Source organism: Suricata suricatta, chromosome 8 (genome assembly GCF_006229205.1).
Source record: "Suricata suricatta isolate VVHF042 chromosome 8, meerkat_22Aug2017_6uvM2_HiC, whole genome shotgun sequence".
Classification (NCBI taxonomy): Eukaryota; Metazoa; Chordata; class Mammalia; order Carnivora; family Herpestidae; genus Suricata; species Suricata suricatta.
Genome location: NC_043707.1, coordinates 108,726,906 through 109,009,661, shown reverse-complemented (window position 1 = coordinate 109,009,661; position 282,756 = coordinate 108,726,906). Strand labels below are relative to the sequence as shown.

Genomic DNA, 282,756 nt, shown 5'->3' with positions numbered 1-282,756 from the left:
CTGGGACTTAGGTTATCATGCCTACACTCACAGGGCCCAGCATTGAGCTTGCCAGACAGTTAGCATCAATGAACGTTTGATGAATGAATGAATGCAGCCAGCATCATAGCTAACTTTCTTTTCTCTGACAGGATAAGTATTACTTAAGTAATCTTAATTTCTTTCCCCTGTAATGATAATATATACAGATTGTAGAAATTTTAGAAAGTAGAGGAGGCAAGAAATAAAATAAAAAATCACTTATTATCTTACTACTGGGGGATATCTCATGTTAACATGTTAACATATATCCATTCAGGGTTTTATAAATGAATGTAAGAATATTTTATAAAACTTGGATTAACTTTATATATGTAACTTTATAACTTGATTTTTTCTGCCAAACATTATATCATATTATTCTCTTTTTTTAATGTTTATTTATTTTTGAGAGAGACAGAGACAGAGTGTGAGTGGAAGAGGGTTAGAGAGAGAAGGAGACACAGAATCCGAAGCAAGCTCCAGGCTCTGAGCTTGTCAGCGCAGAGTCTGATGTGGGGCTCAAACTCATGACCTGTGAGATCATGATCTGAGCTGAAGTTGGACACTTAACCGACTAAGCCACCCAGGCACCCCAATATCACACTTTTCAATGTAACTAAATATTGCTTGAAAACATGATATATGGTATTGGTTGCATAGCAAGCATTTAGTAGAGTTGATATATCATATTTATAGCTGCTTCTAATAGTTCTCTGATGAACATATTTGTAGATAAAACTTGGTATGCATTTCTGATTTTATTCTTAGGACAAAGTGCTAGAAGTGAAATTTCTGGACTCAAGCATATAAGTATTGTAAAGGTTCATGATATGTATTTTTATTAAATGAATTAATATATGTAAAATTTGTACAACTGTATTGGTATAAAAATGTTTAATGCATAGAGCCATGATTATTAGTATTATACTCTCCACATGATAGATTTATTGAGTACCTACTATGTGGAAAGCACTGCTCTAGAAAAGTAGAACCAAGGATAATCTTTTCAGCAAGGAATGTGGGTGTCAGTCTTACTCCATCCTTCCCAGCATTGAGTATCACCGTTTTTCCTTTTTTGCTAGTTTGATAGTTGAAAAATGATATCTCACTGATTCCATTTATGTTTATTAATAATAAAAGCAGACTTTTTTCCATGTGATTATAGCTGAACAACATTTACTCCTTTTTATATACCCCCTTTTTGTACCTGCTACCGTTTTCTACATTTTGCTAGTCTTAATTCAATAAGCCTACTGCTTACTGGCTTCATCTTCCCTCTCTGGCTTTTCCTGTAAAGTGTCTATTCCTTCGTTCAAGAAATACCTGTTGAAGACCAGTTTGTGGGCAGCACGGGGCTGGATCCTGAATAATCATGGTCTTGTGGCATGGAAGTTGCTATCCAGCAGAGAATTCATATGTTGAACCACATGCCTTTGTTATGAGAAAGAGGTACAGCATAATGCGGTAGGATTGAGGCGGGGTGGAGTTAAGGGTGAGGAGAGAACAAAGAACATAGGTGGAGCCCTGAAATGGGAAAGAGGGGGCCCAGTCAAAGCAAAGACAGAAGTCCAGTTTACCTCTAAGGAGAGAAGGAGGAACCAAGTGATCTGAGAGGAGTCTCAGGGGGAGGGTAGTGGAGCCAAATGCAGTTAGCCTCCAGCCATCCCTACTTGTCTCTAATCTGTATGTCCAAAACAAGTACACCACATCCCAAGTCACTGCAATGACAATCACTTTATTGCTCCTCCCAGGGCCAGGAGTCCTCCAATGTCAGGGCCTTTGCCCTTCCATCCAGTTAACCTAACACCATGTGTGCAGTTTCCAAAGGGTAATGAAACTTTCTCAAGATTCAGCCACAGGGCATACCTCAAAGCCCATTCTTTTTGGCTCAATAAAAAACTTTAATGGTTTATGATACCCCTTAGGATACCCCTTCTTTTGTTACCTGCTGAGACTCTAAAACAAAAGGAAGCTGAAAGATTGATGTATTTGGAAGATATTTCACAGTGACCAGTCTGTTAATCATGAGCTGTCTGCTATGCGCTGTATAGAGTTGAGATTTGGGACCAGGGCTGTGTGTATCATGGTGCCGTTGGGTCATGCAAATGAGTGTTTAGGGCATTGACTGTCCATCATGAGTCTTGTTTCTCTGTTCCCCAGCTATCCTTCCCTGGAAGGCCCTGCCCCAGCCTGTCACCTTGAGGAAAGCCCTCTGTATGTCCTTGTTCCGGAGGCTGTAGATGATAGGGTTGAGGAAAGCAGAGATAACATTGTAGAACAGGGCTAACTTCTTGTCCTCTTCCAGGGAAGCTTCAGAGCCAGGTTTCATGTACATGACCATGGCTGGCACACAGAACATGGTGACCACGGTGATGTGGGAGGCACAAGTGGAGAAGGCCTTCAGTCGGCCCTGGGCTGAACGGATCCTCAAGATGGCAATGAAGATGTTGACATAAATGAAAAGGATGAGGGAGAGTGGGACCAGGATGACACTAAAGCCAAGAATGAAGTCTACCCGGTCATTGACTGAGGTGTCAGCACAAGCCAGCTTTAAGACTGCAGGGACTTCACAGAAGAAGTGGTTGATCTTGTTGGAGCCACAGTATGGCAGACGCATGGCAAAAACAGTGTAGACAAGAGCAGAGATGACACCCCAGAGTCCACAGAATATAACCATTATTCCACATAACCATGGGCTCATGATTACCTTGTACCTGAGGGGGTGGCAGATGGCCATGTACCTGTCTATAGACATGATGGCAAAGAGCCATGACTCTGTGATGCCTAGCACCAAGAAAATGTACATTTGGGCCACACATCTGGCAAAAGAGATGGTCTTCTTCTGGCTAACTAGATGTGCCAACATCTGAGGCACAGTTGTAGTGGTATACCCCAGATCCAATATGGAAAGGATGCCAATAAAGAAGTACATAGGTGTGTGGAGGCGTGAATCCAGGCAGATGAGGATGGTAATTAATCCATTGCCCAGAATAATCAGCAGGTAGGTCATCAGGAAGGCTGAGAAGAGCAGAGGAGTGGTCCTAGGGTTGAAGGAGAAGCCCAAAAGGATGAATTCAGCCACAAAGGACTGGTTAGGCTCCTGCATCATGTTCTACTTCTAAATGAAAAAGAAAGGAACCAATTCAGATGGAGGACTAGCTAAGCTATGCACCAAGGTGAGAGTTACTGATGGGGTTGTGGTAGTAGTGGTCAGTGTCCAGTTATGATTAGACATTGTGACAGTCTATTTTACCTGCTCTTGGCCGCTGCCACTACTCTCAGGAGATCTATGAAGAAGAAAGGGCTTCCACATTTGGTACAGGCTCTGCCTCTGACCCACTAATAGTTACCCATTTCAGCCTCAGTTTCCTCAGCTGTGAAATGAAAGCACTGGGCTAGCTGATCTCTACTTTCCCTTAGTATCCCCTTCTCCTCAGTAATGTAGCCAGGTGTTAAGGGATAAATACTGACATGCAGCCTCTATGCAATGGGGCAAATTACAGTGAGAGAACTTACTTGGTCTTATTGGAGACATCAATTTATTTTCCACTTTAATTTTACCTTCAGTCTGGCCCAGGCTGGGCCATCTCTCTGACTACCTACTGCCCCCCTATTAGACCATGGTATTTTAGAAGGCACACTGACATCTAAGTCCTGGCTCTATAGTTGATTGAGTGAATGACCTTGAGCAACTCCTTTACCTCACATCCCTGCCCCCTTGAGACTACTTCCTCAAGTACAAAATTGGAATAATTGTCTCCTTGCAAGAGTATGATATCTATGATATGTGATATCAAGGAATATTTTGTCATGTAAACACCACACAAAAGGCCTACCATGGGTTAGGTGCATGGTGAATATTAACTACATCCCTGGATGGTTCTCCACACACAGGACTGAGATTTAGATTGGAGCTATGCAAGCAAACTTCCTGAGAAATACGCCACCATAATTGAAGTGCACAGTCAATTTTCACTCTCCCAGATGCCCACCCTCTGTCACTTCTCCTCATAACAGCCAGACTCTCATTGTTTTAGTTTCTTACTGATTCTCAGCTCTTTCTCAACTTAACCTCCCTCAGCCTCAGCTTCTTCATGGAGAACAGGGAAAGGATAGCCTCACCAAAGAGATGTCATGTGCATCATTGGTTCTTAGGAATGAGAGCAATCTTTATGGTGTCAGTATGTCCCTTCTCCTGGCACCAATATATCCGATCAAATCTACTTGTTCTCTAATCTTATTCTCCTTTGGAGCACCATGAGTGAGTCTGTACAAGAGCCTGGTATACATTCAATACATCACATAGCTTCTTGACTTTGGCCAAAGGACTGCATACACTTTGAACTTCCGATATGCTAAGCACTTTTCCAGAGTCTTCACAGACATTATCCAATAGCTTTCAGATAGCTGGAAAATAACTACATTTATTTATTAAATCCCTACCTTTCATGAAAAGGTCTTTGCAAGTCACATTATCTCCCCAGGGAGAAAGGAACAAGGTATAAATAAATAGTGGATTCTTCTTGAACCTTAACTCTGGCTTTACTTGCTATGTGATGTTGGGTTGCTAGCTTGTTTCCTAAGCCTCAGTTTCCTCACCTGTAAAATAGGGGAAAATATTTATTTTGCAAGTCACATTCTTCTTGAGATAAAGTTTCCCAAGGACCCAGGTGGGAATATTCTACCTTGGGGCCAAGAGTGGGAAAATGTGCTACCATTTCTACTTTTAATTTTTGACACAAAGCCGATGAATTGACTGACTTTTTAATAGTTTTATATTAAAGAGTGTTTAACCTGGTTGATCCATGCAGGGAGGCTGAGGGCAACTTGAATGAGCTGTCTATTTCTTTTTCCTGGGAAGAAAAGTTTCCTGACTCTCAGTGATTATAACCAGAAGCTCCATGTGAGGAATAACAAAGGGAGACATTATTATCTACCATGATGAGCCTAACCTCTGTGCCACTATTTGGGCCAAAAATATAGAATTTGGATTTTGAGCTGCAGCTTACAATATACCTTGACATTCACTTCCTCTTTCAGCCTCATGATGACTCTGTGAGATGTATAGAATAGACATCATTATCTCCACTTAACAGATGAGAAACTAAGGCTCAGAGATGGAATATATAGGAAGAATGGAGTATCACTCATTCTGCAACAGTGATCATGTTTTTGAGGTGTAGTAAAACCATAGCTAATCAGAAATCAACTAATCTGAGTCCTCAATTTACCTAAATATTTTCTGTTTTTGATCCTTAGGGGGAAAGGCAAATCATGAGGTCAAGGAATCTTGTGCTGGGCTTAATTTAACGATATGATATATGGGTGTAGATGTGCTCACGGGTGAGTGCACGCGCACACACACAGAGTAAGTGATGCCTTTTTTAAACGGTGAACAAACTCATACCAGTTAGAAACCTGGGAAAATATCCTCAGCTCCCTTCCCACCCCCCTATATCCTATCTGACTTCAGGTTCTATGTTGCCACCTCAAAGATACCTCTCACACCCATCCAACCCTCTCCAATCTCACTGCGACTGTCTGGTTCAGACCCTGGCCCCTGTCTCTCACCTGGTTTCATCTCTGTCCTCCAGCTAGGTCCTTGCCCAGCCCATATTCTGCACTAGCCAGCAGAGCACTCTTCCCAAAACAAAAGTCTGACCTGGCCACTCCTTCCATCCTTCAGTGGCTCCCTTGCCTACTGGCAAAAGCCAAAGAGAGTTAGATGAATCCCTGGCTTTATGCCTCAAAGTCAGACTCTATTTTGGTCACCAGGTTCCAAGGCAGGTTGTTGAGCTGACACTTTGAAGGACTCTTTGGCCACTGCAAAGGCTGACACAGAAAGCATCCCAATGGCCCAAGTTGCCATGTGCAAAAAGGAGACATAGAAAGGAGATAGATCTAGGCCACAGTGGGAGCTTGTCACAGAGTTACTCCTGGCACCCAGCAGGTCACCTTGGAGTCTATGCTAGGTCAAGGTGAACCAGAGCAAACTGAGAAATTCTGCAGGTCAGACACAGCCCCAAGAGCAGCTCAGCCTCACGGTGCACAATGTTCTGGTTTCCCACTGTAAACTTATTACTTAATATTGAGCCCAGCATAGTAAGAGCAATAGAGCGATAATTGCTTGCTGAATGACCAAGAGACCTTGGGAACCAGAAAAATAAAAAAGAGAAGAGATTACAGGCATTGCCTCTCTCCCCACACTTTTCTTTCCAGTTTATCAGAGATCTGGAGAAAACTACCTGGGTCTGGAGTTCACAAGTCCCTTGGGGAAAATCAGGGCACAAGTAAGTTGAGGGAAAAATATTGGAAAAGCTTGCACCAAGTGTTATGAATTTCTATTGTTTCTCTCAATTACCATCCTATCCTACCCAAAAAATAATAAAAAACAATATTATTTTAAATAATATAATTCAATAACTAATCTAATAATTAATAATGTATAATATCATGTAATATATGTATATAAACATGTACAATTCTATGTAATAATGAATAGTAATGTAATATAGTAAGATATTAGTGTAGTTATTGTTTGAGCAATTCACTATGTGCCACGCATGGTTTACATGCATTATAGCCGGGGTGATAGCTGAAAGATTTAATAATAAATATGGGCACCCTCTGATCAGAACAGATATCTGCCATCGGAAACAGGAAAAGCTGTACCAGAATGTGCACAAGCTGAGCAAGGGCCCTGCACATAGCCACCCTGTGAGTGGGCGTTATTGCTGTGCCCATTTTATAGGTGAAGAGAAGGAAGACACAACTTGCCCAGGGTCACAGCTTCGGCCGATGCTAAAGCCTGAGCTCATAACCTGGGCTCATAACCTGGGCTCATAAGTGCCTCTCTGAGCATCTCTGACAAGAATGTAGTTGGACTGACCCACCTGGAAACAGGACTTCCTGTCTTCTCCACATCAACTACTTTCTCACTTGCTCTCTCAAGTCCTGCTTCCTCCAGGGTGGAAGCTGAAATGAAAGGGGGCAGGAAGAGCTGAAATCATGGCCAGAAAGATGGGTGAGTGAAGTTGAGGTAGACAGCTCCCTGGGTGAAGCAGACGCAGGGAGGCAATGATGCCAGCCATGCTCCTAAGTCTGTCGCCGCCTGCTCTGTGCACAGTGACACAGCCACATGCTGGCCTTGCCTGAGCCCATGCATCCCCTCTGATCTCCTTTTCTTAGTCTCTGTCCTCCCAGCGAGCTGAAGGAGGAGAATGGGCACCCTGATGAGAGGTCAGCGGACAGGCAGGTGATGCCAGAGCTGGCCCTTACCCACACGTCCCCCTTCTGCTGCATCAAGCAGCTGCTGGAAGCCTCCATGCTGTCTGGGAAGAGGAGAGACAATTGCTTGTGGAGCACAAGGTAACCGGGGCCTTGTCTGAGGGCCTGGAGTCTGCTGACCAGGGGATGGGTGGGATGAGCCACAGGAGCCTGGTGGAATCCAGAGAATCCTGGGAGACTGAAGACAGAGCAAGTATGAGCAGGGGTCTGAAGTGGCAGCTCCTTATCTAAGGGCAGCAAGGATGGACAAGGCTATAAACCAGAGACCCAGACTGGGCAGAACAGAGACACCGAAGCAGATCAGGAAGGATCAGTGTACACAGATGGACAGACAAGGAGACAGAGGACCACAGTGGCAGGAAAGAGAATCACTAGACTGGAAAGGGATGGAAAGTGAAGACAGAATCTGCAGGTCAAAGAGAAACCTGGAACCTGGACTCAGGGAGCAGGTGTTGGCCCTCAGGGGCCCCTGGAAGCTGTGCTGGGGAGGTTTCCTCCTTCACTCACCGCCTCTTGCCAGAGGACACTGAACAGGGATGCCAGAAACATACTGCCTCTCTGAGCACTGTGGGCAGACGCCGCCGTCAGAGTAAAACCCTGCCTCTGCCCACGGACCCCCTCCCAGCCAAGGACAGCAATCCAAGTCCCAGCAGGGCATGTGCCTGAAGGTGGGTTTGGGCAGGAGTCTTGCTCAGATATGCTCTGATTTCTGGTCCCTCCCCAAGCCCTCAGCAACGCCCCACAGATCAAGGCTGGACAACTTCAGACATTCACCAAACCTTGGGACTGGAGGCGATCTTGGAGAATCTAATTCCTGCTGGGACACACATTTTCTCTGTAGCTTCCTGGCAAAGGATGTTCCATCTCCTGTTCATATGCTCCCAAGGACAGGAAGCTCACTATCTATCAAGGCAGCTTATATAACCCTTCAGAAAAATCCTTGTACTGAAATTTAAAAAATAAAAAAAAGAAGTACTTCTGATATCAGTGTTGTGTTCTATTAAATACTTCTTTGCCCCTCCACCCTCCTGCCTCTAACCACAGCCTTCTCTCTCCTCCAGAATCCCCAGTTTGTATTACAATGTGTTAGCCCTTACCTGCCCTCCTTTTCCTTGTGAGTGTATGTGGGGCTGTCTGCGTTGTCTTCTTGGCTCTTGATAAGCCCTCATGCTCTGATCAGCCCATTTTCCCCAAGCTGGAACCCTGCCATACCCAACATCTCTAGTGCGGGGAGCACCCCCAGCAGACGCTTCACACTCAGCACAGGGAGGGCCCCGCCCTTCGGCTCAGCACCTAAGGCCTCCAATGAACAACCTCTGGGGAAGCAACTGGTGCACAGAAGACCCAGGGGTTTGCAGTCAGATGGACTTGGTCACTGTGAGCTGGCCAAGCCACTTAGCTTCCCAGAGCCTTTGCTTCCTCTCTGTAGAATGTAGCTGTGTTCCTTACATCATAATAATACCTGCTATTGGGTTTTGTTTGCTTGTGTGTCGGTGTGGGTGTGTAGTCATTATGGACCAGACATTTGATACCTTTGCAGCAGTATTCTCACCATTTTATAAATAAACAGAGACTCAGAGTACTAAGGAGCCTGTGTAGAGCTGGGACTCCGAATGCAGTTTTGTCTGACCATACCAGCACCAGGCTGTGCGCCTAACTGGTGCTGGTCCCACCATTGTGATCAGGCACAAGGCAGACCAGAGGCAGGAAGCCATGAGTCATCTCGTGTGGGAAGGGCAATCTTATGTGCAGTGGGAGGTGGTTGGCTAATGAACGCTAGACCCCAGAGCAGCACTTTTGAGGGCTGAAGGCTCTGCAGGGGCTTCTGCTGGGTATACATTCTCTTGGGGCTAGGGAAGGAAAAGGGGGAAAGGGGCCAGCATTTATTAAATATCTGTTATGTGCCCGGTACTTCACAGCATCATTTCATGTAACTCTCCAAGAAGCAAGTTATTTCCACTTTATCAACAAGGACACTGAAGTTCAGAGAAATGAAATGACTTATCCAAGGCATTGGATAAGTTGGAGGCAGCCGAGATCCCAATTTAAACCTGCCATATTGTAAAGTGCTTCTATACATGCTGCTTGGGGAGGAGGATGACAAGCCAGGACTACCCAAGTCTCTAGTCTGGGGGGAGTCTGCCCTCAGCTTTTCTGATTACCCCAGTTTGGACTCCAGGCTTCCCAGGAGGGCGGAGTTGTTTCTGAGACTTCCACGTGAGCTACAAGGTGGTAGAAGCTGAGTGGGAAATAGTGAATCCTGTTCTCAGTCAAGAGGCCAATCTACTGTGGATTCCTTTGTATCAGGGACAATCCCTGATGCAGTCTTCTCTGTTTTCTGAATTACAAAAGGAACCCATGTTCATCAGAGAAATTTCATAGACATAGAAAGGTAGAAAGAAGAAAAGAATTACCCTTTAGTTCCTTCAATGTCACTAATGTCTTCTAGATGTTTCTCTCTAATTTTTTTGTATGTGTAAATGATAGTGGCTTCTTTTTTCTCATCTCATTCATCTCACACTTTACATACAATTTTATTGTGACAGATACTACTTGGTTGACTATCCATTTCTCCCTTCTTTGCTCTCAGAACCACATTCTTGTTGCCAAAGATTGTCTGAAGCAGTCAATACCTCATGAATGGTCCAAGCCCAAATGACAGTGCCATTTTTCCTTCCCCAGAATCTCTTTCAGTGAGGGGAAGTCACATAATTTGGTCCTGTCCAGTGCAACACAAGGGAAACTCAGCTGAGGAGTTTTTGTGAAAAAATTTCTTTTCCTAACTAAAAAGATAGAATGACAGTGACAGCGATACAACCCCTTCCCCTAAAACTCCCTTCCTCTCACCATGAATACAAATGTCACATCTGCAATTGGGCAAGTCCTCTTAAGACTGTAAGGAAAAGTCTCAGAGAATCACAGGGGTTTTCCCACTAACACTATCCAGCTGTGAACTAATATGAATAATTTCTTACCTCAAGAATTCTTGTTAAGTGAAGAGAAACAAAATTCCTATATATCTAAACCACTGCAAGCTGGGGTTTCTGGGGTTTGTATGCAAATCTTAAGGGATTAAGTTTCTGCCTTTATTCTTTACATGGCAACGAGAAAGAATGAAATCTGGCCATTTGTAGCAAAGTGGATGGACCTCGAGGGTGTCATGTTAAGTGAAGTAAGTCAGGTGGAGAAAGACAGATACCATATGTTTGCACTCATAGGTCTAACAGGAGAACAGGAGAAACCTAATGTAGGACCGTGGGGAGGGAAGAGGGAAAGAGAGTTGGGGAGAGAGGGGGACACAAAACCTGAGAGACTATTGAATACTGAAAATGAACTGAGGGTTGAAGGGGGAGCGGGAGGGGGGAGAGAGGTGGTAGTAATGGAGGAGGGCACTTATGGGGAAGAGCACTGGGTGTTATATGGAAACCAATTTGACAATAAACTATTAAAAAAGTCACAAAAATAATAGTATTGTATTCATGTTACCTATGTATGCATGAAAAGTATAAAAATAAATTAATCAGATACACACTAAAAAAAGTTTCTGCCTTTAAAAAAACTTAACATTATTTGGTAACCCTTTTACCATCTAATCACATATTCTTTTTAAAAAAATTTTTTAAATTATTTTTGAGAGACAGAACATGAGAGGAGGAGGAGCAGAGAGTGAGGAAGACACAGAATCCAAAGCAAGCTCCAGGCTCTGAGCTGTCAGCACAGAGCCCAATGCGGGGCTTGAACCCATGAACTGTGAGGTAGGTCATGACCTGAGCTGAAGTCGAACACTCAGCTGACTGAGCCACCCAGGTGCCCCTACTCAGATATTCTTTATAATCATTATTGTCAAGCAATTATTCACCTATTGTTGGATGTGTAGTTTTAGTCCCATTTTTTTCTATTACAGATCATACCAAATTGGGTATCACCACAATATATTGATTTCCTGGCGCAAGAAATTTATTGAGTTGAGTTAGAGTTATAAAATAGAAAGACACCAATTTAAAGGTGCCTGGGTGGCTCAGTTGGTTAAGTGTCTGACTTCGGCTCAGGTCATGATCTCGCAGTTTTTGAGTTCCACGTCGGGCTCTGTGCTGACAGCTCAGGGCTTGGAGCCTGCTTTGGATTCTGTATCTCCCTCTCTTTCTGTCTCTCTCCTGCTCACACGTTGTTCCTCTCTCTCAAAAATAAGTAAACCATAAGACACTCTTAAATACAGACAACAAACAGGATGGATAGAAGGGTGGGGGAGAGGGGAAACAGGTGATAAGCACTGAGGAGGGTACTTGTTGGGATGAACACTGGGTGTTGTATGTAAGCAACGAACCACAGGAATCTACCCCAAAAACCAAGAGCACACTTTACACACTGTATGTTAGCCAATTTGACAATAAATTACATTAAATAAATAAATAAATGAATAAACATCTAAAAACTAAGAAAAAAAAAAGAAAGACACCAGTTCAAGACTTTCGTTCCCAATCAGGATGAAGTTAACAGAGACCAGAATTAGACCAGAATTACTGTCCCACCTGTAATAACTAAAACCCTTGGCAAAATATCCAAAATAATGTTTCCCAAGGCATTGGATGTTAGGCAACAACAAAAAAAGCCCAGTGATTTGTGAGGGAGGGAAAAGCAATGGGTCGAGCCCTGTGGCCGTCCCAGCGTAAGGCTCACGAAGTTACCAGGCTGCCGAGAGGGACGTGAGAACACAGAGAAGGCTCATGGTTTCCCTGGATGGAAGAGGTACAGTTGAGAGACTGGATGGCTGCCATGCACTGAATGTTTGGGTCCCCTCAAAGTTCATATGTTGAAGTCCTAACCTCCAATAGGATGGTGTTTGGAGGTGAGGCCTTTGGGAAGTAATTAGGTGTTGAAGGTGGAGCTCTCGTGATGAGAGTAATGCCCTAATAAAAGAGGAAGAGACATGAGATCGTTTCTGTCCACCATATCAGTACACAATGAGAAGAGAGACTTTTATAAGCCAGAAAGAGGGCTCTCACCAAGGACCCAAACATGCTGGCACCCTAATCTTGGACCTTCAGCCTCCAGAACTGTGAGAAATAAATGTTTGTTGTTTAATCCATCCAGTCTACGCTACTCAGTTATAGCTGTCCAAACTGAGCAAGACGGAGGCCAAGGTGACTGGAATTCACAGAGCAGAGTACTGGGGAAAAGGAAGCTCTGGAGGTCTGCAGAGGGTCCTGAGCAAGGCTCAGATGAGCACTGATGAGTGTATGTGTGGAAGAAAGCACCAGAGGATGGGAAAAGGGGAAGAGAAATGGGAGGGTTAGATGGAACCATTCTTGGAGCTCTCTCAGGGCCAGAGATATTTCCTGTTCTCACTTGCTGGACTAAGTGCTGCTCCGATCTTGCCCAACAAAACTTAAAATCAAAATTCAAGAGAATCAAATTGTCTACAATTAACTACATTCTAGAAAAGCATCTTGATAATATCTATCAGGAATTCAAAAATATCTGACACTCAGTAAGGTAAGGTTCAAAATGCCTGGCATCCAATAAAAAGTTTCTAGGAGTGCAATAAACTGAGAAGATGTGAAACACCATGAGAAAAATCACTCCGTTAAAACCAACAGAGAAATAACACAGATGATGGAATAAGTAGTCATGGACATTAAAAAGCTGTATCTAGAGGCTTCTCGGTGGCTCAGTGGGTTCAGCGTTCAACTTTGGCTCAGGTCATGATCTCACGGTTCATGGGTTCAAGCCTCACGTCTGGATCTGTACTGACAGCTTAGAGCCTGGATCTTGCTTTGGATTCTGTGTCTCCAATCCCCTCTCTTTCTCAAAAACAAATAAACAAATAAACATTAAAAATTGTTTTAAGTTGTATCAATATTCCATATGTTTAAGAAGCTACAAGAAAGACTGAGCATATTAAGGAGAAATGTGAGAGATATAAATCTAACTTCTACAGGTGAAGTAATATGCTGGATGAAAAAAAGCACTGAGTGGGATTACAAAGATTAGTAAATGTGATAACATGACCATAAATACTAAGAAATCTCATAGCAATGACTTCTATTTCCACCTTAAGCAACTTGGTAAAGAAGAGCAAATTAAACTCAAAGTAGCAAAAAGAAAAAAAAGGGAGGGAAATAATAAAGATCAGGAAACCCATGAAACACAACACAGAAAAGAATGATGCAAATCAATAAAACCAAAGGCTGGTTTGTTGGTTTCTTTGTTTTTAGAGAGGATGAATAATATTGGTAATAGTCAAGGCAGACTGATCAGGAAAAAGAAGATAAAACACAGATTTCCAATGTCAGATATGAGAAAAGTAACACCAGTATCGATTCCATAGATATTTAAAAAATTCCATAGACATTATGAAAAACTTTATTCTAATAAATTAGATAACTTACATAAAATGGACAGATTCATTGAAAGACATTAACAAACCAAAGCTCATTTGATAAGAAATAGGTAAGCTGATAACCACATACCCATTTTAAACACTTAATGTGGAGTTAAAACCTTTTCACAAAGAAAACTCCAGACCTAGATGGATTAACTTTGAATTCCACCAATCCTGTAAGGAAGGAATAATTCCAAGTCTTCACTAACTCTTCTGGAAAATACAAGAGGAGGGAATAATTCCCAACTCACGGTAAAGCCAACATCATTCTAATGTGAAAGCCAAATAAAAATATTACAAGAAAAGAAAACTACAGACCCATATCCCTCATGAAGACAGATAAAAAATTCTTCACAAAATTTCAACAAATGCGAGCCAACAATATATTTTGAAAGGTTAATACATCATGACCAAGCGTCAGGCGAAAAGAGATGAAGTTGAAAGGCAGGAAGTATACCAGAAGGAACAGGTGCCAGAGGGGCACAGGTCTGGGCTCCAACCCCATGTGGACCACTTCCCAGCTGTTGCCTCAGAGGATGGGATGACTTGCTGGACTACACCATTTTTCATGATTGGTCAGAGCCTCCCACCCATGAGGCATGTTCCTTCAAGTGAGTTCTTGTCCTACACCATTTAATGAGGCCAAGCCAGTCTTCTGCCTTTCTCTCCTGGAATTCTAGATGGACCCAAGAGAGAACTTAATTGGAGAGGGTGTCTTCCAAGTGGATCTTAGAAAGGCTGTACATCTGTCCTGGCCTTTGACCACCTGGCTCCTGCATCCAGCCTTATAGACACGCTATAGCCTGACTGTACACACCGTGTAAACCAGAACTTCACCTTGGCAATAGAGATGCTACAGTAGAATGATTTGGAATCTGACAGATCTAGGTTGAAATTCAGACTATGTAATTTATCTACTAGGAGGTGTGAGCAAGCCACTTAATTCTCTTATACTCCTGACTATCACATGGCTTACTGACTTTGTTGTGAGGACTAATTAGATTATGTGTAGTGCTCAGTGTACCATCTGATAAAAGTGAGTATTCCATAGTAGGCAATTATTGGTACAGTAATAGATTTGGTAGCATTTACACAACAAGGAAGTCTATGGACTTGGGTTATAGTGGGGTTCAATAAATGGCAGAAACAAGGACACTAGGAAGCATTAGCAACATTTATGTTATCCATACTCAAGTCTTGGGCATGCGGCCATGGATAAGATGCTTGAGGATATAAAGACATACACATATGCTGTGGAAGGAAACAAACACATCTTATGAGTACTATCGCTGTGTCACACAGGGATGTGGCAGCTTGGCTATAGGACTCCTCCCTCTTCTGAGTCTCATTGGGAGGAAATTTCAGTCCCCAGTGGAAACTTAAGAAGGATGCCCAGCTCACTAGCTCCAGAGGCCATGCCTGAAGTGTCTATGACATTAAACTCCCTGGCTGAGGCTCTCATCCAGCCCAGGGGCTCCATGTTGCATTCACCAGCATGGACAGAGAATCCTCAGGGCTTACCAGAGAATCAGAAATCCACTCTTCAACCCCCTGCGAATACAAAGAGGACCTCTGTGTCTGCCAGCTGAAAGCTCCTCCCTCCAGGGCTGCTCTGCGTTCAGCACACTTAAGAGAGACCAAGGTGTTCCCTGCAAGGCTACAGTGCTAAGGTGAAGGGATGGACTGCTTCTACAGTGTATGAGACCAAGAGAAAGCAGGCTGTTGGGGCCACAGGAGCGAAGGAGGCTACTCAAGCAGAAGAACAGGGTGCTGGTCATTTGTATTTGGGACTGAAGGAAGGGTTGGAGGGTTTCCTGCCTTGGGCCTCCCCAGGAATGACAAAGGAGCCCAGTTTTCTCTGCCCGTCTCACTGGGGGAGAAGCGTAGGGGGCGCCTGCCCTCACTGAACAGGAGTGGGATCTCTAGTGCACTTTCCAGCCTTGCACAGGTCTGTCTCAGGAGCACCATACCAACCCCACACCTGGCATGTGTGCTGGGGCCTCTTCCTTTTTCTGCACCCAAAGAGCAGAGCCTGGGAAAGGACAGGGAAGTATTGACAGGTGGACAAAGGAGAATAGATATGAATATGATGTTTTCCTAGCCCGAGGGCTTGACCTAATAATTTCTTCATAAGTGCTTTGAGAGAGGCAGTAGGCATAGTGGTTAAAACCTGGCAGGCTATGCAGCCAGAAACCCAGCACTGGAACAGGCTCCGAAAGCAGACTGCAGTTCCTGCTAGGTACTGTGGAGAGATCTAGAAGAGACATAATCTCTGCTCACAGCTTGACTGGGAAGACAATATGCAAGACCTAGATAGATTGAGTAAGGAGGAAACCCCAGGCTGAGCTGTGAAGGTAGGTGGGATGTGGAGAAGCAGAAAGAGTTACAGAAGGCATTCCCAACAGAAAAACAGCTTGAGGGAAGCAAGGTATATATCTACATGGCAGGTATGGCTGATACTGAGAAAGCTGGGTAGCTTGGAATATCCACAGCTCAGACAGGAGGGCCCCCCAGCTGCCCAGACTATGATCCTTTTGGTGACCATGCTGTTAACCTCATGGCTCAGAAGTCTCATTTAGGTACTGGTGAATCACAGACTTGAAGATCGGTTAGAACCAGATGGGAGAGCCCTTAAATTCCAGACTGAGGAAACATGAGAAAGGACATAACAGATGAAACAGTATTGGTGACCGGTGGGTGGACTAGGAAGGGGACCAGGAAGCAGACCATGAAAAAGCCCAGTCTGTGGTGTGGACAGGTGGAAAGAAGAATGTGATCTCCTCCTCCTTTGCAGCCCTAATTATCCTGGCTTTAGGGTTGGCCTGGCACCACTGACCAGTCCTTATCTCTTGGAAGTTTCCCCTCAATGTCTAAGATCCTGAGCTTCCCTTCTCCTCTCTCCTTCACAACCACTCCTGATTTGAGACCTCCTTCTTCTTCTTCATCCAATTCCTGGTGTTCCCTAAAGCGCTGCACAAAAATATCATATCATCTTCTTTTTCCCAAACAGCCTCAAACAACATTCCCATCTTCCAGATCCCCACAAGCACCCTGTAGCAATCGGTTCTCACAATTGTGTTTTCAGCCCAGTTCTCTGGAGCTTCAGATACTTGAAAATGCCAGGATAGCTCCCCTCTGCTTCCTTCACCCCTCTTCCCACTCAGCTGCCCATTACCTAAATCCCTACCTTTTGTGGAGCACAGCCAATAGACTAGGTATATACAACCCCCACTGTGGAGGAGGGATTACAGATGAAGAATATGGGGCTCTGGAGGCTAAGAGACTTAGTGGCAGGTAAAGAACCTATAAGACTCAGGTTTGTGGACACTGAGTCTACTTATGCTCCATGCACTCTCCTCTGCTCTGGTGTCATATCTCCAACTCCCAGAAGGAATCTCTTGCCAACACAATCCTGTTCAGTTGACTTCCCAGTTCAGCCTTCCCCCTGGTGTTCATGGTATGGATGTGATCATGGGTCTCCAGGCTGGCATTCCTGTATCAAAGAATAGAAGAGCTGGAAGTTTCCTTTGGAGTGGGCAAACAACAGCCTCACTTAAAAAGGGTGCTGTTGGGGTGCCTGGGTGGCTCAGTCGGTTGAAATCCAACTCTTGATTTTGGCTCAGGTCATGATCCTAGGGTTCTGGGATTGAGCCCCACCTCAGTATACCCACACCGAGTATGGAGTCTGCTTAATATTTTCTCTCATTCTCTCTCTCTCTCTCTCCCTCTCTCTCTCTCTCCTCCCCTCTTTCCCTAAAATAAAAATAAAAATAAAAATAAAAATAAAATAAAAATAAAAATAAATGTGGCTGTGAACATAGCAAACTTGAGACAGAGTTAGGACCAGCCCTTTGCTCTTCTGATTTCCAGACTCATTCCACTTATACTAACCCCTTTACTTGTCTAGTGTTTTATAATTAGCCAAATATCTTGATGTACAGAATCTTAGATGTTCCTTTGCATTACTCTGTACCACAGATGTTTCATCTCTAACAGGTGGGATGACTGAGGCCAATGAAAGTGAAGGGACTTGCCCAAGGTCACACAGCTGGGTAAGTGACAACCCTGGAACATTCATGAAGAGCTGAATTTAAAATGTGGTCATGGGGTAGTACTTGTAAGGATTTATCAGAAAATCCCACAGATATCCAAGCACAGGAAACAAAGGGAGAACTGGAGATAGCAAGTCATGAGTCAGAGCCATGCTGTCAGTGACTGTGGGCTTTGAGGTCTCTTCTCTGCTGCCCAGAATGTCTGCTCTTTATCATTTCTGCAAGATCTTCACTTTTCTTCTCTAGAGCAGTGGCCCTTCTGTATGTAACTTTGGCTACCACCATGCTAACTCTGGTTGTTAGTACCTCAGGCACACACAACCCACTGATATAGATTTCCAGTGTTGTCATTTTAGATTCTCAGCAGAGAATTGTCCTCCAGACTGGGGCAGGTGTACTCCCTTGATAGAATTCAGCAGTGGCCAGGGGTTGGCTGGGTCCCCCACTACAAGCATGGCCATCTAATGCCTTGCTGTCTTTGGTTAAGGATAGTTTCTATGGGTGGGCAGTAAGGCATCTTATATCCTATTACAGGTATGAATCCAGATCTCCTGACTTATTTCCCAGTGCCAGAGCTGCCCATCTTTCTTTCACTTTGTATCCAACTCAACAAAAGTTTGATGAAACTGTGCAAGGTGCTATGTGTGTATGACTCAGCTTCTGTCAACTCTGTCCTTCTTCCCCCAAGGCCAAGGACAGAACAGGGAAGTCCTTGTTTCCTTAATAGATAGATCACTATGCAGAGCCTTGGCAAGGAGAATCACAGCTTTGTGTCTGAGTTCATCCTCCTTGGTTTCTCCAGTGACTCACAAGTCAGAATAGCCCTGTTCTCTTTCTTCCTTCTCCTCTACCTCATCATTCTTCTAGGCAATGGACTTATCATCACCCTGATCTACCTGGACTCACACCTCCACACGCCCATGTACTTCTTTCTCAGCATCCTATCCTTGGTGGACATGAGCTATGTCACTACCACCATGCCCCAGATGTTGGTTAATATGGTGTGTCCAAAGAAAACCATCTCCTGGGGAGCTTGTGCAGCCCAAATGTTCATCTTCTTGGTCCTGGGCATTGCTGAATGTGTACTGTATGCCATTATGGCTTATGACAGGTATGTGGCCATTTGTTTCCCCCTCCACTATCCCCTACTCATGGGCCGCCCCATCTGTATCAAGATGGTCACAGGCTGTTGGGCCATTAGCATAGCTGGGGCCCTGATCTACACTGTCTTCACCATGCGTCTGCCTTATTGTGGCCCCTACAAGATAAACCACTTCTTCTGTGAGGTCCCTGCCATCCTAAAGTTGGCCTGTGCAGACACATCCTTCAATGACCGCTTGGACTTCATCTTGGGTTTCATTCTGCTCTTGGTACCATTCTCCCTCATCCTGGTCTCTTATGTCTACATCTTTGCATCCATCTTAAGAATCCACTCATTCCAGGGGAGGCTCAAGTCTTTCTCCACATGTGCATCCCACATCACTGTGGTCATCATGTTCTATGGGCCAGCCATGATAATGTACATGAGGCCTGGCTCCTGGTATGACCCAAAGAGGGACAAGAAACTAGCCCTGTTCTACAATGTTGTCTCTGCCTTCCTCAACCCCATCATCTACAGCCTCCGGAACAAAGATGTAAAGGGGGCCTTTCTGAATATATTTGGTAACAGAAGGGCAGCTCAGTGACCTAGGATGTTTCAGAGTTGTCCAGAGTCATGGATAGCAATGACTATATCATGGTTCAAGGCCATTGCTTTGTTGCTTTTCCTGGGTTCTCTCCTCACCTCTGGAAGTTTCTGTCAGTTCAATCAAATCACAGTCAAATGTTTAACATGCACACATGCTTTTCTATAGTGTAGAGAATTTGAGGTAAAAATCACGTAAAGAGTAGACAGATCATACAAAAGCACAGTCTTGCATTACTGTCTGACACGCACTTGCAAGTAATAATTAGCATTGTTTTTGCCCTAAGAGCTATAAATTCCAAGCTAGAACTATTTTAGACACATCTTTGTAACAATGTGGCTAATAATTGATTTGACCTGGACTCAGCTTCTGATACAAACTCTTACCTGATTTTACTATTTAAATCTCACTTTTAGTTTGAGAAAATAAATACTATATATATTTCATAAAAGAAAAACATTTGTGTATATGTATCTCTATATATCTGTACACATATCGACCTTTATATAGACAGAAAGGGAGGGAAAGAGGCAGAGACTCACAAAGAGAAATAATAGAAATAAAATAACAAAGATCTCATTTTTCCATATCCCAAATAAACAATTGTTGGGGTGCCTGGGAGGCTCAGTAAGTTAAGCATCTGACTCTTGGTTTTGTCTCAGGTCATGATCTCATGGTTTGCAGCATCAAGTCCTGTGTCAGGCTCAGTGCTGAGTGTGGAGCCTGCTTGGGATTCTCTCTCTCCCTCTCTCTCTCTCTCAAAATAAATAAACTTTAAAATTTAAAAAATATTTAGAAATAAATGCTTGTTGATATTTTGCCATATTTAGTCAGAGCCTTTTTTTAAAAAAGGATTAAATAATTACAAATAAAGTTAAAGTGCCCTTTGAATATTCTCAGCTCCTCTGAATCAACCACTATCATTAAACTGAAGTCTACTCCATGGAGTTTTAAACTTTTGCTTACAGGCAGTTGCATCCATAAGAAGCATATACAATTGTTCTTGCATGAATTTGAAAATTTATAATGGTAACATGGTATCTGTATTATTCTAAAAACACTATAATTCAACATCCTGTTTCTGACATCTACCTATTTAATATACACAAGCCTAATTCATTCTCTGCAGTGAGCATTTGAATATGCCACTTCTCATTTACCTAATTCTTTGTTGTTGAACATTTTTCCATTGTAAGTATTCTTTTCCTGGATTTGTATGTAGTGATGGACTTGGCATTATAGATCATAGAATTAAAGAAATTTCAAGTTTACTAGATACTCCTAAATTATTCTCCCAAATAATTATACTGATACATACCCCCAGTTCTCATCAACACTTGATACTATTTATCTATCTCACACATCCTAAACTTGCAACCTATCTCATAGATTGAAAGTGGTAACATCACTTTTTGTTTCATTTGTAATTTCCTGATTACTAATGAATTCAGCATTTTTTAATAAGATTCTTGGTATTAATGGGTAGTAAGTTCTGGACTCAGACTCCTGTGTTCTAATCCCAGCCCTACCCTTTACTAACTCAGTGGTGATGGGCTAGATACCTAACTTCTCTGAGTCTCAGTTTTCTCTTCCGTTAACAGGAAGAAAATACTATAGACCTCAGCAGTTTTTTGGAAAGATTAAATGAGACAATACATGTAAAGCAGTTGTCACAGTGAAAAACAAATTGTAAATGTTTGGTGAATCTTTTCTTGATCTGTAGCTTATTATATATTTTGGGTATTGCTTCTTTGTTACATTCATTGAAAATATGTTTTCCTCAGTTCACTGCTTGTTTTCTTTATTGCAAAAGTACTACTTGTTTATTCTTAAACTTTTATTAAAAAGATGCAAACAAGAAGAAAATGAGGGTGTGCCTGGGTGGCTCAGTTGTTTATGTGTCTGACTCTTGATCTCAGCCCAGATCTTGATCTTGGGGTTGTAAGTTCAAGTCCCATGTTGGACTCTATGCTAGGTGTGAAGCCTAGGAAGAAGGAGGAGGAGGAGGTGAAGGGGAAGGAGGAGGAAGAAGAAGAAGAAGAAATGAAAAATCATCAATATCATTGACTATATCTCATGCTATGCCTTTTATTCCCGTGAGATATTTATTCCATAATTGGATACCTGCATCTCCCACTCCCCTCGCCCATTTTGCCCATTTCTTCACCCCCTTACCCTCTGGAGACCATCAGTCTGTTCTCTGTATTTATAGATCAGATTCTGCTTTTTGTTTGTATGTTTATTCTTTTTTTTTAATGTTTTATGATACAGAGAGAGACAGAGCATGAGAGGGGGAGGGGCAGAGAGAGAAAGAGATACAGAACTGGAAGCAGGCTCCAGGCTCTGAGCTGGCTGTCAGCACAGAGCCTGACGCAGGGCTTGAACCCACGAACGTGAGATCTGACCTGAGTTGAAGTCGGAGGCTTAACCGACTGAGCCACCCAGGCGCCTCTATTCTTTTGAGTTTTAGATTCCACATATGAATGAAATCGTATGGTATTTGTCTTTCTTAGCCTGACTTATTTTACTTAGCATAAAACTCTCTAGGTGGTCCATCCATGTTGTTGCAAATTGCAAGATTTCATCCTTTTTTATAGCTGTGTAATGATTTTTAAATTGAATTACATAATATGTATTTTCCTGCAAGTTGATTTATTCACTCAATAATAGGTTTTGACATTTATCATGTTGACTTGTTTTCATTGATAAAGAGTATTCTTTTCTTTTTCTTTTAATGAATAGAATAATGACTTAATATAATTTTTAATGAAAATAATGAATCTTTCCCTTTATGGTCTTTCTTAAATGAACATGTATCAAAGATTTCACTGAGCTCATTAATTCATGAAGCAACAAGTAAGATGTTAGGATTGTCTCAAAATATATTCTCTACTGGAAAAATTTTATTTGCATTTCTATAAATAGGAATTATTTGCATTCTTATAGACAGAAATCATTTGTCTTGCTACCAGTTGTATAGCACTTAACAGTTAACAGTTCCATCTGTAGAATTATAAAATATCCAAGGCCATAGAAAATCAATTAAAATATCCACCCTTATAAAGTCAGATAATCCTCAGAGGGTCTACTAAACAACGTCTAGCACTGTACCAAGAAGGCACCAAGAAATCCCTTTTGACTTTTTGCAAGTCTTGGATGATTTTTTTTTTCTTACAACACTCATCCCTGTGATCTTAAATAATCTTTAAAAATTATCTTGATAAAAAAATACTGGTCTCATTATGTCTGGCCTCGCTGTTTACATAGGTGTAGCAAATGTCTGCCATATGGACCATCTGTAGTTTGCTTTGCAAATCTAGAGACATGCAGTACTGAGCCACTTCTAAGGCCACAGAATTAATTTCTGCCTGTAAGTTTTCATATGGAGTTTCACATTGGACTTTTAAAATTCTCGATTACTTGCCGCTTTCTGTAATGGTGCACAAGAGAAGAATTAGGCACAAACAAGTCAACTGTAAAAGAACGGGAGCAGGGGACAACAACTTATAACAACTGTCACCCCAAACAACTCCGAAGTCCCATATTTACTGAGAATATGATAGTCGATCAATGCCAAGATTGTTTTTAGTGATCAGAGAGTGATCTCATGAGAAAAACAGAACTTGCTCAGGCAGGTAGATATGATTGATCAGGCATAATCAATAAGTTTCATATAAACAGCTTGTCTCTGAAGAAGCAGAGATGTCGACACAAAAGAAGCAGGCGGCATTCTGCCCAGGGTGAGCCAGGCGTTCCTGGCTGCCCGGCTCCCCATGTCATAAATCAGCCGCTTTCCCAGAGAGACATTACAATGAGTCTTTTCTTAAAGCTATATTAATCATTTATTAATCATTATATAGTTTCGTGTACTGTTTTTCTCCATAACTACATTTTATGGTTGACATCGTTCTGAGGGGTTGCCACAATTATTGGTTATGCTAAGGCTGGAACCAATCCCAAGAAATTAACTCGTTCAAATTTTCCCAAAGCACCCGTAAATTTGGGTGAATTCCTTTCTTATCAAGGCTCCAAAATTTGCTTAAGTCTCCTGCTGGCCAGTGGGTGACATTTCTTAATATCTATAAGGTTGGGACCGTTTTTTTGGGAGATAACAGGTCAGTTTTTCTGGGAGAGCTTTGTAGAGATTGAATTCACATATAAAGTCAACTCAACCCTAGCTACTTAATAGTAACTCTGCATGCCTCCTTAAGAAGTCATAATTCTTAAATACAATCTTTTTAAACAATCAGTTTGACCAAGTATATCCTGGTTAAAAAGAAGACATAATTATTGAATGTATGCTAATAAGTAAAGAGACCGATTAAGTGTCTGAATTGTGGTAAGTTAGTAAAAATCAGGTATCAGTTAAAAATGATTCACTGCAGTTCAAAAAAAGTGGATCTACTAAATCAAGTGTTAGAGACAGCTTGAGAGGAAAGAGGAAAGGTTTTCTCATATATCCCAAACACCCAGAACATTAAAAACAATAGCAACAATGATCTGAACAAATCAGCTCATTGGCTTATTCCACTCTACGTGACTAACTCTTGCTCTGCTGAATCTTGGACCAGCAGCTAATATCACAAAGTCATGCAGTTCTTGGCAAGCGTCAGCTCCTCACTGGCTATTGCACCAATGGTCCCAGTTTCCTACTGTCTGTCGGCCAGTAGCCACCCTCTGTTCCTTGTCTCATGGACTTCCCCATAGGGCAGTTCACAATAAGCCAACTTACTTCATCAGAGCAAGAAACTGAGAAAAGCCAGACAGAGAGAGAGAGAGAGTTCAAGCAAAATGGAAGTCAGTCTTTTATTACCAAATCTCAGAACTAATATCTCATCAATTTTGCCCTATTTTATTCATTAAAAAGAAAGTGCTGGGTTCCACCCACACTCAAGTGGTGGAGATTACACAAAGGTGTGATTACCAGGAGGTAGGCATTACTAGGGGCTATCTTAGAAAGCTGCCTACCTAGGAGGTACCTGAATAGAGATCAGATAGGAAATGGCAGTTGGTAATCTTGCATAATTTTTCCCCATATGGGAACCATTGAAGGTTCTTGAGCAGGGGAGAAACCAATTCAGAGCTGAAGGCTAACTGAAGATGACTTTAGGAGCTATGTGAACACTTATTGCCTACAGAGTCTGTGTGATACTGTGATTTATAATACGGAATATATATTGTCTTCTGGTTCCTGGCACAGAACTCACAAGAACCTTGGAATTTCCTAAGTGATGAGAGCCATAAAGATGTCTTTTGTTGTGTCAATGAGGTGACCTTTGAACAACCAGTGGAGCCAACCATGTGATTAGAGAATTTTCAGTCCCATCCTCAACCTCCTGGGAGAAGAGAGGAGCTAGAGATGGAGCTCAATCACCAAAGGCCAGTTATTTAATCAACCACAGCTATGTAATGAAGCTACCATAAAAACCCCAAAGGTTGGGTTCAGACAGCTTCCAGGTTGGTAAACACCTGGATGTGCTGGGAGAGCAGGGCACCTGGAGAAGGTATGGACACCCATGCCCCTCCCAGCATACCTTGGCCTGTGCATCTCTTCCATCTGGCTACTCCTAAGTGGCCTAACAACCTACTTTTACAACAAACTGGTAATCTAGTAAGTAAAGGTTTCTCTGAGTTCTATAAGCCATTAGCAAATTAACTGAACCCAAGGAGGGGTCAGATGCACAGGCGACAGCTTGGACTTCTGGATGGCACCTGAAGTAGGAGAGTGGGAAGAGTCTTGTAGGACTGAGGCCTTAGCCTGTGAGCTCTAACCCTATCTCCAGGCAGATCGTGTCAGAATTAAGGTGAATTGTAGGCACCGGCTGGTATGGGAGAGCTGCTTGGCTGCATGGAGGAAAACCCACATTGAAATCTGGTATCAGCATCGTCACCCTGCCGGTTGAGGGAGGAGGTGGATCACACACTGACAGTCCCTGAGTACTTGGGGTGGGCAGCCAGGGGGAAGGCATTCCGGGCTGGGCCAGGGGAATGCTGGGAAAGAAACAGCCTCCAGGAATGTGAAGAGGTCTCTGGGGAGGGAGATTTCCTGTGGGGCAGGCAAAGGTCTCCAGCCTTGAGGGTCTCAGGGAGCTGAAGTCAGACTTAGCTGGACCCCACCAAATCCTGAGCTTCCTTCAATAAGAGCAAGAGGCCTTGTGGCCTGGTCAGTGCTACAGTGGGAGGAGTTATTTAGTACTTATTTAGTACTTATTGCTACCGTCCTGGCCCCTTCTCTCTTGCTCTTCTCTCCACTGAGAAGGAAAAAGCTTCACACAAGTGATTTGAAATGCCAGAACATACCCTCAAAGGGCTGAGACCTGAGAGCCAATAGGCAGTTTAAGACCTCGTGGGCACCGTCCTTTATAAGACACATGAGGAAATGCGCCCATGTCCCACATTAAACATAACTAATGTATCACTTACTATATAACTATGTAAAAGTTAAATGAGTTCACACTAACTTGATAAAATGTTATATTAAAAGTCATTTAAGTATTTACTAATTTTTATCTTGTGAGATCCCTATTTTTTTCAGCAAATATTTTTTGCTTTAGGGTCTCTGACATATCTGTAGATTATGAAATCCCATAGACCCTTTGCCTGCAGTACATAATGGATGAAACAGCCCTAAGGATGCCACTTGGCAGGGGGAGAGGACAATTTCTTGGCTTCCATCACCTTAGACCTCCCAGGGTGCCTCATTTTCCCCCCTGGGAAAGAAGGAACAGCTGAGTAAAGACCTACCCTCAGGGCCCTGTCTGAGCACCCCCCAGCCCCAGCATCAGCAATGCCACCCCGGGCTGAGCTTTATCTCCCCTGGCCAGACCTGGGCCTCCAGCAGGCATAGCCTGAGGTCCCTGGGGAGTGACACTCCTTAGCAGGAGCCTGGGCTACAGGCTACAGGAACTGTCCTGACTAGGGCCCCAGGGCCACATGCCACTCAAAATTGGCCTCTGAGTCTGAGGGAGCCCTGCACACAACCCCCTTCCCTGCAGGGTTATAAGCGCAGGACAGCAGTCCCCCCAACCATCCTGGAGACAGGCGAGACTACTGGCTGCCCCCTTGCCCAGCCTTGTAGCGAGGTTGAGGGAAGCCCAGCCTGATCCTCAGTCCTGCTCACCGGCTGTGTCTCTCTCCCCATGTCTGTGTGAGTGTGCGCACTAATGTCTGCCTGTCTCTCTCTGGCCTGCTATCTTCTGTCACTGCATCTCTTTCTCTATCTCACTTTCCATCGCTCTCCATCCATCTCTTTCTGCCTCTGTTTCTGCTTGCAGCTCTGTTTCTCTGCCTCCAAGTGTCTTCTTCTCTGCCCCTCCTCCTGCAGCTCTGGCTTGGCTGTGCTGACTGATCTTCAGCTCACTCTGCCCCTCTTGCCATGCTGACTCCTCCGTATATTGCTCGCTGGGCCAGAGCACGAGTCTTCAGCAAGGCCTCTCTCCACCCATCCCTGGTCCTCCTCTTCTCTGCCTCTGCTGCCTCTGTGATTCACATGGACTTCCCCTCTGGGTTTCCCCGGGTCTCTCCCTTGAACCTGACCCTTGGCCCAATCATTTCTTCACCTTCCCACCCTCTCAGCCTCCACCCTTCTGTCACTGTCTGGTCTGCAGTTGCTCACTTTCTTGCTCCCTGCGTCCAGCATCTTCTTTCTTCTCTTTCCACGCCCCTGTCCTTGGCCTCTGTCTCTCTCCTCCCCTGCTTGGTCTCTACCTCCTCTCTTCAGCGCAGTGGCCCTGGACAGCCCTCCTGCGCTTCCACCCCACCTTCACAGCACTGCAGACCATCGCCTGTCTTCTTCTTAGCTACCACCTCTTTCCCTTCTATGTCTTCTCCTTGTTCCTTCCCTCTGATCCTCTCCCCCTGGGTCTCCACCGCTCCGCGGCTCTTTCCTTCAGTCCTTTCTCCTCTTTCCACACAAAGAGAAAAATGACCATTCTTCCACCTTCTTCCTTCTTCAGTGCTGGTCTTTTCTCTCTCCTGTCTGTGCCCCTCACATTCTGGTTCTCTGTGCCTCTCTGCCTCCTTGTCGTTGTGTCACATTATGACAGTTAAACTTTTCTGTGGGTTCACTGGGGACTTGATTTCTTCTTTTATGAATTAACTATTCACATTTCATTCTCAGTTGCTAGAGTTTTTCTTTATGTTTTAGAAGATATATTCTAATATTGTCATTAGAATTGTTTTCCACATATATCACAAATACCATTACCGTTTTTTAACTTAGAGAAAATTATACTACCAAAAATATTTGTCTTTTCCTTTACTGTTTTGTTTTTGTGTTGATGTGAAAGGAAAATATATTGGCATTTAGGCAGGGGGAACACGAGCGGATTGGGCATAATATGGACACAGGAAAATTGAAAGAGAGCCAGCTTTTCCTGCACAGTTAAGTAGATCAGTGATTCTCAGAGTGTAGTCCCACAAGCAGGCAGCATATACATTTCCTGAGAACTTGTTACAAATGCAAATTTTCAGGCTCACTCCAGACCTACTGAATTTCAGGGAAACTCTAGGTGTGAAGCACAGCAGGGTGTGACAAGCCTTCCAGATGGTTCTGATGCATGAAGCAAGGAGTTAGGAAAGTGGGGTGTGTGGCTGGCTGCTCAGGTGACAAGAGCAAGGAGTCCTAGAAGGAAGACAAGGGGAGATGGGATGAGGTTCCAGGAAGGAGCCTCGGGACTAGAGGAAGAAAAACTGCCGCAAGGAGGGTCTAGGGACTTTAGGGAATTAAATATTCAATTTTAAATTGTGCTTCCTCGTAAGACATCTTTGTTCTACGACACCTTCAGAACAAGCCTTAGGATAATCTTGTGTTGGGGAGGTTTGGGGCATAAAGGAGAAAGAGAATAAAGATGGGCCATTGAAGAGGTTTGTACAGACCCAGGGAAGGCAGGGGACCAAGGGTTCAGTGAGAGGAGAAATTTGGAGAACAAAGTAACCAGGGATATGCACGGAACTCTCAAAATTATTAAAAAAACTAAGAAGGGGAAAAAATCCAACTTCTCACAGCAGGTGGATGAGGAGCTTTGTTGCCTTGTGTACCTATAAAGGGAAGAGGGTTATAACCATGAGGCTGGAGGACTCCAAACATTCAGGTCATGCTGTAAAGGTCTCTCTTTGTTTCATTATAACATAAACATATATTTTCCCCTAGGATGCTTTATAGTTTTTACTTTTTGCATTTACTGTTTCATGTAGTTAGCATTTATCTCGGTAGATGGCATAAAAGAACTTTCTCTACCTAGATCTTCAACTGTTTGAACAATATTTGTTAAATAGCTTCCTGCCCTCTGATTTATAATCACCTCTTCATCATGGGCTGAGGTCCATTTCCAGGCTCTCCGCTCTGTCCCATCCATTTGTGTCGCTTTCTCTGGGCTCACATTACATTTTTTTGGAACATATACTACTACATTATAGTACATATGGTATTATGTTTACTCCTTTGGAAGACGGTCACAGATAAAATCCAGGATAACCAGTTAAATTTGAATTTCAGATTTATTTTTGTTTGTTAAATCTGTCACTCGACTCCCTCTTCATTGTCTTTTTTTTCCCTTCAGTATTTCCTTGACTATTCCCACCTATTAATTTTTTTGTATTTTTAATTAATTATTTAATTTATAGCCAAGTTAGTTAGCATATAGTGCAACAATTCAGTGATTTCAGGAATAGATTCTGTAATGCCCCTTACCTATTTAGCCCATCCCCCCTCCCACAACCCCTCCAGCAACCCTCTGTTTGTTCTCTATATTTAATAGTCTCTTATGCTTTGTCCCCTTCCCTATTTCTTTTAATGTTTTATTTATTCTTAAGAGAGAGAGAGAGAGAGAGAGAGAGAGAGAATGAGCGAAGGAGAGGCAGAGTGAGAGAGGGTCACAGAATCTGAAGCAGGTTCCAAGCTCTGAGCTGTCAGCACAGAGCCCAATGCAGGGGTCAAACTCACAAGCCATGAAATCATGACCTGAGCTAAAGTTGGAAGCTTTACCAACTGAGCCACCCAGTCGTCCCCCCCTCCCTGTTTTTATACTATTTTTGTTTTCCTTCCCTTATTTTCATCTGTTTTGTATTTAAAATTCCTCATATGAGTGAAGTCATATGATATTTGTCTTTCTCTGTCTGACTCATTTCACTTAGCATAATACCCTCTAGTTCTATCCACATAGTTGTAAATGGCAAGATTTCATTCTTTTTGATTGCCGAGTAATACTCCATTGTATATATATACCACACTTTCTTTATCCATTCATCCATTGATGAACATTTGGGCTCTTTCCATACTTTGGCTATTGTCGATAGTGCTGCTATAAACATTGAGGTGCACATGCCCCTTTGAGACAGCATACCTGTATCCTTTGGATAAATACCTAGTAGTGAACTTGCTAGATAAAAAGATAGTTCTATTTTTCATTTTTTGAGGAACCTCCATACTGTTTTCCAGAGTGGCTGTACCAGTTTGCATTCCCACCAGCAGTACAAAAGAGATCCTCTTTCTCCACATCCTCACCAACATCTGTTGCTGCCTGAGTTGTTAATGTTCTGACACCCACCTATTTAGTCCATCATGAGCTTCTGAATCATATTATCAAGTTCTTAGAAAATCATTCTATTGGTTTTAATTGTATTTTCATCACATGTATAGGTAAGTTTGGAGATAAAGGTTTGGTTTTTGGTTTTTGTGGGTGGTGGGGGGGTATTTTGTTTTGTTTTGGGTCAAGTTTAGTTTCCCTGTGCAGAAATATGGTATATCCCTGAACTTAAATGAAGCTTCCTTTATGTCCTTTGGAAAAGTTCCATGGAATCTTATTTGTTTTGTCCTCCTTTGTATTGCTCTCCTAGGTCCTGAACGTGGAAGGCTCATTCTTAGGTATTCTTATATTTTTGTTTGTTGCTGCTCCCCCCTCCAACATTTCTAACTTTTTTCCAGTGTAAAACACTTCTACGTTTTGGGGCATTTCTTAGTTTTTTAATTATTAAAAAATACATATTTCTTATAGGGAAAAAAGCAAATAGGACCAAAATGTAAAAAGAAAAAAGAAACTTCATTCATCCCTAGCTGCTCACTTACCACTATGGTAAATCTCAGTCCTCAATGATAAAAAATGCTAGCAAGTCTGTGTATATGTGCAGGCATGTTCTATGCATCTGATATGTGATGTAAAATACATTTTAAAAACGTGTGTGCATGCTTATCTCTGTATACGAGATCTTACTATGCATATTGTTCTTCAAATCTTTTTTTCCCTTTTAAAAAAAATGTAATTCCATTTCACAGGATGCCGGGAGGAGCCGGGCCTGAGGAGATGCACTGGCAGCTGACGGTGGGTCAAAGTCAGTGCCTGAGGAGACCCAGCGGGATCGGAATCACCGGCCCAGTGGGTGTCACACAGGCTCCCGGGTTCCCAATTTTTTTATATTAAGCCACCTTAACCAAACTCTTTCATCAGCTCTAGAACTGTATCAGTTGATTCTCTTGGGTTTCTAGAAAAGGCGTGTATGGTATTTTCAAATCATTATAATGTTCTGATCTTTATACTATTATTTCCTTGCCTTAAACTATTTCTTTGGCTACACCTTTCTGAATAATCTTACATACTGGCAGTAATAGTAGCATACATTCTGTCATCATGAATGATTTAAATAAATTTTGGTATCTGTCCTTCTCCACCTAACAGGAGAAACCTAACGGAGGACCATGGGGAGGGGAAGGAGGAAAGAGAGTTGGGGAGAGAGAGGGACGCAAAACCTGAGAGACTATTGAATATTGAAAATGAACCAAGGGTTGAAGGGGGAGGGGGAGGAGGGAAGGGAGGTGGTGGTGATGGAGGAGGGCACTTGTGGGGAAGAGCACTGAGTGTTTTATGGAAACCAATTTGACAATAAACTATTTAAAAAATAAAATAAAATAAAATATAAATAAATAAATATATTATGGTATAATGGTGTACTTTATAGTCATTGAAAATGTGTTTTATAAGAATATTTAAAAGGGGCGCCTGGGTGGCTCAGTCGGTTAAGCCTCCGACTTCGGCTCAGGTCAGATCTCACGTTCGTGGGTTCGAGCCCCGCATCAAGCTCTGTGCTGACAGCTAGCTCAGAGCTTGGAGCCTGCTTCCGGTTCTGTGTCTCCTCCTCTCTCTGCCCCTCCCCCTCTCATGCTCTGTCTCTCTCTGTATAAAAAAATAAATAAAAAGTTTAAAAAAAGAATATTTAATGATATGACTGCTCACAACAGGATGCTAAGCAAATAAAAGCAAGAAACAGCAAGTGAAAAGCATGTTATGATCATACCATTGTCAGTCATAAAACCCTTTCACCCTTGAAGTCAGACATTAAAGCTTAGAATATGAGAGAGTGCCACTGAGTCACACTTTTGTATACACTCGTGCACATACACACACATACACACAAACACAAACACTCCCCACCTTTTCAAATTAAAGAATTAATAAACTGATTAGGTCAGCTTACCTTGTTTGTGTTTTCACATTTGTTCTCATGCTCCTCTCTCACCCCAGTTTAATTTCACCCCTAATCACAGTACGTCCAGACATCTGGCAAGTAGCGGCTTTCAATGACCCAATCCACTCTATAAGTCTCTTCTCTTAAATTCACACAGCAGGGATATAATCATGGACTCCCAGGAAATCCCAGTGAATGCAGACACACATTCTGCCTTAATAGAGTCTCTGACATTGTCACAGACATTTTGTTTTTTTCCAAACAGGGCAAAACTCTTCCATTTCTCGAACAAGCTTCTCTACTGACCCATCACAGCTAGTTCCATTGAGAGAATCTCAGACTTCTCTCTCTATCCAGAGTTCTGATCATGTCTGCCCCTGTGGCATGTAGACTAACCCTTTCTCCAAAGAGCTTCTGGTGATTTCCTTTTTCCACTTCCTACTCCTGCTTCAGTCAATGTTGACAATTTACATTTTTCTTGAAAATTGTCCATTTTGTCTTTGTTTTCAAGTTTACTGGCACCAAACTTTTTTTTAAAGTTTGTCGTATGTGTAGCCCTGTATCCCCTTTTAGAATTCTTAATATGTGTCTGTTGTTCTCCCTTTATTTTTTGATCAACCTTTCCACAGAGGCATTGTTTTGTATTTTCAAAGAAACAGATTTTGGCTTTGTTAATTAACCTTCTACAAATTGATCTCTGCTTTTGTTTTTATTATCTCCCTCCTGCTCTTTTTCTATTTAGTCTAGTAAACAGAGTGGAATGACTAGCTCAGTATTTTCAGTCTTTCTCACTTTGTAATAAATACCTATAGAGTTATAAATGTCCATCTAAACACTGCATTCATTGCTTCCTACAAAGGTTTGTACATGGTGGTTCTTTCAGTTCTAATCTTGATCTGTTCTGCTACAGTGCACATTATCATGACTGGGATACCCCAAATCAATCAACAAATAGGGGAATAATGTCATTTTAAGTGAAAAATCCCGTTGGTTCATACCCACTTTTTTTTTCAAGCACCTTCATATTTTGCACAAACAACCAAGTACTAATGATCAGTCCAGATCCTGATTGTGCAGCAGCCAGAACTTTCTTGAAGCCCATGCTGTGACCAGAGCATTGCAGGAAAAAAAAATCTTTATTTCTATACAGCCAGCCATGTTCATCTTCCATGTTTTAGCAGCTCAGTTTGAACATGTGGTCAAAGAGAATGTGAGGCGATGGAAAACGGGAAAACCAGTAAAGCAAGTATCTTCTCAGTCCCAGGAAGTACTCATGCTCAGAAGCAGAGGTAGTGGAAATGGTCATTCACTCTGAGCCTGGTCAGAACAGCCACAAAAATGAGGCTTGCAGAGCCCAGGAGGCCAACCGGATAACCTCTGATGTCCCTTCCAGTTCTGAGATTCGTGATTACTAGCGATTTGCAGAGCAGGAGTCCAAGGCACATTAATCCTTGCTGCATTACATTCCTCTTACAACAGGGGGCAACGAGATGTTCTGTCCCAGCTTGTTCCCAGACTGGTACCTATCAGACTCCTTGGTGTCTCTAATGGGGCTCATTTGGCTTTCCTGCTACAGCTGATGGGATGGTGACCACAGAAGCATAAATGTCTTTTTCTGATGGACACAAAGGATGCTGTGTCCATGTCCAAGTGCCACTAGTACTAAGTGGTGTCTCATGGCCAGTCTTCCATGGCCTGCAGGGGCCAGCCCCAACCAGCTCCGTCATCTAACAGTCAAAGTAGTTTTGCAGGATCAGAGGCGTCACCATTTTGATTAAATGTAAAATGTAAAGCTATGAAACTTATTTTATTTTTTTTCTCCATAATATTTTATTGTCAAATTGTTTTCCATACAACACCCAGTGCTCTTCCCCTTAAGTGCCCTCCACCATCACCACCACCTCTTTTCTAAAAGATAGGGAAAAAAATCTTTATGACCTAGATTTAGGCAATGATTTCTTAGACATTTATACCAAAATGTAATCTATAAAATCAAAAACTGATAAACTGGACTTCACCAAAGTGAAAAACTTTGCTCTGCAAAAGTTCCTGTTAAAAGGATGAAAAGACAAGCCACATATGGGCGAAAATATTTGCAAGTCCCATATCTGACAAAGAACTTGTATCTAGAATACATAAAATACTCTCTAAGCTCAACTGTAATAAAACAAATAATCCTGTTAGAAAATGGACAAAACGTTGAACAAATACTTTAACAGAGGTTATACAGATGGCAAATAAATGCGAACAGGCACATGAGAAGATGTTCAACATCATGAACTGTTAGTCAAAGGCAGATGACGGCCATGAGGAGGCGTCACTATACTATTACACCACTGGCTTACGTGAAAAATACTGACAACACTCGAGGCTGGGAAGTGTGCAGAGCAACTGGGTCATAGCTGGTGGGAAGGTAAAATTGTATAGCCTCTCTATAAAATAGTTTGGAATATGCTTTTGTAAAACAGCTGCATTGAGATATAACTCATATACCATAAAACTCACCCACTTGACCTGCGTAAATTCATGGTTTTTATTATATTCACAGAATTGTATAACAGAAATTCCACACCCATTAGCAATCACTCCTTATCCCCCAACTCTTATCACCAGGTCTACCCAACTACTCCTAATTTGCTTTTTGCCTATAGATTTGACTATTCTAGACATTTTCTATAAATGGAGCCCGATAATATGCAGACTTTTCTGACTGGATTTTTTTCACTGATTTCAAGGATCGTCATTTAGCATGTATCAATACTTCATTCCTTTTTATTGCAAAGTAGCATTTCATTGTATGGATATACCACATTTTATTTATCCATTCAGTGGATGGACATTTGAATTGATTCTACTTTTTGCCTATTATGAATAATGATGTTGGGAATATTGATATACAAGCTTTTGTATAAACATATGTTTTCATTTCTCTTGTTTATGTAGGGGTGAAATTGATGGATCATATGATAATTTTATGTTTAACATTTTGAGGAACTGTCCTACTATTTCCCGAAGCAGCAGTACCATTTTAGTTCTTACCACTGATGGATAAGAGTTCCAATTTCTCCACATCCTCACCAATACTTGTTAATGTAGTATTTTAAGCTATAGCCATCCTAGTAGGTAAAGCAGTATCTCATTGTGATTTGATTAGAATATTATTATAAACATACAAATATCATACAACTCCAGCAATCACATTCCTGGGAATTTATTCTAGAGAAAAAAATAAATTGTTTTTTTTAAATCTCTACCCAAATATTTATAGCAGATTTATTCATAATGGCCAAGAACTAAAAATAATCTGAATGTACTTCAGTAGGTGCATGGATAAACTCTCATACCTGCATGCAAGAGAATACTATTCAGCAATACAAAGGAAGAAACTATTAATATATACAACAATCTAGATGAATTTCAAAGACATCAGGCTGGGTTGTTTTTTTTTAATTAGTCTCAAAAAGTTACATACTGTATGATTCCATTTGTGTAACATTTTCCTTTTTTTAAATGTTTATGTCTTAATTAATTAATTAATTAATTTTAGAGAAAGAGCACAAGTCGGGGAGGAGGGGCATGGGGGGGAGAGAGAGAGAGAGAGAGAGAGAGAGAGAGAGAGACTTTCAAGTAGTAACTGAGCCTGGAGCCCTAAGCAGGGCTTGATCCTACAACCATGAGATCATGACCTGAGCCAGCTAAAATCAATAGTTGGATGTTTAACCAACTGAGTCACCCAGTCACCTCCATTGGTGTAACATTTTCAGAGCTAAAGTGACAAAACAGATCATAGACAATTAGTGCCAGGTTTCTTTGTGGTAATGGAACAATGATTGTGGTTACATGAAGCTATGAATGTAAAAATTCTTCATAAAAACATATAACACCCAAAATGAATACATGCAATGAATGGTGAAATTGTAATAGCTTCTGCAGTCTCATTAGTAGTGGTATACTGACGTCAGTAACTATAGTTACAAAAGATGTTATCATTGCAAGGAAGCTGGATAAAGGGTATGCAAGAGCTCAATTTACTATTTTTACAACTTCTCATGAGTTGTAAATTATTTCAAAATAAAATGTATGGAGTTTTTTTGTTTTTTAATATTTTTTCATGTTCAGTTTTGAGAGACAGAGACAGAGCATGAGCAGGGCAGGGGCAGAGAAAGAGAGAGAGACACACAGAATCTGAAGCAGGCTCCATGCTCTAGGCTGTCAGTACAGAGCCGGACATGGGTCTCAAACCCTGAGATCATGACTTGAGCTGAAGTTAGATGCTCAACCGACTGAGCCACCCAGGTGGCCCAATGTTGTTTGTTTTTAATAGATCTTATGCCCTGGTAGAAACTGAAACTCTTACTATGGGTCACCCACCACATGACTAGGCAAACAAAATAGCCCATCATAAACTGTGTTATCATATCCACTGAACCATCAAGTTGGACATACATAGAAGAATTCTATTCTAAAATGGAATCATATATACAATCTGAGGTCTAAGTGGTGAATTTCTTAAGTATTCACTAAGTTCTTGCTCCTACTTTGCTGCCTCTCCCTCAATCCACAGGGGGAATACCCTATGTCTAGTTAATAGAGGAGGGAAAAGCCTTGCTTAAGGCGGCACTGAGTGTGGTAGAAGAAAATTGTTTCCATGGGTAGAATTTTAGACTGTACTGTATATCTGGCTGTCTGCTTTATATGGAATGAGAGATGCCCTCAAGTGTGGCCATGCACTCTTTCATGGGCACTTCCTAATGGGATGGAATGTTGGCCACGAAGAAAAAGATTGGAGGATTCATGATGCAGGCTCTGAAAGAGACCATGTGGATATGCCTCTCTCAGAACACACACAAAATGAAGATAACTATGTGGTATATAAATTCATACAGTGAGCATGCGCTGTGGGAGTGTCTTTCGATAATCAGGTGGACTAGATGATCCAACCACAGATTGTTCAGCCTCTTTCCCTAATCACACAAGTGCTTGCTCTACAAAGTGGCCATTGCAGCACGACAGAAGGTATGTGTGGACTCAGCCACATGGACTCAGCAAGGCTGAGTCAGCCATCGCCACTGCTGTGTGCCAGACCCCAGCAGCAGAGACAGATGCTGAGCCTTTGATGTGGTACCATTCCCTGGGGGAGCTGCCAACTACCTCATGACACATAAATTACATTAGACCCTTTTCATCATGAAGGGACTGCAGTCTGTCCTCCCAGGGATAGACACATATTGAGGTTTCCTGCTGGCAGCATTTCTAACAACCCACCATCTGTGGTCTTACAGAGTGCCTTGTCCATTGCCACAGTATCCCATGCGGTATCACCTCTGACCAGGAGATATACTGTACTTCAAAAAAAGTGTGACAGTCAACTCACTCACAGAATTCAATGGTCTCCCATTGCAACCAGATGCTGAGAAATACCTGGGCCTGATAGGATGATGGAGTTACTGACATCTTGTCCCTACAACATTGAGTTTTTCCTCAAAGGAGGAATTCATTCATTAGGGACAAGATCTATGGTTCCATTAGAAGCTGAGATTACCTGCTGGCTAGTCTTTCTAAACAAAGTGGAGGAGAGGGGCAGTATATTGCCTGGTTCCTATTACCAGGGGGAAATTGGTTTGCAAGAAGGGCAAGTGGAACTATGTATCTTGTACTCCTTTGACCAGTAGAAATTGTAACTGACAAGTGTGGGGACCCAGTCAAGTAACTTGCAATGAATATGAATGAGTATGTAGAGATCTAATGCACAGTATAGTGAATATGGACAATAGTGTTGTATTATAATAACCAAACTTACTAAGAGACTAGATCTTAGTTACACTAATCACAAAAAAGAAATGGTAAGTATGTGGTGTGATAAAGATGTAAACTATCATTACAATGGTAATCATATTACCATATATAAATATATCAAATCAACAAGTTGTATATCCTGAATGTATACAAATTATATGTCAAATATATTTCAATAGAAAACTAAAGTTCCTAAAACCTCTCTTAAAAAAGACTTCAAGCAGTCAGGTCCTACAAGAATGCAGGCTTGAGACACCTTCCCAAGTGAAGCATCCCATCCAAATGAGGTGTTAGTCAAAGATAATAAGAACATGGAATGGGAGCACCTGAATGTCTTGGTCAGTTAACCATCTAACTTTCAATAAGATCATGATCTCATGGTTTGTGAGTTCAAATCTGGCATCAGGCTCTGCACTGTCAGTGCAGAGCCTCCCTGCGATTCTCTCTCCCTCTCTCTCTGCCCCTTCCCTGCTCATTCTCTCCCCCCGCCTCTCTCTCCCCCTCCCTCCCTCTCCCTTAAAAAATATTCCACTTAAGAAAAAGGGAACATGGAGGGCCCCTACATGGCTCAGTCAGATAAGCATCTGACTTCAGCTCAGGTCATGATCTTGCAGTTCATGAGTTGGGGCCCTGGGTCAGGCTCTGTGCTGACAGCTCAGAGCCTGGGGAGTTGCTTTAGATTCTGTGTCTCCCTCTCTCTCTGCCCCTCCCCTGCTCACATTCTCACATTCTCACATTCTCACATTCTCTCTCTCTCTCTCTCTCTCTCTCTCTCTCTCTCAAAAATAAACATTTAAAAAATTTAATAAAAATCTTAAAAAAAGAAACATGAAATGAATGTTGGAAGAAGAAAGTCATGATCATCAACTTAGGTCTTAAGTTGAACTTTAGAAGTAGAGACTAAAGCAGCTATACTTTACAATGATTATTTATCCCTGATGCCTGTTTTTTCCCCATTACATTACATGAAAAACATTGGTGGTGTCCAACATTTTAGGTCTTAGGGTGCAATATGACCAAATTGACACTATCTCAACATACTATGGTAGCTGAAGGGAATGTATTTTGTGTTGGTGAGAGGCACCTTTTTTCCATCCAATGTACAGAAGTGGACGTGTAAAGACAAAGAAGGAGAACTATGCTGTATAGCTGTTTGATCCACTCTCTTCCTCTACGTGCCTTTGGAAGTTTACCCATTCAGACTACAGGGATGACTTCTCTTGCCTTGTTGCTTCCAACTGAGTTTGGCCAATGAGAAGCAACTATAGAAGACTTGGAGGGTATAAAGAGAGTTAAATATGAGATTCGGTCCCTAGGCTGCATCCCTGGCAGGTTTCCATGTCCCTCCACCGAAGGCCATATCTCCTTCCAGTAGCCGTCTCCATACACCTGTGCTTTGTCTCTCTGTCTCTGTCTGTATCTCTCTCTCTCTTTCTCTCTCTCTCTCATTTATCTTTATCTGTATATCATTTATCTATCTCTATCATCTATCTTTGTATCCCTAGCTCCACCTCTGGGCACATGCATATCTCTATCTATCTATCTATCTATCTATCTATCTATCTATCTATCATCTTTCTCTGTTTCAATAACCATAACTTTGTTTAGTCCTTCAGACCTAGGAATGGTAATGGCCCCCTCCAGTTACTACCCCTGAAGTACTACACCATTTCTTGTTGGTTTTTATAAACCCAACACACACTCTTGTAAGTAAGCTATTTATTAAATGTGACTCATATTGCGCAAGTTAAGTGTTCTGTTTTCTCCTAGGATCCTAATAATTACAAGTTAAATTTGAGATTTCTATTATACATCTTGGTGGAGATATTGAATAATCAATTGGATAACTGTATGTCTGTATTTGTACATGTATTTATAGATAAGTAGATATCTCTCCAAGGACTGGATAAGATTAACAAGGGAAAGAATGTACAAAGAGAAGAAAAGAGGGACAAGGACTGAGACAAAGCATTTAAAAATTAAAAGGCCAGGGAGAAGAGAAACTAGAAAAAGGAGACTAAGAAGTACTGGCCATTAAATATGGAGTGTGGAGTTTGGGAAGCAAGTCAATTTAAGTTCTTCAAGTAGAAAAGAATGATCAAACATGTCAAATGATGCTTAAGGTTGTATACAAAGACTGAGAAGTGACCATTACAGTTAACAATGTGAAGGCCAATAGTTACCTTTACATAGTGGTGGTGGAGGAAATATTAGTGTTGTAACAAGAGTGAAACCTGACTGGTGTGTTTCAGAGAAAATTATAAAACAAGAGTTAGAGGCAGAACTGCAGACAATTCTTTCTAGGAAATTTTCTCCAAAAGCAAAGAAAGGTCTGATGGCTGGCAGGAAAAATCAGTACTGAAAAAAAAAGTTATTTTTCTTTGAGATAAAATAATTATAAAGTATTAGTGCTCTATTCCCTTTTCCTTTCTTCCAATTCAAGATGACTGCATTGTCCTCTTCTTCATTCTCCTCAACAAAAATAAAGTGAGAGCTTGCAAATAAGGAAGCCAAGAGCTGAGTTCAGGTTTTCCTCAAAATAAGCACAGACAGTGTTAGGTGACTCACTATAGATGGGAAAAGAGGTCACGATGAAGCCACAGAGCCAAGAGAATGTGATGTCAATATTACCTGAAACCTAGAGCCATACCTGTGTCAACAAAGTTTCAGTTTCTCCTCTTGGATTTTCTAAAAGCTTCATTCACTATTGAGCTTACCTTTAAAAAAATTTAATTTAAAAAGGATGTAGTTTATACTACACAGGTGGTATGATATCATCCTTGCAGTGTTGGCTACATTGTTGTTCTCAAACTTAGAAATGTGTAAGAATCACCTGTAGAATCTTTTAAAGTGCAAATGTTGATTCCTTAGGTATGGAAGTGCCAAGATTCTGCATTTCTTAACAACTCCTGAATGATGTTGGTGACGCTAATTCCTAGACCACTCCTTGATCAGTAAGAGTCTAAATAGCTTTGCATGAATCAATAACCCCCGCATTAGGGTATTCACACCATTGGGCAATACCCTCCCCTTGATTCTCGGCTAGTTTTGCTTCTCATGAATACTCCACAAGTGATGGGAAATCACTTTTAAGATTGGGTTACAAAAGATCTTGGCTCTACCCTGCTCACAATCTCTCTGATGAAGCCAACTGCCAGGTGGAGAGCTCCTCCAAGGAGAGGTCTACATGGAAGAAACTGATGGATGCTCTGGACAGCTGTTAGGAAGGAGATGAGACCTTCAGTCCAAGCCTGCCAGAAACAGAATCCTGGTGACAATCAACTGAGCTTGGAAACAGATCCTTCCCCAGTCAAGTGCTAGGATTTCTGTAGCTGGCTTCTTGATTACAGCCCCTAATCCAGAGGATACATCTAACCTTTGCTCATACTCTTAACCCACAGAAGTTACAAAAAAATAAATATTTATTATTTCAAACCACAAAATTTGAGGGTAATTTGTCACACACCAATAGATAACCAATACAGAGGAACTGCAAAGAGTCACAAGGAAACTTTGGGAGTTGATGATAATGATCTTGATTCTGGTGATGTTTTCATAAGTACATATACATTTCAAAACTCATCAAATTATATACTTTCAATATCTACAGTTCCCCATATGTCAGTGTATTTCAATAAAGTTAAAAATGCATTATGAAAGTGTCTGGGTGGGAGGGGATTTTCCCAATTGCTAGGAGACTCTGCTCTCCCCTGAAAATATCACTTCACTAAAACAGAGCTCCTTACTTTAGTGACATGAGTGTTTATGTGTCCTAAAAGCAATACTCTCCTAATAGTATTAAATAAGAAGTGACTTGTGACCTGTATTAATTTCCTGAACCCTATTTTATATGATTACAATTTTCGCAAATTGTTTTGTCTTCAGACCTTGTCAAATCCCTGAGTTATAATGGTGTCACTGACCTAGGAATCTGGAAGTCATCTTATGCTCAACAATTTGAACTTATTTTATGAATCCAGAGCTCAAGCACTCGGGTTCGTGTTCACTCAGTAATAGAAAATATGAATATTGATGCCAATTCTATGCCAGGCCTTGTAAACTGGTGGTACATAAATGAATCAAATATAGGTGTGCCTTCATGGAGTTCCCTGTCAGGTGTCTTTAAGCTAGAGAAACACCTACTGCCATAACCTTCTGGGTATTCTCATATATGATCTTACTGAGTCTAACATGTTAATATTATGTGTACCCATTGGATGTTGGAAAGAATTTAGATGGAGAAGTCATGTAGGCTGTGTCCCGGGTTTGTTGCTGGTGCCCATGCTTCTGTGACTTCATTCTGGTGCTTTACCCCAGCCTGTCACTTTGAGGAAAGCCCTCTTCACATCTTTGTTCCTAAGACTATAGATGATGGGGTTGAGGAAGGCAGAGATGACATTGTAGAACAGAGCCAACTTCTTGTCTTCCTCTGGGGAAGACTCTGAACCAGGTCTCATGTACATAACCATACATGGTATAGAGAACATAGTGACCACAGTGATGTGGGAAGCACAGGTGGAGAAGGCCTTGAGCCGCCCTTGGGCTGAGCGTATCCTCAAGATGGCAGCAAAAATATTGATGTAGACAATGATGATGAGGGAGAGTGGGACCAACAGAAGAATGAAGCCCAAGATGAAGTCCACCTGATCATTGAGAGATGTGTCTGCACAGGCCAACTTTAAGACTGCAGGTACTTCACAGAAGAAGTGATTGATCTCATTAGGACCACAATATGGAAGAATCATAGCAGAGACGGTGTATATCAGGGCACAGCTGATACCCCAGACTCCACAGAAGCCCACCATTGACCCACATAGCAAAGGCCTCATAATGACTTTAGACCTCAGAGGATGGCAAATGGCCACATACCTATCATAAGCCATGATTGCAAAAAGCCAAGACTCAGTGATTCCTAGCATCAGGAATATGTACATCTGGGCCACACATCCAAAGTAGGAGATGGTCTTCTTCTTGCAAACCAGGTGCACCAGCATCTGGGGCACTGTGGTGGTGACGTAGCCCATGTCCATAATAGATAGGACACTGAGGAAAAAGTACATGGGTGTGTGGAGGCGGGAGTCCATGCGTATCAAGGTGATAATGAGCCCATTGCCCAGAAGGGTGAGGAGGTAGAGGCAGAGGAAGACACTGAATAGAAGGAAGTTTATCTCTGTGTTACGAGAGAATCCTAAAAGAATAAACCCAGTAAGAGAGCTATGGTTTCCCCAGAGTAAGTCTCGCATCTTCTCCTGGTATAGAGGACAGAACCATGATCATTCATAAAATAAAGTCTCCAGATTCATATCCTGTTGCTACTCTTTTATTAGGAGTGCCAAATATCAGTAGCAAAGTAAGTTCTTATCAAGAAACCCATAAAGCTGGGAACCAAATTTTTACAAAAGAATTTCCAATTTATATGAAACAACATGTTAATGTTGTATTACTTAATCCCAGTTTATTCTGAGACCACAGTTAATAAATTTCACATTTCAATATGTAGAACTTGCAAAAAGGAGTGTCCAAAACCGTGTCCTGCACTTCCTGCAATTCGCCATAGTTCATGGAGCTTATAAAAGATTTTCAAAGTGGTCAAGAAAATAATTGGATATTTGAGACTATAGCATCTGTTGTTAGTTTCATACCAAATGGAGATTTCTGCCCCTCCTTGGAAGGTCTTATCAAAATGGGCTTCAGTGTGACCACTTGAATAGCTTGATAGGTACTCTGGAACTTTAGAGACATAGTTATTGGATATCTGACTTACTCCAGAAGACAACTGTTATTTGCAAATAAATTCTACTTCATGAAAAGTCAAAGTTAGGTGTTTCCATGACCAGAGTGGGTAATACAGACAGAGAGAGAGAGAGACAGAGAAGGAAGGAACAAGAAAGTGAGAGAGAGAAATTACCATGCTAAGATACTATACTCCATAAATATATCCATAAGGAATGAAAGCTGTTTTCTTTCCAAAAACACATAATTAATTACTAAAAGACTCATAGTAAAAGAAATATTAATGACCTTTTTTAAGGTAAAGGAAAATAATCCCTGATGGAAGTATCAAATTGAAAGAAAATAATGAACACCAGAAATCATAAATGTGTGGGTCAATATCATAGAATATTGGTTGTTTAAAGCAACAAAAATAGTGACACACTGATGGAGCTTTAAATATACACATAGAAGTTGAATATGTAACAAAAATGGTCCAAGGAGCAGGAGGAGGAAATGGACCTAAACTGTTGTTAGATATTGCATTGTTTGGAAAATGGCACTTTAAGTGAGACTATAAGCCAAAGATGCATATTTTAGTCTGTAGGTCAAGTATCAGAACACTTTTTCATGTAAGGAGACAGACAATAAATATTTAAGGCTTTGCACAGAATATACAGTCACTGTAGCATATTTTTATTTGTTTTAAAAATATAAAGTTTACCAATCCCTGTTCTAGGATAACAAAATAAAGAGGTGGTGGTGATGGTGGAGGGCACTTGGGGGGAAGAGCACTGGGTGTTGTATGGAAAACAATTTGACAATAAAATATTATAGAAAAAAAAGTAGGTATTCAACAATAGTCTTTAGGAAGTGGGTCTAAGGATGTAGGTAAGTGATTAGGGAGTGGTGAGAAAGGAAGATGAACTCCAAGTTTGGGTAAATGGATGGGTGGTGATGCCATTTACTGAGGTTGGGTATACAGGAGAGTACTCAAGTACTCAAAGCCAAAAGACTTTCATCTAAAGACTTTTGCCACAACATCCAGTATTTACATTCTCTTCTACCAGATCTCTTTAGCAGAGAGTTCTACTTCCCTCAGTTCCCTGCCCAACTGTCACTCATCAGAGAGCTCTTTCTTCACCATCCTGTCTGAAATGCAGCCATCCTTCACTGTCTCCTTAGTCAGCTTCACTTTTATTGTACTTCTCACTTCTTCAAAAATTTATCTATTTATCCGATTATTGTATGTTGGCCCCAAGTAGGTTGTAAAAGTGGAGACTTTGTTTGGTTCACTAGTATACCTCCAGTGTCAATCATTGTGTCAGGCACATGGTAGGAACTCAACCAATATTTATTAAATTGTTAAAGCAGGGATGCCAGTCTTAGATTCCATCCTAGAAGCTATATTGGCAGGATAAATGGAGGTGATTGATACCTGTCCTCCCCAGTGGGGCAAACACATTTGGAATGTAGAATTTACACCTGTAACCCAATCTTAAGGAGATACAGGGACAAGTTGTGGCTTGTAGATATATTTTTTGTCGAAAAACCAACCTAAGCAACTGATGATTTTTCTCTGCAGAAATTCTAGGAAGGATGCTGAGGTCTGTCTACAGAAGTATCTAATGGACTATATTAGGGAAGATGAATAAGAATTGCTCTGCATAGTGCCAAATTTAGAATTAGTATAAATTTTACATGACACCAAGCTTCAAATCGACTGCAGAAAAGTTCTAACATTCAGAGTGCTCATAGACAGAAAAGACTGTCCTGAGAAGCAATGAGCTCTCTATGTCTGTTGAGAGGTTTAGGCTAAATCTAGCTGACCATATGTCAGAGACACAGTGGGATCAACCTGGACTTAGAGAGAGGTGGAGCAGGAGGACTGCAGAGGTCCATTCCACCCGGAGGAGTTAAGGACTTTTCCACCTTCTCTGTTCTCTTCACTATCTAACTTCACCTGTTTCCAATGCCTAATACCTGGAGCACTGTAGCAGCCTCTCGTTATGACTCCCACCCCAAAGTCCTACCCACTCACTCAGTCCTACAGCATTTTCTAGGAGCAATCTAAATAACAGAGCATTTTCACCATGACCTTTGTCTGCTCATTCTACTGGTGCAGAATGTGTGGGGGAAAGAGCATTGGGGGTATAGAAGAGAAGCAGAGGGAATGGAGATGGGGGATAGGCTCCAAAACTCCAGAAGCACTCTCAGTCCCATGATTTTGGACAACTGTGACAGGGAGCATTGTTGAACTGTAGGTATCCTGGTGGAGGCATGCTCCCTGCTCTTCAATAAGAGATCTTTAGAGCAATGCCCAATGTCAGGGTGGTCCTCCAAATCCTTGTCTCCCCTGGATCTCCTTGCAACCTCCCTCCTCCTCTCCCATATCCTCCTGCTGTCCTATCAACCTTCCCCATCTCCCACCTGCATCCCTTGTCTTGCCCACTTCCAAAGGTCCCCCTGATTGGGACAAGGACATGGGAGACCCCAGCTGCCTCAGCCTCCCCAGAAGCAGCCCTTCCTCCTTCTCTTTGTCTTCACTGGCAACTGAAGGCCAGATGTTTTAAGGGAGATGTGCACACTGAGTAAGAGATAAAGAGGGAAAAGAAAGGTAGTTGGATGGAGAGCAAGTCAGAGAGTTGCGGAAGAAGAGGTGCACAAAGGAGAGGACTGAGCAAAGAGCACAGGCATGAAGGGACCTGCAGATGTGCAGATTTGCAGTAAGTCAAGAGAACCAGAGCAGGCAGAGAAAAGATGCCTCAGAGGAGCATTCACCTAAGCCGCAGGCCACCGTCCCCACTACCACCACTCTTTACCTGCTGTCAGGCTCTGTGTGAGGGATGGGCCAGGAGACTGAGGAGCTCTCCTTTGAAACTGTGCTCACAGGGGCCCCGGTTCCCAGGAGAACAAATCCAATGACTTCCTACGAACTCTCTGTGCCTTTAAATTCCTCAGGGACTGGGCATCAATTCTGAACTCAATCACCTAGTACTCAAGACCCCCTGACTGGAGCCCTGACTATTCCCAGAGGTCCATGTCCTCCTGGGCCACATATTTTCTCTGGGTTAGCGCCAGAATGCATACATAGGTTCAATCCCTTGTTTCACAGTTACCAGCTGTGACTGGGGGCGAGTTTCAAAAACCCTTCCAGGTCTCCAGGCCTTTTACCAGTAAACTAGAACCTACTCCACAGAGGTGTAGAGAGGGCAAAGTGAGTTCACAAATATAAACCTTTAAAGACTGTGCCAAGCATATAGGAAGTAAGTCACCTGTACATTTATTATTCTCCCTCATTTGCACCTTCTATTCTCCCCACCTGAAGACCCTCTTCCGTTATGTCTTTAAGTCTGCCCTAAATTTCAGGCCCACCTCCCTCAGGAAGGCAGCCATGACTACCAGGCACTTTCTGCCCTCCTATTACCCTCACTCCTGGGAGTCCCGCGTGACCTGTGAGAGCCCTCAGAAGAGAAGGAAAGCACAGCAGGTGCAAAGGTTTTGTCTACTATTGGAATTAAGTTTCAACATGTGGAAATTAAATAATATACCCTAACATGACCAATAGGTCAAAGGAGAAATCACAAGGGAAAATAGAAGATACTTGAAAGGAATGAACACAAAAACACAGCAGATCCAAATTCACAGAATGAAAAAAAAAAAAAACAATGTTTACTTTAAAATAAGAAAGATCTCAAATCACCTCATTCACCTTGAGAAAAGTTAAAGAAGAGAGGGGGCATCCAGCCGGCCTGGCCCAGAGGGTACAGCAGGCAACTCTTGATCTCAGGGTCATGAGTTTTCAAACCCCACATTGGGGGTGGAGCCTACTTAAAAAGAATAAAAAAATAAAACTTAAAAATTAGAAAATAAAAAAGAAACCAGAAGAGCTTGGTTGAACTAGAAGAGAATTAGCTTGACAGTAGTAACCATTATAGAACATCACATTGTAGACCTTAAATATATTTGTCAATCATACTTCAATAAAGCTGGGAGAAAAGGGGCACCCAGGACACTCAGTTAAGTGTCCCCCTTTGGCTCAGGTCACGATCTCACGGTTTATGGGTTACAGTCCTGACTGAGTTGACTTTGCTGACAGTTCAGAGCCTGGAGCCTGCTTCAGATTCTGTTTCTCCTCTCGTTCTGCCCCTCCCCTGCTTGTGCTCTTTCTCTCTCTGTCTCTGTCTCTGTCTCTCCCTCTCTCTCAAAAATAAATAAATGTTAAAAAAAATTTTTAGAAAGTGTCCAACTTCAGCTCAGGTCATGATCTCGTGGTTTGTGGGTTCAAGCCCCGCGCTAGGCTCTGTGCAGACAACTCAGAGCCTGGAGCCTGCTTCAGATTCTGTGTCTCCCTCTCTCTGTCCTTCCCCCTACTCACACTCTGTCTTTCTATCTCTCAAAAAAATTTAAAAAATATTAAAAACTAAAAAAATTTTAAATAAAAACAATGGGAGAAAAGAAGTACTATATTAGCTTTTAGTAAATGCTTTTTCTGTAACTATTCAAGTGGCCACATATTTTTTTCTTCTTTCTTCCTTTAAGGCATTATTTAGTTCATCTACCCAATTTCTCCAAATTGTCAATAGTCATATCATAAAATTGTTAACAATATATCTTTACCATGTATCTTGATTTTTGCAGACTTAAGGGGACTAGTATTTAAGAGAGAATGAAAGGGAAATTTTCTTTATCTGTATTGTCTAAATGTTTATAACGAATATATTGATGTTCATTGTATAATTAGAGAAAAATAAAAAGAAATTACAAACAGTAGAAGTTAAAGCACTGGAGGGATTTCTGACGTAATTGGGCTATCCCTGTGCCCTGTAAGGCTAAGAGCAGTGATCTTCGGTGACTGACTTACATGTCAAGACTAGTTCAAAGTGGAGAAAAGCTTCTCAGGCAGCGTACGCCCGCTGAGTCTGGGGACCGGCTTTGGGACTGTGTATGCGACTCCCAAACATCATCATAGGCTCCAGACTTTGAGCTACTGAGAATTCCCCACCAGCTCTGCATTAGGCTGACATTTCCCTGGAGGATATAAGAACTGTTGGTTATGCAGAGTTAAACTTTTCTCATCTAAATTAAGACAAAAATAACATCTTGATTGCTCTCCCTCTTTCTCTCTCCCGCTGTGAGTCTCCAAGTTTGCTCCCCAGTTCCTGGGAGCCACCCCTGGGTCCCTCTGCCCCAGGAGTTTTCCTTCCTGGCTGTGGCCTAGCTAAATCACAGCGGAGTTCTCTGACGTGAGAAGTCCTGGAGGGGCTTGTTAAGTACAGTGTTTAAGAACATGGAAGGAGCACCATTAAGAACTTCAGCTCATTAGACAGCCTGGGCCAGACACAACAGCTACAGAGCAAGATCAGAGGTGACCCAGTGTCCCTCAGAGGCATCTGAAGAAACCTGCTTTAACTTCTACCTGACTTTAGCCTGAGCGTGTACACCAGCTAACAAGCACCTGCCCAAATAACCTTCTCCACTACCACCATCCCCTGTCATTTGCATCAGACATTACCTCACCACAACCACATCGCCCTGTTAGTATTCACCTCCGCGTTCATTTGCCATCCCTCCCCAAATATCACCCTTTCCCTAGTGCATCATTGCTCTCAGCATTATCACCTGACTCCTCATTTCCCCACCTCCCACATCAAGGTCATCATCATCCTGTTGTGGGGCAAAGACCCTCGTTAGCTCCTCGACTCCGCCAGTCTGTCAAGGCCAGCATGTCCAGGGCCAGTGCCCGGACATGTATCTGCAGCTCATGAGCAGTGGTGGCCCAGAGCTTCAGAGGAAAAGCCCATACCTGAAAATGGAAATATTTTTAAATAACTTTTCTTTGATTTCAGTCAAGTACAAAAGGACAGAACAGGCCATTTGGAGATAACAGAGTGAAGGAAGTCTGCATGCATTTAAGCTCAACAAAGTACATTTACCATAGTAGTCAAATATAGCCTGAAATGGAGACAGTAAATGGAACAATGGACCTTGCATAAAAATTAAAATACTCACAGGACACAGGGAAGAAGAAAGAAAATCAGGATAATTGCAGAACAAAGATGAGTTACAGAGATCCATCTGCAAGTCTTAAAGAGTTTTTACAGAAGAAAACACTAAATGGCTCAGAGGCAATATCCAAATATACAATGTAAGAAACCTCTCTGGATATCAAAAGAAATACTCTGAAGATCAATGTGCCCACTATATTCCATGGAAAGTTCCTGAAGGAGGTCTTCACCTGCACATATTCACCTGACAATTTGTTCTCCACACCACAGCCAAAATGATCCATTCAAAATACGAGTCTTAGAACATCACACACAGCTTCAATACTTAAAAAGCTTTCAGCAATAAAGAATGAATTCTAAGGCCCACAGTTTGGCTCTGCACCTCCCCACAGGCTTCTCTCTTGCTTCCTGCCTAACTGGCCTTCTTTCTGTTCCTTGCACATGCCATGCTCCCGCTGGCATTAGTAACTTGGTGTGTGTTGTTCTCTCCCCTGGAAAAGCTCTCAACCTTCCCCTCTAAAGCTCCTCCAGTTTGGGATCTCATACAAGGAACCCTTCCCAGACCCCTCTAACTAGACTGAGGTACCTATTAAATGTTCTTGTAGCACGGTGTACCTTCCACGTTAGCACTGTTAACAGCTAGGTTAATATTGATGTGTATGAGTCTTTGATTACTATCTGCCTGTCCCTCAGAGTACAACAACCACAGGGACAGAGACCAAGAAGCAAAGTCAAGTTTCATTATCTGAATCGGCAGGATGTACATGCAGCACACACACTTGTCCTTGCAGCACCGCAGGCATGGCCGCTGGCCTGTCTGCTCTCCCTGCCTTCAGGGACCTCTCTGGTCAGCCTCTTGCCTTAAGTATTCCCCAGGTGGGAAGGAGGCACCAGTCTCCTCATTACCAGCACTTCAGGAAGACACATCAATCTCCCAGTCACTCCTAGAGCTCCTGTCTGATTGCATCCTGGGGCCAGAGGCCTAGAGTTACTACAGCTCAGCACAAATCTCTCTATGTGGCCTCTCTGACCATTCTCTTAGAGCTTCCCCCACTTGACCAATGAGGGGCCAGAAAGTACCCATTCCCCTCCCTCACTGAAAGAGGAAGAGCACATTACTCTCTCCTGGCACAAAGCCTACACTAAACACTGAACTCTCCAATGTAATGAGCCTCCTTTCCATATCCCAATTCTTTTCATACAGTATACAGGTGCATGGTGATGGGGTGATGAACACAGGACTGGGTGTGCCTTGCAACTCACTGAGGCTCTTGGAGAAAGTGGAACTTTTAGCCAAACTTTTGATACAACAGGGAAAATTCCAATCAACATTGTGTTATGTCTATATTACTGAAAAGTCGGCAAAATAGCGAATATGAGAAAGGAATCAACCATAATTCCATTACTCTAAAATCAAAGACATCTTCTTGTTAGTGTTTTATCTTCCATTATCTTATTAACTACAATTTTTTGTATAAATTTGTATTCGTTGTATGCTAGTCCTTTTGTAGACTGCTTTTATCTACTTCATGTTATTTTTTTTCAGTTTTAAAAATTTTTTATAGTTTATTTATTTTGAGAGAGAGATGGAGAGAGCAACTGGGGAGGGGCAGTGGGAGAGGGAGAGAGAGAATCCCAAGCAGGCTCCGCACTGTCAGCACAGAGCCTGACGTGGGGCTCACCCCATGAACTATGAGCCAAAACCAAGAGTCGGATGCTTCACTGACTGAGCCACACAGGTACCCCTATCCACTTCATGTTATAGCAAATCCTCTGTCCCAAGTTGTGCTACATTCAACATATCACCTTAAGTGAATGCATAATAACATACACATTTTGACAAACTTTCTTTTATAAGCAATACTGAAATGGGTATCTTTACACATGCAGACTTTCTCATTCTTGGACTGATTCCTTAGGAGTGATTGCTAAAATCAGTGTCATATAGTACACTGGTCATCTGATTTTTCTGGCCAGTATCTGTTCTCAATGCTTCTACTGTTAGTTCCCTGATGCTTTTCTCCATAAAAGAGAAAATTTGGGTATGTGGTGTTTTCATCTTCATCCAGCTTAAAATACTTTCTCATTTTCCTTGTTGATTTCTTCTTTGGTCCATGGGTTACTTAAAAGTCCGCTATTTAGTTTCTAGGTACTTGGAGATTTTCTATAAATCTTTGTTACTGATTCCTAACTTAATTTCACTGTGGCCAGAGAACACTCTCTCCATAACTTGAATATTTTCCAGTTTATTGAGACTTGCTTAATAGCCCAAAATATTGGCTGTATTGACCTAATAACCCTTATGTAATTGAAAAAAATGTTTATTCTTCTGTCATTGGATGGAGTGTTCTATAAATATCAATTAGAAACTAATTTGACAATAAACTACTTCTATATATGTCCATTAGGTCAAGTCGTTTGATAGTGTTGTTGAAGTCTGCTGTATCTCTGTGGATATTGTATCTATTTGTCTTATTGATTATTGAGAAAGGGGTCTTGAGATTTCCAAAAATAATTGTGAATTTGTCTATTTGTCCTTGGAGAGCTCTCCATTTTTGCTTCACATATGGTGAAGGTCCTTCTAGCAGGAGGGCTTTCGTGGTCCCCTCCCAGAGCAACCTCACCACCAACCCACCCACCCTTGCCCCAAAACCAACAGGGGAGAGGAAAATCCAGAGTGCGGCAGATGCTCTGTGTGTGCAGTTAGGAGCACTCGTAGACCAGCCTGCAAGACTCACCCTATTGCCCCAAAATTAGTAGTTTCTATTATTATTATTATTATTATTATTATTATTATTTTAGTCACATGGTGCTTGTTTAGATTTACTTACGTTTACTAATTTCTTTGTTCATTCATTGCCATGCCAGTTACCAATTCATTGCCTGTCGCCTCAAACCCACTGTGCATTGTCTAGTTTTGTGCTTCTGGAGCTGGATCCTGAAACACTCTTTCCTTTACCCGCTGACACGTTGTAATGTTAATTGTGTCAGTAGAGGGCACCAGAGGTTCACTGCAGGAGGAAGCGGCTTTTCTGTTTCCAGTGTTTGCCTCCTCCTCACTCCTACAGCCAAGAGGACTGCCCTTAATGTGCATTCAGCCTGCAACAAGTTTTGCTGTCACTGGTGGAAAGCTTCCTATTTACCTTTCTTAGCTCGTGGTCCCTGGCTCTGGTGTTATTTCTTGCATTTCCTACTTCCTGGGATCAAATTTTCTTCTTATCCTTTGGCTTTTCTTTTAATAAGAGCTTATTTGTGGTAAATTTTCCTTGTTCAACACTTGGTATCATCTGATGAATATGTCTTTATTTAGCACTCAGTCGTGAGTGATAATTTGGCTGGGTATGAAATTCTAGATTCATAGTTATTTCCTCTTGGCACTTAGAAAATAATATAACACTGTCTTCTGTTTTGCATTATTTAAGATTTCTGCTTTTAATTTAATTATTTTACAGATAACCTGTCTATTCTCTTTTACTTCTGTTAAGATCTCTTTATCTGTAATCATCACAGTTTCACACTGTAATATCTAGCTGTGGATTTCTTATATTTTCTGTAAGAATTTGTAGTGTGTCCTGAATCTAGGGATTAATGAATTTTATCACTTCTGGAGCAAACTCAGTTATTATCACTTTGAATATTTCCTCTTCCATATTCTCTCTAGTTTCTCTGTCTTATACTTTTATTAGACATATGTTACACTGTTAAATTCTATTCTACATACTTGTCAACCTTACTTTCATAATACATGGTTCTGATCACCAAATTCCAATGTGTGTGTTGGGGCGGGGGGAGGTTCCCAATACCATCAAGCCATTCTTCAATACCAACTGAGTATCCTACCATTCAACTCCATTCTGACACTACCCATCCAGAGATAGTATCAGATTCCTCCGGTTAAGGGCTCAGTACTGCAAGACTGCCCTCCACTTCAGTTACCAGTTGCAAATCTGGATTGTCACTTGTGGTTCTGACCTGCTGCATGACCCCTCCTAGGGTTGGATTAATTTGCTAGAGCAGCTCATAGAACTCAGAGAAACTTAGATTACCAGTTTATTAGAAAAAGATATAACTCAAGTACAGCCGATGGAAGAGATGCATATGGCACGCTATGTAGAAAGGAGCACAGGGCTTTCATGACCCCTGGCATGCCACTTACTCAGCACCTGCTTCCATGTGTTCGCCAACCCAGAAGCTCTTTGAATCCCATCCTTTGGGGGCTTTATGGAGGCTTCAGTAGATAGGCATGATTGATTAAATTGTTGGCCATTGGTGATTCATTCAAACCTCCAGCCCTTTCCCCACATGTCGGGGCGTGGAACTGAAGGTGCCAATTCTCTATTCTTGGTTGATTCCCCTGACAACCAGCCCCCATCCTTAGTTGCTATTCAAAAGTCACCTCATTAACATAAACTCAGTTGTGATGAAAAGGGTCCTGTTATGAATAACAAGACACCATCAAAGCACCTGGGTGACTCAGTTGTTCAAGCATCTGACTCTTGATTTAGGCTCAGGTCATGATCCCAGGGTTGTGGGATCAAGCCCTGCATTAGGCTTCTTGCTGAGCATGGAACCTGTTTAAGATTCTCTCTCTCTCTTTCCCTCTGCCCCTCTCTCCTGCTCATGTGCGCTCTCTCTCTCTCTCTCTCTCTCTCTCTCTGTAAAAAAACAAACAACAACAACAACAAAAACTGAAAAAAAAAAAGACACTCTGTGACCTTTCTGTCTGTAAAGTGATTTTAGGAACTGAGGGCAAGAGACAAAATGTTATGACCAAAGATGTTCCCATTGTTCTTATTGCTCAGGAAATTCCAAGGATTTGGGGGACCATGAGCCAGGAGCCACAGACGAAGACCAAATATATGAGACATATATTTCAATCATCTAACTGGCCAAACATATATTTTATATAAATCACAATATCACAGATATTTTCCCTTTCATCTCTTTGTGCTGTGTCTTGATAATTTACATTTATCCTTTCTCTCTTCAGTGGCATCTAATGTGATTTATTTTGTTCACTGAGATTTTCTTATTATTACTGCAATGATCTTATTTTTCATGCTGGTATTAGAAAGGTGTCCACTCTGAAGTCTATCTTGTTGACTGAGTTTTTTATTTCAATGACTATGTTTTTAATTCTGGTGGGTTTTTTTTTTTTTTGCTTTGTTTTGTTTTGCTTTTTTATTTTTGGCAATGTGTTCTTTATTATCTTGTACTTTTTTTAGAATTTCAAGTATTTGTTTTACCCTTTAATTACATGAAATTATTGGTGAAGCATTTGTGTAAATATGCCCTTTGTTGCATCTGCTGACCATTCCTCATGTGATATGTTTGCTCATGTGTTTTGTAATTTTGGATTGTGAGTTCATCTTCAGTGGGGCTTTCCTTGTGGCCTGGGTTATAGTAGTGTTCCTACAGAGGGATAAACTCTGTATCTTTCTAACACCTCAGAGGTAATACCAACCTGAAACCGATTTAATTGCTAGCTGTGGCTTTCTACCTCACATAGTTCACATTATGGATTCAAAACCAGAACAAGAGGTAGGCACAAAATTTCAATATCTCAAGAGAATTTTTTTCTTCAAACTCAGATCCCAGTCAGAGACCTTGCCATTTCTCTGTGATAATGGATAGTTGTTTAGTTCCATCTAGAAAGGCAACAAAACCCAAGCCCCCAACAGTTATCAAATTCAATAACAAATTCAATCCATACCCCACCCCATTCTAGACTATCACAGTGTCACCTCAAGTACTTACCTTTTTTTATTTTTCGCATCTGGACATTTCCTTTTCATAGTCTATGGTGTGACTGCACCATAATTTACCTAAGTGCATATTTATAAGTGTTTGGGCTATTTTCCATTTTTTTACTCTAATAAATAATATCACAATGAGCATTCTCACAGGTATTGAGTATTATGGGTATTATTTAGTATCAATCTCCCAGGCTGTATTAAATTTTTTTTCCAGCAGCATTCAGTAACATAACACAAGAAAGTCAAATTATTGAAATCATCCAGGTTGGGCTTTTTCTCCCCAGAAAAGTGCAATAAAAAGATACCACAAGAGAGTTTAGGACTGTTGTAAGAAAATCATTGAAATTATGAATCATAGATTCTCAAGTGGGTAAGGAGACATAAAGATAACAGAGGAATCAGAATTAATAAAAAGAAAGGGCCAGTGGTTGTAGGCTCCAGTGAAGGGAAGCAATTGAGTGATTACACTGTAAGTTGAGGAAGTAGTGGTCAGAAAATAAAATTTCTGGGGCACCTGGGTCGCTCAGTAGATTGAGTGTCCAACTTCAACTTTGGCTCAGGTCATGATCTCCTGGTTCATGAGTTCAAGCCCCACATCCAGCATACTGCTGTCAGCCTGTCATCATAAAGCCCACTTCAGATCCTCTGTCCCCCTTTCTCTGCCCTTCCCCCTCTTATGCACTCCCAAAAGTAAATAAATATTTTAAAAAAAGAAAATGGAATGTCTGAATACATGATTTCAGAGGTGGGATAATTCTTTGGCAATGGAAAAGACCAAGAATGTAGGTGGTAAACTTTATTGATAAAAGAATCAAAGAAAGGAGGCCAGACCACTGAATGGGGTCATCTACATGGACACTGAAGTCACTCGAGATTATGGACTCAAGACTAAGGCTTTGAGACAAGTGCACAATTTTCATAGAAAAAAAATTTATCCAGGAGATCTGAAGGTAACAGTGCCAAGGAAATGGTAAGTAGCAAAAACTTCTAAGGAGCAAGATATTTTTCTAGTAAGAAGAGAAGAATAATGGCTTGAAGGGAGTCAAAAGGAACCAGGAAAATATACCATATTCACCCTGAAAAACTGCAGGGTTTGAGAAAAAGAGACACATGCAAAGGAAGCAGTGTCCTGAAGGAAAATCCAGGTTACAGTTAAAGCCAGAGGATTCAAGGGACAGGAAATAAAGAAACAGTCTAAGGAAACAGAAGGTTTTCCAGTCATGTCACTGGACTTCCAAAGAATACAACTGATAGTTTCGTGAAGTATGCATGGGTATGGGCATTGTACCAAAGGAGAAAAGTCAGAATATCATGCTGTTAAGAGTAGAGAAGAGAATTGGGGCACCTGGGTAGTTCAGTCAGTTAAGCCTCTGACTTCAGCTCAGGTCATGATCTCACGGTTTGTGAGTTTGAGCCCCACATTGTGCTCTGCGCTTAGAGCCTGGAGCCTGCTTCAGATTCTATGTCTCCCTCTCTCTCTCTCTCTCTGTCCCTCACTCACTCATGTTCTGTCTCTGTCTCTGTCTCTTTCAAAAATAAATAAACATTAAAAAAAATTTTAAAGAGTACAGAAGAGAATAGAAGACGAAAGGAGCTTATGATTTGGGTGATGATCAAAGAAACCAAGAATGATAAGCAGAGAGAATTGCTACATAAGACAAGGGGAGGGCAAAGGGGAAGGGTACAGTAGCCTCCTAAATCATCTGACATGTAGTTGGGCATCTCAGGTAGTGAGCAAGAAAGTCCAAATCTAATTATTAGGCACTCCAGAGTTATTGGCTTCAGTCCTATGTTCCTGGCTCCAGGTAAGGGTCAGGCAACAAACCAAGGGGCCCCAGGACCAAAAGAAAAGCTACACTGTAAAGTTCTGCTCTGAAGCACCCCTATAAGATCCTGTCCACAAACATGGGAGATGGTCAACCTGACTGACTGTGCTCTGTGCTATTTTTTGCACCTACCTGCATGCTCCTTATGTCCCCAGTTTTGGTTCTAGTTTCAGTCACACCTGCTTTGTCACCCACTGCCTGTCCATATAGCTCCCCATCTGGCCTATAGTGTCTTTATTGGTAATGGACATACTATCTCTGATCACCTACTATTCATAGAACAGTATGAGTGATGTGAAAGGGCTTTGGAAAATGTAGTAAGTTAAGTAGCTGGAGGCACTGTGACTTTTCCTCACTTTGCCCACTCCTGCTTCAGATCTGTTCTCTTGGTCCCAAGCCCCTTACTGTGTCATAGCCCAGTTTTGCCTAGTGAGGGGCAAAGCTACATGTTATCCCAAGGAACACAGACTCATATTACAGGCCCATTTCTTCTCTCTGCTCTTTCCTATGATCACTCTTCAATGTAGCAACTGGGGTTATTTCCCTGACTGGTGAGGATGCTGACTTGCCAAAGGGAGGAGCACACACATTTCATAATGGGCATGGAGGCATGGAATGATGTCATGACTGGTTTGGGAGATAATTGCTGGGGTAGGTCTGAGCTTATGCCTAGCCACTCATTTTGCCAAGATGTGTAGTTAGACAAATGCCATTTGGAAAAACGACAGAAAAGCTGCCCCTGATTTCTTCATCTCAACCCCAGCCTAAACCTTCTCGCTCTGTTCCCTCATACTCTTGTTTTCCAGCCCATTTTGCTCCCATGTCTCTTATCCCTTTAGGCTCTCAGACTGCCCCGCAGTACCGTCCACCTCCCTCAGCTCACTGCCCTACCTCTTTCCCATCTCTAACTAGAGTCATCCCTTCTTGCCCCCTACCTTACAGGTTTCCCTACCCAGCTCTTCCTCTTTCTTCCAGACCACCCCTCACTGCTCTGTTCATCTTGCTCCCCTTTTCTGCTACCCTTTTGTCTTGGTTCCTCCTCCCTCTCCTAGCCCTTCTTTCTAGATCCTTGGAGTTGGGTCCCCACCAGCACTTCAGCCAGCCCCAACCAGACCTCCATGATTCACAAATCTCAACCTGGAGGAATGGTTTCCCAGCAAATGGTACAGTTCTGGTACAGTCCAGAGTTGTCAGGACCTGGTGAACATTGGGAATTTGAGAGAATGGCCAGCCAACATCCATCTTGGAGGATAAGCTTGGTTATTTACAGGACTCCTTTTCCATGATGGTGTTTTCAGCTGTAACCTGATCATCTTACTACTATCTGTATTTTGCCTTCACCATTGTCAATCCTCTTCAGATGCCAGAGACACCTTTAACAAGATCCTTTTTCTGGAGAATCTGTTCCCTTTCTCTCTTATCTGACTAGCCAGCCTGAGTGAGCTTTTACATTTGTAACTGGCTTCTCCATAGAACTTGGTCTGTGACCGTGGAGCAAACAGCAAGACCAGGGACAGAAAGTAGAGAAGAGTGAGTGGAAAACATCTAATTGTTTACCTCTCTAGGAGGTAAGTCCGATCGATCTGCCCTGGATTAAAGTGAGTGTAAGAATGGGTGGCCCCTAAGAACTCACACACAGAACACAGGCCCCTATTATAGATATATGGGGGGGGGTAAGGTTTTTGTCTTATTTCTCCAAGACTCTATTTCTCCACATCTTAGGATTGTAGAAACTTGCCAGAAACTTTGTGCCTTTGAGAAATGGCTCCTGCAAGAAGATGATGGGGGTGCGTCAGGGGGCGGGGCTCCATGGTGTTTTCACCCAAACTCTGAAGATTGAACTCTGTACCACAGAATATGGCAGGCAGCAGAGCCTTGAAGGCGAAGATACATCCAGATCCTACCCAGATAATAGCATCAGATGAACAGATGATATATTTTCTTAAAAGTGCTCTTCTCTAACTCATCATAGATTCAGTGCACTCTCAACCAAACTCCTAACAAATACTTTTAGGGAACTTGACAAGCTGACTATAATTTGGATGGACTGGCAAAAGGGCCAAAAATAGCCATGACTCTCCTAAGAACTGGTGGGAACAATTTTCCTACGAGATATCCGGGCTTATCACAAAAATAGTAATTAAGATAGTAGAGTAGTAGCGCAAGCATAGACAAATGGATAAGTGACATAGAAAAGAGTCCAGAAACAGGTTTACACATATTGTGACACATGATTTAGGACAAAAGTATCAGCAGAACAAGGGTGATAGGACTATCTTTTCAATAAATTGGTTCTCAGTCTCTTGGATAGTCGTAAGGAAAAAAGCTAAGCTAGATTTCTATCACATACTACACTCAAAAGTCAATTTCAGGGGGCGCCTGGGTGGCTCAGTTGGTTGAGGGTCTGGCTTCGACTCAGGTCATGATCTCATGGTTCATGGGTTCGAGCCCCTTGTCAGGCTCTGTGCTATGGCTCAGAGCCTGGAGCCTGCTTCAGATTCTGTGTCTCCCTCTCTCTCTGACCCTCCGCAGCCCACACTCTCTCTGTCTCTCAAAAATAAAAAACATTAAAAAAATTTACAAAAAGCAATTTCAGGTAAAACATACATCTAAATATGAAAGAGTAAAAATAAATCATGTAAAATTGCTCTGTCGTGCATGGCCATTGAGCACGTGAGATGGGCTATTAAGTATGAAATGTGCACTGGATTTTAAACACTTAGTATGAACAAACAATAAAATTTCTCAGTAGTTTTTATATTAAAATGTTGAGATGATATTTGGATATACTGGATTAAATAAAACATCTTTCAAATTAATTGAACTTTTTGCTCTTATTTTAATTTTTTTAATGTTTCTTTATTCTTGAGAGAGAGAGAGAGAGAGAGAGAGAGAGAGAGAGAGAGAGAGAGAGAGAAAGCGTGAGCAGGGGAGAGACAGAGAGAGAGAGAGAGACACAGAATCCAAAGCAGGCTCCAGGCTCTGAGCTGTCAGCATAGAGCCCAACGTGGGACTTGAACTCAAGAACCCTGAGATTATGACCTGAGCCAAAGTCAGGTGCTTAACCAACTGAGCTACCCAGGCACCCCTCTTCTTGCTCTTTTAATTAGATACCAGAAAATTTTAAATTACTTGTATGGCTTGCCTCAGATTTTTATTGGACAGTCTTGATTTGAAAGTTATATAAGAAAAAATCTGCACAGTATCAAGTAGAAAAAGAAGTCTCAAAAGGCATTGAAAAAGCACTAATTATAAAGGGAAAAACATATATTTGACCATACTTAAGATTTAAGAAGATACTATAAAGTGTCTCTCAAGTTATCAAATCAACATCATTAAGAGACTAAAAAGGTGAACTGTACTATGGGTAAAGAATTTGCAGAACATACAACTCCCAAAAGGCCTATATCATTAATACGTAAGGACTTCCAACAAACTGATAAAGACAAATAATCCAAAAGAAAAAATAGAAAAAGATTTGTAACAAGAACTTCATAAAAGAGGGTATCCAAATGACCAATAAGCATGCTAAAAAGTTGGTCAACCTCATTAGCTGGTAGAAAGATCCAAATTAAAGCCCTGATGGGATGGATGCCCAAGTATATGGTGAACAAAATGGTGGCACATGTGCCCCAAGACACCTCTATAAGAAATGGTCACACAGCGTTATTTGTAAGAGTCCATATTGATAGAGCCCACTCTCCATCGGGGTAGAATGAATAAATAAATTGTGGTATCGTCACAAAACTGAACAGTACACAGTAATGAAACCACGGCTATATGCAACAGCATAGATGAATTTCACAAAATATTGAGCAAAAGAACTCAAACACAAAGGCACATGTACCATATGATTCCATTTATATAACATGAAAAACTGGCCAAGTAATCTGTGGTGTTCCAAGTCAGGATAGCGGTTACCTTTGAGGAGAATGGGAAAGACAGTGTTCGGGGTCGGGGTGTATGTGAGAGAGGTCTCTGGAGTGCTGTTAGTTTTAGTGTCAGCTTCTGTGGTGGTTACCTGGACACACTTCGTGCTGAATCAGCATAAGCTGCCCCTTTCGGAAGAAAGCGCTTTGCTGTGTTTATGTGATGTTTCACAGTAAAAGATTTTGTTTTTATTTTTAAACATGAGTGCCTATCGAGAATCCTCGACTTACAACTGAGTTCTGCTGTTGTGGCGTCAGGCAGGAGGTGCAAGGGGCTCCCACAAACCCAGAGACTCTCCCCTTTCGCCTTCCCTCCCCATCTGCCAAATGCAGAGAGGAGATCATATGGTCTTTCTTTTTTATTTGTTAATATGGTAAATTGATATTTCCAAATACTAACCCAACCTTACATCTCTTCCATAAACTCCACTTGGCTATGGTATATTGTTCTTTTCATATATTGTTGGATACAATTTTCTAATAGTTAGTTAAGGCTTTTTACGTCTATGTTCATAAGGGTTATTTACCTTTAGTCTTCCTTTTTGTAATAATTTGTCTGGTTTCAGTGTTGACATATGCTGATCTCAAAATGAGTTAGAAAATGGGATGCCTGGCTGGCTCTGTCAGTGGAGCATGCAACTCTTGATCTCAGGGTTGTGAGTTCGAGCCTCGGGCTGGGGAGTTGTAGAGCTTACTTAAAAAATTTTTTAATTAAAAAATAAAAATAGCACATAAAATAATGATTTGGGAAATGCTTCTTTCACTTCTGTTTTCTGAGTTTGTGTGGAATTGGTAATTCCTACATATGTTTGCCAGATTGACCAGAGAAGCCATCTGGGCCATGTGGGAAATTTTTCAATTACAAACTGAATTTTTAAAAATAGATATAAAGCAATGCAGATTTCCTATATCTTTTCTTTTCCTTTTTTTCCATCTTTGTCAGTTCTGAAAATCTATGCCTTCACAGAAGTTACCCGTTTCATCTAAGTTTTAAAGTTTCTATTTGTTGTTTTTTCTCCTGGCTCTGGGTCACGTTTTCCTACTTCTTAACTGTCTGCTTTTCTAATAGTTTTTCATTGATGCTGTCTTTTGGGAATGTTAGTTACATTGTTGAGTGCTGGATTTTGTTGTATTTTTTTTAAGTTTTATTTACTTATTTGAGAGAGAGCATGAGCAAGGGAGGGTAAGAAAGAAGAAGAGAGAGAATCCCAAGCAGGCCCCATGCTGTCAGTGTGGAGCCCCATGCAGAGCTTGAACTCACGAACCTTGAGATCATGACCTGAGCCAAAATCAAGAGTCAGATGCTTTGCCAACTAAGCCACCCAGGCACCCTTGTTGTTTTCTTTAAAAGGTGTTAGAAATCTTTCCAGCAGGCCACTTGGCCACGTGTGGACTCAGGATCCACTTGATACTTTCAGATCTTTTTTGTGAGCTTTGTTGGGGAAAGGCTAGACCAACATTTCTCTAAGGCTGACTTAGTCTATTACTAAAGTAAAATTTACAGGGGCCTCTACCCAACACCTTCAACTAGGACTTTCCACCCGGTGTGGCCACAATGCACTTTTCTCTCCGTCCTGTGTGAGCTCTGGGAGGTGTTGGGTTCACAGCTCCCCAGTCATTCTTTCACTGAGTTTTGCCCTTAGTATCAGGCAAGACTCAAGGGGTTTCCATGCACATTTCTGGCTTTCCCTCCCTCTCTCTGCTGCCCCCCTCTCCAATTTCCTGCTCCACAATCGTCAGCCACCTTGCACTCCTGAACCTCAGTCTGTGTCTTCCCAACCAGGCAGTATCACCTGCTCTGCTTGGGTTTCCCTTCCCCGCGTATTTCAGAATGTGTCCCAGAGAGAAACGTGGAGTGACTGCAGTGTTCCTCTCACTTGTCTCCCTTCTCCCGAGGAATCATGGTCCAACGCCACTGGGAGCCCAGGGTCTGCATTTTGCCTAGTTGTTTGCAGCAAGAGAGAGCAAGCCCAGAAGGAGAAGTCTTGTTTTCTTATTTTACCCTCTAATTTGCCTCTCCAATCTCCTACATTCACTCTGTACCATGTAGACTCTGTCTTACACCATATACAATTGGTCTGTTTATAGCTTAAGTAATAATATTATATTTTAAACCTTAGTCTTTGATAGTTTTTTCAATGAGCACTGTTTTAAGCACTTACCACAGCAGTGATCTAATTTGTGGTTCTAACTGCTGCATAGCAGCTCACCAGCATACAACGTATGGCTCTTGATTTTTTTATTTTTTAATGTTTTTTTATTTATTTTTGAGAGACAGAGAGAGACAGCATGAGCAGGGGAAGGTCAGAGAGAGAGGGAGACACGAATCTGAAGACAGGCTCTGAGCTAGCTGTCAACACAGAGCCCAACGTGGGGCTCAAACCCACAAACTGCTGGATCATGACCTGAGCTGAAGTACAACGCTTAACCAACTGAGCCACTCAGGCGCCCCATCTCTTTATTTGTTAAGACACTTTATATGATAGGGATATCTATTTTTACTCTTTAATTTTTTCTTCATGAAAGTTTCATGCATTCTTTGTTAGGTTAGCTTCTAGATAATTCAGTTTGTTGCTAATGTGAATGGTGTTCTCTATTAAATTTTTCTTGTTGATTTCTGTGACTTAGGTTTCTGCATCTGCTCCCAATTGAGAGGTAATGCAGAAATTTTGAGAAAAATCTGCAACCTCAGACACTGGATGAGAAGCTAGAGAGCCAGACCATTATATATTTTCAACTCTACAGTTTTTTCAATACATAATTGGGGAGTTTAGAAGCACCCTGATGGCTTGGAATGGCCCAAGGTAAGCAGAAGCTAGCCCCAGAGAGTCACTGCACTGGCCTGTATTGGGCTGGGCTGCGGTGTGCTCAGAATCCATATGTGAGCACCTGGGAAACCTAATAATGTGGGGCTGGAGTGAAGAGGAGTTGAAGTTACAGTGACTCCCACCTCTCCTCCTTCAGAGCCTCCCCCAGCCCTAGCCCTAGCCCTGTGTGAAGGAAGGGACGCTGGACCACTGAGCCCAAGCTGAAGAAAGGTCAGTTTAGCAGGGGACAAATACTTCCGGAATGATGGTTCATTTCCACTTAGGCTTAGGAAGGTAGAGAAAACTTTATTTTTTTAAGTTGTTTTTTTTATTTTGAGAGACACAGAGACAATGTGAGTGGGGGAGGGGCAGAGATAGAGAGGGAGACAGAGAATCCCAAGCAGGCTCCACACTGTCAGTGCAGAACCCAATGCAGGGCTCAAACCCACAAATCTGTGAGATCATGACTGGAGCCAAAATCAAAAGTCAGATACTTAATCAATTGAGCCACCCAGGCACACTGGTAGTGAAAACTTTAGGAGGCTGCTTGAGCCTTTGCTAGAAAAACAGACACAGGGGCACTTGGGTGGCTCAGTTGGTTAAGCTTGTGACTTCACCTCAGGTCATGATCTCACAGTTGGTGGGTTCGAGCCCCCCATCTGGCTCTGTGCTGACAGCTCAGAGCCTGGAGCCTGCTTTGGATTCTGCCCTTCTGTGTTCTCTCTCTCTCTCTCTCTCTCTCTCTCTCTCTCTCTCTCACTCTCTCTCCCAAAGAAGTAAAACATTAAAAAAAAAAAAAGAAAAGAAAAAGGGACCCAAGTATGGCTCACAATGACAAGTAACAAAGGCACTTCTTTAGCTCAGCCATGGTATGATAAAATTTGTTTGCATTTCTTTATCATGTAAGGGTTTATGTAATGATGTAAGCAGAAGAAAATCACAGCACTAACTGATCAGACATCCAATCAGCTAGTAAACATTTACCAAATATCTATATCTGTCCATACTATGCCAGGTACTGGCAATGCAGAGATGGCCCAGCTACATTTCTCATTCTTAAGTAACTTACCTATTAAGAAAGAAGTTTAGTAAAGTGTTCTGGGAACTATAGATTGGGAGCAGAACATGGCACAGAAGAAAATTGGACTAGAGGCTATAGAGTCCAGAAAGGTTTTTGAAAGAAGATTACATGTGAGTTCATTATAAACAGGTGTTACCCACACAGACAAGGGGGAAAGAGCCTTCTAGGCCAAGGAGGAGGAACAGCAGGAGCTAAAAGAAGGAGCCATTAAGTATCTGGCTGGGTCCAGGAAACTGCAGGTGTGTCCATATAACTGATGTTTTCAACACCGAGTCCCAGACCTAAACATATCCAGGACCACACTATGTCCTGAATGAATGAATGGATAAATGCATGAAGCACTTAGTTGAAAAGTGCATGGGCTGGCAAGCTGTATTATACAAGGGATCTAGAGTTGTCAAATTCATAGAAAGATGTAAGTAAAGTAAAGTAAAGTAAAGTAAAATGGTAGTTGCCAGAGGCTAGGGGAGAGGGCCGTGGGGAGTTGTTTAATGGCTGTAAAATAAATCTGGAATTTGGTGTCACATAATGTGAACCCCTAAACTATTTAACACTAAACTATATCCTTAAAAGTGCTTCCATGGTAAATTTTATGTTATGTTTATCACAATTAAAATTTTTAACGACATAAAGTCCCCAAGTTACTTATATTAGGAAAGAGTTCTTGTCTATATCACATGGGATAAGAATAACTTGTCAGATTTGAAACTTCCTCTGTTTCGTGAGTTAGACCTTGAGAGTTTCGACTCTAGGCATCTGCTTTAAAAGGAGCAAGGTTTCTGACTCCTTCCAAAATCTTGTTTAGGGAATGACCGTCCAAGGTAAGGACCAGTCAAGCCCATTACTTCCTGGGTCTGCCGCAGGACGGCATCCTATCCTGGGGGTACGTAGTGGCGGTCCTAGTAACCAGTCTTGAGAAGCTAGGGAAGGAGAGTCGAACTTAGGGGTTCTTCGGGAGCAAGTGAGACAAGGAATAAGGTTTGTGGGGGGGAATGGGCGGGCTAGAAGGGGTCAGAAGGAGGTGACGCCTTATCCGGGAGGCGACCCCGTTGCCAGGAGACAGCGTGGGACGCCGTTGCCAGGAGACCGCCATCGGCCGCACCCGCAAGCGATCCGAGGGCAGTGAGAAGTAGTTGGACGCCTCTGATCCGAGTCCCGCCACAGCCATGGCCAGAAGCCAAAAGGAGAAGGTGATCACCGACGAGGTCCATCAGAACCAGATCCTGCGGGAATTGTACCTCAAAGAGCTTAGAACCCAGAAACTCTACACAGAGTACCACGTGAATCCCCTCCGCAAGGGTGAGGGACGATTGGGCGGAGGAGGGGGATAGGGGTGAGGGCCCTGGGGCTGGGGGTCAGAGGTGCGGGGCGCAGCACAGTAGGAGACCCCTTCTCTGACCTCGTCCCCCCTTCCTAGATTTCAGGACTCTTGGCTGTTGGGGGTGGGGGTTATCTCGCTCCACATCCCATCAAATACATTTATATATTAAATGCACAACCATCATGATTAAATAGTATTTTTGTGCTGCAAACTGGTGCAGCCACTCTGGAAACGGTATGGAGGTTCCTCGAAAGGTTAAAAATAGAACTACCCTATCACCCAGCAATTGCACTACTAGGTATTTGTCCAAAGGATACATGAGTGCTGATTCAAAGGGGCACATGCACCCCAATATTTATAGCAGCGCTGTGGACAATAAACAAGGTATGGAAAGAGCCCAAATGTCCATCCACAGATGAATGGATAGAGAAGATGTGGTATGTATATATACAATGGAGTATTACTCCATGATCAAAAAGAATGAAATCTTGCCATTTGCAACAATGCGGATGGAACTGGAGGGTATTATGCTAAGCGAAATTAGTCAGAGAAAGACAAATATCATATGACCTCACTCATATCTGGAATTTAAGATACAAAACAGATGAACATAGGGGAAGGAAAGCAAAAATAATATAAAAACAGGGAGGGAAACAAAACATAAGAGACGCTTACATACAAAGAACAAACTGATTGTTGCCGGAGAGGCTGTGGGTGGGAGGAGGGGCTAGATAGGCAAAGGGATTTAAGGAGGACACCTGTTGGGATGAGCACTAGGTGTTACATGTAGGGGAAGAATCACTGGATTCTACTTCTGAAATCATTGCTGCACTATGTGCTAAGTTGGATGTAAATTTAAAAAAATAATAACACCAAAAATAAATAAATACATACATAAACATTTAAAAAAATTGAAATGAAATTAACTTAAAAATAGTATCTTTGTTAAGCCTGAAAGGCTTTTAAAAATTTTGCTTTCAAAATATTATATTTTGTAGGGCTTTAGGTTTTGTTTTGCTCTGTGTTTTGGTTTGTTGTTAATAAGCTAGTTGTTTGTTTGTTTGTTTGTTTGTTTGTTTTCTCCAGGTTTCTAATAATGTCTTAGCCCTTCAGAAAGTTCAGGGGTAGTGGACTCAGGGCCCAGAGCGCGCCTCGATAAAATGGCCCTACCCCTGCTCTTCTCACTTGGCACATTCTTTGGGTGGTTGCATCTGGTTTGGTAACATCAGCTGCCCCTGAATACCTCTGGGTCTCAAAAGGAGCCCCAGATCCATGAACCCAACCACTGCCCAGCTCTCTTCCCCTGGACAAGCCATGGGCACCTCAGACCTGCCAGTTGGAAAACTGGGGGCATCCCACCTGCTGTTACTTCAGAATATCTTATTTGAGCAAAAGTTGCCACAACCGTTTTCTCTCCCATGTTAGTAGCCTAGAAGTCATCCTCAATCTCTCTCTCCCTCACTTCCTCTCATCTCTACTTCTCCTCACTTCCTTCCACCCTCTAATTAGGGCCTGAGTCCACTTCTCAAGCCTCCCCCCACCCCAAGCCTCCTCACTTCTGTCTGCACTGATCTGATGGGCTCCTAAGTACCCTCTTCCCCCAAGCCCTCTCCACCCCCCTCCCTTCCATCCTCCATAGCCCCCTCCCCTAGCTGGAGCTATGCTTAAAGTGAGTTCCATCCCACCATTCCCTCTATAAAATCCTCAGTGGCCCACAGCTTCTCAATTGAGGTTTACCCCAGTCAGTATGGAAGACCCCTGTGGATCTGGCTCTGCTGCCCACCCAGTCTCATTGGGACTCCCCTCCCCAGCCACACAGTGCTCCTTTAATAAATATTTTAGTGCCCACTCTGCACCAGCCACACGCTCCCTCCTCTCTCACCATGTCAAAATAAAACGGATTTCCTAAATACATCACACCATTCCCCCACCTCATTACCTTCATAATCATTGTTTCTTCTTCCAGATTTTCTCCCCCAACTTCCAGGCCTAATAAACAGTAGTCCACCCCAGCTCAGCTCTGCAGAGAAAATGTAATGTCATTTTCCAAACAAAAATTTTATATATTTGACATGTACAACATGATATTTTGATATACGTACGCAGAGTGAAATGCTTATACCAGTCAAGCTAAATAGCATACCCATCTCCTCACAGTTACCCTGTGTATGTTTGTGTGCCCACACGTGTGTGTGTGTGTGTGTGTGTGTGTGTGTGTGGTGTGAGAGTGCAGACAATGTAATGTCTTCATTTTGCTCATAACTAATCTAGTTTTCCTCTGGAGCTCCCAACCACTAATTTCAGGAACGCAAATTAACCATCCAGTTCTATTTAAACTTGGTCCATTCCCACAACTTAAATAATCCTTTCAGACAACACTCAGGCTCTCTAGCTCTCCTGGCTCATGTTCCTTGGGCACTTGATTCATGTGATCCATTGGGACAAAGTGAGGAAATATTAGAACTTGTATTTGTGCTAGAATTTGTATTATGTTTACTTTTAGGTGTAAAGAAAAAGTATACTGCTCATAGTACGTGGAGACTATGTAAATATACGTGTATTAGGCACGTGCTCAGAAGGTTTTACTAGTAGGAGTCTGAGGCAAAAAATCACTTGGGAGACCACTGGTTCCTTCTGGCCTCTGCTCATTTCCTCCTACTCTCCCCCCAGCTCACTGAATTTCTCTGGCCTTCTCGATGTTTCTCAAACTCACCAAGCTCACTCTCAGATTTTCCCCACATGTCCTCACACAGCACATTCCCTCACTTCGTTTGAAACTCTGCTCTAATGTGTCTCCTTAGAGATCCGGCACCTCCACCCCCCACCCCACCATCAACTCTGCCCATGTTAAATGCTGTACTTTCTACATCTCACTTATTTGGGCCCAAATATTTATTTGTCTATTGTCTTTCACCACAAATAGAAGATCAGCACAGGAACCTTCTCTGTTTTGGGCCCTATCTCCAGTGCACCGGTAATTAAGGGTTGAATGGATGTCTGTGGATTCTGCTCCTCTGTTTTCACATAGTCTTCTGTTTATCAGTATGTGTCCAGCCTTGTTTGGTGGCCTGGTGTGTCTGCATCCCTGTAGACCACCACTGTTTGCAAGAACCTTCTGTAATGATGAAAACATTCTGTATCTATACTGCCCAAAATCGTAGCCATTAGCCGCATGTGGCTACTGAGCACTTGAAATGTGGCTAGTGTGCCTATGGAATGGATTCCTGACTGGTATTTAATTTTAACTTTTCAAATTCAAGTAGCTACATGTGGCTGGTGGCCACCATGCTGGACAATGCCACTCCAGATTGTGAGTTCCTTGCAGGCCTTATTGCCTGGTGCCCAGCACAATATCTGACATGTGGCCGACCCTCAGAAAATAGTCAGAAGATGCCTGGCCTAGGGTGGGTCTTCGAGAAGGCAGGGCATGAATGTTTTAATGTGAGCCTGTGATGCTGTTTTTTTTCTAGTTCACACAATCACAAGAAAGCCCATGTCTTGGCATGATAACCTGGAGGAACCTAAAGATGGTAAGTTCCAGGGTTTATGAACACCACTGAGATAGAGCACAGATGGGCAGCTGTCTCAGGACAGTGGTACCTTGGGGCAGCCCTTTGATCATCTGAAAATTGGTCTCACACTCATGAGGCTGATTGGAGACTGACATACTCAACCATATAGCCAGTTCATTAATGGCCAAGCCAAGAAAATTTCTCCTAATGGCTTTGGCACTGCATTCATTCACCAAACATCTTTACTGTTACAAGCAGAGGTTCTGAAGTCATATTGAGTTCAAATCCTGATTCTGCCACTCATTAGCTGTGACTTTGGGTGCATTTATTAACCTCTCAGACCCTATCCCTCACGGTTGTTGTGAGATTAACAAAGTAATGCAAGTGCTTAGAACAGTATCTGGTACACGGTGATCAGGAAATGCTATTAGTTTCATTATTACCGTGAGACAGTCACTATGATGAGGCTGAGGGGTAGAGACCTCACACCATAGTGAAGGGGACAGATGAGGAAGTCAGGAGTAAAATTGGGATGGCAACAACACAGAAAACAAGTGCCCTAGTCCAACAGTGGGGTTCTAGGAAGTCTTCTTGGAGGGGATGATAACATGGTGAGGTGGAGGAGGTCAGGCATAGGAGACTGGAAGGACATTCTCAGTTACATGGAAAGGCACAGAAATGACAGACACCAGCAGGGCCCAAGACCTGCGGGTAGTTGTCGCGGCCCGCCGTGACAATCTGAAAAGAGACCCGAGGCAAGGGAATGAGGAAGAAAGAGGAGACAGAAAGTCAGGGGACGGGAGGGACACTCAGAGCCATTGCACCAAAAGTGTCATTCTTTATTAGCAGTTTGTAGCTTTTATACAATAACCACAGGAGCTACTGTCGAATAAGCAAAGCATAAAAATAGGCTAAGTTCCTTATTTTCCAGACTGTCCCCCTTGTGACCCTGCTTGCTAAAGCATACTCCCTATGACCTCATGGAAGGATGAGAACTCTCAAGGGATAAGGAGGAGGAATTGTGGTAGACCCTTATTTTTAAAGGTCAGGGGCTGACCGGACCTCAGCATTTAACCACATCAGGGGCACGTGTGCAGGGCGCATGGAAGAGTCCCGAGAGCTGTTGCTCTACTTGTGGGAGGGTGCTTCCCCTTGACAAGAAGGGGAACTTCCCTCTAAGGAGCTATAGTTCGACCGGTCACTCCTCCTGTGCTGCCGCTTCCCACAGGTAGTTTGGCATGGCTGCAACATACAAGTGGGTGGGGCCGTGCTCAGGAATGATGGAAGAGAAGTAATTTGATAGAAAGCCTAATCCTTCTTGGCAAGCCCTCCTCCCTCCCCTGTGCCTTCTTAGAGCAGAATTAGTTGGAGGAAAGATGTAAGGTTTATGTAGGAGGTCAGAGTAGGAAGGTGGGGGGGGTAAGAGGAGGGAGGATCTCATAGCATAGTGAGACAGACAAGAGACTGATAGAGCGTCATCAGAGGAATTAAGGGTTCCATCTACAGTGAAGAAGCCAGCCCAGCTAGAGAAAAGGAGAGGATTTGGGAACTTGCAGCAATAAGGAAAATAGCAAGTGGTGAGGGGCCTGAAAGCTAGGCAGGAGTTGATTGCTAACTGCTTATATTAAGGATAAGCTCAACGCAATGCCAGCCCTTTATCAACATTCTTTCATCCATTCTCAGTCATCTTGCTGAGGTAGATATTTGCCTCCCATCTTACAGATGAGCAAAGTGAGGTCTGGAGAAGTTAAACCACCTGTCAGGCCAGTAGTGGAAGGGCCAGGAATGTCTGACTACGAAGCCCAAGTTCTTCCCGTTGTCAAACTGCCTCTCTCAAATTGAGGCTTGGTAGGTAGAAATTGAAAGATGAAGGCTTTTTAAGTCCTCAAGCTGTGGAGTTACAAACACGTGTGGGGGTGGCAAGCCATGCATGTCGCAGTACGAAGGATCTGACCTTTTATAAGCCTCCACCTCTCTCTGCCACAGCCACACTGGCCCAGCTTGCTCATGCCTCAGGGCCTTTGTTCTTGCTGGCTGTACTGTGGTTTTCCTCTGGCTCTACCTCAGGGCTGGCTCTTGCTTGGCATCTAGAGAGACTTCCCCTCACCATCCTGTCTAAAATAGCCACCCTTGACAGGTGGTGGTGATGGTGGAGGGCACTTGAGGGGAAGAGCACTGGGTGTTGTATGGAAAACAATTTGACAATAAAATATTATGGAAAAATGAAAAAAAAATAAAAAAATAAAAAAATAAAAAGTAAAAAAAGTAAAATAGCCACCCTTGCCTCCAAGTGCCCTTTCGCCTCCCCCCTTTACACAGCTAACACTGCTATAACCATCAGGTTTATCTGTCCTCTTGTGTATTGTGTCCCCTGTCCCCCCACCTAGACCACAAGCTCCAGGAGAGAAGGAAGTATAACTGTCAAACTGTTCTACCTCCAGGGTCCAGAACAGTGCCTGGCACAGAGCTTGTGCTCAAGAAATATTTGCTGAGAGTTGAGCTTTGCAAGGCCTTGGCAGGCCCCTGAGGCCATGTGTCGTGTCTCCAAGGAAGGATGTGGCCAAAGTAAAGAGCACGGGAGCTCCTGGTCCCAAAGCCTTCCTCCTGCATAACTCATGCTTCATCTCCCAGACAGGTTTCTAAATCTTATTCACCACACTGCCCAGTCCCCAAGGAAGAAATACCCACAGACACAGACTGAAAGCCAAGAAATCGGATGGGACTCAGAGCCCTTGGTAAGTGTGGTTCCTTTACTTAGGAAGCCCAGAGGCAGCAGAGCTGGTGGCTGAGAGTGGTATATGAAGCCAGACTGGCTGGGTTTCCACTCTGGTTACCCCTTCCTAGATGTGTGGCCTTGGGCAAGTGACTAAGCTCTTTCATGACTCCATTTCCTCACTGTAGAATGGAGACATTACAGATATCACCTCATAGGGTTGCTATGAGGATTAGAGGAGGTAGTATTTGTAAGGTGCTGTGAACAGTGCCTAATACATAGAAACTGCTAAGTAAGTGTTGACCAAAGGTGCTGGTGACTGCCCAAGTTTGCTATACCAGTTTTTAGTAGGGCAGTCTTGGGCAGGTCACATAACGTCATAGAGTTCATCCCCTCATCTGTAAAATGGGAATACTAGTAACAACACATACCTCATTTGAGTGGAAGGGGACCAGGAGCTGCGAGGAGCCCAGGAAATGTAATTGTCAGCTCACTGTCACCAAAAATGAGCTAGGGCTTCTGTTACTGAGGAAGAAATGCAGGTTTCGAAGAAACAATTTTAAGAACTCCCTGCCATGTTTGTCTTTGAACTCGCTCATGTGTTTTGTCACTTAGAAAGTTTTAGTTTTTAAGTAGCCAAATGTGCCAGTCTTTTCCCTCACAGTTTCTGGGGTTTGTGTCTTGCTTAGGAAAACACCTTTGCTATCCAGAGTTGCAAAATAGATAGCTTTCCTTTTGGGGGGCTAGATTTTCCCCCAAGCTGTTGTGTCTTTTTAACACTTGGCATTTAGACCATCTGTGTATTTTGCACTTAATGTGAAGCTGGAGACACTGTTCGCCAGCCTTACAGTAGCTTCCTTCATTACCTCAAAGGCACCCTTGCACATCCTGTATCCTTAGTTTACTGTCCCTGCAGCCTATCTCCCAACTTCTAGCCTGCACTTCTTGGAGAGTCCTACTCATACTTCAGGACCACTCAGGAGTCACCTCTTTATAAAGTCCCATTATAAAAGCCTCTGACTCCCCACTAGGTAGAGTTGGGCACGTTCCCAGGGCATTTTTGTAGCATCATCATGTCTCCTGCTCCTATACCATTCAGCTCAATTCTGTGCATCAGTATAGATGGCTCTGGAGCCAGCAGCCAGAGTTCAAATCCCAGCTCCACTGCTTTCTAGCTATGAAAACTGAACCTCTCAGCTTCCATTTACCCACCTTAAAATGGGGTTAATAATATGGACACTTGAAGGTTTGTTGTAGGGATTAACTGTTGTGCTGCAGTTCCCAGCACATAGTAAGTGCTCAATAAATGTAGACTGCTATGATGTGGGTTAGAAGAAATAGAAAGGAGAGCTCGTAGCCCAATCAGGAACCAATGGGGTGTGTCTCCTGGCCCCTTGGCTTGATCCCAAGTGTCTTCCTCTGCTGAGTAATTTTCCAGTGTGCACCCTTCCCAAGAACTGCCTACATCCTGTAGTTCTTGAATTTCTGCTGCTGGGCCTGGTCTTCTTGGCTATTTACACAGCTCTAGTCTGGGGCACGTGGCTCTGCGGGGAGACTACTACAGGGAGATTGGAATAAATGGCTGAGTGATAATGAATGAATGAGTGAATGAATGAATGACAGTAAATAGCTGCTCACTCAAAACAGTTCGTCTTCAGATGTGGGGCATTGTTCTAGAGAGGAGACTGGGAGACAAGGAGTGGGTCCAGCAGGAGCCCCCACCTCCACAAGGGGGAGTCCAAGAGAGCGAGTCTCAAAGGGACAGAGGAGGAGGATGGGCGGGGGACTAACTCATAGTGAATACATATTTTTCCTCTGTAATATGTACTCTGTATGTATGTGGAAATGCATTTTTTATTTCCTTTTTTCAAATTAATTAATTTTTAATTTACTTCCAAGTTAGTTCGCATATAGTGCAATCTTCTCTATCCATTCATCTGTGGATGGACATTTGGGATCTTTCCATCTTTCCATACCTTGGCTATTGTTGATAGCACTGCTATAAATATTGAGGTACATGTGCCACTTCGAAACAGCACACCTGGATCCCTTGAATAAATACCAGTAGTTCAATTGCTGGGTCATAGAATCATTCTATTTTTAACTTCTTGAGGAACCTCCATACTGTTTTCCAGAGTGGCTGCACCAGTTTGCATTCCCACCAGCTGTGCAAAAGAGATCCTCTTTCTCCGCATCCTCGCCAATGTCTGTTGTTGCCTGAGTTGTTAATGTCAGCCATTCTGACTGGTGTGAGGTGGTATCTCATTGTGGTTTTGATTTGTATTTCACTGATAATGAGTAGTGTTGAGTATTTTTTCAAGTGTCTGTTAGCCATCTGGATGTCTTCTTTGGAGAAGTGCCTATTCACATCTTTTGCCCATTTCTTCACTGGATTATTTAATTTTGGGGGTTTGGGGTTGATAAGTTCTTTATAGATTTTGGATACTAACCCTCTATCTGGTATGTCATGTGCAAATATCTTCTTCCATTCCTTCAGTTGCCTTTTAGTTTTGCTGATTGTTTCCTTTGCTGTGCAGAAGATTTTTCTCTTGATGAGGTCCCAATAGTTTATTTTTGCCATCACTGTGGAGTTGCAAGGGGTCTGCAAATATGCCAGGCCTGTTCATCATTACAAACCTAGGGACAATGCCATTAGATGGCAATGCTGGCATAGTAAGAAAGTATTCCACCCCCAAAATTAGATCCAGGTGTTGTGCAACCATAAAAGGTAATTAGGCTGGAGTGTCAGAGTGATACAGCTTGGGACCAAAGAATCGATCAGACCTAACTTAACTTAGGACTTCCTGCCCCCTAGCAGGGCCTCACCCTGGACTAGCAGAGAACCCCAATCCCAATACTGGGACACTGGAGAAGCCATACTTGAGTATCTCTCAGCTTCTGCTGTCCTAGTAACATTTGATGAAAACGTATCCTTTCAGTTAATTTCATAAATTAATCTTCTAGCTTCCATAAGATTTATGTGTCAGAGTGCTTGCTCTTAGTTCCCTGTGTGACTACTTCAACAACATCCATGCCTTTGTTCAACAAATGTGTACGGAATCCCTAGTGTTGCTGGCCAGTGTTCTTGGTGCCAGGATAGGCAGTGATGCCACCGATACAGGACCTGCCCTCGTGGGGCATCCATTCCAGTAGTCCACAGGGGTAGCCTTCAACTCAGGCCTGGGAAGGGCAAGAGCAGCCAGGTGCATATAGGTACTCTCATTCAGTCCTGCAACTGTTTTGATGCAATTGCTGTCATCTCCTTTTCCCAAACAAGGTTGAGCAAAGAAAAGCCTCCACTGCTTTTGGGGCCCAGGTCCATCCAACTTCAGACCCATGTCGTTCCCCAGAGGCTTCCTTCTGACACCTACGTTCTCCTCTCTAGGTCAACCCGGAACGTGATGATCGCAGGCTGAACCACTTCAGAGTCTACAACGACATCACTCTGTACAAGGCCAAAATGTGGAGCCTGGGAGAAGATGATCGCCGCAAATAGTGTTCCAGAGGTGACAGCAGCCCTGACTTCAATACCTAATGTGTGTGCTGCCTGGATAAGTAAAAATTATTTTTAAGCCACAGTCTGACTCTTCCTATTCTGTGTCTCACATTTCTCCTTTCTGCCCAAGTCCACTGGTTCAAATCCTTAATCTTAAAACTGGTGGCAGAATTCCAGTTTAAGATGCATATACCAGTCAGAGTCGCTAAAATGAACAAATAAAGAGACTATAGATGCTGGCAAGGGTGTGGAGAAACAGGCACCCTCCTACACTGTTGGTGGGAATGTAAACTGGTGCAGCCACTCTGGAAAACAGTGTGGAGGCTCCTCAAAAAACTATCAATAGAACCCTCCTATGACCAGCAATAGCACTGCTAGGGATTTACCCAGGGGATACAGAAGGGCTGATGCATAGGAGCACAGGTACCCCAATGTTCATAGCGGCACTTTCTACAATAGCCAAATCATGGAAAGAGCCTAAATGTCCATCAACTGATGACTGAATCAAGAAGATGTGGTATATATATACAATGGAGTACTATATGGCAATGAGGAAGAATGAAATATGGCCATTAGTAGCAAAGGGCATGGACCTTGAGGGTGTCATGCTAAGTGAAATAAGTCAGGCAGAGAAGGATAGATACCATGTGTTTGCACTCATAGGTCTAACAGGAGAAACCTAACAGGACCATAGGGAGAGGAAGGGGGAAAGAGAGCAGGGGAGAGTGAGGGACACAGATCAAGGGAGACTACTGAATACTGAAAATGAACCATGGACTGAAGGGGGAGGGGTCATGGTGGGGGGCACTTGTGGGAAGCACTGGGTGTTATATGGAAACCAATTTGACAATAAACTATTAAAAATAAATTAAAAAAAGAAATTATGTTTCTCAAGCATGCATCTCACCTATATTTTATGTAATTATTCAATTAATATCTGTCTCCTATGTAACAGGCATGGAACTAGACACTGGCACAAATTCTTAACCCTAATGTAGTACTTAGTTTACAATAGATGCTTAATTAAAGTTTACCTAACAACAACAACAACAAATGCATATAGTACTTCCTCTGCCTCCCCAGACCCCAATAAAGGATAGTAAAAGGAAAATAAAGGTACAGATGCCCAAAAGAGAGAATGGGAGGGGAACATCAGCAACCAAGAAGACTGAAGACATATTTAGAAGATGGGAAGCTGATGGAGGAAGGTGAGGAAATCACAAAGGGGACATGCCGAATGGGACACCTCAGAGCACAGAGCCCTGGAGAGAGGTTCAGGACTCAGAGAGAGGGTGGGAAGCAGGGGACTGAAAATGGACATTGGTAGGGAGACCCTCTCCCTCACACACCAGCCAGACATGTAACACCTCATACAGTGGAGAAACGGGAAAAGTATCAGGGACACAAAGTAAAACATAGGGTAGGAGTGAAGTGTGACGCTACCAACAATGAAAATCTGTGAAAGTAAGATTGAACCCCTCGTCCACACATATATTGCACTTTTACCCTGGGTCTGAAGCTGGAAGGTTCGTCTCTGGAAAAACAAAATGGCTCTAAAGAACCCCATGTAGTACCACTTGAAGGTCCTGTCAAAAAAAGTGCTGGTGGGATGGAGGTGGTTCAGTCAGTTAAGCGGCTGACTGTGGTTTGGGTCATGATCTCGCAGTTCATGAGTTTGAGTCCTGCGTCGGGCTCTGTGCTGACAGCTCAGAGCCTGGAGCCTGCTTCGGATTCTGTGTCTCCCTCTCTCTCTGTCCTCCTGCTAACGCTGTCTCTCTGTCTCTCAAAATTAAACATTAAAAAAATTTTTAAAGTGCTGGGGTGGGGAGATGGTGGTGGTAGTGGTGGTGGTGGTGGTGGTGGTGGTGCGCCTGAGTGGCTCAGTCAGAGTGTCCGACTCCTGATTTGGGCTTAGGTCATGATCCCAAGGTCATGGGATCATATTAGGATTCTCTATCAAAAAAAAAAAAAAAAGAAAGAAAGAAAGGCCAGGCAACTCCAGGCTGGTGAACACATGGACTTGGGAGGGGGGCGTGCCCAAGAGGGCACGGAGGCCCCACACCTTCCCTCTGAGACCTCCTTGCTCCATGTCTCTCCTCCATTTGGCTGTTCTTGAGTTATACCTGAAAGGTGAACCATCTATCACTGAGATCATTCCTGCTTTTGGAACCTGACAGGATCAAATGGAAGATGCAAACCTGAGTGGCCTTCCCTGGGAGACATTTTCATACAATATGATGATGACTACTTGGGCATCTAGAATTGTGCCAGTTATCTCTTAACTATTATAATCCTTTTGCTGTAAGGGAACCAGGTGACCTGTGATTTCAGAGAGATAGATGTCTCTGTCCCTTGTTCCTGATGTAGAGACCCTAAATCCCTTGTAATTTCCTAAATGATGGAGGTGATAGAGGCATCGTTCATTCTTTTTAAAAAATTTTATTGATAATTTTGAGAGAGAGATAGCATGAGCAGGGAGGGGGGTGGGGCGGGGAGCGACAGAGGAACCAAAGCAGGCTCTGTGCTGACAGCAGAGAGCCCAATGTGGGGCTCGGAGTCACAAACCGTGAGATCAGGACCCGAGCTGAAGTTGGACGCTTAGCCAACTGAGCCACCCAGGCCCGGCCCCCCATCTTTTATTTGAAATAGAAAACTCTTGGCAGCTTCTAGACAGCTTCAGAATGGGGGCTGCTCACCAGAAAGACCAAGTCTTGATTAGAAACTTGGAATTTTAGCCCTACCCCCCCAACCTCTGGGGAGGGAAGAGGGATGGGAGGTGGGCCATCGCAATGGCCAGCGATTTAATCATTCGTGCCTACACAGCGAAACTCCTGTGAAACAAAACAAAACAGCAAACAAAAGCCCCAAACTGCAGGGCTGGGAGAGCTTCCAGGATTGGGAGAGCATCAAGGTACTGGGAGGGCGGCGTGCCCGGAGAGGGTGTAGATGCTCCAAGCACCCTCCCTGCCCCCACCCCTTGTTCAGCAAGCAACTCATTTTACAGTCCTGCACTGCTGTGCCAGGTGAGGACTCCCTGTGTACAGAGTAACAGATTTCTTTTAGTTTATTCGGTTTGGTGACGTTGAGAAGGAAGTGAACGTGCTGTATTTAAAGGAACACAGTGACCACTTTCAGAGCTGACAACTCTGTGATAAAAAAGAACCAGGGACCTGATCTATTTTATAATTTACACTCTATCAGAAAATTAGACTCACACCTCTGCATATCAACTATCTTTTACGTTTCTCTCAAAATACAACATCCATGATGACGAATACTTTTAAAGTTTGTCAAAGTATTTTAAAAACTCCTATTGTTAAGTGCATAAAATGAAAAAAATAGTAAAACTAATCTTTGGTAGACTGAAACTTAAAACATTAAAAACACTGAGAATCGAGTGTTTCATTTGTAAAACACGGTGCTGGCCTTTTTTTCCTTGTATGACATGGAGCAAGCTTCCTTTCTACACCTTGGCAAGTTGACTCCCCAAGCTCGGATTCACCTCCAACACTTTATCATCTGGACTTTAATGTCACAAAATACCCCTCCGTGAGTCCCTTTAACATGAAGTTTTCTATTGGTGTCACCTCCTCTGGGACGTCTTCGAACTTCTCATCTTTTCTCTCATCACACCGATAAGCTCACCCTCGCTCCTCCTCTGGCTGCGTATCCAGTCTCCAGAGAGCAAATGTCACCATTCTCTCGCCACCTATTTCTCTGCGGCTCCACTTGCATCCTAGCCTCCTAGTCAAGCATCACTCCCAACCTTATCACGGTCACTTATTTGTTGCACTTTCATCTTTGTTGCTTGATCCTCCTTCAATTGTCTACTTTTGTAAGATGTCATGTGGGTTTTTCTGTGGGAGGCTACGAGGCAACACAAGTGCACCCCTGGCCATCTGTGCGGCAACCGAGTAAGATGTGCCCCGACCTACCACCCAGACTTTCAGTGATGGTTGGTCACTAAGTATCGCGTAGGGTTTTGTGGCCTGGAGAGCTAGCAGCAAATTTCTACTTTCTGCCATTACTCACAGTTAACAATTGTTTTAGTAACTGAAATGTGGACAGTGTTGCTGAGAAACTGCCAGCTTGAGAACTGAAATCCACACGTAGCAAGAACAGCCTGCACTTGGCACTGAGAACTGCCGATTCCCACCTACCCCTCCACGCATGAGGCTGCAATTTAATGTCGTGGGAGAGATACTACTGCCTGTACCCTGGTGATACTTTGAGGGCTGAAGTAGTAGACGATGTGACTTACATGACTTCTATGAAGTAGAGCTCTGAAATGAAGGAAAGTGACTCTAACTGCTATACAAGAAAAAGAAGGGCAAGAAAGGTAGCAACATAGTTTCAAACCTGATAAAGTACTAGCAGCAATGACTTACTTTTGGCCTTAGCAGTGTAAACTACTGTTAACCCGTGTTCTCCTTTCTTAAATCTCTGTTACGTTCCACACATAAGTCAAAGTCTTTAATAGCTACACACTACTCCATCCATTAATAGTGTAGACTGTCAAAAATAGGTCAGGGTAAAACATTTTGGTTTTCTGAAAACATGACCTGTTTGCTCAAAATTTTGTAAATGGAAGTTAGTTTACAAAAACTAAATTCGTTCTTTTTGTACTAGAAAGTATCATAAAACCAGAAATGTCCTTCTTTATATACCAATGATGCTACCAGGAAACCATGTAAAAATGAATTATTTTTTTCTGCATAAGACTACACAGTTCTCAATTCTAGCCTGCTTACAGTACAGTTTCTAAACTGGAATGGAGAGAGGGAGGACAGATAAACAAACTTCCCGATCAACAGAGTAAAACCCAGCATGCCACGTGGCCTGCCCACGGTGGCCGTCCAGCCTACGCAGCTTCCAGGCAGCACCAGTCATGCGCCACCAAGGCGGACATGAAGAAAAGTGCCCCCGCAAAATAATTCTAAGCAGGTATAAAGTCTTACCATATGGCAGGCAATATCCACTTAATGCTGACAGGAACCATATTTGGATAGATATTATTCTCCTGTATACATATGAAAAAGCACAGAAAAATTAACGTGCCCCGGGTCAAACAGCAAGTAAGCAGCAGAAACAGGGGTCAAACCCAGCAGTCTGGCCCAGGTCTGTGCTCTTGACTTCCACACGGCTCAACATAAAAAAAGGGGTATCATGTTGCATAGGGAAGGGTAGGGGGAAACCCAAGGAAACAGAATGAAGGGAACAGAAAAAAAGCCTTAAAAAAAACAACTATAATTCACATTCAAGAAAACAAAGAACTCTTGGAATAAAATGGAAAATGAAAGCTAAAATAAATAATAAATGATTAGACAAAGAATTACAGAAATCTTTCCCCTAACGTAGAACTAAAATACAAACTTAGAAGATCACTTGGAAGGGGTTCAAGACCTGACTAACCAAAATTCCAGAATTGGGACAAAGAAAATAGGGAGAACTTATCAAATAAAATTTACCAGAATTGAAGAAACTGCATCCTTCCAAATACCTTAATTAAAGAATAAAAACAGGCAAACAGGCCCACACCAAGGCACGCAATCATGGACTTTCAGAGCGCTGGGAGAAGAAAAGCTTCTAGATAGGAGAGGGAGCGGCAGTGACTTCTCAGCGGGGCGAGGAGGCCACAAAACACAGAAGCAATGCCTGCAGCGTTCTCGGGACAACACCCATCAGACAAACGAAAGGCAGCTGCAGAAATGTAGGACGTTCTCAAGTTCCCTTTCCTTGGAAGATACCAGAAGATGGTACACAGCAAAGGAAGGCATAAGCTAAGACAGGAATATATGGGATCCAGGAAATAGTGGATCCAATCTAGATGGTTTAGAAGACACAGGGTGACAGCTGCACGATCCAGGCGGGAGCAGAAAGGTGTAAGCGGATTAAAATGACATGGATCTAAGGAAAAACAGGGATACACAAGGAAAATTAGGCACACGGGAAAATATAGGGTGATAATCAATTCAAGGAAAGCCCAAAAGCTGTATCAAAAAGGAAATTTTAACATAGTACATCTAGTTTGACAGTGATTGGTATTTAAACAATCATAATGATATAAAAACTGATTCTTGATTTATCTAAACTCATGATACAATTACTTGGAAAGATGAGGAAGGTATAAGTTAAATCTCCATTTATTATAAAAGTTAGGCAGTTTTGGACTCAAAGTCTAAACTGTTATCAACAAACAGCAATCCCACTTAATACGTAAAAGTAACCTCTTAGTCTTTAAGTTCTCAGTTTTTAACCAAGGGGAGGTGTTTCTTTGAAAATATTTCAGTTTATAAAAGAACTGTTACAAAAAGAAACCAATAGAAGATCCAACTGCATTGTGAAACCCCAAGTCTGCATCCCTTTTTCTTGGTTCTTCGTATACAAAGGTGCTGCTTAGCGTGCTCTGCTCTTCATTTTCTCTCTTGTTCGTTTTCCAGGTCTCTTCTATGGAAAAAGAAATACCATATGTGGTCACACAGCAGACTGGCCTTCTGCCCCAGGGAAAGGAAGGGAACGGATAGGTGTGGATGGGAGAAGAGATGACACAGCCCCTCATGTGACCTGTTGGCTCACTTACATTTGATCCTTTCTTTCCAGGCCTCTTGAGGCCCTTGCCGTGAGCTGTCTTGGCCCGGAAGCTGGATACATCATCGTAGCTCTCACGAGTGTTCCACTTAGAGCCTTTCTTCTTTCCACCAAAACCAAACTTCTGGTTTTTATAGCGTCGCTTAGCACTGGGTCTGGAAAAATGCCGGCTTACAGGTTACCCACAGCACTCAAATCCTGGTGAGTCTTTTTTTTTTTTTAACTTTTTCTTTTACTTATTTTTGAGACAAGAGACAGAGCACAAGTGGGGAGGGGTAGAGAGATATTCATGCAGATATTCAACACATAATGAATATGACCTACTCATAATTTTGAGTAAAGCCCATCTCTCCCATGTCTCCCCACTGTTTGCTGGAGAAAAACGCAAGCTTCTCAACAAGGCAAACACTGTCTCGGTGACTTGGCCCAGGCCCCTCTCCAGCTACATCTCACCCCTCCTTGCCCCACGCTGCGCTCCCAGTGGTGCCAAATGCGTGCTCGTCCCTCACACACAGACTGCTGTTCGCACATCCATGCTTTCACTCTTGTGTTCTTCCTTCTTGCCAGAACCAGCAGCTCTCCCACTCTCCTGGTTAATTCTTACTCATCCTTCAGACTAAGCTCAGGTGGGGCCCTCCTCCAGGGAGCCATCCTCACACCATGGTCACCAGACCAGGTCAGCTATTTCTAAAATGGGCTTCCACACTACTCCTCAAATGCCTTCATCATAGCACTGACATATTCTACAGAAATTACCATTTCCCCCAGGCCTGGTGTCCAGGGATGCATAAAGGTGAACTAAGAAGAAAATAATAATCTTTGTCCCTAGCCCTTTTAACCTGAAAAATGCTATGAGGCAAATACAATTTTCTCATTTTCATAGGTGAGGAAACTAATATTTAGAAAGGGCAAGTAAAACGTGCTCAAAGCTACCCAAAGTGGCAGACTCTAGACCTGAACCCTAGATCTACACTCTTAATCATCACCGTGTGAGATGAGGAAGCAACTTTTACTGAGCATTCACTTAAAATGCACCAAATCCTAAAAGTTTTTGTTTGTTTTTAGTTGATTAATCCATTTTCTAAAGTAAGCTCTATACCCAATGTGGGGCTTGAACTCACAACCCCAAGGTCAAGAGTGCAATGCTCTACCACCTGTGCCGGCCAGGCACCCCCAAATCACCCAGCGTTAATCTTCCAAGACTGATACGGCTAAAAGGACCCACCACGGGGGCCTGTAAGCCCTGGTCGCAGGCAACACGGTGCTCTCCCAGCTCTTGAGGCCACTCCTGTGGAACTCCCTGCTGTGCTTGTCAGCACCCATCACAAAACCAAACCAAAGCCCTTCATACCCCTTCTTCATCTGTTGGCCTTTGGCTCCTTCCTTCGTTCTCCGTGCAACAGGTTTCTGATCCCCCTCAAGGAAATCCAGTTTATCAGAAAAGCCTGGGAGTGAAGAGGTACTTTGATCAATACCAACACATTCATTTTAAGAAAAGCTTAAGAAAGAAGGTTGTTACCTGCTAAATTAATTTTAAGACATACCACCTTGTTCCCCATACCGTCCCCCAAGTCAATCAAGGATCCAGAGCAGTAGGTGTACAAATTAGCAGCTACCACTGCTCCTTATATCCTTAGGACAGAGATATACTGACCTTTCTGGTATTTCTTAATGGCGTTCATCATGTGTGTTTTCTCTCGCTGCCTCTTCTGAAGAACCTCTGTTTGCACCTGGGACATGAACACAGGGCTGTCATACCCACTCCAGACCATGGCTGCAAGTGCCTACATGCTTTCAGTAACAACGCTGTGCTAACAACCGGCCCCACTGCACACTTACGGTGTGCCAGACCTATGGCCAGGCTCCAAGCATATTCTTAGTTTATTTTCTCAGCCACCAACGAAGTAGAAATTCCTACCACCCCTGATCTGAAGCACAGAGAAGTCAAGCAGTTTGCCTGAGTCACACAGTGGGAAAGTACACAGCTGAATTCACACCCAGGTAGTCTGCACTCTTACCCCATTCCACCATCCTGCCTACAAAACCACAGCAATCAGGTCTACATTCAATTCTCTCCATTAATTATATGAGAGCAGATTAAGTATCTAACCCACTACCGTTACGAGGCATGAAAGTACCAACAGAAACAATCACCCAAAAAACAAAAGAGAAAAAAAGGTGTAAGGACAAAAGACAATGCTTATACTCAAAGGCAGCGTTTTTCAATCTTGATACTACTGATAGCTTGGACAGGATTACTCCGTGCTGGGGGTGTGGACAGCTGCCCAGTGCATTGTGGGACCTTTAGCAGCCTCCCTGCCCTCTACCCACTAAATACCAGTACACACACCCCATAGAGACATGACACTAAGACCATCTCCAGACGTTGCTGGATGTTGCCTGGTAAGCAAAATCACCCCCCGTTGAGGTTGCTGTGAGGTTGCTTCAAGCTAGCAACAGTGAGCTAAGAGGCCCAAGTGACATTTTCTTTGGCTCTGATGAATTAGGTTGTTACACCAACTGCCCATGTCTTTGAGTTGGCCTTGGCCATCAACCACCAGATCAACCCAATAAATGCACAGCTGCCCTTCCACAGAGGACAGGATGCTCATCTGCTCTTACTCTGCTGAGGACCCAGCAGTGAAGTGACTCCTAACGTGGACAGCAGCTCAGCACCCCAGATCACAAGTGTTTATGTCCAAAATGCGGGCAAAGTCCGAACGCTTCTGCTGATCCTCCTCACACTCACGTATTCCCACAACCCTGACTCTCATTGCTGTCATCTTCTTTCCTAAATAACCATGAAATAACAAAGGGCTTCCTGAGGTTCATGGTATGCCTGCCCTTTTTTACCTAAGGTTTTATATTAGAACTCAGACACTCATGATTCAAGCACACACATGCCATTTTTCCCTCAGGTGGATCACAATCAATAACATGATTCTTTCAAGGATTTTACAATCATCTAGGCCAGTGATGCTCAAAGCAGGATGCATTTCAGAATCATCTGAGAGGTTTTGGGGGGAAGGGAAGAAAACACACACGGATTGCCAGATATTCTGAAGCCCAGAAATCTGTTTTGAAACACTTCCCCCAGGTGATTTTACTGTGGTTGGGTTTAGACTCCCCTCTTCCCTGTACAGATGAGCAAATGGGGCCCAGCGGAACGAAGGACCGCCTGCAGTCACCACGCTACCCCTGGTGAGGCCCTGGTGTCAGGGAAAGATCCTGCTTGTGGATACGAGCACGCGCTCCCCACAGTGAGAAAAAACACAAGACGGCGCTCACACAGGGCACAGCAGCAGACCTGACCCGGCCTAACACACACTCGGCCTCACCTCATGTGCGCACCCGTCCTCCTCACCTTCTTCCCGTACTTCCTAAGTGCTCGCAGCTGCTTGGCCTTCTCAGACTTCTCCATGGCGGCCTGTTTAGCCTGCAGCTTCTGCCGAATCTGAAACACAAAATATTGCCAGCTTCCGTTAAGGGAATCTGGGCCGACTACCACTTAGGGTGTCCTGGAGCAGGGAGCACATCTCCCCAGTTCTGCAAACTGGAGCTCAGAGGAATCTCGTAAGTTCTGTTTTACACATGAGAACAAGAGGCCCCAGAGGCTGAGCACTTTGTCCAAGATACCAAAAGTATCCGGGGTGGAACCTGAAAATGACCTTCCCACTCCCAGTGTGCCGTCGCCATCACAGCGCGCTGTTTGTTCTGCTATGCAAAACAGCCAGCTTGCCATTCTGCCCGGAGAAACCAACTTCTCCCCAACCCAACCGTCTGCAGACCGAGGCCAAGCCAGCACGCAGCCTCAGTCCCGTTCTCCGACTCACCACGTACACGTTAAAAACTCAAACAGGTACCAGGTCCCTCGCCTCTTCCATCAGACACACCCCTTTCAGTAAGAGTAAGCACTTGTCAGTGTGAGTGTACTGGGGGGTGTCCAAGCTCAGACTGGCTTCCCCAAGTACCACAGAGACAAGAGCTCCCTAAACTCCAGCTGGAGACCCAACTGAACTACCAGAATATATCTTGGGATTAAATCTTGACAATTCTCTTCCTCCCAGAGTTAAATGGGGACCAAGTTCTACGTAACTCTAAATTATACTACATCTGAGCTGTATATTAATCCCCCATCTTACAGAAGAGAAAACTGACGCCGAGAGAAAAAGAATTGTTTATAAATTATAGTACTGCCCCTTGACAATGGCCGGACAAGAAGCGAGTTTTTTCTATACGTCATGCCATAACTACACCAGTTAGGGAATGCAAAACGCCATCTTTATCTCGGGACCACAGTTCTTACATACAGTACTTCTCCTTCCCTTAAATGTTTAAACTAGGAAAAAAATCATCCTTCTATTTATCTAACTGGCGATGACTGGCATGAGTCTGAAGTAAGCAATCAAGACGACAACTGTCCTCTGACAACCGATTCCCTATGATTGGGTTTAGTCTTTTTTATTCTTTTAAAGCTTATTTATTTATGTTGAGAGAAGGGAAGAGCATCTGCGAGCAGGAGAGGGGCACAGAGAGAGGGAGAGAGAAAATGACCAGCCGCCAATCCAGGGCTTGAACTCAGAATTGTGAGATCATGACCTGAACAGAAATCAAGAGTCAGTCGCTTAATCCACAGAGTCACCCAGGAACCCCGTGGGCTTCGTTGTTTGTTTTTTTTTTTTTTTTTTTTTTAATATTATAGGAGATAAGCCAGTTGACTACACTTATGTATAAAGCCTTGGTTTTCCAGAGAAAACATTTGTTTCTGGGGCACCTGGGTGGCTCAATCAGTTGAGCGCCCGACTTTGGCCCAGGTCATGATCTCACAGTTTGAGTCTGAGCCTGCGTCAGGCTCTGTGCTGACACCTCCAAGCCTTGAGCCTGCTTCAGATCCTGTGTCCCTCTCTCTCTGCCCCTCCCTGACTCACACTCTGCCTCTCTCTGAAGAATGAATAAAAAGAAAGAAAGGAAAAGAGAGAGAGAGAGAGAGAGAGAGAGAGAAAGAAAGAAAGAAAGAAAGAAAGAAAGAAAGAAAGAAAGAAAGAAAGAAAGAAGACCTTTGTTTCTTACCTTCTGCATCTGCTGATCCGACTTGGCCATCTCTGCAAAATAGTCAGTGGGCCTCTTGGTAGGGACTTTGAGCTGATGGAGGCGGGGTAATACGGAAAGCACAGCAGCCTGCGCCTGCCGGTAGCTGAGGATGTAGGACAAAGTGGGAAATAAGCTAAGGGTGAGAGACCTTTTATTCCCTCTCACTTGCCTATCCATCAAGGAAGACCTTGGAGTTAACCATGGTCAGAAAAATGCCCAACATCTGAGCGCCACCAGCAAGAACACACACACACAAATGAAAATGTAATAAAGCCCCATTAACCTGGTATCTAGGAGAGATTTAGCTGTATACTTTTTAAAGAGGAAGGGGGGGGTCCTGCTACAAATAAATTAGTTTAAGAGTGTGACCACGCTAAAAATACCCCTTAACTTATAAATTAATACCAATTATGAATTCTTATGTAGTCATTAAAAAAGATCATGTAAGAACCTTCTGAGGCCTAGTTTCTGTTTAAATAACTGAAAACACACACAAAAAACCTTTAAAACTGAATACTTCAAAATAAAAATTAAATAAACTAGACTGGATCATAATCGGTGGACCAACGGGCTCCTTTCTCAACCAGGCACAATCTCCTAGCTCTTTTTAGTAAAAGGAAGCTTCCTTCTCACTCCCAGGCTTATGATAATTTCTGAGGAGTACAGGTTCACCATTTTTTCCCCTCCCCCTTCTCTAGCACAGGGACCCACACTTCTCCCACATTTGAAAACAAACATACAAACTCATCTCCCGCTGGAAGTCATCTTCCGGATCAACAGCTTTCTGATCCTTGTTCTCAGAGGTTGACCGAGGTCCACTGATTTCCGGCACGGGACCCAGGGTCACATCAAGCCTTTCAACCCATTCCAGATCCCGCTTGAATTCAGCCAAACACTGCTTCAGGCCACTCTAGGAAATTCAGACACTGAGCCTACACGAAGGACACAGGCCAAGGGACAACGCAGTAAACCCCAACATCCGGATCGGTAATTCACCCTCCTGGCAATGCTCAGGCTGCGTCTCCCCTGGGACAAGAACTCAGTCGGCCAAGCACAACTGTGCCTGGTGAGCATCCCATGTCCTAGGACCCCCGACCAGGCGCCCGAGCTCACCACGTCGTTCACAGCTTTCTTCGGCCCATCTAGCACCACGTTGAGGCCTGGCTTCAGGAGCCCTCGGGAAAACGCATCCTGCAACTGCAGGGCACAATCGGCAGTCAGCACTGGGGGAGTGAGGGCCCTCTCCCCTGGGCCCAGCCCCGCGAGCTCGGCCGACACCTACCTCTCGGTCTGTGACCTGAGACTCGTCAGAATCCGAGTCCGAACCTGACAGCGGGGGGGTGTCCATGTCGCAGCGAGAGTGCACTTCCACTCCAGTTGAGGGAGTCGGGTGGCCTGAGGCCCGCGCGGCCGGAAAGGGTCGCCTCTCGCTACAGCTGCCTGCGCCCCGTCCCCCCGCTCGCACGCTGCGACCCCACGTGGACACGAACCGCACCGGCGCTTACTGCTCCGAGCCTCCGTGGAACTTTCCCACCGGGACTTCCGCTTCCGGCCGCACACTCGCATTTCCGGTTTTCCGTTGCTATAGGAACTGCTTCGGCGTCCGGAAGAGCCCGAGTTGCTCGGGACCTGTGGGTGTTCTACCCCCGGATACTCTCGTGGTCTGGTGACCCACAGAGAAGACGCGAAAGGTGTGAGCGCGTAGCTGGGAGTCCTCTGGAGAAGCAGGAAGCCGCGAGGGAGCGAAGGAGAGGGGAGAAACAGCGGCCGCAGCGAAGGGAGTGTGGAGGGCGGACGGGCCGGGGGAACAGAGATGGGCTCCGGGGGGCGGGGCCAGGGGCGGGCCCGGGGCGACGCGCGCATCTACGCTCACCTGCTGCGCTCCTTGTTGTTCAGCAAACTCTTTGCCGGGTGCCATGTCGACCGTGGTGGCTCAGTCGCTGCATGTTTTTGGTCTTCGATCCCACGTAGCCAACAATATTTTTTTCTTCGATGAACAGATTATTATATATCCTGCAGGAAATCACTGTGTAAAATACAATATGGATCAGAAATGGCAAAAATTCATTCCAGGTAAAAATCCTTTGCCCCTTCTCGTGCGTTTAGCCGTGCCAAATGTAACCCCATAATCCCGACAAGACTATAGAAAGGAAAGTATTTTGGCCAACTTCGATATACGTGTAGTTATAGAAATGTAGGAGTACACATCCACGTGCATTAACATATAGATTAACCACACATGCGTAGATAAAATGCCATGTAAAATGATGTTAATTTAAAACTACTTTCTTTCACTGTGATTTAATGAAAAAAATTATTTTAGAGTATCTTTTCATGCAGCTGTCTGCATTGTCTTTATCATCGCCAGGGCCACTTTTTGAGTTGTTTAACACAGCTTTCCAAAGTTCAGTACCTTCTTTACAGCACCTTTTGAATCCACGTATGAAGACCCTGAAGGTTTAATCACAAATCACAAATAACCATTTGTATAATGTTACATTTATATTTGTTCATACTGGTCCTGTTAATGATACACCTGATTTGTCTCAGTCACTCTTTTTCCAGTCTTCACTGCATTCAAAATGTTTGATCAGGACATATGCCTACAAAAGAATGTTCACTACATATATCTAATATCTGAAGAAGGGAGGTTCCTGTCCTAGCCATCTTCCTAATACCCCAGACATAGCAGGGCCACGGGACTGAAGGGACTGACAGTTACCTGTTTCTGTGTCTTTTCTCCTGTGTGTCAACCTTGCCGCCACTGTACCTGGTACATGTTGAGTCACGGTGAAAGCATGACCTGTCCTCATTATCCCCCTTTACCTCTGTTCACAGGCTCAGACAAGAGTCAGGGCATGCTGGCCTTGTCCATCAGTCCCAATCGGCGATACCTCGCCATCTCCGAGATTGTGCAAGAAAAGCCCGTCATCACTATTTACGAACTGTCTTCTATCCCTTGCCGGAAGCGCAAAGTCCTTAATAGTTTTGACTTCCCTGTTCAGAAATTTATCAGCATGGCTTTTTCTCCAGACTCCAAATACCTATTGACTCAGACATCACCTCCAGAGTCAAACCTTGTCTATTGGATGTGGGAAAAACAGAGAGTAATGGCTGTTGTTAGGACCGACTCTCAGAACAATGCTGCCTACCAGGTACCCTCCGTCGCAACATCACAACTATTGTGCAAGTTGTAAAAAGTAGTAAGAGCTGTCTTTTATTGAATGCTTTCTGTGTGCCAATTTCTTAACAAGCATGTTTTAGGAAAGATTTTTTTTTTCAAGTTTGTTTATTTTGAGAGAGAGCAAAAGTGGGGGAGAGGCAGAGAGAGAGAGAATCTCCACACTGTCAGTTGTGGGGCTCGAAATCCTGATCTCTGAGATTATGACATGAGCAGAAACCAAGAGTTGGACGCTTAACCCACTGAGCCACCCAGGCACCTCTCAAAAATTGCACTTTTAAATTAATCTCTCAACAACTATATATGGTCTGCATAATGACCATCCTTGTTTTACAGGTGAGAGAACCGAGACTCCAAGAGGTTAGGTCACCCACCCAAGTATCACACAGGTAGTGAGCGGCAGGGTCCGGAGTCTCAGACTCCAGTGCCTGTCCACTTCACTCTGGCCCAGAACTGCTTTCACATGCCGAGTGGATGAATTAATAACTCACTTTGTCTTGCTGGTCCTGTCTTCTTCCTAACAGCGCTGCTGGGCAGCCGGGGGATTTCAGGCATGTAACATGAAGCAGTTGATCTTGAGGAAGGTGTAAACAAAATTGCAGTTACTGGGGAGTAGAATTTTCCATTGTGGTTTGAGGGCAAAGTGAAGAGGACCCATGAGGAGGCTGATTGACTGCTCAGGCAGTGGGTCCTGGGGAGGTTTTACCTTGGTGTGGTCACCCCAGTCTAGGATCTGGTACTCAGCTTTACAAGTTCAGGACCTCAGATCTGCTCATGTTCAGAGATACTAGCTAGCCAGTGTCTCAGAAACAGACTCCCCTTATTCTGACAAGAGGCTAGTGAGTAATCCAGCATGTGACGAGAGCACTCACATTATTTACCTGGGATGTTTCCTCCTTAGTAATAGAGAACTCAGGAGGTGAAATTAGTAATCAGAGGTTGCTTGGTGATCACAGACTCAGACCAAAGGCAGAGAGAGCCAGAAGATTATTTCACCTAGGCCTTGGTGAGGCCGAGTCCAGCATCCCTATTCAGAGCAGAGTACATTCTCTCTAACAGTCAGTAAACACTTAGCGGACGCCCACTGTAGACCCAGCGTTGGGAATACAGAGGTGAACTGCCCGTCAGTTGCTCGCCATCTAGTAGGGGTGACTGCCATTACTGTACCTCCCAGTTGGTAGGAGACTCCTTTTCCCCTTGGACCCTCCAGATCCTCCTTTTCCTGTGTTTCCAGCTGAGTGTTCATGCCGTTTTGTTGGCACAGAGTTTAGCTGTTGTCAGGAACCACTTATCCTCTTTTGGCCTCTGTAAAATGAGTTTTGTAGGTTTCCTGGTTTGAGATGCATGGGCCCGACAAATACAGTGAATCTGTTGTGCTCTTATCAAATAATGGTATCAGAATTTACCATGACTCAGTGATGTCTAAAGGATACTCTGAGCTACCTGAAATAAGTATTCATTTGTAAAACGAGAAGTAATTCCACCAAGAGTTGTTTTATAAATAGTTTTCTTTTATCCTTTTACATTTTACAGGTGAGCTTCAATCCCCAGGACAATTCTCAGGTCTGTGTCACTGGAAATGGGATGTTTAAGCTTCTCCGTTTTGCTGAGGACACCCTGAAGCAAACCAATTTTCAGAGGGGAGAACCCCAAAACTATCTAGCCCACGCGTGGGTGTCTGAAGACAAGATCATTGTTGGCACTGATACAGGAAAGCTCTTCCTCTTTGAATCTGGAGATCAACGCTGGGAGACAAGCATTATGGTCCAGGAGCCCACCAGCGACAGCAGGAGCCTGGGAGTGATCGAGGAATCCGAGAGGTAATGGTGCCCCCCTGGGCTGGTGCTCTTGTGAAAATATGTCTATCCTACCAATAGAGTTGTGCCCAAAACAGGATTCTTTAAAAGTCACTCAGAGCCCCTCTACCTTAAAGTCAACTCTTTTCATTTATCCCTCTGCCTTTCTCATGTTCGTCTATATTCAAGCACAAATTTGACAGTTATGACCACAGCCTAGATACAATTCGTTTTATTTTTATATGCATTTTTATAAGCATTTTAGCATGACTAGTCTTCAAAGCTCCAGATTTTTAAAAATTTCTGACAGCTGCCTAATTTATCGACTCAATTAAATAAATGTCCACCAAGCTCTCCCTGTGTGCAAGGCACCTTGCACGTGTCCTCAAGGACTTTGCCATTTGGAAGCAGCCAGAAGACCGACAAAAAAGTGCAGGGAAGTGTTATTGGTAAACACGACAAAAGCATATGGGGTAAAGTAGGGGTTCAGGTCGGTTTTACCTCTACTTCAGCCAATAATAGTCATGTCTCACACATACTGAAATATATGATTGGATTACTAGACACTACTTGAAGCACTTTAGGTGTACTTTTACTTGAGTCTTATCCTATATAGTGCATATTATTATCATGCCCATTTTCTAGAACAGGACACTGAGGTTCAAATACGTTAAGTGACTCACCCAAGACCATAGCCCTGTCTGCCTGGCTCTGGAGCCTGAGCCCTCAGCATATGGCATATTGTAGATTCTTTTTCCTTGGAAACTTTCAGTCCGTCAGTTCTCACCATCCCCCCACCCATGACATCTCCTTTTTCTGTCATGATTCTATTAAAAGCTTCCTAGTAAGTCCCTCTGCCCTCCAGGTTGCCATATTCCTAATCCTACAGTGGGTCCAGTGCTCTAGGAATAAAACCCAGGGGCACCCGGTTGGCTCACTTGGTTTAAGTGTCCAACTCTTGGTTTTAGCTCAGGTCATGATCTCACAGTGTATGAGTTCAAGTCCCACATCAGGCTCTGCACTGACGGTGCAGAGCCTGCTTAGGATTCTCTTTCTCCCCCTTTGTACCCCTACCTGGCTTATGTGCACTCTCTCTCTCCCACTCTCTCTCAAAAATAAATAAATAAACTTTAAAAAATAGAATAAAGCCCAGACTCCTGAACTTGGCCCACCCATACCTGCTGCTCTGACCCTTCTTCACATCCGGGGCATCAGCTCCTGCCTCTGTCAACCACACACGTCTTGCACACTCTTGCTTCTGAGGTTGGTCGTGTGTAAGTCCACCTACCCCACACCTCTGGACGCGCTCCCATACCGACATACTCCGGCTTGTTCTTCAGATTAGCCGGGAGTTCTCAGCCTCTGCTCATCTCAGATGAGTATGCTTCCTCTGTAACTGTCCTCAGAAAGTCCTACTTCCCACCCAGCTGCCCTCTGATGGTCCTTAGCACTTGTACCCTGGACTCTAAGCTTCTAGGAGCAGGAACTGTGTCAGTCTTACTTACCATTGTTTCATAGGGTTGTTGACACTGTATAATTCCAATAAATATTTGTTATGTGGAAGGAAGGAGAGAAGGAAGGGAGGAAGGGAGGTTTCAAATCTCAGCCCTTCCACTGACTAGTTGTGTGATCTTAGAAAACTCTCTGAGCCACTTTTTCCTAAACAAAAGGGGGATAATAATGCTAGCAACAACAATAATAATAGTGACCTGATGGTCATGGTAGGGGGCACTTGTGGGGAAAAGCACTGGGCGTTATATGGAATCCAACTTGAAAATAAACTATTAAAAAAAAATAGTGGGGTGCCTGGGTGGCTAAGTCGGTTAAGCCTCCGGCTTCGGCTCAGGTCAGATCTCAGGTTCGTGGGTTCGAGCCCCGCATCAGGCTCTGTGCTGACAGCGAGCTCAGAGCCTGGAGCCTGCTTCCGATTCTGTATCTCCCTCTCTCTCTGACCCTCCCCCTTTCATGCTCCGTCTCTCTCTGTATTAAAAATAAATAAAAAACATTAAAAAAAATTTTTTTAAAAATAGTGACCACGCAGGGTGGTGAGACTACCAAATAAATGTGAAACCCTCTAGTCTTCCTCTGGTCTCTTGATAGCAGGCCAAAGGGTGGCGTTTTGGCCATGGGGAACAGGCTCACAGTGGGCGGTTTCTCCCGCACCCAAAGACAGCCCTTCGTTCTCATCCCTAGCTGAACTCATCTCCTTGGGATTGCCTGTAAACTATATGCTCTTTTCTCTTTCTAGCCTGATCGCATTTCCAACGAGTTCCCCGGTCCCTTCCTTTGAACAGGTCATAATGACCACTAGCTACAGCCAGCTGGCCCTGCCCCAGGTGTTTGCCATCGCAGCCTATTCGAAGGGCTTTGCCTGTTCTGCTGGGCCAGGGAGAGTTCTACTGTTTGAGAAGATGGAAGAGAAGGATTTTTACCGGGAGAGCAGGGAAATCCGGGTAAGAAAGGGAGAACCAGGGTCCTCCTGGCATGTGCTGTCCGGCAGCAGAGCCCGGGCACGGAGTTTGCTGGAAGGACAGGGCTGTAGTTCTGGGTGGAAATGGGGACTTGAGCCATTTGTCCTGAGGGACGTTTTAGGAGGGAGCAGATAGAACAGGAGTTAAAATTTAAGGGATCTGGATTTGAATTCTGGCAGAGAACTTCAAGAAGTTATATTTTCACTTTGAAGCTTAGCATTCCTATAAAGATTGTATTATGACATATATTGATATTTAATGTCAAGCACACACTGTCTGGCACATAAGAAGCATTCAGAAAATGTTTGTGGAATAAGTGATACAAAGTGCTGTGGAGAGAGATCATCTCCGGTTGGAGAAGAACCAGGAAGGCTTTGGGTGTTTGGTGGTGACCTGTGGGGAGGGGTCCTAGAGGAAGGGTAGCAGTTGACAGGAGGGAACAGGCTAGGAGTTGCAAGTGGAAGGAACAGGTAGAGCAAAGGCATGGTGGCGGGGGGCGGGGAGGAGCAGGTGGCATGTCTGGGAGATACTCTGCTCCCCAGTGGAGAGGAGCTGAAATCACTTGAAAGGAAAAGACAGGAGCCGAGGCTAGTGAAAGATTTCAGATGCCAGCCCGAGGAGCATGTGTGTAATTCCACAGAGAGCCTGTTTCCGAGCAGAGAGCATGACACTTAAGAAAAGCAATTTGCCTGTGGTAAGTTTGGAGGGGTGGCGGTGGGGTACGAATTTGGAGGCCCTGGGCATGAGATGACACACACTGAATGAGCCAGACTTGACTCTGCCCTTATTGGCTGAGTGGCTTGAGATGATGAGTTGCTGAACCCAGCAAAGCCTCTGTTTCTTCACTGAGAAAGTAGCCCCTCATCCCTGCTGGCTTGCAGAGGGATGAACCAGGACCTGTGTAATCAGGTGTGGAATGCTTGGTGCTCGATAAATGATGGCAGTTGTTATTGCCATGATTAGGAATCAGTTAAGAGGCTTTGCTACTGAAGCCAAGAAGTAGTGAGATCTAGTCGCCCCGGGGAATAGCAGGGAAAGTGGGAAGAGAAGAGCCTTTGTGGAGGTCAAGTCTATAGAACTTTCCTGGAGTAGATGTGGGTGACCAGAGGTAAGGAGCTCCCAGAGATAACGCCTTGGCTTTGAGACTGGCTGCCTGGGGAAAGGTGCCAGAGGTAGGAAAGTTGGGGTGAGAGCAAGGGGAGTTCATCAATTCATTGTTTGGTTGGTTTGTTCATTTGATAAATATGTATTGAGGGTTTGCTGTGTGCCAGGCTCCGTGCTAGGGGCTGGGATGCAGTAGGGAAGCAAACACACTGTGAGCCTGTCCTTAGAACAAACAAATATGAACAGATTGTCATATGGGTGTCAACACCGTGAAGGAAATAAAGCCAGGAGAAGGACAGGGAGCGAGGAGAACAGGGTTCTGTTGTAGAGAGAGTGGCTCCGGGAGGCCTCCCTGAGGAAGCTGACATTTGACCAGACACTGGAATAAAACGAATCCATTGGAAATGTGGTTTAGACCTTGAAAGTGGGATCAATGTGTGTACACACACACATGTGCACACAAACACGCACACACGCACAGTGCTTAGCTTGTGTCTGGCACAGAGTTGATGCTTTATTTTTACTATTTTAAGAATTTTTTGTGATTATTTTCACTACCAGTGCTTTTACTGAAACTTTCATATTAGGCAAAATCACTGACAGATAAAACAAAAAAAGGAGGACTGAGGACAAACCTTAGCATTTCCTAATTTAGAGTCTGAGACAGAACAAGAACCCAGCAGAGGACACAGAGAAGTAGTGGCCATTCACCCAATCATCTCACAAAAGACTGTCACATTCCTACCATGGGCCGGGCTCCAGGCTTGGTGCTCGGGGTAGATGAATCGGCCACGGCCACTTCCCCCAAGGACCCCAGTGCCTCCGGAGGAGAGCAGCAAGGCTGCACTTCCTCTTTTGCTGAGTGCCACTGTGCCCTAGACACTGCCAAGTGCTGGCACACAGTCGTGGGATGCAGGCGAGGCCCTCGGTCTGTAGGCTCCCATTCTACTTTCCATGGTGTGATGAATGTGGTAGCAGAGGGACACTCCCTGGTGAGCACACTGAGGTGATACCAGGGCTCACCACACGGCAGGGCAGGCGGGGCATTCCTCCCTCCCAGAGCCTTCGCTGTGCTGGCAGAGCAGGGGGCCGTTGGCGGTGGGAGTCGGGGTACACAGGAAGACACAACTCCAGGCAGAGGGAGGGAAACCAGAGAGTCTGGTGTCCTGGGCCCCACAGAGGCAGGTGCTGCCATCACTGCTACAGGATCTAGGAAAGTCCAGATGATGACGACTACTGAGCAGGGGCCTCTGACATCTCTAAAGTTGATGAGGACACTCCAATACATGACACAGTGGAAGGAACGAAGAACTGAGTGGAGATGGGATGGGCGGGCCAGCGTTCAAGAAGGTTGATTGTTGGCAGGTGAAAAGCAATGGTGGGGAAAGGAAATCTAAGTTTAGGTCTGCTTGGGAACTCCAGGTCCTCTCAGAGGCTGCTGGCAGGGCCGCTGTGTGACCCCTTGTCTTTCCTCTGCCCTGTCATCCACTCCGCATGGAAGAGAGGCTGTCACCTTCCCCTCTGCTGCCCCAAAGTGCACACTGGCATGCTTGATGAGGTGGCAGCTGCCCTGGGCTTCTGCCAGGTGGATGGGAGTGGGATTCAACCTAACACTTGTTTCCAGAGAGGACCTCAAATTGAGATGTAGAGAGTGATCCTCTTAACATCTGCTGCCATCTCTTAGCCACTGATCCCTTGAGGGTGAATACGAAACCTCCAGAAACAGGTGACTCAGGCCCTCCCTTCTCCACATCTGAGGGGGAGCCTTGGCAGCATGCTAGTCTGGGAGTCTGGGAGCTGAAGGTATCTGCAAGGACTCCGAAAGCCCAAGGACACACGGACAATGTGAGAACATAACTGACAGTTGTCTTGCGTCTTGGGCAGATTCCTGTGGACCCACAGAGCAACGAGCCGAGTCAGTCAGACAAACAGGATGTCCTCTGCATGTGCTTCAGCCCCTCAGAGGAGACCCTGGTCGCCAGCACCAGCAAGAACCAGCTCTACAGCATCACCATGTCCCTGACGGAGATTAGCAAGGTGAGCCTTCCCAGCAGCGCTTCCTTCCCGCCCAGAGACCGCCTACCACATGGGCAAATCTGAGTTCAGACTTTCTGAGCAAGGGCTCACTTAGCCCCTTCATAAGAGCAGAAGAAACTCTAATCCTAAGTGCCCTTTAGAAGCACTTTGCTACTCCGGGTGGGAATGGATCCACCGTGGCCTCTTTCAAGGACACATTGACCGTCAAGTTTAAATTGTACATATCCTTTAACCCTGCTGTGTACTTCAGAAAATTCATTGTACACTTGCACATGCCGCTATACCTGCTCATGTACACAAACTTGCATGCATATAAAGAAGTTTACTGTCTCTTTTTTGTTTTTAAATGACAAAGCTAGCATACATACACTGCAGACACTGCAACAGAAATGCCCTATAAAGAGAGTTACTTTGTACTTCTAAAAAGTTCACATCATCAAGAGGATATTATAGTTTTAAACTTGTATGCACATGATAGCATGCATTCAAAATATATAAAGCAAAATTTGATAGGACAATGAGGAAAATAGACCATCTACAATCATAAAAGAGGATTTTAACATATCTTTCTCAGTAATGGTGGGTTTTTTAAAATAACAGTTTTATTGAGTATAGACTGGTATTTATTCACATACCATATAATTCACATACTTAAAGTGTACAATTCAGGGGTCTTGAGCACATTCACAGTCGTTGCAACCATTACCACAGTCAATTTTAGAACATTTTCATTGCTTTGGGTTCTTTTTGTTTGTCCCTGGATTTGAATTACCATCAGAGGTCACTTCCTTAGCCCAATTCATATTTATTCCCGCCCACCGTCTTTGTGCTCTTATTGGCAAATACGTTTCCATGAGCCCAATGATGCATAATATGCATGTTGTTTTATACAGTTGCTTTCTCAATAAGGTGAAAGAAAAGTGGGGATGAGATATGTATTTATATTATCTTTTATAATGTCATAATACCTTTACTGGTATTCCTTGTGTGTTTTGGTGGATTCAGATTACTGTCTGGGGTGCCTTGCTTCCACTTGAAGAACGTCCGTTAGCATTACATATCAGGCAGGTCTGCGAGCAGCACACTCTATATCATTGTTAGGAGTATTTTTATGTCACCTTCATTTTTAAAAGATAGCTTTGCTGGATATATAGAATATTTTTTTAAGCTTATTTATTGGGTGACTCAGTTGGTTAAACATCTGACTTAGGCTCAGGTCATCATATCACAGTTCTTGAGTTTGAATCCTGCATCAGGTGAGCACGAGCCTGCTTCTCTCTCTCTCTCTCTCTCTCTCTTTCTCTCTCTCTCCCTCTCTCTCCTTCTGTCTTCTCTGCTCCTCATGGGATTCTCTCTCACTCTCACTCTTTCCCTCTTTCTCTACTGCTCACTCGCTTATAAATAATAAATAAATAAATAAATAAATAAATAAATAAAATTTATTTATTTTGAGAGAGACAAAAGCAGTGCTAGTGGTGGAGGGGCAGAGGGAAAAGGAGAGAAAGAGAGAATCCCAAGCGGCCTCTGCAATGCAAGGCTCAAACTCATGAACTATGAGATCATGACCTGAGCCAAAACCAAGAGTCCAATGCTTAACTGACTGAACCACCCAGGAGCCCCTGGATATAGAATTCTTGATAGACAGCTTTTTCTTTGAGTACTTTGAATATGTTATCCCACTCCCTTTGGCTTCTATTATTTTTGCTGAAAAATCTGCTGTTACCTAGTTGAACTTCCCTTGTAACTGATCAGTCACCTTACGCTTGCTGCTTTCAAGGTTTTTTCCTTGTCTTCAGTTTTCTTTGTTTTTTAATTTTTTTAATGTTTTTTTAAATTTATTTTTGAGAGACAGAGAGAGACAGTGTGAGCAGGGGAAGGTCAGAGAGAGAGGGAGACACAGAATCCGAAGCAGGCTGCAAGCTCTGAGCTAGCTGTCAGCACAGAGCCTGACACGGGGCTCGAACCCATGAACCATGTGATCATGACCTGAGCTGAAGCCGGACGCTTAACCGACTGAGCCACCCAGGCTCCCCTTGTCTTCGGTTTTCAATATATTTACTATCATGTGTCTGTTGCTCTCTTTGTGTTTCAGCTTCCTGGGTGTGTACATTAATACTTTCCAATAAATTTTGGAAATTTTGGCCATTTTTATTCTTTTTTTTGTTGTTGTTCCTTTCTCTCTCTCCTCTCCTTCTGGTACTTACATTGTACATATGTTGGTGTGTTTAGTAGAGTTCCACATTTACCTGTGGTTCTATTCATTTTTCTTCATTCTTTTTTCTGTTTTTCATGTTGCATGATCTTTCTTGATCTGTCTTTAACTTTACTAATTCTTTCTTCTGCTAGTTCAGATCTGCTTTTGAGTCCCTCTAGTGTATTTTTCATTTCTGTTATTATAGTTTTTACCTACAGGATTTGCTTTTTTAAAACAATGATTGTTCTTTATTTGATGTGACATTGCTATCAAAAGTTTCTTTCCTTCTTTAATCATGGTTTTCTTTAGTTATTTGAACAGATCTCTAATAGCCACTGAGAAGTCTTTGTCCATTAAATCCAATATCTGGCCACTCTCACAGGCAATGTCTTTTGCCTGTGCACAGCAAAATACAAATTAAAACAAGTCTGAGATGCTTCTTTTTTTCTTCCAGTGACACTTTTTCTTGCTTTAATATGTTTTCTTTCGCTTTTGAAATAAGCTTTCAATTACTAAACATCAAACCACTCAAAAATGCCAGCTGTTGGCACACAGTAGAGAAGCCCACAAGTAAGGACAGATATCAGTGGCAGTTGGCAAGAGGCGGAAAGTGACTGAAGCAGTGGTTACGGATGGTCACAGGAAGCTGAAACTATCCAGTGGGTTGTGTCCTAATGTTAACATGAGTTAGACTAGTCACTACTGTGGTGAGTTGCCTCAGTGTGTTTGGATTCAGATTCTGCACAGCAAAGCAGTTTCTTCCAGTTAAGAATTCTTGGCTTGCACAATCACGGGGTGGCTGGAAGGCACTAGACCAGTCTATTAGTTTTTCAGAATGCCATCATAGGCCTGCCAGATGTATTGAGAGACTTCGGGAGCTCAGTGCTTCAGCAACAGTGTGTAATTTGGGTTTCCTGTCTGGAGACATAACTCAGCCAAAATTCAGATGCCATTAGTGAGCTTCAGGGATTGGTATAGAATGTCTTGCCCTTCCGCATTCCTCATGGCAATAGTACAAACATTATTGTTTTTTAAATTGCTGAAAAATCTCAGCATTTAAATGACATTCCTTAATCAGTTTCAGAACTGAACCTTTTCATTGGGACTATCCTTCCCTTCTCAAGGAAGACCTGGTGCTCCATTTTGCCATCTTCTACAAAAAGCACCATTGAGTGGGATGAAGCAGCTGAAGTGAACTCAGGGCGACATACTGCACCTCTGGCTCCCTGGACAGCAAAGTGACAGGGGGAAGGGCCACCTTCTTCAGCAGCATATTGTAGTAGTTGGAGTTGTTGGGTAACAACTCTAGAAACTTCATTAGGACTTTTACCACTGGAAGCATCACTGTTGAGTTGGCATGAGATCATCGGGGAGTTACACACTCCCAGATGCTCTGAGCCTCCCAGTCATCTTTAGGGTTGTAATTAGGCAGTTCAAGATGAAAATCTGGCCTCGTCAGTGCATTCATTTGGGGCTATCAGCAGCTTATTAATGTTCTGTAGGTTCAGATTGAGTAGATTTCCATTCAGGTGAAATTTGCTGGGTTAGATAATGCTGCTATAGCATTAGCCCCACCATTAGGTGGGGATCTGCAACGAGACCCCTCAGAGTATCCAGAAATCCCTGATCTTCCACCATTTGGGCATTGTTATGGAATTTTGCCACACAGACTGCCGCTGTCTTCCAAACATAGGAATCTTCACCCTTCAGCACTTGCAGAAGGGCCCACAGAGCTATTCTGTCATCTCATCCACTTGGATGCACCCTACAGTCCCGACTGCCAAGGCCTGAATTAGAAGATTGGGATCCTCATAGTCCACAAACCTGGGATGGCCATGATGGCCACATCTGGCTGACTCTTGGTGTAGTTCATCAGATAGAGATACATGAGCTTCTTTGATTTCAGATGGTCAGTGGGTGTAAGGAACCCACAACTGGAAAGAGAGAACTGACATCCTGCCCCTGCCCCCTGGTCATGGCAGCAGTCACTTTCTTCTCAGCCTCCTTCCTCTTTTTCTTTCTTTTCAGTTTGAGTTCAGTGTCTAATTCAAATATTTCTCCTTTTTTATTGATTGTGAAGTTGTGTGGAGTCAGTCCTGGTTTGGGATCCTTAATGTGCACCAAAGGCAAGGCTAGGAGCACCAGCAGCCAGAGAGCCTGGCCTGAGTAGTAGTATAATTGCTTCCCCAGTCACGACTGAGATGCTTTTTTGTGCAAATTTTTTTATGACGTTAGCCAGAGATATCTGAGAGCAATGAAGAATGGGAATCCTTCTGGGATGGTGATAGGGGTATAAGCTAGTACAGACACTCTAGAGAGCAGTCTGATAGTTCTTGGTCGAATAGAGAATACATATATCTTGTTATCCAGTGATCTGCCCCGGATACGTACCAGGAATTACATTGTGCCGGTCCATTAGAGAGCGCGTATGAAGACTTTCACCTTCGTGTTCCTAGCAATGGAGAGTTGAAGACAACCCCGATGTTTGCCCCCAGGAGTGATAGAGAAGTGGAGGAGCTGGACGCGTACCACAGAATACCAAATCTCCGGTAGAAGCGATAGTTATATACATGACAACATAGATGGTTGAGAGAAAAAAACTAAAACTGGAGAATGCAACCTGAAGCATGTTGCCATGTATAGAAATAGCCAAGGACACAAATGAGATGCATTAATTGGTGCCTTTGATAAGGGAGGAACAAGAGTAAAAATTAAAGAGGAAGGGAATGAAATATAAAATAAAAATTGATCACACAGGAATTATGAGAGTCTGTAACTCTGCCCTGAGATACAAAACGAAGAAAGCAAAGATACAAAAATCAAGGAAATATGAGGCAAGGTGATCAGACGAGCTTTGGGCATGGGAGACATAGGAAGGGGTGTGGAAGGCCTGGAAAGAGAACAAATGGCATGAAATCAGCATTTTGGAGATTCAGAAAGCGAACTTACTAAAAAACATGGAGTTATTGGTTCATTGGAGGCTTGTGGTCATGAATTCCAAGTGAAACCAGTAAGCCTGCCTGTCTGATTCTCCATCATTGTACAACTTCTCAGAGGTGCAGAGAAAAGGCAAAAGAAAGAGAATTGCTGTTGCCTTTAAGGTAAGAGAGATGTGAGTGCATTTAAAAGCTGATGGGAATGTACCAGTAGAGACAGGGAGGTTGAAGATATTGGAGAAAGAAAGAGGAAGAGATGGAGAAGAAGGAGAATAATTTGTGCCGCCTCCCCAACCCCAGCACAGCATAGCACCTTTTCCTCCAAGATAGTAGGGGAGGTTGAGGGGATGCAGGTAACTTCCTAAGTGGGAAAGGGCCAGATTTTGAGGGAATCCCCATCTCAGCCTTTGTCTTGCTTGTGAATGGGCCTAAAATATGTCCACCTCATTGAGTTTCCCAACCATCACTCCTCATTCAAGTGTCCTGGGCATAAGCCTGTACACAGTGTCATAGGAAACTTTTCCGTGTGAAATCATTCACCCAGCTCTCACTGCTGCTGGTGGCAGAGTGATGCCATTTCTCTGGAGAGAAATCTGGTGGTACCTTTGAAGGTCTTTAGAATCGCTCATACCATTTCCCCCAGTATTCCACTTCTAAAAATGTATTCATTGTGTCCATCCCAGCCTATTTAGAGTCATGCTATTGGCTAGGAATGCCTGTGGCATTTGCCCAGGCCCATATTCCTCACAGCAAACCCCCAGACATTTCTCCCACCATGGCCAGTGTTGTGGCTGGACCAGACCTTTTCTTTCTTATGATCATTGCAGGGGGCACATTAGCACAAAACATCAGGGAACTTGGGGGAACACGGTTTGTTACTCAGAGCCTCTGGAGGGTACAGAGCACACGTGAGGGCCACACAGCAAGGTCATGGGGAGAGCGAGGGCATGGGCATTGCATTTATTGGGGTGTGGAGATGGATGTCTAGGATTTGGTGGGTTCGCTCTTTCTTGGCTAATCCAAAGTCTAAGAGCACAGGACAGGAGCAGTGGGATCACTGAAGCAGCCAGTTATCCAAGTTATCCAGGGCATTCTGAGAAAGGGACTTCCGTGGGTGCGGGCGGCCTCGCTCCTCATCTGGTTGTTTTGCTGGTAACTGTGTCACACAGCTGGCAGTATGTTTATTTAAGGTGGATGTCGTCTTTTGAAATGGATGCTTCCACATCCAAAAGCTTAGTGTTGAATACTTCCACTGCAGGAGCTAAGGAAGTAATCAGAGAGGTACACAGACTTAACCCACAAGGATGTTTAGTCTAATGTTGTTCCTAAATAACAAATGATGATATCCACTGAAATGTTCCCATAGTGGAGGAATGGCTACATTAAATTCTGGTATAGCTATAGAACAAAATATTTTGGGCACCGGGGTAGCTCAGTCAGTTAAGTATCTGGCTTTGGCTCAAGCCCTACTTCGAGTGAGCCCTGCTTCTCTCTCCCCCTCTCCTCTCTCTCTATCCCTCATGGGATTCTCTCTCTCTCCCTCTCTCTCTCTCCACCCTCCCTCACCGCACCATTTCTCTCTCTCAAAAAAAAAATCCTTAAAAAGATTTTTAATTGCCATGTTTTAATTGTCATTTTTAAATTGCCTTTAAAGTAATAGCAGCATTGGAAAATATGTGTAATATTGAAGCAGTCTTCCCACGGCCTGATTTCTGTGCACCCAGGCTAACTAATGTTCATGGGTAGTAATGGAGGCTGAAGTGTGCAGCCAGCCCTTTGCTTGCTCTGCCAGATCTCACTCTGTGATTTCTCCAGGGGGAGCCTGCTCACTTCGAGTATCTGCTGTACCCCTTACACTCTGCAGCCATCACCGGGCTAGCCACGTGCATCCGCAAACCCCTCGTTGCCACCTGCTCTCTGGATCGATCCATTCGCATCTGGAATTATGAATCAAAGTAAGGATGAAAGGCTTTGCAACTGCAGTGTGCAGGATCTCCGTTGTTAAATTTGTTCATGTGAATTATTTTAATTAGAGAGTCTTAATATGTAATTACTTGAAGCTTTTGGTTGGAAAAGATTTTTTTTTAATCAAGTCCATCAACTTACCTGTTTCTCTTCTCTTTTGCTAGTGCTTGGGCTAGAACATTGCTGTGTGTTTTAGTAAGTGCTTCACCATATGCCAGACACTATGCTAGACATTAGGGACATAAAGATAACACTCCAGTATCTCACCTTCTTACATAATCTCCATGTTCTTCCAGTTTTCCTCTCTCTCCCACTAGATGTACTTTTCATCACATGAAGCGCTCCAGACCACTAACTCCATCTCTTTCTCCTTATCACTGGCCCCAACCATTCCTAACTCCCTAGTGAGTTAACTCCCTAGCTTTTCCCCCCTAACATAGCTTCCCTGAGGATCCCCAACCTAGAGTGGCCTCACACTGTAATTTCTTTGTCCTTTGTGTATAGCTGCTGGGTTGCTAAAAAGAAACTGTGCAGTCCTTCCAACCTGGGGAATTTAAATGGAGCTGTGCCTTCGGCATCACTAGAGAACTCATTGATCACTTCCTCTATTTTCCATACTCATTGCTGGACACTCTCCTCAAATAACCAAATCCTGGGGAAAAGGGGAACCAAAACTTCAAGCAACAAAGTATTTCAAATGCTATGATAGAAATATGTGCCAGATACAATGGAGAGCTCAAGGGAATTGCTTAGAACTCAATAATCTTTTTCGCAGCACTCTGGAGCTATTTAAGGAATACCAAGAAGAGGCTTATACAGTCAGCCTTCATCCATCGGGGCACTTCGTTGCAGTAGGGTTTGCTGACAAACTACGCCTTCTGAATCTACTCATTGATGATATACGTCCTTTCAAGGAATATTCTGTCAGAGGATGCAGAGAGGTAAGATGCTGGAAATAAAGGTTCAGTTTCTTGGGAACCTGGGGTTGAAATATCAAGAACTAATGCCCTCTGGTGAAGTAGGACCAAATCTGCTTAGAGAATGTTAGCAGCTTTAAAAGAAGAAAAGGCAAGAGATCCAGTTCTCCTCTCACCAAACTTCTTGAGCATATGGCTCTATCCCTTTTCTCTCTTGCTCATCAAGGTGCTTCACTGAACCCCAAACCTTGTGAGATCCCACATGTGATTAATTCTCTCTGATTGCAGAGTAAGAAAACGTGTCAAAAAGAAAGTTATCTGAGAATCAGAGTCCCAGCCAGTCGGGAAGGTGAGGTAGGAGATGGGGAGGGGCCAGGGAATAGAAGCATCGACAGGGAGAGGCAGTAAGCCGCCCATCACATTTCCCCCTGACACGACCTCAGAAACCAGATAGTGATTCTGGGAGTTGCTTCCCCACTCTGAAACTTCTACAGACAGAATGAATGCTGTGCTCTACCACCCAAGCAGCATCACAATCAGTGCATTGGGCAGCACCTTGGCCAATATGAGCTACAGGAATAGCAAAGATGACAACTGGTCCTCAGTCCCAGCTGCACCTCCCCGCCCCCCACCCCCCACCCCCGCTTTCCCACTTCCACACCTGGTTTCAGCCTGAAGTCTTTAGGAAAAGGAGCTCTTAACTATAACCCCCAGAAGGCTCATTTCTCTCATTCTTGCTCTCTTGCTTTGTTTCTTTGTAGTGTTCCTTTAGCAATGGAGGTCACCTGTTTGCTGCAGTCAATGGAAATGTGATTCACATTTTTACCACTACAAGCCTAGAGAACATCTTGAGCCTGAAAGGACACACAGGGAAGGTGAGTGAGCAGAGTCCAAGTTCACAAGAGGCACAGAGCCAAGCATTATGCTTGCTGAGTGAACAAAAGAGAGTGAATCGTTTTCTGCTGGAGTTCACGGTCTACTTGGGGAAGGAGATGACAAAACAAAAGCACGGGCTAATTACTAATTGCAACAAAGGCAATGAAAGAAAAACATGAGATGTTATGAGAGTAAGTAATGAAAGAGTTGGCATAATTTAGATTGGGATGTTCACAAAGGCTGGGTCCTAAAGGAGCAGGAAGGAATTAACCGGGCAGAGCTGGTGGGAATCATCACTGCACACAGGAATCCAGAGACTCTGGGATGAGAGACAGTGTGGCTGTCGGAGGAGCTGAAGAGTCTGTGGGGCTGGAACAGAGGTGTCAGGATGAAACAGGACCCAGCTGAGATTGGCGAGTTTAGCAGAGGCCCAAGTGCATGGAACCTTGCAGGCCTTCTAAGGATAAAAAAGATAAAGATAGTTTATCCTCCTTGTGTATTGACATCATTGAAGACTTTCAGAGCAAGGAATGATGTGACCAGATTCATGTTTTAGACTACTTTGGCTGCAGAAAGAAGAATGTATTGAAAGAGAGGGTGAAAATGGCAAGGAGACTGTTGTGGATGTCTACACCGTTTTGGACCACGATGGAGGGAGATGGTACAGATAGAGAGAAGCAGGTGGATTCAAAAGATATTTAGGAAGCAAAATCAATAGTTTTCAGGTAGAGTGGAGATGGGACGTGAAGACAAGGGAGGGGCCAACAGTGGAAAGAATTAAGAAGAAGTCAGCAAAAGAATTTGGAGAGAAAAAGCACTTGAAAGGCATGCTAGGCAGAAGGACCTGTTAGAGATGGTGGAACTGGAGTTTCAAATAGGGTTGTGGTTTGCGGTACACATGGCTGGAACCTAAGGAGCCAGAGAGGTTGGATCCATCCCAGTGTGTGTGCCGTGCCAAGGAATTGGACTTTAGTCTGTAGGTGATGAGAGGCAATTGAAAGGATTCAGGAGAGAGAGTAATGGGATTAGAAAGGTACTTCTCCAAACAGTACTGAGGATGGATTAGAGGAGAGGGAACTTGGAGGGATGGACCAGCTAAGAAGTGAGGGTGAAAGATGAGTCAGGAAATAAACCATGGCTTTGGTAGTAGAAACAGAGAGAAGCATGATATTAAGTTCCATTTTGTACATGTTATGTGTCATGTGTCCAAGAACTACGATACACAGGCGTGGACAGGAAAGAAGTCCAGGCCGGAAATGAAGATACAAGGGATTAGGTGGTAGTGGAAGTCAGAGGCATAGATTACATCACCAAGGGCCTGGAATTTGAGAAGAATCTTGGGCAGAAGACAGGTGACCCACATTTCAGGGACTGGATAAAGAAGAGAAGAACTGCAAATGAAGGCACAAGAGAACTTGGAATCAAGGAATTGTATCAGAGAAGCTAAGGAACTCTTTCCAAGACAAAGTAGTTGGTGGTATTAAAGGTCAGAGAGAGAGGTCCCTGGGGGGCTCAGTCAGTTGAATGTCTGACCTTGATTTCAGCTCAGGTCATGATCTCATGGTATGGTGCATGGGATGGAGCCCTGGGTTGGGCTAACAGCATGGGGCCTGCCTATGATTCTTTCTCTCTCTTCTCTTTCTGTTCCCCACCTCCTGCTCATGCTCTCTCAAAAATAAATCAGCATTTTAAAAAATAAATGAATAAAGGTCAGAGAGAAGTCCTGTAAAAACTAAAAGCTAACCACTGAGTATAGCAAATAACAGGTGCATAAGTGCAGGAACTATGAAAACGCTAAGTTTTTCCAGTTTCGACAGTGCAATTGGCCCTCAAGCGACTATGGAGGTGCAGATGAAAGCACATCAGGTGATTCTGATTATCTTTCTAGAACCAAGTATGTCGCCTTGGGAGGCTCTCCCTGACCAGTCCAGGAAAGCAGCCCTTTGTTGCATCCCTTTGCAAGTATTTATAACACTGGTCTTTAACCAGGGTTGTAGGTTAGACTTAACATCTGCAATTTAAAAAAAATACAGATGGAGAATGCAATAAAGCCATGGATACAGGGAAATTTATAATCTAAATACATATAGTAGAAATATAAAAAGATAAAAATCAGTGATATAATCATCTATTTCAAGAAATTAGAAAAGGAACAGAAAATTAAATTCAAAGAAGATAAAAAGAAGGAAATAGTAAGAATAAGAGCAGAAGTTAATGAAATAGAAAACAAACACAATAGATCATCAAAGCCAAAACTTGGCTTTTGGGGTTCTTTTATTGTTTGTTTTGAGAGATGGGGGAGGGGAGAGAGAGAATCCAAACAGGCTCCACACCTTCAGCACAGAGCCCAACGCGGAGCTCAAACTCATGAACCATAAGATCATGACCTGAGCCAAAATCAAGAGTTGGACACTTAACTAATTGAGCCACCCAGGTAACCCAGGTTTTTAAAAGTAATCACTACTCCCAATGTGGGGCTTAAATTCAGAACCTTGAGATCAAGAGTAGCATGTTTTACGGAGTCAGTCAGTAGCTACCAAAACTCAGCATTTTGAAAATGCAAAATGGACAAGCACTTGACATTACTGATTAAGAGAGGGCAAAAAAAGGAGGAAAGGTAAATAACCAGTATGAGGAATGAAAAGGGGATATCACTACAGATCCTATGTAATAAAAAAAAATCATGAGGGGATACTATGGACAACTTTATAAAAATAAATTTGAATATATAGATGAAACAAATTCCTAGAAAAATTGAATCTATAATTTAAACCCTTCCTATAAAGAAAACTCTAGGCCCAGAGCATATCAACTTGTAAGGGGAAAAAAAATGACACTAATCTTGAAGAAACTCTTACAAAGTATAGAAAAAAGAGCAGTACTTCCCAATATTGTTCTGTGAGAGCAACATAATCATAATACCAAAAGCTGTCAAAGATATCACAAGAAAGAAATGCTAAGCTGGTCTTTTTTGTAAGCTTAGAAATAAACAATATCATCAAGCCAGTCCATCAATATATAAAAAAGAGAATTCAGCATGACCAAGTTGGATTTATTCCAGGAATATAAGGTTGTTTTACAGTTTGAAATCAATTAATATACTATACCACATTAACATAATTAGGATGAAAAAAATCATGTTTATATCCATAAATGCAGATATAATAAAATTGGTAACATTTAATTTCCATTCATGACTTTAAAAAACAACACTTGGGCCTCCTGGGTGGCTCAGTCAGTTAAGTGCCAGACTTAAGCTCAGGTTGTGATCTCGTGGTTCAGGAGTTCAACCCCCGTGTTGGGCTCTATACTGACAGCTCAGAGCCTGGAGCCCATTTTGGATTCTGTGTCTCCCTGTCTCTCTTCCCCTAGCCTACTCACGCTCTGTCTCTCTCTCCTTCAAAAATAAATAAACATTTTTTAAAAATTAAAAAAGAACAATAAAATAAAACAAAATTAAAAACAATACATAACAAACTAAATAATAATGGAATTTCTATTATATAAATCTTATGCAAGATACTTAAGAAAACCTACAACAAACAGCATACTTGATCATAAAATTATGAAAGCATTCCTTCTCAGAGAACAAAACATGATGCCTTCTGTTAGCCTTGTCCTGAGTCCTAACCAGTGCAACAAGATAAGAAAAGGAAATATGTCTTAGTCCCTGAGGCTGTCGTAACAAAATAGCACAGAGTGAGGAGCTCATAAACAATAGAAATGTTTCCTCACAGTTTGGAGGGCAGGAAGTTCAAGACCCAGGGGCCCTCATGGGTAGGTGAGGGCCCACTTCCTGGCTGCAGATTCCACATATCCTCACGTGGTAGAAGGGGTGAGCTAGTTCTCTGGGGCCTCTTTCATAGGGGCACTTACTAATCCCATTCACGAGGGCTCTACCCTCATGACCTAATCCCCTCTCAAAGAGCCCTACCTCCTAATACCATCATCTTCTCGGGTTAGGATTTCAACGTATGAACTGGGGGGCGCAGGGTGGAGTAAGAGACAGAAACATTCAGACCACAGCAAAATAAAAGGTGTAGAGATTGGAAAGGAATAAATAAACCCTCACAGCATGACAGAGTATGTAGGAAATTCAAAGAGTTTTCGGAGAAACTATTAAAATTAGTGAATCTAGGAATATTGTTGGAAATAGTGTCACTATATTTTTTCAAGTGTATTTCTCCATAATAGTAACAAATGGAGAGTGCAATTTAGGTGGTGGAAGTGGAGCTGAGGAGGTGGGTAAGGACGTGCCTGACAGGGTTGCAGTCCTGGAAATACCAAATGTGGTGGCCCGTAGGTCAGGACGTTGGTTCCTTAAGAGTGGCTTGATTGAGAAAATAAGCAAATATATTGAAGATAATGGGAGCCAGATCTCTCGGTATTGGAGAAGGGAGTTATAAATATGACAAGGGGAAAGATCTAGAAAGTTGTTTTTATTATTTGTTTCTTTGTTTAGTGGCATGGCTGAACTAATCCTGGGAAGTCTTTCTTTTCCCTGCAGCATGCAGCCTTGATGTCTCTGCTCAGATATTTGGTTTGTTTTTTTGTTTTTTTTTTAACTTTTCTCTGGTTGCCCCTGGGTTGACCTGAGCCACTCATTAGTCACAGACTGGGCTTAGCCCCCTTAGCCAGTTAGATTTTCACCCTTCACTGTTGGATCTGTGGGGCTGGGAGGCAATTGTCACAGTTCATAGCGTATGTGTTTTTTTGCTCCTTGTTCAGCCAGATTCTGGTAGTTGGGAGGTTCTCTCTCTGATTGTACCTGAGAGAGTGCAGCCTTGGCCATGCACACAGTTCCATGATGCCAGGGATAAGTGCAATTTCATTTCTAAGCCTGGCTTCCTGGGAGATGCCTGTGGACCAGAGGAGATTATTATTCAGTTTGTGTTTGGTCAGATGTTATGTTTAAACCCCTTGTGCCCTGTGTTAATGGGTCCCTGTGCAGCTCAGGAGAGCTTTCAAGGTCTCCCCATCTCCTGCTCCAGTGGCTCTTGAGTGGGCCGACTCAGCACATGTGCACAGCCTTCCCGACCCCCACAGTTGTCTGTGATTACAGAAGGGCTCTCCTTGACCGTGTCTTTCCCTTGTTCTATTAAAATTCTCATGCTTTGCCATTTGCTCATAGTGTGGAGCTACCAGCCTTCTCTGAATTGCACTTCACCAATATTGCCATCATTTTAGACAATGCCCAGAGGGTAGACTTCTTCATGCTCTGTTTCAAATAAAGCCAGTTTTTGGTTTGCTGAAGGGCAAGGACAGCAGGAAAGGACATTCTGCCTCGGTCTAATGGAACATGTGAGGCATTCATCCTCTTTTCCTGAATTCAGTGTGTGTGTGTGTGTGTGTGTGTGTACACGTGCGCCCGCGCTTTTAACTGGGTACGCCTTCATCCCCTGTAGGTTCGTTCAGTTGTGTGGAATGCAGATGACAGCAGACTGATCTCTTGCGGCACAGACGGTGCTGTCTATGAATGGAATCTGTCCACAGGAAAGAGAGAGACAGAATGCGTTCTCAAGTCCTGCAGCTACCACTGTGTTACTGTCTCCCCCGATGCCAAAATGATCTTTGCAGTTGGATCAGACCAGACCCTCAAGGAGATTGCAGACTCCTCGGTGAGTTGCCCCTGCGCTCCCTCCAGGCTGCCGCGCTGGTCTGCGGAAGACGGCCTCCATGAGCGCAGCAGGAAGTGTGATGGGCAGATCATCAGAACAGGGTCCCATCTTCATAGGATGACCCTTTGGGGTCGACTCCGTTATTGTTACTCCTGGGATTTCCTGCCCAGCGGCCTACCTGACCGGTTAAACTGCAGGGCCTTTTTCTCCTTCTGTTTTGCTGGCTGGTACATGTCTCTTCCACCCTCCAGGCCCGCAGGTCAGCAGCACCTCCAAACCGCATGCTTCCCCTGGGGTAGAGACAGAAGAAGTCTGCTTACCGCTATCATCTTAGCTTGCCACCGTATTTGTTTGAAGCCCCCAAACTCTGAAATTTAGGAATTACCCCATTTGACTCCAAATAGTTGAGGGAGGAGAGAAGAGTTGGGCAAAGACACTGCACACAAACATGGCTGCGTCCTTCTCCAGGGGCCAGCGCCAGCTCATCGTCCTCAGTGCTCATCAGCCTCCTGGTGCTGGTGCTGGAAAGTGCACAGACCCCAGAGCAGCAGACTGGCCTGAGACAGGTTTTGCCATGATTGTAACCCAGAGGAGAGTAGGGGTCTCTCCACCATGCCCCCAAGTAGCTTAGTCCGGATTCTGTGGTGGCTTTTACAGTGCCACACCAGAACAAAGCCTCTCGGGGCAGGCCCACAGCTCATGCCTCCTGCTGTCCCTACTAGCCAGCACCCACGGCATGACCCATATAAGCATTCACTAAATGTTTGGTGGGAGGGCAGATGATTAGATGGAGAGAAGGCTCGGTGAGTGAATTAACGAAAAACAAAGTGAGTTTCCTGATGGTATAGTTTTGTTTGTGTAACGGACATTAAATCGCTGTTTGCTGAATGACTGTATGATCCATATCGCATTCTGAGTTTGAGATGCGAGGCAGCCTAGCAGTCATGAGTAGAGACACAAGGGCCTGACTGCCACTTCCTAGATGTCTCTGTGGCTCTGTTTTGTCATCTTAAAACAGGGGTAACAGTAGCCACTCCCAGAGAGTTTGTGTGAGGATCGAACGAGTTACAACATGCAAAAGCCGTAAAATGGGGCTTGGCTCCCTTTTATTAATGTTAATCCCAACTCCTAGAACCCTTGTTCACTAGTCACGCAGCCAGGGTATACTGACTTATGCCTTTTATGCGGAGGCAAATAAACATTTTTCAGCATAGAACTTGCCCAAGTGTTGTGTTAGAGGAGAGGAGGGGATGACTTGGGGACATGGCGCAGCGCCCTCGCCCTGAACAGAGCCGTCCGTGTTCCAGATCCTTCGAGAGATACCAGCGTTTGACGTCATCTACACAGCCATCATCATCTCGCACTCTGGGCGCATGATGTTTGTGGGCACTTCCGTGGGAACCATCCGTGCCATGAAGTACCCGCTGCCTCTGCAGAAAGAATTCAATGAGTACCAGGCCCACGCGGGTCCTATCACCAAGGTGAGAAGGGACGCTGTCTTCAGGGACCCGTTCCCAGGCCAGTTCTCCATAGATCCATCTGACCTGCCCTCCACAACCCCCCTCACCTCTTGTCTCCCCTTAGTCCTCTCTCCCTCTTTGTTCATCCAGCCACCCATTCAGTGAACATTTGCTGGCTACTGATATTCTTCAATTACACTACTCCCACGAATATAGCCTAGGAGATCATCAGAGATACACCTAGAGATTCATAGACAAGGTTGTTCACGGTCATACCGAGCTTAATACTGGGCCATTTGGGAGATGCTGTATGCGGCCCCCACCCCCAGATCTTTTCTCTGCTGAGTGCCTGCCGTGGCTCACAGCTCTGCTCCTCCACAGAAATGCCCTAGACTAACGAGAGTCAGAGCCAGGAGATGGACCCCGCCCCTCCCTGAAGATACACAACACGAACACACCTTTGTAAATTGTCCGTCCAGCAACACCAACACCTAAGGCTTTGAACTATGTCCCAAACCCTATACTGCCTTGCCCACAGATGATATCTTTCTGAAGAAAGCATTTTTCATTAGCAACTGGAACATTATGGTACTGAGCCTAGGTCTTGCACTCAAAGTAAACTGAAAACTCCCCCTCTTCCCTTCACAGCTCTGAAGTTTTGCAGATAAAGTGCTTATTTTTCTGATTATAAAAGCAACACATCCATTTTACAAATAAAAATCCCGATAATGTCCTCATTAATATTTTGATGCATATTCTCATACTCTTCTGTGTACATTTTGTGTGCATTTTAAACAAACAGAGACTATACTGTATGTACGCTTGTTGTCTCCTTTTTTTTACTTAATGCTATTACAAGCATTTTTTTTCATATAATTAAGTGTTCCTCAAAAACATGATTTTAGTAACTACATAAATAACCTTATCAAATGATGGGCCATAATTTACTTAATTCTTTTCTTATAACTAGGCATTTTTTTAAGTTTCTTTGTTTATTTAGAGAGAGAGAGATTGAGCTGTGGAGGAGCAGAGAGAGAAGGTGACAGAGGATCTGAAGTAGCCTCTGCACTGACAGCAGAGAGCCGGATGTGAGGCTCAAAAACATGAGCCGCAAGATCATGACCTGAGCCGAAGTTGGACGCTTAACTGACTGAGCCACCCAGGCACCTATAGTACTAGACATTTATTTTTATTTTTTTATGAGAAGTTTTTTAAATGTTTATTTATTTATTTTGAGAGAGAGAGAGAATGTAGGCAGAGGAGGAGCAAGTGAGAAAGGGAGAGAATCTCCAGCAGACTCCACACTCAGCACAGAGCCCAACGCAGGGCTTGATCCTACAACTGTGAGATTACAACCTGAGCTGAAATCAAGAGCCAGGCGCTTAACTGACTGAGCCACCCAGGTGTCCTGATACTCTTTTTTTTTTTCAGCTTTTAAAATTTATTTTGAGAGAGAGAGAGACCGTGCATGCATACAAGTACAAGCAGGGGTGGGGCAGAGATAGAAGGAGAGAATCCCAAGTAGGCTCTGTGGTGTTAGTGCAGAGCCCAACAGGCTCCGCAGGGCTCAGTTTCACAAACCGTGAGATCCTGACCTGAGCTAAAATCAAGAGTCAGATGCTTAACTGACTGAGCCACTCAGGTACCCCAGCATTTTTTTTTTTTTCATTTTAAAGAGGGAGAGAGAGAGAGAACCTGAGCAGGGAAGGGGCAGAGGAAGAGAGAGAGAAAATTTCAAGCAGGCTCCATGCCCAGTACCAGGTTGACGTGGGCTCAGTCCCACAACTGTGATACTGAGTGGAGCCGAAATCAAGAGTCAGGTCCCGAACCGACTGAGCCACCCAGGTGCCCCTAAATCTGGGCATGTAAATGACCTCATGAACTCTAATAAATACACTGCTTTACAGAGTTCTGTGGGCATCTCTGATTATTTTAAAGGCTGAATTGCTAGACAGAGGTAAAATCCCTGAGTGAAAGAGCAATGCCATTTGCGAGGGTTTGACACCTGTTCCTGATGGTGAGAAGGCACCTTCATAGTTGATTCTTTTGCTTTCGCTTTTTAGTTTGAGATCATTATAAATTCACAGGAAATGTAAAGATGGCATGGGTCCCGTGTACCCTTCTCCCAGTTACCCCCAAATATTATTATATCTACTGTAACTAGAGTAGATATCGCCCCAGGAAATTGACATGGGTGCAGTATACACGTGTGTGCTTCGGTGCCATCCTGTCACATGACTAGACTCCTGCAGCCAGCCCTGCAGTCAGGCCACAGCACCGCTTCGTGGCCACGAGCCCGCTCCTGCTACCTGATGGTGACAGCCGCTCCCCCTCCCCGCCTCCCGCCCTCGTCCTGCACAAACACTCACTGGTCCTCCAGTTCCATAATTTGTCATTTTCTTTATTTACTTAGAGAACAAGAGAAAGAGAATGTGCCAGGAACCCCCTATAATTTGTCATGTTAACAATTTTATAGGGGCACCTGGGTGGCTCAGTCAGTTAAGCATCCAACTCTTGATTTTGGCTCAGGTTACTATCTCATGGTTCACGAGAACTTGCCCCGCATCAGGCTCTGCGCTGAAAGCACCAAGCCTGCTTGGGATTCTCTCTCTCCCTCTCTCTCTCTGCCCCTCCCTCACTTGTGCACTCACACTCACACACACACACACACACACACACACACATACACACATACACACACTCTCTCTCTCTCAAAATAAATAAACCTTTTTTTCCTGTTTTTTATTTATTTTTGAGAGAGAGAGAGAGAGAGAGAGAGAGAGAGAGAGAGATAGCATGAGCAGGAGAGGGTCAGAGAGAGAGGGAGACACAGAATCCGAAGCAGGCTCCAGGCTCTGAGCTGTTAGCACAGAGCCCGACTTGGGGCTCGAACCCATGAACCGTGAGATCATGACCTGAGCCGAAGCCGGACGCTTAACCGACTGAGCCCCCCAGGCGCCCCTTAAATAAATAAACCTTTAATAAACAAATAAGTTTCTTTCTATTTCCCCCATGCCCCAATGATCTTATATAAATAGAATTGTACAGCGTGTGACCTTTGACAGTGGCTTTTCTCACCCAGCGCGTACCCTTGAGCTCCATCTAAGCTATCTCATATATCAATACTTCATTTCCTCCATGGCATGAATGTGCCATCATTTGTTTAGCCATCTACCTGTTGTAAGATACCTTATTTTTTCCTGGTTTTTGGTTGTTACAAACAAAGCTACTGTGACCAATCATGTACAAGCTTCTGTGTGGACCTTCATTTCTCTGGAATAAATGCCCAGGAAAATGATTGCTGGATCATGTGATACATTTATGTTTCATTTTTTTAAAGAAACTGCCAAGTTATTTTCCATTCCCACCAGCAATGCATGCAAGATTCAGCATCTCCACATCGTTGGCAGCACTTGGTATTGTCACTGTTTTTCCTTTTAGCTGTTCTAACAGGTGCGTAGGCATATCTTGCCATAGTTTTAATATGCATTTCCCTAACGGCTGATAATGGTGAACATCCTCTCATGTGCCTCTTTGCCAACTGGATACCTCTTTGGTGAAATGTCTCCATATTTCCTGCCCACCCTCTAGTCGGGTTGGGTTTTTTACTGTTGAGTTTTGAGATTTCTTTTTATAATCTAGATGGCAGCTAACTCTTAAGATTCCAAATCCACAGAGGACATGACCCAGTCTTGCTTCTTTTATTTATGAACAGAAGCTTCTGAGTGCTCCTATCTCATTCTTACCCAGGACCCTGTCTTCCTTCCCGTGAGGCTGTGCCCAGGGTCACCTGACTGGAGGCCTTGCACACAGCCAGCTCCGTTCCTGTCACCCACGACCTTTGAAAGCTTCCTCTCTATGCGCTTTCTCTCCTCAGATGTTGCTCACCTTTGATGACCAGTTCCTGCTGACTGTTGCTGAAGATGGCTGCCTGTTTACCTGGAAGGTCTTTGATAAGGATGGGCGAGGAATCAAGCGAGAGAGGGCGGTGGGCTTTGCCGAAGAGGTGCTCATTACTAAAACAGACATGGAAGAGAAGGTAAGAGCTGGGTCTAGTGAGCAGAGATGTGGAAATTCCTTACCAGACTGTGTCCAAACTCCTGGCACTGGCATTCGAGGGCCTGGATAGCCTGGCCACTACCCCGACTGCCCAGCACAGACCCCCAGCCCCGGCTCCCTGCACATGCCCTGCCCACACCGCCATGCTGCCCTCCTCACTGCGGCTGTGTCCCTTTCCACCCTCACCCTGCCTGTCGTCCTGCCACGTGGTCCACCTGACTTACACTCTGCTCTACTTGTAGCCTGTGAAACTAGCTTTCCGCTTCCTTCTCTTTGAGGACAGAAACATGGCATCCAGTTCTCCTGTGTGACCGGCAGTTTCTAGCCCATGCTAGACACGGGAAGACGGTCAATCAGTATTGACAGAATTGAACTGAGAAGCTGAATATACCAGTTGTATCTGTGAAATTTAATAATTGCTAGTAGAACAATCCTTTATATAAAGAACCTTCTTTATATGAAAAAAAAATGTATTCAGAAAACATTCCTGAAACCCAGTTCTCTTCATAATAAAACAATAAATGTAATAATAACCAGCATTTTTTTTAGGTTTTCCACAAAGCAGGCATTGCACTAAGTACTTTATAAGTATCTTCTTGTTTATAAGTATCTCCTCACATCATCCCTGTGAAGAAGATACTATTATTCTCCCCATGTTTTAAGAAGTGACTTTGGGGAAGTGAAGTGACATGTAGTAGGACCAGAGTTCTGACCGAGATTTAATCTAGAGCCCACTCTCTTAATTGCTCCCCCAAAGGGCCCTCCCTCCTGTGAATGCATTAATTAAACACTCTGGGAAGATGTGTTTTGAGAGGTTTGAGTGGACAGCTAGATCTGTGCCAGGCTCCCTAAGGAATGGGAAAGTCATGAGACTTACAAGAATGGCAGAGCTGTGCATTCATTGTCACTCTTCCAGAATCTGGAGTGCATTTATTGAATACCTACTGTTTGCTAGGTGCTGAGGATGCATATATAAAAAGGCAGGCATGGGCCCTATGATCAGGAAACAGACAAGGAGAGATGAGTAAACCATCAGAGCAGCAATGCAAAGTGGCCCCAAAGCAGGATGGTGAGACCCAGGCATTCCCAGAGCTCCCTACTAGAGCTCTCTGGAACTTTCTGCAGGAAAGGACGAGGGAGAGCCTCTGAGAGCCAGGGCCTGACAGCTGTACTAAGGTCTAGGATGGCAGAAATTAAAGATATCCGGGGGCCTTGAGCTCATAGCCTGGGAGAATGTAGGGGTAAAATTAAAAAGGGAAACTAAACGTGTTACAGGTGTTATGAAGGAACGATGCCCTGGGGTCACAGGGGAAGGGACCCTGACCCTGGCCAGGAGGTACCAGAGGAAGTAAGTGAGCCTTGGATGGAGCCTTCCCGAACAGATGGGAAAGGGTCTTTCACACCAACGGGTGAGGGTGCAGAAAGGTGAGACAGGAGCTCCGGGGAAGATGCTCGGCGGGGCCAGGGATGAGAGGGTGTGCGGAGCTGGAGCTGGAGAGAGATCGTGAGGGCCTTTTACACCATGTTTCAGACTTTGGAAATTGTTCCTAAGGACCCACTGATATGTGTAAGTTAGGGAATGACTTGAGTTTTGCATCGTGGACAGCCTTGTCTGCAGCCAGGTGGGGCACGATTGAGGAAGGGTGGTGAACATGTGGTTCAGACACATGTCAGAAACCAGCGTCGCCATCAATAAATGTAACCCCTAGTCCAAGGCAGACCCCGGGGGGACCCACTCATCTGATAAACATTCACTCAGTGCTGTGTTGCTGGCCCTGTGCTAGGCACCCGGGATAAAGCAGTGAAGTGGGAGAGGCCAAGTGCAACTTGTAGGGGGCATCCTACCAACGAGACCATCTTCCTCCACTGCCCTGTCTCCTTCACCCCACATCCAGTCAGGCATCACCTTCCCTAAAATCTGTGTCTCGAATCTCTCCGTTCCACGGTCCTCCTCATCCCCTGCCTGGACCACGTGGTATCCCGCTCCCCACTAATCCCTCTGTCTTAGTGCTTGAATCTAGCCCGAGCGACACACTGCCATCAGAGAGGTCTTTCTGAGACCAGAGTGAGCTTAATCAGGTTGAACAAGGACCTTCAGAGGACCGCTAGGAGAAAATCCGAATTTCTTATCATGGCCGGCAAGGACCGTGATGGTCTGACCCTGTCTCAGCCTCCTCTCTCTCTGCCTCCCACCTGCACTGAGTCACGCATGGTGCTCTGACCAGGCGTCCTCCCTCTTACCCCCAACTTTGCACATGCAACTTGTGTTCATCCCTCTTCTCCGTACTTCCTGTGTTCCGGGGCAGCAATGCAGAAAGGAGCATAACACATTCATTGTTCTCTAGTTGTCCGTGGTGGAGGGGATATAGACAGAAAAGATGAGACAGGGTGGGGGAAGGGGGGTGATCACAGATGAGCAAGAAGACCTGTGTCCTCACCCTCTCTGTCCTCAACATAAACTTTTCAGGAAATGAAGGGTGTGTGCCTCACAGTAGTTTTAGGAAACTTTCACATCAGTGAATACAACAGATTCAAAGAAGTCACTAGACGTAGGAACCAGCAAGGCAGGAAGAGTCAGGACCTAAATTAATGATAGTGAGGCCAGAAGAGGTATAACAGACATTGAGAGGGACAGATCTACAGTCCTGGGAAACCTGGCTCAGGGTGCTCAGCACAATTTGTAACAATGTGTTTATTTGGCTTCCTCCATAGACTGTAGGTTCCAAGGGGGCAGGAATCACAGCTAACGTTTCTCAAGTACCTACTATGTGTCAGGCACTCTTCTGGATGTAGGCATGTGTCAGTGTAAAAAGCCAACAAAGATCTCAGCCTTTTTGGAGCTTAACTTCTTTTTCTTATTTATTTTTGAGAGAGAGAGGGCAGGCAAGTGGTGGGGGGTAGGGGGGGTAGACAGAGAATCCGAAGCAGGTTTCAGGCTCCATTCTGATAGCAGAGAGCCCGATGCAGGGCTCGAACCCATGAACCATGAAATCAGGACCTGAGCCGAAGTTGGATGCTTAACCAACAAAGCCACCCAGGCGGCCTTTGGAACTTAAATTCTAAAGAGGAAGAAGACAAAAGACAATAAAATTCATAAGTAAATTGTATTAGAAAGTGCCTAGATCTAAGAAAATAATAAAAAGTAGAGCAGAGTGAGCAGGGTCATGAGTGTTGGGAATGGGAAGGGAGGGGTAGCAGAATTAACTAGTGTGGCCCAAGTACCTCATTGAACAGGTGGCATTAACACATATTTGAAGATGAGAGAGTTATTAGCGGAATGCCTGGCACACAGTAGGGCTCACTGAACGGATGTTTTGAGGGCAGAGAAGGAAGCCCATATGCCTCCTCGTTTTTAGCCTGTGTGTCTTGTGGAGGAAAGATGACAGGTTCTAGTTGAGACACAGGAATCTGAGGCTTGAGCAGAGCTGCAGAGCTCAGAGAGCTCAAGGCCACCAGTTTAAATATTCCCATTCACCCCACCATGAATGTTCTTAACTCCGGTGTCCTTCTCCCAAAGGCTCAGATCATGGTGGAGCTGAAGACTCGTGTGGAAGAGTTAAAAATGGAGAATGAGTACCAGCTTCGACTGAAGGACATGAACTATTCTGAGAAGATTAAGGAGCTAACAGATAAGTTCCTGCAGGAGATGGAGTCCTTGAAAACGAAAAACCAGGTCTGTCTGAGAGACTGAGCCAACATCCACAAGTAATGAGACATTGCCAGTTTACTCAGGACGGACCTCCCTACCTTGTCCAAGCCAAGCCCAAAGCACCAACTGTATGATACTGTGTGGTTTTTAAGCATAGTTGCTAACATCAGAAATGCATACAGCAAAGTGCTAAGTAGAACAAAGAAGCATATAAGACTATAGTGAATGGTATTAATTAAGTAAAATAAATACACATAGAACAGTTCATAAGAAAATGGCTAGCAATGTGATTACCTCAGGAAGTTAGGATTCTGGATCATTTAAATTTTGTTCTTTCTACTTTTCTGTGTTTTGCAAATCCTCTGCAATGAGAATATATTCTCTCTCTGATCAAGAGGTAATTTTATTGTTTATTTATTTTATTATTTATTTAAAAACAAAATGAAAACGGTAACAAGAAAAGCAAAGTATAGGAAAAGAAGAGCTACCCAAATATTGATTTCTGGGTTGTCAGTAGTTTAAATAAAATTCATCTAAGTGGTCCCTCCCACAGTCAGATTTGACCTCCAGGGCTTCCCAGAACACTCCCTTGTTCACACATCTGTCTTGCCCTTCATCCCAAACCCCTCGCTTTGAGGGTATTTGCTCTCTTTTTCGTTATCTCAGTGGGTCAGAGATTTTAGCAGGGTGGGGAGAAGCCCCTGGCTGTTAGTTTTATTATTTCATTCCTTTGGCAAAAAAACATCAGTGCCCTCCACAAACTCAACACGAAGTTATTCCTGGGGACGGCCCCTTGGCCTGCAAGGAGGTTTCCTGCTCGATTAAAGAAAACACTTCTTAGAAGCTGACACATTAACACATCCAAGGATTTAGTTGACAGCAATGTGCAGACAACAGAGAATTCAAATGAATCCTTACTTTTCCCACCCCAAAATCCATCTGCTCCACGTCCAAAACTGATCTCATCATTGACAAGACCCATTTAGTAGACAGGATATAAATAAAGCCTAGAGCTTTCAGAACAGAATATAATGTAAATAAAAAGCGATAGCTTGCTTGTGGCTCACAGAACAATGCCTGGTGCAAAATAAAGGGCTTGAGAAACGTTTGTAAGTAAAGGAGGATGTGTTCCTGCCCGGGGGTGATTTCAGCAGATCCGTGGGAATGAGAACAGTTGACTCTGTGTTTTAGGTTTTAAAAACAGAAAAAGAAAGGCAGGATGTGTCCCATCGTGAACACATTGCAGACCTCCTAGACAAACAGAGCCGGGAACTGCAGGACCTGGGTGAGTCCTGAGGTAGAAACCATGTGGTGGCCTGGGGGCAAAAGTCTGAGAGTTCCCCCCTCCCATGCCCCCCCCCCCACCACCATTTGGGCCCAATGGAGGTCCCAGGTAATCTGGCTTTGTCTGTAAACAGGCTGCATTTATCCCCTGGACCTCACTGTGGGTTTTACTCCCGTGTATTTGCTCATTCATTACACATGTGTTAAACACTTCCTGCATGCCAGTAGGAGACACAGAGAAGCGAGGTCTGGAGCCTGAGAGGCTGCCTTCAGTCCCAGACTCACCACATGCTTTCCGGGTACTCTAAGGAGTCACCAAGCCTCACTGAGCCTCACTTTATACTCTTCTTCTGTAAGAAGAGGTGCTGATAACTATTTTGCATATTCTGAACCCCTAAAACACCCCTCTGCCCTTCCCTGCAAACCTTCTGCCTAGCCAAGACGGGGAGGGAGTTTGGCTGCCTGACCAGCTAGTGGGTGAGGGCAGGTGAGAAAGAGCCAAGCGGGCATTTGAGTGTCAGCTAGTGCTGGAAGGTGGTTGGGAGGCAGCAAAGGCTCCTGGGTGGCCCTGAGGTTGGTGCTCCTGTCCAACGTGAAATAACCTTCTTTGCTTCTCTCCAGAATGTTGCAACAACCAAAAGTTGCTTTTAGAATATGAGAAGTACCAGGAATTGCAGCTCAAGTCCCAAAGGATGCAGGAGGAGTATGAAAAGCAGCTTCGGGATAATGAAGAGACCAAGAGCCAGGCTCTGGAGGAGCTGACGGAGTTTTACGAGGCCAAACTGCAGGAAAAAACCACGCTTCTGGAAGAGGTACTCACCGGAAGCTGAACCGTACCTCCCTTTTGCCATGCATCCTACAGGCCTGACCTGTGAACAGCCCAAAGAGCTGTGGGAAAGCTTGCTAGAACTCCTTTTCTTCCCACTCCCTGCTTTTGGCATCTGGCCTTGTGTTAGGCCCCTTACCGTTTAGACAAGGGAGCCGGGAGGTGCTCTGCGTTAGGGACTGAAATTCTTTGGATTGACCAAGTTCGTATCTGTTGTCCTAGCCTAACTGCACCTTCAAGCCTTAAGGACTGGAGACTCCTATTTATTTATTTATTTATTTATTTATTTATTTATTTATTTATTTTTAATATTTACTTACTTGGGGGGAGGGGAGGGGCAGAGAGAGAGGGAGAGACAGAATCCGAAGCAGGCTCCAGGCTCTGAGCTGTCAGCACAGAGCCTGATGTGGGGCTCGAACTCACGGACGATGAGATCATGACCTGAGCCAAAGTCGGATGCCCAGCCAACTGTGCCACCAGGGCGCCCTTGGAGAGACCTTTTTAGAAGAGGCTTTAGGACCTGGAAAGGAACAAGGGCCCTAAACAATGGGGTAGGTGCTTGCCTGAAACCCTTTAGTAACTTCTTATGCCTTACAAGATGAAATCCCTCCTTCCCTGATCTGACATACACAGATGGTCTCTTCTTGGTTTACCAGCTTGAGTGCTGGGTGACCAAGAGAAATAAAAACGGGGCCTGGTTTTCAGTCACGTGAGGGAGGCAGCCACACCAATGGGTCCTCAAGAGAGGCCTGCACAGCAGAGCTGGGGTGTGCAGATGTCCCTGAGGGGTCAGAGAAGGCTTGCAGGAGTTACTGAGACCCAGGAAGAATGGCAGGGAGAATTAACAGGGGATGGGGAAACGCAGGAGGGAAGGGCAGGCAGGCAATGTCATGGAATGTTCAAGCAGTCTGGGTTGCCAAAATATCTAGTTTCCCAAGATGAAGAGAAAACTGAGAAGAGCCAGATGGCCTCCTTTTCTGCATGAAATTACAGCAGATGGCTTCCTGTAAGTGAGGGGGCGGGAAAGTCCTGAAGGTGTGGAATGAGTTTGGAAAGGGGTGATCGAGAAGAGGACTGGCAGGTGTGCAGCTGAGAGCCCAGCTGAGGTTGTAAACGTGAATCCCGGTGGCATCAATCCACCAGGCTGTGTGCTTTTCCTTAGCAGGACTCAGCAAGCAGGTGTGTGAGCGATGGGGCTGCAGAGAGGCCCTGATCCATGGCTGGGGTGTGGCCGAGTGGCGCCGCCCAGAAATACAAGTGGTCTGCCGAGCAGCCATCCAGTCCAGGCCAGGGACGGGGAAAGAACCGAGAGTCTGGAAGATAGTGGAGGAATCAAGACAGGGCCTGGAGACATGGTGAGGCTGAGAGCTGAGCCTGCATGCCTGGGGGTCCAACAGGGAAGTCACCCGTGCTAAGAGCAGGGCCTGGATTTCCAGGCTTCGGAGTTGGCACCCCTCCAGGATGGACCTGAAAGGGGGTGGCTGAGGCAGAGGCAAGATAAAGGTCAGAGCACCCCGAACATTATAGGACCCTCTGTAACCACCCGCAGTTAAGGCAAGGTGGGCTGAGTCAGCACCAGAGAGTCTGCAGCGAGCTGGAAAGCGAACAGGCAATAGGGGGTAAGCGAGGTGAGACGTGGAGGGTGGAGGTCTCCTGACAGCATGGGCCTCAGACAGAGCAGGCTGAGCTCCGACTGCCAGTGGGGATGTTCCCTGGCCCAGCTGCCCAGCCTCGGCCCTGCCCACCTCCCCAGCCCCGTGTCCTGCTGTCCCATCCGGCTTCCTCCCACCCAACAAGGAATAGCCAGATTTCCCACACAACCTCTGAGCCTCTTCTCTGGATGACTCCCGTTCACCTGGCAGCTTGTGCTCAGGCTTACGGACTCAGGACGGGAGCTAACCCCTGTCCCCTCCCACGGTGCTAAGCAAGCCTTCCTCTGTGTGCTCAGGGCCTCCAGACCCCTTTCTCTGACAGCCTACACAGTAGCAGCCTGTGTTTACATCTCTTCCTCCCCTGGCGGGGTGGGGCGGGGCGGGGCAGGGCAGGGCGGGGAGCTTCTCAAGGGCAAGAACTGTGTCTCACCCATCACTGATTTTCAAACTAGGGCCCCCCTGTCATATCCTAGATGCTCCAGAAATGTTTGTTGACCTCCAGTAAACTGCTCTGAGCTTTGCCTTTGGGGGCCCAGGTGGAAGGACTGAATCTGCCCTGAAGGGAGAGGCTGGCCTTCCTCCCGGGAACCCCACTGTGATTACAACCATTTCTTCTTCTTCTGAGTGAAAGATTTCAACTCAGAGCTTCCACCCAGCATGCCTTCTCTCCCACCTGGCTGGCCTACTCTCCTTTCTAGCAGCATCTACCAGAGCAAGAGCCGTGGCTGGTGGGTGACTCTGGGACGCAGACAAGAGCACACCTTGCCAGGCTCCCATCTAGCAAGGGTCTGCTGATGGGGAGAGAGAGAGGCCTTTCTGGGGGAGCCCAGTTCGAAAACCATCTTGTTTCTCTTAACCCCTGAAACACTCACTCCAGGGATGGTACGTGCAGTTTGGGAGAATGCCAGGGTCAGTATGCGAGAAAAGGGATCTCTAACGTGCACCACTTTGGGGGCAGTAAGCAAAGAGGAGTCACCCCCGAGTCACCTCTCAGACTCCCCCAGGCGGAGGTGGTTTTTCCAGCGTCTGGGCTCCAGGCTTTCATTCCTTCATCACCAGTTATGTACCAGGTGCCGTGCAAGGTGCTCTGGGTGGTGAGCAGAGACGTGGCCGTGCCACCAAGGAGCTTCCAGGACCCTGTCACACAGCCAATGACAATGTAACACAACATGATGGGGGACATGCAGGTTAAGATTGGATTAAGGAGCAGGAGGGCAGAGTAAAGGTTCACTCTTTTGGGGTGCCTGGGTGGCTCCGTCGGTTGAGCGACCGACTCTTGGTTTCAACTCAGGTCATGTTCGCACGGTCATGGGAGGACACGAGCCCCGTGTTAGGCTCCGTGCTGAGCCTGGAGCCTGCTTGAGATTCTCTCTTTCCCCCTCTCTCTCCCTCTTCCCTCCTCCCCCACTTGTGCTCTTTTTCTCTCTCTCTCCCTCTAAAAAAATGTTTTTTAAAGCTTCACTCTTTGATTCAGATAGTTATTGAGTACCTACTGTGTGTCTGTGCTGGTTGTGCTCTGGGAACTCAATGGTGGGCACCATAGACCAGGTTTCTTTCCTGGAGGAACTTAAATCTAATGGAAAAGACAATCAAGTAGCTTTACAAATATAAAATTACAACAGGTTCCGTGGAGGAAAGATAGAGGAAGCGTGGGTGTCTGTAAAAACCAGAGATGGAACAGGTCTGGGGCTGTTGGGAGGGTGGTTGCTGAAGTGGAGCCTGCGGCCTCACCTGGTAGGAAGAGAAGGGAAGACAGAGGACAGACAGGAGGACAGCAGAAGGTCATGGGACCCAGGGCCTCGGTTCCCGGTTCTGTAATAGCGCTCTGACTCCCACTCCCCGTGATAGGCCCCACATGTTCATCTCACCCCGCACCCTCTCAGCACACAAGGGTCACGTGCCTTTTCTCCCCGAGCGCACACTCTCCCTCCCCTGAACCAGGCACAGGAGGACGTCAGGCAGCAGCTGCGGGAGTTCGAAGAGACCAAGAAACAGATTGAAGAAGATGAAGACCGAGAAATCCAAGATATCAAAATCAAGTACGAGAAAAAGCTTCGGGATGAAAAGGAATCAAACCTGCGGCTCAAAGGAGAAACCGGCATCATAAGGAAGAAGGTATTGCACGATTCCCCGACAGGCCCGGGCGCAGGCGCGGGCTGTATTACCAACACCTCTGCACTGCCCAGCAGTGTTAAACCTCTCCTCGGTGCTGCCCCTTCTCCGTCCCTTTCACCGGGACTAGTGACATTTGCCCCCAACACTGGATGGACCTCCAGACTTTTCATTTATGGACTAGTAGGATTTAGTCAGTTCTCAGAGTTAAACTTTGGGTAGAAACGGAGATGAGATCTTGTGGAGGTAGAGGTCAGGTCCCCACTGGAGGTGTCCTTGGGGTCTTGGTGCAGGGAGCTGTGGGCATGAGAAGGACTGGGGTGTGGGATCCTTGGTTTACAAGGCAAGACACATGTTTATCGTCACTGACAGGGTGAAGTAGGACTCAATTCACAGGTCCTTTTAGAATTGCCACACTTTCCCCAAAATGCTTAGCCTTAGAAAGGCTAAGTCCAAAGCAAACTCACATTCCTTCCTATTAGAAATCACACTACTTCATCCAGAGGACCAGGGAAAATGTCATGTTCCCATCTTAGACATGGCAAGGTAGCTCATCAGTTACAGTATCTGTGGGCTTGATGGGGCATGGATCCCAACCTTCAAGGTTGGCGTGGTCCTAGAAAACTCTGGGTCCGCTCAGGGACCCGGACAGTCCATCCTTACAGAAGGGGATGGAACTAGATCTTATCAGACAGAATGCTACATCACTTATGCTGCCAGGGAAAGCTCCAAACTGCCCCAAATCTCCAAAATATCACTCCTAAAGTCCCAGAAATGCTGAGTGCTAGACATGTTTTCAGCTCCCAAAGATGGGGAGTTCAGGTCACAGGTCGGTGATGTGGTGGGGAACTCCTTAAGTTCACGGGCATTTGGGAGGCAGGGAGGGGAGCACAAAGACTCCGGTGGTCTCTGTTGTTGCCATTTGTGTCTGCAGTTCAGCAGCCTGCAGAAGGAGATTGAAGAGCGAACCAATGACATTGAGAACCTGAAGGGGGAGCAAGTGAAGCTGCAAGGGGTCATTAAGTCCCTGGAGAAGGACATCCTGGGCCTCAAGCGGGAAATCCAGGAAAGGGATGAGACGATTCAAGATAAGGTGAAGGCTCATCTCTGTCCTCCTTCAACCACCACCCAGATGGACCCAGGGGAGGAGAGCCAAGCTCAGAAGAGAGGGTCCCTCAATGCTTGGGACACATTCATTTAACCTGATGGGGATAAGTGGTCTGTGAGGTGCCTACTGTGTGCTGGGCACTGGGCCGATTGCTGTAAACACGCCATACTCAGTTCTCCTGGCAACCCCAGGGGTCATGAGGGACCTGGCTGTAGAGCTCAGGAAACTGAGGTCCAGGTGGTTTGGTGTCTTGCCCAAGGTCATACAGTCAACAGGCCACAGACTTGGGATAAGAACCTAAGTCAGCTGACTGCATGCCCCCTGCTCGCCACGGCTCCAGATGTCCTTGGGTGACCGTCTCCACAGACATTGCACACTCGCTGCGGTTGACCTACAACTGCCAGGTACCCCAGAAAGCTGGGATCACTTTTGGGGATGCCTTTCTCATGAAACACTCAGAAGACAGACACATCACATTTTGTGAGGCTTACCTGAACTTCATAGCTGCCTCCTCAGCAAATCCAGGCTGTGTGCCCTCCAGCCCCTCTCCTTGCCACTCCTGTCTCGGGTAGGCAGGCTTCTCCAGTGGTTGAGATGGGGAGCTTCGGCACTGGCTAACTGGGTTCCAGCACAGGCTTTACCATTTACCTGCCACAGGACCTTGGGCAACTTCTCTAAATCTCATTTTCTCACCTGTGAAATCGGCTCCCTCAGGGATCTGCTAAGGGAATATGCGTGAAATTTCTGCATGTGAGTGTTTGTGTGTACACTTGGGCATTTGTGCAGGGACTGTCCAAAGCTCTCTTCAGATTCCCAAGGGGGAGATATTGACAAGAAAGAGGTCAAGGCCTCCTGACCTAAAATTGCAACAGTCTCCTAACCAGTCTTAACGGACTTCCTTCCCACTCCCCACTCCCCCTCCCGCCCCACTCCTTGCCACCGTACTCTGTAAATGTGTCACTCTTCCCCCTTAGATTTCTGCCATAGCTCCTCATTGCCTATGCCTGGGGCAGCAAAGGTTTTTCCGTAAAGGGCTAGGGAGTAAATATCCCATCTTTGCACACAGCATGGCCTCTGTGGCACTGCTCAGTTCTGCTGCTGTGTTGTAAAAACAGCCGTAGACCACACATAAATGAGTTAATGAAAACAGGTCAAATTTGACCGAAGGGCCATAGCGTGGCAACTCTAGTCTCCTGGATACATTCTGAATCTCCTTTAACCCAACAGGCAAGACCCTGGCCTCCTCCCCTCCTGCCCCATTACACACTTCCCCATGAACCACCACTTTACACGCCCGCACGTGATTCTCAGCACCCTTGGTGTATCCTGCACCTCTGTGCTTTCTCTTTTATGGCACCTATCCCGGAGCAGGGCTATACTCGTTGACACATCTGCTTTCCCAGGTAGCACTTTCTCCTTAGGGGCAGGGACTGTGTCATATTTCTATCTGGAATCTCAGACCCTAGCGAAAGGTCTTCGTTCAGTTAAGTGTTTAATGGACGGATAGATCCACATTCCAATTACTATTGCTCTGTAAGAAATTATCCCAAAACTTAGTGGTGCAAAACAACAACTGTTGGGGTGCCTGGGTGGCTCAGTTGGTTAAGCGCCCACTTTTGATCTCAGCTCAGGTCTTGATCTCAAGGTTGCAAGTTCAAGCCCAGCATTAGGCTCCATGCTGGATGTGGAGCCAACTTAAGAAAAAAACAAAACAAAACAAGACAGTAACAACTGTTTTATTATACTATCTGGTTCTGTGGGTCTCAGATTCTCAGGCTCTCAGGTCTGCATTTGGACAGACTACAACCAGGTGGCCTATCATTGTCCCTAATGGCAGGGGCCTTGCTGGGCCTCAGTCAGAGATGACTCACATAGCTGGGGGCTAGAAGATCATTATGGAAGGTGGTTCTTCATTCATAACCACCAGGGTGGCTGGGAGCCTGGGCTCCATGGGGACTGTCAACCAGAGTGCCAACGTGCTCCTCAGCAGGGAGGTCTCAGTGTAGAGGGACTTTCTCCATAGCAGATGGCCTCCCTCACAGCATAAGTCCTAAGAGAGCCAGGTAGAAGCTGTTTGGCTTTTCCTGAGCTAGACCAGGAAGCCACACAGCATCCCTTGAGCGACATTTTTTGGGTTACAAGCAAACCATTAAGTCCAGCCAGATGCAGGAGAAAGGAATTAGATCTTCCCTCCTGATGGAGAAGCATACGGTCACGTTGCAGAAGAGCCTGTGGGATGAGAGAAGCTGTCGAGGCCAGCTTTAGAAAATACGGTCGCCTACAAGCTATCTTTGAATGAGAGAGTGAATGAATGCTGAGTCCTGGCACAGAAGCCAGTCAGCCCTATGGCCAGCCTCTGTGTCCCCAGCTGGGAGAGCCACCCGTGGCCACCTCTGTCAGGTCATGGGATTTACGTCGTCTCCCTAAAGGGTTTGCATCCGCCGGGACCGCCTGCCGTCTCTCACTTCTCTCTCATCTCACCCACAGGAGAAGCGCATCTATGATCTGAAAAAGAAAAACCAAGAACTGGAGAAATTCAGGTTTGTACTCAACTACAAAATAAAGGAGCTGAAGAGGCAAATAGAACCACGAGAGAACGAGATCAAGGTGATGAAGGAACAGATTCAGGAGGTGAGAACCATCTGAACTGCTCTGGCCTCTGGGACCACTGTGGCCTCCTCAGCCATTCTTGGTGGGGGCTGGGGGTCTGAGGGGGAATAAGAAAGCCCTCCTCTCAGTCCCTGCCTTCTCCCAGGTTGTGTGGGCCTCCACTCGGTAGAGGGTATCACAGGAAAGGCCCAGCCCGGGATTCAGTTGTGCAGAAGTGAAATGCTTTAAGATTTGGCATGTGGCCAGACCTTAGGTTGGGCTTGGGCCCTCCAAGGGAAACCACAGCTCTTGGGCCTTCAGCCACCAGGGGGCGGTGTGTGCTCAGCCACCAGCCTGTCGCACCAGAAAGCACACTCCTCCAACCGAACATTTTTTCCCTCAATCTGGAACTGTTGGTGGGGGCGAATGCAAAGCTGCAATGTTTAGACTTCATCTGAGGAGGAATGGGAAGTCATGAGGTCTCTTGAGCGGGAGAGTGGCAGCCTTAAGTATGTGTTCTGGGGAAGCAGACAGGAGGAAGGCAGAAAGGAGAGATTAAAAGCAAGATCAACAGGACAAGGGCTCCTGAGAGTCTAGTGAGATACAAGTGTCCGCCGTCAGCCCCTCTGCCCCATGCACAGTGCATCTCCTTAAGCAGATGGCGGCTGACAGTGAGTCCACGGTTGATCTAAAACCAAATTCCTGCCTTCCCCCCTTCCGTTTCCTGTTTCCCAGTAAGTTACCACAATTCACCCACGTGCTTAAGGTACAAGTATAGAGTCTTCTCGATTCTTTCCTTCCCCTAACTGCCATATCCAATGATCGCCAATGCCTATCTGACATTTCAAATCTCAAATCCCTCTTCCCTCTCTGCTGCCTCACCTGGGTCCAAGCCTCTGTCATCTCTCATCTGGACTGGACTCTAGCCTCCAGTCTGGTCTCGAACCGCTAGTGGTGTCCCATCTCACCTAGAATAAAATCCCCACCCCCTACCCGGGCCCTGCATGATCTGGCCGCTACCCCTCTCCAGTCTTGTCTCCAGGTTCCCTCCCCAGCGCCAGCCCAAACGCTTTCTGGCAGCTCTGAGGATAAGCCAAGCGTTTCCCCTCCTGGACCTTTGCAGTACTGCTTCTGCTGCCCAGACGCACTCAGATCATGACTAGCTTTTCTGTGTCTTTCACGTGGAGGCTTCTCTGTCCCCTCTTCAGGGAAGCCTTCCCAGGGTACCTTAGCCAAAATGGCCTCCTGCTCCCCATCCATGTTTGCTAATTGTGCTGAGCAAGGATAGAAGTAAAGTGTGTCAGAGAACATCGATGGCCCAAGTAGAATTGGATACCCTGGAGCTATGGTGGAGAAAAGCAAAGCCTTTTCTCTAGGAGGCCCAGGAAAGAAGCCAGGTGGTAGGATGGGTCCAAGGCTAGAGTGTCCAGAGACTGCCATTGTGCAGTGACTTTCTCCTGGCCTCTGGGGAAAAGCCAACTACAGAGCTGCCTCATCAGGGCCTCCTGCCATTCTTGAGTGACCTCAGGGCCCAAAAACGGCAGCCCTGAAAAGAGCAGAGGCCCCATGTGCCTGGAAAGTCAGTGCACAGTCGACCCCTGGAAATCACCATTCCAGGCCCCCCTTCACTTGTCAAGTGGATTTACAGTTGGGTCAGTTACTTTCCATCCCAGCACACCTGAAGGACTATTCACTTTCCCGTCAGTAACTGGGTTGACCATGACATTGACTCTTAGCAGGGAATATGCCTGTACCTTGAGTGATTCAAACAGGGCCCCTCCTGGACCACCAGGACTGATTCCTTCCCTGGAGGCCTCTGACCTTGGGGCTTCTCTCAGGAGGTCAGAGACCCGTTTGGCCCACCCACTGTGGATCTCGCATGAAGTTCTTTTTCCTCCAAGAAGGAAGCTGTAAGCCCTCCTCTGTGGATGAAAATCTAATACTTCCTTGATTCGGTACCTCCCCACATGTATACTTTTCCAGATTCTCTTCCGTGAGACGGGTCTGTCTGCTTCCTAGGGAGACAGTGTCCAGAACCTTGTCATTTTACTTCACACTCGTCTTTTCATCTAGCGCGGGGTTTTCTCAACCTCAGAGAACCTCATTGTAACATCTTGGGGTGGGGAGTTCTTTGTTAAGGGGAGTCCCATGCACTGTAGGATATTTAGCAACATCCCTGGTCTCTGCCCACTAGATGCCTGCAGCAACCCTCTCCTTCCCCCAGTTGTGACAACCAAAAAACGTCTCCAGACATTGCCAAACGTCCTCTAGGAGGTAAAATGCCTGTTTCCTGCCCCCTCCCCCACTGAGAGGCGCTGAGTGTGAGGAGAACACATGGAAAAGTAGCTGGGATTTCCTTGCCAGGAAAAGGACACTTGTTCCCACGTACTGGCTAGGATCCCAGCTGTCCAGCCAGCTATTCAAACTCCGCATATTTCACAATTTTTCTATGAAGTGGGTTATTTCTGTTCTCAGCAGCTTTTGAGGCTTTGCTTGTATTACTTCCTTTCTCACCTAATCTGTCATTGCTGGCTTCGAGACTGTGGAGTGAGAGGCACAGCCAGCTATAGGCACTACCACATGACCTTGGAGAAGCCCCTGTCTCTCTTACAGCCCCCATTCCCTTGGTCTGGGCACCGTCATCTCACCCCTGACTGCTGTGCCTGCCTCCAGGCATGCTCTCTCCAGGAGGACCTCCGCATCAGGCCTTCTAAGGTGCAAACGAGCCACTCCTTGGGTAAAACCTGCCAGGGCTCCCTGAGCTTTCAGGTTAAAGGCCAGACTTCTGGCCAGGATGAAGGCAGAACTTCTCCCCCGTTGAGCCTCTGCCCCTGGGCCCTGCATGATGCAGCTCAGCCGACCTCTCCAGCCCCTCTCCCCCTTCCTCACATGCCCCCCCATCCTGCAGCCCCCTGGACCACCTGTAGCTGGCAGAGAGGCACCAGGCTGCCCGTGCCCCTGGGCCTCTCTGTGCATGACCTGCTCTCTCCGCCTGGAATTCCCCTACTCCACTTTGTCCTCCAGCACCTATTTGTCGTGTGGAACATGATTGAACATCTCTTTTCTGGGCACTGCCTTCCCGCATCCTCCGCACACAAGAGGGTACTTTCTACCTGGACTTTCTCTCTTATTCCTCTAGCCTTGTGGCTTCCTGCAGACAAATGCTCCCTCTTCATCAGTTCTGTGTCCCCATGCCGGTGGTGGCCGGCCAGCCTTCTCCAGTGGACACATCCTTTCTTTAGCCATGGATATCCCCACACTCGCTGTGTCCCACACAAGGTGGTTTCATGCAGCTCCACCAACATGGCACATTTGGCTTTTCATTCCTCTTCCAGAAGGCAGGTTGTTCCAGGCACCCCTCTCCTCCCTCACTGTGGCTCCCCTTTGCCTTCTACACCGGCCGTGCATTCACTTGTTCATATGAACACAGAATGCTGACCATGCCACGCACTGGGCCAAAGGGCTGTTCTGTCTATCTAGATGCTTCCAGTAAGAATGATAACATTCTCCTGCAAGCTGCCCCTTCGTGTCCAGAACATGGATGTGGTGCGTTGGGGCTTTCTGGTACCCCAAAAATGGGCAGGAGCCTTGAAATCTGACCAAAGGGCCTGGGGTAGGTTAGAGGAGCTACTCCATCCAGCCACAAGAGAACCCAGTGAGCTGTCCCGTCCCCCCAAAATAGCGCCCCTCTCTATGATCAGGAATACCAGTGTCCACCAGGTACGGTGTGTCATGCAAACCTCACCCGTGGCTTTGGACAGAAATTGGATCAACTGAAAACTCAAATCCACCTGCTCGCGTCCAAATCAGAAGCTCCAGTTGTCATTTACGTGCCTTTGGTTAATACAGATGCAACAATGAATAAAAATCTTCCCAAAGCTCATCAGTGGCTTCTTCCCTTTCTTTTGAAGATGAGGTAGTCTCCTCAGCTGTACTTTTTAAAACCTTTTCAACAGAATGATGAGGTGGAGGCTTCTTAAACTGGGGACACCTACATGCTGGTCCCTTAAAACTTTCTGCTTTGGGATCGACTCTGATGGCTTGAGGCCCCAAAGGGTCAAGAGTCGCTCACACAGTTTCACAAAGTAGGCAGGGAAGGTGCTTCCATGCAGAACCCTGCCTCAGCTTCCAGGTCCCAGTACATGAGAGTCACCAATTAATAAAGAGTTCAAGAAAAGAAGGTCATCAGCATGGCTGAAGGAACAGGGAAACTCAGAGGGGGCAGTTCAGAGGCTGGCTACTGAAACCCATGATCTGGGTTAAAAGACATGGCCTGGTAGCCGGGGACACATTCCCACCAAAAAGCCTCCATTTCCCAAATACCATTTGTATTTTGTTACTTTCTTTTTCTTGACTTTATCCCCTTGTTCTCCATAGATGGAGGCAGAACTGGAGCGTTTCCATAAGCTGAACACGCAGCTGGAGCTGAACATCACAGAACTGCGGCAGAAACTACGAGCCACTGATCAGGAGATGCGCAAAGAGAGACAGAAGGTGCGAGGATTTTCAGAGTCTGGCAGATCTTGGCTTCGGGATCTGGCACCTGTCTGCAACGGGCAGCTGGCTTCTAAGAGGCAGCGCCAGCCCATTGCTAAGATACGCTCCCATTTTAACTCACTCCTCACTTGCTCACAGCCCTGCCTGGTTTGAGGCCCATGCAAATCTACATGGCTGCATCCATCAGAGACTAAGATGACTTTGGGTGAAGTGCTCAAAGCCGGGGGAGTGGGGGAGACAATGTCCTAAGGTTGCTTGCAGCATTGGCTTGCTTGGCCCAAGGAAGGAATAGTCAGTGGCAGAGGTTTTGACTACCAAAACAAACAACCAACACACTGAGGCAAGGAGCGCCTTGGAAACTGTTAGTCCAGTCTCTATAGGTAACATATAAGGTAGATAAGGCCAGAGAGATTAGAAGGTTAACGCAAGTCGCCCGGTGCCCACAGCTAAGTAGTATATTCCAAAGCAGCCCTGGGTGTACTGAGCCAGAACAGGGTCTTCGGGTCCCGGGCTGGGCCTTGGCTGCTCCACCACCCCCTAGCACAGGGCACCCCGTAATGTTTGTGGAATCAGATTGATTTTTTTCCACCCCCCACATGAAGCATCGACTCTGGAAATAGTAGAAGCCACAGAGCACCCAACGTGACGCAGGCCCTGCCCTTCACACCCTGAACAGGTTGCCAGGGGACCTGTGGTGTGTGCCTACTAATCGTAATGCAAGTTGATGGATTATGATAGCTGAGCAAAGGGCTGTGGGAGCAAAGAGGAAGGAGAGCCCTCCAGGTGAGGGGTGGAGGAGGATGGGCATCAGAGAGAGGAGGGCGGGAGAGTGAGCCTCTGGCCCAAGTTTGCTGCTGGACCAATCTGTCCAGTCATGTTTCCACTGCCCGCTCAGCAGCCCTCCTGCCCGTCTCGAAGGACAAGCCCTGGGTGAGCTGAGAAGGGGCACATGGACACCCTGGCCCAGGGACCTGCAAGAGAGAAGTGACACGATCCATCTTGGCTCAGGAAGGAATAGGGTGACCACTCACGGTGCCTTTCACATTTAAGGTGTGGTCCTAAAAGGGACCCAGAGGCAATCAAGGAATTGCCTGTGCAGCCTTTTAAAGATGAGGCTATTCAGGCAGGTGCCCACGAGTTTTAGTACATCTGCCTCTCAGCTAGGAGCCCACCTAGGTCTCTGTGTCCACTGTGGGCCCTGGCGGTCAACTGTTAAGTCCCAGATGAGATGTCCTTTGTCTTCCTGCTGCCTTGTGCCTCTGCCTGCGGCCCTTGCCCGCTCCCTGCAGAGCCCCTCTGGTGCCAGATGTAAGTACCTCTGATTGCAGGAGCGGGACCTGGAGGCACTGGTCAAACGGTTTAAGACAGACCTTCACAACTGCGTGGCGTACATCCAGGAACCCCGGCTCCTGAAGGACAAGGTCCGAGCTCTCTTTGAGACGTATGTGCAGCGGGCAGACATGGTGAGCTCTGCCTCTGTTTCCCCCACTCACCTTCTTTCCCGGGTCCCCCCCCCTCCTTCCCTAAGCAGCCCTTCTGGCCCCTCAGGTGGAGATCGCAGGGCTGAACATGGACCTGCAGCAGGAGTATGCCCGTCAGCGGGAGCACCTGGAGAGAAACCTGGCCACTCTCAAGAAGAAGGTGGTGAAGCAGAGTGAGCTGCACCGCACGGATTACGTCCGCATCATGCAGGTACCTGCCCGTCCCCCAGATGTGCAAGGGGCCCACTAGCTTTCTCGAAACCTCTCTCTTTGATCCCTCTCCTCTGACACCCCCCCCCCCCCCCCCCCCCCCCCCCCGCCGGAACCTGACCTGGCTGTGACCATGGTCGAGAGCCTCTCCATGTTTTTCTAGGTGTTTCCATGCCTACCCCTACTCCGCCAATGCCCATTCATTTCTACCACCCCCACCCACAACTACTTCACCAGACACCTGTTTCTTTTTCCGCCCATCTTTATCCAAAGCATTCTTGTGTCCTGCCTCCCAGTCCCCTTGCCCCGCTCCGGCCCTCTATCCAGCTCTCCCTTGTCACTCTCGTCTTTTCTGTAGTTTCCAACTCTTATGTCACCTTATTTTCCTTTGCTGCTTTTTATTCTGCTGCTTGTATCTCGAGACACACTCATCTCCACCCCTCATCTGCCTTTTCTGGGCCTCAAGTCCCTTCCCTTATCTCTTGGGTCGGAGCCAACCACACCTACCCCACAGTTGGCCTCCCTGTGCCCACACCCACCTCCCGGGATCCTTCATCAGGCTTTCCAGAGAGCCTGACCCCATTACTGTGCCTCCACTTATCAAAATGGCCGATCAGGATTCTTCTGCCAGATTTCTGTTTGAGTATCAGTATCGTCTGAGGCAATTAATGCAATTTAATATCAAAAGAGAACATCAGAATCACATTTATAAGGCACATACCTTTTTATATTGCTTTAACGCCATCATTAAAATACTGGAATGGGGATGGGCTGCAGATGGAAACAAACCAGTTCCCTGCTCAGCCAGTCCCCACATAGGTGAGTGGAGCGCCCTGTGATTCAGGCCGGTCGGACCCAGGCGTGGTGGCGTCTGTGCCCTCCATTTCAAGACCAGCCCCCGCCTAAACTCCCCCCATGCCATCAAACCACTGCCCAACTCCTGAGCCATGAGAGCACTCAGAAGCCCAGAGAGAGGAGTGCATCCATTTGGTGGCACTCTTGGCACTAGTAGCTAATACACCAAGCCCTTGCCGATGGTGTCAAGGTCCCCAGGCACAGAGAGCCCGCCAGGGCTCTGAGTGCAGCTCACTGGGCAGCAGGACCAGGGTGACTGAAGGAGCAGCTGATGGCTGGTGATGTCACTGCGTCTTCGTCTGCGCCCTGCCCCCAGAGCACAGGCCTGAAGGGCCCTCCAGGGCTGAGGCCCCTCGCTCAGGTAAAGCAAATGTCAGTCCTAGGAGAAGTAAAAGGAAAATGAAGACCACAGGCCAGCCAGAGATAGGGTTTCCGTAGTGTAGTGGTTATCACGTTTGCCTAACACAGGCCAGCCAGAGGGTGCTAGGGTCAGCATGAAGCAGCCCAGGTCAGGCACGGGTCTTCTTTGGCTCCCGGGTACCCCAGAGTCCACGTGCCCCCTCCTTTAGGGCAGGGTGAGATGGTAGGTAGGAGGAGCAAGGAGACACAGCAGGGCCCCTGCCCAGCCCTGCTGCTCCCTAAGGGCTGGCAGAGGGAGCCATGAGCCAGGGGAAATCCCCAGAAGCGCCTTTTTCTGGAGCAGCATTGTAAACTCCTGAGCTGTGGAGCCCTGTGGATCCATAGACGTTCCCCGGACAACTGCGTGAAGCAAGACAGGGCCAGCAGGCAGGGTCCTGGGTCCCCACCCCTTAACCAAGGCGACTCCTTGCTTTTTCTTGTAGGCTCTGGGTCAGAGTTTGTTTGGAAGAAAGGAAGGGAAAGAGGGAGGGAGGGTGGAAGGAAAAGAAAGTAAAGCAAAGGAGAAGAGAGGAGAGGGAGAAAAAGAAAAAAGGAGGAAGGAAAAAAGGGAGAGAATCTTTCAAAGCTACTGTTTTTACTTATAAAAATAGTTTCCTTCTTTGATCTTAAGTTGAAGGGGAAGGGCCAGGCCAGGACCAGGGAAGGTGTCAGGGCAGGAGAAACAAGAATGGACCCTGTTTGTGTAAACCCAGTTTTCCTGCCTCAGCCACTCTTACCGGAAGACTTCGGGGAAATTTCTTAACTTCTCCATGAGACTCCTTCCCTGTCTATAAAATGGGAAAGGAAGCACCAACCTCAGTGAGTTATTGCAGGGATTGAAGAGATAACTAATGTAAAGCATTAGGCACTGGCCGGGTATGGAACAGGTGCTCCAAAAATGCTATCTCCCTTCCTGTCCTCCAACCTAAAGCCTGCTCAGTAACTAAGGCAGAAATCAGTGGGAGAGCCTGGAAGGCATCACAGCATGGACCAGGGCTGCCTGTGGACTGGGGCATGGGAGGGGGGATTGCACAACTGATCCCAGACCCCCCAGCTGGTGCCTTGGGGGCCTGATGCATCTGCAGGTACCAGGCCCTGGGGCTTCAGTCCACAGAGGCCAAGGAAGGCCAAGGCAGAACTCATTAGAAAACTCAGAAAATGAGGTCACTGTCTCATTTATATGTTCAGTCGGGAGTACAGGGCCTCCACACTCGTTCTCCGGCATGCTTGCAGATAAGAAAATAAAGAGTTGCTTTGAATACAAACATCTAGGACACGCATTCATTCAGGACACAATATTGAGGGCTTCTTACATACCACGCTCTGTGCCAGCCATGGAAGAGTCCAGGATGAATGTGATAGTATGCCGCCCTCAACAGCTAGTGGCGGGACATCTAAATCAGACACAGATAATCACTGCTCAGTACAGGATAGTCCATGCTATGTGCCCCTCATAGAGAGGGGCTTCAATTAGGGGAAGGGGCAATCGAGCTGGGCCTTGAAGGGGAAGTAGAAGCGGTCAGGGAGCAAGTTGGGGAAGACACTTCCAGGCAGAGAGAAACCTGAGAACGGACAGGGAAGAGTGAGGCCTGTGGGGTGTCTGGGGACCTGGGCATCCGGGCATTCCTTTATTGCAGAGCACTGGGGGCAAGAAGAAAAAGCCCACTGGAGTGTCAGTAGCTTAGTGTCACTTCTTGCCATACCAAGAAGCACCAAGTTTATCTTAGAAGCAGGTGCCACCCACGGTTGAAGCAGGCAGGAGGGTTGGCAGGGTGGACAGGCTGCCGGAGCAGTCAGGAGGCAGGGCAGCCCATTTGAAGATGGCTGTCCCTTAAGGGGATTTGAGAAGACCTCGGAAGGGATAGGTTGTGACATCAAAAGACAATTCAGAGTAGAAATGATGACACATAAATGGGATGTGAGAGGAAGCCTGAAAGACGAGCAGAGAAATGCCTCATCTGTGCAGTTAGGCAGCTGGCCATCCCACCAACTGGGGCTTCCAGAAAGATGCCACTGACGCAGGGCGTCCGAGTGCACAAAGTGCATCTGTTGCCTGCTTTTCCCACACAGCCAGGCACAGCCATCATAGGGAAGGCCAGCAGGGGGTGCTATAGGTATTCCCTTCCTTCTCCCTTCTGGGCTGACGGCTCTGTCAGGGTCAGTTCCGGCCGGGGTTCTCTGACATCCCCCTCTACCGAAAGTGGTCCTGGACAGTTCAGTGTAGCCCCTTTGTTTAGAAGGCTGTCTATAGAAATAGACTTAGCATTCCCCCGGCCAGTCACTCTTACAGACCCCAATACCTGGCATGTGATGGACCCCAGATCACATTTTTCCTGCAATAGAGGGCCTGGATAGGGGGGTGGAGGTTTGGAGGGGCTTTTGTAGGCGGTCCTGACCAAGGAGGGGTGGGGAACAGAAGACTCAGCCAATCTATTGCATCCATATTTTAAATTCACAAAGCTACCCAAAGCATATACAGTTGACTTCAGTGTGACCTGCGGGTTCTTCAGAACACAGACCACCCCAGAAAGCACTTTAGGAGCCCAACTTGTACTTCTGGGGGGCTTCCAGAACCATCATACTGTGTGAGATGTTGGAATGGGGTGACATCACTAGGATGTGGAAAGTGGAGTCTGGGAGGCAACAGCTGTAGAGGAACCAGCACTTGGAGGCAGACACGACCAGATGCAAACCCCAGCTCCCCTGCCACGTAAGCACTGCCTTGGCCTCAGTCTCCCCATCTGAAAATGAGTCTAATAACACCTTCTTCATAAGGTTGTCCTGGGGATTAAATGAGTTGTTGCATGCAAAATGGTGCAAGGATCTAATCAACTCGTGAAGTTATGATTACTCTTATTACCAGCAGCAGCATCAGGCATTTAACGCCTCAAATCCTGCTTGCTCCCTCTTGTTTCCAGGCCTGAAACAGTCTTCTCTGTCCCCCACCTCCCCAGGAGGTCCTTCTTGCACTGGGTGAGCGCCCCTCTTCAGACTCTCATGACATCTCTAAGCACTGCATATGAGCTGGACCTCCTGTGCCCGGCACAATGACCAGTGCATAGTCAGCTTTCCGAGTCAGTGAATGAATTAATGAAAAAATGAGTGAACAGAATGGGGAACTGGGCTGTATTAACTCATGGGTCTTGATCACACTCTAGTGGGAACTGGGTCATGTCCTGGAAAGCCCACTAAGGTGGCAGGCATCATGGAGGTGTCCAAAGCAGGCAGTAGGGGTAGAAACAGACATTCACACTGAAAAGTGCTGGGAGCCAGAAGTCCCGTGACTGGGTCCTGGGTCCCAAGCAGGACTGTCAAGGATGGAGGGGTGGGGAGACACTAGGGCAAGGGATCCGCCTGAGGCCGTTATGGTAGTAGAGGGGAGAGATGCTGAGAGCTGGTTACAAATCGACACGAGATCCAGTTCAGACACAAAACTTACAGGACTTAGTGACAGAATGGATGGATGTGATGCAGAAATACCTTAAGATGTAGCCAGAGAGGACTGGACAGCTGGTACCTTCAGTCTCTAATCTTCAATCTGATTACTATTACTTTACCAAATGAGGCAAGAGAAGGGAAAGCTTAGTGACGCCCATGAAGTGAGGAAGTGGACAGAGCCCTGAGCCAGAGCAGGTTTGCCTGAGTTCCCTGCAGGCCCTCCTCAGTCTCCTTCTGTCTCTTCTCCCTTGCCCAATCTTTACCCCCTGGTTTGTAATTTCCTTGTTAGTAAGAATCTTATCTTACTCGGCTTGATATCTGCTGCATTAGTTATTCATTCCACAAATATTTATTGAGCGCCTCTTACGTGCAAGGTAGAGTCCAAGGTCTTGAAACCAAATGCATACATATTTAATCGATCACAACATGATAGAAAGTCAGCGCAGAGAGGTTTCAGGGGAGGAAACTGGCAGAGAGCTTTGCTGGAGAGCATCTGGAAAGGAAGTGTGGGAGATTCACCACTAACGCCTGGGTTGGCTAGAAGAGTAAAAGATCAGATGGAGAAATCTGCTGACTTTATAGAATAAAAGGCACAAAGCCCAGCCTGAAAACGAGGGATCAGCAATAATTGGGCATCTCATTCAAGAGAGAGAGAATTTTTCTTTAATGAAGAATACTGAAATTAAGTGATATACTGAGAATCTAAAGGTATATCTGACATGCTCAGATAAAGAAGCTCTGGAGGGAAAGAACATGTTGGGGTCTCCCCCATTCAGGCCCTGCTCCCACTGGGGCTCTGCAGACACATCCCCATAACAGAAAGGTACTCAGGGCTCACAGACAGTAGTGCTTGGGGTCACCCTGTTTTCTGGGCCGACTCCATCCTCACCACTGCGGAGACAGGGTCTGAAGTAGTGATTGTTCCTGGCACAGGCCCGATTTATGTAGATTTGCCCTGCATTTGCCTATTTTGGCATTCTGACCCTCAGCGGCCTTCTACCCATGGATTGCCTGGTTCTCAGGCCAGCTGCAGCTTCTCTTAGCAGACAGCTCAAAACGTAGACTCTCAGGACCAACCCCCGGCCAGAAGCCACATTTAACAGGATTCTTAGATGAGTCGTTGGTGCTGTCACATGAGAGGCACTGCTGTAGACAAGCCAAGCAAAGAGTACACTAAGAGCAAAGTAGCCAGTCCTTCTCTGGGCCCACGATGACAAGGACACTGCCAAAGAGCCGCCATCGATGCCCTCAGGCTGAGTATGAAAAGGAAGGCAGAGAGATTTGAGGTGTGAGAAGGGAAGAGAGAAGAGACTGCTTGGTCCCCGGTGCAGAGCCCCCACCACAGGGCCTCCAGTGGGTTCTTCATCTTCACTCCTCTGCACTTGGCCTCTCATTTTGCGTCTGGGGATATAGAACTGCCACAGGTCCCCTCACGCCAGCTGCGTCCTACTTCTCTGCCTTTCTCTGGCTGCTCCAATTGTGCATAACCCCCTCTACCCTCTTCTTGGTAACTCCTTCAAGCCTCAGCCCAGGGATCTGCCCTGGTCATTAGGGCAGAGCTAAGTGCCTTTCCTCTGTGCCCCACCCCTCCATTGCATCGAGGTGCCCGGATGCAATGCTCAGAGATGCCCGGATCCCCCAGTCAGCTCTAAGCTCCTCAAGAACAGAGGCCAGGTCGTAGTCTTTGTACACCTCAGATCAGCACAGTGCAGCACGGCATAGCACGTACTCAGTAACTACTGGATGGATGGATGGATGGATGAACAGATGGATGGATGGATGGATGGAAGGATGGATGGATGGATGTTTGTCAAGCACAAACAAAAAGTGTACTATCAGTGGATATAGCAAATGTTAATTTTCATTTGCTTTTCTGTGCTCCTAACTAAACACTATGCTGCTGAGGGCAAACACCATTTCTTATTTCTGTCTTCATCCCAGGACTGTAGCAAATACCATATAAATTTAGATTCAACAGGGGCATCTGGGTGGCTCAGTTATTTAAGCAGCTGACTCTTGGTTTCGGCTCAGGTTATGAGCTCACAGTTTCTTGGGTTCAAGCCCCATATCAAGCTCCACACTGACATTGTAGAGCCTGCTTAGGATTTTCTGTCTCCCCCTCACTCTTCCCCTCTCCTCCTCATGCTGTCTCTGTCTCTCTCTTTCTCTCTCTCTCTCTCTCTCTCTCTCTCTCTCTCTCAAAAAAAAGTTTAAGTTCAACAAATGAATGAGGAAAAATTAATAAAGGATAGGACAGTATTTTAAGAGCTCCGAGTTCTGGAGCTAGACTGTCAGAGTCAGAATCCTGGTTCTGCCACCTGCTATCTAGGCAATTTGGGCAAATTACATAACCTCCCCATGCCTCAGTTTCCTCTTCTATCAAATTGTGATTATAATAGAATCTCCTCATAGGGTTATTATGCTACTTCAATGCATTTAAATTCTAATGAAGTGTTTAGAAAAGCATTGTTGATGCTGGAAAGGGTCTGGATGCTTGGGAATTGTGCACACTGCATCTTATGTTGCCAGAGTCCACCTGAAGACAAGTCAGCTGGTACCTCAAAGGCTGGTCCCTGAGTTAGGATAAGGACTTGTACCCCAGTAGAGGAATCTGGATTCAGGCCCAACCCTGTTTGTTCCAAACACCCTCAACCCCAGGCTAGGGCAGGCCCTGTGCCCGCTGATCACTCATCCATCCATACTCACTCTCCCTTCTTTCTTGTCTACAGGAAAATGTCTTCCTGATCAAGGAGATTAATGAGCTCCGTAGGGAGCTGAAGTTGACCCGCTCCCAAGTCTTTGACCTTGAAGCAGCTCTGAAATTGACCAAGAAACTCCGACCACAAGATGTTCCAGAGACAGGTAATGTGACCAGTGGCCAAGGGAGATGAGCTTTGGGATCAAGGGACCAATGGCAGCCACCAGCAGGTCTCCCTTTGGCTTCCATGGCCGCCCTCCCCAGTGTCCTCCTATATCAGGTCACATCTACCCCATGGCCTTCTGGGAGCCTCTCCATGCTGAATACCTGCTGTCCAAAAGATTTTTGAGGCCCTTGCCACATTCAAACATGTACACAACCAAAATCCTTGGGGTTAGTTCTTATTTTAGAATTCAGAATCTCTCAGATTTTAGAGAGCTTACTATATACTGCATATTATATAACATCCCTGGAGGAGTCTGAGGCAGGTCCCTGAAATCAACCACATTTGTATTTCTGTAGTGAAACATGAATATTCACACTGAACTTCATAAATTTTAAAATGCTCTACATTTTTAGAGCTTTTGGCACTTTAGAATTGCGGATAAGGGATTGTGGACCTGTACAGTTAAAATAAAGACAAAAAGAAATATTAGAAACTACTTAAATGGAAAGGGGAAAGAATGACATTAGAAATGTTAAATGAGTTAGTTACTGCAATCATATCCTAAAGTCCCTCTGAATTTCTGACAGCCAAGGCAAAAAAGAGAAAGAAATATGACAGTTTGTCTACCCCTCATTTATGGCAAAAGGAAGGTTTTTGGCTTTTTTCCTGGGGAGAACAAACCTTTCCCTGGCACTAAATTTTGTAAGAAGTTTATCACATGGATCCTTCTGAACAGGGTGCTGAATAACACAATGGACAGCCATTCGCTGAAGGTCTTCAGACAATAAAAAATCATTCTTCACAAGGCACATGGGTGGCTCAGTCAGTTGGGCGTCTGACTTTGGCTCAGGTCATGATCTCACAGTTCAAGAGTTCAAGCCCCACATCGGTCTCTGTGCTGAGAGCTCAGAGCCTGGAGCCTGCTTCAGATTCTGTGCCTCCCTCTCTCTCTGCCCCTCCCCCCTCAAAAATAATAAATAAAGATTTAAAAAAATTCAGTCATTCCTCAGATATACATTTCTTATCTGGACAGTTGATAAAAACCAAGAGTATAATGCATTTCTATGGAAAATTAGGCCAGTGCAGTTCAAGTATATTGTCTTCTGGTGGTTTCCACTCAGGAACAGAGCTTAGAAACCCTCAGGGGATGGAAACCTCCCGTGGCTGTGGACTGTGTCTCCCCACTCTCACTTACCTCATGTACTGTGGCCACGTAAGAGGTTATGGTTGGGAGAAGGGGACTAAAGGACATACAAGAACCCTCTGGACTATTTTTGTAATTTCTTGGGAGTTGTAAACTATTACAAAATCATACATTTAATTGTGTTGTCTCATCTGCCCTTTTTGTTAGAACTGAGAAGTTGAGACAAGAATAAACTCTCTGAGTAGTACCTGAAATGGCAATATTAGGCCTAAAGGACTGACATGACAGCACAGTATGTGTCACAAAGCCTGAGATACTTGACTTTTTAGAGATAAAACCGTCTTCCATCAAAGGTGAAACATAAATGCGTCTGTGAACAACTGCAAAGCCTCTTTTTTTATAAAAAAATTTTTTTAATATAATTCATTTACTTTTGAGAAAGAGAGGCAGAGTGTGAGCCAGGGGAGGGGCCGAGAGAGAGGGAGACACAGAGTCCAAAGCAGGCTCCAGGCTCTGAGCTGTCAGCACAAAGCCTGACATGGGGCTTGACCTCATGTACCATAAGATCATGACCTAAGCCAAAGTCAGACGCTCAACCAACTGAGCCGCCCAGGTGCTCCTGCAGAGATCTTCTCTTTAAAAAAATATTTCAAATATGCCCAAGCATCCTAGCAAATAATCAACTGAGGCCTCCTCAGGATGCTGTCTGATATAGCCAAGTTCTTATTACTGTTGTGGAAATTTTCAAACATATACCAAAAAAATGAGAGACAAGACTAATGAATTCCCATGAATCCACTCCCTGACTTCAGCATGTATCCGCTCCTGTCACTCTTGCTTCATTGGCATCCACAGTCCCCAGTTATTGTGATTTCCTCTCACATCACCATGGATTAATCTGAAACAAACCCAACATCATATCATTTGTGTGATACAGTTTTACTCAAAGATTTTATTTGTAACAGTTGAAGACAAGTATTACCAACTGTCTGCTTTGACCATGAAGAACCTGGCTGACTTCTAATTTTGAACATGGGCCACCAAGACAAATTAGCTCAAGATATACATCCTCATGTTGTTTAAGACTGAACAATTCTGTTGATTTTTAAGAATTCTTTATCTGAACAGGACACGTTATCAACCCCAAACCACTTTTTTAGCTTTAGCAGCATTTATATTGAGTTTTCATTCACATAACAATGAACTAACAGGTCTAATAGACAAACCTGCATGTTTTTCAATTATTAAAACCACATAATTGGAACTTCTAAATAAAGATGGTTAATTAGAAACCTACTAAACTGGCATAAGTAAACCATAAGGTCAAAGAAAACACATAGGAAAGAGGCACAAAATTTTGAAAGCTGGAAAACAGATGAGTGGTAACTGACTTCACAGACTCCTAGACCAGAAGTGGGGAACCTAGAAGAAACGTAATGTACATCACGGAGCCCCCCAGAGGCTCAGGAATTAGCAGAAGCAGATATCTCAGGAAGTAGGGATAAAGGTAGGACCGAAAAGGAGGAAGTCTTTAAGAAGCTGTTAGCTCTACCTAGTACCCAGTACAATGGCTAAAAAATAGATGGGTCAGGCCCGTCATCATGAAGTTCTTAAAGACCAAAGAACAGAGGAAAAAATCCTTCAAGCTTCTAAAGAAAATAGGGGGAGGTTTCATGCAAAAGATAAAAAATTCCAATTGCAGAATACAAAATCAATACACAAAAATCTGTTGCATAACAATGAGCAATCCAAAAAGGAGATTAAGAAAGCAATTACATTTATATTAATATCAAAAAGAACAAAATACCCAGGAATAAAAACCAGACAGGCAAAAGACCTGTACACTGAAAACTATAAAACATTGCTGAAAAAATTAAGTCACCAATAAATAGAAAAACTCCTTCTGTTTGGAAGACTTAATATTGTTAAAATGCCAGTACTACCCAAAGCAATCTACTGATAGTACAATCACTATCAACACCTCAATGATTTTTCTTGCAGAAATAGAAAATCCATTCTAAAATTCATATGGAACCTCAAGGTACCCCAAACAGCCAAAACCATTTTCGAAAGGAAGAACAAAATTAGAAGGCTCACACTTCCTGATTTGAAAACTTACTGCAATCTATAGTAATCAAAACGGTGTGGTACTGGCATAAAGACAGACTTACAGACCAACGGAATAGAGAAGAAAGCCCAGAAATAAACCCTCACATATATGGTCAAATTACTTTCATCAGGGATGCCAAGACCACTCAGTGAGTAAAGGACAATCTTTTCAGCAAATGGTGCTGGGAAAACAGGACACCCACGTGCATAAAAATGAAGTTGGACCCTTACCTTACATCATATACAAAAAGTAACTCAAAGTGGACCAAAAACCTAAATGTAAGAGCTAAAACTATAAAATTCATAGAAGAAATGTAGGAGAAAAGCTTTATCACATTGAATTTGGCAATGACTTTTTAAATATGATATCAAAAGCACAGGCAAAAAGGAAAAGTAAATACATTGGACTATATCAAAATGTAAAACTTTTCATTCATCAAAGAACACTATCACCAAGAGTGAAAAAGCAGTCCACACAATAGGAGAAAAATATTTGCAAGTCATATATCTGATAAAGGACTGATATCTAGAATAAAGAACTACAACTCAACAACAACCAAAAAAATATTTTTAATGAGCAAAAGACTTGAATAGACGTTTATCCAAAGACAATACATAAATATCTAATAAGCACATGAAAAGATGTTCAACATTACAAATTATTAGAAATATGCAAATTGAAACCACTTTGAAATACTACTTCATGCCCATTATGATGCCTATTATCAAATGACAACATCAACAACATAAAATTCCAAGTGTTGGTGAGGATATAGAGAGGGAAAGGAAGGAAGGAAGGAAGGAAAAGGAAGAAATGGAGTCAAATCAATACAGAATGAATTGGGAAACTATAGGCTAACTAGAAGGGAAGCCTGCTGCACAGAGGAAGACAGGTGAGACTAGTATCTGTCAGTCTTGGCTGTAGATGAAGGAAAAGGAAAACAAGAGGAAAGTTCTCTCCCTGAGAACTCCTAAACACAAGCCCATATTCACGCAGGTTTAAGTCCAGAATTTACACATAATTTACAAGGCTGCTCAAAGCAACCTTGGCTGAAAATTTAATTTAACTGATAGTGTCTCCAAGGCCCAAGTTGAAGCAAATGCAAATTTTCTATACAAGAATACAATTTAAACCCAGTTGTCAAAGAATTCTCATAGATAACATTCCAAGGAACGTGATCTCAGAGTCGAAAATCACTAAATGCATGAGGAAATAAATCACCACGAGTGAAAAATGACAGAAGTATCAAACAGAGTAAAATAAAGATATTTAAGGATATTTAACAAGTTTAAAGAAATTTTAAAAATTTGAAAATAAGACAAATTAAGAGTCTCCCAAAATCAGCTAGGTAGATTTGAAAAAAGAACCAAAAATACTCCTAGAAATAAAAACTGCAGGTTGCAATTAGACTCAATGGTCAGACTGAACAATAGGTTAGATATATCTGAAGGGAGATATATCTATAAACGAATGAAGAAATGACCCAGATTGAAGCTCAGAGGACAAAAGGTATAGTTGGGATGGGACAACCCAACTCACGTCCAACTGAAGTATGAGAAAGAAAGAAAGAGGAAAGGCAACAACATAATAAAGAATAGCTGGAGGTTTTTCAGAATTGATGAAAGCTGCCAATCATCAGGTCCAGGGAGCCCAACGGAGCTCAAGCACTATAAATAAAAAGAAGTATGTATCTGAACTACAAAAAACCGAAGGCAGAGATGTTATAAGCAGCCAGAATACAGATAGATTGCATATAAAGGATTAACAATTCAACTGATGCCTGACTTCCCAACAACAACAATATGAACTGTGTAGATGTTGTGAAATAGTGTGTTCAAAGTGCTAAGTGGTAATAACTGTCCCCTAGAGGTATATAACCAGTGAAACACAAGGAAAAAAAATTTCTGACAAACAAAAACTGAAAGAATTTATCACCAATGAAACCTCATTAAAGGAACTTTTAAAGAATATGTATCAGGAAAAAAATTACTCCAGAGGGAAGTCTGAATGCAAGAAGAAACGATGGGTGAAGAAAAGACAAGCAAATGTGTACAACCTAAACAACTGTATAAAACAATATGAACAGTATCCAAATTATGGATTAAAATACCAAAATAGAACTAAAATACTGAGCATTTAACCAGGGGCTCAGAGCTAAAGCATTCTAAGTCTTGTATTGTTTTGCAAGAAGGTAAAGATACTGAGTTACTTTGGACTCTTTTGAATTGAATATGCTTGTTGAACTTTTTAGGATAACTATTGAAAAAGAAAGAGAGAGTGGGTATATCTTCCAAACCAGTAAAGGGGGGAAGAAACTTAAATTCTGAAAAGACAAAAAATGGGAAGAAAAAGTGACACAAACATAAAATGCATATAAAAGGATAGAAATGAATGCACATGTATTAGTAATCACGTTGTTATTTTTCCATCATTTAAAATCAGAACCTAATCTCCCAAAGGAAGCTAGTGGGCAGGATGTGGAGAGGAGACTGCCCAGCTCCAGTAGATGGCAGGGTGAGAGCAAAGCAGACTAAGAGGACATGGGGGATGTGAGGAACAAGGTGGGGGCAGGGGCCACAAGGAGAGAACTAACGAGGCACAGCCACGGAGGAGGACAGGAGGGCTTGCACACCACAGCACATGGAAGAAGGACATCCAAGGAGGACCCTGTAAGACTGAAACAAACTCTGATGAGCAGGCAGGTCATTATCAAAGAGATGGAAGAGAATTGGGGCAGTAAAGAGAAGAGACAAGAAAAGCACAGCCCATGCCCTCAAGATGCTCACCGACCAAGGAAGGGGACAGAGGTGGAAACAAGGGCTGAAGCCCAACACTGGGCCCACTGGACCATCTTCCATGTGAACTTGTCCCAAGAGGCAGAGCTGCACTCCCAGAAACATTCATGGGACAGTGTCACCCAGATCAGGCATGTTTCCAGAGACAGTTGCTTCTGGCAGCCAGCCACCAGCCAGCAGCTGTGTCAACCCCAAGCTGTCCTATACATGTGCAGTACATCCGAGTTCCCAACCTCTGAGGTCCGCTGACCTCATCCAGTGATTGCACAGCCTAGAGGACCTCAAAGCTACCATTTGCACCAAGATCCTTAGAACACCTGAGGAAGCACTGGTGCAAACAGGATGGTGTGGCCAGTGACAGGGCACAGTAAAGAAAATTCCAAGTGCTGGCATATTTCCAGGCTCTGTCTAGTGTGTATCTCTAGGACCGTGGCCTCACAAACACAGGTCAGGTCTCCATGGGTGATAAGATGGTACCTGAGTAAGTAGCTGGGTGTAAAGGCCAATGGGGAGGGCATAAAGCTGAGTCCAAAGACCACATGGTAACCAGGAAAGAGGGAGCAGGTGGAGAGGCAAACAGAAACTAGGCAGAGGCAAGTGACACAGACAGATGGGCTTGTAGGCTTGGGTGTGCTATACCTTCCCAGAGGTGCTGGGCTCTCAGGACCAGTCCACAGCTTGACAGGACAGTGATCAGGGGCAACCAGTAGCAGCAGGAGGATGAAGTGTCAAGAAGAAATACTAAAAGATCAAGAGCCTAGAAATTCCCAAAAGAAGAGTCAAGGAGCAAAGGCAAGCAGAGAAGGGCCTCGGCTTCTCTTAGGAAGAGCGCGAGGGATGCATGGAGCACTCTGAATGCCAGCCCCATCATCAGACCAATCAGAAGTAAGGCGAGGCTGGCCACTGGCTATTGCTGACAACGTTCTCCTTGAAATGCCCTGTTCCTTGGCTCCCAGCACGTGTTCTTCTCTAGTGTTAACTTCTGATGTACAGGGAAAAGGTTGGCAGTGGGTAGGAAAGAGACCCCTCTTCTGCCGAGAGAAGCTTGACTGTGGTCAGGGAGTTGGAGACACAGTCTGTCAGGGAAGTAGGTGGCAATGTCATCTGTTAAGAGTGGAGAGGATGGGGGCACCAGGGTCGCTCAGTTGGTTAAGCATCTGACTCTCAGTTACAGTTCAGGTCATGATCTCACGGTTTTGTGAATTTGAACCCCCAAGTCAGGCTCTGTGCTGACACCATGGAGCCTGCTTGGGATTCTCCCCCGCCCCCCGCTTCTCCCCCACTCATGCTCTCTCTGTCTCTCTCAAAATAAATAAATGAACTTTTTAAAAAAAGAGCGGAGGAGAGGATGGACTTGGCAATAACTTCTGGGATATGACACCAATACACAGGCAACAGAAAACAAAAATAGACTACATAAGAATTGAAAACTCAGGTACATCAAACTGTAGGATGGGAGAAAATATTTGCAAATCTTATATGTGATAAGGAGTTAATGTCCAGAATTTGCAACAAATGCCCACAACACAACAGTAACAACAACAAAACAACCAGATTAAAAAATGGGCAAAGGACCTGAAGAGACACTTCTTCAAAGAAGATATATAAACAGCAAACAAGCACATGAAAAGATGCTCAACATCACTGTTCATCAGAGAAATGAAATCAAAACCACAATGAGCTACCACCTCACATACGTTAGGATGCCTGCTCTCAAAACAAAAAGAAAGGTGTAGGCGAGGATCTGGAGAAACTGGAACCTTAGAGCCCTCTTGGTGGGGATATAAAATGGTACAGCCACACTGTATGGCACTTCCTCAAGAAATTACAAGTAGAATTAGCAGATGATCCAGAAATTCCACTTCTGGGTATATACCCAAAAGAACTGAGAGCAGGGTCTCAAAGAGATATTTGTATACCCATGTCTGTAGCAACATTATTCACAGTAGCCAAAAGGCGGGAGCAACCCAGCATCCATCACTAGATAAATGGATAAACAAAATGTGGTATATACATACAAAAAAATATTTTTCAGCCTTCAAGTGGAAGGATTGGACACATGCTGCAACATAGATGAACCCGGGGGGACGCCATGCTAAGTGACATAAGCCAGACACAAAAAAGACATACTGTGTGATTCTACTTACCTGAGGTTCCTAGAGTGTTCAGATTCTTAGACAGATAGCAGAATGCTGGCATAAGTGTTCTTGCAAGAGTCCTGGAGATATACCGCACAGCAATGTAAATGTACTTAACACTGCTAAACTCTGTACTTAAGAATGGTAAAATGGTACTCTTAAGGATAGAGAACTAAGTGAGGGTTGATGGAGGAAGGTGGGTGGGGGATGGGCTAGGTGGGGGATAGGTATTGAAAAGGGCACTTGTTAGGATAAGCACTACATGTTGTATGTAAGTGATGAATCACTGAATTCTACTCCTGAAACCACTATTGCATTGTATGTTAACTAAAATTTTAATTAATTAATTAAAATGGTAAGATGGTAAATTTTAAGTTATATTTGACCATAATTTTATTTAAAGAATGAGGGCAAGGAATGAGAGTAGAGGCCAAAGTTCAAAAGCCTGGGGTGGCAGGTGGTGGGGCGGGGAGGTGGGGGCAGTGAGAGTTTGCTGACTGAGAGTTTGACCCCAGAATTGGTTCGGGGTTGGAAACGGAGAATTTAAATCTCCTATGTTACTTTTTTCAGTAGCACGCAACAGGCCAGGTGTAAATGGAGACACTGGATGGCTGGGTAATCCCAGGTCTGGGCTGTGCAGGGCACATGGGGCAGAAGGAGAAGGCATCTAGAATATCGAGGGTACTGTCAAGAAAATGGCAGAAGAAACTCACAGTGGGTCCAACTGGATAGAAAAGGGAGTGGATCTAAAAGGAGCCCAATTTGTAGGTAAAAAATGGAGCTGTCCGGGAAGAAGACATCTATATTCAGTCAAAGAACAGATATCTTAAGGAGAAGGCTGTCAGGGGGGTGGTAATGGTCTGTGGGCTACTAGGTAGAGACACCAAAGTGTGGGGCCCTGGGCATGATGAGGGAGAGGAAGCCACAGAATGGGCGTTGACATGGCATGGAGGCCAGAGCACACAAATGCTAAGAGTTCAGCCTGTGGGGCCAAGGAATGGGATGAGCCACGGACCCTTGCGGATGCCAGCATCATGCAAGATGATGGCAGCATGACAGGAGGATGGAGGTGGGGGGAGTTGTCAGGAGCAGGAGTGAGTGGCCAGCTCAGGATGGGTAGAGAGAGGTCTGTCTCCTGGCATGGAGGTTTTATGTGAGGAGGACTGGGGGCTTGGAAGCCAACGTAGGTCAGCAGGAGAGCGCCACACTACTTGGGGAGTGGGGAGCAGGCGAGTGAGCAGGGCCCACTGGAGGACTCAGGAGCCAGGCTGGGCTGAGATATTGCCCAGCATTCTGTGTCTTCTCACTCCTCCATGTCTGCTAGATGGTGAAATGGCCCATCTCTATGCCTAGTATCTGGGATTGAGTGTCCCTTAATGATGTGCATAACTGTTCCTGAGGGGACAGGAAGAGAAAGAGGGATACACTGGTTTCAAAAAAGCCTCATGGCAGTCCAGTGACAGGCCCATATTCCTCCTGCTCTGTCCCTTCCAGTGCCCAGTGAGGCCATGCCCAGCATCGCTCCCACCATGAGACTGAATGAGCAAGAAGAAACTGGGAGAATCATCGAAATGCAACGCCTAGAAATCCAGCGCCTCCGAGACCAGATCCAAGAGCAAGAGCAGATCCCAGGCCTCCACCCTCTCACTGGAATCCGGCTTCCTTCCCTCCTCGAGTCAGAAGCGGACTTAGAAGTGGAGACCAAGTGACCCCCTCTGGTAAGCTATGTGCAGTTGCATCAGAAGAAGCCCTGTGCCTCCGTTGCCCCGCTAGCTCTGGGCTGTGCCTGCAATCCCTGCAGCACTGGCCTCCCCAGCCTCTGTCTCCTGCCCTGGGCAACTTGGGACGTGGTCAGAATAAAGATGTTTGCCCACAACCATGTCCAACTCTCTGCTTAGCCAGAAAGTCAGGGAGGGGGTAGGGAGAGAGGACCCTGAGGAAGTTGGGGGTGGGGGCGGTGCACTCAGCTCATCCAAGCCATCACTGCTTGTCCCGGTCCAGCCACAGGGCTGCCTATCACTGGAAAGATCACCCTGGACTTGAGCCTAGCATTCCTGCTGCCCCTCTGTCCTCTCGGGCCCCCAGGATGGGGCTGTCTGCCACTTCTGACCTGGCTTCCTCCCTGCCAGCCCAGTCAGGACCAGACAAAGCCATCTACATTTTCTTCTCCTTTATGAAGCATAGTGAGATTTTCTGAGGATTTGCACATCTGTGCAAAGATAACAGTAAAATAATGAATGTGGCAAAGTTCCCCCAGGCCTTCCATCCTCTGTGACCTTGTGGTGAGGACTGTAGGCAGAGCTCTATTTACAAAGAGTTCTCACCTCCATGCACTCTGGACTGGTCATTCTTGTTCTGCAGGGCCTTGACCTACTGCTCCATTTGATGGGGGGTGAGGGGGGTGCGATACCACCTCCCCTAGGCCCTGTACTAGGCACCCCAGCCACACATACCAGAAAAAGTGGCTTTTACGCACTCAAGAGCAGAAGAACATAACCCAGATATCCTTGTCTTCTCCCACCTGCAGAAGCCAGACACCCTTCTGATATCCGAATAGTAAATGTTTAAGCCGCTGGTCTCTGCTGGGCCCTGCTGGCTCCCTTACACCTGGTGTCTCCAAGACATTTCCGCATCTTCCCCAGTCTGCTTTACCCCAGCTCCAGCCTCTGCTCTTGGGTTAGTGTTCACTGTGAGAACTGAGACGTAGCTATCATGCCCGGCAAGGCTCTCCTGGAGGCTGGGGAGATCAGAAGGAAGGCTCACAGCAGAGGCCACAAAGCAGTCGACACGAGACTCTTTCCTTAGCAACTCCCCGACCTTCACCCCCAACCCACACCCTGTCGCAGGGGCAGCTCATCCTCTCCAGACCACTGTGTATCCAGCATGTCCTCTGCCTTCTAGGAGAGCAGGCTCAGGGAATAGGAAGAAATTCAGGCACCCTCTGATTGATTCAACCACAGAGACAACAGTCCATTACATTATCATGCCTGGCAGGTGGGCTCCTCTGGGGCACAGACTTCATTCTGAACTAGCATATTGGCTTTACCTTTGCAGAAGAAACTGACTTGAAATGAGATCGGGGAGGTCAGCGGGCTAGGTGCTGCAGGGTCTTGAAGGTGCATTACAGACATGACACTGCCCAGAGTCCTCTAAGAGCCACTGCCCTCCACTCCCAGTTCTCGCCATACTGGCCTCATTCCAGTTCCTATAAAAGGTCAAGTTCTTCCTTGCCTCCAGGTAATTCCGCACACTATTTTCTTTGCCTGAAATGTTCTTACCCCCACACCTCACTCAGTGAACTTCATCCTTCAGATGGTGGCTGAAATGTCACTTGCTCAGAAAGACAGTCCCTGGTCGGTCCTTCCCCATGTAGATTACACGTGCCATATTGTTTGCCTTCAGAACCCTCAGTGTAGCATACGCATTTAATGGTGTGATGCTGCCTGTCCTACTGGGCTCAGTTCCATGGCTGTGTTTTTAAGGCTCACTTGGGAGTGCAGGTGGAGCGCTGATACAGGGTCCTGACGGCGGAGGCAGGGGGCTGTCGGGAGGACACGGTAGCTAACTAGGAATAATAGGACAGCTTCTGGGACCCAGATGGTGGCAGCAGAGATGCACAAATGTGAATTCTTCTTATTTTTTTTTAAGTCTATTTATTTTGAGAGAAAGAGAGAGAACCAGTCAGGGAGGGGCAGAGACAGAGAGGGAGACAGAGGATCTGTGAGTTAACAGCAGAGAGCCCAGCGCAGAGCTTGAACTTACAAACCATGAGATGATGACCTGAGCTGAAGTCGGACACTCAATCGACTGAGCCACCCAGGTGCCCCTGAGAAGTGAATTCTTCTGACTTCAGGACTGAGGGAGTTCGCCCAGCACAGGGAGAGGGAGGAAGATTCAGGAAGAAGGCACCTGCAGAGAAAACTGGTTGCTCTTTGGCCAGAAGGAAATTCACTGTGGCTGGATGCAGTAACGTTCGAATGACAGTTTTCAACCAAAAAATGCCTTAGAATCAAGGCCTCACATTTCACCTTCAATATGGGCCTTAGGGGGAGTGCCTGGGTGGCTCAGTCGGTTCAGCGTCCAACTTCAACTTTGGCTCAGGTCATGATCTTGGGTTTGTGGGTTTGAGCCCTGCCGCGGGCTCTGTGCTGACAGCTCAGAGCCTGGAGACTGCTTCAGATTCTATGTCTCCCTCCCTGTCTGCCCTGCCCCCACTTGCACTCTCTCTCTCTCTCTCAAAAATAAACATAAAAATAAATGGGTTAGGTTACAGATGAGAAAATCAAAAGCAGCAGGGCCGGGCTCGCAGCCTGCTGTCAGTGACCTCCCATGTCCCATCCACTTTAAGCCTGCTCTAGAGAAGCGCCAGATACCTGGGCCAAGTGGTGGAGTGCGATGCCCCGCAAGTCTAACCCAGAAGGAGAGGGAGCCGATGACTCCCAAACTAAGCCCCAGCAGCCGAGAAGGAGGTGGAGGCAGAAGGGAAGGGAGAGCCCCATCCAAGCAGAGCCCGGCACTTGGGCCAGCAGGTCCACGGGGTTCCCTCAATTGCCCAGGGGGCAGGGGGATGGCCTCTTACTGGCAAATTTGGAACCAGAGGTACAGTCTTGCTGTTTTCTGCCGGTCTCAGCCTATCAATGACTGATGTTGTCACTAGACTCAACCTTGTGGTACTTACTATGATTGCAAGCCGCCCTTCAGCCACCACCCTCAGGAAACTTTGAAGGAAATAAAGCTTTATTACTTATAGGACCTGGAAATGACACAGCTCACCTGGGGCCACACAGCAAGGTCATGGGGAGGGAGGGAGAGAGAAAGCCATCACACAGGCCTGGGGTTCTGCTTTATTGGGGTTGAGGGTGAGATCCTGGAGTTTTGTGGACTCACTATTTAAAACATAACAGTGGGACTTTAAAGGGTAGGGAGGGGGCAGAGAAAGCGGCTCCACCATCAGTTATTAAAATCAACCAAGATCTCTGAAACAAAGAACCACAGTGGCTGACCATGTGTTTTTTTGAGATAGTCTCCTGTGAAGTGGGTGCCTTGGAGATCAAAGGAGAAGTCTGGCTCTCCTGGTACAAAAGGAAAAGTCGCTATCAGGGCTTAGCTACACTGGTTTACCTCCCATATCTGTCCTGTGCGTTCCCATGTCCCGGTGTCAGGTGGCACTGACTGGGTAGCTGCTGCATCAGAGACTGTCCTGATTCCCAGTGGGAGGTTCTCACCCCATGGGTGAGCCCCGCCCTTTGCAGGGTCCCTACAGCCATTGACCCCCTCATTGACAGAGTGGGCCTGGCAGTCACATCTTCCTGCAGGACCCAGCTGGTTGCCCAAGTGGCCAGGTGTTGGCCAACGGACTCCACTCTTGTTCTTCTGCTTGCGGTCCATTGTCAAGCTGGGGACTCATTCGTTTATAGTGGGATAGCTGGTGCTTTGGGGCAGCTTCCTGCCTCTGAGCCCCAGACACCCATTGGCTCCCCTGCCCTTCTTCTAGACCCTTAGCATTAGCTGTGGCCAGACGGGGTAAGCTCCCCAAGCAAGCCTCCCCTTGCCATCCTGTCCTCCTGGCACCCAGGACCCTGCCTCCCAGGAGATTGTAGCAGCAGCATCTACCTTCCCCACTGCTTTTTACACCAGGCATGGCAAGCCAACAACTTAGCCAACAACTGCTCCCAGGAGGTGCCTGAGGGGCCCCGGTGGGCCTGGGAATATGTGTGTGTCCAGGTAAGACTCCCTTGCAATCAGCACTTCAGATTCGGAGAGGTCAGAGGGAAGGACATCCAGACCAGGGGTGGGGTTCCTTCCCCCTGAGCTCTGTTGGGGTGAGCTCCTCTAGACCACTGGAGGGTCAAGAGCCGCTTACGCTTTGAGCACACCTGACGTGCCGACTCCCCTGAGCTGAACTGGGCCTGGAGCAGATGTACCAGGAAGTGGCCCTGCTGTGTGCCGGGCAGCAGGAAGCACTAACATTCCGGATCCTCCACAATGACCAGTCATGTACAAGAATGTGTACCTGCTGTTCCAGTGGGATTTGGCTGGGTGTAGACTAGGACTCACCTAGCACCACCGGGTGTACTGATGTAGGTAATGTATTGAAAGTGGGACTGGGAGAGTCCAGTTCTGAGCAGAAGAACCTATGGATGCCCTTCTTTAGCTACAAGTAGCAAAACCCAACTCCAGCCAGTTTAAGCCACAAGGGAAAGTTTATCACCAGGCTGGGAGCAGGAAAGGGGGGTAGTCTTAGGGAATCTCAGGGCAGACATATGGTCAGGCCTCAAAAGAAACTTGCACCGCGGCCTACTAGACCACCCCTTCTTCTCCTTCCCCCTTCTTTGCAGACCACTTTCCATCCCCAGTTCAACTCATGGAAGGTACTTCAGCATTTCATGAGTGCAATCCCTGAAGCTGAAATGGAATCTCTAGTTCGATTTTAAAATGCCAAAAGGGGGGCGCCTGGGTGACTCAGTTCGTTAAGCATCCGACTTTGTCTTAGGTCATGATCTCGAGGTTCCTGGGTTCAGGCCCTGGATGGGGCTCTGTGCTGACAGCTCAGAGCCTGGAGCCTGCTTCAGATTCTGTGTCTCCCTCTCTCTGCCCCTCACCCACTTGAGTGCACGCTAGCACGTGCTTGCACTCTCTCTCTCTCTCTCTCTTACAAACATTTTTTTAAAAATCTTTAAAATGCCAAAACACAGTATTTGGGGCCTAGCTTGAGTCCAGAGCATGGGTCACAAAATGTAATCTTGGTTGCTGGAGTTCATCCCTGCAGTGAAGGTGGTCATTGTGAGCAGGGCAGCTGCTCCACAAGATGTCTGGGATGGGGTGGGGGGACTGTCACTTGGGGACATGGGGGCGGGGTGGGGGGTTGGTTCCTAGAGCCACCGCAGTCCTGCTGCTGCAAACTGCCTTGTGCCTGTTACCCTCCCAGGCTGTCCGGACAGCCTTTTCCGCTCACCACTGCTTCTCCAGCACCTGGCACAGCAGCCGCTCCACAGAAAGGAAATGGTGAATGTTTTCTGGAGTGAATTAATCAATTAAGGATTAATTACAGGTGCCTGAGTGGCTCAGTCTGTTAGCATCCAACTTTGGCTCCAGTCATGATCTCACAGTTCAGTTCATGAGTTCAAGCCCCGTGTCAGGCTCTGTGCTGACAGCTCGGAGCCTGGAGCCTGCTTCAGATTCTGTGTCTGTCTCCCTCCCTCTCTCTCTCTCTGCCCCTTCCCAGCTTGCGCTCTCTCTCTCTCAAAAAAATAAACATTAAAAAAAGAATTAATTATATTACTTAATCACACACAACTAAGTACTCTTGTCCCTGTTTTACAATGGAAGAGAATGAAACACTTGAGTTTTAAGCAATTTTTCTAAGGTTACAGAGCTGGAGCTGGGGCTTGACACTTCAAGGTCAGTCTAGCTCCAAAACCCGTGTTCCATTCCACCCTTCACTCAACATGCGTTCAGTGAGCACCTGCTATATGCCAACCCTATTCCAGGAGCAGGAGAGACACCGTGAGTCAAACTCAAATCCCTTCCCTCACAATGCTTACATTTTTGGGAAATAGAGAGCCAAAAGTCCAGACAAGTAAGAAAAATATATAGCATGTGGGGCAGTGAGAAGTGCTGCAGAGAAACATAAGAGAACAAAGGAAATAAAACAAGGGAAGGGGATAGGAGGTGTGGGGAAGGCTGTGATTTTAGACAGGGTGGCCAGAAAAGCCTTCTCCCTGAGAAGATGGTGTTTGTGCATATTCCTGAAGGAAGGTGCAGGAAGGAGTCTTGGGGGAGAAAGGCATTCCAGACAGAGGGAATAGCCTGTGCTAAGTCTCTGAGCATGAGCCAGCTAGGGAGGGACAATGGAGATAAACTCAAGAGAGGCCCTTAGAGATGGGGGAGGACTCTGCTTCTCTGCGGAAGCCGGACCCCTGGAGGCCTGCAGGCACAGTAATGACATTACCTGCTCTGCTTTAGAACAGGGTCACTCCAGCTCTCTGGTTTACAGTAGCCTTCGGTGGGAATGTGGCAGAAGCGGGGCAGCCGGGCTGCAGGGCCTCTCTTGAGAAGCGGGCCTCGCAGAACTCCCACTGTCTGAAGGCCAGCTGATGCGCCAGCTAGAACCCGCATTTTGCACTCTGTGCCCATGGCCACCTCCTACTCCTGGCTTTCACTGTGGCCCATCTGAGCTGCCCCCACAGCCTCTGCTTCGGGGACACTGTTCAAAAGCCCTGCAAGGAGCCTGCCTGTCCGCTTGCACTCCAAGTTACTTGATAAGACCCAGAATGAAAACAAAGACTCACACACCCCATGTTTAAACTGAGGACGTTTTTGGCGTTGTTACCCCTACCCAACAAGTTTTTTTCAAACTCCCCAGGGGAAAGGGAGGGACGATCTCATGAGTTTCCCTGCCCCAGCTCCATCCAGGACAGGCAGACCTTGGGTCTGGCTGCGCTACCCCCTCTTTGGGACCAGAAGGATAAATAATTGCTAGATATGGCAAGAGGAGTACACAGAGGCGAGCCCTACCCTGCCCCCTCCCCCATCCCACTTCCCAGCTCCTCCCAGGGCAGAGAACACCTTTATAATACTTCATAATGTGACTGCAGTCACATGGTTGTCCATGAGATCCAGCCTGCTCCGTAGCAGTCAGCCTGCCCTGTAGCAGTCAGCCTGCCCTATCTTTTCCTTGAGGGCAAGAACCTTCTAGATCTGCACTGTCCAGGAAGGGAGCGACTGAGCATTTGCTACATAGCTAATCTGAACTGAGATGCACAAAATAGCAGCCTGAAATAGCTCCTTAAGCATGTGTATCTTAAAACACAAGTATTTGGGGGTTGAATGAAAGTTGTAAGAAATTATTTTCACCTGTTTTACGTTTTTAACGTGGCTACTAGAAGATTTTAAATTCCACATGTGGCTCACGTTCTATTTCTATTTGACAGCACTGCTTTAAGGTTATTGACTGGCACCCCCATCATCTCCACAGAACAAAGCTAAGAGGGGTCAAGAATAATTATTTTGTTGGGGCACTTGGGTGGCCCAGTTGGTTAAGCCTCCTGTTTCAGCTCAGGTCATGATCTCACAGTTCGTGAGTTTGAGCCCCGCATCGGGCTCTGTGCTGATGGCTCAGAGCCTGGAGCCTGCTTCAGATTCTGTGATTCCCTTTCTCTGAGTCCCTCCTGTACTTACAATCTATCTGTCTCCCTCTCTCTCAAAATAAATAAAAATTAAAAATATATATATTTTGTGAGCTGATAATGGGAAGGAAACTGATTTTTTTTTCTTGTCTATCTCATATATATCAGAAGGAGAGAGAACAGGGGTGTTACAGGGAGCTCCATCCAGGAGATGGGGGACAGTCTACAACCACCTCCGAGCGTGCCCCCTTCACCCACCCAAAGCGTGTGCGGTGGGTCGTGCTGGAATCCCTATTAGAAGCTGAGCCCTGGCCACGTCTCTCTTATACTTTGAATCCTCCAGGGGTACCGCAAGTGAGTCCAGAGGCATTACCATGCCACGCATTTCCCTGTGCAACCTGCCAAACTTGCCCTTCCAGCATCTTACATGCTCCCTGCACCTATCCCTTCACACATTCCTTTATTCAACAAATATTGGTTACTTCCCACATGCCAGGCAAAACGCTGGCTTCTAAGGTCACGATGGTTAGCAAAACAGACACTAAGGTCACGGGGAGGGGGGGCAAATAAGGGCAATTACAGCGCATGCAGCAAGAGCAGCTGTGGGGGAAGCACAGGAGCAGTGGGTGCACCAGAGACACCTAAACCAGCCAGAAAGTCCAAGAGGGCTTCCTGGAGGAGGTGACATCACAGTTAAAGAAGTCAAGTTGACCATACTGAGGCTGGGTGGTGGGAAGTACCCCATGCAGAGGAACTCTGAGTTCAAAAACCAACTGGAAGGGCAAAGCGGTGGACAGAACATGCAAGACGGAACGGCATGCAATCTGGCTGGATGGCCGGGGCCGGTGGCCAATGACTGGCCTGGTGTCGATGGCAGGGGCTGTGTGAGTTCTGCAACGGAGTGCAGCATATATCCTGAAGTGTTTATTCGATAAGAGTTGTAAGCAAGGGAACTCCGGTGTGCACCTGAAAAGACTATTCTTCCTCCTTTTCTACTTCCTCCTCCTCCTCCTCTTCTTCCTCTTCCTCCTTCTCCTCTGAAGGAGCCCCATCCCACCTCCCCCAACAGGAGCCACATCTAGGTGGCAAGCCTACTGCAGTCATGGCTTTGGGGCTTTAAATGAGACTCCAATCCAGGGTCGAGGGTCCTGGGCCTGGGTTTGGGGATTGGCTGGTGTTGGAATTCGGGGCTGAGGCAGGATTTTAGTTTGGGGCTGGGATATGGGGGCTGAATTGAGAGACAAGAGTCAAGGTTGTGGTCTAGGACCTAATTCCTGAATTTGGAGCTGGGGTTGGGGTGAGGAATTGGAACGAGGTTTCAAGCCAGATGTGGGGTTGAGATCTGGAGCGGGCACTGGGATTGGATTTGGAAATGGGGATGGGAGGGTGGGCGGAGATGTGGGGTAGGCGGTGCAGCCGGAGCTAGGAATTCTAGTTAGGGTTTGAAACCGCAGCTGGGGTTGAGGTTAGGTTCAGGCTGGAATGAAAGGGACGCTGGGCTTGGAGCCAGGGGATGGGTTAGTTAGGGTCCAGGCTCTGGGGCAGATAGACAACATTCTTCCAGCTACCCAGATCTGGGAATTGTGTTCGAGCCCTAAGAGCAGTTGACAGAAGCCCCTCCCTTCCCAGGAATGCCTCAGCCCAGCAGAAGGAGCTTTGCCACGTCAGCCAATCAGCTCAAGCCCTGCCTCGGAAACACCTGTTGATCCCCTTCCCCCACACACACCCCCGCAAGGCTTACCTGGATGCCGGTTAGGCAGGTGAAGCGCCTCCCCGGAAACGGAGCTGGAGCGCCCCACCTGCCTGGCCCAGCCTGCTCTGGTCGGATCCAGCACTTCCAGGTTTCTTGTGAGTGCCCCATGGTCCCCTGACCCCCACCGCCCCCACTTTCTCCCGCTGGCACTTCCTGACAGCCTCCACCCCACCCCCAGCCTGGTCCCCTGTCCTAGCCCACCTGTACCGGCACTTTCCAACCCCGTGCAGTCCAGCCCTGAGGAATGCTGGGACTGACTCCAGGTCCCCTCCCACTGCCCCTCCCCGAACCCCACTCTTCCACCTCCCTTGGGGGTATCTACACCTGCTCCTCCCACCTTGAATGCTAGGCGACCACTGGAGTGAGGTTGGGAAGGACCAATAACCTCATCTGAGGTGTAACCCATGCACAGTCCCATTAATCATATTCCTGGGCCGATCAAGGACCTACATCCTATATATAAAGCAGGAGTCCTATCCTAAATGAAAGAGGAGAACATCGTGTTCTCTTTATTCAAAGAGCATGCTTTGGGCATTCCCACTGGAATTTTGAAGGGGCCATGTCAAATGACTCGCCCCCATCCTTCAAGATAAATGTTTTGTCCTCACTTTTCAGATAAGGAGACTGAGGCTCTAAGAGGTGAAGTCATCCAAGGCTTCTCTGACCTTCCCCTAAGCCCCTCTTCTGACTAACCCACACCCACCATTTCTCACATATATGCACCTGCTATAAACTGGGGCCCCTTGAGGGCAGGGACTACAGCTGCTTTATTTCACCCAGTTTGAGTCATGCTGACTGGCTCTAGGACATGCTAAATGAGCAGCCACTGTCAGGTCCCTTACCCCAGTCCCATGGGTGGTAAGGATGGCAGCTGGGGTTCAAGTACAGAGCCCTCCTTCTCCCTTCACGGCACTCTAGAGAAATTGTGGAGGAGGATGTCATGGGGGGTTGGTGATGGGGAGAACGGAGAAGAGTGGGAGGCAGGAAGATGGGTGTGGGAGGGGGTGATGAGGCAGGCGCCGTGGGGATGGAAACAGCGACTGGATGGAGAGAGGTTTGCAGGTGACCTCCCTGGGATTACGCTCCACAAGGAAGTAAGGAACATGAGAGGGGGAGGAGGTCTGGGCTAAGATGGCGAGCTTGGGGTGGGACTTGTTGCATCAGAGGTGACTATGGAGCATCCAGGTGACAGTTGGCTTAGGGAGGAGATCCAGGTTTGAGGGAGAAAGGGATTAGGGCACCAGCAGCTCTGGATGAGAAATTAGATGAGATGTTGGGGAAGGAGGGAGCTAGGGGTTGGATCCTGACCCACAGAGAAGTAGCCGCAGCCTGAGAGAGAAGGTTCAGGGTCAGTCTGCTGGTTCCAGAAGAGTTAAGTCATAAGCCCCCTCCCTCCCCACAACCCTCCCCCCAGGAGCCAGTGGTGACAGCTGAGGCCATGTGAGTCGGATCCTGAATGAGGCTTTATCTCTGCTCTTGGTCCCATCATCCACTGTGGCACCAGCTCCTTCGCCAGCCGGGATGGGACAGGCAACTGAGAGAGCCGGAGAGGTCAGGGGCTGGGCCAGGGGCTTCCCTGGAGGGGTGGGGGGTGTGCTGTTGGGGGGGAACTCTCTGGGGTCACTGGAGAGGCATTCCCAAGTGGCAGTTCAGGGGGCAGGGGGGAGGCTGTCAGGGGACACTGGGGAGGATTCCCTGGGATCATCCCCAAGGCTCCCAGGAGAGACCATAAAGCACGAGTGGGCTGGGGAGGTGACAAGTGTGATTCCCCCTGCAGGTGAGAGTGGCCATACCCTGGACTGGGAGAGGAACAGGACTCTGGGCCTCGAGCTGCCAAGCTGGTGGAGGGGGGCTCTAGGCCATGACCCATATCCTCTAGCCCCCGACACTGACCTCCGTCCTCTCCCCTGAGCCCTGCTATGTCGCAAGGAGAGGCTCAAGCCCCGCCAGGCCGGGGGCTGCCCCCGGACATGCTGGCAGAACAGGTAGAGCTGTGGTGGTCCCAGCAGCCACGGCGCTCGGCGCTCTGCTTTGCAGTGGCCGTGGTCCTTGTGGCGGCCTGCGGGGCGGGGGGCGTTGCACTGCTGTCCTCCACCAGCAGCCGCTCGGGCGAGTGGCGACTGGCCACCGGCACTGTGCTCTGCCTGCTGGGCCTGCTGGTCCTGGTCAAGCAGCTGATGAGCTCCGCCGTGCAGGACATGAACTGCATTCGCCAGCCCCACCACGTGGCCCTGCTGCGGAGCGGCGGGGGGGCCGACACCCTTGTCGTGCTGCTCAGCGGCCTGGTGGTGCTGGCCACCGGCCTGACTCTGGCCGGGCTGGCCGCCACCCCTTCCCCAGCCCGGCCGCTGGCCGCCATGCTGTCCGTGGGCATCGGCCTGGCCGTCTCAGGTTCGCTTTTGCTGCTGGGCTTGCTGCTGTATCAAGTGGGCGTGAGCGGACACTGTCCCCCTCTCCGTGCCGCCGCCTCCTCCGCCCACGGTGACCACAGTGGCAATGGCAGCATCTTCAGCATCTCGGGACAGTTTTCTGCTGGCCAGCGTCACGAGACTACATCCAGCATTGCCAGCCTCATCTGACCAAGCCCGGGTTCCCCTTCCCACGGCCTGCCTCAGCATCCACAGAGCTGTGCCAGGGTGTGAGCACGAGTGAGTGTGTGTGCTTGCACATGCCTGTGAGTGTATACATGTCCCCAGGACTGTCCAGCCCTCTGTGGGACTGTGGGACATGCGTACCCACACATCCGTGCCACAGCAAGGTGGGACTGGGGACTGCGGGCTTGTAACCGTGGAACTGTCAGTCTACCTGTCTCTATCGGGGGGCCCTGAAGATTCTTGGCCCCTGTTCCCAACCCCCTCAAATCCAACCCTGCCTTGGAAGACCTAACAGAGATTTCCTGGGAGTGACTGTGCCTCCCCCAGAGACCGTACCGGTACCTCTCCACTGAGGAGAGTAGCCGGTGACAAAGTGCAAAGAACACGGGCTCCACAATGTGACAGCGCTGGACTGGAATCCCCCACCGGCCAGGGGCCTTGGGCAAGGGACTTCACCTCTCTGAGCCTCAGTTTCTGGAGAGTCACAGTCGTGGGTGTGGTGATCGATTGTGAGGACAACGTAACATCATGTCTGGAAGGACTGGCATGTGGCAGCTGTGCAATAAAACTGGTGGCTGCTGTCATCGTTACTGTCTGTACCTCACCGTCTCACCTAGAGGCCCTACCTTCCCCTCTGCTTTCCCCTCTGCAACAACTACCGCTTCTACAGCGAACACTGCGCCCGCCTCAAGCTGACAAAAGGTACCCTGGCATGTCCCCTACGAGGCCTGTGGTTTCTCCTCACAGGTATGAGGAAGCTGCAGTGGGAGAGGGTGAGGGAAGGGGGTGGGGACGAGCGTCACCTGAGTCCTTCACATTTGCTGCTCTGCTGGTTCACGGTGAAGTCGTCAGTACTGGGGTTTTGTCAGCCGGTTTCTCTGGAGGTTGCCCCCCCCCCCCCAACCTCTGGAACCAGATCGTCCTGGCCTGTGTAGTAGTTGTAGCTGCTGGCCTTCCTCTGGGCATCCCTGCCCCACCCCCACACACACTGGGCATGGGAGGATTGTTTGAAACCCCCCTGAGCTGTTAAGAGTCACTCCCAGCTTGGGGTCAGCCCCGGAACAGATCTCCCCTCTACCGTGCAGAGCCACCTGTGTGGCACCGATCACCTTCCACGAGAGAGCACCGGGACAGGAGTGACAGTTAGTTTCATCACTCCCTGCTTCTCGAGGTCAGATGCCATGCAGCCCGGCCAGGGCACCAGGGTGGGCTGGGAAACCTCAGGAGGCCCTAAGTGTAGAGACACAGGTGCTCCAACAGGAGGAAACTGCTTTCAGGAGCCAAGATCTAGGGGGCCTCCTGGAGAACATGCCAAGCAGGTGAATGAGGGAAGGGTGTTGCCAGCCAAGAAGGGAGCGTGGTGAGTGGGAAGAAGAGGGCATGTCCGGGAGGACAATGGAACCTCTCCTCATGAACTGAGCCGTCTCAGACCCCACATACTCAACATCGGATCCCCCTCCTCACTCTGAACCAGCTGCCCCTCACCCAGCACCCAGGTTAGAGAGCTCAGCGTGGTCCCAGATGGCACCCTTGCTGCCTCCTTGTTCTGTATCCAGTGAACATCACCCACAGACCCGTGTGTGGTGTTCCGCTCTCCACGCTCACTCCCAGCGCCCTGTCCATCTCTGCCTCATTGTGCAGCCTCCCCACTGGGCACCCTACTTTTGCTCTTTTTTTTAATGTTAGTTTATTTTTGAGAGAGAGTGTAAGCAGGGAGGGGGCAGAGACAGAGGGAGACAGAGGATCCAAAGTGGGTTCTGTGCTGACAGCAGAGAGCCCGATATGGGGCTCGAACTCACAAACCATGACATCATGCCCTGAGCTGAAGTCAGATGTTTAACAGACTGAGCCACCCAGATGCCCCACTTTTCTTCTTCAGTTCACCTCTCTCCAAGCTCAACACATACACCTGAGCCACAGTGACTGTTAAGGAGGTTTTGGGGGGCAGAGGGTCAGGTGTGGGAACGTGACCACCAGTTCACCCATGAGCTGGACCCAGGTGATGGGAGGCTCCTCACCCCTTCCCCTGTCCTTGCAATGTGTGTCCACTTATCTTTCTGGCTCCTAGAAGCTGCCCCAAGGATAGAGCCCTGAGATAATGGTACAGTGTTGAGACTATCTGAATGGTCCCGAACCCAGTTAAGGCCTCTATATAAACATTTAAGATCTGACAGGCAGGTGCAGAGGTCTACTCGTTCTGTGGCCACTCATAAGTTCCCTTGCCTGTTACACCCACCAGTCACCAATCTGGAGTGGCTTGTCTCTGTCTTTGGTCTCTGCCTGACCTCCATGTACCAGGGCCAGCTTCAGATTACACCTGGGAAGCTCCAAGTTGCAACCCAGCACTGTCCTAAAACAGAAATCCTTCCCTGTCCCCCCACCACACGCAGGCTACTGTGCAGGGTCTCAACACGATTCAGCCTCCCTCACACCTCCAAGCACCCCATGAGCCAGCCACATGGAACTGTTGTGACCTCCCCATATCCTCACTTCTCCCAGCCTTTGTGTGCTCTCTCCGCCTTGCCTTCACACGGTTAAGACCTAGTTCCCCAGGTAGCATCCCTGACGCTCTCCTCCTAAACTGACGAGCTGTCCGTTTTCCATGCTTGCCCTGCTCTTTCAATTCTTTCTCTCTGTGCCTGTCTCCTTAATCAGGTGGTTAGCTCCTCCTGGCAGGATTTGGGGCTTGCTCATCTGCGTACTCCTTGCCCCCAAGGTGGGCCTGACACATAGCAGGTGCTTTGCTGCATGGATGAAGGACTCAGTGTGGTTGGAAGGCAACGTGCATGCAAGGATTAGGAAAGACCCACCTAGAATGGGGATGGGTAGGGAACTTAGCCTACAGTCCGCTGTTGGCCCTGAATCTTTCTGCCCCACCCCCCAAATTCTCACCCTTCCACGGTTCCCAAGAGATATCTATCTAATTATCACCAACTACAGGGCTCCCGTAATGTGGGGTGAAATGCTAGTTCTTTTCAACTGAGACAGGGTTACTCTTTCATCATATTTGTTTTAAAAAACTAAAGGAAGGGACACCTGGCAGGCTCAGTTGGTGGAGCATGCAACTCTTGATCTCAAGGTTGTGAGTTTGAGCCCCATGCTGGGCATAGAGGTTACGTTAAAAAAAAAAAAAAGAAAGAAAACAAAACACAACCCAAACAAATAAAATCCTAAAACAAAACAAACACCTAAAGGAAAACAGAAACACAGACTCCTGGGGGGGAGGGGGCAGGTCACATCACGCAAATGTCTAGATCAGCAGCTATTGCAGGCAAGGCCTTTGTTGAGCACTCCTGGGAAGGATGCCAGATGAAGAATACGGCCCATGGCCCCAGAGTGCTGTTCCAAAGGGCAGTGGGAGTCAGCACCTACACACCCAGATATAACATGGGTCTGGCTGAGAGCGAGGTCCAGGCACGGGCAGGGCAGAAATGCTACTACTTCCGCAGTCTCTAAAGCGGACTTCCCACAACCTCCAACCTCCAGCTTGTTTGCTCCAAGTTTCTCACTAAATCCCATCTTGGTCCACATTGCCACCAGCCATCCACCGGCCCCTCTGCTCTCTCTCGCTCACTCTCTCTTTCTAAAGCTGTCCCCTCCTGTCTTCGTCTCCCTTCTGGTTAAAATCCCAACACCCGACATTTCACCCATTCCTTCATAGAGTCCTCAACTCCTCAGTCCCCCGCACTCCCGTCCCGCCCTGCCCTGGTCCTTTGGAGTTCACCCGTTTGCTCTTGCCACACCTACCACCTCACAGTGAGCGGGAACTAGAGAAATCTACATGGCCAAGCCACCTGGTGAATTCCTCATCACTCATCTCCACTGGTCTGCAGTTCTGCTCATCAGTTATGCTGCATTTCCCTGGTCAGCTCCTGCTTGCACGGTGGGCCCCCAAGTTCTCTCCACTCCCCGCACACCCCAGCATCACTCCCAGCAACACCTCTCCCCGCCACCCGCACTGCAGATGGCACGGCCTCCCCCGTCACGAGAAAATGAGGGTCATGTGGTGGAAAGCCTTCACCTTTCTCCCCCCCAAATCGCTCCTCCTTTACTCCTATCTGTGGAATGGCCTTGTCAGCACAGTTGAGGAATTTGGACTTTGTCCTCAGGACAATGAGAAACATGGAAAGCTGTTAATTAGGGAAGTACTCTGGCCAGAATAGGATTTGGGACCAGCTGGCTGCAGCATAGAGCCAGGAATTGGCCTTAGGAGAAAAAGAATCAGAAGAAATCTCCAACCAGCCCCAGAAGTGCCATTTCTGCTGGCCCCTGAGGGATGAGAGCAGCTGGCCAAGCTAGAGAGGTTGAGAAGAAAGAGCGCCAGAAAAAAGAAAGAGCAGAAGGAGAGTCCAACTCAGAGAACTTGGCTCCTGCAAGGAAACATAAAGGGTTTGTGTGGCTAGAACTGGAGTGTTCACTGGCCAGAGGCAAGGTGTGCAGCCAGGGAGGGGCCGCCGGCCAGTCCCCAGCTTCAGAGGCTATGAAGCAGGTGGCACCGTTTAAGGTCAAGAGAAAGCCAGTGAAGGATTTGAAGCAGAGGTAGCAGCGTGGTCAGAATTGTGTTTTTGGACAGTCATTCCCCCTGAAGCACAGAGAATTAACTGGAAGGGGGAAAAACAGAGGCAGAGGAATCAGTTGGCTGATGAATGCAGGTGCAAGATGATGGGGGCTAAAGGGGTGGCTGTTGGGACAGGTGAAACACCACAGATTCGATGGAAGTTCCGAGGGTGGGACCAACACGTCTTTGTGACTGAGGAGCTTTTTAAGATAGGAGAGATGTGACCGGTTGACTGATAGACAGGTTTAAGACACAAGGCAGAGTGGGGCGCCTGGGTGGCTCAGTCGGTTAAGCCTCCGACTTCGGCTCAGGTCAGAGCTCACGTTCGTGGGTTCGAGCCCTCTGTCGGGCTCTGTGCTAACAGCTAGCTCAGAGCCTGGAGCCTACTTCCAGTTCTGTGTCTCCTTCTCTCTCTTCTCCTCCCCCTCTCATGCTCTGTCTCTCTCTGTATCAAAAAAAAAAAAAAAAAAAAGACACAAGGCAGAGAAGAGGCTGTTCTTAAAGTCCCTGAATGGAGGGGCAGGGAGGGTGGGTCCAGGGCACAAAATGGTGGCATTGGGCTGACGTGCCACTTTGATAAGAGAGAAGAAAGAATGTGGACACAGGTAAGTTTGCGGGGAGGGAGGAAGTTGAGGGAGGTCCTGACCAACAACCACAGAGGCCATTTTAAAGAGCTGCTATGGAGAATGAGAGAGAGGAAGTGGAGGGTCTGGGCCTGGATAGAGGTCCCCACTGGGCAGCAGGGAAGGTAGAGAGAGGCCTTTGCCACATGTTCCTCCTGGGCTCAACAGTCACACTCCAGATTCTCAGCTGTGTCACCTGAACCCCTGATTACTGGAGAGCATGTTCCAGAAACTTCTGATCTGTTCCAATCTGGGTGGTCTTTACATCATATCCAGTCACATCTCACATGAGACCTCAGGCCTTCTGGGGACACTCAGGTTTCTGGAGGAGAGGAGCTTCCTCTGGACCTCGGGGGACCAACGCATGCCCCCTCACGATCAGTTTTCTGCACGCTGACACGCTGCTTTCTTGACTGTTCTCAGGACCTGTGAGGCTCCCTGGACAGAGCCATGGAAGTCAGCCCCAGCGATCCAGACAGCCCGGCCGAGGATGGAACATACCACTTCCACCCTCACGGCCTGCCCTCCCAAACCTGGAGCTTGTTCCCTGAAACTTCTTAGCTCCCATTCACTTGTGGGAGGAGGGTGCCAGCCCAGGGAGGGTGGTAGCAATTCCAGCCACCAAAGGTCCCCTCTCTGGGTCTGTTTCATCATGACTTTGGGGTGAGATCATGGTGTTGTTGTGGAGTGAAGCAGGCAACTTGCAGTTAACTTGCTTGAACCTCAACTTCTCAGTCTATAAAATGGGGGTGCCTGCCCAGCAGGGCTGTTGTAAGGAAGGGCTAGAGTAGCAGTGCTGTCATTGCTGATTTTGTTCTTGTTGTGATTATACCCTAATCAAGTGCTTTGCCTTCCCTACCAGATCTTCTGACCTGAGTCCTGGGAATCAGACACATTCAAACCCCCAGGCAGGAGTGAATGAAGAGGGAGGAGCAAGCTCGAAGACTGCCCTCTGCTGTAGGGAGCTAGCCCTGACGGTGCCCGTAGGGTTATGGCTAAGGCTTGCTGGGTTCTACTTTACATACTAACATTTAATCCTTCTAACAACCCTATGATGTAAGCCTATTGTCATCCCCATTTTACTGAGAAGAAATTGGAACACCGAGATGGTAAGAAACTTGCCCAAAGTCATACAGCAAGTCAATGAGAGCCAGGACTTGAATCCAAGTAGTCTGTGCTCTCAACTCACTTTGTGGCTCTGCTGTGCTTCTTAAACTTCATACCTGTCGCTTGTGTGAACCCGTCATTGGCTTCCATACAAGGAAAAAGGATGTGGCCTTGCTTCGGGGGCAGCTGGGAAGCTGAATTGTCCTCTGCAGTCAGTTCTGTCTGGGTCGAAGCTCCCAGGACAGAGAAGGTGCTGGCTGAGGGCGCAGGACAGGGTACAGAACTAGGGACAGAAGTAGGCTGGGGCCAGAGCCTGAAGTCCAAGGAGGGAGGACCAGAGAGAGGTCTGGCTGCATCCCAGGTCTCCCACGAAGGCTAGCATCCCTGGGCTTTGAACCCATAGGCCCAAGTCATGCTCCCTCTTTGTGCTTGGGCTCAAGCACTCAGAGCACAGTGGAAATGACTCCTCAGAGGAATCCAGTAAGGATTCCTAGGACAAGGTCCAAGGTCCTGCTCAGGGGGCCTGCTCAGCTAGGCATGACGCCCACAGCAGATTCCTAGAGAAAGCCCTCCCTGCTGACCCTGGCTGGGTGCTGGGCTCAGGGAAAGCAAGCCCTTGCCTTCCCTGGTTCCCTCAGAGGCTCTGACTTGGCTCCCAAAGAATATATGACAATGGGGACACCTGGGCTGCCTTCTGGCCCAGAACTGCAGGCAGGACAGCACCCCACCCCCGGCCCCAGGCTGGCATTGAGGGAGTGTACGGGCAGGGAACATGCCCAGCTTCAGCAGCTCCTCCCTTGTTCGGGGCATGTCCTCCTCCCCTTAGTTCTGCCACTCAAGGTCTTCCTCAAGGTCTTGGGCTGGCGCCGCCTGTGCTGCTGTCCCAGACCCAGCAACTTGCCAGACCTGCAAGAATCAGACTGTCTCTGAACCTAGGAACAACTATGGGAGAGGGGGCATGCGCACTAGGCTCCCCCGCAAAGTCCTCCTCTGCTCACAAGCCCTTAGATGTCAGTGTTTCCCTGTTGAGTCCTCAGTACCTCCTCAACTCCACCCAAACCCCTGATCTTCTCCACTCTTGGCTCCCGGTGACTCTACTGCCAACTAGACCCAAACACACACGCGCAGGCCTGAGTCCCAGAAATTGCACACCAGGCATTGAGTCCTTGTTCCTGCAAAACCTGCCCCTTCTCAGGGTGCCCAGCCTCCCACCCAGAAACGAGGGCCACCTTGTTGCCTCCTTCCTACTTCCCACAGCCAGCAAGCCCGCCAACCCTGCCTCCCTTGTGTCTCTTGAATCTCTCTGTTCCCTGCCACAGCTTAGCCAGGTCTTGTCACCTCTCTCTGGACCTCTCCCCTCCAACCCATTGTCACAGCATCCAGAATGACTTTTCTATCGTGATTACATCACTCCCCGGCCCAAAACATTCACAGATGAGCCTCAGATGCTCTCATGTTGAGGTGCAAGCGATCTTGGCATGATGTCCCTAGCTGATCTGGTCTACCCTTCAATCACATCACTGCAGAGGGCACCCCTTCACCCTCCACAGCAGCCCTCCTTGACCTCCTGCCTTTTTCTCAAGTTCCTCCCTGTATCAGTCCTGCCCTCACCCTCCTTCTCTGTTGATCCTTTCCTCAAAGGCCAGGATTGCATTCAGTGGACATGTGTGGGGTGGCCACCTGGTTCCTGATAACTTCCCCTTGTCTGGGGATGACCTAACCAACAGGTCGCCTCCCCAGATCACATTTGCACCGTAGGAGCCTGCTACTGGTTGCAGTGGGTTGGAGTTGGACTAGTGGTGGATACTTGACCCAAACTAAGCCAATAAGACTCTGTCTCCTGAGTACTTGAAACTTACCATCAAGAACTCAGGAGTCCCACGCATGGAGTGTCATTAATGCTTACAAGTGACACAGCACAAAAGGTACCATTCCTGTCCTCAGGCTGCTAGAGCCACCTGATTCCTACCCTCCAGAGTCAGCTATCCCTTCAATTCTCTTCCCATTACTTGCACCGAAAAGAAGCTTAACTTTGTCCCTTCTTAAAACTGCCTCCCTTGCTTGGATTATTTGGTTTTTTGGTGTTGAGTTGTAGAAGTTCCTTATATATTTTGGATACTAACCCTTTATCAGATATGTCATTTGCAAATCTCTTCTCCCACTCAGGTGTCTTTTAGTTTTTCAGAAGACACAAACAGGCATTCCTCCAAAGAAGACATACAGAGGGCCAAGAGACACATGAAAAGATGCTCAACACCACTCATCATCAGATAAATGCAAATCAAATGAGATAGCACTTCAACCTATCAGAATGGCTACAATTACAAACACAAGGGTACCTGGGTGGTTCAGTCTGACTTCAGCTCAGGTTATGATCTCACAGTTCTTGATTTCGAACCCCACACCGGGCTCGCTGCTGTCAGTGCAGAGCCCACTTCAGATACTCGGCCTCTCTCTCTCCCAAAATAAATTTTAAAAATTAAAATAAATAAATAAATAAATAAAATCAGGGCACCTGGGTGACTCAGTCAGTTATGCGTCCAACTTCATCTCAGGTCATGATCTTGCAGTTGATGGTTTGAGCCCTGTATCAAGCTCTGTACTGACAGCTCATAGCCTGAAGCCTGCTTCGGATTCTGTGTGTCTCTCTCTCTCTACCTCTCCCCTGCTCATGCTCTGTCTCTCTCTCAAATAATTAATACACATAAAATAAAATAAGATAAAATAAATAAATATAAAAAATGCAAGAAACAATAAGTGTTGGCAAGGATATGGAGAAAAAAGAACCCTTGTGCACTGTTGGGGGAAAGTCGATATGGTTCAGCCACTATGGAAGACATTATGGAGGTTCCTCAAAAAATTAAAAATAGAATTACCCTATGATTCAGTAATTCCACCTCTGGGTATTCACCCAAAGAATATGAAAGGAGAAATGCACCCCCATGTTTATTGCAGCATTATTTACAATAGCCAAATTATGGAAGTAGCCCAAGTGTCCATCAATAGATGAGTGGATAAGAAGATGGTATCAAACTTAACAGAGGACCATGGGGAGGGGAAGGGGGAAACGAGTTAGGGAGAGGGAGGGATGCAAATCATGAGAGACTCTTGAATACTGAAAACAAACTGAGGGCTGAAGGGGGAGGGGGAAAAGGGAAAGGGGTGATGGTCATGGAGAGGGGCACTTGTGGGGAGGAGCCATGGGTGTTACATGGAAACCAACTTGACAATAAACTATAAATAAAAAATAAAAAGAAGAAGGTGGTATAGATACACAATGAAATATTACTCAGCCATCAAAAAGAATGAAATTTTGCCATTTACAATGACATGGATGGAGCTAGAGAGTAGATAAGAGGGGAGCTGGGTAGGTAGTAGGTGAAATAGGGGATGGGGATTAAGGATCATGGGATTAAGGGAATGGGGATCAGCTATCTTGATGAGCACTGACTAATGTATGAAATGCTGAATCACACATACAAACAAAACAAAACAACCTCCCTTGCCCCAATCTCCCCAACAGCAAGGATGACCCTGCCCCTCCTCCTCTTCATCAATTCTTGACAAAGTCTTCCACATTCGCCTCACTCCCTCACCCTTCATCTACTCACTCCTCAGCCTGCAGTAATTAAACTTGACAAATGTTTACTTATCATCTGCCATGCACAAGAATGAGAAAACAGATTAAGGCGTGGCCTGTGGCTTCAGAGAGTTCACAGTCTAACAGTGGGGACAGGTACAGTAAGCGGTACATGCAAATTGCAATACAGATGAAATAAACAGTGACAAAAAAATAAAAACGAATTAATTAAAATAAACCATGGCAAGAGAATAGTAGAGAAACTCATGGGGTATTATGAGACAAAGAGGCTCACAAAAGGCATCCTAGAGGAGGGGACATCCGAGCAGTTCTTCCAGATATGAGTGACAAGGGACACTTTGATGCACAGGTTCCAATTCAGGAGAAATAAAAATCAGTGACTCTTTTTCACTTTTGTTTAAAATGAAAATAGATTTATTAACACCTGTGAAAAATGTAATATACTATAACCATTTAGATCACTCACTTTATTGATAGGGAAAATTTTCAGCAAGAAAGTTGGCACACTGGTTGGCACCTGCTAAAATGTTATCATCAGGCTCATTTGAAATGTTGGCAGGTAGGCGGGCTATAGGCAGTCTATGGACCAGGGATTTCCATCACAGTCATAGAGGATTTGCAAGAACAGAAAGACAGTATAGGCCGGGGAGAGAGTGAACAAAAAGTACATGGAGAAACATCATGTAGGAGAGAAGGAAAAACAAATAGTTTAGTAGAAGTGATGCTGGGAAAGGCAAGAAAGGGAACCAAGAGGCTGACAGAGGCCTCGTTTCCCTAGTCCAGCCCTTGGTAGTTGTCCTGAGATCAGCAGGGAGTCATTGAAGGTCACTGAGCCAGAGAAAGTTTGTCACTTTAGTAGCGGGTCAGGGAAGGGAGGATTGCTCTACCCCTGGTTAGCCCTTAAGCCCTAGATACCTCTGTCCCTGAGGGTATGGACCCTTTGTAGTATCCACTATCCTTAAGCTGTCACATATGGGTGGGGGGTATCCAAAGATCAGGGCTCAGAAGGAAAAGCGTTCCCTGCTACCCTCTGTCCCCAGCTCGCCAGCCCCAGGCTGAATGTAATTGTCCTCGATGAAGCCATCGTCATCTTCTTCAACCACCTCCGGGCAGACACCCTTCCCTGTCCCGGGCAGCGGGCGGTGCTGGTAGCTGGCACGGTATTTTCGGCAGAGGTGGCACTTAGCAGCAAGTGCAATGAGGAGAGAGAGGACCACAGCCCCCAGCACAACGCCCACCAGCACAGGCCATGCCCGAGCCCCAGTGCCCGGTCCAGGGGAGATGGCTGAGGCTGTGGGGAGCTCTGAGGGCCCCACAGTGGCTGCAGAGAAAGGGACAGCATCATGGATGGGGCCCCAGATGGGTTCCCTGGGGAAACCGAAAGGTGTGGGGACAGAGTCCTTCCCCCAACCCCCTCCTCAGCCTCCTTCCCATTCACTCACTTTGGTTTGCCTCACTCATGAAGGGGCCTGAAGACACCGGTGAGCCTCAGCTTCTGCCAGAAGAGCTTTAGCTCCAAGGAGACCCCCCAGATGTCAGGCAGCCCTGGAACACAGAGTCCTAGAACATATACACACATGTGGGTGTCACGGAGGCCATAGGTGCACATTCCAGGGCAGACTCCCAGCCATGTCAGGGGGCTGCACTCACTCGGGGCACTGGTCAATTCACCATAACCGACTGTACACAAAAGAGAAATAAGCTGACCACCTGGACATTGGCTATGTGTCAGGAAACACTGTAGGGTCCAGCTGTGAACACAGCTGAAAACAGTAAGGCAAGGCTGGAACTTCCTACACACGATGTATGATTCAGGCACCAGGCTATGTGCTCACAGAACACCGTAAGGTGGGTATAAACATTATCCTCTCTCTGTAGCTGAGGACTCTGAGGCCCAGAAGGGTGAACTAACTCAGCCAAAAGTCCCGGGACTTGAACCCAGGTCTCTGATACTGGGTCCCAGAGCCCAATCTGCTACACTGCCTGAGAGGCTGAGGATGGGAAGTTGGGGCAGAGGCAGTTCTGGCTCCCAGGGGCCAGACAACAGCAACTGCTGAGAGCTAATGAACCAAAGTAGAGACCACATGTGGAGGACAGTGTCAGTCCCTACCCAGGCAGGGGGCCCCTCTCCTACTCAGTAAGGAGCCCCTGCCACCCCACCTTGCTGCTCAGCTCTTCAGACACATCCCTTGTCCATTCACCTGTGTCTGTCCCCAGGGCGGGGTGGGGGTGGGGGCAGTATTCAGGGAGTAGCCAAATATAGATCATCTGGATGAGGAAATTATCTAGATACGAATCACTAGGGCTAGGGAGGAGAACCTGAATTAAGGGAGTATCTGGAGGAAGACCATGTAGGTTGTAGGTATGGGAACACTTGTAGGAGGAGCAGCTGAATCAGAGGAATGTCTGGAGGAACAACACCTGAATCTGAGGAGTATCTAGAGGAACAGCTAGGGCTGGAGACGACTGCAGGTGGAGCACCTGAATCAGAGGAGTACCTGGGGAGGAGTATTCACACTAGGAAAGCACCTAGGAGAGAAGCATCTGGTTGGGGGGGGGGGGGTACCTGCCATAAATTCTTTAATACTTATATCTTAGTGATGCCCTCCCTCCTCACCTCCCCCCTATTGCCAAACCCCATTAGCTCTTCCTGGAACTATGTATCTCTGGAATGACTCTGTCCCTCCTCTGGATCCCACTGCCACTGCCCTAGTCCAAGCCACCTTCATCTTGTACCTTGACTTTTAAATGACCTCCTAACCCATCGTTCCCCACCTCTAGTCCACTTCCCAGAGTGGTGGACCTAAAGCCCAAATCTGACCCCATCACTCTCCCACTTGAAAATCCTTCCAGAGCTCCTCAGGCTGTACATGGATTTTTTTTTGGCATGTTCTTCAAGGCTCCACAATCCATCACATGGCCCTCTGGCCAACCTTGTCTTCTCCACAGTTGCCTCCTCCACGCTCCACACACACACACCTCCCACCTCACCCACTCTCTTGTTTCCCAGCCACCCCCTCCTCAGTATTTTGAGTTCCCCATTCCTCAAGGACAAATCAAACCACCCCTGCCTGCGAGGTTGTCCCTTGACCCCCTGGATGACCCCTTCCCTGGCCTACCCAGTCAACTACACATCAGAATTGGCCAGTTACTAGATGGGCAGCTGCCTGGGGGCAAGAACCGGGCTGATTAAAGTGTGCCCTGGCCCTGGCAGACAGCTTGGTGCTCAGCCGCTCAATCTAAGTATGAGTATGGGAGAGCTGGAGAGTGAAGGAGGGTATTAGCAAGGAGAGCTAGGGGCGCCTGGGTAACTCAGCTCAACATCCAACTCTTGATTTTGGCCTGGGTCATAATCTCTTATCGGGCTCTGCACTGTCAGTGCAGAGCCTGCTTGGGATTCTCGCTCTCGCTCTCTTTCTCCTTCTCTCCCACCCACCACTACACTCCCCCACCCTCAAAATAAATAAATAAGCATTTTTTTTTTTAAAGAAAGGAGAGCTAAATCACTCATTCACTCACTGGATGCCCACTCTGGGCTTCACACTAGGCACTGGATCCCCAGAAAATATTTTGTTAAATGGAAATGAATTGTATTCAATTTGAGGTCTGTACGATTTTACCCCTCCTCCTTTCCTTCCGGCCCTGTCCCTGTGAATTCTTCCCAAGGACACCGCCCCCCCCCCCACCTCTTCTACTAACAAACACACACCCTCTGCTCTCACAGATATACACACCCCACCCTGATTTTGTGGTTCCTTTTCTGCTCCCAGGAGCCCTCGGGAATCTGTGGGATCCCCCTCCCAGGCCCCCCAATGTCTTCCCCTTTTGCTCCCCACCTGTAGAAACTGTGCACTGTCCTTGGATGAAGCTTCCGGCTGGGGCGGGCAGAACCCGAACAGGTGGGTGGGCCAAAGCCACCAGCTGACTCACCTGGCGACACGGCAGGCAGGCGGGGCCTAATCCGCAGGTGAGGGCGGAGGGCCGGGCCGCCGGCAACGCCTCCAATCCGGAGGGCTAATTACACTTCTTCCCAAACTTTTGCACTGAACCGTCTGGCGCACACCCCACCCCCACCCCCAGCGCCGGGTGCAGAAAGTGGAGGGAAGGGAGGGGTGTTGGTGCAGTCTGGGATCCAGAGGGAGGTCCTGCGGGCCCTAGAACCTCAGTAGGCAACTGCTCAGGCTGGCCGCCCTGACAAGCTAGTGAATTTCCCGAGACAGGTACAAAGTCCAGAGCTGGAGGAGAGAGCTTTGCAGGCCTGGGAAGACTGTGGGCCAGAAGTGGAGGGGAGGAGGTAGGAATTCTCCCCGGCAAAGCCAGGGACCAAGGACGCTCAAAGTTGCCTACAAAAATGTGTGTGAGCCTGTGTGTTGGAGGGGAGAGGATGGAAGGGAGGGGATAGAGGTCAATGTCGGGTGTTGTGTGCAAGAGTGTTTACCGGGATGGAGTTTTCCAGCCCTCATCTGGGATCTCAGAGGCCACAGGGAGCTCTGAGAGCTGGGCTCTGAACCTCTCTCTTTTGCCTTACCCCTCATCCCCAGACCTAGTGCCTCCTTGTCGTTTAAGACTGAGCTCAGTGGGACACCTGGGAGGCTCAATAGGTTAAGTGTTAGACCTCAGCTCAGGTCGTGAGCTCAGGTGTGTGAGTTCGAGCCCCACCCCTCCCCAACATCAGGCTGACAGCTCAGCGCCTGCTTCAGGTTGTGTCTCCTTCTCTCTCTGCCCCTCCCCAGCTCGTGCTCTGTCTCTCTCTCTCTCTCAAAAATAAATAAACATTTAAAAAATTATAAATAAATAAATAAAAAGACCCAGCTCAAGGGTCACCTTCCCTGAGCTCTTAGTTCTTTCCACACTAGCGCTGCCTCCTCTTCTTCGTGTCCTGAGCACACACACACCGCCACCACCACCACCCGCCCCCTCCCTCCTCCCCCTCCCCCTCCCCCATGCCACCTGCACCTTTCATGCTGAGCTCTTTCATAGTGGAGCCAGGTTTTGACATCTCTGGGTTCCCAGCACCTGACACAGGGCAGGTTCTCAGTAAATATTTAAAGAAGAAAGTGTTACGAGTTAAACCATGCAGGCACAAGAATTCACAGGGACCCACAGGGCACAGACAGGACAAGGGCTATAAGTCAGGGGTTTGCAAGTGGAGCATGGTAGAACTGAGGCTGGAAGGTGAAGGTCAGTTCCTGCAGGTTTTTGAATATCTTAGCACAGAGTTGAAGTCCTAATGCCCTTGGTCCCTTCTGAACTCTCTGGTCTTCTCTGTTACCTACCCAGCTCCAGCCGCACCAAACTGCTCTCTATTCCTAGGACCCACCGCATCCCCACCTCCCAGGCTTTTTGTAGGTCCTCTTCCGGGGACCCTAACCCTTCCCTCCAGCTCCTCCCCCCACGTGTCCATCTCACAGCTGGCTGATTATTCCTTCCAGGCCAATTCATCACTCAGGCCCCAGCTCAGGTGCAGACCAGCCCTCCTTGACATGCCCTCACCTGGGTCCTTCCATCCCTCCTCTGTGCCCCACAGCCCCTGGCCCTTCTCCCAGCTAGCCCTGACCGCACAGTACTGTGATTTTCTCTTCATTTGGCACATTCCCTGAGGAGCCAGTAATCATGGGGTAGGAACTGTGTCTGTCCTGTTGGTCTCCACATCCCCAACGTCTAAAAGGGCAACAATAAATGCTTCTGAAATGAATGAATGAGAGGAAAATGACTATTACCCTGGACGGGGCAGTGAGGAACCAAGGAAGGTTTGAGGTCTTGCTTTGATTTTGAATCCAGGAAATCATAGGATTCAAAAGATAATTATTGAACACCTATCAGTCCCCACCTGGGACCAACCGGTCCCAGTGATGGTTCTTTTTTAAATGGAGGTATTCATATAACATAACCCAAGTCACATGAAAAACATTCGCCATTTTAGTCACTTTCAGACCACTGTTCATTTAGTACATTTAGTACATTCATTTAGTACATTCAGAATGTTGGGCAACCAAATCTGAATGTACTAAAGATAAAGTGTGTTCTAAAACACTCTTATCACACCTGAAGGGTAGCCCATCAAGTAGTCACCCATGTCCTCCTCCCACCAGCCTGCAGCAGCCACTAGTCTGTCTTCTGTCTCTGTGGGGCTTGCCTATTCTGGATATTTCTACAAATCTCACTGTGCCAGGTTTTAAATACACTATTTCACTTAAACCTCATCACTGTATTATGAGATAGATGTTAATTATCCCTTTAATGGAAAATAAGGTCCTGAGAAGGTAATTTGCATGAAGTCCTACAGAAGAAGACAGCATCTGCACATCCACCAGTCAGTCAGTCATTCAATTAATATTTAGTGAACTCCCGTCACAGAGCCACAACCAGCCCATACATCACACATTGCAAAATAGTAGAAAGCAATTTGCTAATGCCTCCAGCAGAGAACAGGCTGGATGTCAGCACCTGCCCCTCAGCCAGGAGCTCTGATGCAGTGAACAACCTTTACAACCTTCCATGGCAGCCCTGGCAACCATGTGGTAGGCTCAGTGCTAACACTGGGGACAGAGTTCCCACCACCATACAGCTTTCATTCTGGTTGGGAAGACAGACAATACCCAAGTAAAGAAATAAATTAGTTCAGATAATGGAGAGTGCAATGAAATGTAAAATAGCTTAGGGGCGCCTGGGTGGCTCAGTCTGTTAAGCGTCCCAACTTTGGCTCAGGTCATGATCTCGTGGTTCGTGTGTTTGAACCCTGTGTCAGGCTCTGTGCTGACAACTCAGAGCCTGGAGCCTGCTTCAGTTTCTGTGTCTCCCCTCTCTATCTGCCCCTCCCCTACTCGCTTGCGCTCACTCTCTCTCTCTCTCTCCCTCTCTCTCTCTCTCTCTCTCTCAAAAATAAACATTAAAAAAAAAGTATAATAGCTCCATATGATAGGGAGTTGTAGAGGTGGCTGCTACTCCACACCAGATAGGAAAAGAGGACACTCACTGAAGAGGGAATGTTTGAGCTGAGATCTAAGAGTGAGATAACAATCGTGCCAATATCTGGGGGAAGAGCATTCCAGAAAGAGGGAGCAGCAGAACGAAGCCCAAGAGGTGGGAACATGGCTGGCTTTTTCAAGCAACAGAACGGAGGCCAGCTGGAGGGAGTGCATCAGTGGGGAGGGACAGAGGGAGCTGCACGAGGGGCCATGGGCCAGCTCACCGGGGACCCTATCCTTCCCTCCCGTGGTGAGAGGGGCTGACCTTCCTTCTCTTGTGTGAGGCATGGACCAGAGGAGGGCAGGGTAGCAGCAGGGAGCCCAGCTGGGAGGTCGTTGCTGTCATTCAGGGGAGAGGCCATGTGGCATCAGAGTAGTCAGCTAGGAGCAGGGAGGGGCGCTTGGGGGGCTCAGTCTGTTAAGCATCTGATTTCAGCTCAGGTCATGATCTCATGGTTCATGGGTTTGAGCCTTGCATCCAGCTCTGTGCTGACAGCTCAGAGCCTGGAGCCTCTTCAGATTCTGTCTCCTTCTCTCTCAGCCCCTTCGCTGCTCATTCTCTCCATGTCTGTCTGTCTGTCTGTCTGTCTGTCTGTCTCTCTCTCTCTCTCTCTCTCTCTCAAATAAACATTTAAAAAATTTTTAAATAAAGAAACGAGAAGTGCTCAGATTCTAGACATATTCTGAAGCTGACACAATTTTCTGACTGCATGTGAGGGTTGAGGAATGGGGAAAAAGCAATCAAGAATCACTGCAAAGTTTTGACCTGAACAACGAGTAGGAGGCTGGAGTTGCCATCTACTGAAATGAAGAGACTCTGGAAGAAGCAGGTTTGGGAGGACAGTGAGGACCTCGGTGGTGGACATGGTAGTGGTGAGACACCCATGAGACATCCAGGTCATGTCCCAGACAGGCTGTACCATCAACCAGCCTGACACGGCGGGAAGGTAAGGCCCGGACATACGTATTTCAGAACCAGCAGAATGTGGATGATTTTAAAGCCAATTGTCTAGTTGAAATCCCTGAAGGGAAGTGTGGAAAGAGAAGAGGGCTGAGGACTGAGCCTTGGAGCATGCAGGGAACAGAGGTCCAAGAGGGGAGCAGAGCAAGGAAGGGGGCTCGGAGCGGCCAGCATGGTAGGACGCAGACACAGAAGAGAGAGAGGGAGGGAGAGACAGAGAGAGGGAGGGAGAGACAGAGAGAGGGAGGGAGGGAGAGGGAGGGAGAGGGAGAGAGAGAGAGAGAGAGAGGGAGGGAGGGAGAGGGAAGAAGAGGGAGAGAGAGAGACAGGGAGGGAGGGAGAGAGAAGGAGAGGGAGAGAGAGAGAGAGAGGGAGGGGGGCAGAGGGAAGGAGAGGAAGAGGGGGGGTGTCTGGGAAACTGGAGTAGAAAGCATCTCAAGGGCAGGAGTTTGGCTAGCTACAGCAGATGCTGATGATAGGCTAGTTAATCTGTGGACTGGGAATTGACTTTGAAATAGGTCATGTGGCGGTCACTGGCCACCTTGACAAGAGCAGTTTCACAGTGTGGTGGGGACAAATGCCCAGCCAGACATGATGTGTGATGTAGGAGCGAGCAGAGGAAGAGAGGACAACTCCTTCAAGGAATCCTGCTATTAAAGGAGCAGACTCCGGAGAAAGGTGTGGGATCCAGGGAGGATTTTTTTTAAGGCTAGGAGCTTTTAGACCATATGTGTATGCTGACAGGAATAATCCAGGAAAGAGAGGAAACTGATGACACAGAGAGAAGGGACAATGGGAGTGAGAGTCCTTAAGGCATTAAGCGATGTGGGGTCAGGAGCACAGGTGGAGGGCTGGGGTGGGACGGGAGCAGGGAGAGTCTCTCTGACACAGTGGCTACACCGGTGAAATGATGGGAGCCTTAGGGAGTTTTCTTCTGACGGCTTCTGCTTTTCCAGAGAAACAGGAAGCAATGTCATCAGCTCAGAGGGAAGAGTGCGGGTGGGGGTGGGTGGGGGTGCTGGAACGGGGGTTTGAGAAGGTGAGAAGGTGTGAATGCGTCACCCTGGGGCTCAGGACAGAGAATTGGTCTGGCTGGGATTGGGGATTTGCCTGGCAATACTGATAAAGTCAGAGAGGGGCAAGGGAGCCAGCGGTGGGCAAGGGACTGGTTGCCATGACGGCCCGACCCGGTGAAGAGGGAAGTGAGGTCCAGGCGGCGCAGGAGGTGTGAGGAGCCCTGGAAAAGTGGTAGAATGGATGGATTTTAGGAGTAATTGCTGCTGCACCAGAGAGAGTACGTGGAAAAAGTAGGATGCAGCCAGCAGATGGTGGCATGTGGAAGTGGGGGCTACCCGGGGGATACGGTTCTTAATACAGATACGCCCCAGGATGTGAGCCACGCAGTGGTCCTCAGATGGGGGTCCACAGACTGATGGTGGTTTCACTATTCCCTGTAGCCTGTTAACTCAACCTGCTAGTCAAATGTCTATAATAACATGCTAATAGCGCTATTAGTAAATGGAAGAGGCAGGATTCGAACCCAGGTCTTCTGACTCAAAGTCCAGCACCTTTCCAGTTATACCCCAACTAGATCCCTCTGTTCCTGTGAGTAAAACTTACCATCACGGGGTTCTATTCCTCACGGGCATTTGTAGTGACAGACAGCAATCACTTCAAAGATTTGATGGTATCTCCCAAAGGAAACCGAGGGTGCTGCTAACAGAAGAACAGGGAATGGACACTGAGCAAGCAACTACTAAGGCGTCCTGCTCCCCACCAGAACCTACTCCCTGGTCCATCTGACCCAGCCCCTCCCTGGGGCAGACCCAGGGGTCTTTGTCTTAGGGTAGTTGGGCCCTTTTCAGAAGCTGATGAGAGGGGCGCCTGGGTGGCTCAGCTGGTTGAGCGTCTGACTTCGGCTCATGATCTCGTGGTTTGTGGGTTCGAGTCCCGAGTTAGGCTCAGAGCCTGGAGCCTGGAGCCTGCTTTGGATTCTGTGTCTCCCTCTCTCTCTGCCCCTCCCTTGCTCATGTTCTGTTCTCTCTGTCTCTCAAAAATGAATAAACATTAAGAAAAAAAAGAAGAAGCTGATGAAAGCAGGAAAATGCTCACAGTTACAGGTCTGCATGTAGTAGGTGTTCAATAAAAGCTTGTCAGAGGGCACCTGGGTGGCTCAATCTGTTACGTATCTGACTCTTGATCTCAGCTCACACCTTGATCTCAGGGTTTGAGCCCAGCCTTGAGAAGCCAACTTCAAAAAAGAAAAATAATTTTTAAAAACTTGTCAGATGGATAAACAGTCAGAATTCCTGGGGGCTCAGCTGGTCTTTCCAGGTTAAGAATCGGTGTTAACCCTTTGTCCTCTGTATGCAGGAATAAGAATCGGTGTTAACCCTATGTGCTATTGTGAACAGATGGCCCCTTTAAATAAACAGAAGACCCCTTCTGGACAGGTGGAGCAGGTGGAGTCAGCACCTGCTTAGGACCATCCTACATTCTTCATGTTCCATTCAACCTCCACCTTTCCTGAGGCTGACCTCCTGGACATGACCCAGCATTCCCAGCGTCCCTGAAGTAGTCCCAGTGGGGAGTGGGCCTAAAACTCGGTGAAACAAATCCTCTCACCAGGTCATCACCAAGAAGTCACACTTCACTGAGGTAAGCTCAAAGGCTATAGCCCAGCAGACTTTCCAGATCCAGACCTGAGACCTGGGAAACCCTGGCGATGGGACCTTCCAGTGTTGCCTCACTTCCTCAAGGCAGACAAGCCTGTCCAGGGCCACAGTAGTCCATGAAACCCTGAGGGAGAGCTTCACCAAGCTTCCTACGGCCCCAACCACACCACCCTGAGACTCCAGTATAACTACCTCAGATGGTTGCCTCATCAGTCCAACATCCAGGTTCTTGGGACAACTTCTTCCCAAGTGGCCAGCTCCATCTTGCCTCATTTGATATATAATTAAAGATCACATGTGCCTGGTGTATGAGAGAGCAGTCTGCAGCCCATCCCCCCACCCCTGCAGTGATCAATTATCCCCGGAGTAACTGGGTCCAGGAGGACAGAGCTCAGCAAGGGACATCCCCCCGCCAGGGATGACATGCCCAGGCAAGTGGTGAGAGGTGGCAGACCAGCTGTACAGAGTGGCCCGATCGTGCTGTCCCCTCTCAGCCCTGTGTCCCCAGACCCCGTGCAATGGGAACAATCATCTCCACAGTCTCACTTTCTCGTGGGGCTCTGGTAAGAAAGGCGGGAGGGAGGAAGGCTAGTGCCCACTGAGACACACCAGGAGTATTGGGGCGTCCCGGGCAGAAGTCCTCTGCTGGCAGGTGCCACTTAAGGCTGAAAGGAGGCGTGTCTCCCCGTGGGGACAGGGAGCCCTCGCCCCACGTTGTACTAGCATCCCTTACTCAGGACGGAGCTGGCAAAGCACCAGTGTGCCTTCAGGGAAAAAGTGTGTCAAAAAAAAGGGTAGGAATTGGGGCCCTGCCTTCAGACGTTTCATTGACACCCCTGTGTCACCACCAATGAATCATGTGAGCTAATTGTCTTGTGCCATCATTAACTCTTATCCTCAAACAATATTTGAAATGAGATCGAACAAGTGGGAAGTACCCCCATCACTCACCCAGGCTGCGGATCCCGTGGGATGAAGGCCGTGGCCTCTGGTGGCAGCTTTCTCTCATAAAATGTGCTTTGTATTCGAAGGAGGCTTGCTATTGTTTGAGGCAGAAGGACAACAGTCTTTTGTTGTGTGCTCTTGGTTCTAGGATTTCAGGGTGAGGAGGGTGAAACCAGGCCCTGGTGTATTTTAATGGCAGGACGCCCTGAAACGTCGGGCCCGCCCGTCTCTGCTGGACCCCCGCTTGGTCATAACCCAGCACAAAACTGAATTTATTTTTCCAGAGTAAAACCTCTAATGCTGTCAGAGTCCATAAAGGATTGGCTTTTCTTAAATCATTTTTAGGAGTTTGGGGGATGACACAGGCCCTGGGTAACAGCCTCCCAGTGAATGCTGCTAGAGACTTAAAAAAAATTTTTTTTCATGTTTATTTATTCTTGAGAAAGCAACAGAGCATGAGCAGGGGAGGGGCAGAGAGAGAGGGAGACACAGAAGCAGACTCCAAGCTCTGAGCTGTCAGCACAGAGCCCGACGCAGGGCTTCAACCTGCAAATGGTGAGATCATGACCTGAGCCAAAGTCAAGCTCTTAATGACTGAGCGCCCCAGGTGCCCCTGGTGCTGGAGACTTTAACCTGCTCACTCCCTAGTAGGACAGTTCAACATGTCTGGTACAGAGCTACGCTCTCTGGCTGCAGATCAGATCATGTGGGGTCAGAGCCGAGCTCCACCATTTGGCTAACTTTAAGTAGCATTCATTTCCTCTCGGGCAAAATGGGGATAATAATAATGAACCCTCCGCAAAGGCAGAGAGCCCATGAGAAGGCACCTGTAGATGTTTAATAATTGTTAGTCATGGTGATGGAAGTCTGTCGTTCTTCCACAGAAGGCTTCTGCTTGTGTTACTGGGCCGTTTTCATTCTGACCAAGGTCAATAAATGTCAAATAAACTTACTTATGTTTTAAGTAAGTCCTGGACTTTGAACTGCCTGAACCCTCTCGGGGGGCGTTGATTCCGGGCTTCTGGCCTCATAGGGTTTCTCGGGGCCAAATGGCCTTTGTCAAGCAGTTTGCATGAAAGGGACTTCATTCAAAGCCCTGTTGGATTAACTGGGGCTTCCTCTAAATAAGGGCTTGTTCTCAGAAGCTTTCTTTCTCCAACAAGGAGAAGAAATACAATGGATTCCAAGTAATCAACAGGCCTCATCACAGCTTGTCACAGACACCTGGCACTTCTTTTCAGCCCGGAGTGAAAAACACCCGCACTCACTGGCTAACTCCAGGAACACAGTCTCAGCCTGACGTTCCAGAAGCCCTTCCTGACAAACTTCCTCTCAAATACAGTTATTTCCTGGAAGAAGAGCAAAACCTGTTTTTGAATTGACCGCACGGCTTTAGTGCTGCTGAAGTTAAGTGAACTTACTATTGTTACCAACAACTGACCGAAAAAAAAATCTCAAAAGACTTACTTCCTTTTTTTTTTTCTTTGCTTATCAACATGGAGAATCATTTGTTTGTTGATTAAGTCCATTTCAGGCAAAGACAGGGACTTGGGAATTGGAGGAACACGTTGCTTATGTCAACCAAAAGAAAACTTCGTAAGTTGTGTAGGCAACATTTTACTTGGTTTTTCAAAAAGCAATTGTGACAAAGAGGAGAGATAAAGCACTTATGGAATATATAAAGAGAGCAGCATTTGGGGTTGCACATAACAAAGAAATATCTTAAATACTTTTCAAAATATTCTAGGAGCCAATACACAAGGGCAGGCTTCAGGAGAACATAGGAATGTAAAGGGGAGGGCATGGTAGAACTACCCATTTCCTTTAACCTCAGTGAGGAAAACAAAGCAGCATTCAACTTCACATACTGACTTCACACAGTTTGTGTTTAATGGCTTGACTTACATCCAAGAAGTAAAGATGGAACCCTAATGCTGTTCATTTTCAGAAATAAATTGCATGGACACCAGGTGATCTGCCCTTGTCTGGCAGGTTTCCTTGGGAAGAGTCTCTGTGACTTACAAGTAGGCCAATCGGACACTTACTACGATGGCCTCGATGTCAGTTTTGAGGGGCAACTTGGAAGGATTCATCTTCTTTGCCCTCGGTCAACCCACCCAGCCCTAAAATTCACCAATCGTGTTTTGTGTGCAATTTGCATAATCATCGCACCCAGATGGGTCTCTATTCCACCACTGTATCTGCAAGACTGTGGAACGTGTCTACATGGAAAATGAAGTTGATTCATGGGTGTTTTCAAAGGAGCCGGTCAGGTGTTTCCACAAATACTTACATGCAATCTAAAACCCTTAGGGCAGGTTAAGAAGCCACATAGGACACCATGGAAGGCCATGGAAAGGGCATAAATCAGCGTGTGGTCTGAGTGACCGGTTAAGGGAGGCTAGTGGACCTTGGAGAGTTGGGCTTCTCTATCTCCCTGGAAAATGAGGGTCACGTGGACAATGGTGGGCCCAATCCCTTGGGATGACCACAGGAAATGGGCCCTTAACTTTCCTAAAATAAAAGTCAAGAAAAGAATTCTTTGGTTGGTTTACAGCTGAGCACTCCCTCCAATGTGGTACTTAATATCACGACCAGACGTTCACGCTCCTGAGTTGTCTCATGTAGAGTAGAATGCTTTTCACCTTTTTTCGATTGAGGAAAAAAATATGAAGAGCTGGATTACTTTCATGTTACATGAATTTTATTTTGTTCTCAAATGAGTCGGAGATCAGAAAAGTAGAAAAGGTACCAATGATAGTTCTGGCTCCCAGCCCCCTGCTCTCAACTATCTCATTCTGCTCACCCCGAGTACTTCCTTTTATGAATTTCTGGGGTGTCCTTCCAGTTTCTTTATGCAAATACAAGCACTATGAATATGCATACTTATTTTCTCTTTTCATACGCGAAAGCCAACATACTGCACACACTGTTCCGTGTCTTATTTTTTTCACTAGTGTGTCTTGGAGAGCCTTATATAGACTTAAGAGTTTCTTCAACCATTTTTATAGCTGCGGAATATTCCATCATATGGCTTCCTCAAAATCTGTTTGCCCAGTCCCATGCTGACTGACACTTGGGTTTTTTCCCTTCTTCTGCCACTATATAGAGTGCTGTGAGATGCGCTCCCAAGAGAGTGAGTCAGAGAATCCGTGTATTTGGGGTTTTGACAGATACTCCCCAATTGCCCTCCGTGGGAGCTATACCAACGTGTATCATATGTGAGCCTCGTCACCTATTTCCCCACAGCCTCGTCAAGACTGTGTTTTTGCCAAACTGGCGGATGAAAATGGAACTTAGGAAGAGTTTTACTTTGCATTATACTTTTTATGAGTAAGGCTGAACACATTTTCATATTTTAAAGGCTCATTTGTATTTAATTTTCTAAAAACTTTTCATAATCATGAAATTGTGAGTTAACATACTTTTTTATAGTCTTTCCCCATTTATCTGTTGGGTTTTATGTGTTTTTATTGATTTCAAATCTGCAATATGAGTTACAAATATTTTTTATATTTGTCCCTTTTTTATTTTTTGCCTTTCAGGTTTTTCTTATTTACAGTAAATTTGATTAATCTTTTATTTGAAGATCTGGGGATTTTGAAACTTAGCTAGAAAGGTTGCCCAATCCAACATTAGAAGGAAATCCACTTACATTTTCTTCTAGTTCTTTTGTGGGCTTGATTTTTAACTTTTAAATCTTAGACTCATTTGGAGTTTATCTTGATATATGATGTATAGATCCAACTTCATTTTCTAACACACAGCTACCATCTGTTACAGCACTATTTATTAGAAAGGCCAACCTTTCCCACTGATTTGAAATACCACTTTTTAATTGATGCGAAGCTCCTGTGTATTTGGGTCCATTTCTGGATTTTCTCTTCTATGCATAGACGACTGGCTATGTATAGTGACTTCAGAGAGGACTGTGAAGAAAGGCAGGAAAAGAAGCGTAATGGTACAGTGTGAAAACCTGACAAATACCACCAAGGCTAGGTGCTCAGGGTCACTATCAACAGTGATAAACATGATATGACAGGATGAGAATAGCATTTTACCTCTATGGTCTTGTCCCCCCCCCCCAAACCTGTACCCCAGCCAAATCAGGATAAAAATATCAGACAAATTCCCATAGAGGGACATCCTGCTAAATACTTGACCAGTATTTAGTCAAGGTCATCAAAAACATGAAGCCAGAAAAACTGGCACACCAAGAGCCTAAAGAGACATGGCGACTAAACGTGATGTGCTATCGTGGATGCAATGCTGGAACAGAAAAAAGGCATAGGAAAAACTGAGGAAATCTAAATGAACCATGGACTTCGTTTAATAATAATGTATCAATATGGGCTCATTGCTTATGGTAAGTATATCATATGAATGTAAGATGTTAATAGTAGGGGAAACCAGGTGTGGCACATATGGGAACTCTGTACTATCTTCTTCATTTTTCTGTAAATCTAACATGATTTTAAGAAGTATAATCTATTAAAACAAACAAAAAAGCACTGCCTCCTTCAGCTCAAGAGAACAAGATTCACAGGAGCCTGTGGGCTGCGGGTATAGGCAGTGCCCACATTGCCCATCATTCTGAAGCTGAGGAAGCCCAGCTACGTGCCACCAGCCCCATCCCTGACTTCTTCTCAGGGTCAAGGGGAAAGATCAGGTAGTCTCTTGATTTAAACCTAAGATGAGGGAAAGGATATTTTCCCCAGGACCACCACCATCTAAAGTACAATCCAAGTGGGGCCTTGACCAGCCAGCCAGCCCTTGTCCCTAAGATGAAGCTCCCACCCAGCCTCCTACCCACTAACCAACATAATCTACTGCTCCCTATTTCCCCACCCCTGCTTCCTTTCCTTCCCTACCCCCCTCCCCAATCTCCATTCACAGAAGAGAATGGAAGATGAGAGATGGACCAATTTGGAGAAAAGTAGTCCCTGGCCCCAAATAAGCAAACACAGCAGGTGAATCATGGTCTGGAATCCTCTGAGCACCATGGGGTCAAATAGGACACTCATTGGTCTTACTTGGCCAAGGAGACCAACATAGCCGACTCAACCCCATCATTTTGGAGGAGGTCTATCCTTCCCATCATACCCCAAGAGAACTTTGAACTACTGTGTAGGAAGGACAGAATTCCATCTTGAGATAGTTTAAGACTCTTGATGTCTTACTGTCAAGACAGAGATGGTACATAATTAGGATGACCTGTGTTGGAAATGCCCAGTGCAGAGTCTTTATTGTCTGTTTTGTGTAGAGACAGTGTTCTGAACAGTGAGGGAAAAAAGAGTATATTCTTACAGATTACCCTTCTGTACCCCTGTTGGACTTCCTTATTTCTTGTGGCCCTCACTTCCTTGCCACTCACACAGCCACACCATAGACTCTGTCATACCCCAGAAAGGCTATAATCCTCAAAATCAGTTCTGACCTTGGCTCTGACCCCAGCCACCTATCCCCTAACCCTCTTTGTCTGTTACCCCACTAGGCTAGGATGTTACCAAGAGACAAGAGCAAAAAGCAAGAGTAAGCATTCGGGAATATTTCTACCAATCTGATGTTGCTGCCAGACATCCAAGTGCTTCTCCCCATGGGTGTGTGTAGACCACATCAGGTGTTAAAGAATCTGCATGGCAAGCAGCGAGGGCTGCCTATCAGGCATGCACAGTAGGACCACACATTGGTCCCTGTGATTTGAGAAGCTGCATAGTCTGCTCCTCCACCTCTCCTATCTTCAACCTTGAAGCAGGTACTTCTTGTTCCTCCTATAACTCATTTGTGGAGAACAAACTCTTCTCTGAGAGAAACACCTCAAAGTCCAGCCATCCACCCCTTCCCTTCTGGTTTCACTTCTTTCTCAATCCAACATGCATCCCAGAGAGAACCTCCATGAACACTCACACTATTCATTGCATTGCTCATTCTCTATCGGGGTAAATCCATTTATGATTCAGGCTGCTGATGAGTGCTGGATTCCTGTGAGAAGACCACCCTTCATGGGACAATGCAAACTGGGAATTCCCTCTAAGGAAGACCCAGCCCCTACCCATGTCTTTCCCTGTTATAATACAACATGATAAACACACATTTATTTATTTATTATGGTTTTGAGAGCCAATCATTTGCAGTGGTGTCAATTATTTGCAGCTATGATTTCTGCCCACAGGGAGCTCACTGTTCAATAGGAGATTGCCAGGCTTTACAAGTTGAAGTTCATGTATCAGAGATACAGGAGGCCATGAATGTGTATAGCTTCACTGAAGAAGTACACACAAGCTGTAGCCAGGCAGTAGCTGGGCACTGTGTGTGTGTGTGTGTGTGTGTGTGTGTGTGTGTGTGTGTGGAGAGAGGTGGTCAATGGGGGGAGGGGGAGGTTAACTATGTCCCTCTGGTCAAAATGGAAAAGTCAGCTTCTGTTATCATTTTTCTCATACTGAGTAATGATTAGCACATGCAAGAAAGAAAGTAGCACAATCAGGGGTATGCAGTCTTATGGCCAAATCGGATCCTGCGGTTCTGCAGTGGTTATTCTGGAACCTAGCCTCCCCACAAGAGAAACATCATTCCAAAGGAACCTCTGTATGGATCAGACATCACTACATGTGTCACTAAATCAAACATTGAGCCTCTAAGAGGAATCCCAGTAGAACATGGGCCTTGCCCAAAAAAGTAGGTTGGTTCCCATTCTTTGGACAAATGGCCTGAAGCTTCCAGTGTTCGGGTTTCTGCCATGAAAGGATTTCTGGTGCATTTTAGGCTACATATTTCAGAGCACGAGGTTGGTCCTTGTGGTTGACTGTGTCCTTAACATGTGGCACAGGGTCTGGCACATGGGAAGCTTGGTTTAGCATGGGAGGCTTGGAAGGCAAGTGGATGCAGGCATGGCTTCCTGTGAAGCTATGGGCCCGTCTGTATCTCGGTTTCATTAACCTGTTTCTACAGAAGGACTGTGCTGTCTACGATCTGAAAGATTGTGTCCCCCCCCCCAAAAAAAATTCATGTTGAAATCCTCATGCCCAATGGGGTATTAGGAGGTGGGGCTTTGGAGGTGATTGGGCCATGGTGGCAGAGCCCTCATGAATGGGATTAATACCTTTATTAAAAAGGTCTGTGAGGGGCACCTGGGTGGCTCAGTTGGTTAAGCATCTGTCATCTCGGGTCATGATCTCATGACTCGTGATCTCATGACTCGGGGTTCGTGAGTTTGAGCCCTACATCGGGCTCTGTGCTGAAGGCTTGGAGCTCGGAACTTGCTTTGCATTCTGTGTCTCCCTCTGTCTCTGCACCTCCCCTGCTCATGCTCTGTCTCTTTCTCTGTCTCTGTCTCTCTCTCAAAAATAAACATTAAAAAGGGGGGGTCTCCAAGAGCTCAGAGAGCTCCCTGTCCCCTTCTGTCCTGTGAGGGCCTGTGACCTGGAAGAGAGCCTTCACCTTGACAGTGCTGGCACCTGATCTCCAACTTCTATCCTCCCAAAAGGGAAGAAATAAATGTTGTTTATAAGTCATGCCATCTACGGTATTTTGTTACAGCAGCCCACAAGGACCAATGGAGACTACTTCAAATGCCGCAGCCCCAAATCCACATCAGCAATTTTCACCATCACTGGAAATAACTGACCCCATCAAGCACATGCAACCTATTTAGCTCCACAGCCCACCATAGAGCAGGAGGCTGCCTCACTGGGTCCTGAGAGCTCCAAAAACACAAGTCCATTTTCCAGTTGTTAGAGGCAAATGATAGCTAATTTCATTTCCCTTTCCTTTCTGGTCCAACCACGGTCTCTTACCAATAACACTCCAACTGTCCTAAAAACTTGGCATTTGGAAACTAAAATTGGCACATAGAGTTCAAAAAAATCTCAATGTAAAGGGCACTAAAATCTCCACCTCAGCTTTCCACTAGGAAGCCCGACTGCCCTGAACCTCCCAGCGACCAGACAATACTCTGGGATGTGCCCACACACCAACGGCTGGAATCTCCGCCTTTGGCAGGAAGGCAGCTTTCTCAACGGTGAATTATCAGCCTTGTGTGGAGCTGGTCATGCTGCTATTCCTGTGCTTTAAAAAATTACCGTTAGGGGCGCCTGGGTGGCTCAGTTGGTTAAGCCTCCAACTTCGGCTCAGATCAGATCTCACGTTCATGGGTTCGAGCCCGCGTCGGGCTCTGTGCTGACAGCTAGCTCAGAGCCTGGAGCTGCTTCCGGTTCTGTGTCTCCTTCTCTCTCTGCCCCTCCCCCTCTCATGCTCTGTCTCTCTCTGTATCAAAAATAAATAAAACATTAAAAAAAAGTTTAAAAAATTACCTTTAGTTTAGTTCTTTCATTATCCATTATCAACTTTGGGTTCAAGGCTCGACCTTTCAATGTGTAGAACTGCATATGTGCGTTAACATTGTTTTTAGCCTATGACTTCCCAGTGACTGAGACTTTAAGATTTGTATCGTGGCTTTAGGTATTCCTATTGCAACAGCAGATCCATGTACGATCCACTCAAAACGTGTCTGAGCAGTGATATTTCTTTTGTGACATGCAGTCTATAAACTGGTGCTATTTAAATGACTTGTAGCAGTGCTCCCTGGGGCACATGCACTAAATTCTCTGCAAGTGATTTCAAGACATGTAAAAATACACTTTTATACTTCCAGGGCATGGTTGCATAACACAAGTCTGTATACAAAGCATGCACCATTTTCTCGTATTTATCTACAGATCATCACAGCTCAGGCACAAGGAGGGCAGATGGGCCTGGCACCTTGGCAGGTGACACAGATGCAAACTTCTCCATTCAAACACTTGTGCTCCTGTCTCTGTCATTTTCCAGGAGAACAGTTGCTGCCAGAGCATCCTCCCACATTTGCCACATGATATTGGGCCCATCAGGTTTTCCGAGAACCAGGGGAGACTTTACATGAAAGTGAAACGTGCCAAAGTGCTCTGGCATTCCCTGGCAACTTTCTCATGCCAGATTCAAAGACCTTTGCACCAAGATGAGTTGAAGACTTGTCAGAGGCATCAACCACCTCACTTGCACCCCGAGACTCATCCAGAGAAAGCTCGTCCTTCCCAGCCTCACACCTGGGAATGCGGGGTCTGTGGGCCTAGGGGGTGGAGGGCCTTCCCTGATCCTTTTCCATGCTACACCAGCCGTCAAAGTCTTTCCTGGAACTTTTCAGGGGCTTTCAGAAGAGCCCCAGATCTGAATCAGCCCAACCAGCTTGCAGGGGTCCAGCTTCCCCAGGACAGGGAACTGGAGCCTGGTGAGTCCAGAGGAATATCCAGGAATAGAGTCTAGGAAGATGTCCCAGCCCCAGAGGGAGGGTTTGGACTCCCAAAGTCATTGAAGCTGGTGTCAGGCCTTACCCCACCCCAACCACTCCATTCCAGGCCAGAGGGGCCACAGACCTCACCATAAGTCCTGGCCATCTGACTGCTTCAAGACTCCTCCCTCGGCTCCCTGGAAGGACAGACACCCAGTGGGCATTCCATACCCGTGGGCCCCATGCTGTTCTGGAAACACCAGCTGGTGCAGTGGTGCCTGGCAGTGAGAGATGAAGAGGCACAGCAGAGGCCAAGAGCCATGGGCTTTGGAGGCCTTCCCAAGGGTCTGGGGCTGCTGCCGTGTTGTCAGCCCTCAAGAGCGAGTTTGCTCCTGGTGCCAAGGAAAGGCGTGCGTTCGCAGCAAAACTAATGACAATCAGGTGGACGACCCACTGGTACCTCCAGGAGCAGCTTAAGCTAAGGACTGGAAGTGCAGGAAGCTCACTCCTTGCACATTCCCCAGGTCTGCTTAATGTGTGCTCTTAGAAGTTCAAGTCCCAGCCTTGCCACAACCGCAGAGTGGCCTCAAACAATGCAGGCTTCACTCTTCCCATCTGTAAAGTGAGAAAACTATATGAAGGGAAGCAAAATATACCACCCTGAAATATATCTCCTTGGCATATTGATTATTGTAAGCTGGTTGTTTTTAAGAAACAGCAGGCACAGGTGAACTTCTGAAAACTGAGTAGAAGTTACCCTTTAGTAAGAGATTTACACTGATAAGGAAAATCTCCATTTCTAAGGGTGTCACCCTCGTATTGTACCAAGAAGGGAATGACTCAATCTCTAGAATCTCGTATCAACAGAGGGCGAAACCTTCTATCTGCACAACCACCTTTCCCGTACTCACTGTGCTTTTCCCATAACTGACTCCCCACCCTCAGCATCCTCTTCTTTCAGTAGCTGAAGAAGGTATTTAAAAAAAAATTTTTTTAACATTTGTTCACTTTTGAGAGACAGAGAGAAACAGAGTGTGAGTGTAGGAGGAGCATTGAGAGGAAGACGCGGAATCTGAAGCAGGCTCCAGGTTCCAAGCTGTCAGCATAGAGCCTGAAGCAGGGCTCGAACGCACAAACCGTGAGATCACGACCTGAGCTGAAATTGGAAGCTTAACCAACTGAGCCACCCAGGCATCCCCAAAGATGGTATTTGGCTTTGGCCATTTCCAGGAGTTACCCATTTTTCCTGTAAGAGTGTTAAAGTTTTTCTCTTCTTCCCTTTTGGTTCTTTAGCTGGTCTGCTCTAATAATTAAATTGACATAAGCCAGATTAACAGAAGGGAAACAAATTTACTTACATTTGTATGGGAGCCTTATAAAGAAATGATACCCAAAGAACAGCCAGCTAGCGAAAGTTTATATAACATCCTGAGCTAAGGCAAGATTGGGATGCAAGGGGGAGGTGGCCCATTTGCAGAAAGGCAGAAGAGATGTTTGAAAAACAAAGATTTCCCCATTAGGTGCACAGTGAAGGAAACCATTGACAACATGAAAAGGCACCCTACTGAATGGGAGAAGATATTTGCAAATAATGTATCCAATAAGTGGTTGATATCTAAAATACATAAAGAACTTCTACACTCAACATTTAAAAAACCAAATAATTTGAATTAAAAAAGGGGCAGAAGACCTGAATATTCTTCCAAATAAGATATACAGACAGCCAACAGACATATGAAAAGATGTTCAATGTCACAAATCATCAGAGAAATGCAAATCAAAACCACAATGAGATAGTATCTCATACCTATCAGAATGGCTAAAATCAAAAAGACAAGAAATAACAAGTGTTGGTGGGCATGTGGAGAAGAAAAGAATCCCCGGGCACAGTTGGTAGGAATGAACATTGGTGCAGCCACTATGGAAAATAGCATGGAGGTTCCTTCATTCTACCATATGATCCAGCATTTGGCCTACTGGGTATTTACCACCCCAAAAAGTGAAAACACTGATTCGAAAAGATACACCCCCATTTTTTCTGCAGCACTGTTTACAATAGCCAAGATATAGAAGCACCCTAAGTGTCCATCAACAGATAAATGGATAAGAAGGATGTACACACATATGTACATATATACATACACACACACACACACACACACACACACACACACACACATATATAAAAGCAATGGTATATCACCCAGCCATAAAAAAATTAGATCTTCAGGTCATGATCAATAGTTCATGGGATCCAGCCCAGTGTCAGGCTCTGAGCCAACAGTGTGGAGCGTGTTTGGGATTCTCTCTCTCCCTCCCTCTCTCCCCCTCCTCACGTGCTCTCTCTTCTTTCCTCCCCCTCTCAAAATAAACTTTAAAAAGATCCACATGAATGGATCCAGAGGGTATTATGCTAAATTAATTAAGTCAGACAGAAACAAATACTTTATGATTTCACTAATATGTGGAGTCTAAAAAACAAAACAAACAAGAAACAGACTCCAACTCATAGATCAAACTAGTTGTTTCCAGAGGGAATGGATAAAATAGATAAAGGGGATTAAGAGGTTAAAAACATCCAGTTGCAAAAATAAAAAGTCACAGAGAGTAACAGTACAGCATAGGGAATATAGTCAATAATAGTATAATGATGCTGTCTGGTGACAGTCTACATATATCATGGTGAGCACTGAGTGATACACAGAATTGTTGAATCATTATGTTGTACTGAAGCTAATACAACACCACACATGAATTACAACTCAAATGAAAAAAGGGTGGCCTGTGACGCAGTTAAGTTTCTTAGATAAAAAGGAATCTCTGTCGGGGCACCTGGGTGGATCAGTGGGTTGAGCATCCAACTCAGGCTCTGGTCATGATTTCATAGTCTGTGGGTTTGAGCCCTGCATCGGGCTCTGTGGTGACAGCTCAGAGCCTGGAGCCTGCTTTGGATTCTGTGTCTTCTCTTTGTCTGCCTCTCCCCTCTCTCTCATTCTGTCTCTCTTTTTCAAAAATAAACATTAAAAAAAAAAAAAGGATCTCTGCTAATAGCTGTCTTCCTGGGACAGGCACTCTTTCCAATATAAATTCAGGTAGTTGAAAGGGAGTTTTCTGAATCTGCTGGGTTTTAAATATTCTAAGCTCAAAAGAATTGTAATGCCAAAGAGGCACATTGCAGGAAGACTTGTTCTGAACTCCTTCACTCCTATGTATACAGGAGGTATACGTTATTAAACTTCTGTTTTTCTCCCGTTAATCTGTCTCACATCAATTTAATTATGAGAGCAGCCAAAGAACCTGGAAGGAAAAACTCGTCCACCCCTACATATGTAAGATAGAGTTGAAGTTCCTTTCTTGCCCTGAGTGGTAACTCTGGTGTTTCTTTGTCCGCCTGTTACATAAGTGAACTGCTCTCTAGGACTCCTAACTGTGTCCTGGGCACATACATGAGTAATTGCCTGGGTCGTATTGTGTGTATGTGCTGGGGGGAGGGGAGACCCCAGAACAATATCCTCCCCCCATCCCTCCTCAATAGCCGGAAGCCACTGGCTTCCTCCCTTTCCTGCCTCCTGCCTCCTGTCTGCTTACAAGACCGAGGACCAGAGGGAGAAGAGGAGATGGGAAAACAGTCCAACAGTCCCTAGGTCTGTCCTTAGCACAACTCTCCCCCACCTCAAGTGACCCCATTCCAGGGCCTTCCAGGCCACACCCATCTCCAGCCTTGGGGGGGCTGAACTGGGGGTGGGGGTGCAGAAGCAGGATTAAGTCCTTTCCACCCCTTCCCTGCCACCCCTCCCACACAAGCCACCTCATTTCCTCTTCCTCCCCAGCACCAACACACACGAATCAACATAGGCTGAGCAGCCAGACCCAGAATAGCTGACTAGAGGCCCCACTTGTCCTGGCCGGCCTGGTCAGCCTCCAGAGTATGGTCTGGCTGGGGCCCCTTTTGCTGCTCCCCATCCTCTTTCTGGCTTCTCATGTTGGTAAGTCTCCCCCAACCCACTCCATGCCCCCCCAGCTCCCAAAGCCCTGATTTTCCCCTAGGAAACCTTATCATCACTGTCCTCACCTTTATCCACACCTCAATCAGCTAGAAAGTGGGATCAAGGCCTCTAAAACCCAGGCAGGCACTAGAAAACACTGTAGCCTAAAATCGGGAGTAGAGCAGCTAGTGACGGAGTTAGATCTGGGGATCAGTAAAGAGGAGCAGGGCCTATGGGGCCCCTGAGCTTCTCAGTGGGTGTTCCTATGGTAGGTGCATTGGATTCATTCAGTTATTCATTCGACAAACATTTATCTAGCACCAACAATATTCCAGGAGCCGTGCTGTGGGTCATTGGTTGAAAGGCACACAGCTTCCAGATCTATATGATGCTGACCTCCTATGGCTGTCATGGGCTTTAAATGAGGTAATTTATGCCCAGCCCCCAAAGCCCAGTTAGGGAAGGGCTTCTGAAAAGTAGTAGCTGACTCCTTCACTTATGGCCAAAGAGGATTCGAATGCAAAGACTATCTTTGAGTGGTAGTTGGGGACATGAGGTGTAGGATAAAAACAGATACAAGTAGCTCCAAAGGAGCACTGAGAAGGAGTCAGCTACTCTGCCTGACGGCAGCAGAGGACAAGGGAGTCCACAAAGACTTCACTAAGAGCAAGGGTCTCCATTCCAGGCAGACAGAACAGTAGCTGCAAGTCCCGGCGATATGGAAGTGCATGGGAGAGAAGGTTCCTGGAGGGAACTCAGCCCTGGATCCCGAGAGCGATGGGGACCCATGGGAGGTTGCAGACCAGGCCTTAGATGGCCTTAGATGGTCTTAGATGGTCTTTAGAAGATGAGTTGGGAAAGGAGGGACCTAACTATTGGGATGATCCCGGTCAGTAAGGGTGAGGGCTAAACAAGGGTGGGCTGGGAGATGGGGTGAAGTCAAGAGGCTTTAAGGAAATGGAATCTGTGGCATTTTGTGGCTGATCGAGGGCATCGGGCATCAGGCAGCGTGTGGCGTTTACAGCCAGGCACCCTGCTCCACCAGTTACTAATCTCATGCCCTTGGGCAAGTGGCCTCTCTGAGCCTCCCTTTGCTGGCTATAAAAGTGGAGTTAATAACACCCACCACCCACAATAGTTGTGATAAAATGAGAGAACATAAAATGCCTGGCATATAATTGGCCTCCAGTAAGCATTATCACAAAAGTAAGGGCATGAGAGGACTCCAAAGTTTGTGTCTTGGGTGATTGCTGCCATCTGTTGCGTCTGGGAGCACAAGAGAGAAGCGGGATTGGGCAAGGCTGACAGAAATACAGCCCCAAGCGGATGGACTGGGCCAGGGTCGTTGACTCAGGTGATAGTTAAAGCCAGGGGAGTAGATGAGCTTGCTCCAGGAAGCCTGTGGAATCATTATATTAGCCTCCTCCACAAATGAAAAGACATCCATTTCACCTGGGGAGGTTGAATATACAGTGGAAAACAGGTGCTTCAGCATATGGTGGGCGGTCAGTAAATGCTAACTCCATTTACTCGTGGTAGGCTTTCGAAGAACATTAATTGATAAGCTAAGAGGCATTTAAACTAGCTAATTACCTGGCAGTTAAGAGGCAGGAGCAGAAAAGGAGGGACTCCCTTCCTTTCTGACCCACGACCACCCAGCTGCAGAAGTCCATCTCTCCCCCATACCCCACCTTAAAGCCCAGCACGACAAGCCTGTCTAGATTTCTGGAGTGGCAGGGAGGGCTTTCTCCAAGGCAATCCTGTTCTCCATGGCTCTCCGGCCTGCACTCTCTGGCGGAGGGCAGGGAGAGCCCCCCTCTGCGTGGCAGCTTGAGGCAGGTCCGGACTCTTGGGGGCTGCCAGGGAATTAAAAAATGAGGAAACGGAGACGGAGCATAGATCATTCTTTCCGAAGCTGGACTGCAAAGGGAAGCCATCTGGCAGGAGAAGGGGGGACACAAGGAGGCCCCAGAAGAAGCTTTGTTTTGATTTTAGGACGAAGAGACCTTGGGGTCGGGGGAAGGGAAGGAGGCAGTGTGCCGGCGGGAAAGAGGCAGGAAGGGAGGGGAGGGAAATGTTCCACGGAGCGCGGGGCGGGCCGGGGACCCTGTAGGACGAAGGACATGGCGTCCCTGCCGCAGGCGCCGCGGTGGACCTGACGCTGCTGGCCGACCTGCGCCTCGTCGAGCCCCGGCGCTTCTTCCTGACCTGCGTGTCCGGGGAGGCCGGGCCGGGCTCTGGTGCCGACGCCTGGGCCCCCCCCCTGCTGCTGGAGAAGGACGACCGCATCGTGCGCACGCCGCGACCCGCGCAGCCCCCGCACCTGGTGCGCAACGGCTCGCACCGCATCACGCTGCGCGGCTTCTCGCAGCCCTCCGACCTAGTGGGCGTCTTCTCATGCGTGGGCGGCGCGGGGCGCACGCGTGTCCTCTATGTGCACAACAGCCCCGGGGGTAAGTCAGGCCCCGTAGGGGCCGGGGCGGGGACGGAGGGGGGCTGCCGTGGACCTCTGACCCCTCCCTGCACCCCGCAGCGCACCTGCTCCCGGACAAGGTCACACACACAGTGAACAAAGGCGACACGGCCGTGCTTGCAGCACTTGTGCACAAGGAGAAGCAGACAGATGTGATTTGGAAGAGCAACGGTGAGAGGGGCGTCTGAACCGGTGGGGCAGGTCAGCCCACCTGCCTGAACACCTCCATGCCCTCCGCCTTCCCAGCTTTGGCCGCTTACACAGCCTTCAGTATGAAACACCTGACACGCTCTCCCACACCCGCCTCTGTCCTGGACCAGTTCAATGATAAGCACCCGCACCCATCTCTTCTGTAGCTCTGCGCTGTCCTCCTCCTGCACCCAGAGGACCAGCAGCCTCCTTCCCTGTTACTCCCAAATCAGCACTGTGTTAAATCTGAAGAGCACCTTTGGCTCTCCCCTGGGAGTTAGCAGATGCTGTCACAGCGCCCACCTGGCAGGGAGCCGCAATCCCCACGGGGAAGAAGAGACCTGGTAACTTGGCCCAGGCTTGCCCCCACCCTGGCCCTATCAGGCCCTCTGGCCCAACCCCATGGGAGGAAGCCGATATTCTGTGTGGCCCCAGAGACTCCTGCCTCAGCCCTCAGACCCACAGCCCTTTGGCTGCCTCTTGCCTCCCTGGGCTCCTGAGGGAAGAGGACTCTTAGGCCAAGGGGATTTCATCCTGAGCACCAGGCCCCCTGAACTGATGAGCGGTCTAGGAGAGTCAAGTAGACCTAGGCTCCCTACAGTCCAGTCCTGGACTAAGAGGCAAAGAGGGGGATGGGACAGGGATAGGGACTCTAGTATTTGGGTCTGCAGGTCCCGGAGGAAGAGGCTTCTGGAAGAAGTCTCCAGGTAGATAAGCTTTGAACTGTGCCCAGAAGGAGAAACAGGAATTAGCCACACAAAGGAGGAGGGAAAGACATTCCAGGAGGAAGATTGGCTAAGAGCAAAGGCAGGAAGTGCCAAGATACCCTAGTGCTTCTAGAAGAGAAACCAGCAGTTCCAGAACTCAGGAATGTTAGGAATCAGGCAGGGTGTGGAGAGGTATGAGGCCAAAGGGCTGAGCGGTGGCCAAACTGGTGAACATAATGTGCTAAGGGGCCAGTAACCGTAGAGGAGTCTGAGCATGGGGTACTGCAGAGGCTTCTGTTCGGGAAAATCCCACTGGCTGCTGAGTGAAGGATGGATGGGAAGGGAGGGCAGGAAGGAGGTAGAGAGATTGCCTGGAAGGCTGTGGGAGGCTGGGGCCGTGGTGGTGGCGGCCATGAGTGCCGTGGAAAGAACTGGACTGCTTTGGGAGATGAGGAGGAGCCAGACTGAGCAGGACCTGGTGACTTACTGCGTGCTGGTGGAGCGTGGAGCAGAGGAGGCATCCCAACTTTCTGGCGTGGGGACAGACCCTGGCTTGTGCCTTGGCCCAGTTCTGGCCACCTGAATGAGGCGCACACTGATGTGTCCTGTGCATCGGCTCTAACCTGGTGCTGAGGCCCCTCACCTATTTATGCCCCCAGGATCCTACTTCTATACCCTGGACTGGCATGAGGCCCAAGATGGGCGGTTCCTACTGCAGCTCCCAAACGTGCAGCCACCATCGAGTGGCATCTACAGTGCCACCTACCTGGAAGCCAGCCCCCTAGGCAGCGCCTTCTTCCGGCTCATCGTGAGGGGTTAGGAGCAGAGGGCAGAAGTGGTGGGTGGCATGGGAGGCTGGGAGCCCCGTGGGCACTTCCTGTGGGCCCCCAGAGCTGCCCTGGTCCTCAGCAGCAGTAGTGGGTAGGTGAGGGCCAGTTGCTGAGGGCACATTCCTCCAGGCTGTGGGGTAGGGCGCTGGGGACCGGACTGTACCAAGGAATGCCCAGGCTGCCTGCATGGAGGTGTCTGCCATGACCTGGATGGCGAGTGTGTGTGCCCCCCTGGATTCACTGGGACCCGCTGCGAGCAAGGTAAGGAGGACAGGGAGGTAGGACCTCGGCAGGAGAGGGTGCCTGCCTGGGGGAAGGTTCTTGAACGAAGAGCAAGGAGCTAGGTGGTGAGAATGCCCAGCAGATCGCGGAACCCTGAGGCCCAACAGTGGACCCTGTGGCCACATGCCCTGTTTCTAGCCTGCAGAGAGGGCCGTTTTGGGCAGAGCTGCCAGGAGCAGTGTCCAGGCACATCAGGCTGCCGGGGTCTCACCTTCTGCCTCCCAGACCCCTATGGCTGTTCCTGTGGATCTGGCTGGAGAGGAAACCGGTGCCAGGAAGGTATGGACTGACCTGCCCTCCCCAGTCCCTGATGCAGCCAGCCACGTACTAGACCTGGACCCTCCCCTTTGGCTCTTGTTTACATACCTGTGCCCCCTCCACCCAGCCTGGCATTACCCAGGCCCCAGCTGTGCCCTCATTGCCCCGGGCCTGTGTCTCTCTAACCGCAACCCCTCTGTTCCCAGCCTGTGCCCCTGGCCACTTTGGGGCCGACTGCCGCCTCCAGTGCCAGTGTCAGAATGGCGGTACCTGTGACCGCTTCAGCGGCTGCGTGTGCCCCTCCGGGTGGCATGGAATGCACTGTGAGAAATCAGGTATGATCCCTCAAAACAAGTCAGCCTTCACCAGACACACGTATCTCCCCGGCTCGTGTTCCTGGCCCCCGGGAGCTCATGGTCCAGGAAGAGTTCTCAGCGCCCAGCACACATCACACATACAGGGATGGGCTGCAGCCCAGAGTGGGTGGGAGCCCAGAGGAGGCCCCTGGCCAGGCTGAGAGTTTCAGGGGAGGACTTCTGGGAAGAGGTGAGATCTGAGATGGGGAATGAAGGATGAGGGCAAGATGGCTGGGGAAAGAGCACGGGCAATGGTCTGGGGACTGAGGACTCGGTCAGGTACCAGGACGGCAGAGTACAGAAGAGCTGGGGGGTGGTCAGAGGAGTCAAGCCGTGGCTACATTGAACGGCAGGCTACCATGACAGGGGCAGGAGAGAACTGTTGAAGAGGCAGGAGGGCAGTCAGCTTTGTGTTTGAGAGAGGACCCTGGCAGCTGGGTGGGGAGTGGAAGCAGGAGATTCCAGAGTGTCTGTAACAGAGCCCAGAAGGGAGTGAGGCCAGTGAGGGGTCTGCCTTGGCTGGGAGAGGATATCGGGCAGGGGGCACAGGAGGTAGACTGCGGCTGACCAGAAGAGCAGTTCCAGGGCCCTGCAGTCAGGCAGTCTTGAGCAACTAAGCAGATGGTGGCATCCTGAGATGCAGGCCACACACAGGACAAGGGGCAACCTGGTGGTCGGTGTCTGCCCTGTGGGGGCCCCAGCACACGTCCTCCCTCTCGCTAGATCGGATCCCCCAGATCCTGGATGTGGCCTCAGAGCTGGAGTTCAACTTGGAGACAACGCCCCGGATCAACTGTGCAGCCGCGGGGAACCCCTTCCCTGTGCGGGGCAGCATGGAGCTCCGAAAGCCCGATGGCACGGTCCTCCTGGTCAGCCTCCACCCCTGACCCCAGGCCCCCCCATCCCACCAGCCTCACGGTTGGTCCCTCAGACCCCTGACCCCTCAGGGCTTTCTCTGGGCGCTACAAACTGGCCCCCCCTAAAGGTCACATGGGGTCAGGCTAATTGTTGAAGAACTACCACTTGTCCTCTGTCCCCTCATCCATCCCCATATCTGCCACATGGGTGCATATTCTCTATGATCTGCCCCCTTTCCCTGTCTTTCTTAGTCCACCAAGGCCATTGTGGAGCCAGATAGGACCACAGCTGAATTCGAGGTGCCTCGCTTGGCCCTTGGGGACAGTGGGCTCTGGGAGTGCCGTGTGTCCACGTCTGGTGGCCAAGACAGCCGACGTTTCAGGGTTCATGTCAAAGGTCAGTGATGTCCTGGGGCTGCGGAGGATGGGCAGGCAGTGGGCAGAGTGGGCACTAGCTGCTGATGCTGCTAAGACTGGGCATTGTAGCAGGAAGAGAAAGGACATCTAAGGTCACAGCCCAGCACCGAGCAAAGAAGAGGGCTGTCATCAACCAGAGGCCTGGGCTGGGCAGTGTCCGGGCAGGAGCACAGCTCAGCACTATCTGGAAAGGACATCCCATGCCCTAGAAACGGGACACTCTCCAGTCTGGCCATGCTGGCCCTCTCCACCTCCTCACAGCCCTGCGCACAGCATCCCTTTAACTCTACCTGTGGTATGCTGCTTCCTGTTCTGAGTCACACGCCAGGTCTCTCAGTGCCAGGACAGGGGAGCACATGGGACGCCTAAGCTCAGAGGGTGACCTGCTGCCCAGAAGAGCTGCGTGGGGTTTCCCCAGTGAGTAGGGAGGGAGTGCCCCGGATGGCCCAGAGCAGAGCCCGTCCAGCCCAGCTCACGTGTCTCTTCACCTCCTTCAGCATCATAATCCCTGGCTCCTCTTTTCTTTCTTTCTTTCTTTTTTTTATAATGTTTATTTATTTTGAGAGAAGGGGAGGGGGGAGAGTACACAGAGGGGAGGGGTAGAGAGAGAGAGAGATACCAAGCAGGCTTTGTGCTGTCAGTGCAGAACCCGATGCAGGGCTCCAAGGGGCTCAATCTCTGAATCGTGGGATCATGACCTGAGCCGAAATCAAGAGTCAGACAGACGCTTAACTGAACTGAGTCACCCAGGCGTTTCAGCCATGACTCCTCTTGCCATCTGCTCCTGACAGCCCGCCTCCCTGACAGAAGCTCAGAACTTTCTCATCTTCCTCTTTCTCATCCTTCCCACTGGCTCACCACCACCCCTCCCACAACGTTGGAGCTGCCTCACCAGCAGGAAAGATCAGTGTGGCCGGGCTGTACCTTCAGCCTGTCTCTTCTCCCCAGGCTTCTGACCTAGGCAACTTGGGTCCAAATCCTCACCACAAATTCCTGGTTCCATTGCCCTAAACAAGCTGCTTAGCCCCTCATGGCTTATTTTTCTCTATATACAGTGAGGACATCAGCATTCACTGGTTAGGGTTGCTACGAATCGAGTTAGACGATGCATTTAAGCCTTTAACATGGTGTCTAACACAGGGTCTGTGCTGGATATGTGTTGGCGTTTATCGTCACAATTAAAGGGTCATCTCCTAAGTTTCAGCTGTTCTCTGGCAACTCCCAGACATGATCTGCAGGTTAGACCACTCTCCTGAGCTCCAGCCCTGTTTGGTGGGACCTCTAGAAGTGGGGGTCTGGTTCTGAAGTCAGTGTGGAAGTTACCTGGTGTATGACTCAGGGGCCTGCTTTATCTCCATCCCTCTCCTGCATGGCCCTACGCACGGGGCGGGAGAGGGGCTCCACAAATCCAAGCCCAACCTTCGTCTCACCTCCCCATGATGTGCTCTTTTCTGTCAGACACCACCATTCCTCCCCACCCACTGAGCTATCAACCCAGCCTCCTCTGCCCTTGCTGCCATCTGCCCTTTCACCTGCTTTTCCATCCTGCTTAGAAAAAGCAGTCTGGAAAATGTTTGGAGGAGGCGAGGGAATCAGTCATGGCATTGATGTACTGATCTGGTAAGAAAAGCTAAGGCCAGATCAGGGGCAATGGCCATGGAATGAGGAAGCCAGGCAGGAACACAAAAGCTGTTTGCAGTAGAATTGGCCAATTCCAGGTGGCCTGACCAAACAGACCTAGTTCAAACACTGGTTGTACCTCCTGCCAGCTGCATGTCCTTAGGCAAGGTAGATGTCTTCAGTTTCTTCACTCATAATACAGGGTGGGAGCCCTATCTGAAAAGTAGCTGTGAGAAGTAGAGATTGTACACAGGATAGAGTGGGTGCCTCATGGCTGGGTACCTTTCTTTTTTTCTAGTTAAGAGACTGACAAATGATAGAGGGAGGGGCAAAGTGTAGGTTGATACCGTGTTATCTCCCTGCCTTGGGTTTCAGCCCCCTCTGTCTCCCTGACACTGCGTGGACAGAGTACTCTTCCCCAAATCCATCTAGCCATGTCAGACCTCACTTAACATTTTTGGGGATACTCTCCTATCCTCATTGCCAGACCCATGTGCCCCAAGCTGCTCAGGGCAGAATGCTATCCTGCTTGGATGCTGGCCATTCCAGTCATCTGTTGAACTTGGCCTCTCACCAGCCCAGAGGGGCCCCACATCTGAACAAAGACCCAGAGATATCTTTGATGACCAGAGTAGAATCCTCTTATTTTTCTGAGGACTGGGCAGGCTGTCTGGGCCCTGCCTTATCTTGAGTCTCCTGGCAGTGCCCCCAGTGCCCCTGACTGCTCCTCGGCTCCTGGCCAAGCAGAGCCGCCAGCTTGTGGTCTCCCCACTGGTCTCCTTCTCCGGGGACGGACCCATCGCCTCTGTCCGCCTGCACTACCGGCCCCAGGACAGCACCATGGCCTGGTCCGCCATTGTGGGTGAGCAGGGAGACAGCTGGGGGTAGGGAGGGGGGCTGGGGGCAGGACAGGGGTGTTGAGTAATAATGAGAAAAGGTTGAATGAAAGGAGGGGGAGATGGCAGCTTCTGGAAAAGGTAGGGGGCTGAATGATGTGTCCTGTCCCCAGTGGACCCCAGTGAGAATGTGACCTTAATGAACCTGAGGCCGAAGACAGGATACAGTGTCCGTGTACAGCTGAGCCGGCCAGGGGAAGGAGGGGAGGGGGCCTGGGGGCCTCCCACCCTCATGACCACAGACTGTCCTGGTGAGAGGCCAAGAGTCATCCCTTCCTGTCCCCCCAGGAGTCACTGTTCCTATGCACTCAGTCGTTGCCATGTCTTGTCCACCCCCAGGGACCCCTGCCTTTCCCACTGGAGGTTGACCCACCCTGTCCCCTGGGGAGCACTATCCTGTCCAGCCCCAAGGACCCACTGGACTGTTCTGACCCCTGACCTCCGGTCCCAGAGCCCTTGCTGCAGCCATGGCTGGAGGGCTGGCACGTGGAGGGCCCTGACCGGTTGCGAGTGAGCTGGTCCCTACCCTCGGTGCCTGGGCCACTGGTGGGCGATGGTTTCCTGCTGCGCCTGTGGGATGGGGCACGGGGACAGGAGCGGCGGGAGAACGTCTCGTCCCCCCAGGCCCGCACTGCCCTCCTGACCGGACTCACGCCTGGCACCCACTACCAGCTGGATGTGCGGCTCTACCACTGCACCCTCCTGGGCCCTGCCTCGCCCCCTGCCCGTGTGCTTCTGCCCCCCAGTGGTATGCTCAGGAAGGGGGTTATGGGCTCGGGATGAGGGAAGGATATGGCATACAGGAAACACGAGATCCCAGAGGACACGGGAGGTTACAGGAGAGTGGATGGACATAGAACACAAGACGCATGGAAAACGTGGGCACAGGGAGGAAGCAGGGTGTCAGACATGAACACAGGGAGGATGTGGGGTGGGCAGGTATTGGAGGCCAGTGGGGAGATAGGTCACCAGGAGCATATGGGATGGGGAGAGATGGGGTGGCCATGGTTCACGGGGGGAACAAGGGTCATGGGGAGGATGTAGCAGGAGGACTTGGCGATTGGGGGAGCACAAGGCACATGGGGAAGACCTAGCACACTGGGAGGATCTAGGACACCAGGAGGACCTGGCACATAAGGAGGAAAAGGGGCAGCAGAAGCTTGGGGGCAAAGGGAGGGAGCCACAGGGAAAGGATGGCAGGGTGGCTCCCATTCTGGGGTCCACTGAGCAGGGCACACAGCTAGAACAGATCTGACCCCAGAATACATACCCTGCTCCTGCCTGAGCCCTGCCTTCCTCCCCTACAACCTCCCCAGGGCCCCCAGCCCCCCGACACCTCCATGCCCAGGCCCTCTCAGACTCTGAGATCCAGCTGACGTGGCAGCGGCCAGAGGCTTCTGCTGGGCCTATATCCAAGTACATCGTGGAGGTGCAGGTGGCTGGGGGCTCAGGAGACCCCCTATGGATGGATGTGGACAGGCCTGAGGAGACAAGCACCGTTGTCCGTGGCCTCAATGCGAGTACACGCTACCTCTTCCGGGTGCGGGCCAGTATCCAGGGTCCCGGAGACTGGAGCAGCATGGTAGAGGAGTCCACCCTGGGTAATGGTAAGAGCTCGTGGCTTGGGAGCTAGGACATCCAAGGCCCTTCTCAACAAGTGACAAGAGTCCTAGTACTGGGGACCCTGACCCTTCCCTTCTTAGGACCCATTGTCCTAGTGCTGGGAAAATCCTGTCACTCCAGTGGACCGTTGGCCCTCGGCCTGACACCCCTGGCCCCTCTGGTACTGGGATCTCTGACCTCTCCCTCCCTGACCCAGGCTTCTCCATGATCTGTTCCTCTTCCGGTATGCAGGGCTGCAGAGTGAGGGCCCGGTCCAGGAGGTCCAAGCAGCTGAGGAGGGCCTGGATCAGCAGCTGATACTGGCCATAATGGGGTCTGTGTCTGCCACCTGCCTTACCATCCTGGCTGCCCTCCTGACTCTGGTGTGCATCCGCAGAAGCTGCCTGCACCGCAGACGCACCTTCACCTACCAGTCAGGATCGGTCAGTCCCCTGTCCCCACCGATGCGCGCACACCCTGTCTACGTTTGTCTGCACGCACACAGTACCCATCCATACGCCTGAGTGTGTGTGTGTGTGTGTGTGTGTGTGTGTGTGCGTGTGCATGTGTATGTGTTGCAGCCATGAGAGTGCACTCAGTTATGCTCAAAGGCACACAACATAATTGTCTTTATTTTCCTAGAACTGAACTCCATTCGTAAGTCGATTTATGTTAGTGGTGAATATTCTCGGTTCAGAATAACTCTGTTCTGTCCATGTTTCACCATGGTTAATTCAGGATTCTCCTGCTTCTCACTGGAGGTGCTGGAAGCCTAGGTAGTGGTGATGACACAGGGTGGGGTGGGTGGTGGGGGGCACACCCGGGCTTCAGGGGGACCTTGGCCCTGGCAGACCCTCCTGGACCTGGGAGCCAGCCTCCATCTGCACACATTCGTGGCTGACGCCCTCAGCCCTTCTGTGGCCTCCTACCAACAGGCCACTTGTACTCTGAGTTTCTGGTCCCAGCCTCCATCTCTGCAAGTGCCAGGGCCTGCTCCAGGAGGCTTCAGAGCCCTGAGGTGCTCCCTGTACCCTGCGGGCATGTGCTGTGGCCCTCATACCCTTTGTCACAACCCCTATTACAGCTGTTCCTACTACTCCATAGTTGTGCCAGCTCAGGGCTCACCGGTCACTGCAGGTGAGAAGCAGTGGCGCCTCCTCTCTCTTCTTAGGGCCTTGCTGTAAACCTGTCTGAGCTGTTGGCGGTCTGCACGCCTCCAGCCTGCAGGCCACTTGGTGGTGGGGAGTGCGGGCAGTGCTGGCTTCTCTTTAGGGACCTGACATCACCTCCTGTTGTCACCACCTCTCGTCACCACCTCCCATCCCTCTCTCCCACCTACCTGGTCTGCCCCCTAGGAATCTTCCCCACTGGTGTCCTCGATGACCCAAACTCTCCCCTTGGTCCTCCAAGCCTGGGCTCTTGATAGTTACAGCCAAGCTTTGGCATTCCAAAAACACAAAAACAAAATAACAACAAAAAAGACCCTCTTCTCTCTCAAGGGTTGATCCTTGTGATAGAAAGCCTAGTGCCCAAGGCTATTGTCTCTGCCTTGCCTTTAAAAACTCCCTTCAGAGATTCAATTGGCTTCTTTGTTCCAGGCTGCTCCCTCTGAGGTCACTGCACACAGAAAGCCAGCCACTGCGGAGGTGGGGGAAGGGTAACAAATACAAATGTGGAGGGAAGAAGATTGGAAAGCAGGCTTTTAACTATATATATGTATAATCCTGGTATCTGTGAAGATCTACCTGTCATGTGTGCCTGCATGAGGGTGGGTGTGCGTGCCACGTAGGAGCACCTGTGTGTGCATCCCCTGTGGGCACCCCCATGTGTGTATGTGTGTGTCCCTATGCTGTGCTTCTCCATGGGATGGGTACGTGTGCATGCACACACCTGCATAAGGTGCTGCTGCTGGGCCACATGTGTGCCCTTGGCAGTTCATGCTTCATGTGAATCCACATGCCCCGTGTCCTTAGCCCTTGCCCGCAGATCCGAGCTTCAGCTCACTCAGGGAGCCCCAGGTCTGTGTTAACCCCCTTACAGTTCTCATCTCAGCAGTGCTCTGGTCCCATTCAGCTGCTTCCTTTTCCTGCCATCTGCCCTGCCCAGGTGGCCCAGCTCCTACACAGTTGGGGGAAGTGGATGTTCCTCTTTGTGGTGGTCTTTCTATCTTCAGCTCCTATAAACGGATGCCAAGTGGGTCTGCTTCTGGCCCTGTGGAGAAAACCCCCACAGTGACGCTCAGCAGCTTGGGACTTAGCATGTAGTTGGTGCTCAATAAATGTATCCTATCCACTGCCCAAGGCTGGAATTGTTTCCAGAGCATCCCTGATGACCAAAAAGCCAGGCTGTGAGATCAACACAATGATGGGAAGCTCACCACTTCCTATTTTTTTCCTTAAAAATTTTTTTAATGTTTATTTATTTTTGAGAGAGAAACAGAGGGTGAGCGGGCAGAGAGAGAGGGAGACACAGAATCCAAAGCAGGCTCCAGGCTCTGAGCTGTCAGCACAGAGCCTGATGTGGGGCTCGAACTCACAAATCGCAAGATCATGACCTGAGCTGAAACCAGATGCCTAACTGGCTGAGTCACCCAGGCACCCAGTTCTTTCCTATTTTAAATGTTAGAGATGTAGGGGCACCTGGGTGGCTCAGTCAGTTAAGCATCCAACTCTGGATTTCAGTTCAGGTCATGATCCCATGGCTCATGAGTTCAAGCCCCACATCAGGCCTGGCATCAGGCTCCATGCTGACAGTGTGGAACCTATTTGGGATTCTCTCTCTGTCCATTTCTTTCTGCCCCTCCCCTATTCTCTCTCTCAAAGTAAATAAATAAACTTAAAAAATTTAGAGCTATCCTCTTTCCATTGACTCATCTCTTCATGGCTTCTAGCAACCCTAACCCCCGCCCCCAGTTCTTCCAGAGCCCCACATACCTGCCCCCCAGGCTGTGGCCTCTGCATCTCTCTTCTTGGACATTTGTCCACCTAGCAGCTCCACTGATGGCTTGGTCTCCTATGATTCTGTCTCAGTATGTGTCCTCTGCATGTCTGTTCCTGGCTGACCACAAGTATGCCATCTGTGTGGGTCTTTGGCCATTTGTCTAGCTATTCTTTGATGACGGTCTGTACCTTTTGCCGGCCCGTGTCTCCCACATGGACTATCCGCCCACTTATCCCATCCTGTGAAGGGTGAAGAAACCATTCTACAGTTCAGCTCAGGCACCCTGACACTAACCCGGCGGCCAAAACCACAGCCCGAGCCCCTGAGTTATCCCGTGCTGGAGTGGGAAGATATCACCTTTGAGGACCTCATCGGGGAGGGGAACTTTGGCCAGGTCATCCGGGCCATGATCAAGAAGGACGGGCTCAAGATGAATGCAGCCATCAAGATGCTGAAAGGTTCCCTGGAAGTGACCCCTGACCCCAGGCTTGCCCCTCTCCTTTTCCCCACAGATCCCAGGCCCTACCTGGCCCCCTTCCACAACTGACCCCAGCCCTCACCAGCTATGCCTTTTCTCCAGAATTATTTCTGGCAAAAGTGATATTGGCTTCTTTATGCAGAGTATGCCTCTGAAAATGACCATCGAGACTTTGCGGGCGAACTGGAAGTTCTGTGCAAATTGGGACATCACCCCAATATCATCAACCTCTTGGGGGCTTGTGAAAACCGAGGTGAGCCTCCCAGCTCATCACCCGCCCCTTCTTCAAAAGCCCCATCAACAGCCATCACCTGTCTCCATGTCACTAGCTTGCCGGAGCTTCAGGCTCCCTGTCTGCCCTGTTGGGTGCACCTGCTGCCAGCGGGCTGCCTGCATAGAAACCGCCACCCTCTACCTGTCTCCTTCCCTCACAGGTTACTTGTATATCGCTATTGAATACGCCCCCTATGGGAACCTGCTAGACTTTTTGCGGAAGAGCCGAGTCCTGGAGACGGACCCAGCCTTTGCCCGGGAACATGGAACGGCCTCCACCCTCAGTTCCCGGCAGCTGCTGCGTTTTGCCAGTGACGCCGCTAACGGCATGCAGTACCTGAGTGAGAAGCAGGTGTGTGTGAGTGTGGGGAGGGAGGTGTGACAGAGGGGAGGCCACTGGGTCCACCGCAGGAGGTCCAGTCAGCAGGTTCATTGGATGTGGGGTCGAATAGCACAGAGAAGGACATGACCCTGTGCTGCTGGCCTGGGTGAGTGCGTGAGAGCACAAGGGGAGAAGCAGGTCGGGAACAGGTGTTGCGTTGGAAGAATCTGTGGAACATCTTGGTGGAGATGTTGAGTTGGCAGTTACAGATGCCAGCCTAGAACCAGAACAAAGACCTAGGCCAGAGACAACAATCTAGAAGCTGTCATCCCACAGATGGTGGATGAGTCTCATGGGGAGGGAGTGGGCAAGACCTACCAGCACAGGGTAGAGGTTGAGCAGGGAATGGAGGGAGACCTGAGCCCAAGTGTGAGGACACCCTGATGAATGGAAGGAAGGAGGGGACAGTAGCAGGAGACCAGCATGATGCTAAGGAAAGACATTTTAAATAGTGACATTTTGAGCATCTTTGAAGCAGAGGAGTAGGAGCCAGTGCAGAGGTAGGGTTTGATGGAGAGAGGTCTCTGATGAAGTTGGAGGACCTTGTGGGGAAGACTTGGGACTCAAGGGAAAGGTCACTTTGGGCAAGAGGAGAGCCTTCCCCACTTTCTTCAATGAGGGGAGAGGAAAGGGGGAAAAAGGGAGCAGGTGAAGAGAAGGAGATGCAGTGTGGTCACCAGGGACAAGCCCACCCAAGCCCACCCTTGTCCCAGGAAGAGGGATGCAGCCTGAGCTTGGCCATGGGCAGCTCACAGGAAGGAAGGGACAACCAGCAGTGTGACTTTTCTAAGGCAGGAGTCCTGTCCTGGATAAGGCCTGGTTATCTGGGAAGAAGGGTGAGGGGCTGTTACAGGGATGGAGGTGCTCACAGAGACCGGCTGTAGGCCAGACCCGTCACTGGTTGAGGAGTCCTGGACCTGCGCATCCCCAGTGTTCCTGACTTCTGACCATGCCTGCAGTTCATCCACAGGGACCTGGCTGCCCGAAATGTGCTGGTTGGGGAGAACCTGGCCTCCAAGATTGCTGACTTTGGCCTTTCTCGGGGGGAGGAGGTTTATGTGAAGAAGACAATGGTAAGTCTTAGTTCCCCCACCTCAGGTTCCATGCCTACCCCCCAGAACCCCACACACAGGTCCTTCCTCCTCACCCAACCCCTCAAACCCACTCTGTCCCAGGGGCGTCTCCCTGTGCGCTGGATGGCCATTGAGTCTCTGAACTACAGCGTCTATACCACCAAGAGTGATGTGTGAGTATGGGGCTCAGAAGCAGCAGGAGGGATGGGTCCCCCAGGGATGCACACAGACATAACCTAGACACATCTCAGGTAGTACAAGGCACAATTTGGACATTACAGGATATATTCCAGGCATGACACAGGCGTGACACAAGTGTGACTTGGGTATACATTGGCAATGCCCAGCATCTTAGTGGGAAGGTGGGGGCTAGCTGGGAAGGAGGTGTTGTCTTGGAAGGTGTTTCGGTGACAGGATTAGGGTAGGGAAGTTTATGGCTGTGTTCAAAAAAGAGACTGGGAGATACCTTGGAGAGGTTTGGGAATATTGGTGGATAATGCCTGGGTGGATGGAAAGACCACTCCAGGAATGTTCTCGCCTTCATTTCTGAAGGGTGGGGTCATCTCCACCGGAGGACTAACCAGAGTATGACCCTCAAGACCCCCTCTTTGTGCACCTCACCCCCCGATGGTCATCTTGGCCCACTTCTGCTCCTCTTTCCAGGAAACCTGGCCTGTCCACCCCTCCAGCTCTGGCTCTGCCCATTTGCCACCAGCCCTTTGGCCTGGACTGCCTTGCTCACTGTTCACTACACCAACCGCCCCTCTGACCACCACTCAACTACTTCCTGCTTCTGCCCCCAAGCCCCCTAGATCCCCTCCTCCCCCTCAACTAGAACTCCGACTCTGGTCTCACCTGCATGGAGGTTGCTACAATATAAAAAACAGTTAAAAGCAAGGGCTTTGGAATCAAATTGTCAGGGTTGGATTCCAATTCTATCACTTACTAGCTGTGTGAGCTTGGGCAAGCTAGCTAATCTCTCAGCACCTCAGTGTCTCCATCTATAGAATGGATAGAATGATAGTATCTATATCATAAGGTTGTTGTGAGGGTTAAGTGAATTAACATATATGTTAAATGATCAGTGCCTGGCCAATAGTAAGTGTGTGATACAAATGTTAATTCTGATGATGTTGAGCCTGGGAGTGGCTACAAAGGACTTTCAGTGGACAGAGATGGCAGCTGGCCAAGGCAGACACTCGCAGAGTAGACACATGCAAGGAGGGGGAGGGGCAGCACCCCCAGGGTAGATGGGCACTGAACTCCTGGGCCCTGGGGTCTAAAAGGTAACTAAGTACATCCTTCTCATTTCAGTTGGTCCTTTGGGGTCCTCCTCTGGGAGATTGTGAGCCTCGGTGAGTCCCCAACCCCCAGTCCCCAGAGTGCCCTCTCCTGACCCCCACCTCAGTCCCTGGGCTGAGGGAGCTTTGTCCCCTCCTGCAGGGGGCACGCCCTACTGTGGCATGACCTGTGCTGAACTGTATGAGAAGCTGCCTCAGGGCTACCGCATGGAGCAGCCTCGTAACTGTGACGATGAAGTGTGAGTCTCCCCAGCCTGGGGCCCTGTGACCCCATCACCCCAGCCGGCCCCGACCCCTCATCTCAACAATGCCCCTTCTGCAGCTACGAGCTGATGCGTCAGTGCTGGCGGGACCGTCCATACGAGCGACCCCCCTTTGCTCAGATCGCGCTGCAGCTGGGCCGAATGCTGGAAGCCAGGAAGGTAAGGACACTGAGGGTGACCAGGACGAGGGCCCATCAGGCTCCAGGGGTGTCCTCTCATACAATCCAGAGAGCAGCAGCCTCCATGTCCTTGTCCCCACCACTAGCTGCAGGACAGCTAGGCGGGGCCTGAGGACACCACCCCCCTTTCCAGCACCCCAGGCTGTCCTAACCCCAGCAGCAAATCGCCCCCCTAGCTCCCAGACTGCTTACCCATCTTCCTCTGCTGGGGCTATCCGCCCATTCTCTGGGCCACCTCTCCTCACCTGGCACAGAGTCAGAGTACAAGGCATGAATGGCCAACTAACCAAATGGGTGGATAGAGGAATGAATGATACAGTAAGTGAATGAATGAATAGAATTAGTGGATGATGTAACAAACATATGAACAAACATATAAATAACTAAATCTAATAACCATGTGCATAAATGAATTATCAGATAAGTATGAGTGAAGAAACATCAAAATGAGTAAATGCCAAAAGAGCTCTTCATATAAATTAATGACTAAATAGCTATAGGAATTCATAAACTGTCTCAAGAATAAAGGAATGATCAGGAGCACCCGGCTGGCTCAGTTGGTGGAACACTCTTGATCTCGAAGTTGTAAGTTTGAGCCCCATGTTGGGTGTACAGATTACTTAAAAATAAAATCTTTAAAAAGAGTAAGCAAGGGGTGCCTGGGTGGCTCAGTCAGTTAAGCATCCGACTTCAGCTCAGGTCATGATCTCACGGTTCATGGGTTCAAGCCCCACGTCGGGCTTTATGCTAACAGCTAGCTCAGAGCCTGGATTCTGTCTTCAGATTCTGTGTCTCCCTCTCTCTCTGACCCTCCCCTGCTTGCACTGTCTCTCTCTGTCTCTCAAAAAAATAAAAATAAAAAGCATAAAAAATTTTAAAAAAAGAGTAAGCAAAAAATTATGGAGGAATGACCAAGTTATGAAGGAATGACCAAATAACTACATAAATGGCTAAATCACCAAAAATATCTTTATGAATAGATGAATAAATGAATATGTGAGCAAAAAATTCACTTGCTGTGTGCATTAAAATAAACTAAAGTGTAGGATAATAAAGATGAGATATATGCAGTGGACCCTTGAAGAACGTATGGCTTGGTGGCACTGATCCCCGATGTGGTAAAAAAAAATCTGCATATAACTCAACTTCCCAAAAACTTAATTACTAATAGCTTAACTGTTGACTGGAAGCCTTACTGATGACAAAAACAGTCAACTAGCATGTATTTTTTATATGTATTATACCCTGTATTCTTATACTAAAATAAGCTAGAGAAAAGAAAAAGTAAGATTATGAAGAAGAGAAAATACATTGACAGTCCTGTACTGCATTTATCGAAAACAATCTGGTATAAGTGGACCCATACAGTTCAAATCCATGTTGGCCAAGGGTCAGTTATGTATACAATGGACTATTACCCAGCTATGCAAAGAATGAAATCAAGGGGTGCCTGGGTAGCTCAGTCAGTTAAGCATCTGACTCTTGATTTCAGATCTGGTCATGATCTCACAGTTCATGAGTTCAAGCCCCATGTTGGGCTCTGCGCTGACAGAATGGAGCCTGCTTGGGATTTTCTCTCTCTCTCTCTCTCTCTCTCTCTCTCTCTCTCAAAAACAAATAAACTTTTAAAAAATAACAAAAGGAATGAAATCTTATCATTCACAACAATGTAGATGCACCTAGAGAGTACTATGCTAAGTGAAATAAGAAAAAGAGAAATGCCATAGGACTTCACTTATATGTGGAATCTAAAAAATAAAACAAAAAATAGAAACTCATAAATACAGAAAACACACTAGTGATTGCCAGAAGGGAGAAGAGGGGGCGAAATCGGTGAAGATTAAGAGGTACACACTTCCAGTTATACAATAAATAAGTCACAGGGCTGAAAGTACAGCGTAGGGAACAGAGTCAATAATATTGTATTAACTTTGCATGATGACCGATGGTTAACGGTTAAATCACTATATCGTACACCTGAACCTCATATAATATTGTATGTCCACTACACTTCAGCAAAAAAGTTTTTAAAAAGAAGAAAAAGGAAAAAACTCCTAACAATTGCGTCAAGGGCCTCTCACCTGAACCCCGAGCTGTGGTCTATCCTGGCCAGTGAGGGCTGTCCTCAGCCATGGGGCCATCTTGGATCTCAATCAGTGTCTTCAAGTACCCCTACCACATGGAAGTCAGGGAGCTCCAGGCCAGAGTCGTGCGCATCCCTGGCCCCCACTAAAGCTTGCTCTGCTCCCCAGGCCTATGTGAACATGTCACTGTTTGAGAACTTCACTTACGCGGGCATCGACGCTACAGCTGAAGAGGCCTGAGCCGCTGCTGAGCCAGAACCGGGCTCTGCTGGCCAGAGCAAGCTCCACCATCCGACCTGTGATTTCTGGTCCCTGAAGCCTCTGACCTGAGCTGTCTCAAGGAATTTTTTTCTTAACTTAAGCAAAGAGGGAACCCTGGTGCAGGGTGGGCTTTGGGGACTTGGGTCCTCGTCCTTCACGGTTGCTCCCAGGCCATGTGCAGCTACTCTTAGAGTGACCCTTCACACTCCTCCTTCGAGTTCAGCTGCTCCCCGTGTGTACCCCTCTTCTGCCACTCCCCAGGCTCAACCCCCTCCTGCAGCTCCTCCACCCAAGCCAGCATCCACACCACTACCATTCCCCGTTCTGCTACTCCACCTTCCCCCCACCCTGACTCGCACTCCTGACTTTGTAATCAGAAAACAAATAAATGCTCTGAGAAGCTCCATCCTGTGTCTTCCTTTTACTGCTAGCCAATCCCAAGGAAAAGGTGAATCAAAGAGAAACTGGACCTTCCAGGAAAAGAAACGCAGTCCCTAGTTACACGGTCACAGACCCAAACCCTCTCTCGGGGTCACCTCTCCATGACGGGGGATGCTCTAGAAGACCCATTTGACACAGACACCACCACCCACGTGTCTGTGCTATGAGAAGTCATTTCTCCATCACCAGCAGGTCTCCATCTCGACACAGCTGCAGTCTAGGAGCCTCTGATGTGTCCCAACAGTACATTGCCAGGGTCAGCAGTAGCTCAGCCTCAGCTCAGACTGACGCCTCAGCACCACACAGATTCTCACGTCTCTAGGTGGCCTTCCCTGGCTTGGTAGCCACCCTCCTGGCCCGCCTGTGGGCCCTAGAGGAGGAAGGCAGAGTCACTTCGAACTTCAGCCAGCCACGGTAGGATTCTTTTGCCTTCCTCAGGGTCTCATAGTGTGCTGGGAGGTGCCCCATCCTCCAAGCTAGTCCCGTGTCGCTCCCTCAGGCTGTGTGGCCCTCAGGTTTCCCTCTCCTTTGGATTTGCTACTGCTGTCCTCAGATTTCTCTCCCACTGGTCCTTAAGAAACAAGACTTGTCTTGCTTCCCACAGTTTTTTTTTTCCCAGTAAATCAGATGAAATCAAAGAAGGCATAGCACAGTGTGGCACTGCAATTGAAAGCACAATTCTGGAATCCCACAGACCCATGTCCACTTCCTGCTATACCACTCACCGTGTGTGTGACCTGGATGCAGTCACTTAACCTCTCTGAGCTTCATTTTTCTTCTCTGAAAAATGGGGTTAGTAAAAGCTGCCTCACTGTTGTTAGCACTAAGTGAGATCACATGGGCACGGACTGCATTGGGCCTGATACATAGCGAGTACTCAATAGGTGTCAGCTGACATGCACAAATGCAGGGAGTTTGGAAGGGGTGGTTGTGATGACCAGGATCTGTATTCCAAAAATATTTGAATGATTGGAGCATAAGGCTGAAGTTAAGAAATAAACTGGAGTCATTGGGAGGCTGTTCAAGACAGGGGAGGTAGGTTTTGCTAGAATGAAATTTCAGATCTACTTCAGGGATACTTTGAGGTCCAGGATGTGGGATTCAGAAGTAGTCCTTGAGGGCCTCTCGATGGCTCAGTAGATACAACATGTAACTCTGGATCTCAGGGTCAAGAGTTTGAGCCCCATGTGGGCATGGAGCCTACTAAAAAAAAAAAAGTCCTTGATGGAGACCAATATATAAACAAAGTCGTCCTGTGGGATGACAGGTATGTAAACAATGAAATATAGCAGTGTAAATAGAGCACACCATCAGAGAGGGAGGGGGCCTGGGAAACACATAGAAGGGATGTAGGGTCAAAAACTTTTCCGGAGAAACTGACATCTTAATTTAGGCCACGAAGAAGGAGTTTGCCAGGGGGAAAGAAGAATAAATATTAATTCTTCACAAACTCATGCAAAGAATAGGAGAGAATAGTTTTCAACTCATTCTGTGAAACTGGTATCATTACCCTGATAGAGTATAGACATCACAAGAAAACGTCAGACTGATAAGTCTTATGAATGTGGATATGAAGAATATTTCTTATTTCTCAAGAAAATCCAGTTGATTCTTGAACAACATGGGTTTGAACTGCATTGGGTCCACTTATATGCAAACTTTTTTCAATAATTTATAGTACTATAAATGTATTTTATTTTCCTTATGGTTTTCTAAATTTTTTTAACATTTATTTATTTTTGTGAGACAGAGAGAGGCAGATCATGAGCAGAGGAGGGGCAGTGAGAGAGGGGTACACAGAATTGGAAGCAGGCTCCAGGCTCTGAGCTGCCAGCACAGACCCCGATGTGGGGCTCAAACCCACGAGCCGTGAGATCATGACCTGAGCCGAAGTTGGATGCTCAACTGCCTGAGCCACTCAGGCGCCTCTCTTTATGGTTTTCTAAACCTTTTTTTCTCTAGCTTACTTTAGTGTAAAAATACTGTATATAATACATGTAACCTACAAAATATGTGTTAATCAACTGTTACCAGTAAAAATTCTGGTCAATAGGCTATCAGTAGTTAAAGTGGAAAGTTATATGCATATTTTTGACTGTGTGGGAGGCTGGTACTTCCTAATCCCCACATTGTTCAAGGGTTGCCTTATTAGCAAATAGAATCCAGCAACATATAAAAAGGATTATATACCATAACCAAGTGGGATCTATCTCAGGAATGCAAGGTTGGTTTAACACTCAAAAACCAATTAATAGGGGGCTCCTGGGTGTCTCAGTCAGTTAAGCGTTCAACTCTTGACTTCAGCTCAGGTCACGATCTCACGGTTTGTGGGTTCGAGCCCTGTGCTGGGCTCTGTGCTGACAGTATGGAGCCTGCTTGGGATTCTCTGTCTCTGTCTCTGTCTCTCTCTCCCTCCCCCAAGCTCACTGCCTCCCCCGAAAATAAATAATCTTTAAAAACCATTTGTAATATATCAATAGAATAAAAATTACAAGCTATATGGATCATCTCAATACAGAAAAAGCATTTGACAAAACCCAATACATGTTCATGATTAAAACACAAGCTAGGAATCCAAGGAAACTTCACCAACCTGATATAGAGCATTTCAAAAACCCACAACTAACATCATATTTAGCAGCAGAAGCCTGAATGCTTTCCCCCTAAGATCAGCAAGATGACAAGGATATTTGTTCTCCTGACGTCTATTCAATATTGTACTGGAGGTTCAAGCCAGAGCACCTGGGCAAGTAAAAGAAATAAACAGCATCCAGACTGGAAAGGAAAAAGTAAAATGATCTCTATTTGCAGATGACATGATTGTGTGTATCAGAAACCTAAGGAATCCACTAAGAAACTATGGGAACTAGTAGGTGAGCTCAGCAACACTACAGCCCACAAGACCAACACACAAATCATGGTTTTCTTCTACACATTTGCAATGGAAAATCCAAAAATGAAAAGAAGAAAACAACTCCATTTATAACATTTAAAAAGGTAAAGTACTTATGAATATATATAACAAAGAGTGTAAAACTCATAGTCTGAAAACTACAAAACATCACTGATAGAAATTAGAGCAGGTTTAAATAAAAGAACAAGCAACTCATGTTTGTGATTTGGAAAATTTAATATTATTAAGGTTATAATACTTCCCAAATTGATGTACAGACTCAATGAAATCCTTAACAGAATCTTGGCTGGCTTCTTTTTTTAAATTTTTTACATTTATTTATTTTTGAGAGACAGAGTGAGACAGAGCATGAGCAGGGGAGGGACAGAGCGAAAAGGAGACACAGAATCCGAAGCAAGCTCCAGGCTCTGAGCAAGTGTTCAGCATAGAGCCTGAGGCAAGGCTCAAATCCACGAACTGTGAGATCATGACCTGAGCCGAAGTCGGACACTCAACCGACTGAGCCACCCAGGCGCCCCATGGCTGGCTTCTTAGTAGAAATTGACAGAGCCGATTCTAACATCACTTTGGAATTGCAGGGGACCCAGAAAAGCCAAAATAATCTGGAAAAAGAATAACAAAGTTGCAGGTCTCACACTTCCCAATTTCAAAACTAACTACAAAGCAGCAAATATCAGATAAATGAATAGAATTGACAGTCTAGAAATAAATCCATGTGTCTAAGGTCAACTGATTTTTAACAAAGGCACCAAAGACCATTCAATGGGGAAAGAATAGTCTTCAACAAATGTTGCTGAAACAAATGAATAGCCACATGCAAAAGAATGAAGTTGGACCTCTACCCAAACACTATATACAGAACTAACTCAAAATGGATCAAAGACCTAAATTCAAAAGCTAAAACTATAGAACCCTTAAAGGAAAACATAGGAGTAAATCTTCATGACCTCAGATTTGGTAACGGATTCTTAGGACAACAAAACTACAAATAACAAAATAAAAAATAGGTAAATTAGATTTCATCAGAATAGAAAAGTTGTGCATCCAAGGTCACCATCAAGGTGAAAGAACAACCTACAGAACAGGGTAAATGTTTGCAAATTATATATCTGATAAGTGACTTGTATCTAGAATATATGAAGAAGACTTATAACTCAATAATAAAGAGATAATCCAATTTTTAAATGAGCAAAGGATTTTTTTGAGAGAGAGAGAGAAAGAAAGTGTGCACATGCACACGTGCGCATGGACACTGGGGAGGGGAAAGGGGAGAGAAAATCCTATGCAGGCTCCACACAAGGCTCAACGTGGGGCTCAAAATGGGATTTGATCCCACGACTCTGGGACTGTGACCTGAGCCAAAATCAAGATGTGGTCACTCAACCAACTAAGCCAGGCACCTCAGATGAGCAAAGAATTTGAATAGATCTTTCTCCAGACAAGATCTACAGAGAGCCAATAAGCACATGAGAAGATGTTTGACATGATCAATCATCAGGGAAATGCATATCAAAACCACAAGGAGATACAAATTCACACCCACCAAGATGGCTGCAATCAAAAAGATAATAAGTGTTGGGAAGGAGAAATCAGAGAGAGCCCTTATACACCACTGGTAAAAATGTAAAATTGTGTATCCTGTTTGGAAAACAGTCTAGCAGTTTCTCAATTAAACATAAGTTTCCAGAAGCGCCTGGGTGGCTCAGTCAGTTAAGCATCCATCTCTTGATTTTGGCTCAGGTCATGATCTCAAGGTTTGTGAGTTTGAGCCCTGCTTCCGGCTTTGTTCGGACAGCCTGGGATTATCTCACTCCCCCTCTCTATGCCCTTCCCATTCTCACAGTCTCTCTCTCTCTCTCCCAATATATAAATAAACTTTAAAAAATACATAATGTCCACGCAAAAACTTGTACACAAATGTTTATAGAAAAATTATGTGTAATGCCAATATGTGGAAAGAACTCAAATGTCCATCAACAATGGATAAATAAAAGGTGGTCTATCTGCACAAGAGGGTATTATTCAGTCTTTAAAAGGGAAGAGTGTACCGACACACACTACAACACACATGAGCCTGGGGATTACCATGCTAAGTGAAAGCAGCTAAGCACAAAAAACCCACATATTGCATTTGCTTGTATTTCGCTCATAGGAAATGTCCAGAACAGGCAAATCTATAGAGGTAGAAAGGAGATCAGCGGCTGCTTAGGGCTGGATAGGAGGGCAAGAGCCCAAAGTTTAGATCACAAAAGATCTAAAATTCACTGTGGCTGCATATATATGTGAATACTAAATTCACAGTTTAAGTGGGTGGATTGCATGGCATGTGAATTATATCTCCATGAAAGTGTTAAATAAAGAAAGCGTGAAGGCGGGAAGATCAGTGAGTGACTGTTCCGGTAAGTGCAGGTGAGAGGTGGGGAGCCGGAGGTGGGGGGGGGGGGGAGTACTGCACAGGCGGAAGAATGAGGCGGGGGTTAACTATGGCAAGGAGGGGTGGGGAGAATCTAGGATCACTGCCAAACTTCCCTATAGATGCCCGGGTTGATGGAGTTACCAACCACTAAAAAAACAGCTCATGCTTACGTAGTACGTACCTGTCAGGCACTGTTCTGGGCCCTGTGTACATATGAATTCCTTCCATCTTCAACAACCCTATTAGGTAGGTACCACTATTACCATCCCCATTTTACAGGAGAGAAAACAAGCTTGGAGATGGTAAGTAACTTAACCAAAGTTCGACAGCTAGGAAATGGCAGAGCTAGATTCAAACCTAGCTATTCTGATTTCAGGGTCCCTCTCTTAGATGTAATGCTATACGGCTTCTCTGGCACCGTGGAAAGGCGCCAGATTGGGGTAGAATACAACTTCCAAGTTCTACACAAATACACTGATCGCATGTAGCATGCCCCAGGTCCTAGGCCCACGTTTCCACTGTGGCCTCCTAGCAGTCAGAGCCCCGCTACAGACAAGGCAGCAAACTGCAGGTACTGAGTGCCCAGCTTCTCAGCCTGGGTTGCCCACACCTGTCTGGCTTCAGACCTCCCTGCTTCTCTCTGCGGCTCTATTCTCACAGGCCAAGGCCTGGGTAGGGCAAGGGGTGGAGCAAGAGACCAGCCCAGCCGCACAAACTTGTTTCCAGAGAAATGGTGGGAAAGGGAAGCGAAAAGGCCAAGGCACACCTTTCCAAGCCTCATTAGGCAGCCGGCTGGGGAAGGCGACCCTGAGCACGTTATCCAAGGGGCCCCACGGCAGCCCATCCAGGCCGCAAAAACGGAACTCCCGCCAGTCAGCCCTGAGTCATTCCCTCTTGGCCCTCCCAAGGAAGGGGTGATTTCCTGCCTCGCCCTCCAGCCAGCTCAGGCTCCTCCCACTGGCTGTGGGTCCTCTTATCTCACCCCAGGCCCTCACCCAGGGCATAGCTGGCTCTAAGCGCTGGTGTCTGCCTGTTCCCAAGCAGAAAAACATGGATTCAGACTGTCAAAGACAGCCAGAAGACCAGCTCAGGAGCCAGGATGTCTCATGAGGATGGAGGACAAAGGGCTGGCCTGATCGGATCCCCTGCAGCTCTCTCATTTGGGGTCACCGTTGGTTGAATACTGGTCCTTTTCCAATTACCTCAAGTAAGCCTGTCTTGATGCCTGTTTTGATTGAGCCTCCTACTGAGGAGAGACTCAAACCAGGCCGTGTGCCAGGCACATACTGTTAAATAAATGAATGAGAAGGAAGACACAGCAGTCCTAATGAGTGGTGTCTATATAGTCGATAAAAGAACAGGCTTTGGTATCAAACAGACCTGAATTCAAATCTCAGCTCTGCCCCTTTGGACAACTCATTTAATCCATCTCAGCTTGCATTTTAGCTTCTGTGGCGTAAGGACAAGGGCACCTGATAGAGCCGCTGGGTGAAGGAATGAGACCATGCATTAGCATGGTGCTGAAAACAGCTAGTGTTGGTTAATACAGTGCTAGGATAGGGGGTCAGGGAGGGAAAGGCAGGCCCGTTCCACCCAGATTGTACCTGGGAGGAGTGAGTTAGGAGGACAGTTCCCCTTTGGCAGGGTTCCCAGCTCATCTAGCTCAGGTGGAGGCCCAGCATAGCTGTTTACATATAAAAGCACCCCAAAAGAAGCACAAAATTCTGGCGAGACCTGGAGGAAGGAAAGATTGTGTGTAGACCACCCAAATCTCCTCAAGGCAGCCCTTTGGAACCACCTTTTCCATTTATATCCAGTTAGAACAGCTCAGTCATCCTCAGGAAGTCCACACCCTCCTCTGTTTTCACTAGGACCTCTCCCATGGTTCACATCCTCAGGATCACCTCTCAACCTGAGTTCTGCACTGGCTGCCATCCTCTCTCTCCGCTCCACATGTATCATTTTCTCCCTTTGTTCCTAAAACACCATGAATTAAGGTTGTGTGTAGAGGACACTTTTGCTGAATGTTTGAGGCTATTCTAGGGATTCTGAGCATTCACAGAGTAGGGAATAAACTTCAGACTATTAGGCATCACTGTTCTGGAACTTTCCCCCAACAGTCCTTCTACTGAAATTTCTCACTGGTGAGGCTCTCTTCTTCTCAGGTTGCCATCCATCCTTCCCAGCCCCCCTCTTTTTTCTCTAGAGTTACCACAGTATATCCAAGATTCCCACCAATTTCATATTCAGTAAGTTTAGCTCTCTCCCTTCCTTCCTATCAAGAGCATGCCCAAAGGCTCACCAAGTTGTTCATAATCACAAAAGAGCTGCAAGGCCTCTGGAAGGAAAATGAATTTGCCTTTCTCTTTTTAAATTAGCCCTCTTCTCTGTTACATATAGTCGGGGGATAAGAGAAGACTCCCAAGGAGCCATGACTTGGGGTCAGTTCTTGAGTCACAAAGAAAGTTCCAGCAGGCTGCGAGATTGGAGGGCCCTTGTGCCTGGGAGAAGCAAAGGATCAGAAGCCCTGTGGTGGAAAGGTGATTGGATTTGGGAAATGAAGGGAGCATTGTGGGAAGAGATTTCAGGAAAGGGAAAATAAAAGGTCTTTTATGTTCCAGCATGGAAAGAAGAGTCTTGGTCGAAAGGATCCTGTGGATTTTAAGCAGGGAAAGAATAAAAGCAAATTTGAGGTTCAGAAGAGGCACCAGATAAGGAGATTAGATCATTCGTCAGCTATCAGAATAACAAACTTAAAACAACATGGACAAAAGTGTGGGGGAAATACAGTGCTCTGACCTCCCTTCCGCCCCAGAGAGTGGTTTGACAAAGCACACGCTGTGCGAGCCAAGCCTCATCCAGCAACCCCTTAAATTCTCTGAGCAACGGCTGCACAGAGATCAAATCCAGGCTTTTGTAAGCCGGGGCTTTGGCCTTATATCCCAACAGAAAAGCCTAGGCCTGCTGACCCAGGCTGGACCTCGAGGAGCCTACTAGAACTCTTTGGCCAAAGAACAGGCAAACCTAAGCGATCTCCTTTCCCCCCAGGACTCTTCTGGTTCTGGCTTGATATTCTAAAGAAGCAAAGGACTGGGGAAGGCACCCGTGATACCTAATACTGAGTCTGAAGTTTACTCCCTACTCTGTGAATGCTCAGCTGTGTGGAAATAAAGAAAAATGGAAACGTGACAGGGACAGGTACCTGGACCCCCTTTCATGCAGGAGCACAAAGCCCCCATCTTGATCCTCAGACAAAGTCCCTTAGCTTGCGGGTTCTGCATCCTTAACCACTATTATACTGCCTCCCTGTAGAGGTCCCAGACTCAGTAAGTCTTGAATGCTGGAGTAAAGGCAGAATGAAGATTTGAGGAAACTTTCAGGTTCCAGGCTTAGATGCTAGGAGCCTAGGGTGAGATGCAGCACGTAGGAAAAGAAAATCCGAAAGGGTGTATGGGAGTTAGTGATAGTTGCTTTGGGGACTCTTGAGTTAAGGTGAAGTGCCTATGGTACATCAAACAGAGGCATCCTAAAAGTAACTAAGAATCTGTTCAAGAGAGTGGTATAGTCTTGGGAGTAACTGGTCTATCGATGGAATTGAAGCCATGAGATCACTCAGGGAATCTAAAAGGCAAAGCAAGGACACCTGGGGAATAACATTTAAGAGAAAGAGTAAAGAAAGCAAGAAACTGGGAGAGAATGTTCCAGGGGTAGGAGGAAACCAGGAGAATGTGATACATGGTAGAAGCCTAGGAAGGAGGAGAATATCAAACGTTGCAGAAATGTGGAGTGTGATAAGGATTGAGATGAGAGACACAATGAGGTTATTGTGGCTGGTTGAGAGTGAAGACAGTGGTAGGAAATGAGATTTAAGTAAGTGGGGGCCACGTCAAGCAGGACTTCGTATGCTGTTAGAAGGTGTTTGGATGTTATCCTAAGCACAGTTGGAAATCATCAGAAGCTTTTAAGCAGAAGAATGAAGACATCTGAATTGCATTTTAAACATCTGGCTCTGTCATGTAGAGGACTGGAGGACGGACTGCCCCACCCCAGGTAAGAGTAAAGGTGGTAGGAAGCTACTGCAGTAGCCCAGACGTGGACTAGCATGGCCGGAAGTAGTAAATAGTGTTCAGATCCAAGGTACATTTTGAAAGAATATTGAATAGGACTTACTAGTGACTTGAATGTAGGGTAGGAGAAAGATATGAATCAAGGAATATTGAGGTTTTGAGTTTGGTCAGTTGAGTAGATGGTAGTGCCACTTATAGAGGTGGTTAAGACTAGAGGAAAAAGAAACAAAATCACAGTCTTAGGTGTGGGAACCAGAATCGAGTTTTATTTTGGCCATTTTAAGTGTAAGATGCCCATTAGACATGCAAGTAGAGATGCCAAGTAGGTAGTTGGCAATCCAAACCTGGAGCCCAGGGGACGTCACAGCTGGGGATACTAGTTTTGAAGTCATGGGCATATACATAGTGTCAAAGCATCAGGACCCTGTGAACATGAAAGATGTGTTTCCTTCCCTCTCACTTGACCTGGAGGTTGGGTGGCCCTTGACTGGGGGCTGGGGAGGCATCCAAAGTCATCCCCATTGGACAGAGGAAGTTGGTCCTTGTAACCTGAGAGCTGGGCAGGAACTGAACAAACCTGGCCTCAGGGACTTCTTGCAGAGAAGCAGTGCCAGAGAAGCTAAGCCCTCACAGGAAGGCTAAAGGATTTCCATTTATTCTCTCCAACCACACACCCCCCCCTCCATCTCTCTATAAGTAACATTAATTGAGGAGGAGGAGAGAAAGGTGATATTGAGGCCACTTAGCCTGTAGAGCCAGCAATGATAGCTGTAGCTGAAGCCAGAAGGGCTAAATCTTGGAGCTAATGTGGCACGCACTCCCCTCTACCCTGCAAGAGTCAAAGCTCCTGAGAGGTAACATAAAAGCTACCCATAGTTAAAACAGCCCCAGGAGGAGGCTGGGCTTCAGACAAAGGATCATACCTACTCTTTTGCTATTGATGTGAAGAAGATGAGCACAAGCTGAGCCACTTGAGACCAGTGCTTTGCAAACGTCAATGTGTATTTGAATCCCCTGGGGATTTTGGTAAAGTGCAGATTCTGTTTTAGTAGGTCCAGGGGGCGGCCTAAGATTTCGCATTTCTAACAAGCTCCCAGATAATGCTGTTGCTGCTGGTCCACAAACCACCCTTTGAGTCGCAAAGGACAAGAGACAGCTGGGGACTACCCACAACGGAGGGTGCACATTCAGTTCCAGGGAGAATGTTGCACAAATTTACAGAACCCATTAAAGTGGAAATAGCCACCATTTTGTTATGGTTGTGAGGCAGTCATTTCTCAATGGATTTACGCCTTCCAATCGCCTGGCGTGGTTGTTAAGTGCTTGGGTTCTGAAACTTGACCTCCTGAGCTTTAAGTCTCCGTAGATCTGTGATCTTGGGTAAATCTTTTAACTTCCCTGCATCTCAGTTTCCTCATCTCTAGAATGGAAAAAGACTATTGTGAGGATGAGCTGAGTCAATAAAGTCCTGAGCAGGTATCAGCATAGTAAGTGCTCAGTAAATGTTGCTATTCTTGTTGATAATATGCCCTTCTATAACAGTTGACATAGACACACACAGAGGCTTAGCCTCTTTCTGGTATACAGTCAAAAATGTAACCCCCATCTCCCTCCCACCAAAAGCCCTGTATCTTCTCTTTCAAATTCCTCCTACTCTCCTGCCCACTCCCACTCCCCCTCCCCTGGCCCTTGGCCTCAGTGTGGTCTGGATGGGCCCCACAGGGGCAGGGACAGGGACAGGACGTGGGGCTGTATCTGACAGGAACCTGAGGGGCTGGCCCGGGAGGGGATTGGGGCCCGGCTTCCTGAGAGGAGGATGGGCTAAGGCAGGCACACAGTGCCGGAGAAGATGCCCTCCTGGGCCCTCCTGGTGGTCACCTCCTGCCTCCTCCTGGCCCCCCAAAACCTGTCACAAGTCAGCAGCCAAGGTGAGGTGTATGGAGGGTGGAAATCACCTATACCCAGGAAGAGGGAGCCCTGGGAGGGGTGCAAGGTAGGAGGCTCCCTCTAGTCCTCTACTCTTGCCCATAAACATGCCTGGGAGGACCCAGAGCCCAACTCACCAGCTGTTCCTCAGATACCTCCTTGCTCGCCGTGGATTCAGAGCCCCTGAAATGTTTCTCTCGAACCTTTGAGGACCTCACTTGCTTCTGGGATGAGGAAGAAGCAGCGCCCAATGGAACATACCAGCTGCTATATGCTTATCCAGGGTATGTGCTGGGCTATTCCACACTCCCCTGTATCTGTCCTGTACTAACTCACTGAGCCCCGCTCCTATAGCTTCCCCGCCTTAGGCCCTGTCAGGGCACCACTCTAAGTACATGCCCTCAGTAGCTTTAATGAACAGATGTGCTTTGGATATCACCAGTCCAGCCCCTGCATAACCCCCAATCCCACTTATCCCAGACACTAAGAAGAAAAATGGCAGTAATGTAAATAGAAGTTGGGCTCAGGCCAGACTTGGGTTCTCAGAGCTTGTCATGGTGGCCATGTAGGTAGAACAGACTTCTCCTACTCCCACAGGGAGAAGCCCCGTGCCTGCCCTCTTAGTTTTGAGAATGTGCTGCCCTTTGGAACCCGATATGTGTGCCACTTTCCAGCCCAGGATGAAGTTCGCCTCTTCTTTCCACTGCACCTCTGGGTGAAGAACATGTTTCTGAACCAGACTCTGACCCAGCGGGTGCTCTTTGTGGATACTGTGGGTAAGGGCCATCCTCCTGTCACCCTGGTCCCTCTATTTGCTGCCCTCATCCAGCTTGTAGGATCAGACTGGTCTGTGCTCTTTTGGGGGCAACATAGATGCCCTTCATTACCAGATGCTAGAGGTACCTCAAGACCCCCTTATCATTCTTCCCAGACTTGGCACCCAAAACTAGTCTTCATTTCACACCAGAGACAACCGGTGCCTGCCCCCCTTCACTAACCTATTCATCTACTCATTCAACAGTCACAGACTGCTTTCTATGTGCCAGGCACTGTGCTAGGTGACAAGGATACAGAAATGAAAAGGCTCCTGCTCTTGAGGATCACAGAGTCTAACATACCTGAAAAGAGGCCACTACTCTAATGAGGAAAGGAGAACAGGATAAGGAGTCTCCTTGCCCCGGCTTCCAAGAGACCAATGGTCTGTGATCTTCCAGAACCCAAGGGCTGCCTGCAATCCAGCTTCCAGCTCCTCTCTCTACAGTCCGTGGGTTAGACTGTGGCACTCAGAGAGTTGTAACGTACCCTGTCTTCCCTCAGGCCTGCCAGCTCCCCCAAATATCATTAAGGCCATGGGTGGAAGCCAACCAGGGGAACTTCAGATCAGCTGGGAGACCCCAGCTCCTGAAATCAGTGATTTCCTGAGGCACGAACTCCGCTATGGCCCCAAGGATCCCTGGAATTCCACTGCTCTCACGGTCGTGCAGCTGCTGCCCACAGAAACCTGCTGTCCAGCTCTGCAGAGAATAAACCCAGCCCAGGCTCTGCACCAGCCTCCATGTGCTCAGCCCATGATGCCCCAACAGGATCCATCTGAGCAGATGTCCCCAACTAGAGAAGTATCCTGGTCTTTTTCTGCACTACCTCCTATCTCCTACCCCTAATTTTGTCCCAAGAAAGGACAGGGTGTACTTTGGGGATTCCAGATCGGTTTGGTCCTTGAGGAGTTAGTATGAGCATGGGAGCCATGTCTATTTAGGAATCTCCCACTTTGGGTCATTCACATCAACAAAATTGAGTGTTTCAGGCCTTTGAGGTAATGGGGATTTCCCTAAAAAGCACTACCTGAAACCTACCGACCTGGCCCCTAGTCTGTGTGCATATCTATCCAGTGAGGAGTTGGGCAAATCTATCCAGTGAGGAATTGGGCATCTCTCCACAGGTATGCTGTGGGGCTTCAAATATAAGAGATGGAGGCTGTTTGGGTTGAGAGGCAGACCTAGATTATGAGGCTGAGATTCTTCTCCCAAGGTGTCATCTTTGACAGTGATGAGTGGAAGCTGCCTCATCTCAGGGCTCCAGCCTGGTAAATCCTACAAGCTCCAGCTACGCAGCCAACCCGACGGGGTCTCCCTCCTTGGCTCCTGGGGATCCTGGTCCCTCCCTGCAACTGTGGACCTGCCTGGAGATGCAGGTAAGTCAACAAAAGAATGGGAAGATGGGGGGAGATAGAAAAGATCTCTAGGCAGGTCTGGACTGGATATGGAAGCTCTGAGAACCACGCTCTTTCTTGATGACCTCAAACTTGTCACTGGACAGAGAACTATATTTAAGGAGAGAACAAAGAATGAAAGTAAATATTCCAAGTTATATGTGAAGATGATCTGGATATCCTATAGAGTGGTAATGTTTTGGCCCTGATGGGACTTCCTTCTGTTAACTTAGTGGAAATTGGACTACAGTGCTTTACCTTGAACCTGAAGAATGTTACCTGTCAATGGCAGCAAGAGGACCATGCTAGCTCCCAAGGCTTCTTCTACCACAGCAGGGCACAGTGCTGTCCCGGAAACAGGTAAGAGCTGAACTTCTGGTTGAGCTTGATGTCGTGAGAAAGAGACAATCACACAGAACGGGAGACATTGTTCATGGTCCTCTTCACTCCCCTCCTTTGTCCCAAAACCAAATGGCCTCCATGCACAAATCCTCGGGTAGGTATTTTACCTTCTCAATCTCTCTCCATCCCCGTTGGAATGCCTTGGTTTCGTCCAGATTTAATGTCACCTGGACCCCTGCAACTGCCTATATTCTCATTCACCTGCAATTTATCCCCCATGCTGCTGACAGAGCGACCTTTGTTAAACTCAAACTTTGAATGGCCTCTACTCAAATAGGTGCTGCAGCCCTCCATTATCCATCAAATCCAATCAAAACCTCGCCTTTAAGATTTAGCAGCAAGCACCTCACTGATCTGTCGGCTCCTCCCAGATCTAATTTAAAGCCATGTCTTATTGGTTTTACTTATTAAATATCTCTAGAATCTGTCCACTTTTCATCACTGCCATTCCCCTAGCTCACTTGGACTACCAGGAAAACTTATTAACTGGGCACCTCTTGAATCCTCTGAATCATTCTCCACATAGAAGCTGATCTTTTTTTTTTTCTTTTTTTTTTTTTTTTTTTTAGTTTTTAGAGAGAGAGAGAGAGCTCACACAATCGAGCAGGGGTGGGGGGTAGTGGGAGAGAGAGAATCTTAAACATGCTCCTGAGCTGAAATCAAAAGTTGGTCAGACACTCAAATGACTGAGTCATCCAGGTGCCCCTGGAATGATCTTTTAAAGTGCAAAAATAAATATAATGCTTTCAGCTTAAAAGTTTTCAATAGCTTCCCAATAATCTTGGGATAAAAAAAAAAGAAAGAAAGAAAAAGAACACTATTGTGACCTTATAAATTACTGAAAGACTTAGCCCCTACCTATGCCTTCAACTTCATCTTACACTCTGCTGTTTTTTCCTATGACTCTTTAGTCCCTTTCTATCTGCCATATTCTCCCCTGCCTCTGGGTCTCTGCACGTGCTGTCTACCCAGCCCTCCTGTCATAACTTCTACTTATCCTTCAGTTCTCAACTCAAATGTCATCTCTTCAGGGAACCCTCCCCTGATCTTTCCCATTAGGTCCAATAACACTATTATACATACTTATTGTACCATATACCTCTCCTTCTTAAGTATTTTTCATAGTTACAATTTTATGTTTATACTTTATGGGGTCATTTGACTGATAATATCATTCTCTCTCAGAACTCCAATTGAGAAAGGCTGATCATGACTATCCATGATCCCTAAGGGGGAAATCAGTGTCTGATTTTACTCACTAATGTATTCTCACTTACCACAGTGCATGGAACATAGTAGGTACTCAGTAAAAAGTTGTTAAATTAATAAATAATGAAAAAACCAAATACCATTAACAGCTTTAATGTGTTCTTCCAGTTTTCCCCTGTACTTATACATGTCTATACACATTTAATTTTCAATAGAAGTTGGATCTCATTATATTTATGGTTTGCTAACTTACTTTTTTACTTAAAAATATGTCTTGGAGGGGCACCTGAGTGGCTCACTTGGTTAAGCATCTGACTTCGACTCAGGTCATGACCTTACAGTTCACGAGTTCAAACCCTGCCTTGGACTCTGTGCTAACAGCACAGAGCTTGCTTGGGATTCTCTCTCGCTGCCCCTCAGCTCATGCTGTGTGTGTGTGTGTGTGTGTGTGTGTGTGTTTGCCTCTTTCTCAAAAATAAATAAACATTTAAAAAACTTTTTAAAGTATGTCTTGGAGCCCATTACAAAAAGATTCAACTCGGGGCGCCTGGGTGGCTCAGTTGGTTAAGCCTCCGACTTCGGCTCAGGTCAGATCTCACGTTCATGGGTTCGAGCCCCGCGTCAGGCTCTGTGCTGACGGCTAGCTCGGAGCCTGGAGCCTGCTTCCGGTTCTGTGTCCTTCTCTCTCTCCCCCTTCCCCTCTCATGCTCTGTCTCTCTCTGTATCAAAAATAAATAAAACATTTTTAAAAAATTAAAAAAAAAAAAGATTCAACTCATTCTTTTAAATAAGGGCACAGACTTCCATAGTCTAGACACGCCATGAATGGATTAAAGGGGAGTGAAACTGAAGTCATCATTTCTTCTACCAAAACCTGCTCCTCCTTTAATTGTCCTCCATCCTACATCAACTTGGTTTTTCAGGCCGAAACATGGGCCTCTACCTGGACTTCCGCCATTTCCCCACCCTCCAGGTCCAATCAGAAATGATCTTATCATTTCTACCTCTTCAATATCCTCTGAATCCATCTATTTTCATCCACCCCCATTGCCACAACCTTATTTCGGGTCCTCATCACCTCACACATGGAATTTTTATGGAAACCATAAAAGTGTCCTAATGGATTTCCCTGCTTCTAGTCTGTCCTCGCAAATTCGTACAGTTACAGTGATCTTCCCAAAGTGCGATGCTAATTATGACAATTTTCAGTTTAAAAGCCTTAAATGTCTCCATAATCATTACAAGATTAAGTTCAAGCTCCTTAGAAAGGTCATAAGGCCATCCATGGCCTCTCCCATTTACCTCTCCCATTTACCACTCACCACCAGGCCCTCTAAGCTAAAAGCATTCTGTACACTTCAAATTTCCCCCAGGGGCGCCTGGGTGGCTCAGTCGGTTAAGCCTCCGACTTCGGCTCAGGTCAGATCTCACGTTCGTGGGTTTGAGCCCCGCGTTGGGCTCTGTGCTGACAGCTTAGCTCAGAGCCTGGAGCCTGCTTCCAGTTCTGTGTCTCCTTCTCTCTCTGCCCTTCCCCCTCTCATGCTCTGTCTCTCTCTGTATCAAAAATAAATAAAACATTAAACATTAAAAAAAAAAAACAAATTTCCCCCAAAGCACTATATCTCTTATCTGTGCACAAGTATGTGCCTGGTATGCTTCTTTGTCCTTTCTGCCTATCCTATTTATAGTCCAAGACGCAGTCTAAGCACTGCCTTGCCTAGGAAGTATTCTCTGACCCTCCCAATCTAGGTTAGATTATCCTCCTTGATACTCTCCGAACGAGCCAGGGCACACCACAGAAAAATACCATCTGTTTTTCTGCATCTTCCACTGGAATGAGTGCTCCCTGATTATTCCTTTATGTATTCATAGGGCCTAGCACAGTGCCTGGCACATGGTATCAATTATTTGTTGAATAAAGAAGTAAACATATAAATATATTAATAGGGGTGCCTGGGTGGCTCAGTTGGTTAAGCATCCGACTTTGGCTCAGGTCATGATCTCACAGTTCATGATCCAAGCTCTGCATCAGGCTCTGTGTTGACAGCTCAGAGCCTGGAGCCTGCTTTGGATTCTGTCTTCCTCTCTCTCTCTGCCCTGGCTCTGTCTCTCTGTCTCTCAAGGATGAATAAATGTTTAAAAAAAATTTTTAGGGGCACCTGGGTGGCTCAGTTAAGCATCTGACTTCAGCTCAGGTCATGATCTCACGGTTCATGGGTTTGAACCCCATGTCAGGTTCAGTGCTGACAGCTAGCTCAGAGCCTGGAGCCTGTCTTTGGATTCTGTATCTCTCTCTCTCTCTCTCTGACCCTCCCCTGCTCGTGCTGTCTCTCTCTCTCTCAAAAACAAATAAAACAAAAAATTTTTTTAAATGTTTAAAGACATATATTAATAAATAATTTTAGTAATAGCTAGCCATTTAGGCATTATAATCAGGAAGGAGATGTGGTTCACTTGTGCAATAAACAATTATTGAGGGTGACTATGTGGCAGGTATTGGAATAGAGTGACAAATGAAACAGAAAAGTTTCCACATTGTTGGGGCTTACAGTTTATTCAGGGGGAAAGGAAGGGGTGACAAGGAAGTAAAGAAATCAAGAAATGAGGTTATACAGTAGAGACTAAGTGAGAGGGATGGGATGTGGGTGCTAATCCAGACTCTGTGGTCTAGAGAAGCTTCACCAAGGAGGTGACAGGTGAGCTGAGACCTAAGTGGCAAAAAAGAATGAGTCACATGAAGATCTAGAGTCAGAGCAATCCAGGGCAAGGTGAAGTGCAAAGGCAGTACATATTTATAGCACAGAAAGAAGGTCCATGTGGATGAAGGATGGTAAATGGGTGTAAGAATTACAGGAAAATAGCCAGGTAGAGAAGAATTAAATCATATAGAGTCTGGTATGGAGTTTGGATTTCATTTAAGGTGGAACAGAGAGCCACTGAAGGATTTTAAGCAGAAGAATGATATGATGTGATTTTCATTTTTAAAAGATATGTTTCTCTGTGAAATTATAAAGAAGTACAGATAGAAGCAGAGTCACCAGTTAGAAGTTTGCCTTAATCCAGACAGGAGATGGAAGTAGTTCATCTCATGTGGCATTGTTAAAGATTTCAATAAATGGACAGATTTGTGATCTATTCTGGACATTATCAAATCAACATTTGGGAAGCAAATTCGGGTAGCTATGTGGAAAACAAACTGAAAGGAGTGGAAAATGGAGGCAGAAAAGCCAGTTGGGAGGCTGTTGTAATTATCTAATAGTCAAATAATACATAGACGTGACTAACAGGGCTGCTGTAGAATGGATTAAAAACATAAGTATGATTCCGCCAGAAAGAAGAAAGCTCTTTGAAACAATCCAGTGAAGTAGGTATCATTCACGCATTTTTATCAATGAGGAAATGGAAGCAGAGATCAATCAAATAATTTACCACCATTGTATACCAGTAAGCCAAGGCAGGAACTCTGTAGCTCAGGCTATTTTCATGTATCATCTAGCTCTTCCCCTAAGAGGAAGAGGCTGGACGCCAAAGTAAACTTCAGAAAACAAAACACCATGGCAGGAAGACACAGAGAAAGGCCTGGAAGCCAAGGGAGGAGTTGGAGTATGGTCCCTACAGGCCATATCACCTGTGGGAAGGGAATAATCAGGATTAGTCTCTGAGGCAGGCCTGATTCAGTGACTCTATGGGGATGATTCTTAGGGACCCTGTCTGGGAGAAGTGTGAAGAGGAGACATCTCCAGGATTACAGCCCTCCCAGTTCTCTCGCTGCCACTTCAAGTCACGAAACGACAGTGTTATTCACATCCTTGTGGAGGTGACCACAGCCCAGGGTGCTGTTCACAGCTACCTGGGCTCCCCTTTCTGGATCCGCCAGGCCGGTAAGAATTTTCTTCCCTTGTCCTCCCACGTAGCTCCTGCCCCTATCACTCCTGACCCGTTGCCCAGGATAACTTCTGGTTACTTCTGACCCGTGGCCCTGGTGGCATGATATCTCATGCACAGAAGGGCTTAGGCCAGTCCCTGCTGGCATCCCTGTAGTGCTCATCCCCCCTCCAAACTTGCACTGGAGGGAGGTCTCCAGTGGGCAGCTGGAATTGGAATGGCAACACCCATCATCCTGGGGATCCCAGGAGATCTGCTATCAGCTCCGATACACAGGAGAAGGCCATCAAGACTGGAAGGTAAAACCGAGGGGAAAATGCCCACAGACCTCACTACACACGGTATTCCTGAGTTTCATCGGGTCTGTTATCAAGAGTGAAAGTGTCCATGTATCTATGTCTGGGTTTGTAGATCTATGTTTATCTGATTCATAGCTTAATTTCTCTTTGACATTTGATACTGTTGATTACTGCCATTTGAAATTTTCTCTTCCCTTTCCCTTTAGAGATATCAGTTTCTCCTGATTCTCATACTATTTCTCTGGCTGAACCATCTCACTCGTTCCTACTTTCATTCTCATTAACCACACGTGTATACAATTTCTCACCAGAGAGCTCTACATAAAAGCCCCCTGGGGCATTTCAGACCCAGTATATCCAAAACTAAACTCGTCTTTCTCCCCAAGCTTATTTTACCTTTTTATTGAGGTATAAGTTACATTCATTAAAGTATACAGATCTTACATATACAATTAATTTGTACATGTAAACACCCATGTAACTATTACACAGATCAAGATACAGGTTATTTCTAGCATCCCAGAAACTCCTCATGCCTCTTACAGTCACATCCCCCCAACCCCCCCCCCAAGAAGGTAACTACTATTTTGACACCACTACTATTTTGACAAGTTTTGACTGTTGTTGAACTTAACAAACTGGAACCATACAATATTTCGTTCTCAAACTTACTTCTTTGTTCCCTATTTGACAATTGCACTACCACTTACCCCGGTATCCAATCCTGGAGTCAGCCTGGACTCTTCTCCTTTTTCCCTTTTCCCTTCCCTCCATTTATCAACAAGTAAGTTGAGTTTATTGTAAGAACAGTCCTCACATCCCTATTCCCACTGCCTTCGCCTCATCTTTGACCACCCAGCCTGATGCACTGATTGCATGTCTTCCTCACTAGACTTGTGAGAAACCATGCTTCATTTATCCTTTTCCCCAGTGCCCAGCCCAGTGCTTGGCGTATCGTCAGCAGTTCCTAACTGTTTACAGCCTGATTGCCAGTCTCCCTGCCTGTCCACACTACGCTTGTTCCCTCTGCTTGGAATCTGTCCTTGTACCCCCAGCACCTAGCATCCACTACTGGATGCGTGTTACTCTGAACAGTCCATGTGGCCCTGAGTATCTGAATGCGCCCGGGGTTTCCATCGCCCGACCTGGACCCTGGTGAGCATCTTTGGCAGGACGTCCACGTGTCCTGGTCAGTGTGTGTATGTCTTTGTGTCAGGATGAGTTAGTTCTCCGTGCAGATGAGGTCTGTGTGCCAGCGTGTGTGTTGGGGAGCGTTTCTCGAAGGCCCGGCGTGCCTCGGGAGGGCGACCGTTGTCAAAGAGGGGGTCTCAGCCGGGATGCATGTTTTCTGCCTGGGAGTCTCCTTAAGGGGGGAGGGGGGCGGATCCCCGAAGATTCAAAGCTGTAGGATTCAGGCCAAAAGGAAGCCAGGCTCTCGAGGCCGCTACGTCGGCGCACCGCCGCCCGGGGCCTGCCCACCGGCTGGCCCCCCTCTGCGCAGGTGCTGGAGCCGCCCCTCGGCGCCCAGGGAGAGACCTTGGAGCTGCGCCCGCGCTCCCACTACCGCTTACAGCTGCGCGCAAGGCTCCACGGCCCCACCTACCAAGGCCCCTGGAGCGCCTGGTCAGACCCAGTGCGGGTAGAGACGGCCTCCGAGACCGGTGAGGTCCCGGCCTCGGCAAGCGCTCTGCGTCCGCGCGAGCGGAGGGGCTGGGGGCGGGTCGTGGGGGCGGGGCCAGGGCGGGGTCTGGCTGGCCTGGGGGCGGGGCTCCAGCCTGGGGCCGCCGAGGTCTGACTGGTTTCATCCCTTAGCCTGGATCTCCTTGGTGACCGCTCTTCTCGTGGTGCTGGGCCTAAGCACCCTCCTGGGCCTGCTGCTGCTGAGGTGGCAGTTTCCTGCTCATTACAGGTACCGCCCCCGTCACGCGGGAGACGGGACTGTGGTCCGGGTGGGACCGGAGGCCTCTAAACAAGCATCCCAGAGTTTCTCAGTGACACCCGCCCTCCGGGGGACCTTAGGGCCACACCTGTGGCTTCAGCCACTTCCTGTATGTTTCCCCTGGGAGTCTCACTGCCTGCTTACACCCTAACATGCCCGCTGTCCTGGACACCTCAAACAACCCCACCTCCTGGCTCCTCATCTCAGTAACAAGGCTACTGTCCATCCATCACCCAGACTATAATACTGGATGCCTTCCTCCCCTTTATCCAGTCTGGCCCAGTCTGGTCATCCTACCTCCTAAACCTCGCTAAACAGCAGCCCCCCTTTTCTAGCCCTACAGACCCTACTGGGCTCACTGAAACAGGGAGCCTCTTTTCCCATCAATCTAGCTTCACACAGCCACCCAGATAGTCTCCCACTCCCCTCCTTAAGTCTCATGCCTAGCACACCAGGATAGAGTCCAGACTCTGGAATGACAAGCAAGGCTCTGTAAAATCGGCTCCTGCCAGAATTTGCACCCCCCACCCCCACCCTGTACATCAGCCTTGCCAAACTGTTGGTGATTTCCTCCACACATCAAGTGATTTTACTTCTCGTTGCCTTTGCATATGATGTCCCCTCTGCCAGGAATATCCTCGCTGGGTGACTAATACCGTTTTATCTTTAAATAACTTTCTCCACCAACTCCTAGAAAATTTTCCTAACCCTCCCCTCTTGGCTACTCTCTTTGTGCCTCAGTACAGACTTCTTTCACAGTACCAGTAGCATTTTACAGCATTTCTTTCATTATATGTCTTCCATCTACCTTACTTGGTCATCTTCAAATCCTCAGCACAGCGCCTGCCAAATAGCACATCCTTAAATAAATGTTATTAATGACTTGTTTATGTGGAAAGACTAAGGCTGAAAAGAAATGTCACTGGAAGTTACAAACATGAGGGTATAAAAAACAAATAAACAAAACATGAGGATAGTATCTGTACACCTCAGTCCTTCCATTGGTAACATCTCTTGGTTCTTGAAGCAGCCTCTTTTTGTGACCCTAGGCTAGGTTAGATGTCCCTCCTCTGTGCTCCCACCTCTCCTTAAACATGCCTTTCTTTGAATTTTTAATCCACTCACATATATGAGCAGACTGGATTGTAGTCTCTATGCAGGTGGGCAGATCCAACAAAAGTTGGGGGAGAAGAGGAAGGTGATGCTGCTGAACCAGGCATACTGAGTTCCTTGTCCCCAGTTTGCCAGATAAATTACTCCTCCCATGGAGAGATACGAGTGAGTTCGCAAAAGAAGCCTGAAATCTTCGGCTAAAGTCATTCCATGCGGAAATATGAGCCTAAAGAATTTGAGGTTCCCCCACCGTACCTTAATCCGTACTCTTCCCAGAGAGACCACCTTCCCCAGTAACTTAGTAATAAACCCTTGACGTTCTCTTCATTCACCCCTTCAACTAATTTGTTGAGCGCCTGCTATGGGCCAGACAGTGTTCTATACCCTGGAGATACAGGTCTGAGGATATAGACAAACTCTTTGTGTTCATGGAGTCTATATTCTACTGGAGTGAGGCAGACCAAAAAAAAAAAAAAGGGTAATAATGTAATGCATATACAATAAGTGCTATAAAGAAAAACAAAGCAGAGCAGGAAATAGGGATGGGGAAGGGAGGTGGCAGTATTTTAGACATGGGAGTCAGAGAAGGCCTGTCAGGATGACATTTGAGCAGAGACCCAAATGAAATGAGGGAACAAATCAAGAGGCAGAGAGAATGGCAAGTACAAAGGCCCTGAAGCGGGGATGTTTGAGGACACTTAAACCCCTTTTTTGAACCTCTCCACCACTGACTTCCCTTCCCTCCTTTTCATCTATTCTCCTCTATCTTCCTTTATTGCCTTGGCTACACTCTTACTGCTCCAAGCCTTACTCCCTGACCTCAGCCTCACACCCACCACAGTGGTCTCCTCCTCCCTCCTAATTCACTCCTGTAACTCAGTGTCCTCTTCCTTCTCCCCAAGGAGCCTGAAGCATGCCCTGTGGCCCTCACTTCCAGACCTGCACCGGGTCCTAGGCCAGTACCTTAGGGACACTGCAGCACTGAGTCCAGTGAGTGCCTTCCCTTCCCCCCACCCCACCACCAGCCCTGCCTGGAGCTGGACCCTTGCCCCATTATACACTGTTCCAAGGCCCTCGCCCACCAGCATATTATCCCTAAGCTCTACCCCCAGCCTAAGCCTCCTTCCTGCACAATCCACGGCCTCCTCCCACAGGACCTGTTCTAATCTGGACTCTTTCCCCCCCACTCCCCATCTCTCCCAGCCCAAGCCTGCAGTCTCAGATGCCTGTGAGGAAGTGGAACCCAGCCCCCTTGAAATTCTACCCAAGTCCTCAGAGAAGACTCCCGTGGCCCTATGTTCCTCCCAGGCCCAGATGGACTACCGAAGATTGCCCCCTTCTTGCCTGGGGACCATGCCTCTGTCCGTGTGCCCACCCATGGCTGAGATGGGGTCTTATTGTACCACTCACATTGCCAACCATTCCTACTTACCTATAAGCTGCTGGCAGGCCCCTCTCTCCCAGTACCCTGGACAGATCCAAACCCACCAGACTTCTTTTCCCATCCTCCCTATCCACCCCAACCCCACCACACAAACCTCCCAGACCTCACGTCCATCCCCCTCTGTCTGTCCTCATAGTTGGGCTCCACGACACTGACCACTGATGATGACGTTTGGTACTGCTGCTGACATAAAGCCAGGAACCTTGCTCCACACGCCAGGCTCATTTGACTAAGCTGCTAACTTTCACCTGCTTTCTCTCTCCTTAATGCTCAACTCCTTGAAAAGACGTCTCCACATCCCCACTTCCCATCTGGTCTTCACGCTACTTTAGTTAGCTCCCCTACTTTGCGAAGGAACTACCCAAGCAAAGTTCACCTCAAACCATGAAATTGCCAAGATCCAATAGGATCTTATCAGTCCTCAATTTATTTGATCTCTCTGTGGCATCTGTCATGGTGGCTACTCATTTCCCCTTTAAATTCTCTTCTACCTTGGCTTCCATAATATTGCCATCTCTCCTGGCTCCGAGTATAGGAGTAGTTAAAAGCATAAACTCTGGAGTCAGAGCTGGGTTCAATTTCTCTCTTACCCAGTTGCTAGGCACATAACTTAAAGTCTTTTAGCCTTGATTTTCTAGTTTATCAAAATAGGGATAATGACAGAACCTCAGAGACTTGTGAAGAGAATTAAGTGAGATAATCCGAATAGAGCACAGTACCTAGGACATAGTAGTGTTGAATATGCCTGACCTATTGTAATTAATCCTTCCTATTCTCTTATCCTGGCATGTCTTCCACCCCTTAATTTTATAGTTCCTCAAGAATCCATTGACTTTCTTTAATCTTTCCAAAGTTCTTATCTCCAGCCCTGACTCTTACTATAGTACCTGTGATGCTTTATTCAAGTAACTGTTTACATGTTTGTCTCCCACTATTAGATTGTGAGCTCCTTGAGGGCAAGGGATGTGATTTATTTGTCTTTTCCCCCCAGCACCTAGAGCAGTGCTTGGTGCATGGTAGTTGGCCTTCAATAAATGTTTTCTAAATGAAGGACATCTTTCTGGACAATGCCACCTTAACCTCATACCAAGTTCCCTCATTCTCTCGGCCATTCATTTTCAGCAGTTAAATGTGCTTAGGCCATTCTGTTTATAGGTTTCCCTGACTCATTCAAATTCACAAATAAATGTGGGGTTTTGTTTTGTTTTGTTTTGTTTTTTTGCTGGTTCCAAACATACCCACTGTATTAGTCAGGATCTTGGCAGAAGATATGGCACACTCAAACTGTACATCTTGATGAGAGTTTAATAAAGGCCATATTTATAAAGATAAGGCAGGATTTAGGAAAACCATCAGTGGCTAGTGCAGTATCCAAGCGCTAGCAATAGCTGGGAGCTGGTACCACCCCTAGGCATCAAGGAGTAAGGGGGGAGTGTGGTTACTAGACTAAGAGAGAGCATCTCTAAGAGAGGGCTGCCTGACAGGAGTGGTGACCTTTGGTAGAAAGATACAACCAACCCGTGGGGACACGGCAGGGAGGGAGCGGGAAATAAATAGTTCATGCTCACTCTCCCCCCATCCTCTGTTCTCCTCTGTATTAGTTTGCTAGCAATGCCATAACCAAGTGCCACAAAGTTTGTAGCTTAAACAACAGAAATGTATTGTCTCACAGTTCTGGAGGCTTAGAAGTTCAGGGTGTCATTAGGGTTGGTTTCTTCCAAGAGCTGTGGGGAACAATCTGTTCCAGGCCTGTCCTCTAGCTTCTAGTGGTTTCCTGGCAATCCTGGTGTTCCTTGGCTTGTAGAAGAAGCATCACCCCCATTTCTGCCTTTCTCTTCACATGACATTCTCCTGTGTGTTTCTGTGTTTAAGCTTCCCCATTTTATAAGGACACCAGTTTCACTGGATTAGGGCCCACTGAAATGACCTCATCTTAACTAATTATATCTGCAATGATCCTATTTCCAAATAAGGCTCCACTCTGGAGTATTGGGGCTTAGGAATTCAACATATGAATGAGGGGGCGGGGGCACAATTTAATCCATAGTATCCTCCCATTTGCGGGAACCCAAAGAGAAACCAAAGCCCAAGGTAATCCATTGATGTAGGCCATATAAATCAGCCTCACAGGGTACAGGGCATGGTAGACAAGGACGAAGAGTGGGTCTGAGTAGGACAAATGGACTTCATCCAGTATACTTGTTTTCCACAGTCTCTTCAACTAGCCATGGTTCAAGGCTCTAACTCTATTCCTCGGGACTCAAGACTAGGATTGAGAGCCAAACCACTAAACTTCTCACCTTCACACCACTCAGCCTTCATGTCCTAACCACTTTGACTTCCTAGGGTCATCTCCTCCATCTCTACTTAGCTATTGCTATAGCCTTCCAACTAATATCTCTGCCTCCAATATCTCTCCTTAAACCTAACCTGTATAGTACCTACAGATTGATCTTCCTATTCATCCCACTCCATACCTCTAAATATTTGGTTTCCCTCTTCAGAACCTGATTTCTTCCTCTTCTAGTGTTTCCCTACATTAGGATTAAAAGTGTTTACACAATGTCAAGCACATAGTAAATAATGTGTTTATTGAGCTATTTTTATTATTCCAACTGGGCTTTTCTCCCCTCTGCATATCACCAAATTTTATTCTTTTCATGTCCTTTGCTTTCCTAGATTCAAGTCTTTCAGGTGGGAGTTCCCCCATCTAATCAGCAACTTGGCCTCTAATTATCCTTCTCTTAAGCCTTGTTCTCCTTCCCTCCAGCCTAAGACTAGTGCATTATCCCAGCACTAGCAAGAGCTGGGAGTGGTACCACCCCTGGATATCAAGGGGAGTGTGGTTACTAGATTGCAAGAGAGTAGCTCTAAGAGAGGGCTGACTGACAGAATTGGTGACCTTTGGTAGACGGGAAAGCCTTCTTTCTGTCTTTCCTAGACCAGAAAGCTCCCTGTGTTATCTATCCCATTTCTTCCTGGGTAAGGTAACCCTGGCCCCTGGTTCTATCAGCTGGCCCTTGCCTGGCTCTTTCCTCTTCCTTGGCTCTTTTGCTTTCACCTTCAAACATGCAGAGGCCTCTTGGTACTGGTTCCCTCAAGTTCCCATGCTCTGCCCCCTTCCTCAATCCCAAATTTCTCTCATAAGCATCCCATGCTTGCTGCCTCTACACTCTCCCCACTCCCACCCTTCTTTCTGTGGCCCCGTCCCCAAGCATGCATTCTCATCCAGCTCTCTCCCAGGTCACTGATGACTTATTTGTCAGTGGCCAAATCTGACCTTTTCTGTCATCATTCTTCTTGACGATTTTGCGTATATTAAATTCCTCCCCCATCAAGGTCCATGTCAGTGTAATCTCCACTGGCTTCTTTCATTCCTTTATTTTAAAATGTATGAATTCCCTGAGGCTGTCCCCTACATTAACCCTATCCTTTTTCTCTACAGTTACCCTTACTCCAGAAACTTGCTGGCTCTGTCCTACATTCAGATATGCTTTGTTTGGCCCTTCCCTACACAGAAACTCACTGATTCCACAATGCCTAGCAGATGAAATCCAAACTCCTTAGCTTAATAGTTGAGGCCCTGACCAGCCTGACTCTAGACAACCTTTTCTCTGGGTTTCAGGGTTCCCAGTTGCCAACCCCAAATTGTAATTGGAAATAAAGTTGGAAATTTAAAAAAATGAATGCTTTGAAGTCAAAAATAATAAAAGTTTTCAGTTTGGGCCAAGAGCCCTAGATTTTTCTCTATCATCATCAGAGTTGCTCTAAGGTAATGATTGAAAACATGATTTTTCTAGCCTCTCTCGGACAGTATTGTATTTGGTTAGGAATGCAGGGGCAAGCCAGATAGTTTGGCTCCACTATTTATTTTTGGCTATCTGTCTTTGGACACATTTCTAACCTTTTTCTGACCCAGTTTCTTTATCTATCAAAAGGGGATAGAGTATCTGCCCTACAGGATTAAGGATTAAACTCAATAATGTATGTCAACTGTTTAAACACAGTCAGTAGAAGGCCAATAAATGGTACCCATTATTATCTTTATTATTGCTGTTCACCTCTAAGCATATTCACACAATTCATTCAAGTCCTTATTAGAGGACTGGATTGAATGGGAGTCAGACCTGACTTCCCACAAACTGTGTGGTCTCAGGCAAATCCCTTCCCTGGGGCTTGGTTTTTCCATCTGTAAAATATGGGTATGTTGCCAGAATGGGGAGGATGCACCGTACACAGATTAGACTAGTGGATCTTCAAATTTTCTGACACCTCGAAAGCCCCATGGGGGTAAAGCCACAATGTCTCTCAGAAGGCAGTTCAATCTTATCTCCAGATGCGCAGGTCTGAATCCTGATCTTGTTTCTTAACCTTAAGGAATTCATCCCTTTTTCAGCCTCATTTTTCCGGTTTGTAAAACAACAACAGAACAGTCTTTAAAAACGAACACACATGGGGCGCCCGGGTGGTTCAGTCGGTTGAGCGTCTGGCTCAGGTCAAGATCCCATGGTCTACGGATAGAGCCCCGCATCTGGCTTCCTCAGAGAATCCCCATTTAGGATTCCTCTCTCCCTCTCCCACTCCCCCTCCTTCCCTCAAGAAACAAAAACAAACAAACCAAAAAACCCACACACGTTACCTCCTTCCTAGTAGTGTTCCTACAAGGCACTAAGCTAACTAGGTTTGGCCTTTCTGCTCCTAAGCTTCTCAACTCCTTCCCCACCCCTGCCCACCTGCCTCCTTCCCCTTCTCTGAAGGGCTCGAGTGCTTTAGGTCACTCCACCGCGTTCTGCACTTGTGCACCATAAATACGATCCACATGCAGGCTTTCACTGTGACGAACCGAAGAGGGCAAGCTGAAGAATGAATGGAAGCTACTCCGGAATGCCGCGGCAGCTCAGGCTCCGCCCCTAGGCGCGCCCCGCCCCGCCCCTCTCTTTCCGACACCAGTGCTCTAGAGACCCGCCTGAACTCTCTCATCCTTCAAATCACGCTCCATGACTGGATTCTCGTGAGACCTGTGACTTGCACCGGAAGGCCCGCCTCCTATGCCATGAAAGGCCAATGGGTGAAAGCGACGGTTGCGACGGTTGGGTTTTGAAGGAGCCAATGAGTGCACAGAGCGGAGAGTTTAAGAAGCGGAGGCCGGCACTGCAGAGGCCGGTCTGGGATCGGAACCTAGGCGCCGAAGGTAAGGGGCGCTCGGTCGAGCTGGGGGTGGGTCTGCAAGCCCGGGCCGTGAGACCCGGACTGGCTGGGGCCGGGTCGGTCCTGAGTGTGTGGCCAGCGGTCCCAGGCAGAGCACGGTTGCCTCTTCCTCAGGGCTCGGCGAGCACCCACTCCAGGGACCCCACACCCTGTGGACGCTCCCATGGCGCAGTTCGTGTTCGAGAGTGACCTGCACTCGTTACTGCAGCTGGATGCACCCATCCCCAATGCACCCCCTGCGCGCTGGCAGCGCAAAGCTAAGGAAGCTGTGGGACCGGCCCCCTCACCCATGCGGGCCGCCAACCGATCCCACAGCGCGGGCAGGACCCCAGGCCGAACACCAGGTCAGTGGGGGGCGGTGGGACGTGGGGAGGAAGAGGGGCGGCCGAGAACGGCCTTCAGGCCTCCTTCCCCTGGAACCTGCTCAGACTCCGGCTTCCCTCTCCCGGCCCCAGGCAAATCTAGCTCCAAGGCACAGACCACGCCCAGCAAACCCGGTGGTGACCGCTATATTCCCCATCGCAGCGCTTCCCAGATGGAAGTGGCCAGTTTCCTCCTGAGCAAGGAAAACCAGCCTGAAAATAGCCAGACGCCCACCAAGAAGGTATGTGTCCCAGAGTGGCTTAAGGCAAGAGACCTGTCTGTGTCCTTTGAACCGTGCCGTCCTGCCTCACCACCACCCTTTGTGCCAGGAACATCAGAAAGCCTGGGCTTTGAACCTGAATGGCTTTGATGTGGAGGAAGCCAAGATCCTTCGGCTCAGCGGAAAACCACAAAATGCCCCAGAGGGTAAGATCTGAAGTCCTGTGTTCTTGGAGGGAGGGTCCATTCCAAGGGTTGAGGGGAGATACCTGGCTGCTCTTCCCACCTAAGACTGAGGAGAGGGGAGGTGCTTATCTGGCCTTCCTGGCTAGGAGCAGGGGGTGGGGGAGTCCGTTATTCCGGTGTCAAGACCTACCCGGTTGCCACAGGATACCAGAACAGACTGAAAGTGCTTTATAGCCAGAAGGCCACTCCTGGCTCCAGCCGGAAGACCTGCCGCTACATTCCTTCCCTGCCGGACCGAATCTTGGACGCCCCTGAAATCCGGAATGACTACTGTAAGTGCAGCCTTCTCTTTGCCCATTGGATGGAGGAAGAGGACCTGGGGACCAGGCAGACAAGGAAGCTCATGCCCCTCCCTTTCTGCACTGGCAGACCTGAACCTTGTGGACTGGAGCTCTGCAAACGTACTGGCTGTAGCCTTGGACAACAGTGTGTACTTGTGGAGTGCTAGCTCTGGTGACATCTTGCAGCTACTGCAAATGGAGCAGCCTGGGGACTATGTATCTTCTGTGGCCTGGATCAAAGAGGGCAACTACCTAGCTGTGGGCACTAGCAGTGCCGAGGTGCAGGTGAGACTTGCCCTGGGCCGCAGTTCTGTTGTGCCCAGACCCCGGGATGGAGGTCCTTCTCCAGCAGGAGGATGTTAATGGCGAGTTGCAATCTCTGATCCTAGCAGCCTTCTCTCTCTAGCTATGGGATGTGCAGCAGCAGAAGCGGCTTCGAAACATGACCAGTCATTCTGCCCGAGTGGGCTCCCTATGCTGGAACAGCTATATCCTATCCAGGTCAGTGGTTTTAGTTTTAGCTAGTCTGTTGCAAAATCAGTGTGTGATTTTTGGCAGCTCTGCCCAGATGTACGCCTCCGCAGGGAAGCAGCTCAGTCCTGCTGGCAGTGTTTGGCCCTACCACAGAACCCGATTCCCTTCTTCCCTCCTGCAGTGGCTCACGCTCTGGCCATATCCACCACCATGACGTTCGGGTAGCAGAACACCATGTGGCCACGCTGACTGGCCACAGCCAGGAGGTGTGTGGGCTGCGCTGGGCCCCAGATGGACGACATTTGGCCAGTGGTGGCAATGATAACTTGGTCAACGTGTGGCCTAGTGCACCTGGAGAGGGTGGCTGGGTTCCCCTGCAGACGTTCACCCAGCACCAAGGGGCAGTCAAGGTGAGTGAGAATGGGGCTGGGTTCGGCCCTCTGCTTACCCTCACGCAGAATCTGGAGACTGTTGAAGGGAGATGGGACAGCAGGATTAGACGGGATTACCCTGTGACCCGTGTCTAGCTCTAGAACCTGCTGACCCCCTCTGTCCTACCTAGGCTGTAGCTTGGTGTCCCTGGCAGTCCAACGTCCTGGCAACCGGAGGGGGCACCAGTGACCGACACATTCGCATCTGGAACGTCTGCTCTGGGGCCTGTCTGAGTGCTGTGGATGCTCAGTCCCAGGTAGTCTTTCAACTGTCCCAGCCTCTCCCTCCCAGAAGTGTTCTCGCTCTGTGTGGTCTTCCGTGGGCAACCGTGTCCCTTCCAGTGGCTTCACCAACTCTACACCCTGATTTTCAGAGTTCTGACTCCGCTCTCCTTCATGATCTCCAGACCATACTTCTGGCTGTGGCTTAACTCTAACCTCATGTCCTATAGGTGGCACCACCCTAATATGCCCTGAATTAAATTTGTTACTTCTTGTCTCCCTGAAACGTATTCCTCCTCCTCCTCTTAACGTTGTTTGAGAGGGCTAGAACTTAGAAATCTGCAGAACTTCCTAGAGTCTTTTATTCTCTTCACCTAGTCACCAAGACACATCATTTTTACCTCAGAATATCATTCACTCGTGTCCCTGCCCTCAGCCTCACTCTTCGTGCCCCTGGAGAACCCCTGCACTGGTCTCTCAGCATTCTTTTCTTATCTCCCACAGCCTGTCCTCTGCACTGGGCCTGGGTGGTCTGTGTGCTAAACCCCTGCAGTAGCTCCCTGTCACCTGCAACACTTAACCCACATCCCTTAGAATGATATTTGAAGCCCTTGCTGATAGGTCTCCCACCCACTCCAGGCTCCTCTCCTTCCACCCTCCTCTCCCTCATGCAGCCTTCATTCATTCTAGACTCGGCCCTAGAGCCAGTTCAGATTCTGGCTCTGTCACCTTCTAAAGTTGCATGTGTTCTTAGGCAACTTGCTGAACTTCCTTCTGTTTGATTCTTTATCTGTAAATTGGATAATAATTTTAACTCTCAAAAAGCTTTTGTAAGAACTGTGGTGATTCAAGTCTGAGTCTGCGGCACCTGGCAGAGTGCCTAACGCGAGAGTGGACTTAGTTCTGATTTGAGTAGCATTGGCTCTGTTGTGCCCACACGCCATCCTGTCCCCACAGGTGTGCTCCATCCTCTGGTCTCCTCACTACAAGGAGCTCATCTCAGGCCACGGCTTTGCCCAGAACCAGTTGGTTATTTGGAAGTACCCAACCATGGCCAAGGTGGCTGAGCTTAAAGGTAGGTGCTAAGTGACTGAAGTCAGACACAAAAGGCCATGTATCGTATTACCGTTGAAATATCCAGAAGACGCAAATGCAAAGAAATAAAAACAGACTGATGGTTGCTATGGGCTATGGAGAGAAGGTGATGAGGACTTTATGGAGTGATGAAAGGTTCTGGAATTGTTGTGATGGTTGCACAGCACATTACAAGCCAATGAATTTTATAGTGTGAATTATTAATTATCTTAGGTGTTCATAAAAATGCAGGTGGCCCTCAATATTGGGAGCTGTAGGTGTGTCTCCATTCCTATGCCCTGCTCTCACGTTCTCCCTCCGCATGCCCCAGGTCACACTGCCCGGGTCCTGAGTCTGACCATGAGCCCAGATGGGGCCACAGTGGCATCAGCAGCCGCAGATGAGACCCTGCGGCTCTGGCGCTGTTTTGAGTTGGACCCCGCGCGGCGGCGGGAGCGGGAGAAGGCCAGCGCAGCCAAAAGCAGCCTCATTCACCAAGGCATCCGTTGAGCACCATGAACTCATCACCTCAGTTGTTTGTTTGGTTATTGTTTTTTTTTTATTTTTCTAATAAAGTCATGTCTCCTTCTCTTCTCGCGTGACCTCTGTCCCAGCAGCCTTCCCAGAGCCTCCTCTCTGCTGTCATCACAGAGCCAGGACCATCCCTCCCGTTTGCAGATATAGGGCTAGCCCCCTTTCATTCACACACATACACACACAGCCTCAGTGGTTTCCTCTGTCACTTTTAATGAAGACGTGAGTGAGCAGCCTCCATAGACTGTGTTCCCAGGCCCCCCCCCGCAACCACCCTGACCTTTGGCCAAGAAGCTGCTGCTTCGTCGTTGTGGGGTAGAGGAGGGATCTTGGTTCCACAGTGACAGATTATTGCTGACCTCTTCAGTGTGAGGAAAAAGGCCACAAGACCCTGGTTGAGGGCCAGTCCTGAGTGTTCCTCTCCCAAGTTTAAGGCAGGGAGGGGAAAATAAGTGTCCAGCCCTTTCAACCCCCAGCTCCAGACTGGCAGAGGGCAAGGAGGCCACGTCTTCGGAGCTGGCCGGGAGAAGTGGGTGAGGAACGGAAGCTGTGGTCCCTGTGTACCAGCTGTGGAGAGGGGAGGACCTGTCCCCTACTCAGTCTTGACCACATAAGCCCTGGTCACAGGTGTAGGTGGGGAGAACAATGTCAGATGCTGCCCAAGGCACAGTCCTGAGGCACTTAGGTGGGCGCCTGGCTAGGCCATGTTTCTCAGTTGGCCTTGACTTTAGCGGTACCTGGAGCTCCATTTTGCTGAAGTACACGGGGCAGCCGCTTGCCTTTGGTGTAGGAGTGATACCAGAAGTTGGAGAACAATACGAAGAAGATGGTACCGTACATCCAGATGAGGTGGATGATGACTGGGTACTGGTAGCCACAGCTCGGCATAAAGTAGTACTGGGAGATGTGCAGCGAGACCAGGACGAACTGGATCTAGAATGGAGGAAGACAAGGGTCAGGGGGAACCGTGAGAGGTGGCAGAGAAGAGAATGTGGAGTGCGGAGGGAGGGGGTCAAAGGTGAGGCAGGTTGGATAAAGGTAGGATCCAGCCCAGAAGGCTGCGATGGTTATGGGCCAGGCCCCTCACCAGCTGGATGGCCGTCATGTGCTTTTTCCACCACAGGTAAGGCTGAGCCACAGGTCCAAGGGCAGACAGCCCATAGTACAGGTACATGACGACATGCACAGAGGAGTTGATCATGGCGTGGAAAGAGCCCATTCCTCCTGGGAGGGGACAACGAACAAGGGCAGGAGAGTCGAGCTGCTAGTCCTCAGTGTGTGGCCCTCTTCCCTTAGTGGCCTTCACCACTCACCTGGGGCAATTTTTACCCCCCACCACCAGCTCCAAGGGAGCACTGAGTGGTGGAAGACATGTAGGAAGGTCACCTGGCCATCTTTTTTCCGGAGAATAAAGATCACCTGGGAAGAGTGGAGAAAGGAAAGGGGTTTCAGAGCCAGGGCTCTCCTTTCTCCCCAACTCTAGGGTTCTCACCTCTCCTAGAACCACTCACCGTGTCCATCAGTTCGATGAACTTGGAGAAGAGGAAGAGCCAGGCCACTCGAACCATCTGCAAGAAGTCAGGCAGCCTTAGGACCCCCTCTCCCCACCATGCTACTCCAAAAACTTCCCTAAACTGGGCCAGGAGCCCAGGTCACACCCAAACTCCTATCCCCAGGTTGCTTATAACCTACCTACTTACCCTTCTCCCATCCCAACTTACCCTTAGAGCCTCCCACTTACCCTCAGTGCCTCTGGGCTGTTGGAATAGTCCACAGGATCACAGCGCCAGGTGTAGGTGCTCAGCCAGCCAGACATCAAGAACTAGGAAGGGGTGTGGATTAGACCACCAGAGTTCCACCCTGCCCAATCCCTCTTGCTATCTAGCTGAAGGAATTGGATCTAAGCCTCTCTGGAAAGGAGATGCCATGCTCTGGCCACAAGGCCTGCCCCTTATCCTGCCAGCAGAAATTAAAACCTAGACGTCCCAGGGGCCCACCTCATAGACAATGTAGAGGGAGAGTGCCACCAGTGAGAAGTTGTAGATGATCATGAAGCCCCGGAGCTGGAAGGGCTTCCGATTGGCCATGATCCGAGGCCCAAGTGAGAGAACGAAGTACACGTAGGTCAGGAGGATGGAGGTCATTAGCAGGGGGGACCCCATCAGAGGGTAGCCCTGGATTCGAGGATCTGCAGAATAAGCATCAAGGAGTCAGGAAGGGTCACAGGGTCCCAAAGGGGACCTGTACACCAGGTGTACAGACGTGGGGTCAAGTCACAAAGGGCCAAGGGGTTCGTAGAGATTCTCCATTAGGAGACAGCCCTAGATCCAGGGATCCTGGGACAGGAGGGGGAAAGGGTTGACAGCATCTTACCTGCATGCTTCATCACCTCCTGGTACAAGTTCACAACCGCCTCCATCCTGGCTAAGGATTCTGGGGAAGTATAGAGGGTAGGTGTCAAGGCTGACCGTGCCCCTATCCCACCCACCCTTGACCCACAGACAGGAAGCAGACCAGATGAGACAACTCCAGAAAACTCCCTGCACAAAAAACAGAAGACTGACAGGAAGGAATTGAGGCTGACGAGGGGCACCGCTTCCCACACATCCCGCCTGCCTGCTGGGAAGGGCTGCTCCGTCCTCGGCTCCACACCTCACTCTCCTCCCCTCGCGCTCTCTGCTCCTGCACAGAGATCCTTACCACCGGACCTCTCCTCCGCTCTTCCTCCGCAGGGGAACTCTCCATGTGTGGTCTCTTTCCGGAGAGTCTTACCTCTCCTCTCCAGAATGACCGCTTCTTCCTTCCCTGTCAGTGTCCCACCTCTCCATCTCTGGGTCTTTCTTTTCCCCAGGGATACTCCCCTTCAAGCGATCGGGTCCACTCTCGGGATGCTCATCTCCCGGGATGCCGGTTCCCTCCTGCCCCTTCCTCCTCTCCTCTGCCCCCGCCCCGGGCTCTCACCTTCAGCGTCTCTCGCAGCTCCTCGCTCCCTTCTCCTGCACCCCTTCCTGCCTTTCCACTCCGGAGCCTTTGAGACTCGGGAGTCTTTGAGACTCCTGCCCCAGCGGCTCCACCAGTCTGACGAGACCGGGCAGAGCCCCGCCCTCCGCCCGCCCCCGCTGCCCTGCGCACGGGGTGGAGGGTGGGTCCAGGCCACAGGTCAGGGCCTGGAGGAGCAGGACCCACCAGGATTGAGAAAGCCAAGTAAAGCATGGGACTCACCACCTACCCACCTTGGACAGCCAGATGAGCTAAAGCTCTAGCTCAGTTTCCACCAGAAACCTTGCAGGGCTTCAGCCCAGCGCTAACCTTGGCCCAAAGAGAACTGCTGAAATCCCATGCCCACCATCCTCTCCTAAACGAGCCATAAATTCTCAGTTGGTCCTACTTCAGAATGGGTGCAATCACCCTTCGCTCCCTGGGAGGGGCAGGGAAGCCAGTGGCATGTGAGGAGGTGGGGGAGTGCAGGAGGTCTCCGGAATCTTCCACTCCTTTAGGGTGGGTCCTAAAGAGCTAGGCCCTCTCCGCCTCACAGAACCTGAAGGAATGCCGAGGGAGGGCGCACTGGGACACAAAAGCCTCAGCCAGGACCCTGGAGAGCCTGGGATGCTGGGGCTGTCCCAGATGGACAAGGCATGCCCCAGACGGCCAGGGCAGCTGCTGCTCCGCGAGCTGCCTTCACGCCAGTCTGCCAGATTCCCTCCATCCAGACACCCACCTGTGCTGGCACTAAGTGAAAAATACACCTTCTGACACATCCGCCGAGGCTGCACCCGTGCCCCTCCCATACTCTGGGGGGGGGGTACACATCTCACAGATGCTCCCCCAGCCTCCGCGAGGACTCCCGACTGCACTCCCCGCCATCAGGCCCCAAGTCCTCGAGCACACACATGGCAGCCTCTCGCATGCCTCTCCCCACCATCACCACGACAGGCTGACCCGCGGCTAGCACACATGTGTACACACGGAGCCCACACACCTCCTGCTGGCGACAACCACCCTCCTCTGACCCGCCACCCAAATAAACCTCCATGGACTTTGACATGCAGTTCCTGATACTCAGACCTGATCCTAACTCCATTCACACTGGCAACACACCCAGAAGACTCATACAGCCTCCTTCGTTGGTCCTGCATCACCATGAGCTAATGGCCCACACGCAGGTTTACTCACACGTCCGTGAGTCACATATATGGTCACAGGCATAAATTCGGACACTCTGCTTAGAGGTGAATGAACATAAAACCACCCATACCGCATGCAGACACACACCTGCCTTGGGTCATGTGTACTGATCTCTTTTCATGGATGACAATAGTCATTCATTCATTCACGGCCAGGTTTGGTTGGGCCGAGGCCTCCTCTGTGGCAGGGCCTACCTGACAGAGGCCTGTTGCTCAGAAACGCAGTTCCTCCCTGGCCCATGTGAGTTTGCCAGCTGGTTATCTCTCCCGCTCTCTCTCAACCACCACTCAAGTTCACCCCCCACAAACATTCATGCGCCCTGGAGGTCAGGAGTGGCTCCAGGCTCTGGAGAGAACCTGTCCCCAAGCTGGAGAAGCACTGGGCGTGTCCACGTAGGGGAACTCAGTTGGGTGCTTCCTTCCTTCCTTTAAGATGGATGGAAGGGAAAAGAAGACAGGCAAAGGAAGGGGGAGGGGGAGGGAGGAGAGAAGAGCAGGGAGCCAAAGAGAGGGAGGGTACGGGGCGGACCGGGACGAGACCGGGAGGTAGTGGAAGAAGACCTAGGTTTGAGCAAATGGGGGCCGGGATCGGAGGGAGGCTGCCGGCCGGGCCGGCCCCAGAGAGCTGGGACCTCCCACCCACGGTCCGGGAACAGCCTCGCCCACGGGCTGGGCAGGGCAGGGCCGGGCAAGGCCAACTAGGCAGGGTGCCCGGGCACGTGGGCAGCCCGCCCGTGGAAGGTCCAGACTCACCAGTGGGGGGCCAGGCGGGCAGGAGTGGAGGGCTTGGAGGGAGCAGGGCCAGAGAGAAGTCCCCAGGGCCAGCCTGCCTGCCACTTCCTCATCTGCTGGGCCGACTTTCTGTCACCAGAGGGGGACGGGGCGGGCCGGGCGGGGGGCGCCTGCTGATTGGCCCCGACTGGGCTCGGCCCGAGGGGCGGGCACAGGGGCGGGCCGCCAGATTCCGGGGCAGGAAACACGCCCAACCCGGACTCCCCACCCCTTCCCTCGGCATCTCGCTGCCCGCCTCCATCGGGTCGCCGGGGGCCGGCACTGGCCCGTCAGAGGTGTACCTTGCTTCTTCCCAACGCTCAGTCTCATTGTGGGCCCTCTGGTGACTGTCCACTCACGCGACCAACACATCTTCTGTTTGTGGCAGGCCCACCCAGCTTAGGACCCTGCAGAAAGTTCCAGGACTAAGCAGCCCTTTCCCCCAGAGTTTTCTCTGCAGAGGATGATGGGGTGGGTTGGGCGGGAGGCAGCATGTGTGCTGTGGGCTGACCTGGGGTAGCCGGGAGGTCTCAGCCGGAGGTGAGCAGCTGCGCAAGGAAGCCTTCCCTGGGAGCCCGTAAACTTGGATGAACCCTATTATTAGAAACTGCTAGGAGGGCTTGAAGGTAGGAGATTACAAACGGCCCCGAGGCCTCCCAGACAGGAACAGTGAATCACTGTATAAACTGTCCTTGAAGGTAGTGGGGGGCGGGAGTGGGGGGGTGAGGGGAGGAAGTGAATCCAGCTGTGGCTGAAATGCAGTAGAGCTTGAAGGCCAACCAGGGCACTTTGGTTGTGTTCTGGAAGTAGAGGAGAAAGAGCAAAGATTTCTGAGGAGGCCGCAATGAGGCTTGTATTCTCAAATATTTATTGACCACCTACCATATGCGAGACTGTGGTAAGTGCTGATGACACATCAATGAACCAGATGTGTCCCTGCACGGAGTTTGGGTTTGCCTCTAGCTGAGTCATTGCACCCTGGCAGCTAGAGTGATAAGGCCATTGAGACAGCCTTGGTGAGAGAGCACAGCCTGATCCAAGAAGGCTTGAAACTGATGGGATAGGAGAGGCAGACACTGGAGATGTCCCCAAGACAGGTGCACTCTCTCTAGATATATACTTAGCTGTCTATCCGGCTTCCTGCACTCTCGCCTCCCAGCTCCACACACTCACCCACTTGACTGAACTGGGGTGAGGACGAAGTTTTAGCAAAACGAAATCTGTATCTCCGGCAGCTCCTGGAACAGTGCTTTGCATATAGTGACCCAATAACTGCTTGTCAGATTGGATGGTGTAAATGTGGACAGAAAGGGAATTCAGAAGAGACAGTGGTTTGGTGGGATGTATCTTGGTGGAAGTTTAGTCTTAGAGGTTAAGAGGTCAGAGCCAAAGGACAGCTATGATCCAGCCCATTAGTAGCTACCCTTGAAATAGCAGAAGGACTGGAAAGGCTCAAACTTCTCAGTGCTGTTACACTAAGGCCTCCCTGATCTGGCCCCATCTCCCACTTTACCTGTGTCCTTCTCCTGGGCCACCTGCTGTGCTTTACCTTCCCCAAGGATGCCAGCATCTCTCACACACCTCCACCACCCCAAGCCTGGTCCCTGACTCAATACAAGGTATAAACAGGGGCGTCTGGGTGGCTCAGTTGGTTAAGCATCTGACTTTGGCTCAGGTCATGATCTCAAGGTTTGTAAATTTGAGCCCCACATTGGGCTTTGTGCTGACAGCTCAGAGCCTGGAGCCTGCTTTGGGTTCTGTGTCTCCCTGCCCTCTCTCTCAAAAATAAACATTAAAAATTTTAAAAAATATACGAGGTATAAACAGCTCTCCTGAGATAGTAAATCACTCTACCCCTCATCTCCTGGTTCATGAGTTTGAGTCCCGTGTTGGGCTCATGCTTAGGATTCTGTCTCTCCTTCTCCCTAACCCTCACCTGCTTGTGCGCTCTCGCTCGCTCTCTCTCTCGCTCTCTCTCTCTCTCTTGCTCGCTCACTCAAAATAAATAAACTTTACAGGGTGCCTGGGTGGCTCAGCTGGCTAAGTGTCTGACTTTGGCTCAGTTCATGATCTCATGGTTTGTGAGTTTGAGCCCTGGGTCAGGCTCTGTTTGGATTCTGTGTCTCCGCCTCTCTCTACCCCTCCCCAGGTCATGCTTTGTCTCTCTCTGTTTCTCAATAATAAATAAACGTCAAAAAAAATTTTAAGTAAATAAATAAATAAACTGGAAAAAAAAAAAGGAGCACCTGGGTGGCTTGGCCAGTTAATCAGACTTTGGCTCAGGTCATGATCTCATGGTTCATGAGTTTGAGCCCCACATTGGGCTCTCTGCTGTCAGCATGGAGCCCACTTCAGATCTTCTGTCCCCCCACCCCCTGCACCTCCCCTGCTCACACTCTTTCAAAAATAAAATAATAGGGGCGCCTGGGTGGCTCAGTTGGTTGAGCATCCGGCTCCAGCTCAGGTCATGATCTTGCAGTTTGTGGGTTCGAGCCCTGCATCAGACGCTGTGCTGACAGCTAGCTCAGAGCCTGGAGGCTGTCTTCAGATTCTGTGTCTCCCTCTCTCTCTTTGACCCTCCCTTGCTCACACTGTCTTTCTCTCTCAAAAATAAGTAAAACATTAAAAAAATAAATAAAATAAAAGCATTAAAAAAAGAATATACCAATATTGATAACCAATATGTCAATCTTGTATGCAGATTCATGAGCATTTGCGTAACCAATATTTCCTAAATGCTTACTGTGTGCATACACTGTTCTGAGAGCACGACTGGAGGAGTTTTGGATTCGGTGTCTATCAAGAGGTGCATCAGAAACAAACAAAACAGATTATCAGGGATGATGTAACAGTCCCAGAGGTCAAATGCAGTGGAGACAAGGAACAACGACTACCATTTATTCACCTGTGGTAAATGTCCACAGGAAGCCCCCAGTCCATGTTGATGGACTAAGTGAATGAACTCGCACCAAGACTCAGTGGGCTCAGTTCCTGTCCTGGTCATGGGAGAAAGCATCTTCAAATATCTGAGAGAGATCACCTAGCCCCAAGTCCTACAATGGCATTGCCACAGCCCTGGGTTTCCTGCAAAATATCCATGGTCTAGAGGAGAAGACAGATGTCTGGGTTACCAATTATAGTAGCATGTGGCGAGTGTTCTCACAGAGATAAACCCAGAGGGTTATGAAAGCACGAGGAGGGGCCCTTTACCCCAGGGTGGGGGTGAGATCTTGAAGGCTTCACAGAAATGACACCGAAGCTGGGCCTTTCGAAGGCAAGGAAATGCACTGCCGGCAGAGGGAAGCAAGTGTGTGAAGGCAGAGAAGCAGGAGATGTGGTGGGTTTGGGAGCTCCAGATAGTTTGGTGTGGCTCAAGCTCAGAGAGCATAGAGGTAAGGGCAGGAATCGGTTCATATAGAGTCCTGTATGCAGGGTAAGAAGTTTGGATTTCGTTGTGTGTGTGATTTTCAGCCCTGGCTGCACACTATCTATCACCTAGAGAGCTTTTAAAATATCAATGCCTGGGGGCTCCTGGGTGGCTCAGTTGGTTGAGCGTCTGACTTCAGCTCGGGTCACAATCTCGGAGTTCGTGGGTTCGAGCCCCACATCGGGCTCTGTGCTGACAGCCTAGAGCCTGGAGCCTGCTTTGGATTCTGTGTCTCCCTCTCTCTTCAGCCCTCCCCCACTCCTGCTGTCTTTCTCTCAAAATTAAATAAACATTAAAAAAAATTAAAATATCAGTATCTGACTCTCACCTTCTAATGGCTGTTTTTAATGGGAAGAGGCTTGAGCACATTTCTGTGGTGTATGGAAAAAGATCCAGCATCCACATGGAGGGATTAGGCTTTGGCCATCCTCACAGATGGACACGTCAGGGGACTCTCCGGGGACTGGGAGAGAGGGAGGTTGTTTGAGGCCTGCAGAGAAGCTGGGTGGAAGGTTACCAGCATGAGGGGCAGGCTGATAAACTGGAGAAACTGAAGGGGTCCAGGAACTTGGTCTTGATAAGGATGAAGGCCAGGTGGTGGGGAGCGGGTAGGGGAGGAGTACTCAGTGGAGGAGCTACAATTCCCCCTCCTTCAGGCAGCCTTCCTGACTAACTGAAGTGAGGTGCCTTCCCCCGCGCCCCCCCCCCCCGCCCCCGACTCACTCCTCGCTCACTGCTCTCTCAGGGGCCCTTCTCCATCCTCATTCCCCAGAAGATAAACCACTGATGTACTTTCCCCAAGGGTTCAATCTGAACCCTCCTGCCCCACCACTGTGTGGATGCTAACAACTCTGTACCTTGATGATCTGAGGCTTTACATGTTTCAACAGAAAAAAATGCAGAGGAAACAGGGTCAAAGAAGCAGGAATGGCAATGAGGAAGGAACAAATGTGTGTGTGAGTGGGTGGGCCAGCAGGTGGGGCGGCGGGAGGGGGGTGCACAGAGCATGGGGACTCAGGGAGTCCATTAAAGACCATGGGAACTGAGAGTCTATGGGCTAACAGACACCAGCAGTGGCAGGTAGAGATGGAAGCAGTCTCCGGGGATCTGTGACAGACTTCGCCATCCTGTAAAGGACAAAGGGCACTTTCTACACAGTCATCACACAAAGGAGTTGGGGGGAGGGCTGAGTCTGTGAGGGCAGCGGAGTGAAGAGAGGGTGAAGGGTTTGTCAGTTGTCAGTTAATTATTGGGCGTATCCCTGGGCCTTCACCAGCTGGTTACTGTCCTCCGCCTCAGACTTTGACTGAAGGGACCGTGGCTGAAGGGACCGGGACTGTAAAGACATCCAGGTGGCAGAAGGAAGAGGACGCGTGCAAACACCCATCACAAGTGTCAGTCATGTATACACACCGTGGGTGGCATTCAGGGTTCCCGAACAGAACTGAAGACACTCGGGAGGGGGAGAGGGCTGTGATGGAACCTACAGGAAAGGCTCTGGAGGGAGAAAGGGGGAGACTCTGGGTTAGGGGGCAAGCCAGGGCAGGTTAGCAGGATGGAGGAAAGAGAGTTAGCCAGATCTGGAAGGTGTGTGAGAAGGGTCGAACAGGGAAAAGAGACAATGCAGCTTATGATTCAATCCTTTCTCTGGCAGGAATGGGGCCAGCTGCCTTCCATATGCTCTCATGGTTCAGTCATGTAAGGTGACCACTATTATCCCTGCTTCATGGATGAAAATAATAGAATTAGAAAGGGGTGATATAGTCTCCTCAAGACCCCATGGCAAGTAAGGGAGAAGCAACATGGGTGTTCCAGGCTGAGGAAAAAGTGTGGACAAAGGGACGGAAGTAGGAACGTGCAGGACAGTAGAGAATTACTACTACACCTCGTTCTACTTGGCCAAAGAGTATGCTGAATAAAAGGCCTCCATATGCAAGAAGGTTAAAAAGTAGGCTGGCCCCAAATCATGAAGTGGTCTGAATGAAAGTATGAGGAGTTTTGTTTGTATTGGGGTGCTCCTGAACATTTTTAAGAAAGGGGTTGGTATGATCCATTGTTCTTCACAAAGACAAACCTGGAGATGGTAAGATATATAACATCAGGAGGAAAGGAAAGGAAGGGAGGCCAGCTGGGAGAGCAGCCCTGACACACAGGTGTGACACGCACAGGGCCGGACCTCCAGCAAGGGGAGTGAGCAGGGAAAGGAGATAGAGCAGAGAGAGACCCAGAGTTGATAGTAAGATAGTCGCGTAGCATAACTCAGGTGGAGCAGGGTGGAGGAAATGAATGTCTTTGGGGGCATCTGGATTGTGAAGAAGAATGACACACTGCACAATCTTAAACACAGTTCCATAAGTTTAGAAGAATGGATGGAGCTCGAAGCAAAAAAATCCAAAGATTCTCTGAAATCACACAAAGTGGACTGTGGGGGCTCAGACACTTCCCCGCCCCCTTGCGTTCATTTCCTTCAGGGAATCGCTGCCCCATTCCACTGGCCTGTTAATCGTGTTCTCCCCACTGCCCCCAGTCCAGGCTCCTCATGACACAGAATCCCAGCAAGAATAATCAGAGGAGCCCCTTCTGTTGCCAACTGGAGAAACATAGAGACAGACACCCTCGGACATCTGCAGCCATTCACCCTTCAACTTCCCATCCGCGTAACCCACATACAATTGGGGCCCCCTTCCTTGGGTTTTGATTAGCCCAGGTAATTATGATGTGCTGTAATCAAAGCAGTCTAAGAGGCCATGATGCAATAAAAATGAAAGTCCTCAGGAGAGAGTAAGGGAAGAGAAGAGTTTGCATTTGAGTGCTGACTCTGTACCTGAATGGCCTTTTATGCCCTTCTGAGAAGTTTGGGCTTTACCCTGTAGAAAAGCAAGAGCTACTGAAAGGTTTAACTTTAGTTTTAAATATGTTCAGTTGCAGGTACCCTTTTGAGGTCTGTGCTATTATCCCATCTTACAGAGGTGGAAACTGAGGTTCCTGGAAGGGAAGTAACTTGCCTAAGGTCATATGACCGATGTGTTCAGGTCAGGTATAATTTAAGAATGGCCAAGTGTACAGGGAAGGAGGTGGTAAAGACGACAGGAGTAGGGGACACTGGAAGGATGAGTTATTCACTGGCTGATCAAGGGGGCCTGGAGCAGGGAAAAGAGAGGGCAGACAGTCCAAGGAGAAGGCAAGGATGTGTAGGTGTGAGACAGGACTTGACTCCCAGGTCAAGGCATCCGCTGAAGCACTTGCAGCGTCATGGCAAGAACAGTGGAGCTGCTGTGACAAAACAAGGCCACGGGCCTGGTGGGGAGTGTGAAAAGAAGCAAGCACGAGCTCTGGACTGTGATGCCCGGGGGATGACAACGGCAGCCCGGAAGGCCTGAGCACGGACCGAGTAAGTGTGGACAGATGAGGAGGGGACTCATTACACCCGCACAGAGGCCTCTAGGAGGGATGTAGGCCCCACTAGGAACAGCATATAGGCAGACTGTGGACTGAGCCTGCAGCTGGTTTGGACGGGGAAGAGATGCAGTTTAGAAATGAGGACACAGACCATTTCAGGTGAAAGAGCTTGTCTTTTGGTCTCAAATCAAAATGACACACCTTAAGGGACAAAACTGGGCTTTAATGGGAAAATATCAGTGTCAAAGAGGCGGGAGAAAGAAAATTCACAAAAGTAAATTCAAAACTGACTAACCACACCAGGTAAACCAATGTAAAAAATGTTCCAGGGGAGAGAAGATGTGCACACAGGACCTCTCAGGAGGCGGAGCTCCTGAGGGCAGGCATGAAGAGAGCACAGACAAGTGCAGAGGAGGGAGAAGTTATGTCCTCACAAAGGGACTCATGAATCACTGATTTAAGCAGCAATTACAGACATTAGAGTTCTAGATACTACCCTGAGGACAGTGAATATTTATTGCACTTCTATTGTCAGGCACTATTCTGGGCACTTTATACATATTAACCTATTTAAACATCACAGCAACTCTACAACACAGCCATTAAGAGTATCATCCCTGCGAATAGGGAAGCTGAGGCTCAGAGAGGTAAATTAACTTGCCCAAGGCCACACAGCTAGTAAGTGGCACAGCTAAGATTAGAATCCAGGTGGTCTACACCTGTTTTTTATTTTTTTTTAATGTTTATTTATTTATTTAGAGAAAGAGACTCCAAGTCGGGGAGAGGCAGAGAGTGGGGGAAAGAAAATCCCAAGCAGCTTCCACGCCATCAGCACAGGGTCCGACATGGGGCCAGAGCCCATGAATCGTGAGATCATGACCAGAGCCAAAATCAAGAGTTGGATGCTTAACTGAGTCACCAAGGCACCCCTAAACCTGCTCTTTTAACCAAAATGCTACATTATACTATCTCTCCACAGTCAACTAAATAATTGTGATACGAGCAGCAACTAGCCTTTATAGATAGCGTTCATGATGGGTCAGATGCTACAGTGCGCCAGCCACACACACTTCATGCCAAAGATCACACAGCTCTCAGGGAGAAGAACTGGAATCCAAATGCTGACAGTTCAGTCTGCCTGAACTTGGGGGTCAATAAAGAGCATGAAAGAAAAGGTGACTGACCTTACTAAGTTGGGAGTGGCGCTGATGTGCACACACTGGGTTGTCAGGAAGCTTCACAGAGGAGTGGCTCACAGGCTGAATGTTGAAAGATGATTGGGTATTCATCAGACAGAATGATGGGGCAAAGTGTCACTTGCAGAGGGAATGGTGGAGATGAAGGAATGGAGGTCAGGAAGAGTTTGTTACTTTCAGGAAATCTCCAGTAGCTCGTATGGCTTGGGAATAGAGTGGGTGACAGGACACGATAGAAAGTAAGTCAGGAGAAGCAGTCAGGGGGCTAGACCACATAGAATCTTACTTGTTTTTCCAGGAAATTTGAGCTGCTTTTTCAAACTTTTCCAAGGAAGTAAATGTAATAACAACAACAACAACCAAAAAAAAAAAAAAAAAAAAAGGAAAAGAAAAAGAAAACGAAAGAAAGAAAGAAAATAATATCCCAGGAAATCTGGTAGCTTACTCTGAATCCCTTCAGAGTAGGAATTCTTTGAAGTCTATTTTCTCTTAACACTGCATACATGGTAATTTTGTGTCACCCGTTGAAATTACCTCCCGAGAAAAGGAGTGTTCCAGGATGATTTGACCCTGGTACTTTTGGTATGCCTTGGCACGCAGCTCCACCAACCTGCAAGCTATACGGACTCGAGTTTGAGAAACACAAGGAGGGACCTATCAAAAGAATTTTCATCAAAGGGAGCAATGTGATCAGATCAGCAGTTCACCTGGAAGCCATATCCAAGATGGGTTGGAGTGGGAGACAGGGAAGCTGAACAACACTTTTGGGGAAAGGGGCCTAAATTGCAGGGCAGGATGAACAGATAGTGGGGAGCCAGAATGGACAGGATTTGGCACCTGATTGGGTCATGGGGGAACTGGGACACAGAGAAGGGTTTAAGATGGCTTCCAGAGACTTGGCTTAGGTCACACCTAGGAAATAGGGGAGAAAAAAAAAAAGGCTCAGAGGGAAGGATGACTGGACCGGAAAGCGCAGCATGTGAGGTACCTGTGGATCCTGAGGCAGAGAGCTGTGAGCTGAAAATAAAGCTTAATTTGAGTTAAATACAGAAAAAGTAGTGGTCACAGACAGCAGGTAGAACAGAAAGCAGGCAGAGGGACGGAAGGCCAAAAGGAATGGTCAGAGAGATCAGGTGGGGAGAAAGAGATGAATGGTCAGCGCTGTCGAACACCATGGAGATGAAGTAAGATGAACATTGAAAATTATTCTGGGAGCACCTGGGTGGCTAAGTCAGTTAAGCGTCCAGCTTCGGCTCAGGTCACGATCTCACGGTTCGTGGGCTTGAGCCCCGCATCAGGCTCTGTGCAAGTGACAGAGGGAGCTTCAGGAATAGTTTGAAGGGGAGGGGGTTGGTGAGGGATTTGGGGCTGAGCTAGGAAAATTTCAGCTGACCTTATATAACATAGTCATGCAATGTGGAAAACAAACACAATGTATGGGGACAGGACAGGTAGGCTTGGGAATCATCTCCAGAGACTTTAAAGCTAGGAAGGATCCCTGGGATCAGCCAGGGGAGAAAAACTGACACCCAGGGAAGTCAGGTGCCTTGTAATACACTAGGGGAAGCTGCCATGTCAAATGGTAGGTGGCACTTGAGAGCATGTGAACTCATGCAGAGACCATTACAGAGATCCAGCTCTGCCTCGATGACTCACAGGAGTTCAGGAACAAGAGAGAAGTTAAGGGGGAAAAGAGAGGAAGAGAAGGGAAATGTCCGATGGGACACACACACACTGAAGGCAGGGGTACCATGGGCCCCATCAGATGGGCTGGAGAGGGTACCTTCTGTTTCAACTAGAAAGCCCCATTTGCAGAGCAGATCAAGCCTCCATAGGTCGGCATGATGAACTCTCAGGGCTGATCTGAAAAGGGACCACAGTCCCTGGCCCATTGTTAAACTGGACCAGATGGAAGAAAATGTACATCCCTTAACCATTTCTCTGGATAGTAATCAGGATTTGACCCAGGGTGGGCGTTTGGAAGGATTCAGCCTCCGTCCTGCCTGGTGCTGGGATCAGCTCACACGGCCCCTGTGTCTGCAGGGCACAGAGAATACATTGTCCCTAAGGAGGATTATTCTGTACAAGAAGCTCAGACAAAGGGAGAGGTTGTTCCCAGCTGCCCGGGGGAGGTGAGAATAGAGTGGGGAAAAGGGCCCAGCCTTGCACTAGAGCATTCCTGCAGAGTTCAGCTTCGTCCCTGCCAACGGGACAGGAGGCATGTAACACAGCTCCTCCAGCTCGGTCCTAAAGCCGCAACCCATTACAGAGCTGGAAGGAGCAGTTTCACAAGAAGGGTTCAAGGTTAGGTAAAGTTAGCTAGGTAGAGCAGCTGTGGACACTGAAAGAGGAAGAGAATACGATGACTGGAGCAATGAGTAAAAGGGAGGTTCCACAAAGACAGGATGCCAGCCACAAGGCAGACCTGGAGAGGGAGCAGTCCTAGGCAATGGCTGTTGCGCCGGCATGGATTAAGTAAGCTTCTGGCTTAAGCAGGGTGAACTCTGTGCTACAGTAAGAGCTCATTGTTTCACAGCTGCTTCTTTCTACATCCTAGGCATAAACCTGGGACACAATGGCCTAAAGTCATTCTCCAGGGGCTCCAGGAGTTGGGAGAAAACAGTTCCCAGGCAAAACAGAGCAGTAAGAAACAGGAATACCACCGGGGGTGGAGGTGGGGGCAAGAGAGCCATCTTTTACAAATCCTAAATCTGAACAAGCAAGCAGGTAGCATCCTCTTCTTCAAAGGGAATTCCATGCTTACTCCCTCTGGAGGGAAGGAGTGTGTGAGTAGAGAGAGAGAGACACTGTTCACTGAAGGGCTTACTGGGTTGTCTGAATTCCAAAGTTGGCGACGCTATGCAGGTTTGTGTACTTCATAGGATCTGGGAGTGTGCGGGGGCTGGAATGAGAACATGTGTTTCCAAAGTAAGGAATATAGAAATGTGAGTGCCTTCGGAGTAAGGAATGTGTGCTGAAGGTCACAAGATGTAGGTGAGGTCCTGCATGTGTTCCTGTTGGGGCAGGAGGATATTTCCACTCTGGGAGGACAAGGAACCCATTTCAAATTTATGGGACAACAAAGAAACCTGGGGTCGGTACCTCTCAATAAAAGGAAGTCTTCTGGTGGAGTTAAGGACAGCAGTCACCAAAAGATGACGCGGGGCTTTGAGAGAAGTACAACTTGAACTCTATCCAATATCACAGTTAGCTCTGAGACTTCCATTGGAAGGGAAAAGGTAAAGGTTAAGATCAGAAACACCTGAGTGGGCTGACAGAGCACTGAAGGCAGTATTGTTGAAGTAGAGGAAAGGTCTGGCATTGCCTTAGAGCTGATAATAGGACTCTGTGCTGTTGCGTGCTATGATTAGTGAGCTGCATGGACACCATTTCTTATTCTAATGGGATAGGAATGGATGTGACATCGGGGACCACTTTCCCAGTACTTTGCTGCCACAGCCTGGCAGAACTCTGCCCGGCACCAAACAAATGCCCAAGAACTGGCATGTGACAGCAAGACAACAGAAAAAAGGCAGCTGGATGGTATGAGCAGGCCCTCCTCATACCTCTCAGAATATTTTTAGATCAAAGCTAATCAAAGCTAAGAAAATGTTTTAGAGAGACCAAATTATAAATGCCTTGCATCACCTTGGAGAGTCTCTGACATAGAGTCTCTGATCCCTATACAGATCTCTTATAAATCGCCATCAGCTAATCCTGACACAATGGCCATCAATTTCAATAACTTTATTCAGGGAAACCCTCTGGTCTTCTACGGACTCAAAACCTGCCCATGCCCGCAAAGGAGCCCCTGAAGCTGCAAACCCAATTCAGTCTGCTCTTCAGCTTTATAAAAACAGGCAAAGGTCCTGGTGGCTCTTCTCACTCACCAGGAACCTGGCCCATATTGGATCATGGTTTCAGTGAACTGGAGGAAAGCCAAGCTGTCAGGAGTCCTGGAAGTAGGCACTATCATGAGGACAATGAAACCCTGATGAGCCATGGTGTGAAGTGTAATTCCCCTCTCCCTCCAAAATTGGAAAACCTTTCAAATGTATGGGGTAGGGCAGAGGTCAGGGGACTTTGTAACTAGTGCCTGGGGAAGAGCTGCACTGGCTTCTCAGAGGAGAGGAGGTGAGCAGTCCCACGCTTCAGCAGAGCTGCAGAGGGACCGTCAGAGCCGGCTCAGAAGACTCGGTGCCTGCAGGTCGGAGACACGGCCGGGATGGAAGCTGGGCCGGGAAGCTTACAGAGCTGGTGTGCCTCTAAGGACATACAAAGGTTGGGACAGTTTCTGGCAGCACAAAGTCAGCACAGGCTTTCAAACAGAACAGAGCAGTCCATGACCTTGTGTCTGTTGGCTCACCACTGACACGAAGCAGTATCACATCACCCTAAGTTCTGGATCGAGGACGGAGGAGGGCAGTGGGGAGAAACTATCATTTACTGGGGCGCCTGGGTGGCTCAGTCACTTACGCGTCCGATTCTTGATTTTTGGCTCAGGTCATGACCTCATGGTTTGTAGGTTTGAGCCCCGTGTTGGGCTCCATGTTAACTGTGTGGAACCTGCTTGGGATTCTCCCTCTCTGCTCCTCCCTTGCTTGCTCTTTGTCTTTCTCTCTCTTTTAAAATAAACTTTAAAAAACTATCACTTATTAAATACCCATTATTTCATACACTGCACTAAGTGTTTTACATTCATTTTCTCATTTTAATCCTCACAACAACCCTATGAGGTAGGTATCATCGCCATTTACAAATAAGAAACAGGCTCAGAAAAAATTTGGTCACTTGCCCAAGGTCACACACAGTCAGTCAGTGGTAGAGCCAGGATTTATCTGGTGCCGAAAGCCCCTGTTCTCTTTATTGGACACATCTGGTTAAGCTTCAGGAAAAAGGCAATTTCACCGCCCAACTCTGCAAAGGGCACCTGGGAGTGGGGACTGCCGGCCACACTCACCGCTGGTACGGATGCATTGAGGCTGACTTGATGTTGGTTTTTATTCCACTTGGCATTTTTCCTAAAAGGAACACAAAGAAAAGATACCTGAAGCACGGTAAGACTTCCCTGATAAATCAGACAGGGGGTCTCTCGAGTTCCCTTCTGTCACCACTCACTCTTCTCAGAACCTCTGCAGCCGTGGGTTGCAAAGATCAGAGGTGTGGTTCTGGAGCAGCCCTCTCCCTGAAGGTGTCCGCGAGGAAAGGGCTGATAGCAGGAGGGGTCAGAACACACCCCACCAGTCTCCTGCTCAGCTACCCCCAGAAAAGACAGGCAGACCCCATTTAATGGCACAGGTTGAAGAATGTCTCTTATTGCAACTGTCCCTTTTCTTAGACAGCTTTGAAAGAAAACGCCTCTTCCAGTTCAAGTCTGAACTCCTCCACACTGCTCTTGTAACTATTAACTGGAGGCGGGAGAAACAAGACACAGAAAAGAGTACCTGGAGCTTGCATATCTGTTAATTCCCAGTGCACCTCCCAGATGGTCTCAACTGAGGCTTGACCATTGCTTTCTCTAAGAAAAGACCCTGACAGCACACATAAAACCGAGTAAATGGGACAGAAAAGTATTTGGGACAGAACTTTTGTAATGGGGGTGGGGTGGGCAGTGGGGAGTATAGTTTCTGCTGCTCAAAGTTCTTCCTTTCTCTGGTGCCTGCTACAGAGTCTCCAATGAGATTTTTACTCCTGAAAATTGTTTTCTGGGTCACAGTTAAGAAAAGGAGGAAATCTCCAGCTCTGGGATTCTGAGGGCCCAGACCATCCAGCTTACTCCTACTCCCCTGCTCAAGGCCTGTTGGCACGTCATCCCCTGTCCACCGTACCTGTTTGACCGGCTTGGGCCATCTGCACCCCACTGAGCATTGGCTGCTGCTGGCTCGGAGCTCCTGCCATCTGCACCTGCTGTAATCCTGAGGCTCCTGTGAGGATTGTCCCAGCCCCTGGCTGGCCTGGCTGCCCAGGACCACTGCTGCCTGAAGGTCTCCAGTTAGACAGCCCCTTCCCAAAGGCCACGGCTGCTACTAAGGCACTGGTGTCTGCAGGGTTAAAGGTCTGCTTGTTCGGTCGGAGACCTGAAGAAAAGATTAAGTGAGGAGCCTGAGGTACGCCTCTGACCCTGGACTGAACCTAGCAGGAGGAAGACCAGTATGGGCACCAGGGCCTGAGCAGCATCCACACTCAATGGCAGCCCCGAGAAAGAGCCAAAAAGCCCCCACAACTATCTCAGAGCTCTCCCTTCTCACTCTGCCCATGTCCTCCACCTGCTCCAGGGCACTCTAACCACAAGAAGCTAACAGAATGGAGCATACGCTTTCTTAAGCAGTTCATTCTTATGCCCTCACCTCACCACTACCCAAACCACCACTCCCATCCCAGTGATCCCATTCCTCTTTCCCTTCTCTATTTGGACACCAGCCCCTCCATACCTCCGCTCTCTGATTCCCGCTCCTCTTTGCTGATTTTCTCCAGGAGGTTTGAGCACATTTTATTCAAACTCTGGATCTGCTTCTGTAACACACATACACTTGTATAAAGATCAGGCCATTGATAGGAAATGATTACAGTGAAGTTCTTTCCTTGTGCTCTTCCAGGGGTAACTTATGGGTAAACCGTGCATCCCTCCCAGACACACATGGTAAATCCTAGCTTTTCGTGATGGGGTTCAGGGAGCTGGGGGACAGAGGGCAAGGACTCAGGCCAACCTGAGCTACATCAGCACCAATGCGGGCAGCATCTGTTGTGAGTTGCTTCTCTTGCTCTTCAACTTCAGGGTCGGGTTTGGTTCTCAGATGGTCAGGGACCACCTCATGGCTGAAAACAGGCACTCGTCCTTCAGTCTGCCGCTGTAACACACAGATTTTACTGCTCTGCCTATGCAATTCACAAAGAGTCAGTCTGGCCTGATATACAGTTACTTCCGTAGGCAAACAGTACATTTTCAGGGAAAATTCAGCCTGACACTTATGATAACTAGCTTCCTAGGACCCTAGTCTGCTTACTCCTAGATTCATTTCTGTTTCCTCACACCTGTGTCTACCAGACCCAAGGGCAAGTTTCTCTTTGCTACATTTTAGCAAAAGACAAATGGATGGAATCATAACTAACACATCTCTTGCTCAAGATAGGTGTTGGAAAAGAAAAGTCTTTGCCTTGGTGACATAAGCCTCAGGTTTATTTGGCAGTATTGGGGAGTAGCTCCCCAACTCCAGAGGGACAAAAAGGCCTCCAAAAGGCAGCCCTTGCTTTCTACTGCCACACACTACTTCACGTTTGGAACTTCTGACATAACCAAGCAACAATTGCGCTCTAAGTCATCATCTAAGAATTTCATTTCCCATGTTGTACCCTTCTCCTCTTACCATGAGATCCTCATCTCTGTCTGGGGACAACACCAGAGGGATGATGACCTGGTTACGGAACAGTGGTGTCTTTTCGTGCTTCAAGACCTTGTTCAAAGTATTCAACTGTCCGGAGAGTAAGGCAAAGCTGTCCAGAACAGAGGGCCTGGTGGTGATAGGAAAGGTTCAGAATGTTCATGTTCTCAGTCAAGCTCAAAGGGGTCCTTCAGACTAGGAACACCCAGGCTGACTCCAAAAAGACTCACTGCACTACAGCTGTACTGGGCCGGCACCAGACAGGCTCCTAGGGATTGTGGGGTTAGGAAAGAGGGACATACATTCAGTTTCTAACACAGATGGAGAAATAAGGCCGTTTTTTACCTAACGAGGGTGAGGGCCAATGGCAAAATAAGAACCATGGCTATAGTGATCACTAAAAACTCAGAAGCTGGGTAAAAGCCTCCCTTCTGGCCTGAAAACAGGATCCACACTTCCATAGTAAGTTGGACCTAAAAGACTCTGCAGCATCTATGGTAAGACCCAGGATGAACACTGCATTCTTACGATAGTGGGACAACCCCCTGAGGGAGTACCTCCTCCCAGAGATGCCAAAGAGTGAGAATCAAAAGCTTAGAAAGACCCTGGGTTGGGAAACTACACATTTCTCTACTTCCTTGCCATAGAGGCCTTGGGCCAAACTTCACTTGTTAAATGTTGGGAAACCTAGCTCTTACCAAATCAAAAGATGTTTGCAAGGTGATAAACTGTGATATCACTGGAGATATCCTGTCCACCAGAAGGCCTAGCCCCCCCAACCCATGGAGCCGTCCTTGGCTTGCCCTGGCAACCCTTACCAGGTCAGCCGGTCATACTCGTTCTCCAACTTGTAAATGAAACTCCCCAGTGAGTTCTTCAGATCAGCCACTTGACTCAGCAGTGCATCTAATGAGGCCTCAAGCTGCTTCTCCTCCCTCTGCACCAATAGGAACGGAATGGTTACCCAGATGATGTGTGAGGATGACACATACAGAGGAAGGCTGAAGAGCCAGGATGACAGTGTGCAACTAGTCGAGAAACACAGGCTCTCACTGGCACACGAGAGCCACGTCTTCTACCTTTGGTATTGGGGTTACAGACAGCATTGACCCTTAGATGTTTCAATCCATTCACCTGATTTCAATTCCTCCTTTCTCTCATCATCTTCTCATTCACGTCTGGCTTTTCTCTGTTGTGTTAGATACACTCCATACTCTTACTGAGAAATCTGCACCAGACCTAATCCCTGGGCTTTTGTGCACCTCTGCAGCACACGTACTCCAGCTTCTCCTGAACTAGAACCGGCCCTGTGAGCGTGGCAGTCTTGCCAAAGACACGATCCCTGGGAAACCTACCCACACAGGGAGGTTTCCCTGAATACCAGGCTTGTATCACCACCGCCCCCCATTCCCACCCCCCATTCTTCATTTGTCCTCAGCATTTGATGTTTTCAAGCTGCTTCTTACTGAATTAGTTGGCACTCAGTTTTTTGCCAATGCCAATATTTCTGTATCCCTTTCACAAGCTCAGTCAACTGAAAAACATTTACTGACAGCTGACCAGGTGCAAGAAAGTAAGTGGCAAGTGAAAAACAAACACACAAACAAACAAACAAAAATGCATATGCTCCTGAGCACCAGACAAACAATTTAAAATGCTGGGGTGTCTGCAAAGCGTTTTCCTCCCCATCTGTGGTCTCCAGTTTTGCTTCATTTCTTCATCCTTAAAAACTAACCGGCTCTGGCTGGGAAGAAAGATGCAAAAACTGTCTTGCAAACTCGCCAACGTGCCTAACAGGAGCCTGGATCCTGGGTTCCACGGAACCACAATCTCAGCAATTCCAGATCCTTTACTACGTCTGCAATCCAACAGTGTCCACCCAATGGCCTAGGCCAGAGCCTGAACCAACACGCCTTCCTTTGAGCCATCTTCCTTGGATTGCATTTCTTTTTTTTTTTAATTAATTAATTTATATTTTTGATACAGAGAGAGAAGGATACACAGAACCGGAAGCAGGCTCCAGGATCCGAGCTAGCCCTCCGCACAGAGCATGATGCGGGGCTCGAACCCACGAACGTGAGATCTGACCTGAGCCGAAGTTGGAGGCTTAACCGACTGAGCCACCCAGGCGTCCCTGGATTGCATTTCAACTTTGCTACATTACGGCTTGATCCTTTGTGCACCCCAGCAAGGCCTCGAGGCTTCTTTCCACACACTCGGCCGGTCGGGCCCCGCCCCCACCTCTATAGGAGGTCGCGTACCCCATCCCGCGGGCCCTTCCTCGTCAACTGCGGGCTCTAACCCCTCTTCTCAGCCCCAACTCCTCACCCTTCCCTCGGCCAGCCCACTCATTGGTCCCGCTACCCGAAACCAGCTAGCGGTCAGTAGTCTCAACGCCGCTCTCACCTGCATTGCGGCGTCAGTGGCAGAGGCAACGACTTCCCCTTCCGGCTTCCTAGTCCGAGAGCCACGCTGAGAGGACTTCGTCCCCCAATCAGAAAAGTCAGAGCTCGGCCCTCCCACTCACTTCCGGTTCCTGCGAGACGCCTGTAGCCGGGTCAGGGGTCACGAGCGGAGCATCTTCTCTGGCCCCGGGCCGGCGCGGGAGGGCTGTGTGATGGCCTCGGAGCGCCCGGAGCCGGAGGTGAGGGGCGGGCGGGCGCAACGCTGGGCGCTGGGCCCCGAGCTCCGAGGGGGAGGGTCCGGCGGCCTGGCACGGCGGTGGCCTCCTCCTGGGGAGGTCGGGCCGCGTAGTCTGGGCAGGGACCGGCGCAGCCCCGTAGGCCCGACACTTGAACCTCCTCTCCTCCGCCGCAGTTTTGGGGACGGGGGGCGGGGGGGTGGCGGCTAGAGCAGAAACCCGTCGCTTTGTTTTGGTTACTGAAATTTCAGACACGTCGCTGACTCTGGGGCTTTCGGATTCTTTGGGTTTAATAATGGTATTGACAAAATCTGTAGTTTGATTTTCTGCTGCAGCTTCCGTGGGCAACACGGCAATAGACATCGCTGGTTTATGCATTTCTCCAAACATTGGAATGCCATAGACGGCACAAATTAATTTCGTTGTAGCGCTCGTGTATTTGGGGAGCAGCTTTGGTTTCGTGAAAAAACATTTGACTCGGAGTGAAACCTCGGCCAATATTGATGCTGCCATTTAGCTCCCGGTGCAACTTGGTGGCAAGTCTTGACTTCCCGGATCCACTTTCTTTCTCCATAAAATACCCGTCTTATGGTGAGCACTTCACGTGTTAAACCGGAAAATGGACACGAGGTGTCCATTAGGTGCCAAGGACCACACGAGGAACTCATACATACGTTATGTTACTAAAACTTGTGGGAAGAGTTCACAGCATCTGTTCTCTCTTACAAATAAGGAAACTGAAAAGTGAGGGAGGTTAAGTACTTTACCCAGGTGCTCCTCAGTTGGGGAGTAGCAGAGTTTTGAAGTTAGAAGATCTGAGCATAGGGCGCCTGGTGGCTCAATCGGTTAAGCTACTTCGGCTCAGATCATGATCTGACAGTTTGTGGGCTCGAGCCCCGCCCCCCTTCCGACTCTGCTGACAGCCGGGAGCCTGGAACCTGCTTTGGATCCTGTGACTCCCTCTCTCTCAGCCTGCTCACATTCTGTCTCTCTCAACAATAAATAAATATTAAAAAAAAAAAACCCAGCAGCAAAGATGAAAAGAAATGGGATGTTGTATCAAAATGCAACATCCCTTTCAGGCAGGTAGTCTAAAACAGCGCTGTCCAGTAGAAATCTCATACAAGCCATATATGCAAATTTTCTAGTAGCCACATTTAAAATGGTAAAAAGAAACAAGTGAAATCAATTTTAGTAATGCATTTTATTTATATATTTTCAAGATATCATTTCAACAGGTAATAAGTATTAAAAATTATGAGCCATTATTCTTTTTTGTACTGAATTTTTAAGAATCCAATGTGTATTTTACAACTCATTTTGGACTATAGGACTCACAACATTTCAGCCCCATTCAGTAGTGGCTACCATGTTGATCCGTGCAGATCTATAGTAATTTGGAGTCAAGACACATACTTGTGGGAGTCTCCTTCAGCCAAAAGTAAAGCATTTGTTAAGTTCTTGATTTGCATTTCTGAAAATTTTATCTCAGAAAGTAAAGGGAGTGAAGTTTGCCCCTGGTCAGAAAAGTCACTGACTTTTAGAGGTTGTTACAATCCGAAGAGAGAAAATTGGGCATAGTCAGATTTAAGAAATCATTCATTCATCAAATATTTAAAACATTTTATGAATGCTGTGGACTCTGCTGGATTCCACAATGTGTGGAATTGTGCTAAGTATCAGGGTGGATACCAGCAGTGTAAGACAGACATGTCCTCTATTTTAATAGAGCAAACAAACATTGAATTATAATGAGGGCTGCGAAGGAAAATTACTGAATGAATGAATGTTTAAAAGGAGTTCTTAACCAACTTTTTAAAGAAGTGTGTGGGGAGGGGGCGGAGTGGGATGCCTTCTCAGAGAAATGACCTTTCAGCCTGAAGACCAAGCAGAACTGGCCACGAGAAAAGGCAGAGTGCGTCACAGGCAGAGACAACAGTGAAAATCCTGAGGTGAGAAGGAGCTTAGAGCCCTCAGAACAGAAGCAGCTGCTGGTGTGGGTGAAGGGTGACAATGAAAATCACTAACACTTCCAGAGTACTTACTAAGTATCACCTAATCCTTGTAAAATCTCCACAGAATAGGCACTATTATTTTCCTGATGTCACAGATAAGGAAACTAAGGCACAGTAACTTCACCAAGACCTTATATTAACAAGCAGCAACAGAACCAACGTTTGATCTCCCTAGGTGCTCTAACTTCACAGGAGTTTGGTAAGAGATGAGAAGAAGATTCAGGCTGAGGATATGCCAGAGGTTCAGGACGTCAGCATAAGTCCAGTGGTAAGGGACCTCAGACAGTTCAGGGGGGAAAAGATCTACATTATTTCATGGGATTCTTTTTTTTTTTTTCTTTTTTTTTCGAGAGAGAGCATGAGCGGGGAAGAGAGGCAGAGAGAGAGAGAGGTAGAGAATCCCACAGCCCTGGCATCATGACCTGAGCCAATGTCAAGAGTCAGATGCTAACTGACTGAACCATCCAGGCATGCCTCATGGGATTCTGTTAACAGAAAACAGCATAATGGTTGGAAAAGGCTTCAAGAGTTATACCTTAATCAGAAAAGGACAGGTGCAAAGAACAAGCAAAAAACAAATTGAGATGGGTGATGTTTCTGTCATCCTGATACATACGGTATGCAGCACAGTGCCTTATAATGTATTCATCTTGTTGTAAATGGTATGTAGGCCTCAATAAATGTCCCAGAGAATGATAGGCTTCCTCTCCCATTGTTCTCATTCTCATGTTTAATTGCAACAACATCCTTATGAAGTAGATATTCTTACCCACATGCTATCAATGAAGAAATTGAGGCCTGGAAAATTTAAGTAACTTGTTCAAGCCCACATAGATAGCAAGTAGTAGGATCAGATTTGAATCCAGGTCTCTGGCTCCGAAACCCTGCTTTCTCTTTGCCAGACTAGTCCCAAGAGTAACGCACTCAGGCTCAGGGAGATTACATAATAGGGAATTGAAGCTCCAAGTGAGTGTGGATCCCGAGAGGATACACCTAATTCGGGGTTTGTCAAAGTGGAAAGATCACTTGGAGAGCTTGTTCAATTCAGATTCTCGATTCCTATCAACTCAAATTTAGTTGGTTTGGGTGGTGCCAAGGAATCTGCATTTTATTAAGCACCTTCCCACTCATGCACCTCGTCCTTGGACCACACTTTGAAAAATACTATTTTAGCTGCTTAGATTAATTCTTAGTTTTTTGGTTCTGATCAGTTACATCTTGAATGTGAGGAAAACTTGAAATGATGGTTTGAACGTGTTGCTGTTGACTTCAAAGGATCATATATGAAGGAGAAATGTTAGGAGAAAGATCAAGTTGGGTAGATGTTCCTGGTCTCAAGAGAGTGGATTCCAGGGGCGCCTGGGTGGCTCAGTCGGTTGAGCGTCTGACTTCGGCTCAGGTCATGATCTCGCGGTTCATGAGTTCGAGCCCCACATCTGGCTCTGTGCTGACAGCTCAGAGCCTGGAGCCTGCTTCACATTCTGTGTCTCACTTTCTCTGCCCCTCCCCCACTTATGTTGTTTCTGTCTCAATAGTAAATAAACATTAAAAACAATTTGTTTAATGGATTCTGCAAGTACTGGTTGATGAACAAAGTACATAGGCTTCACTTGGCCTTGGACGGTCAGTCCGCCATTCAAAATAATGTTTATTTAGTTATTTATTTTAGTTTGAGAGAGCATGTGGGAGCACAGGCAGTGGAGGGGCAGAGAGAGAGAGAGAATTTCAGGCAGGGTCCATGCTCAGCAGCAACCCAATGTGGGATCATGACCTGAAACCAAGAGTGAGGCACTCAACCAACTGAGCCACCCAGGCCCTTCTATCATTCAAAATAACTTTCAAGACAAGGTGGAGAAATGGAAGCTGTACTGTTATGAAATTAAGCAGTCTACTAACTAGAATAATCTGAAGAATCTTAATAGCACAGTACCCATCTGTGTCCTCCATCTGCTATATCTACCCTTTCCCCCTCCTCACTTAGCAAACCCTGCTCAACCTTCAGTGTCATTTTCTCCTAAGATCCTAGCCTGGGTCAGGTTACTTTGTTACATGCTGCCATAGAACCACATTCTTTGCCTTTGGTGCACTTATTCAGATTGTAATCATACAGTAAGAATGATTATTTGATTCATTTCTTTCTCCATTACAGGGTAAATTTTGTGAGAGCAGAGACTGCCAGGTTTTGCTTTTCGTGGTACCCTTACAACCTAGCCCAGTCCTAGCATGTAACTGGCTCCATAAATTTGTTGACTGATGAATGAATGCTGGCTCATCTTGTCTTTGTCCTCTTTGGACTGGGATGAGGACTTGATGGCATCCTGATCAAATTAGCAGGGAAATTAAGCTGGAAAGAGATTTGCTAAAAGACCAAAAAGCACTCTAAGCTTCACAATAGAATAATAGACTGAATTTATCCAATATAACAGGACTAATTGAATAATTGTGAGTGTCCCTAAAAGGCAGCTGCATGAGGACAGAAGAGAGGATGTGTCTTAACAGCAACACAATTGGAAAAGTCATGGAGGTTCCCTGTGCCAACTGTATGGTGAAGATCGGTAGGACTTAGGAGACTGAATCTGTGACCTCCATCCTAGCCCCACATTTTGAGTTGAAAAACAAACCAGCCAGAATTCATTGGCATATGAGCTAAGATATAGTGAGGAAACTTGAAACCATGCTTTTGAGATCTACCTAAAGAACTTGGGAGAGATTTATTACAGAGAAGCAGAGACTCGGGGCTGCCGTTGGATGCTTGGCAGAGGGTCAGACTGTCCCTTTGGGTTTTATCTGTGGATAAAACCAAAAAAGGGTTAGATCTTTTCAAAAGAGCAGATCTCAAGAATGGGTCATGATTGTATCAAGAAGACAAATTCTGGCTTTTGTGTGAGGAAGTATCCAGCTACACCAGGTAAGTGGGGGCGAGCAAAACAGCTGCAGTGAATGTCTGTGCGGGACTCCTTCCGGATGCAAAGCAGCAGCCGGTCGATGAATTGCTTATTTTCACTTGTTACATTAGCAAATGCATTTGTACTTTCACACACCATTGGGATACATAGTAGTGTTTTATGGAGGAGGAAAATAAAGCCCAAGCCCAGAGGCTCAGCTATCAAATCACACTTTTCTTTCAAAACAAATCTGTTAGAACCCACCCCCCACCCCCTCCCCAAATTCCAAGAACTAAAAAAGAGGTAATATTAGAAAAGAACATAGTAGTGGAAACCTGATTAAAACAACTTTGGTGGCAGCAAAAGAAAAACGC

At 47.2% G+C, this 282,756-nt stretch overlaps 14 protein-coding genes and 2 long non-coding RNA genes across 29 annotated transcripts in view; 9 read left to right on the top strand and 7 right to left on the bottom strand.

Annotated features, from left to right (window-relative positions):
- Window positions 1-2,134: 2,134 nt before the first annotated feature.
- On the bottom strand, window positions 2,135-3,130 carry LOC115299715 (olfactory receptor 2A12-like). Its single transcript, XM_029949182.1, has one exon. It carries the CDS (start codon window positions 3,128-3,130, stop codon window positions 2,135-2,137), a length of 996 nt encoding a protein of 331 aa, XP_029805042.1.
- A 15,349-nt stretch (window positions 3,131-18,479) lies between these two features.
- LOC115300227 (olfactory receptor 2A12-like) lies at window positions 18,480-19,427 on the top strand. Its single transcript, XM_029949879.1, has one exon. It carries the CDS (start codon window positions 18,480-18,482, stop codon window positions 19,425-19,427), a length of 948 nt encoding a protein of 315 aa, XP_029805739.1.
- Window positions 19,428-41,977: 22,550 nt separating this feature from the next.
- Window positions 41,978-42,925, bottom strand: LOC115300246 (olfactory receptor 2A12-like). Its single transcript, XM_029949896.1, has one exon. It carries the CDS (start codon window positions 42,923-42,925, stop codon window positions 41,978-41,980), a length of 948 nt encoding a protein of 315 aa, XP_029805756.1.
- A 20,656-nt stretch (window positions 42,926-63,581) lies between these two features.
- Window positions 63,582-65,713, top strand: LOC115299377. The gene is made up of 4 exons (XR_003912155.1): window positions 63,582-63,717; window positions 63,878-63,951; window positions 64,931-65,040; window positions 65,607-65,713. It is a non-coding gene; the product is annotated as an uncharacterized LOC115299377 (long non-coding RNA).
- Window positions 65,714-65,864: 151 nt separating this feature from the next.
- Window positions 65,865-75,925, top strand: FAM183A (family with sequence similarity 183 member A). Its single transcript, XM_029948745.1, has 4 exons — window positions 65,865-66,100; window positions 69,593-69,652; window positions 72,266-72,369; window positions 75,733-75,925. The coding sequence occupies exons 1-4, from the start codon at window positions 65,968-65,970 to the stop codon at window positions 75,841-75,843; spliced, it is 408 nt and encodes a 135-aa protein (XP_029804605.1). The 5' UTR covers window positions 65,865-65,967; the 3' UTR covers window positions 75,844-75,925.
- Window positions 75,926-81,968: 6,043 nt separating this feature from the next.
- EBNA1BP2 (EBNA1 binding protein 2) lies at window positions 81,969-88,968 on the bottom strand. Its single transcript, XM_029948330.1, has 9 exons — window positions 88,805-88,968; window positions 88,636-88,719; window positions 88,263-88,432; window positions 87,502-87,625; window positions 85,796-85,885; window positions 84,086-84,161; window positions 83,783-83,876; window positions 82,424-82,586; window positions 81,969-82,290 (listed from the first exon to the last, which is right to left on the bottom strand). Exons 1-9 carry the CDS (start codon window positions 88,868-88,870, stop codon window positions 82,240-82,242), a joined length of 918 nt encoding a protein of 305 aa, XP_029804190.1. The 5' UTR covers window positions 88,871-88,968; the 3' UTR covers window positions 81,969-82,239.
- Window positions 88,969-89,157: 189 nt separating this feature from the next.
- CFAP57 (cilia and flagella associated protein 57) lies at window positions 89,158-155,163 on the top strand. Of its 2 annotated transcripts, XM_029948328.1 has the most exons (23): window positions 89,183-89,213; window positions 89,419-89,595; window positions 90,361-90,677; window positions 92,237-92,523; window positions 94,748-94,952; window positions 97,959-98,111; window positions 105,057-105,196; window positions 105,982-106,147; window positions 106,885-106,998; window positions 112,405-112,617; window positions 113,925-114,098; window positions 117,955-118,116; window positions 121,654-121,809; window positions 122,977-123,070; window positions 123,691-123,881; window positions 127,489-127,662; window positions 128,594-128,752; window positions 131,255-131,398; window positions 135,734-135,850; window positions 137,182-137,316; window positions 137,402-137,545; window positions 144,966-145,098; window positions 154,782-155,163. In XM_029948328.1, the coding sequence occupies exons 2-23, from the start codon at window positions 89,439-89,441 to the stop codon at window positions 154,994-154,996; spliced, it is 3,750 nt and encodes a 1,249-aa protein (XP_029804188.1). In that variant the 5' UTR covers window positions 89,183-89,213; window positions 89,419-89,438; the 3' UTR covers window positions 154,997-155,163. The 2 variants fall into 2 exon arrangements, with proteins under 2 accessions (XP_029804189.1, XP_029804188.1); XM_029948329.1 differs by lacking the exons at window positions 122,977-123,070; window positions 127,489-127,662; window positions 128,594-128,752; ... (4 more) ...; window positions 144,966-145,098; window positions 154,782-155,163 and having other exon boundaries at window positions 89,158-89,213; window positions 123,691-123,804.
- An 8,928-nt stretch (window positions 155,164-164,091) lies between these two features.
- On the top strand, window positions 164,092-167,361 carry TMEM125 (transmembrane protein 125). Its single transcript, XM_029949757.1, has 3 exons — window positions 164,092-164,263; window positions 165,583-165,719; window positions 165,946-167,361. The coding sequence occupies exon 3, from the start codon at window positions 166,088-166,090 to the stop codon at window positions 166,745-166,747; it is 660 nt and encodes a 219-aa protein (XP_029805617.1). The 5' UTR covers window positions 164,092-164,263; window positions 165,583-165,719; window positions 165,946-166,087; the 3' UTR covers window positions 166,748-167,361.
- Window positions 167,362-177,034: 9,673 nt separating this feature from the next.
- On the bottom strand, window positions 177,035-186,296 carry C8H1orf210 (chromosome 8 C1orf210 homolog). Of its 4 annotated transcripts, none has more exons than XM_029948559.1 (3): window positions 186,201-186,296; window positions 178,094-178,211; window positions 177,035-177,972 (listed from the first exon to the last, which is right to left on the bottom strand). In XM_029948559.1, the coding sequence occupies exons 2-3, from the start codon at window positions 178,110-178,112 to the stop codon at window positions 177,653-177,655; spliced, it is 339 nt and encodes a 112-aa protein (XP_029804419.1). In that variant the 5' UTR covers window positions 178,113-178,211; window positions 186,201-186,296; the 3' UTR covers window positions 177,035-177,652. The 4 variants fall into 4 exon arrangements, with proteins under 4 accessions (XP_029804419.1, XP_029804420.1, XP_029804417.1 ...); XM_029948560.1 differs by lacking the exon at window positions 186,201-186,296 and adding an exon at window positions 181,608-181,629; XM_029948557.1 differs by lacking the exon at window positions 186,201-186,296 and adding an exon at window positions 180,488-180,629.
- Window positions 186,297-201,322: 15,026 nt separating this feature from the next.
- On the top strand, window positions 201,323-221,575 carry TIE1 (tyrosine kinase with immunoglobulin like and EGF like domains 1). Of its 2 annotated transcripts, XM_029949213.1 has the most exons (23): window positions 201,323-201,448; window positions 203,590-203,901; window positions 203,982-204,092; window positions 205,477-205,632; window positions 205,777-205,908; window positions 206,068-206,208; window positions 206,394-206,522; window positions 207,267-207,412; window positions 207,653-207,797; window positions 210,141-210,299; window positions 210,447-210,584; window positions 210,785-211,081; window positions 211,650-211,940; window positions 212,188-212,378; window positions 215,123-215,333; window positions 215,496-215,606; window positions 215,788-215,978; window positions 216,968-217,081; window positions 217,184-217,254; window positions 218,396-218,436; window positions 218,525-218,621; window positions 218,705-218,804; window positions 221,077-221,575. In XM_029949213.1, exons 1-23 carry the CDS (start codon window positions 201,391-201,393, stop codon window positions 221,146-221,148), a joined length of 3,414 nt encoding a protein of 1,137 aa, XP_029805073.1. In that variant the 5' UTR covers window positions 201,323-201,390; the 3' UTR covers window positions 221,149-221,575. The 2 variants fall into 2 exon arrangements, with proteins under 2 accessions (XP_029805073.1, XP_029805075.1); XM_029949215.1 differs by lacking the exon at window positions 210,785-211,081 and having other exon boundaries at window positions 201,324-201,448.
- A 9,684-nt stretch (window positions 221,576-231,259) lies between these two features.
- LOC115299232 lies at window positions 231,260-235,443 on the bottom strand. The gene is made up of 3 exons (XR_003912056.1): window positions 235,422-235,443; window positions 233,071-233,157; window positions 231,260-232,427 (listed from the first exon to the last, which is right to left on the bottom strand). It is a non-coding gene; the product is annotated as an uncharacterized LOC115299232 (long non-coding RNA).
- Window positions 232,857-246,636, top strand: MPL (MPL proto-oncogene, thrombopoietin receptor). Its single transcript, XM_029948593.1, has 12 exons — window positions 232,857-232,935; window positions 233,085-233,217; window positions 233,531-233,709; window positions 234,251-234,549; window positions 234,962-235,124; window positions 235,376-235,502; window positions 240,456-240,634; window positions 240,795-240,937; window positions 242,439-242,598; window positions 242,750-242,846; window positions 244,892-244,979; window positions 245,193-246,636. The coding sequence occupies exons 1-12, from the start codon at window positions 232,857-232,859 to the stop codon at window positions 245,586-245,588; spliced, it is 2,043 nt and encodes a 680-aa protein (XP_029804453.1). The 3' UTR covers window positions 245,589-246,636.
- Window positions 246,637-250,528: 3,892 nt separating this feature from the next.
- CDC20 (cell division cycle 20) lies at window positions 250,529-254,542 on the top strand. The gene is made up of 11 exons (XM_029947134.1): window positions 250,529-250,624; window positions 250,756-250,985; window positions 251,097-251,245; window positions 251,334-251,430; window positions 251,613-251,741; window positions 251,839-252,035; window positions 252,157-252,251; window positions 252,406-252,634; window positions 252,787-252,912; window positions 253,835-253,952; window positions 254,283-254,542. The coding sequence occupies exons 2-11, from the start codon at window positions 250,805-250,807 to the stop codon at window positions 254,459-254,461; spliced, it is 1,500 nt and encodes a 499-aa protein (XP_029802994.1). The 5' UTR covers window positions 250,529-250,624; window positions 250,756-250,804; the 3' UTR covers window positions 254,462-254,542.
- A 136-nt stretch (window positions 254,543-254,678) lies between these two features.
- Window positions 254,679-259,527, bottom strand: ELOVL1 (ELOVL fatty acid elongase 1). The gene is made up of 8 exons (XM_029947142.1): window positions 259,423-259,527; window positions 256,859-256,918; window positions 256,483-256,673; window positions 256,227-256,307; window positions 255,997-256,053; window positions 255,799-255,904; window positions 255,573-255,709; window positions 254,679-255,418 (listed from the first exon to the last, which is right to left on the bottom strand). Exons 2-8 carry the CDS (start codon window positions 256,902-256,904, stop codon window positions 255,197-255,199), a joined length of 840 nt encoding a protein of 279 aa, XP_029803002.1. The 5' UTR covers window positions 256,905-256,918; window positions 259,423-259,527; the 3' UTR covers window positions 254,679-255,196.
- Window positions 259,528-259,780: 253 nt separating this feature from the next.
- On the bottom strand, window positions 259,781-277,323 carry MED8 (mediator complex subunit 8). Of its 6 annotated transcripts, none has more exons than XM_029947138.1 (8): window positions 277,170-277,222; window positions 275,660-275,778; window positions 274,827-274,971; window positions 274,170-274,310; window positions 273,894-273,975; window positions 273,291-273,539; window positions 272,423-272,483; window positions 259,781-259,847 (listed from the first exon to the last, which is right to left on the bottom strand). In XM_029947138.1, exons 1-8 carry the CDS (start codon window positions 277,191-277,193, stop codon window positions 259,796-259,798), a joined length of 873 nt encoding a protein of 290 aa, XP_029802998.1. In that variant the 5' UTR covers window positions 277,194-277,222; the 3' UTR covers window positions 259,781-259,795. The 6 variants fall into 6 exon arrangements, with proteins under 6 accessions (XP_029802998.1, XP_029802996.1, XP_029802997.1 ...); XM_029947136.1 differs by lacking the exon at window positions 259,781-259,847 and adding an exon at window positions 260,060-260,240 and having other exon boundaries at window positions 277,170-277,227; XM_029947137.1 differs by lacking the exons at window positions 259,781-259,847; window positions 277,170-277,222 and adding exons at window positions 266,469-267,665; window positions 277,248-277,323.
- A 61-nt stretch (window positions 277,324-277,384) lies between these two features.
- Window positions 277,385-282,756, top strand: part of SZT2 (SZT2 subunit of KICSTOR complex) — a 49,485-nt gene continuing 44,113 nt past the window's right edge. For 3 of the 4 annotated variants that reach the window (XM_029947130.1, XM_029947125.1, XM_029947131.1), the window contains exon 1: window positions 277,385-277,485. In XM_029947130.1, coding sequence (XP_029802990.1) covers window positions 277,459-277,485 — 27 coding nt within the window. In that variant the 5' untranslated portion in view covers window positions 277,385-277,458. Of the gene's footprint in view, window positions 277,486-281,960; window positions 282,406-282,756 lie in introns of those variants that run through there. The other variant, XM_029947127.1, reaches the window with a different exon arrangement.

Coding starts and splice junctions, on each gene's coding strand:
- CFAP57 (XM_029948328.1), top strand. CDS start 89,439: ATGTCGACCGTGGTGGCTCAGTCGCTGCATGTTTTTGGTCTTCGATCC. Junction 114,099..117,954: donor ACGCGGGTCCTATCACCAAG/GTGAGAAGGGAC, acceptor TTCTCTCCTCAG/ATGTTGCTCACCTTTGATGA. Junction 145,099..154,781: donor ACAAGATGTTCCAGAGACAG/GTAATGTGACCA, acceptor TGTCCCTTCCAG/TGCCCAGTGAGGCCATGCCC.
- LOC115299715 (XM_029949182.1), bottom strand. CDS start 3,130: ATGATGCAGGAGCCTAACCAGTCCTTTGTGGCTGAATTCATCCTTTTG.
- MPL (XM_029948593.1), top strand. CDS start 232,857: ATGCCCTCCTGGGCCCTCCTGGTGGTCACCTCCTGCCTCCTCCTGGCC. Junction 235,125..235,375: donor GGACCTGCCTGGAGATGCAG/GTAAGTCAACAA, acceptor CTGTTAACTTAG/TGGAAATTGGACTACAGTGC. Junction 242,599..242,749: donor AGAGACGGCCTCCGAGACCG/GTGAGGTCCCGG, acceptor TTCATCCCTTAG/CCTGGATCTCCTTGGTGACC.
- LOC115300227 (XM_029949879.1), top strand. CDS start 18,480: ATGCAGAGCCTTGGCAAGGAGAATCACAGCTTTGTGTCTGAGTTCATC.
- EBNA1BP2 (XM_029948330.1), bottom strand. CDS start 88,870: ATGGACACCCCCCCGCTGTCAGGTTCGGACTCGGATTCTGACGAGTCT. Junction 84,162..85,795: donor TTAGGAAGTACGGGAAGAAG/GTGAGGAGGACG, acceptor TTCATGTCCCAG/GTGCAAACAGAGGTTCTTCA. Junction 82,587..83,782: donor GGCCAACAGATGAAGAAGGG/GTATGAAGGGCT, acceptor GCATTTTTCCAG/ACCCAGTGCTAAGCGACGCT.
- MED8 (XM_029947135.1), bottom strand. CDS start 277,193: ATGAGTGGGCTGGCCGAGGGAAGG. Junction 275,779..277,169: donor GTGGGCTGGCCGAGGGAAGG/GTGAGGAGTTGG, acceptor CTATTGGTGCAG/AGGGAGGAGAAGCAGCTTGA. Junction 267,666..272,422: donor TCAATGCATCCGTACCAGCG/GTGAGTGTGGCC, acceptor TCTATTCCCAAG/CCATACGAGCTACTGGAGAT.
- LOC115300246 (XM_029949896.1), bottom strand. CDS start 42,925: ATGCGAGACTTACTCTGGGGAAACCATAGCTCTCTTACTGGGTTTATT.
- TIE1 (XM_029949213.1), top strand. CDS start 201,391: ATGGTCTGGCTGGGGCCCCTTTTGCTGCTCCCCATCCTCTTTCTGGCT. Junction 206,209..206,393: donor AGGAAACCGGTGCCAGGAAG/GTATGGACTGAC, acceptor CTCTGTTCCCAG/CCTGTGCCCCTGGCCACTTT. Junction 212,379..215,122: donor TCACCTACCAGTCAGGATCG/GTCAGTCCCCTG, acceptor CATCCTGTGAAG/GGTGAAGAAACCATTCTACA.
- FAM183A (XM_029948745.1), top strand. CDS start 65,968: ATGGCCAGAAGCCAAAAGGAGAAGGTGATCACCGACGAGGTCCATCAG. Junction 66,101..69,592: donor CGTGAATCCCCTCCGCAAGG/GTGAGGGACGAT, acceptor TTTTTTTTCTAG/TTCACACAATCACAAGAAAG. Junction 69,653..72,265: donor CCTGGAGGAACCTAAAGATG/GTAAGTTCCAGG, acceptor TTCATCTCCCAG/ACAGGTTTCTAAATCTTATT.
- ELOVL1 (XM_029947142.1), bottom strand. CDS start 256,904: ATGGAGGCGGTTGTGAACTTGTACCAGGAGGTGATGAAGCATGCAG. Junction 256,674..256,858: donor GGAGGTGATGAAGCATGCAG/GTAAGATGCTGT, acceptor CTTATTCTGCAG/ATCCTCGAATCCAGGGCTAC. Junction 256,054..256,226: donor ACAGCCCAGAGGCACTGAGG/GTAAGTGGGAGG, acceptor GACTTCTTGCAG/ATGGTTCGAGTGGCCTGGCT.
- TMEM125 (XM_029949757.1), top strand. CDS start 166,088: ATGTCGCAAGGAGAGGCTCAAGCCCCGCCAGGCCGGGGGCTGCCCCCG.
- CDC20 (XM_029947134.1), top strand. CDS start 250,805: ATGGCGCAGTTCGTGTTCGAGAGTGACCTGCACTCGTTACTGCAGCTG. Junction 252,252..252,405: donor AACAGCTATATCCTATCCAG/GTCAGTGGTTTT, acceptor TCCCTCCTGCAG/TGGCTCACGCTCTGGCCATA. Junction 252,913..253,834: donor CTGTGGATGCTCAGTCCCAG/GTAGTCTTTCAA, acceptor CTGTCCCCACAG/GTGTGCTCCATCCTCTGGTC.